We start from the raw sequence: 280,114 nt of genomic DNA on the forward strand, positions 1-280,114 counted from the left end.
CCGCGACATCGAACGGCAGCACCAAGGGGGGATATTTAGGCGGAAAAGTGGAATTGGGGCTCGGTTTCCAAGGGAAGTTGTGATATTTTTCATTTGAAAAATGAAAAACTGGCAAGCTGAAGAAGAAGGAAGGCTGGTTTTGGCCACCTTCACTACAGTAGACTGTGGGGTAAAAAATGTATTCGTTCAGCAATGTAATTTACTTCTAGTAACAGAAGAAGAAGGTGAGACTATTGATTTATCACCACTTTATATTTGTTTTCTTTTTTTTTGCATTCATTAGCTCACCGGGTCTCTTTTATCTGTGAGTTGTCTCTGGTAGTATTCAATACATTTAGCATTTCTATAAATATGTAAATATAAGATCTGTATGTGTAAACACACACGCATAAATAAAATGGTAATGATGTGTATATCTGTATTTGTGTATATATAAAAGCTAAATTATCTCCAATTTATCCAACGTCCTTTATATCTCCTATATGCATCCCAAGCCAGCATTATGTTGCTAAGTGCATATAGTCTTTGTATTTATATGAAAACGGCACCTACGAGGAATAAAGATAAAAGACTAAAAAACGTTTCTGGCGGATAAGTAATTCCTAATTCCTTAGTTTCTTTCTACTTGTACCCCAGAGCAAGCAGCGGAAGACACATAAATAACTCTGCACACAGATATTGTTAAATGTTTTGGCGTTTTTCGTGCGGTGCGTATCAGAGATACCTGAGCTGATACCCAGAGGAGCGAGCGATTCTCCCAGGAGCTTCTCTGCTGCTGCTGCTTCTGCTCCCGTCCAGAGCAAAGTTTGGAATTATGAGTAGGGAAAATAAGGTGGCACCACACAAGGTAAAGGCTGAGAGGAAGGAAAACATCCCAGTGAGACTTTGAGCAGAGTTTTCCTTGAAAATGGGGCAAATGGCAGGCTCTCAGCTGTGCTGGGGGTGCCTGGGGCTGCACGTATTCTCCCGCTGGCCCCAACCCAACTGCAGCATCCTGGGGACCTTCCCCGCTTCCCCATGCCCACAGGTGATCCCAGTTAATGCTGGACCTTCTTCTCTGGCTGTTAGAAAAGAAAATCAGATGAGAAAATTCTCCGTCCTTGTTAAAAAGCATGAAATCGCCCAGCAGTACCCCAAGATCCAGACTGGCTCCCAAAGGGCGACGCCTTTGAGTCACCACAACCTCTGCTGCCACCTCTGCCCATCTCCTGAGAAGTTTTCGCTGGGACAAGGAGGAAAGGTCCTCCCGTAAAGGCTGGCCCCTGGCCTGAGGTATTTCATAAGCGCCAGAAATTGATCTCAAAGGGCCAAACAGAGCACAAAAGGCCAACTGCTGCTGGTGGAAATGGGCACAGGAACCAGGATAATCGCAGGCATTGATGCATGAGGATGCACGAGACTAAAAATCGCTGCTTATTCTGACTTATTGCAGGATAAAGCAGTGCTCCAGCTAGGCTAAAGCTCAGAGGGCATCCCTTCTCCCCGTGCAGGTGGTGCGGGAGCATCCCTGGGGAAGGGGCTCAGAGCCCACTGGCCTGAAGGGCAGCTCTGTGTGTGTGTCTATGTGTGTGTGTGTGTGTGTGTGTGTGTGTGTGTGTGTGCGCACGCCCAACTCCCAAGCAAATGCAGCCATCAGCTGCTATTTCCTCCAGGAAATTTCCCCAGGCTGCAGCGGAGACCGTTGGGAGGGTGGTGTCACCGTCCCCAATTTCTCCTCCGTCGGTTTGCCAGAGATGAGACTTGGACCCGTTGGGATGAGCCTCTCCTTGCGTGAAGGATCGCGATCCCCCGGGAGGAGTCGGGGTGCGCTGCCGCACGGCACGAGCTCCCCCTGCAGCGCCCTGGGAAAGGCCTGCACCCCGCCAGCCCCGCCGGGGGACATCGCTGAGACAAAACTGCCCGGTTTCAGCCAAGAAATTCCCCCCTGCGATTGGCATCGGGCCGGGCTGGGGCGCGGGGGGAGACCCCGGCACGGCAGGCAGCGCTGGCAGGGTCCCCCAGCCCTCGTCTCCCTGTTTTCCCCATTTCCCGCAACTGCCCATGTTGAGTCTGGATTTGCCCAGCAGCACCCAAAGGAGACCCACAGCCGGACCCACGTGGGGAGGTCCCCTCAGTTGGGGGGTGGCAGGGGGCCGACCAAACCCCTGCATCCTCCCGCTGCCCCCAGAATCCAGCTCCCACCTTCCTGCAAGCTTCAGGAATCCTTTACAAACCACATTTTTTCGCACCCTGTGCCTATAGGTCTAATGGAAGGAAAAAAAGCCGCTGATATTTAGGGACCCCTGAAAGAGCTGTGTCCTAAATGCCAGCGTCCTGGGATCATGTTGGTGAGAGAGCCACACTCCGTCCCCTTGCTGGTGGCTTTGGATGCGATTTGGGATTTGGTCTCTAATGGAGCAGTGAGGGATTTATAGCCCTGATGGGTTGTGCTGGGCATTAACGCTGTCCTGGAGCCAAGGACCTTGAATTCCTGCTTTTAGGCTAAAATAGCGCAGAGATCAGTGTATCCCCCCGAGTGAAAGGGGGGGGGCTGAGGATTCTGAAACACACGCTGAGTGGGACCCGGAGCAGATCCCCATTTGGCTGCTGGATACGGAGGTGGGGGCTCGAGCCCAGGTTTATGGGGTTATAGGGCTGGGACTCACCAGTTCCTCAGCCCTGGCATTTTGCGGGGGCGGGGGGAAGCAAAGCTTGGCAAAGCCCCACCAGCAGAGGGGAGATTGTACTTGCCACTGGCCAGAGTGGCACTGCCAGGGGCTCTGCAGGCAACTTGCACTGCTCTGGCTTCCCTCCAAGACATGAAGGTTATGGCAACTACCACCCACTCATCTCTCACTCCCCTGAGCTAAGATAACATCCCTGGGACGAGGACGCGCTGTGGGACAGCGGAGCTAAGATGTAGTGCCCAAGTCCTGCATATATCTCTGGGTGCCAGGAGCCCACCTTCTTCCAAGGTGTCTGTAGAGATGATTTCTCCCTACTGCAAGGACACCCACAGAGGGTTTTCTCTGGGCAGCAGATTACGCCAGCCCTGGATCTATGCTCTTATTAAAGCCCCTGGAGAGGGAGCTCTGCCCCCCTGGCAGCATCCAAGGATGCCGTTTCCATTCCCTCAGCCCCCAGGAGGATGCAGAAATATTTCCAAGTGTTTTGCCAGGAGAGCGACCCTTTGCCAGCCTAGCGACCCTTCCAACCCACAGGGATTTGCAAGGATTTCCCAAGCAGAAGATGAGGTCATCTCCATCAGCAACCGCTAACCATGCTGCAGAAACCTTAACAGCCAGGGGGACCAGTGAGGAACACAAAGTGTTCGTGTTTTCTACCAGTGGGGATATGGTTGTGGATGTAACGACAGCGGAAAGATGACGGCTGGGGAGGAGGGGGGCTGTGAGCTGGAAGTCCCCGTGGGTCCTCCTCCTCCAGAGCCCTGGCAGCCCAGCCTTACTGAGGACTCACAAAAAATGTGTATTTTGACTCCATCCCTCCCTGGGCTCTTCCGAGCAGCTCCCTTACCCGTGGCAGGGGTGATGCTGGGCCAAAACACCAGAGATGCTGGAATAGAGAGTGAAGAGACACAATTAGTGCATCGAAGACGGGGAAGGGACCAAAAGGAGCATCCCCAGCCAGCTGCCATCACCCACCCAGGCACAGCACATGCCGAGAGGTCGTTTCCCTCCAGATTTGCGGGAAGCAGCACATGCCAGGAGCTCCCAGTGGCTCCCGCTTGGATGCAAAGGGGGTGACAACGGCAGGTGGGACAAGGGGAATTAGCCCCCGAGCCCCCCTGCCACCCGGTGGTCCTCGGGCAGAGCCACTCCTCTTTACCCCTATATTTTTGGGTCAATTTTTTCCCTTTTTCTCTCCATTCCTGGGCCAGCTTCCCCCACTCCATACTGCAGACAACACCTGCAGGAAGGTTTCAGGCCAGGGTGCCCCAAGGGGGTGTTTTTACCCAACACCTCAGCGCTGCCAGCAGGCAGGACCCAAAGATGCACCAGATTAAACACCCCAAAACCCAGAGAGAGCCATGAAACGGCCCCAAAACGCTGAGCAGTCCCCAGCGCTCCCGGGCTCCTGCGACTGCCAGGGCATCCCCCCCACCCCCTGTACTGCAGGATCTGCTCCTCCACGGATGGTCCTGCAGCCACCAGGACACAAGGCAGGGGATGTCCCTTGGGTGGGACTGCCAGGGCCACGGGCACGGGGGACATCGAGGTCCAGCAGCGCGGTTTCCGCAGGGAATCCCAGCACTGCATCCCACCCCGGGCACGGTGCGAAGGGCTGGACTTTTCCAGCGGGCTGCTCACCCCCTGCTTCTCGCTGGGGAGAAAATCTTGGGGATCCTATGGGGGAAAACACAGCTTTTTTTTTTTTTTTTCTCCCCCTTTTTTCAAAGTGTTCTGCAAACCCCAACACACCCTTTTTTCCCACCACGGGTGAAATGCTGGCTTGCCAGCACCAGTTTTTAGACTGTTTATAAAATTCAGACCCAGGAAAAGTTCAGCCAATCTGCTGGCTTTCCCCAATTTTTCTCTTTGCCAAAAAAACTCAAAGCCTTCCCAAAAAGCTGCTGTGGCTCCACGGCTCACAGCTGGCTGGCACCTGTCCCCGCAGTCAGGAGCACAAGGTGGGCCGCGATGCCACCGGGATGCTTGGTGCCTACCGAGTGTCACACCTCCCTGGGTGTCACCAGGACACCGGGGTTTTGGCTGCTGCCACCAGACCTCAGCGGGGCTCCCCTGCGCCCCACGCTGCCCTGCACCAGCACGGCCCCAGATTTTCCAGCTTTTGCCACCAGATTTGCATGGCTCCAGATATACGTGTTGGGATGGACCTCCTCCCTGGTGGTCTCTGAGTCCTGTGTATGGGAACGCGGAGGAGATGGAGGCAGCCAAGTCCTGGATACGGCCGTGGGATGCTCCCCTATCCTCCTGCCGCATCTGCATCCCCCCTCCCTACCTGCAGCGGGCTGCAGAACTGCCGGAATCACTTTCCGGACTCCTCTGGCTCATTCTTCACTCTGCTGCCCAATATTTCATCATCCACCTCAGCAAAATGTATATTTCCCTTTTAAGAGCTCTCCTAGAATAATATATTTTTTTATTATCGTGACAGTGAGGGCTCCTGTTGCCATGGATACATGCCCTTTGCTGGAGCACGAGCTTTCTGGGTGTTGGAAATTCTGCTATTTTTCCTGATCTACAGGGTTTGATTTTTATTTTTTTTTTAATTTGGTATTTATTCCCATTATCATCATCTGAAACAACAGGTCATTTATATTGCATATGGATATGTCACCAGTACAGTAAAGCCTTCAGAAACAACCTTCTGCTTTCAGAAGAAATTTGGGGGGGGGGAAGAAATCTACCATGCGGCATTGATAATATATAGTATAACGAAAACACGGAAACTCTGAAAAGGTCTCATCTGTATCTCACCACATTATACATTAAATCCCATTTCTGGCTTCAGGACTCCTGAATGAGTGCGATAAAGCCGAGTCCAATTTTATGTGGTTTTCATACTCCTGCTGTAGAACAAACCTATGTCTTCTGGTTGTCAATTCAGCCGTCCTCCGGTCCTGAGCCTCTTGAAACCTAATCTATTTGAGAACACACAGAGAGAAATTAAATGGATATATTAAATGGAGAGATAGGTAGGTAGGTAGGTAGGTAGGTAGGTAGGTAGGTAGGTAGATCGATCGATCTATCGAAAAGATTCAGCTTTTTACTCCAGCATTCCCTTACAGGCGAGTGCTGTAACACTTACATTTACAAAGGTATCACACATACACAAAGACATTACAGGACCTTTTCCAAAGCAGTTCATCCCTCAAGGTAATCAGTGGTGCAGGATTGCGCTCTGCTTCTGCTGCTCCCGGCTGTCAATGTGCCCTGGGAGGGAGCAGGAATACGCCCATTTTACAGAAAGGAAAACTGAGTCACGGAGCCAGCCTGTACCTGGTCGCGAAGCAGATGAGCGGCAGAGCTGGGGTGAGAATATCCAGCTTTCCCTGGATTTCTGCCAAATCCTTCCCCAGTGTTTTTAGAGACAGCATCCATACCAGCTGCCGCCTCCTTTTGCGGCGAGGAGGAGGACCGAGATGTCACCTGTGGGCTCGGTGCCCTGTGTCTCATCAGGACCAGAGGTGCTGCGTGAGACCCATTTGCTTCCTTCTCCTCGTCCTCTTGGTTTTTTTGTTACTTTTTTTAAAAAAATTGAAAATAGTAGAAATTAGTCAAAGCAGACTAACATCACATGGAAACTCCCAGAAGAGCAGAAAAGGTCCAAGATTTGCTTACTGTAAGGCAAAAGGTTTGCTACTGAAATTTTAAAAGGAAACTGATGAAGTGAGATATCAGGTGGGTTTAAGAGTTTATACAAACGCGCATTGAGCAGACACTCACTGCGTTCAAAGATTATAGGCGAGTGGGAGACGGTTTTGAAGGCTTCCCCGCGCCCCACTAAAGCCCTTCGCCTTGCACGATGCTGAGCCAGTGGCCGAGCAAGGGACCGCGCTGTGTCCGGGCTGGGCAGATCCTCCTGCATCACTGCCCTGGGCTCCGCAGCATCCGCAGCCCCCCGGGTTCAGCGAGGAGACGGGGGGAATACGAAAACGTGGGTGTACTTCGTTGTGTTTCACCCTGGAGGGCTCAGGAGGCTGCTGGAGGAGCCTCTGCTGTGGTGGCCAGGACCTGGGACCCCCCCGAGTGATGCCAGTGGGGAGGGAAAGGCTGCTCAGAGCCCCTTCGCCTGCAGCTGGAGCACACAGGAGAGCCCTGGGAAGGGACGTGGAGTTCCTGGAGAAGATCTGATGGCAGGGGAGCGTCAGCTGGGAAAGGGAAAATAAGGCCCAGCCCCATGGAGGTGTGGGGATGTCCTGGTCTGCTGGTGGGAAACCAGTCAAGCCAGAAACAGCCAGTGCTGCCAGAAACGGAGGCACAGAGAGGCGAAGGGATGTCCCAGCGGGGCCCAAAGAGATGGAGGAAAAGCTCGGGCTGAACCAGGAGATTCCCACCTGGGCACGGCCTCTCCCTGCCCGCACCAACCAGCTCTGTCCCCCCCAGACAAGCAGATTCCCCACCCAAGGACATGGCTGAAAACCTCTGCCATCAGCCACCCCCCAGCGTTTCGGGGGAGAGTCTCCTTGAGAACATCATGCGTTAAAACCTATCCCACTGCAATTTGATTTACCTCTAACGCAGAGGGGAGAAAAGGGTTATCCATGACTCATTTCTCGCATGAGCCGCGCAATTTCGCATCAAGCTCTGTCACCATGGAGATGTCACACGCGCGGGCTGGGGGGGGACCGAGCACCCCGGCAGGCGGGCACAGCACCGGGGCGGCACGGAGGAAACAAGTATTTTCCATAAAGAACGAAAGGAGGAGGAATAGCAGCAGTCCAATGGATGCAAGGCAAAATATTAATTACTGGGGTGGGGAGATGAAGTCCCTGCAGGTCAGGGACACGTCCCTGCTGGGCAGGGCTCCCAGCAGCACCCGTGGAGGGGGACCGGGTGCCCTCTGCCAGTGTCCCAGCTGCGGCTACTGAAGCTCCTGCGGTTTTCTAGAGACATCCACATTTGAGAGCCGACCGCATTTAAAGCGCAATTTTTAAGGCGCAGTTTGATAAAAGTGAGAAACAAAACTTTTTCAGAAGAAATACTGCTTTTTTCTCTGTGTTTCTCCTATTTTTTTACGCAACTGGCAGGCTGTTGCGCTGAGTGTTCACGCCGCCGCTGATGCAGGAGTGTGTTTGCACAAGTCCTCCTTGGTACCACGACCCGACCGTCATCCTCTCCATCCCACCGCTGCACCCTGCCCGACCTCTCCTGCCACCACCCAGCCACCCCCGGGCAGAGCCGGGCACCGCAGGACACCCTGCAGACACCACTCTTCATTCCTCGCAGCCAAATATTTCCGTGTCCGGCTACTTTGGGAAACGGTGTTCGATGCAAAGCAGTTGTAGATGCAGATGCTGATCCCAGTTCCCATGCAAAAATCCTAACGGGATGTCCCACAGCAGAAGAACAACGTCGGTACTTCAGAAAAGCAGCACACCAAGCGACGTTGGGAGAATATGGTAATAAGAAGTTTTTTGGACATATGTTCTGTTTTCTGTAATTTAAACAAATATGTTAATTTCTTCAAAAAGGAAAAGGCAGAGAAGGATCGCAACTCGGACACCTATTTCGGACAGTTTAAGCTTATTTATGGGCCACGGCTGTTCCCAGGGAGGGCGGATGCTTCTGCTACTGTTTGGAGGAGGCAAGAGGAACACTGAAAGTCGGGAGCAGCAGCATGGGAGACCTTATCCAGGCATTTCATTTTTTTTTAATGGCTTTAACTTAATTAAGTGGCTCAAGCGGCAAGTTATCGCCCCGGAGGAGACGAGGCAGCCAGCGCTGCGTGAGGACCAGCCAGGAGCGCCGCGGTGGGATGGGTGCAGGACATGGGGGCTGCCCAGGGGTGTCGTGGCTCTCAGCACGCCTCGGCGTCCCACCAGCCCTGCACCCTCAGCAGGCAAACCCTGCGAAACCCTCGGGGCTCGGTTCCCGCAGGGGGAACGGGGCTGGGTAAGTCCATCCCTGCCCAGGGACGAGCAGCCGCCGCGGGGCACGCGTGGGGATGCGGACACACAGCAAGGGACGCACCAGGGGATGCCCTGAGTGCTCCCCTCACGGGCAAAGACACAGCCGAGGCTGAACGAGAGGAAACGTCCTCATTACCGCCTTCGAACCGTAACATTTAACGTAGCTTCCCCGCTGCCGCCTGGGTGAGCTCACTCCTCTTTACACTCATCAAACGCCAAATACAGTTTCGCTGCACCCCGAACAGGAGACGTCTGTGGGATGGCTGGCACCGCCGCGCCACACTAACTCCAGATGAATATTGACTTTTTAATGACAAACGCTGTAGTACAAATACCAGGCGAGGCGGCGCGGGCCCGGGCAGGCAGCTGAAGGGGGCCGGCAACGCCTGGTATTCAGCAAATGAATTATTTGATTCCCTTTTCCCCGCAGCATGCTGTCTGCTAGGAAATTTTCATTCGGGCTCTCTTTAACTCGAGAACCAATTGTAAATGTCAGCGCTAAACGCTCAGATTTAAGCGTTAGGTTGTCTTGTTTGATTACGGCACTAAAAGGTCAGAGCCGACTAATGGAAAGTACAAGCGGCATCGGGAGGGAAACAGTGTTCTGCCGAGGGTGAGCAAACACCGGGGGACAACCTAATCACTCTTCCCGCAGCATCTCTCTCTTCCCTCTCCAGCTCCTTCATTCAGGGCTCTTTTCCAGGTCTCGTGACCTGGAAAAGCCATTTCTGGGGAAAATTCCCGCTTGTGACGTGTCTGCCGGGGATGCTGACAGCGCCGGGTTTCCCCACGGATGAAAGGAAGGGCTCACCTTGCCGTGTCCCAGGCAGATTTGCTCCCAAAGGACAAGGGATGGCAGGAGAGCCGGGTTGCTGCCAGCCCCACCGCCATCGCCTGCGTCTCCCTGTGCATGGTTTCGGCCAGCATCGAAGCTTTTTGGGTGCCAATGTCTCTGCAACTCCACTTCCATCCCCCCGCACCAGCGACCAGCACCCCGGGAGCACCACAGAGACAGCAAAAATCAGGCTTTTTTTTTTTTTCCTCCCCCTTTCCCATTTGCCATCCATTTCCGCGACACTCGCAGCACCTTTAAAATCCCCTCTCCCCAAGCTCTTTCACGGTGGCCAAATAAAACTGCCGTTTCCTCGGAGTGACTCAGCGGAGGAAATCTGCTTTTTATCTGCGCCCATTTACCATCATTCCAGTTCCAGAAGCTGAGTTCATTATATTTATTTTAAAGCTGCTTTCCAAAATATTAGTCCTGCCATAAAAGTGCCTGAAAGAATAAAACCCCGATGAGCTGTTCTTCCTCCCCAGGGAGTGGCATGGTGCGGTCCCAAGCAGGAGCGCACATCGCTCCGTACTGATGCCATCCTGCACCCGGAACACGTCCCCGCTGCCCACCCCAAAACCTTCCCCAGGCAGAGAAATTCGGTGGTGATTCCGTATATCTGAACGCTTCTGGGCATTTACATCAATGAGAATTGGGAATTTAAGGAAAACCAGGAGTTTTAGGAAATAATTGCAATGTTGGTTTTTTTTCCCCAAGACTTTGATGAGCCTTGATCCTTCGGCAGCAGCCTGGAAAATAACCACCGTCCCCGGGATGCTCACGTCTCCTCTCTGGGCATCTTCCCAGGAATCAATGATGCTGCAGGACCCAAGGGGAGATCTCCAGCTCCCACAGGCTCCTCTTGGGGGGCAATTTACATCCTCTGTTTCTGGGTGGTGCCACATCAGTCGGAGAAATAAAAGGCCGTTGTCTTATTCGCTTATTGCTCCTTGGCAAGAGCATCATCAGGGAAAGGATCCCATTAAGCAGAGCATGGTGCCAAAAGGGTGAACCCCATAAATGGGGATAAAGGGAGGAAATCCCCACCCTATCATCAACAGCAAATGCAAAGAATTTAAAGAAAAGAAACGTCCATCCCTGAACTGAGCCCTTTCTTTCATAGCCCAGGCAGGGAGCGGGACGCTCTGCCTGAGCGGCGCTGGTAAAGTCAAGGCAGTTTGCGGTCTATAAGATTAATAGGAAATCTGCTCTGGATTGGGAGTGATTCCCTCTTTTATTGGAACGCACCCCAAAGAGTAATGGCTGCAGGGCTGGAAGAGGAAGGTAAATTGCAGTTATAATGTGTTTCTTTGTGCAGACATGCTTTTGATCATAGAAAAATACACCATCTGTTTCTAAATTACTTGTTGTATTGATTTAACAGTTAGTAATGTGGGGGATTTTTTTCTTCCCCCCCCCTCCCCTCCCTTTTGCAAATCCATTTTGCAAGGTCTCCTGCAAATCTGACGGCTATGTGCAATAAAAAGTAGGGGCTTGTTCATCATACAAGATTATTGCTGCCAGTCATGGGGCTCTGGGAGGGGGGTGAACCTCCTGGAGCCCCCTCTCCAGCACCCTGTCCCGCAAAGCGCGGAGACACTGAGTGCTTTATGCGCCCCATAAGAACGATTTGTTTTCCCCAAATAAGCTGATCCTGTGCTTTCTCCCTGCTCAAACGGCATGCAACCCCCTGCCTGGTTGCTTTGCATTTTTATTGCTGTCCTTCCATTTTTTGCAGCTTATGGTCTGCTTCCCCCCGCCCCAACCCCGCACCCCAAGGGCTGCAACAGCATCGGGTGCCCTGCCCCAGCCTGGGACTGGTTCTGCACATGGCAAACCACGTCCTCCCCAAAACGCCTCCCCCAGGACACAGGGGCAGCCTCCCCCCAGCCCAAATAACTGCACCCGCTCTCATCTGCCAGGGATCGGCTCATCTTCATTAGGCAAGTCATCAATTTCCCAGTGGGGCGCTGAGATTCGCTCTAACCAGAGCCGAAACCCCGCAGCCGGCAGCCTCCTCCCCTGCAAGTGCCACCTCCGCTTTCCCAGTGCCCCAGGAGCGGCACGTCACCCACGGCCCCTGCGGGAACACCGGCATTCCCACTCTCAGACGCGGCTCCAAAGGCAGCCACACTGCCGACGCACCTCACCGCTGCCAGGGGCGGCTCCGTGCAGCGCAACAGGATGCGCGGCTTATCACTAAAAACGATATTATTTTGCTGCTCATCAGTTGCCATTATTCAGCCTTGCAGCCTGAGTGTTAGCCTTCTCCCGGGGTAATGTCCTGGGAGACTCTGGGCTCCCTCACATAGAGGACCAGGATAAAAGGAGGTGGTTAAACCAGAATTTGGGTGCGCAGCATTGTGAACATGGCACTTTCCCATCCCTGTCCCCCTGCGCTGAGAGCTCTGCCGCTGCCCCGGTAGAAACATGTCGGCAAATGACATCTCTCGTTAAACCACACCAATGGCTCCCAGCACCGGCACGGCACCTTCCCTGAGGAGACGGGGGACCACTGGGTGGCTGACAGCTCCCGCCAAGCTCCCGGGGACACCTTGAGGACCGGTGTCTACACGCAGCCTTGGTGCGCAGTGCTGAGTATCTGCCAGGACAGGCTGCATCACCGGGAAGCGCTCAGTAAATTCAGGCCGTGCCACAGGCGTGCCAGGAGCCCGCAGACAACATAACCATACCTGCCTTCGCGCCCCGCTTACCTGGCAAGGTGGCTGGCACATGAAGGGAACAATGTTCAAAGCCTCTGCTGCCACCCAGCCAGGCGGCTCTTTCTACTGGAGAAAGGAAAAGTAATAAAAAGCAAAACACGCGACTTTTCTGCGTTTGGAAATGATGCCCGCCCTCCGCTGAGCATCCCAAAGCGCGAAGCGCAGGGCACGCAAACCCACCTGGAATCGCCAAAGCTGGCACGGGCATCAGCATGTCTCTCTCTGCTGCGCCCAGCAGCGTCGCGTGACTTAAAAGACTCTTTGTCCCCATGCGAACCCCCCCCGCCAGGGTGCCCAGCATCCCCAGACCAGCACCACAGCAACATCCTACAGCCTCCAAGCGAAACCCTTCCTTTCCCCAGCAGAAAACACCCCGAGGCACAGGCCGAGTATTGCCCACAAACAGATTTTCTACTTCTCCAAGCAAAACCAGGAGACAGATCTTGGCTCCTGCTGGTTGTGATCTGCAATGTTTATTTGACCCCCCCCCCAAAAAAAGGCATTTTCATGCAGCATCTTTTTTGGTTCATAAAAGAAGTTGTTTCCCAGCAGCCACCTGACAACGCTCCCCCCTAAACCGAGAAATAAAGTGACGCAGGAGTTGAGCAAAAATAAAACGAACCATCCAACTCCGACAAAGAAAAGTGGTTCCTATCGTTCGGTACAATCTGGAAAAATTTGGCAAATAAAGCTGATCTGCAGTTCCCATCTCTCACGCGCTGTGGAGCTGGCTCCGGGCTCCAGCCCTCGGGTTGTCTTGTCTTGGGGACAGACACGCGTCCTCATGCTGCGGGACCTGGGGACGCTCCGGGGGGGTGTCCAAGCCAGGCAGGCGAGACCTGCCACATCAGCATTTTATACTGGGCAATATAAATATAAAACATCGATACAAACGGGTTCTTTGTACAGAAAATAATCATCTCACAAGGCACTGGGGTGACGACCGGGCTCTGACCGGGCTTCTCCAGCCGCTGCCGAGCATCGGAGTGGGAGGAACGAGGGGAAGAAGGGACAGCAGAAGTCCCGGTGCTGCCATCCATGAGGGATTTCACCCCACCGCTGCCCCCAGACGCCCCGGGAGTTGTTTTTCCCAGAGGGATGGTGCTGTTCCTTGGGGGTGGCATGACCCCGTGGGGGGTCTGGGCTCCTGGGGATGGCGTGGGGCTGGGACTGGCCTGGAGGGAGGTGCATAGATCAGCCGGGGGCTGGGGCTGCTCTGCCCGGTGCTCGGCTCCTTCTTCATGCCAGCAGCCCCAGCCGGGTCACCTTGGCCGAGAGGAAGGAGTGGATGATGAAGACGATGGTTTTGGGGCAGGAGTGAAGGTCCAATTGCTGTAAGAAAGGAACGGAGGGATGTTTGCAATGGAGCAGTCAGCTTTCTGCTTGCTGTGGAGAAGGCAGGGACCACCCAGAGCGCCCCGAACCCCACCACAGCCTTACTGGGGCCCTGGGAAGGGCTGTGCATGGCGGGGGGCTGCGTGTGGCCAGGGGTGGGTGGGTGGGTGGTGTGCACGGGGTGGGTGCTCTGCTTCCCCTCTTCCCCCAGGACCGGTGGGAGTGTGGGTGGGGGTTGGTGAAGGTAAAGCCAACTCACTATCTCTCCCTCCGGGCCACCAAAGTCCAGGTAGAGCATCTTGGTGCCGTCATCAGAGGACATCTGCAGCTTCTCGAAGGGCTGCTGGAGCAGGATGGTCTTGCTGAGCCCAGGCTCGGTGGTGGAGATGGTGAAGCCCTTGTCGATGTGGATGGACAGGGTGCAATCCTGCCCCTTCCACGTGCAGGCTGGGGACAGGGACAGGGGTGAGAGGGAGGATGGCCATGCCGCCACCCAGATCCCACCCCCCAGCTCCCCGCTGACCTGTCGAGACCTCCTGGACCAGCTCGGCGGCCCCGTGGGTGCCGTCCACCAGCAGGCGGGTCCATAGCGCCAGGTCGCGGGGGTTCTCCAGGCTGAAGAGGTGGGTCTGCACCCCCAGCCGGGTGCCGCTGCGCAGCGCGAACGACAGCTCCGCCTCGTACAGCGCCGAGCCCTTGGCCGGCCCCGAGTGCACCAGCCTGTGGCACCGCACCGCCACTCAGCGCCGCTCCACACCGCCCTGCATCCCAGCCCCGCTCCACGCTCCTCACCGCATCCCAGCCCTGCTCCACGCTCCTCACCGCATCCCAGCCCCGCTCCACGCTCCTCACCGCATCCCAGCCCCGCTCCACATCCCTCCACACTCCTCACCGCATCCCAGCCCCGCTCCACGTTCCTCACCGCATCCCAGCCCTGCTCCACGCTCCTCACCGCATCCCAGCCCCGCTCCACATCCCTCTGCACTCCTCACCGCATCCCAGCCCCGCTCCACGCTCCTCACCGCATCCCAGCCCCGCTCCACGCTCCTCACCGCATCCCAGCCCCGCTCCACGCTCCTCACCGCATCCCAGCCCCGCTCCACGCTCCTCACCGCATCCCAGCCCCGCTCCACGCTCCTCACCGCATCCCAGCCCCGCTCCACGCTCCTCACCGCATCCCAGCCCCGCTCCACGCTCCTCACCGCATCCCAGCCCCGCTCCGCATCCCTCCGCGCTGCTCACCACGTCCCAGCCCTGCTTCGCATCCCTCCGCGCTGCTCACCGCGTCCCAAACCCACTCCGCGCTCCTCACCGCATACCAGCCTTGCTCCGCATCCCTCCACGTTCCTCACCACATCCCAAACCCGCTCCGCATCCCTCCGCGCACCTCACCGCATTCCAGCCCCGCTCCGCATCCCTCCGCGCTCCTCACCGCATCCCAAACCCGCTCCGTGCCCCTCACCGCGTCCCAGCCTTGCTCCGCATCCCTCCACGCTCCTCACCGCGTCCCAAACCCACTCCGTGCCCCTCACCGCATACCAGCCTTGCTCCGCATCCCTCCGCGCTCCTCACCGCATCCCAAACCCACTCTGCGCTGCTTACCGCATCCCGGCCCCGCTCCGCATCCCTCCGCGCACCTCACCGCATCCCAGCCCCGCTCCACATCCCTCCGCGCTCCTCCCCGCGTCCCAGCCCTGCTCCACGCTCCTCACCGCATCCCAGCCCCGCTCCACACCGCCCCGCGCTCCTCCCCGCGTCCCAGCCCTGCTCCGCGCCCCGTTCCCCGTCCCAACCCCGCTCGGCGGCGGCGGTGCCGCGGCGCGGCCGGCAGGGGGCGCTGCAGCCCCGCGGACGCGCACCGCCAGCCCCTTCCGCGGCCAGACCCCCCCCGCAGGTGTCCCCCCCGCCGGCCTTCATCCCCCCCCCGACACGGGCACCCTGCCACTGCCATGGGTCTCTGCCACCACCCCTGGACACCGCCACCATCCCCAGTGCCCTGCCACCACCCCCTGGACACTGCCACCATCCCCAGTGCCCCGCCATCACCCCTGGACACTGCCCCCACCCCAGTCACCGCCACCATCCCCAGGGCTCTGCCAACATCCCAGGGCACTGCCACCACCCTGGGGCTCTGCCCTGACCCGCAGCCCCTGCCACCACCCCTGGACACTATCACCACCCCCAGTGCACTGCCACCATCCTTGGACACCACCACCATGCCCAGGGCTCTGTCACGATCCCCACTTCTCTGCCATCATCCCAGGGCCCTGCCACCATCCCTGGACTCCACCATCGTCTCAAAAGCCTCTGCCACCACCCTCAGTGTCCAACCACCATCCCCAGTGCTCTGCCACCACCCCTGCACGCTGCCCTGGGCTCCACCACCACTCCTGGGCTCTGCCCTGACTGCAAGCCCCTGCCACCACCCCCAGTCACTGCCACTACCCTGGGGCTCTGCCATCACCCCTGGACACTGCCATCATACCCACTGTCTGCCACCATTCCCGGTTCCTTGCCACCATCCCCACTGTTCCACCATCCTCCCCTGGATGCTGCCACTACCCCTAGACACTGCCACCATCCCCAGTGCCCTGTCACCATCCTTGGACACTGCCACCATCCCCCAGGCTCTGCCATCATCCCAGGGCCTTGCAACCACCCCACGACTCTGCCATCATCCCAAAAGCCTCTGCCACCACCCTGGGGCTCCACCACCACCCCTGGGGCTCTGCCCTGACCACAAGCCCCTGCCATCACCCCATGGCAATGCCACCACCCCTGGGGCTCTACCATCATCCCGGGGCCTCTGCTCTGACCCTCAGCTGCCACCACGTCCGGGGCTCACCTCTGACTCCCAGCCCTGCCACCACCCCCAGTCACTGCCACCACCCTGGGGCTCTGCCACCACCCCCACTGTCCACCACCATTCCCCAGGGCTCTACCACCAATCCCAGCACCCTGCCACCATCCCCAGTGCCCCATCACCATCCTTGGACACTGCCACCATGCCCAGGGCTCTGCCACCACCCCTAGACACCACCACCATTCTCTGGGCTCTACCGTTATCCCCAGGGCTCTGCCATCATCCCAGGGCCCTGCCACCACCTCGGGACTCTACCATCATCTCAAAAGCCTCTGCCACCACCGTGGGGCTCCGCCCTGACCCCCAACCCCTGCCACCACCCCTGGAGACTGCCATCACCCTGTCCCCTGCACAGGGCAGGAGGGCGCTGGGCCGGTGGTCCCTACCTGGTGGCAATGAGGGGGTAGCTGTGCGCGGGCTTGCCCATGGCGTCACGGCTCTGCGGCAGGCTGCCGTACAGCAGCAGCTCCTTCTCGGTGAGGACGGCCAGCAGGTTCCTGGTGCCAGCGCTGGGCAGCTGCAAGGGGAAGGGGTCAGGGCCACCGACAGCGCAGTGGCATGGGGTGGCGGGGGGCGTGGGGGTACCTGCTCGGTCAGCCAGCCCACGTGCTTGATGTCCCGTCCGGCCATCGCGCCAGCACCCGCCAGCTGGGCTCGCAGCTCCTCCTTCACCCGCGGCAGCAGCGCGCCCACGTTAGCCTGGATGGCGCTGAGCCACGACTGCGCCGTGGCCTCGTCCTTCGCCCGCAGGAAGAGGGCAACGCGCCCGTCCGCTGAGCACACCTCCAGGTACCTGCAGGGACACGGCCCCGCTGGGTCCCCGCTGGCCCTCAGTGACCCAGGGCACCACAGTGGCATTGCCACCCCCTGACACCATGCCCTGACCTGTGCTCCGGGTCGGCGGGGAGGCACTTGCGGGACACGTAGCACATCTTCAGAGGCACAGTCCTGCCCTCCCGGAGGTCCCGAGGGGGCAGGAGGGGGGACGACCGCTTCTGCAGGGTGGCAGGAGAGGGGTCCCAGCTGACTGTGGCCCCCGCGGAGGAGTTCTTGAAGTAGGGGGAGATCTCCTTCATGTACTTCACTGGAAGAGAGGCAGCACCCGGCTGAGGGCATGGCATGGACCAGGGTGGCCCCATCGTGCCTGCCAGCACCCATCCACCCTCCAAAAACCCCACGCACCCTCCCTGTGTTGGAGCCGGTGCCTCCTCTGTTACCTCCCCAGAGCTGTCACCCATGGGTGCTGTGGAGGGTCCTCTGCCCAGCACTCCTGCGGGCACGGGGAGGGGATGGCACTGGTGGGCAAGGTCAGACCAGAAGGTGACCTGACACCAAGGATCCTCCCAGTGCCTCTGCCCCACCACCACAGCCCAGGGAACTCTTCGTGAGGGGTAAAAATGGCCTTTCCTCCCTTTTTTTTCTTTCCTTTAATCCGGATCAGTTCACAGATCCAAGTCTCACCGGGTCCCCGGGGCGGCACACGGAGGCAGGGGGCGGGGAACAGGCAGCAGTCCCAGGCCAAAATTACAGAGTCCAAACTGTGCTGGTACAGCCGGTCCCCCCGCCAACGGGGAACAACAACTCTCAAATACCATGGCTTGGCCCCAGGAAAAGCCTCGAACCACGTGCCGGCAGCTCGCATCGCCCTGCCCACGAGTTATAAACCAGGGAGCAGAAACCAGCTTTCAGTCGCCAGTGAGTCTGGCCCCGGAGCCAGCTCCCTCAGAGACAGCTCAGGGGAAGGGAGAGAGGAAAGTCACCGTGAATCGATGGGGTCCCGTAGCTACATCCAGAAAATTAGGTCAGCAGCACCGGCTAAAAAGCTTGGGATGAGGAGGGGAGATGCTACAGCCCCATGGGACCAGTCATGGTCCTCCCCATAGGGCTGGTGGCTCCAGGGAAGGGCTTCCCCTTGGTGGCCCTCGGGGAAAACACCAGGGGACAGACATGTGCCTGCTGCCACGTCCCCAGGCGTCACCGCTGGTTTCACTCCAGGTCCAAGTCAGCGCTGTGGGTGGCAGGAGGGGGGGACACGAGCTTGGCTTTGCAGCCAACTCTTGTAGGTGGCTGGTCAGTGGACCAGCTCCATCGCCGCAGCAAAGCCACATCAGCCAGAAAAAAGCCCTTTTCCCAGCAGGCGAGACTCTGCAGGCAGAGCCTGCCATCCCCACCCTTCACCTGCCCCTCCACCCCCCATCTTCCCCTTCGCTCCTGTCCCAGCGAGCTCCCCAAAACCTCTGCATCCTGAAATCCCGCAGCGGTGAGGGACAGCGGAGCCCCCCGGGGTGCCCCACTCTGCCTGTCCCCAGCGGGACACGGCTATAAATGGCTGCGATGCCACTGTGGCACGTGGGTCGGGTTACCCCGCGGTGGCCACGGGGCCAAGGAGGCAGCGTGGGGCCACCAGCCTCGTGCCCTGTGCCTCCCCGTTATAAATAGCCGCCGCTTTCCCGCAGGCATTTGAGCTGCGTTGGATTTTACCCCGAGTCATTAATCTTGGCAGCGGGGAACCGGCTATTATCCCGCTGCCTGGGAACTAATTGGAGTTCAGAAAGATGGCATTCAGCCGCTGAAACCTGAGCGGCGTCCCCGTGGCTCCCCAGGCACGCGGAGGACGTCACCAGCATTAGCTGCACGGTGGTGGGGTCACGTCCCGACAAGCATCTCCTCCATGGAGGAGAGGAGCAGTGCCCAGCCCAGGACGGGGCACGGAGAACCAGCACGCGTCTCTCCGCCACATGGTTTTAAGGAGGATTTAAGGCTGGTGGATGAAGCACCGATGGGCTCCCGCAGTATGGGGGGGCCCTGAGCCGGCATGGGGAGCTGGGACGTGCTGGAAGCTGCGGTGGTCCCCAGGGGACTGTGCACTGGGGCTGGGCCACCATCCCATGGGAGCTGCTGTCTCCTCCGGTGACCCCAGCGTGGGCTGACTTACACTCTGCCAGTCCCTTCACCACACGGAATCACCTGTTAATTAATTAATGAATTACCTCCACCTCATCAAAGCAAACAACTCAGACCATATTATGCATCATCGCTGCTACTGGTAATTGTAATTCTTTAATTTTTTTTAATTTTTTTTTTTTTTTTAATTAGCATCTTGCAGTGCCAGGGCTCCCAGGCTGGTTGCCCTCTCCTTGTTAGTCAGCACCCCCCAGAAATCACTCGGTAGAAACTCTGACTCGCTGCTGTGGACTTAAAGCCACCTTTAGCGGGCAAATAGCCCTCTTGGTGGCTGCTGGGCAAATCCACGTGGCCCCTAAAGCCACGGGGGCTCCCTGCTCCCCTGGGGAGCCAGCCTGAACCACTGACCCTCACCAGGACAGAGGAGAGGGGACAAATAAGACCTTTAACTGCTCAAAGCACTACACTAACACTTTATTTCAAGTTTTGGGGGAACAGCAGCAGTCACCAGAAGGCCACGTGTGACCAGCTGCTTGTGGCCAACGGTGCCTGGACGGTCCCTCTGCAGAAGGGTTATGGCAAAGGGGCTCCCAAGCCCACAGCATCACCGGAGCATCGCATCTGCCCCGAACCCTGCAGCGAGGGACATGTTTAACCAAAGGCCCTAGGTCTGCTCTGCTCTTCCCTCTGTGGTGGTTTTTTTTTTTTTCTCCTAGGCACTCTGGAAAGGGGCAACACCATCCCAGCACAAGAAGGACACAGACCTGTTGGAGCGGGGCCAGAGGAGGCCACGGAGATGCTGGGAGGGCTGGAGCCCCTCTGCTGTGAGGACAGGCTGGGAGAGCTGGGGGGGTTCAGCCTGGAGAAGAGAAAGCTCCGGGGAGACCTTAGAGCCCCTTCCAGTCCCTAAAGGGGCTCCAGGAGAGATGGGGAGGGACTCTGGATCAGGGAGGGGAGCCATGGGATGAGGGGGAACGGTTTTACACTGGAAGAGGGGAGATTTAGATGAGATATCAGGAAGAAATTCTTTGCTGTGAGGGCGGTGAGCCCCTGGCCCAGGTTGCCCAGAGAAGCTGTGGCTGCCCCATCCCTGGAGGGGTTCAAGGCCAGGTTGGACGGGGCTTGGAGCAACCTGGTCTGGTGGGAGGTGTCCCTGCCCAGGGCAGGGAGGTGAAACAAGATGGTCTTTAAGGTCCCTTCCAACTCAAACCATTCTATGATTCTATGAAAATTGCTTGGTTTTACTTCTTGGGTAACAGATCCTCCCCCTCTACGAGCCCAACCCTCATAAGAATGGAGAACAAACCCAAACCAAACACTCCTGCGCGCTCCATCCTGAGTCACCGTGTCTTGCCCCACACACGTGCCCGTGGCTCAGCACCACCCTGAGCCAAGCTCCTGACCCCACAGAGCTTCAGCAAAGAGCCACAAACCTTCCTCCAGCCCAAAACAGCCCCAGGCACAAGGACACCCAGCAGCAGGCTCAAAAGCACCCACCCACTGCTTGGGCCATCAGCCCAGTGCCGGCACGCTCTGCTTCAGCCCAGAGATCATGGCATGGATTCACCACAGAGAGGTTTAAGACTGCACTGCCAGGCAGGGGTAGGATGGGTCCTGCCGTTTCCCCCCTCCAAGAGCTCTCCAATAGCATCCGCACAGCACCACAAGTCAGAAAGGTCCAACTGTATCTGTGGCCATCACATCAGGAAGGCTTCCACAGAGATCCTGGAGATCCCTCTGTGTTCCAGGACTAATGATGCAAAATGAACATGTGAAACAGGGGCGGTCAGCAAACACACATCCCAGAGAGACACCCTGAAATGACCTGTAAACTTCAAGCCAATGCTGTGACGTGCTTCCAAAATGCTCAACACAGTGCCTGCCACAGTTGCCCCATGCAGATCCCACCCAGGGACTGTCCTCTGCCCCTGTCTCCCAGCACGAACAAGGCAGCAGCTGCTGGTCCCAGCTGCCTCAACTCAAACCCTCCTACCCCTGTCCCAACACTCAGTGCCACATGCTCTTTCCTAAATATTCCCCGGTGCTGCACAGCCTGTGGTGACGCATGGTCTGAGTGATCCCAGGGAGATCACAGGACAACTCTCCACATTTCCATGGGAGGAGAGAAAAGTCCTGGGAAAACCCCCCAGGGAAAGCAAGACTTCAGGTCAGTGAGGTGTGGAGGAGGTCGGAGGATGTGGACCCTCACCATCTGTCTGTATCATCCCCGGGGCAGGTCCAAAGCCTCCGTTTCCGTTTTTGGTTCATTACCACGTTTACACCATGAGAGCACACGCAGCATTACCACAGGCAAAGCCCTTGTTCAGACCCCAAGGATGGCCACGTCTGCCACAAGACATTCACTTTGGTGTCCTACAAAGGGCTGGAGGCCACCTTGGGGCTTTCTCTCCTGAAGCCCTTCTGAGCTCCGAAGGGCAGCAACGACAGGGAACCACACAAATCCCAGTCGCCACCACCCACCTCTGCTCGAAACCCCCTTACATTTTGCATCATGTGTTATTTACCCCAGGGTCACCTCAGTTTTGTGGGTATTTCCCATTTCACACCATGCACACCTCCACCCTCTGTGACCGGGCTTCTCACAGCTGGGGCAACTGGCGCACCGGAGCCGGGCATCCCAGCACCGCGCTCTACTGACCCCCCTTTAGCCTTTCTGAATTTCAAACCTCCAAGCTATTACTTGGCCGAGCAAGTTCTGGAGAGCTGTGACAACTCCAGGAGCTGCCCCGTGGCCAGAAAGCCACGGGCTGCCACAGAGGCAAGATGCCATGGCTGTCCCAGCTCCTCCTCCCCACTGCTCCCAGTTCTCTCCCAGCACTGATAAGCACAGGGGCCTTGCCAGGAAAACCACCCCTGGCACCAAAAGGAGCTGGAAGGATGTTATCAGCTTTTCCCCCACCATGGAGAGTCTCTGGATACCAAGCAACGCAAAAAAAAAAAAAAACAAAACACCAAGGGAAAAATAGGGTAAGGGAAAGCAATTCTCCCCAAAATAACAATGTAATACAAATACAGTCAAACTCCTCCCGCAAATATCAAGAGAGTAGTTTGGCACGTCCAGAAAAAACCTTGGCAGGACACAGCGAGGGGTGTCTGTGTGTCCTCACGCCCGGACAGCAGTAACACCCAGGAGCCAGAAGCGGAGCGGCGCAGCCCGGGGTGAGACCCGGCACGCGGAGCCACCGCCGATGCCCAAACGAAACCGCGTCATCTCCCAGCTCTGCCCTCTGGGAGAGTCTCACCCCAGCTCACCACCCCGCGAGGAGGTGCCAGCTCTCCCAGTTTTTGTTACCTGCTGCGACGCCGCTTGCAAACTACCCTAAAAACTCCTAAAACCGGGAATAAATGCAGCCAGGAGAAGCAAGGCGGCAAATGGGCACCGGCTGCACCAAACTACTCAGTTTTGGTACTTACAGCAACCATAAAGGAAGTCGCAGTCACATCTGGCAGCACCAGAAAGCACCTAAGCGACACCAGGGTGCTTTTCTCCAAGGCCTGGCGTGAGCCCAAGCAGGAGAAGGGAGAAGGGAAGTCCCCCATTAACACCCTTCGGGCACTGTAACGCCACCCTCTGCCCCCCAGCCCTGCCAGCCCTCCCTGGGCCGGCTCCTGGAGAGCCACGGGGGTGGCAGGGGACACCCCAACCCAAGGCAGGACCACCACCTCCACATGGCAGTGCCAGCCTGATGGGGACTGCGCCACGGTGCCAGCCCCACCATCCTCCACGGGCAGGGCTGTACCACGCTGGCAAACCCAAAATAGGGAGGAGATGGAAATGCACCGTGGGTGTCCCCAATGTCTGCGATCGGATGAGCAGCAGAGACCCCTGCCCGGCTCCGGCTGCTTCCCAAGGAACACTGTGCCACGGAAGCCTGATGGCATCGGCTACAAACTAATCCCAAAGCCTCCAGCGTGTCGCAGTGGGAGCCAGCCCAGCCCCGCTCTCCTCCCAAGGGTACCTGCTGGGAACTGTAATTAATTAAGAAGCCCAGCGGGTCATACCTGAGCTCAGCGAGCTACAGCAAAGGCCCTGCCTGCAGCTGCCTCCCGGGAGGGCAACCTGGTGGCTCCCCAGGGGCATGGAGGAGGAGGACAAGAAGGAGGAGGAGGAGGAGGAGGAGGAGCTGGTCCAGGGAGAGTTGTTGTTCTCTCTGCAGAAAGAGCAGCTCATCTCCACCTCCCCCAGGACCTCTAGCAGAAAGGAAACCCACGCCAAAGTAAAGGATGAAAAGAAAATAATAGAGAGAGGGTAGTCCGAGAACAGCGGCTGCGGGGAGGAATTTCGCAGACTCCCAGAGAAAGAGGCTCTTGTATTTCTCTTTGGTCAAAAAAAAAAAAAAAAAAAAACAACCAACCCCAACCCCACCAACAACCCTATCTGCTCCCGGCAGCTGTGCAGAGCAGCACATTCCTCCGGCTGAACCGTGGTCCTGCGGCTCCCAGGAGAGGAGGAACCCACAGCAGAAAAGGGCTGAGCAAAGCTAAAAATGAAAATCTGGAGCTGAGACAATCTGGGGAAGGCGCAGGAAAAGCAAGAAACCACAGCGGTCGCTGGCAGCAGAAGACACAGAGCTCTTCTTTGTCCAAGCGGAGCCCAGAGTGCTCCCCCCACAGAAAAACCTCCCTTTGGGATCTGCAGCCCCACAACTGCACTGGGAAGCGTCTCCAGTGCCAAGACCTTCCCGGTTCGCTGGGGTGGCCCAGGGGGCTGGTTGGCAGCGAGAGGAAGGGTCCCATGCTGGGGGACAGATCCTGGGGGCTCAGCCCTGCCCGGCCAAGCTGGCAAAGGGTGGCCAAGCACAGATAGACAGGAGAAAACCGGGATCCCGGCCTCAGGGCTCCCACGGTCCCAACCCGCCAGCCCTCACCCACTCCCCAGGGAGGTCCTGCAGGGTGCCAGCCCCCACAGGGCTGGGAAACACCAGGGACTGGCCACTTGGTGCCAAGAGAGAGCGTGTTCCCAGGGGACCAGCTTCAGCCTCCCCTGGGACAGCAAAGGCTGTGATCATTTGATAGGATCCTGGGATTCCTTTGATAGGACAAGGAGTAATGGCTTCAAACTGGAAGAGGGGAGATTTAGATGAGATATCAGGAAGAAATTCTGTGCTGTGAGGGTGGTGAGCCCCTGGCCCAGGTTGCCCAGAGAAGCTGTGGCTGCCCCATCCCTGGAGGGGTTCAAGGCCAGGTTGGACGGGGCTTGGAGCAACCTGGTCTGGTGGGAGGTGTCCCTGCCCAGGGCAGGGGGTGGAACAAGATGGTCTTTTAAGGTCCTTTCCAACCCAAACCATTCTGTGATTCTGCAGTCCCTGGGATGTTTGTAGCCTCAGCTGCCAGATCGGAGGGGCTGTGGTTGGGGTTCAGCTGCCGGGCACCCCACGGGGAGGCAGCTCCCGGGACTGCGCTCCCGAGCTGGCCCTGCCTGCCCCCCGCAGCTCCTCCTGCCCGCCCAGCACCCGCCCAGCAAACCAAGAGGTGCCCAGCAAGGATTGGGGTGCCGGCGTACCCCCTCCCCGCTGGCAAAGCCCGCAGAGCTGCACAGCCCCGCTCCAGCTCAGGATGCAGGCTGAAAGGAAAATCACAGGGAAAGCAGAAAAAGTTTTCCATGGCCTCAGGGTGATGCCATAGGACAGAAAAGCGGCAAACCCCATAAACACGTCCCACAGCTCCCGTCGCTGCCTGCCCGCGGTCCCGCAGCGGGGAGACAGAGCCGCTGGGCATCGAGTGGAGACACACGCGTCTCTCCCTCTCCAGAGGGAGATCCCAGCAGTTACCTCCAGCTCTCCGGATGCGCAGACAAACCAGTCTGCACATGTTGTTTTCCATTTGAAAGAGTATGCAAATACATATGCAGATGACATGCCATCCCCATGCTCCCGGTACATTGCTGGGAAAAATGTGGATCAGCCCCCCCAGAAGACGGACCCTCGTCTTCCCTCACACCCTTGTCTCCTACCTTCCAAGACCACCTCCTTGCCCGTCTTCTTCAGCGCCTGCACTGCCTCGTCGTGCGTGGCCTCGGACAGGTCGGTCCCGTTGACGGAGAGGATGGCGTCCCCCACGTACAGCGCCTCAGTCTGATCCGCTGCCAGCCCCTTAAAGATCTTGGAGATCAAGATGGGCATTTTATTCTCTCGGCCACCTTGGAATAGAAAAGAAACGAAGGGGTTGTGGCTGTCGGAGCACAGGGAGGAGCGGGTGGGCAGGGGGATGCTCGGGTCTCCTGGTGAGGCTGAGCCCTTCTCCCAGCGCTCGGCCATGCCGGGACATCCTGCTGCCCCATGTCCTTGGATGTCCGTGGCACACTCGTAATAGCCACAGTAGCCAAAATACCACAAGGATTTACAGCAAAGATGACTGCTCCAAACCCACTCTGAACAGTCGCAGATTTCCTCGCAGAGCGAACACGTACCCTGGCCATCTCCCCATCAATTTTGGCAGGAAAGCATGTCTTTATTTGCATTATTACTTGTGTGTGCTGAGCAACCATCCCTGCTCCAAGGACTTCACGATCTAAACAGATAAGACATGTTTTTTGGAGAGGCGATGGAGCCAGGGAGAAGTGAACCAACCCGGCCGTTTGCTCCTCTCGGCACAGAAGCCCTTTTTACCTGCTGCTCCCCGTCCCCCAGCCTAAAAGGATGCTATTCAAAACCTTCCGGCGGCTGGAGGAGATCAATTTGCACGTTAACTTTTGAACCCGCGGGGAGATGTCGGCAGTGTTGCTGCCTGCGTGCCGGGGAGCAGGGGTGCAGCAGCCCCCTCCGAGCCCCAGCCCGGGAATGGGCACCCCGCGACGTGCCGTCCTGAGGAGCCTCCATGAGACGATCTCTCATCCCGGAGGGAGATGTTGAGCCCAAGCCTGTTGTCACCGCCCGCTCCATGGCTGTTCCCAGCCGGTGCCACAAGCATTTCCTCGCTCAGACGCCTGCCAAGCCCCTCGGAGGGCTCCAGTTATCAGCTGTCACGAGGCCCCCGCGGGGGCTGCTCCAAGCTGCCGAGCCCGTCCCTACCGCAGCAGCTCCTCACCCGGGCTGCACCGAGACCCCCTGCCCACACCCAGAGCCCCCCCACCAGCCAGGGGAAGGCCAGCCCCGCAGCCACCGTGCCCGTCCCCTCGCCGCGTCCCCGAGGCAGGACACCCCACCCGCACCCCAGTTTGTGGCGCAGCATCCCCGGGTGAAACAGGGCTGGCAGGGTTTTGAACGGGGAAGCACCAGCAACCCGGGGGAGAGGAGCAATGCCCTCCCCCAGCAGCAGCAGGGGCGCTGGCAGGGCTGCCCCCACCACCCCCATCAGCTTCCAGCTCCCCCTTTGGATGGAGACTACTTCGTTTACACATACGTCACTGCAAAAATAAAGTTTCAACTGAACCAAGCGACATTTCTCCTTTCCTGGGAGAGCCACAGAGCGAGCAATAACTTGGCAGCCAAGGGGTTATTGCGAAGGGGGCTCTATGCTTCCCAAAAAGAGGGGCTGGCAGGCTCGGGCACCCTGCAGACACAGCCAGTGGCACCCTTTCCATCCAGTGCCAGCACCGGGACATCTAGATAGCAAAACCTCTGCACTTCCAGAGGGAGCCGGAGGCCGCGTCCCCTCCAAGCTGGGAGGAGAAGAAGCCACGTCAGGAGGCAAGAGCCATCCCGGCGGGCTGCCGAGCCTGGGGGCTGCCCTGACTGCACCCCCGCAGCAGGAGCCACCAGCCCTCTGGCCCCCGCACCACCGCGGTCCCTCGCCTGCCTCTTCCAGCCCCCTTTCACCCAGCTTCCAAACGGGCTCGGAGCCGCCTGGAAAGCAAAGGCAGGCAGAAACGCCATCCCTGCCCCAAGAAGTTTCCAGCCCGAAGTTCAGGCGAGTCACGGAGCTCGGGAGGGAAAACAGGGATTATCCCACTGTTGGGCTCTCCAGGAGCGGACATCTCCCAGCTTGAGAGCCTTGAGATCTCCAAAGGCTTTACAATCGCTCCCTTCGTTTTGCCAACAGTTTAAAAGGGGCATTGCTCAGCACGGTGGCACGGAGGGGACAAGGACACGCCAGCAGAGCCCTCCCTTTGGCTGCGAAAAGGGCAGCTTTTGTGTAACTGGGTACCCTGCGGGTCCCAGCTGCCTCATGAGACAGCCCCTTGCCACTGCACACAGAGAGGTGGGGGGATCCCCCTCCAGCTCCCAAATGCCGGGGACCCCCCCGCTCCGGCCGGTCACTGCTGCACCCCAAAGCGCTGCTCTCTCCCTGGGCTGGGGACATTCTGGGTGCCATCACCGCCACGCGTCCCCTTCCTCATCCTGCCATGGGGCTGGGTCGGGGCAGTGCCTGGGTGTGTGAAAACCCCGACCCCAGCCCCAGCTCCTCTCCACACACACCCCCCCCAACCCCGCCCCCGCACTCCCCAGCGGGGTTTTATTCCAAGCCTGGGAGCGAGCCGCTGGAAAAGCGGCAGCAACAGGTCCCGGTGTCTCCCCGCCGCCCAGGGGACTCCCCCGCCGCCCCGGGACCCCCCCCAGCGCCCCGACCCTCACCTTTGATGCTGATGCCGAGCCCCCCCACGTCCTGCTTGACGACGCGCACCGTGCGCCTGATGTTGGCGAGCGCCTCGGGCACGGCGGAGCCCGGTTCGCCGCCGTTCAGCTGCGCCGCCGGGGCCTCGCCGGGGCCGGGGCCGGGGCCGGGGCCGTCGGCCGGGGTCACCCCCAGCACGTCCTCGGTCAGGCTGAGGAGGACGCGGAACCACTGCCCGCCGGGGCCGCGCAGCTCCAGCAGCCCGGTGCGCGGGGCGCGCCTGCCCGCCGCCATCTTCCGCGCCCGCCGCGCCGCCCCCGCTCCGCGCCCGCTCCGCGCCCCCCCCCGCCCCCAGCGCACCGCCCCGCGCCCCCCCCCCCCCCCCCCCCCGCGCACCGCCCCGCGCACCGCCCCGCCGGGACGGGGCCAGCCCGGTGCTCCGCGCTCCGGCACGGGATGGGGCGCGGGGGGAACTGGGTGCCTGGTGTTCCCCCGTGTTCCCCCCTCCAGCCCGGGATGGGGCACGGGGGGACACCCGAGTCCCTGGTGCTCCCCGCTCCGGCATGGGATGGGGCACGGGGGGACACCCGAGTCCCTGGTGCTCCCCGCTCCGGCATGGGATGGGGCACGGGGGGGACACCCGAGTCCCTGGTGCTCCCCGGTGGTTCCTGGTGCTCCCCGCTCCGGCCCGGGATGGGGCACGGGGCGTGGGGGGGGGGACGACCCGGGTTCCTAGTGCTCCGCGGTGCTTCCCGGTGCTCCCTGCTGCGGCACGGGATGGGGCACGGGAAGGCAAGGGTAGGGGGGAACCGGGTCCCTAGTGCTCCCCGGTGCTCCCCTGCACTTCCCGGTGCTCCCCGCTCCGGCCCGGGATGGGGCACGGGGATTGGGGACCCGAGTCCCTGGTGCATCCCGGTGCTCCCTGCTGTGGTTCGGGATGGGGTATGGGAGGGGGGACACGGATTCCCGGTGCTCCCCCCTCCGGCCCAGGATGGGGTATGGGAGGGGGACACCCGGGTCCTTGGTGCTCCCCGCTTTGGCACAGGATGGGGCACGAGAGGGGGGCACCCGAGTCCACAGTGCTCCCTGCTCCAGCACGGGATAGGGTACGGGGGGGGATCTGGGTGCCCAGAGGTCCTCGGTGCTCCCGGCTCCACCCTGGGATCGGGCACGGGAGTGGGGACCCAGATCCCCGGTGCTCCCCCCTTTGGCACGGGATGGGGTACAGGAGGGGGCATCCATCAAGTCCCCAGTGCTCCCCACTCCAGCCTGGAACAGGGCGTAGGGTCGGGGGGAACATGAGTCCTCGGTGGTCCCTGCTTTGGCCTGCTATAGGTCACGCTGCTGGGGGGAGGAACCCAACTCCCCAGTGTTTCCCACTCTGACCCAGTATGGGGTATGTGGGGGGAGACCCAGGTGCCCAGTGCTCTCTGCTTCAGTGCAGGAAGGGACATGAGGTGGGACCCAGGTTCCCGGTGCTCCCTGGTGCTCCCCGTTCCAGCCGGGGATGGGACATGGGAGTGGGGACCCAGATCCCCCGTGCTCCCTGCTGTGGCCGGGGATGGGGCACAGGGAGGGACCTAGGCCCCCGGAGCTCCGTTGCTTGTCCCGGTCGTGGCCCTGGATGTGCCGGGGGTCCCCGTGCTGGGCTGTGTCACAGGAGGAGCAGCAGGAGTCGGGCAGGGGGGTCACCCAGCCAGCCCTTGTGGAGCACCTCAGGGTGGGTGCTGCGTTACAGGGGTCTCTCTGCACCAGGTTCCCAAACATTTTTGGCTCCTTTATCAGGGCTGGGGGCTCTGGAGGCCCCATGGCACCTTCCTGGTGTGCCCACAGGGGCTGCTGGCGTCCATCCCTGGACCAAGGAGCTCCTGGGTTTCCTTGAAGTGACCCCACATCCCGGCAGCCCCCCTGGGTCTTCAACAGGAGCGAGGGAGATGGTATTTACAGATATTCAGAAGAGTCTGCGTGGCTTTTCCTTTGCTTGTCCTGGATCCCAAAAACAGGAATGATATTTTGTTTTCTTTGGCAGACTGGTGTTTTTTTCCGCAGCCAAGAGGCAGCAATTAGGAGTAGAAAATACCTCTAGGACCGAAAATACCTCTTGGTGCATCCCCCGTGCGTGCCCCTTGCACTCCCAGCGCTTTGGGCGGCTCCAGGGGCCTCCGGGATGGGGCTGCTGAGGTCCTTGAGCCTCTGCAAAACACAAGGATTTGTAAGAATTCAATAGCGTTTACCACAGGCTGGGAAGGGGACACAGCGAGGGGCTCCGGCCACACAGGGGAGGGGGGGTCCCAGCTCAGCACAGCCCTCCCCCGGCTGGGGGCCGCAGACGGCCCCGAGCATCGGCCACGCGCGGAGGGGAAAAATGCTCCCCCGGCTCCCTCCCACGCAGCAGCAGCTGTGGAATTTCTTGAGGTTGCAGCAGAGGAAACCCGGAAGGTTATTTCTTTACCAAACAGATGGTTCACATATTCCTGATTTTCTTTTTGCTGGAAAGTCCAGGATTTGGCTTAAGGGACCCCTCGCCTTTGTGGGACACTGCTGCTTGCTGCAGCGAGAGCTTCTGCGCTGCCCAGTCACCCGGCCAAGGGTATTTCCCTGTGATCCCGTCCCCTCCGGGCCCCACTCCGGCTGCCCGAGCTGCTCAATCCATGCACAGCAGAGGGGAATTTTGTCCTTTCATCCTTGAGCAGAGATGGGGCTCGTTTTCCCGATGCCACCCGCTCTGGGAGCACTTGCTTTATTTGCCAGCCAGGCAGCTTCAATCAGCAGTTTGTCTGGAGTTTTTCTTCCTTCCCAGCGCTGCTTTTGATATTTCCAGCCTTTAAGGCCACATTCCCATCTGAAGCAGCAGCAGGAACTCTAAATAGTGCTTTTAGCGCAGCAGAACGGCACCGTTTGGGTTGTTTTCCTGCATTTCTCAGCTCTGCGCCTGGCAGCAAGGATGCTGAGGAGCACGGGCTGGATGCCTGGAAGCCGTCCGGATGGTGGCAATGCCAGGCAGGGGGAGAAGCCTTGCCTTTCCCCATCCCGCTGCTGGGATGAAGAAGACATTTAATTCCCTGGAGCCCCGGCATGATGACATGACTTCTCCTCCCTCGGAGAACCAGCTTCACCCACTCGCGCAGCGAGGCCGACACAGCCCCTGTGCCGCTTCTGTTCCAGTAGTAGATTTGCCTAAATAAAAGCATCATTTATTTCCTCCCGAGTCACCCAAGTCCTTGGTTTGGTATCTGCTCTGATTTTGCAGATATGTTTGCTGTCCCCCATCGCCACCAGATCATCCCCACCAGGGATGGGGGACAGCAAACACCTCTGCAAACTCAGAGTTGCTTGTCCCATGCGGACAAGCTTCGTTAGCAGACGGGCTTTGTTAGCACAAAGGCGCTAAGCCCGGAGAAAGTAGGATGCAGGACATGAGCAATTGCCCTCCTGGAGCTATGGAGGCTGTAGATACACCAGACCTGTTGGCCCAGCCGTGCTCGGGGACTCCTAAAGCCATTGGATTCAGAGTAGAAAGCTCATCTCATGGACACCACTGCTGGAGAGGCTGCGGGACTGCCTGCTTTCCCCTTCTTCAGCAATTAATATTCCTTTGGCAATTGCATCAATTATTTGTGGCTTTCCGGTCCCTAAAGGGGCTCCAGGACAGATGGGGAGGGACTCTGGATCAGGGAGTGGAACCATAGGATGAGGGGGAAGGGTTTTAAACTGAAAGAGGGGAGATTTAGATGAGATATCAGGAAGAAATTCTGTGCTGTGAGGGTGGTGAAACCCTGGCCCAGGTTGCCCAGAGAAGCTGTGGCTGCCCCATCCCTGGAGGGGTTCAAGGCCAGGTTGGACGGGGCTTGGAGCAACCTGGTCTGGTGGGAGGTGTCCCAGCCCAGGGCAGGGGGTGGCACTGGATGGCCTTTAAGCTCCCTTCCAACCCAAACCATTCTATGATGCTATGATTTATGTGGGATGGTGACCCAAGGCAAGTATTGGAGGTGTTGGCTTCTTCCAAAGCAAATCAGGAGTCCAAAGTGCCCTGAAGACCCTGGTCCCCGAACTCCGGGGCTCAGCTGGAGTAGGGGGTAAGTCAGGAGGGGAGCAATGGGGCTCAGCAGACTGGTGCAGTGCTGGGCGCTTGGCTCCAGGATTTCATCCCAGAGAAAAAAACATTTGCTGGCTCCTCTGCGCAGCTGGGTCAGGTGAGAGCTGTGGCCCGGGGAGGTTGGGCACTCCAGGACGTTCCTGGGGGTCCTGGTGCCCCCCAAGCAGAGATGCTGCTGCTCTGGGGACTTTTCCATAGGCTTGGCTCCCCTGGCCAGGCTCTCAACCTGCTTTTGCTCGGGCTCCTTCATTTCTTAGGAGCCTCTTCGTGTCCCAGGGCTGCGGTGAGCGCTGGGAGCCCAGCGCATGGGATGGTCCCAGCTCGATTTGATATCGCAAGATATCACGAGCGTGATTCCTGTGCCGTGGTGCTGCAGGAGGGATCGTGGGATGGGGGGATGGAGGATGAAGGCTGTGGCCAGGGCTGGCATGTGGGGGTGAGTCGCAGCTTCCAGGCATGCCAGCGGCCTTCGTCAGGGCTCCTGCCGAAGGGAAGCAGGGCAGGAGTGGGGGAGGGAGTTGCTTGAAAAATTGCTATTCACAGAAATAGAAACTTCCCGCAGAAACACGTGTGCATGGGTGACAAAAGCCCAGCTGGGAATTTCTCCCTGGCAGCAGGAGCGGTGGGAGGGGAAGGGGCCGGGCAGCACAGGAGGCTGCGGTGCAGGGCTGGGGGTGCTGCCAGCACCCTGACCCCCAGCCCGGGGGGAAATTGACGCTTTTTAGCTGGAAAGAGCATCGCTTGTCTCCAACCGCCCTCCAAACAGTCCCCAGGAGGGGGACCTGATGGTGTGCGTGGTGATGGGCTCCATGTCCCCTGCCCCGGGTCTGTGCTGAGCCGGTCCCTCCAGCAGCACGCTCTCAGTGACCGATGGCGCGTCCCCAGGCCGTGGCCATGGCAGGGCTGAGCCCCTCCCGGCATTTTCTCTGTGGGATCTCTCCAGCCCCCTGAACTTCATCGTTAAGCAGCTATTATTAGGCTCATTTCTTGGCATAGCCAGGAGATGTGTCAGAACCCACCAGCCTATTTATAGAGTGCCGTGAGATGTTTCGTTACTTGTGTTAATTTAATTAATCCCTTCTGAAACAAAAGAAAAGACCTTAAGAGCTCACGTTCAGCGCCTGGGACAACATTCCCGAACTGTGGGGATCCAGCTAAGAACATCTCAGGCTGTTGGAGGTGCTTGGGATGCTCCGACAGTCCCTGGGATGCTCTGACAGTCCTCAGCCCTCAGCACCGGGGAAGTGCTGCTCTGCTCAGTGTCCCCGGGGAATTCATGGGGGCTGGGGATGGCACCAACCCTGCCCCGCAGGACTGACCCCAATGAAAACCCTGCCAGGGATGGAAAAGGGAATAAAATTGATTTTATTATATAGATAGGTATTCACGTAGATAGATTTTAAGATAGATTTTAATATAGATATTAATAGATTTAGAGATGCAATATCTATTTAATTGATGGATTCATCCTTTCTTACGCAACAAATGCAGCAAAACAACCTTGTCTGACCTTAAAATCGCTGTAATCTCTGAGTCCTTTAACTTGAGAGCACTTTCTGTTTGCTTTGGGACATAATTATTCCCTGCAAAGTTTCTTTTGTCGCAGTCCGGACTCATCTCTTACCAGATCCCTGCAAGAAAATCACGACCAGCTGGGCTCTAATGGTGTGAACAGACTTTTGCTACCGCCTGGGCAGATTTTATGTTATCAGGGCAGGATCATTTCTATCGAAGAACAAGCGAATGAATGGGAAAAAGCAGCACCCAGGAGCTGAGATAGCTTTGGGAAAGGCTATAGTTGTCACACTTTAAAGCCCAATATTCGCTGCCTGCCGTAGCTTCTGGCTCTCAGATGCTGTAAGACCAAGCAGCACCAGTGGCAGGGACTTCAATCAGCCCCTAGGGTAATTTGACGGGCATAAATTAATCATAAAAGTCAGCACATGAATTGCAGATTGTAAAATCTGCCGTCACGTTTGCAGTCTCAATTGGGCTGCTTCACACCACTGGCCTCTTCCATTGGGGAATAAGCCAAAAACTCTGTGTTTTGATTAATTTGCAGCTTGCAAATGAAAACGGTGTTTCCTCCCTGCTGGGCACTGGGAAAGAATTGCCCCTTGGGCTGCAGAGCTGTTGGGATGCACCTCCGGAGATAGCCCCCACGATTCTGTATGTCCCCAGGCACCGTGGCTGCAGTAGCTGCGGCACCGGCACCGGAGCTCGTGGGGAAACTTCGTCACGGGGCGAGGGCGGGCAGGTCCTAGCTGACACCAGGCCTGCAAGGAGCGCTGGGCACATCGCTGCCGTGTTTCCCGGCTGCATGGGTGATGCACAGGGGCTCGGAGATGTTGTCGCTGGTGATGTGGCCTCTCCCATGGGCACGGGCAGCGTCTTCCCTCCAGGACACACGTGCCCAGGCAATGCCGCCTGACAGGGCGTCTGACCTCTGGGATGCTTTATTTAGCAATATCAAACCCTTCCCCGCTCCCCAGCTGCTCCAGCCCGGCTTTAATTGCATCCCAAGTGTTTGATGGGGAGGTTGCTAAAATCCTGCGGTGGACTGTGGGTTCGGGGGTGGGGGGAACAGACAGACGGACAAACACACTTTGCAGGCAAAACCCTGCTCCCTGGCCAAGGCAGTCCCACACATGGAGAGTGGCTATGGCCACACAGCCAGGGACCCCCGCGCACCCCTCCTGGTGCCTCTGCGCCCCCGATGTGCCCCAGCAAAGCCACGGGGAAAGCCTGGTCCCCTCCTGGCTCCTCCACCAGGCCTGGATGCCAGTGGGAAATGCCAGCTCGCCCGGCGCAGGGACCTGGCAGCGTCCCGGCGCTTCCAGCTCCCCCGGGCTTTTTTTAACTCAGCAAATAGAGCTTCGATAAATGTCACTTCTTTCCGCTGCCGTCGTTTCTCTGCAATGGCCTGTCAACATGACAACACCGAGGTTGTCTGGAGCAGGAGGAGACCTTGATGGGGGTTATTTCGTTCCCCTGGCTGAGGGGATGCTGCAGGAAGAGCCTCCTGCCCCGAGCACAGCGCAGAGGGGCAGGAGGGACGGGAATAGCCTTGTGTCCCAAGAAAAGGCTGTTTATGAGCCCAAAGGGATGTTCCCCCAGGTCTGGCTGGAAAGCCACCTTCAGCATCAGGTTTTTGAGTTCAGCGCATCCTTCTGCCCTGCAAGGGCTATGTCTCGATGGGGCAGCTCTGGCCTTGCAGATGCTGCGGGCGGATGATGGACCCATCCTCCCAAGGACCCTTCCTCCTTCCCAGGAGTGGGGCGAGGAACAGCTCTGGGCCGAGTTTCAGTCTTGCTCCGTGGAAAAAAAAAAGGCAGGTGCAGGATTTCAAGCTGACAGCAGATGCCAGCAAAGAGCCGCTCTGCAGCCAGCCGGGGCCCGTCGTGGGCAGGGGGGCGGCCGGAGCCCCCCACCCTGGGCGCTGGGGCACCTTCTGCCCAAAAACCCCCCCGTCTGGCTGGGTGCTGCCTGCTGGGGAAAAACCCCTCGTGGGAGCCGGGCGGTTTTGCAGCCAGCTGAGAACCCCCACGCTCAGCTCACAAATTGTAGAATCTGCCCTGATCCCTTCCCAGCCTGCAGGGGCAAGTGGGGCGGCGGCTGGTGCAAAACTGGTGGCACCAACAAGGGAAATGGGGGACGTTGCTCCTTCTGGCTCATCTCACCAGGCATGGCTTTGTGCCTCGGAGCCCCAGGCCAGCACCCACAGGGGACAAGGGACACGCTTCCCCTGGGCCAGCTGCTGCCTGCTCAGCCCGTTGGTTATCATAGTCACGGAGTGGTTTGGGTTGAAAGAGACCTTCAGACCATCCCGTTCCACCCCCCTGCCCTGGGCAGGGACACCTCCCACCAGACCAGGTTGCTCCAAGCCCCGTCCAACCTGGCCTTGAACCCCTCCAGGGATGGGGCAGCCACAGCTTCTCTGGGCAACCTGGGCCAGGGGCTCACCACCCTTGCGGTAAAAAAACTCCTTCCTTATCCTGGCTAAGAGAGCACTGGAGCAGAGTTCTCACTGCTTCTCATCACCCATTTACTCCGGGCTGTGGGCTAGCCCCAGCCCGGGTTTTTGTGGGGTTGCCGGTCCCCCTTCCTGCCCTGGCTTTCTGCTCAGCACCATGGCCCCAAAACCCATCCTCTCCTTCCTTCCCAAATTCCTTTCAGAAGGACCTGGGAGGCACCTCGCCCTCCCTCTCCACTTGGCAGGCGTCCGTGACACTCCTGCTCTGCAACAGGAGCTATTTTTACCCGCGTACGCTGCCCGGGCTCAGCCCCCTGCCCTCCCTGTGCCCAGCACCGTCCCCGGTTCCTGGCTGGGCCCCCGCTGCAGCCGGGACCAGTCTCTGCCCACATCCCTCAAGCACCCTGCAGCTGAGGGGGATGCAGGAGGGGCCCCTTCCCTTCCTTTGTGGGCACCATGTCTGCAGGCCCCATCCACTGCCCGGTGCGAAGCTCTTTTTTCGGTCTGACAGGTGGCTGGAGCTTGTTTTATCGGGGGATGTATAGATGTATTTTGGTCCCTGCTATTACCCCCTTCCCAATGGTCTTTTCATGTCCCTGGCCCAGGCCCCCCAAGTAAGCTCAGAGCTTCCTGGGGGACCAGCACTGAGAGTTTTGCCAGGTCTTTTTGACAGTCCAGGAATGGTGTTGGACCTGGAAAAGCCCCAATTCCCTGGGTTCGGGGGCCAGGCAGGGTCGGTGAGCAGTCCCCATCCTTCCCCGGGACTACTGGAGCCTGAGGGGACCTGCCACAGCCCCGAGCCCCCAGCTCCTGCTGGCAGCAGGACACGCGTTGCCCATCTCAGTGCCGCTTTTAAGGGCTCCCTAAACAAAGCACCAGGGCAGTGGCTTGAACCCACACGGCTCAGGGAAGGCTGAGCAGGGGCATCCATCCGCATCCCAGGGAGGATGCTCCAGCCATGAGCCCTGAGGGGGCTTGTGCAGAGGCTGGGTGGGCTGTGGCAGGGGATGGGGGGCATCACCCCTGCTGCGGGCTCCTCATCCAGCCCATGGCATCTCCAAAGGAGCCCCCGGCATGAGAGGGGGACCCAGGGCTGGCAGCAGTGACCTCCCTGGGGAAGGACACCCTGGGCATCACCCACTGCCCCAGGCCCCCGCTCACCTCTGGTACAGCCCTTTGCCTCTTTCCAAAGAGGTTTTCATTTACCCTCTTGGCTGGCGCAATCCTTATCCCAAGCAATTCCCCAGCCGTTCCTCCGAATCGCAGTAATTACCTCATTACTTTGATATTAATAGAATTCATATGGCCCGGAGAAGATAATTGAAATTAGCCCCGCGCCGCTGGCGATGGGGAGCAGAGGGGGCAGCGGGGGCTTGCGCCTGGTGAGGGCTGCAGGGACATGCCCTGGCCGGATCCTGGCACCCACTGCGGGTCCTGGGGCCAGCGATACCTGTGGGGCTGCAGTCCGGCCGGTCCCGGCTCCAGGGATGAATTATCTGCCGGAGTTTTTCCTGATAGCACCAGAAGTGAGTGGGCAGGACGGACACCCACCCTGGTCCCCGTCAGGCTCCATGCAGGAGGATGCTCGGCCCGACCCTGCCCCTGCTCTTGAGTTGCTCACCCTGTCATTGTCCCTTGCCTTGTACCCTGCTCTGGGGTGGCCATGGGGCCATTCCCATTCTTTCTGGGGAGAAAAAGAAAAAAAGAAAAAAAAAAAAAAGGGATTCATTATCCTCAAAGGCAACAAAGGCAGTGTGGCGCTGAATAGCTCTGGCAGGCGATGCCGTGCCCCTGCAGCCCGGCGGGACCGGGATGGAGCCGTGGTGGAGCCGGGATGGAGCTGGGAAGGAGCCCTCCCGCCCCACCTGCTCCCCGTCAGATGGGGGGTGACCCCCGACAAAGGCCGGGGCCGCGTATGCCACCCTTGGGCTTTGCCCCGACACGTGTCTCCTTAACCTCTTCCTTGGGACCAGCTGCTACCAGGGGACCCCCCTTTGTGGCCCCGGCGCGCGGCAGACGAGTCTCCCCATCTGGCCGGCGAGGCCTCGTCTGTTGGAGACCCCCTGCCCTGGCTTATAACGGCATTAACCTTCCCCGCTGCGCCCTGCCCTGCTCCCACCCCCCCGTCAACTGTCACTGAGCCCCTGGGTCCCCACGGGCGTAGGGACAGCCTGTGTCCAGGGCTTATCCCACCACCCCCCCACCACAGGCCCCTCGCAGGGACGGGCATCCCCGCCGGCACCACTGGCACTGCCGCCGGCAGGATAAGCCAGGCACCCATGCTGGACATCTCCTCGCTTCTCCCCTTCCAGCACTTTGGTGTAGATGCTGCGTGGAAATGCTGTACGTAAATGCTGCATGGAAGTACCGCATGGAAATGCTGCATATAAATGCCGCGTGTAAATGATGCACGTTGATGCTGCACGATATAAATCATAGAATCACAGAATGGTTTGGGTTGGAAGGGACCTTAAGATCCTCTAGTTCCACCCCCCTGCCCTGGGCAGGGACACCTCCCACCAGACCAGGCTGCTCCAAGCCCCGTCCAACCTGGCCTTGAACCCCTCCAGGGATGGGGCAGCCACAGCTTCTCTGGGCAACCTGGGCCAGGGGCTCACCACCCTCACAGCACAGAATTTCTTCCTGATATCTAACCTAAATCTCCCCTCTTCCAGTTTAAAACCATCCCCCCTCATCCTATGGCTCCCCTCCCTGATCCAGAGTCCCTCCCCATCTCTCCTGGAGCCCCTTTAGGGACTGGAAGGGGCTCTAAGGTCTCCCCGGAGCTTTCTCTTCTCCAGGCTGAACCCCCCCAGCTCTCTCAGCCTGTCCTCACAGCAGAGGGGCTCCAGCCCTCCCAGCATCTCCGTGGCCTCCTCTGGCCCCGCTCCAACAGGTCCGTGTCCTCCTTGTGCTGCACATCACTGCTGCATGGTGGAAGCTGTGTGCAAATGCTGCACAGCGTCAATGCAGCACAGAAATGCTGGTTATTGGTGCTGTATATGGAAATGCAGAGTCTCGGGGGCACAGGGACTGGAGGTGCAGGGGGCAGCCGAGGGGAGAGCCAGGGCTTGCAACACCCAGCAGGCAGAGCGGGAAGGGTCTGGAGATGGGGGTCGGGAGTGATGCCTGGTCAGGGACAAGGCAGGGGGGTGTGAATTTGCCTCCAGAGGCAACTGTGGCTGCAGTTGGGGTGAACCTAGCCTTGGGTCCCGCAGTGCTGGGGCGCGGGCGCAGGACCCCAGCACGGGGGCTCCATCCCAATCCCACTGCCACCAAGCCACATGCCCTTGCCCCTTCATGGAATCATACAATTGTCTGGGTTGGAAGGGAACCTCCAGATCACTGAGTCCAACCATCAGCCTACCACTGCCAAAATCATCACTAACCCATGTCCCTCGGCACCACGTCTGCCCATCTTTTAAATACCTCCAGGGATGGTGACTCCACCACTTCCCTGGGCAGCCTGTTCCAATATTAATAACCCTTTCAGTGTAAAAATTTTTCCTAATATCCAATATCAGCCTCCCCTGGTGTAACTTGAGGCCATTTCCTCTTGTCCCCTTGCTTGGTCCAACCCCACTGCCACCAAGCCACGTGCCCTTGCCCCTTGCTCAGGCTGGCACCGAGCTCCCCATGGAGCTGGGGGATGCTGGGGCACCCCGGCGTGCCGGGCAGACAGGGGACCATCAGCAATGGGATGCAAGGAGCAGCGGTTTGCAGGGTCATTCCCTGGAGGCCATCCAGAAAAGGAGCCAAGGCAGAGGCTGGCAGAGGTCCTGCAGGCTCCTCTGCCCGGTCAGCGCTGTCCCCAGGCCAGGGACAAGAAGAGGAGAGGCTCCACCACCGTCACCTCCCTCACCAGACATCCATCCCCAAGGAGGCCTTATCTGCCGCTAATGCTTCGCAGCAGCCTCCCCAAAGCTTGGCAAGATGCTGCGAGACTGCATTTGCTCCAAATGGATTCTGTCAGGGGGAGAACAAAGCACTGGAGAGTTTTCAAAGCAAAGCGGTGATCACAGCCCTCAGGAGAGGCAGCCGATCCCCTCCAGTGGCACCTTGTCGGGGACTTGGTAGGGCCTGGGCTGGTGTCCCCAGGCTGTCCCCTCCCGGCCACGGCTCTGCCATCCCATGGCAGTGGCCAGGCAGGAGCCATTCAACGTGTGCTGGCCAGAAGAAAACAGCTCCATTTTCACCAAAGAATGTCCCACTGCAAAATCTGGCCTCGCTCCAGCTGCAAATGAAAAAATAAAGTTGTTGGGGTGTTTTTTTTTTCCTCCTCCAAAGTTTCTTGGAAAGCTGGCGCAGGCTCTGGAGCAAACGCCGACCTCGGTGCATAGGCACTTGCCCGCTTCGCCCCCCATCCCCGCTGCAGGCAGGTCCAGGCAGCAGCCCTGGGGCACAGCAGCTAGCAGAGCGGACCAGTTTTCCTCCAACACCCTCAAGGACTCGGGGGAAAAAAGGGAAATATTCTCCCCTCCGCCAATCTTAGCATAAATTGCAATCGCAATGTCGGGAGGGGTGCTAATGCAGAGGTTTCCCAGCCCGTGCTCCAAGCCCTGGGACTGTCAGCAGAGATGGCAACGGGTGACGCCAGGACGTACCCAGAGCACCACAGCCATGTGTTGGATGAAGCAAGGTGTGCACCGTGCTCGTGGCGAGGTGTCCCCGAGGAAGTGATGGCACTTTGGGAGCCGTGCTTGTCAGGAAGGACTGGGGGAGAAGGAGGAACAGTGGCGGCAGAGGAAGGAATAAGACCAGAAAGTCACGTTGGCTCAGCTCCCCCTCCGATACGCAGAGAAGATGTTGTCAGCAGTGAGTCAGCTCCAGGAGGTATGTGAAATCATAATTGAAGAATGCTGAGAAAACAGCAAAATCCCACAAAAAAAAAATTGTGGAGGGGGGAAAATATCCCAACAACCCTCAAGCAAAAGCAACAGGAATGGTGCGGATCCTGGAGCTTCGGCACTGGGCAGAGACATGAAAGAGGACGGCTTTAGCAACTGGATGCTTTTCAGCGCGGAATAGGATAACTGCAAAATTGCATCAGGGCTGGAGAAAGAGGAAAACAAACCCAGAAGTGGCAGGGCATGGCCCTGCAGCATCTGGCCCAGCGGCGGTGGGCTGGAAGGACCCATGTGAGAGCCCGGAGACTTCTCCCAATGCATTCCCAACCCACGAGAAATGCTGCGGCCACGAGGGCTCCTTTGAACAAGTGTCATCGAGAAGCCGGGGAAACAATAGAGCTGCACAACGCCAGGCTCTGCCAAACGCCTGACTCACGGCACCGCCGCATCTTGAGGGACAAACTTGTTTGGCAAGAGGGAGAGGTGCAGGAGCTCGCTGTGGGGGCTCCGATGTCCCCAAGGCCACCGCAAGAGAGACGCAGAGGAAGCAAGCAGTCTCCTGCAGGAGGTGTGCGGTGATTCAGCGAGAGCCAGAGAGGAAAAGACACCAGAACATCAAGGAAAATATCACAAATGGAGAAACTCTAAGGAAAAGGTGTAACCAGCGGGTAAAGGGAGGTCTGTGCACCCTGCGGGGAGAGGAATGGCTTTACTGGGGGCAGGATGGGGGGGCAGTGCTGGATGGCGGTGGGATGGGGAGAGGAGAAGGGTCTCCACCGCTGGGGACCGTGCCCAACGCTGGCCCTCCAGCCCTCCCGGAAAGCCCTGGGCTGAGCAGAGCTGTGAAACCTTCTTCACCTGCACCCTGGGGAGGGCCAGAGGGGTAGGGGAAAGCCAGACCAAAATTCAGCAGTGCCATAAGCCCAGCCCACATGGCCCACAGAGACCAGGGGGGGCTTGGGGCGGCTGCCCCCTGCGTCACAGCACCACCACGATGAGCTATGGAGGGTGAGATGGGGTCACACACGGCACCCAGCTCGGGACAGGAACTCACTGGTGGGGACACGAGACACCCCATGCCATATGGGCTGCAGCATCCCCACAGGTGGGTGAGTGGGGCACCAAACTTCAGGGTCCCAGCTGTCCCGCGGGGTTAAGAATGACAAATTAAACTATATATACGTAAGTAAAGTAAAAAACTTTATTATAATTGGTAATGGTGTGATCAGGCTAAAGGGCATTGATCAGAACATCTACTCCATGGTATAAATGCTATAGCTGCTGTTCATTATAATTATCATTTACTAAATCAATAGTTCCAAGCTAGCTTGATAAGTTATTATTTTTATAGAGATTGATGTTACTCACCCATGTTGACGACTGTGGGTAGCTCTCTTTCACTCAGCCTTGGGGGAGTAACCTTGAGGGGCATCCCCACTCAAGGGAGGAATTCCAAACATACTCCTATGGAGGGGCTGTACCAGAATCCCTCTCGCCCAAAGATGGGACGAGGCTTTTATAGCAGAAAGTGATTGACTGCCAGTCATTTGTTGCTAAGTCAAACCTTCTAGCTCAGCAAAATACTGTATATTTTTATCATTCTTTTGTTCCTCTTGAGAACATCTGGTTTCACATCCTACCCTGTGGAGCATCTGGTTTCACATCCAACCCGGTGACATTTATTCTTGGGGCTGCTGAGTCAGGCTAATCCTCAGTGTCCTTCGACACTGTGGACAGTATGACCTCCTCACACATCTGCTAGTTTTCCGCCAGAAAACTCGTACAAGTAGGGTGTAGTTCAAGACGACGTTCTTATTTCACCCCCACCTAGGCAGAGCGTCCTGCTGCGCCCAGCGGGGACCAGGGCTCGGTGCTGGGAGCCAAGCAAGTGTGAAACAGCAACAGAAGACGATCTGTTGATATCATACCCAGAAAGAAATCGAACGATCCACCCAGTTCAATGAAGCCTTCAAAGCGTGTCCATTGGATAAGACAAAAATGATGGCAATAAGGAATAACTGCATGAAAGGGGTTCCCAGCCCATGCTAAGGAGCCAGCGTAGGTAGGAGCACCATAAACTGCACTTCTCATGGTTGTAGGAATCTGAAGCAGTGAACATTGCACGCTAGCAAACACCCACCATCGAAGAGATGGTACTCGAGATGGCTGACATTCCCAGCTCTTCCCTCCGGAGATGGACATTGGCCACCACTCCGGGGGGAGCAGAGACGCTGGCAGGGCTGAGCTGGGCCGTAGCTTGGTGCTGGATCCTCGCTGGGCTCCCCAAGGCTGGGATCTGCCTCCAAAGAGCTAAAAATGAAGATGCCTGTAGGGACTGCGGGACAGGCAGGTCCTCCTCTGGTGGCCAGAGCCCCGGTGTCACCATCTGTGCAGCTGCAGATTCCACCCCCCCCGCAAACTGTCCCGGCCCCACGGAGCTCTTTGCCCTCGACGGGGAGGATGAACAAAGAGGTTTTACATAATACCACGCGATCTGCATAATGCACGGCCCACAAAACCTGCCGCTCTCCCCCACCAACCGTCGCACAGAGCTCCTGGATGTTCCTCTCTCTTCTCCGCCTGCTTCCTATTTCCCTGGCCATGGATCCAGGCACCGAGCAGCTCTGCCAGCCCTCCCCGGGCACTAGTACCCACAGCCCGGCGCTTCTGGGGATGCTGACGGAGGAACCCACAGCCTGAGAGGCAGCTCTTGCTCTGGGATGCAAAAACCCAACAGTCAGCTGGGGAGAGAGCAAACATGAAAGCACGTTGAGACATCTTCACGGGGACACTTTGAGGGTGTCCTGAAAGGTCCCCTTCTCTGCTCCCCCCATCACCTCTCTCCCACCCACGGGGAGGGAAACCCCCGATGGAGCTCAGTTGCTGAGCTTTAGGTGGGGAAAAGCATTTCAGAACCATAAAATCCAGCCCCTTCAAGCCAAGAAAAGAAACCGACCCTTAGTGATTGCTGGTTTTGCTTTAAAATACAAAAGCAGAGCAAAAAATAAACCCCCGCCTGTCCCTGCAGCCAGGAACGCAGCAGATGCAATGCCTGGTCACTGCAACCCCGTGTGTTTGCAGGGCTGGGAACGGCCACATCCAGCGTCTGCACCGCCCTGTGCATCACCACAACCCGTGACAACACAGGGACGGGTACCCACCTCAGCCGGCTGCAACAGTGCCACATGGAAGCGGCCTGGCACAAAAGTGTTTTTTTCCCCATAAATCACCCCAAAGGGAGGGTGCTCCCGGCGGCGGCAGTGCAGACCCCACCGGGCAGCAGCAGGGGACACGTCCGGGCGCCCGCTCGCCGCGGGACAGGCAGAGGCGGCAGCATCTCGGCATCTGCAACCGTCTCCGATAATATCACCCGGAGGCTCCAAAATGTTGGGGAAAAAATAAATACAGCTCAAAGGAGACCAAGAGATCGAAGGGAAATGGCCATTAGCAACCCTCCATCTGCAGTAAAAAAGCCAGCCATGTCCGGCACTCCGGATCTAATGGGTTTTTAATATTCTCATGGCACGCACTGTGGTATATATGGTAAGAGACACTTGGAGGTCTTGCATGAGCACCATTACTCGGGGGGCTGCTCGCGGAGTTCAGGCTCTTCCTTTCCCTGCCAGCTGCCTCGTAGATGTAGATGTTTCAATTATTCTGTCAAGCTGCATATTCCAAATTAAGGCCAGAGAAGTGTCTCTGTCTTATATAGAAAGGCAAAAAAAAAAAAAAAAAAAAATTAAAATATATCCCTAAAAGGAAAAGAAATGAACTCAGAAATTAATAAGGCTGATTGACAATGCTGCTTTGGAAACTCTGGTACCATATGGCATCCTTGAATGGCTGCAGTGCTGTTAGGATGGGGCTGACCAGCTGGAGAGTTACTGTGGGTTGTTTGTAATTGTAATAATGGATATCAGATGGCTGGTGTGGAGCAGTTTATAAATGAGAACAGACAATGAGCCGCACTGTTTGTCAGGAAATCATTGCTGATACGGGCTTTGCGCTACCCACCGCTCCCCGTATGAGCTCCCAGGGCACCCTGTGCCGCCGGTTGGTCCGGCTCTGGCCGGGAGCAGCACGATGCTGGGGCAGGTACCACATCGGCGACTGGGGCAGGGGGTCCCACCGTGAGCAGAACTGCCAAAAAGGAAACCCCTTGCCCTCCTGGTACTTTGGGCAGAGCCCCAGAGGCCACTCGGAGATGCCGGCGGGACTGGTGTCCCCATGCACACACCGCGATGTGCAGCCGGGTGCCTCTCCAAGGGAGCCAAAGCCACGGGGATCCGGCTGGGGATCCACCAGAGCCTCGGGAGCCGTCCAGGCTCGCAGGGCTGATGGGGGCTCGGATGCTGACACTTCCAGATTGCTTTTTGTGCTCAGCAGCCAGAAAAATCATGACATTTCAGAATTTGCCATTTAATGCATTTTTAATATATTTTTTCTTAAGGTCAGTAACAGTGAAATTCGTTATTGCAATTCCTGCTACCTCCAGCTCTACAGCTTATCGCATAAAACAAAGATTGAGTTTGGAACAAAAACGTCACAGGCTTGTTCCCTCGTCTTTTGAAAAACAAAATTTCACCCAAATTAACACCGGGCATTGCCCAGCTGAAATGTCCCCTCTGCTCCATCAGAACCACCCTGTGCCACATCCCCCGGGAGCGAGCCCCAGCCTGGGAGGTCGGGGGCAGGAGATGGCAGCGAGAGAAGGCTGCATTCAAGGCTGAGATGTTACACCTATTTTTAATCCCCTGGGCTCCCAGATTTTATTTTTTCCCCAAATTTATCCCCCCCAAAAAAGCCGTAACTGAATTGGATTATGCACCTTCCATTGACACCTGGAGCCCCTTTGCTGGGGGAACCTGCCGGCAGCTCTTATTTTGGGCTCGGCAGCCCCCGGCGCGGGAGGGAAGGAGCCCCGGCACTGCTGGTTTTTCCTCCCAGGCTGATGCCATCGCTGGTGGTGGGGCTGGGGAGCAGCGGGTGCTTGGGGACCGGCCAGCCGGCAGCAGGGAGAGCTTTCTAGGAAAGCAAAGCTCTGCAGGAAGGCGGCCAGGACGGGAGCTGGGGCCACCGCACGTGCCAAGCACGGGGCAGAGCATCCAGCAGCCCATGTGCCCCTCCGAGCCCCACCGCACGGCATCTCCACCGCCGTGAAACATGCAATCTCGCTGCATATAATATAATTAATTATTTCTTCTATTTATTATATAAATATGTGTTCATATTTTAGATATTTATCTATATTTTTGTGTTTGATATATTCTTATATAAATATTTCTTTATATGTTTCTCTTCTCGTTCTTTATATATTTCTTTTATATTCTTCTACATTCTATGAATATTACTTAGAAACTCCAAGGCATACAAATCCTCAGACAAAACCCTTTGTCAAGCTGGAAACGGGCAGGGCAGAACAAATAAAGTCTGTGATCAAAATCAGCTGGCAGGAAAACTTGCTCTAAGCCATCACCCCTCACCGAGCTCTGCAGTTATTTCCCTGAAGAAAGGCCAACTCCCGCTCTGAGCTCTAAAAACGTGCCCAGTTACGGCAGGGCACGGCTCTTCCTTGAAACACCGATATTTCTTTTTTTTTTTTTCCAGTTTGGAGAGGATTATTTGAGTCTGCTTATGCAGAGCCTCAGTTTCTAGGCTTTCGTATAAAATGCAAGTAACCCCTTCTTTTTAATAGCAGAGATTCAGGGTTTGTCTTCTTTATACCAACCACTATTCAGGGAAAATTGGAATTCGATTACTGTGCACCGAACTTCGTATCCAATTGGTTTTAATTACAAAGGGGATGCCAAGATGCGGTTCAAACACGAGACGTGAGCGTGTTTTGGACACCATGACTGACGTTGGACCTGGCCCAGGAAGTGGGATGGCTGGTGGCATCCCCCAGTCCCAGCCATCGTGTCCCCGTCCCCACGGCACACAGACCTCCGGGCGACCCGATCGCATCCCTCCGGCTTTAGCCTGAAATTGTCACTCCATAGGAAACCTCCCCGGCTTTCTCCAGCTCAACTTTGGCCAACCTCATCAGGGAACTTAACTAATTGAAGGAAGCGAAGTTTCCTGACGAGGCCATCGCTGTCACAGCTTGTTGGTCGCATCACCCAGCACTGTCCCCTGCCACGAGCTGCAGGTTCCCCGTCTGACTTCGGCATCCCCGACGCACTGCTTACCGCTCGCTATCACATTTTAAATCACCCTAACTGCAAGCCCCGACACACATCGGCAGCAGTTTAAATGCAAAGAGGTTTAGATTTCAAAAGAAAGAGATATTCAACCCAAATCCTTACCCAAATACACTATTTTCTCCAGCACAGGCACCCTGGAAATGCTGAGCACCCCAAGCTGGGTGCAGCCCTTCACTGGCACCCAAGCATCCCATGGCTCGTGTGGTTTGGTGCTTGGCTTGACATCACGTTTGGGGTGTCATCTGTTTAATCGGCCCCACATCACCCCCGCGTTGCCCGCAGAGGGGCCCCGCTCACAGCCGTGCCGACGTTGTTGTTGGGTTTTTATTTTACGGGGATAAAATAAATAGAGCCTACCCACATCCTCCTGGCCCCGGCTCCCACCCACGCGCTGCCGGCATTAATGGGTTTACTTTGCCGTGCCTGGCAGGTAACGGCCTCTGAAAGCGGGTGTCACTTTGTCATCCCGAGCTGGCAGCTGTGCTGCAGGCGAGGAGCAGGTGGCAGCCCTGTGTCCCCTCGTGACGCTCGTGGGACCAGTGCGTCCTGGAGGGATGGATTCGGGGTCCCCAGCCCGGACGCATCCACCAGCTCCCCGTACCCCTTCTCTCCCCTTCGAGGGAGGGTGAAAAACGCACTGAGAATCTGCTGGGGGGAGATGAAAATCCAAGGTAGGAGCCAGCTGAGCGCTGGGACGGGCACATGGTGGCTGTGAGTGTGACCCCCTCTTACGGCTTGAGAAAACCCATAACAATTTATTGTCATTTAGACAATTATTCTATCATCTGATGACCCCTCCCCACCCGTGAAGGGGAACTGGGAAATGCAAGGAAACAGGAGGGTTGAAATATAAATAGATTTAATACGACAAGACTAAATAATTAACAATAATAATAAAGAACCAGTATTCATCCCGATGCTAATATCAAATATACAAGGACTATACCCAGCCCATTCCACCAGCAGAAGCCGTGCACCCCTGCAGGGGACAGCAAACGTGGGACACTGCGAGCGCTGCGGCTTCAGGAGGAAGGGAAGGGCTCAGGGCTCCGGCACCGGGGTGAGGAGCTCTCTGGATGGCCAACATCAAGGCAGAGAGAAACTACGCAGCAAACTTTCTAATTTATATTGAACGTGGCATTTGTGGTATGAAATAATCCTTTTGGCAGCCTGGGTCAAGTGCCCGCGTCTCGCTCCTCCCCATCCCTGCACCTGGCAAGGCTTGAAAACACCGAGACCTTGCATCCCACGGAGCCCAGCTGGCTATGAAGTAAATATCGTCATGAATTTGGACACTGGAGTCTTCTAAAAGTGGAGTTTTCCCAAGCATTAGAAGAGAAATTAGCCCTGTGTCTCTCAACCCAGGACACCCCCGCAGAGCCACGCCAGCCCAAAACCCCTGGCAAATTGCCGGGTGGGACGAGGGCTCCCGGGATGCGGGAGGGGATGAGGACCAGAACCGTCCCCAGCTGGGAGGAAGAGGATCTGGCACAGGGCCAGAGATGAAGCTGGGGAGGTGCGTTAGGAGCAGAGGGGTGAAATAAAATCAAAGGGTGGGTGATGGCAGAAGCGGGGAGCCGCAAGACACACCTAAAGTTCCTTCTGCTTCAGACATGTGCAGAAAATATCCTACTAAAACTGAAATGGGGCTCGTACCCTTGCGTTCACTCATCCCCTATTTACGGAGACCCCGAACACCTTCAGGGTGGCAGCTGACTTTTGCTTTGTGTCCATGTTGGGCACAGCTGGGCGCTGTGTCTGTGGTTCCTATTGCTGGAAAACGATTTAAAAAAAATGATAAAAACACCGTAGCAAAGCCCAGAAGAGTGCTGGGTGCTCACATGAGGATGGGGATGGCTGCGAGGTCTCTTTATGGAGGAGCAGGGGCTCTCCGGGGGTGTGCAGCGAGCCCCCATCCCCGAGATGGGCTGTGCTCTGATGGGGGCTTTGGTTGTGATTTGCAAAACATTCACCCCTTAGAGAAATTATGGGATTTATCCCATAGGTGCATGTCTGGAAATGGAGCACAGTGGCCATGCTGGTGGTGATGCTGTCGCCCAAGCAGCGTTTCCCCTGCCAGGACAGTCCTTTTGCCCCCCCCAGAGCAGACAAGGGTCCGCTCTGAGCACCCCCAAACCCTTCGCCCTCCAGCCCATCTGCTGCTCAAATCCCCGCTCCCCGGCTGCGCCGTCGGGGCGGCTCCCACTCCTCATTAGAGGTTGCAGCCCCTGAGCAAAGATTAATCTGGCGCTTGTGCGAATTTATCTGCTTGAAAAGAGAGGGACCAGCTCTGACCTCGCAGTCTGGAGACCGGTGGGGAGTTTACTGTCCCCTGAGCTGTCAAGCCAATTCCCTGCAGTACCAAGCTGTTGTTCTTGGCATCTGCTAGGCAGAAAGACTATGAAACACCCCAAATATCTGTTTGTTTTAAAAGGTAAATATTAATTTCAGGATGCTGTTTACATTACCAGACTCTTCGAGCTTGAAGTCATTGCCTTTTGCTAGTTGTCACATGGTATTAGTGTGTATTTAACATTTATTTAACTCTACTTGGTCCTGCTTGTGCCAGATGGCAGGCAGCCTGCGTGGCTAGGCACAGGCTTAGCCGAGTGCTTCTCTGAAGGAAGAAAAGGGGGTGGTTTGAGACTGCAAAGTTAACAGTTTGAGCAGTTTTGTGGCTGCAGGTCCCTGAACGACATCAAAGCACCCTGCAGCTCTGGTGTCCCCAAGGCTGGGTGGTGTGCCTGCACCCAGGAACATAGCAGAAGCCAAAAGCAAGACAACCTGGGACGCACCATCCTCTGGCAAGTCCAAACCAGTGCAAGGGCTGGGCTTTCCTCAGCTCTTGCTGTGCATCGGAGCCCTGGCAGGGGCTGAAAACTTGCCTTTGACTTGGCTTTGCATCACCGTGGCCTGACCCTGCCTGGCACTGAGCTCCCTCCCTGCCTACGGGGACAGGTCTGAGGACGCTGGCAGGGAGCCGTCCCCGCAGAGGCCATTACAGTTTGCAGGCACTGGGTGGGAAACCCAGAGCCGAAACCCCAAGCTGCAGAAGCATGTGGGTGCCCAGCCAGCTGGTGACCTGAGGGAGCAGATGACATTGGAGAGAACCTGCCTGCTGTCTCCTGAGATGCTGAACGGCGAGTTTCTTCATCTCAGTGAAGAGCTGAGAGATCTCACAGAGTGATGCACATCCCTGGTACACAGCCCTGGCTACTAGAGGGGAGATTTAGATGAGATATTAGGAAGAAATTCTTTGCTATGAGGGTGGTGAGCCCCTGGCCCAGGTTGCCCAGAGAAGCTGTGGCTGCCCCATCCCTGGAGGGGTTCAAGGCCAGGTTGGACGGGGCTGGAGCAGCCTGGTCTGGTGGGAGGTGTCCCTGCCCAGGGCAGGGGGATGGAACTAGAGGATCTTTAAGGTCCCTTCCAACCCAAACCATTCGATGATTCTATGATTCTAGGATACTGAATGCTCATTTGTCTCTTTTCCACCCCTCCAGTCGTTTACTCTCCCAGCACAGGGCCTTTTTGACAGTGTCACTGCTTTCTCAAACAATAAAGAAACGCAGCCAGATGGCCTTTGGAAAACAAATATGACATTCGAGACAGTATCACTGTCTTTATGGCTGCAGCAGGCACCCATCAGCTTGAATATACAAACAAGGAAGATCTGAGATGGCTTCAGGGACAGGATTACAGGTTCTAAGCTGCGCTGGACACTCTCAGGCTCAAACATTCCTGTTTGAAGAAAGGGACCTGCGTGATAAATACTGTCCCCATATTTTATCACAGAATTATTGCCTGTTTGGGCTCAATAGCCGCTGGGCGCTCTGCCTCCCACCTGGTGAACAGGTCTCATCCCTGCCTTCATTCCTCCTCGCTGGATGAGATCCCATCCTCCTCCCGCCGGGCACTCCTGCCTCTCCGGGCAGTGCTGACCTGCCTTCGTGCACTCACCTTGTGCCAGGACAAACACCGACCGGACACCGGGACTGACCTTGGGAAACTCCACCAAGCTCCAGACCTCCCCTCCTGGCACCATCTGCCCCACTCTCCTTTCACTCAGCTCTCACCCATGTTAATGATGCTTGTACTAAACTTTCCATTTTGCCTTGTTTTGAAAACCAGTTTCCAGTGTAGGAAGCAGGCAGGTTACTCTGCCGTGACCTGCCCTGTGAGATAAACCCTTTATCTCATTTCCCACTCATTTTTATGACAGTAATTACTCTTTCTTCACCATTTTTAGACCTACACACACCTGTGAGATGAGAGATTTCCAAGTAGCGTTCCCTCTTGCTCTTGTGTTCATAGTTCTTTGATCAGATCCATTAATCCTTGCCACCAGATTTGCAGAGGAAATGGGAAGACCGAGCTGGTGTGGGACCTGGGAGGGGAGAGCAAAGGGGTGAGGAAGAGGCAGGAGCACAAGGCTGAAGGAGCTGAGCTGCGGGGAGCAAAACGGGTGTACATCTTTGCCCAGGAGAGCTTGTTCCAGCCCAGGGCCATGGTCACCAGCTGAGACGTCCCCCACTTGGGAGCCCTCCGGCTCAGCATCCTGCTCCCTCCTTTTAACGCGGGTCTGCAGAGATGAGAACAACCTTCAGCTGCTCTCAGCCACCTCACCAGCTCCAGGGACAGAGCCCGGGAGAGATGCCTGAGCACCTCAGACCTGCTGGTGACCCACCTCACACCATAACCCACTGTACAGGGCCTCCCTTGAGGTGGGGGCTGACACAAACCCACACTTTGAAAGAATCATAGAATCATCGAATGGTTTGGGTTAGAAGGGACCTTGAAGATAATCCAGTTCCAACACCCTGCCCTGGGCAGGGACACCTCCCACCACACCAGGTTGCTCAAAGCCCCGTCCAACCTGGCCTTGAACCCCTCCAGGGATGGGGCAGCCACAGCTTCTCTGGGCAACCTGGGCCAGGGGCTCACCACCCTCAGAGGAGAGAATTTCTTCCTAATCTCTAATCTAAATCTCCCCTCTTTCAGTTTAAAACCAGAGCAAGGTTGCAAAGCCCTGCTCCCAGAGACTGAGCCTTCAACCTGCAGCCACCTTTGTCACCTTAGTGGACAGGCTTTATTCAGAGGGGACTCAAGGCCATGCAATGAAGGAGATTTCCTTTGGCAAGAACATTGCAGGAGCCGGAGTAGAAGCTGGAAGTAGCACAGTGAGTGAAAGAGGATCAAACCCAAAAGGGTGCTTCGCATCAGTGCTCGGGTATGGGTGAGGATGTGGCAGGACAGCAACCAGAACTGAAAAAAAAACATCTTCAGAGCACGGGTCACTCAGAATAAGCAGAACAGACACCAAGTGCCTGCTCCTACGGCAAACACCGTTCCACCGTGCACCAAACAGAAGCACAGCATGGGAAAACATAGTCCATGACTTGATCGTCTGTCTGATAGGCAATTAAATGTGTTAAAGATGATGGGAGCATTTCTTGACTTGTGGAGTGCACGTATGAATATTTTAAGGGGTTTTGTGTTTTACTGGACATAGACACATAACGTTTACAGTGGCTGTGTATTTATAGTCCTAAAAATGCTGTTTGCAAAACTGTGGATGCTCAGTCAGGTGCGATATATGTATATATATTTAGACATACATATCTACCTCTCTAGGATGCGTGTGTCCGCATACTGCACTGGGCTAAGAAGTCTTCTTTTTCTTGTCTGAAAACCATCATGTTTAAATGATAAAAAGAAAACGGTTCCAAATAGAGTCCATGTGCTCGTAGAGCTTCCTCTCTAAAACAAAGCCTATTTCAAGGACATATAGAAACATCAGCTGAGTGAACAGGTGTTGCTCGGTTGGACACAGGACATAAATCCATACTCATAAAGGCTGGGTGAGTTTTTTTCTCTTAGAGCAAACAAACCCTGCTCTGTGTACCAATGTACCAACAGAGAAAAAATTGCAACGGAGCCCTTCATTTGGTGGCTGTTGATGTTTCCCAACCTCTACCCCAGCTCCAGAGAGCAGGGGACAAGCTCAGCTCACTGTCTGGGGGCTGTGGGTGTGGAAGGGGTGCTCCATGCAGGGCAGCATGTGTCTCAGGGTGAGCATCCTGCTTGCAGACCATCAGGATCCGGAGCTCATACTCCCTACAGGAACATGCCCGTGCCCCAGGTCTCACCCACAACCCTGGTATCACTCATCTCAGATCTCCTGAGAAAGAGCCCGGAGAGCCCAATCCCTGCTCACACCTCTCCGTCTCTGTAGAAGACACTTGCTGGAGGAGCGGCAGAATGGCCACATTTAAAAACATGAGCTTGCTTCTGCAGGGAAGTCACATATAACTGTAGAAATGTCCACAAAGCTGCTGTCCTGACTTCCTACATCTTTCATTGGCATTGAGGTCTGCAAGATCAACCCCTGTATGTACTCCATCCTGGTACTCCGCAGGTATTATGAGTGTTATTTAGCACAATCCTCTCCTCTTTGGGGTTTCCCTCTGCAGCTGTTTCAAATTTAGAAACAAAGCAGCAATACAGACCCTGTAATGGAGCTGCTCCGTGCCCACCACGGCTTTACCTTGGGCAACAGCAAAGCTGCTGAACAGAAAGGAAGGTGAAAATACATAAGCTCCTCCGTTGAAGCTTTCCCCAGCACATCTCAGTGCTCTGCTTTGTGGTCCCAGCCCTCCTCCCCATTCTGAGCAGTGACACTTCACACCAGAGCACGTCCCCCCGAGGTCGTGGTGCTCAGAAGAGATGGGGCATGGAGCAAGGCAGCAACGGCCCCACACCATCAGCACAGCAGTTCTCATCTCCTCCTCCACGCTCAGTCCCAAGGAAGGCTCCAGTGTGGGTGAGCCCTGGGGAGATGCCAGGCTGTGGCTTGTGGAGCTGCTCCCATCACGTTGGTGAAGCCTCTGATGGAGTCCAGCCGGCCGCTCTCCTAGGGGCTTTGGAGGCCAACTAAATTAAAACAAAGCCCTTATCAGCACCCCCACAGCAGCCCTTTCCGCTTCACCAGCGTAAATCTGGCCACAGCAAGGCTGTAGATGACACTGAAGCGAAGTGGTGGTAAACACAGGCCAGAGCCAAGCTGCAGCCAGCACGGCAGGAGATAAGAGCTGTGCGGGGGATGCAGGCTCTGGCCAACAGGCTGGTCCAGGGAAGCGCTGATGCCTCATGAGGGAAGGAAGCAAAGCCACAAAGTTAAAATGAGGATGATGGGACTAGACATATGCTCGTCATTTTAGCGCAAATTTGGATCTGCTCCATCACAGGACGCCTGGGCCCAAGAGATGCCTGTTCCTGGCCAGCAAACTCAAACTGAGCCTGTGGCTCCCTGAGCATCTAGAGCTAACCACCACCAAGCTGTGGTGTGCTGCAGCTCACCCATAGCTGGGCTTTCACCGGCCTGCTGGCCAGCAACCACCAGCCCAGAACTCGCGGAGTTCAAACCCAGTCTGTTGGGAGCATGGTCCTACTGGGATACAGCAGCCCTGACCTGAGTGCCCTTTTTCCCCAAGAGCTGAGTAGGAATCACACCTCTTACTGCCTTGATTGTAGAGGCAGCGACTTGAAGGGATGGATAGTGCCTTAAGGCAGCCAGTTTGGATCTCCTGCTCCATCCCAAGAGCTCTCCTTCACTGGTGATGAGCTCTGCCAAGGCTGAGCCAAGAGATGGCAGGGCATCAAGAGCCACACTGGTACCAGCATGACTTGCGAACTGGTGGTGAGGACATCTACCTAGGACAGGAGGCTGGGTCCTGGCCTTGCTTCCAGGACCACATGTATATTTTATTGCTGGGAACGAAAAACATGCCTATAACCCAATTTGCAGACACATGCTCTTCTTCCTACAGCTACTTTCAAGTCTTTCGGGAAATCCCTGACCCAGCTGGCCTACTTGCACTTTCCCTAGAGAACACCTATCATGGCAAATCCCTCCAAGATGGGAGCAAGCTTGTGCTTAGTTTTCAGCGTGAGGCTGCAGCTTCAGCAAACTCGGGGCAGGACTCTCAGGCTCTCACTGAAGATCTCATGACCACAAACTCCAGCATTTCTGGGCTCTGAATTATTGGAGGTAAATAGAGTCCAGCCAGCCGCTGGGCCTCTTACCTATTGGAGGTAAATGACACTCGAGTGTTGGACTTTATCAGAGTCAAAACACTCCTGTCTCAGCTCTGATGTGGATATTTGATGTAACTTATAGAATCATACAACGGTTAGATTTGGACGGACCTTAAAGACCATCTTGTTCCACCCCCCTGCCCTGGGCAGGGACACCTCCCACCAGACCAGGCTGCTCCAAGCCCCGTCCAACCTGGCCTTGAACCCCTCTCCAGGGATGGGGCAGCCACAGCTTCTCTGGGCAACCTGGGCCAGGGGCTCACCACCCTCACAGCACAGAATTTCTTCCTGATATCTAACCTAAATCTCCCCTCTTCCAGTTTAAAACCATCCCCCCTCATCCCATGGCTCCCCTCCCTGATCCAGAGTCCCTCCCCATCTCTCCTGGAGCCCCTTTAGGGACTGGAAGGGGCTCTAAGGTCTCCCTGGAGCCTTCTCTTCTCCAGGCTGAACCCCCCCAGCTCTCCCAGCCTGTCCTCACAGCAGAGGGGCTCCAGCCCTCCCAGCATCTTTGTGGCCTCCTCTGGCCCTGCTCCAACAGGTCCGTGTCCTTCTGCTGTTGGTGGCCCCGGAGCTGGAGGCAGCGCTGCAGGGGGGTCTCCCCAGAGCGGAGCAGAGGGGCAGAATCCCCCCCGCCTCGCCCCGCTGCTGGGGATGCAGCCCGGGATGCTGGGGGCTCTCTGGGCACGTTGCCGGCTCGCCACTGCACCCACAGACAAAGCACCTCCTCAGAGCACACGGGCGCTCCCGCCCCGCTGACCGGCCGTAGTCCGGGCCTCCCGCCGCCTTGCCGGGGCGGGCCGGGTAGGCCGCGCCCCCGGTCGCGTCACGGAGAAGGGCCGGGCCGGGCCGGCGGGGCCGCGGCGGGGAGCGGGAGGAGGCGCCGAGGAGCCGGGCGATGGTGGGGATCCCGGGCGGCTGCCAGTGTAAGAGCCGCAGCGCGGGGGGCGGACGGGGCGGACGGGGGGGAGGCGCCGGCCCGCTCGGCGCCGCTCGGCCGGGGGCGAAGGGCCTGGCGGGGCCGAGGCGGCGGCGGGGCCGCCTGGGCCTGGCCGGGCCTCGGGCTGGATGGGGCCGGGGGTAGCGCTTAGCCCCCCGCGGGCCTGCGGGGAGGGTGCTGCGCCCTGCACGGCTCTTCCCGCTGCACGCGTTTATGTGTAAAAATGTCTACTATAGGGGCTTGGTTGGCGTGTGTTTCTCTGCGTGCGGTTCATCGCCCTCAGAGTGTCGGGCGGCGGGGCCAGGGGCAGCCTCGGGGACCACCCCCCGCAAAACCAGCCCAGCAGTAGCAGCCCCCGGGCTGGCCGGAGGGGTTTGTGTTTAATTTCCAGGCTGAATGGTTGTTTCTTCCAGCGGCAGGGCCACTGCCCGCAGCCCCCCGGGCTGCCCTGGACTGCAGCAGGCCGGTGGGTCCAGCAGTGGCCAGAGCCATAAGGTGGGCTCAACAACTGGCCATGCATGTGTGTACATGAAACCCATCTCTTGCAGCATCCTCTGCGACTTGGGGTTGGGAAGGTGAATAAGCAGAGCTGCGTTTTCATCCGTTTCTCAAAACAGGCAGTTTGTTTCCAGAAGAGTTGTGCTTTCTCCAAAAGCGAATAGGACGGTGGGAGAGCAGGGAAACTGCTGCCCAGAAGCCGGGTAGATGGTTGGCCTGTGCTTCTTACCATATTGTGCCCACAGCATTTGTTTATCCACAATTGGGAATGGACTGTGAGCCATCCTGGGGTGAGGAGCGAGGTGCCGGATAGATCCGTGATGTCCAATGTCCATGGGTTTCCAGGCTGAGAGCCTGGATGGGCCATTTACATATGGGCTGGATCACAGCGTCGAGGCGACTCTGTTCATAAGTCATAGTTCAGCGAAGGGAGAAAAGCAGTTAAAAGCACATCCCAAAGCTCAGAGGAAATGAGGGAATTTTAAAACGAGGTGTGGTTGCTCATAGGGAAGCAATGTAAAGACAGATGCTGACGCTAATGCAGAAAGTGCGGTGGGAGGAGGGCACAGCAGCGAGGAAGCTGTGTTAACGTCCGTGTGGGTTTGCAGAACCCTGGTACCTGATTAATGGCCTCCTACCCTTGCTGCCAGGGAGGGCTCTTCATTTTGTCAGCCATGAAGAAAAGGCCCCACAGAAGGAGCTTGGGTGAGATCATCTGCTTTAACCTCGCTGTCCAAGAGTCACCACTCTGTGCCTGATATTCTTTCTCCAAGCTTCCTTTGCAGTCGCAGTGGAGGAACAGGCGCTTCCAAGGGCAATTCATCTCACCAGTCTTGGACACCTTTCTCTGGATGAGATGAACTACATGCTGGAGGTGCCTGGGCTTTTTCATTGACTTGCAAGGGGAGTCCAGGATAGCTGGCTCAGGCATTGGCAACGAGGAGTTAGATGAAACAAATCCCACCCAGTGTGTCTGCTCATGGTGCAGCTTGGTGGTGTACGCAGAGACTGGTCAGATTCCCTGTTTCTCTTGGACTGAGCACTGGGGGGAAAGACAGTGAAATCCCACTTAAGAATAACTGGAGCTAAGGAGATGGCAATCTTGCATCTAAAGCCGTAGCTTCAGGGTGGATATGTGAAACCAGCTCCCATCGCAGCTGTGGCACTCTCTGCAACCTTGGGCAAGTTGTTTGAATGCTTTTCTGGATTGTGGGTGGAAGGTGGAATGTGTATAAATGTATATGTAGCTGCTCAGTTTTGCATCATTAAACCATGTCTGAGAGCAGGGCTTTTCATCTGGGTACCATTGACAGAACCGGGTCAGGAAGTGATTGCCCTGACCTTATGCTAGCAGGTACAGCAAGGCCGTAGCCCTAGGCAAGAGAAGGTGACAAGCACCTGGGATGCTTCGGATGACTCAGCGGCAGATAAAGCATCATTTCTTATGCAGCTTTAATATGCCTGTGGCTCAGCATCCATTGGTGAAGTGCTAATGATAACCCTGGTGAGCCATACAGCTGTTTTATAGGGATAAGCACATAAATATGTGTTACAGCCTTCGGCAGCTTTATAGACAGAGCAGGTAACAAAGTTAGTGCCAGTTATTGAACAGGCTGAATGCTGATGCAAGACATCACTTCATTCTTGGGCCTAGCATCTGCCCAAGAACACTGTTGGATTTTATCTTTGGCCTTGAGAAAGTGAATAATCAGCTGTAGACTCATAATTTTTATAAGCACAAATTATATGCATTGCCTTGGTTATCAGCCCAGTGATTTCTGCTGCATTATAAATACTGGCAGCGTCAGGAGGTTGCTTGATTTCTTTGGGTATATATTATAGAGAAGTTGTGGTAGTGCAACCCCTCCCTCTCTCCCAGGCCACTCGGTGCTTCGCGTGATTTCCCCCACCAGGGCCATGTAGCCACCTGGGCCATAGAAAAACCTAACATAAGACAGGAAAGAATGCGGAGAGCAACGCACCAGAACATTAGGGCAACCCCCCTTAACGCACCTGGCTTCTGCATCCCCTATCACTTGGAAACGGTGTCGGTCATTGATCACCCCCTGCCAGTACCTGGATTGTGGCCCAAAGGCAGGGGGTGATACCAGAACTTCAAGATCTGGCAAATTCTGGGCCTGTGCAACTGGTGGAACGCACCAGAATATCCCATTGTCCGAGTTGGGCTGGAGTGGAAAAGTACCTGATGAAGGTCAGTTATCTCAGACCCTACAAGGAGTGACCCGAGCGAGACGCTTGGAGCTCTCCTGGATCACAGCGGGCTGTGACCAACATCTCCCCTGAGTTGGGACTCCGCTCAGGCTGACAGCTCGAGGGTTAAAGGGCCAGGGTGAGTCAACCCTCTCCAAGCTCAATTATTGCCATTTGAGGAATACCAATGCATTGGGAGTATTTAAACACCGGAAGAGGGAGATTTTAACTGTAGGCTAGCCTCTTCCATCCACCTCTCTATGTATGTGTTTCTAATATACACATTAGCTTTTAGGAGTATGGGTGTTTATATATTTTTCTGGATCCAAATATTTTCTGTCTGTTTCTCCGTGTGCGTGGGAGGAGTTGAAAGGGGCACCCATCGGCTCACTGGAGTCACCCGCTGCACAGGGACCTTGGTCCAAGCAGTTACAGACTCAGGTGGGGTGTGGGTGACTCCTTGAGTGGTGTGTGTTTATGTGTTTTGTGTTTATACACACACATACTGATTTAGGATACATTATAGTAAGTTAGCGTGAATCTTGTCGTTGTCAAATCTGTAAATAATTCAACATTTAATTATTTTGCTAAATCACCTTGTAAATCCTTTAATTGGTTAATGACTAAGTGCTGCTAAAATTCAACCTCTTGATCTACCTCAAACCATTAGTAAATTTTGATTGCTGCTAAATCGTAACTGTGTCAAATACTTTCATCTGTGACAGTGGTTCAGTGCTCAGTGTGAAACTAATGACCCAAAAAGAAAGGAGAAATTTGGGACTGCTTTGAAACTTTGGACTGTTCCGTTTTAGTTTAAGGCACATACTGGCTCTCCTGAACATGCCTTTCTTACATGGATATTTCCAATGAGCAGAAATTAAAACGGATCTTTCAGGGACTTAGTCTTGATTTTCATATGTCGAAAAACTGAAAGCTTAAGGTGTTACTCTTCCCTTGCACCAGTGTTTGGGAGAGTGAAGTAAACTGACATTTTAAAGCGCTCAGGCGATTCACCTGGAGCTTTTCCAGACTGAAAACCACCCTCCTGAAGACACTTGTCCAGCCAGTGTCTGTGTCAGAAAACTTCTCCTGTGTCCCTGTCACCTTCCTGTCCCTCCCTGCCGTGGACCACGTGTGTGCAGACCTGTGTTTGATTCATTGTGAAGGTGTCATTTTTGGCTGTATTTGTGCACTCCAGGTTAATCGACCCTGACCTTAGAGCTCAGCTAAAGTGTTCTTTACTCCGTCTCATGCGCTTCTAGAGAGAGAAGCACTAACTTCTACAGGTGGTAACTTACCTGGCAATTGGACTTGAAGGTCAAAATCTGCACATATGTTTTCTTTGAAGACGTGTTTTGCAGTCTTGGTAGAATTTAAAGGATCAGACTATTCAGGCAGGGATTTTCTCCATTGCAGATTTATGTTGGTATTTAAGATAGTAGTTGATAATAGTCCTCAACCTTGGGCTGCAAGGATATTTGGAGAAGATAAATGGCATGCTGTTGTCTTGACTTTGGGTCTATAGGTGACACTTTGAAGTTTTTTGAAATATTACAGAATTCTCTCATTATGGGTATGGTTTTGAATGGGAACTGTAGCATTAGTCATTTTTTTCTGTGGAATACTTAGTGAATGCTTGCAGAATTACTGCTGCTTTTCTCCGAGTGGACTCGATAGACACACCAGTTTGTTAGCATCAATGCCAGCTTCTCCCTTAACTAAATACCTCAGTATTTTGTAATCCTCATGGTCTCTTGGGAGTTGGTCTGTCACTTCCTAATAGCGCACCTAGTTGCTGTAGCAGCAAGTTCCTCCAAATATATCACCTGGGACGTTCCCACCTGGCTTTTGTATGCATTTTATCTCGCCCTTTCTGACAGGAGGAGGAGGAGAAGAAGGTATAAAATCCTAAAGGAAACAAAACAGGGAGGCTGTCGGTGGTTGGTGTGCATGGGAGTAGGCTGCTCTGGGCAGGGACTGGCGAGGGATGGTGGGGTCGAGCAGTCGCTGGCACTGGTGGAATGGGGCTGGTGGTGGGCAGCGCTGGTGAGCCAATCCAGGGACCCCCCCTGACGCTGGCCCGGCTAGATAAGACTCTTCGGACACCTCCTCCGGAGCGCTGAGCACACAAATGCTTAGCTAATAACTCATTGCATCCCAGCTCTCTTTTGTGTCTGTTAGCCAACAAATATTGGCTTCATACTTCTAAGTCGTCGTGTGTCCTGCCTGCGGAGTCTCTTTGCATCTGGCTGGAGGTGCTCGAAGAAATGGAGATGGAAGAGGGGCTGTCGTGGTAACATCTGTACAGTCACGCGTTGTCCTGGGTGGGCAGAGCTCCAGGACACTTGGGGTTGTTGGCCTGGAGCACAGTCAGCTTTCTTCTCTTTCGTGAGCGTGGTGGAAGGCAACATTTTGTGGTTATGTTCTTGGGAGCAAACAATTCACTGGGTCTTGGTTAGGCAGAAACTTAATTTATCGCTTTTTTTAAAGGACCGGGATATCTCAGCCTGAGGCACTTCCAGGTGCAGATGAGATGAATTTGCTTATCTTAGGTGATGGCAGGTAATTGCATGTGCAGAGGAGGTACTGTAGTCAGGATGTTAAAACACAAAGAAGTCAAATGGCTCCCATATTCCTCCCCCTGCCCCCCCCCGCCCCTGCTGTGCAAGCTCTTTTGCATTAACACACCCCGTCTAGCAGATCTGCAGGCAGGAGTCTTCCCTCCTCCTCCTCCCTGATTAGCTTTGGTGGGAGCCAAGAAGCCACTGATGAATTGTGACTGTAAAGTGCTGAACTTTGAGGGGAGATGAAAAAAAAAAAACCTTCGAAACATTTGTCGCCCTGGCAGGGGTGTACGTGGGTCGGTAACGGGGTTTATCTTCTGACATCATGAGGATCTCTGACATTTCTAGCTTAGAAACAATAACTTGCCTTATCCGTCGTCATGTTTTTCTAATTAAAGACAAAGCTTGGTAAATATTTTTTAAATGATTGAATTTCCCAAGTATGGAAAACACATGTCGGGAGTCAGGCTGGCTGCGTCCGATGCGCCTTTTCCCATAGCGTCCCTTGGAGCACGCGAGTGCAAATACAGATTTAGAGCTGTGGGTGACAGGTTTATCTGGGATGATTGGCAAGGATTTATAAACCGGGAGGGGATTTACTTCGCTCTCCCTCCCTCCTCTTCCCCCCTCTCTCCCCCCCTCCCCGACCCCCGTCTCAGAAATAGGAAATTGGGATCACATTAAACCCTAATTGGTTTGGCTCCAGCGCTAGTTCGCTGGCTGCCAAATAGTTAATTTATTGCGTGAGAGTTTGGCCATGTGTTGAGAGGCAAATTTGCTTGAAGCGAGGGATCTTTGTAAACTGTACATCCATTCCCGTGCCAGGTCCTGTTTCCAGCGGCACCGGAGTGGGACGCGGGAGGTGCTTTCCATACCCATCCCGGCAGGAGGGCGAGGGGGTATCCTGCCGTTCTGCTGCCTCACTCCCCAGCCCAAACGGTCTCAGGAATAGTTGCCTCCAAGAGCTTAAAGTGGTTTTAGCTGGACTTGGCGATCGACGCTTGGAAACTGCCAGCTAGATAAGACGTGGGAGGCTCTCAAGAGAATAAATGCATCTGTTTGGGAGATAACAGCAGGCCTGGGCTGTCACCGCGGAGCAGGGCCAGGTGGGGAGTCCCCGGGGGTGGCAAGATGGCTTTTCCTGGATGATGTGAGGAGGGGCAAGCAGGAAGCAGGCGTAGCTGGCTGGCTTCCCGTGGCCCCGCAGGAGTCCTCCTTGTTCCTGCCCTTCTCCATGGGGCCACTTGGGCCGGTGGCTGTCGGGCATCCCAGATTTGTTGTCGCTTGCCGTTGGATCCCAGGCATACAGTGTTTGGCTCCCGTGAAGGTGTCTGGAGGTTGGGCTCCAGCAGAAGAGCTTGCATGGGCTTGGAGGACAAACAGCCCTTATTTAGGCTATCACGGACACCGCATTCACCAGCACTTGAAAGGGAGTTATTTAGACTAAAGAGGATGCTGCAGCCTGAGTTAAAGTCTCTCACTGCTAGCACAGCTCTGGTTTTGGAGTATGATTTGAAAGAAGCTGTGTAAGGAATAAATCCACGGCTGTGGCATTTTCTTTCATTTCTCGCTGAGTTAAATAACAAACTTTGTGTCAGGGAGCTGCTTCCAGCTCTGAGGCAACAGAATTATTACCGCCGCGCTCAGCAGCGCCCTTTCTGTGTCAGCTGCTATTTCCATTGTGAACTTGATACCTGAAGGCTCAATATTGTGACCCTTTAATTTTCAGCTACTAAAAAGTACCATGCGAGTTGGCTAAAAGGGAAGAGCTCAGAGGGGAATTTGAAATAGTTATGCTGTGGGAGCAGTGTGTTTCTTTGGGTATTTCTTAAGTGCTGAGTATTTAGGAGAAATTGATAGGTAGTAGCAATGCGCTCTTAGCAATACTTTCCCTTCTGTAGCTCTCGCTTCCTGGGACGTAATAAAATCTATTATGTTCTATTTATGATCTAAGGCCCAATATAGTAATAGTTTTATTGGGATAATTGTGGCTGTTCTGCTGATAATCAGAATACTGAACACTTCCAGGCGTACTGCAGGCTGTGTATTTAGGCTTGGCATGGCCAAATGTTAGCCATTTTTTCCGAGGAGTCAGGAGATGTTGGTCCAAAAAAAAAAAAAAGCCTGTATCAAATCAAGCATCTTTTTAGGAAGGCAGCTCCTTCGTAGAATGCGTTGGGGCCATGCTGCCCTGGGTTTGCCAGCCGTAGGAGGGAGGTGCTAGCAGGGTTAGGCAGATTAAAGGGAGACAGATTGGACAAGTATTGGAAGCAAACAGCGATGGTTTGGTTTGGAGAGCATCTTTTCATCCCGAGGTCTGAAGGCGGGTTAAACATTCATCAGGGAACCACTCCCCGCTTTTGCATCTCCTGCTTAGTTTGAAATGCAGCCATTTCTGGGATGAGCTCCTGTAATTACTTTAAAGTACATCGTACTTCCACCACTTTTGGCAGGAAGGAAGGAGGAATACTGTGCTCCGTCGCCAGACAAAATAGAAATCAACAATTGGGATTTTTCTCAAAGAGCGGATCTATCTTCTCTGCCATTAAATCCGAGTTGGATGGAAGCCTTGTGCCCATTTTGCTTTCGCAATGTGAGCGTGGCGTTCTGCAGCACACAGCCCGTGTTCACGCGAAGGCTTAAAGCAGCGAATTCTAGCCAGAAATTCTTTCTAGCGCTTTGCTTTCCTTCTGCTGTTTGCTTCCCTCTTCACACTACAGATGCTGATGGATCACCTTCCCATGGTGAGTAACGATACAAGCTGTACTTTACGTTGTGCTGAGAAACTCTGTCATCTTCAGGAACGTTCTTTCAGAGTTGCATTCCCACTCCTAAACTGAAAAACCTTCAAGCCTAGCTTGAGATATTAGTATTAGTCTAAACACCTACCTCCTGTTTGAGCCTGGGCATGTCCTTGAGTGTGTATCAAGTGCTTGTGCCGCAGTTGGGTGCATGTACAAGCTGACGCATCCAGGTTTCAGGCTTTCTGTGCATTCCCCATTCCCTTCTCCTTCCCCTTCATAGATGGAACTTGTATTAACCTCAATATCCTCATCACGGAGCCATCTACTTCCCAGGACTGATATTTTTTGCCAAGAGATCTGCTTAGAGATGGAGAGAAAAGGCAGCAATCTTGAGGATGGTTTCCAGAAAACAAATACGGCAAATTTGCAGCAACCACAAAGCAAACTAGTTTAGCACATCTGGAAGAGCATCCCCCGGGACCTTCGCGGGGCTGAAATGGTTCAGGGATGTGGAATGGAGAAGCACAGAGGCAGGAACAGATCCTTAACCTCGTCTCTGCTGTCATCTGTTCATCCATTTCGCCAGCCAAGCCACCCCTCACCTATGAAGTTGTACACAGAAAGGAGAGGCGAGAATTTAGACATGTGGGCAGTGGCTTGTTCATAGAGCTTGTAAATCTGACTATGGGGTGTAAGGGCAAATCAGCATCATACAAAATTGAATTTTTGGGGGATTGCCTGCATCCATTTACTACTGTTCATTAACTCCTTTGCAGCAAAATCCCAGACTCCAGATTACTGCCCTTGATCCACCTGAGTCTCCACGTTTCAGAATACACTGGTTGGTGCCTTTTATTCCCCCAGGGGATGATTTTTTCTGTGAAAGTGTGGTCTGCCCTCTGTATCTAGGTATGCTGAGCACCTAGAAGTTAAATTGATGGGATCGTCTTAGGAAGAATCTTGGGCAGCAGCAGATATCCCTCAGTTGGAAAGCTTATGGATGAGGACCTTGCAAAGGGATCGGCGGAGGGGACCTGCACCCGCGTTGATTTTAGCATTGCCATCCCTCCTGTCCATATCTAACAGTGCCTGGCGCTCGTCTTCCTTTTTCTTCTTAAATATGTTTGTCTCATTGAACAAAGCTTTTTTTTTTCCTCCGCCTGTGTAGTATTGATTTTAGCAAGAGGAAAAATAAAACCTCTTTGTGCACGTGAATGGGTAAACAACTATCAGAGCACACAAACTGTCGGGCAGGTAATTTTTAGATGTCTCCTGATTTGCCTGCTACCAATTTTATTTAAACGTTAAGTCTTAAGTCACTCTAGCTACTGTGTTCATCAGGTTTTATTTCCCATTGAATAATTACAGCAGTTTCGCTCGAGCCCTGTATCTCTAATTCAGAAAGCGAAGTTTGATATAAAGTTATATTTTTATGGTAAAATATGCTCGCAAAAATAACATTTGTAGACTCAGTCACTACTTCTGAACATTGTTTACTACACCTCCTTGATCCTCTGTCAGTGCTGATGGTTTTTCTGATGGTGTATGGACAGTTCAGGATCGGAGAAACAGGGGAGATTTAGATGAGCTATCAGGAAGAAATTCTTTGCTGTGAGGGTGGTGAGCCCCTGGCCTGGGTTGCCCGGAGAAGCTGTGGCTGCCCCATCCCTGGAGGGGTTCAAGGCCAGGTTGGATGGGGCTTTGAGCAACCTGGTGTGGTGGGAGGTGTCCTTGCCAAGGGCAGGGGGGTGGAACTAGATGGTCTTTAAGGTCCCTTCCAACCCAAACCATTCTGTGATTCTGTCTGGAGAACCGGGATCTCCCTGGCCTTCAGACCAGGAGGACCAGCAATGGCTGTAGAAATCCTGCATAAAGGAGTGGAAGAAGCTGATCTGAATCTCCCCTCTTCCAGTTTGAAGCCATTACCCCTCATCCTGTTGCTGGTCAAGAGTCCCTCCCTGGCTTTCCTATAGCTGTCTTTGAAAAGCAAAAAACCCCACATGGCACCAGAAGTGGTGGCATGGGTGGGCTTGTTTGGGTGACCGTGTTGCCTTCTTTCTGCTGACTCTGCTTCTCCAACATGGGGTGAGCCTGTGGATCAGCAGGAACAACCGAGGTGAGGATGAGTCCATGGACAGATCTGCCTGTGTACATGCCGCACGCCAGGAATTTAAATGTGTCACCAACAGCACTGTCCAAATGGCTGCGCTTCTCCCCGCGGCGGCTCCGTGAATGGAGATGTACCTCTATGCACCTGTTTTATAACACAGAAGCAAAATATTCGGGGCATCCAAATAGTTTATACACCGACAAACAAATTCTGGCAGCGGGAGCGTGAGTTTCCATCTCATTAAGCTGTTGGCAAAGCTCTGGTAATTCCAGTCACTGATACAGCGCAGGAATTATCCCTCGACACAACTGGTGGTGTCAGGTCAGAGCATCACTGTTTTTTCTCAGCAGTCGCATGTTTATACTTGAGGGTAAAAGAAAGTGTTGAAATGGCAATTCATTGGGTTCTTCTCTGGTGCCGGGGCAAGGTCTCACGAGGTCAGAAAACAAGGATTTTTGTACGATGAGCATAAAATGGATTTCTACACCTAAGTTATAATGAGGAATTGTTTTCAAGTGTAATGTTTTTTGAAACGCAAAACGTGACGCTGACTCTTCAGTTTTGCAGAGGCTTGAAGGTTCAGCTTGGAGCTCACCAGCTCAGCTGCAGCCCAGCTTGGCTTTGATGAGGTTCTTGCCATCTCACAGCTGTTTGTCGGTCTGTATGAAGTCAGCTGGTGGGTTTGGTCCACTTTCTCGGGGCCAGGACAGCTACCATGGTCGGTCCCGTTTTTGGCGTGCAGGAGGTGTGCTGTGAGTTGGAGAGATGGCGTTGGGTGAACTGGAGATTGTGGTGTCTGCTGGCTCCTCTGGCAGGCAGAGGATGAGGCGTTTTGTGGAAGGGGTGGCACGCAGATGTCAATGGGCATGGGAAATTTGCCTCCAGCGCTGGTACAGATTTTACGGTGTCTTGCAAACAAGAAAGAGCAGTCTGCTCTCCCTGCCTCGTGTTACATTACACAGCTTGAGCCAGGCGCGTACAAAATTCATTTTAGAGGTCCGTCGTCCAGTTCCAGAGAGTAAGGAATGTTTCAGTAGGGCTTTTATAAAATTTAGATGCGTTATCAAAGGTCCTATTGTTTCCTCATTAAAGCAGGATTATCCCTCTGGGATTAGCTGTTCTGCATGGGTCAGGAAGACAGCCACACTCCATTTTCCTAGGAAACTTCTCCTGCCTGCAGAGATGCACTGTGAAGCGGCCGAGGCAAGGGGGAAGCTCAGTACCCGGGAGACACAGGGATGCAGGTGTTTGGAAACAGGACCCAAGAGGAGCTTTTACACGAATGTTGGTTTGATTGGACTTGACTCCTGAACACATGGAAGAATTTTAGTGGGCCGCACCTCCAGCACTTCTTACCATTAAAATATCCCATCTCCCAGGCTCCTCCTGGCATTTCACCGCCTCTGTCGTTGGTGCGAACCTTAAGGGGTGAGTTTGCAGCGCTTCCATGTGCCAAAACAAGCAGGCAGGAAAACCTTTTAATTTGCACAAGGATCTTCTGTGCTCAATACAAGTTGACCCCACAGGCTTTCTTGGACTGATTCCTTTTAGTTTAGCTTGGCAAGGTCTAATTTTTGCCCTCAAATTATCTCCTTTCTTCCAAAAGTTTATTACATCTCATGGATTTTTTTCTCCGTATGACTACGATTCTGAATTAGGTTCATGTCATCTAAAAATCACTGCTAAGTAACAGATAGCATCTTTTACTGATGCTGTAGTGTCCAGACGTTTGGAGCCTATTGGGAAGTGGTTTTGTTTGGGTTTCTTTTAAGTGCACTGTCTGTCTCTACAGTTTGTAGTCGCAGAGTTGCATATTCTTGTGTTCCTAATATAAATATTGTCATCATTGAACAAGGACTTGCAGGAAAATGGTGAAAAGAAATGCTGAAGCAGCAGCGCTAATCAGGTAGATGTATTACACTGCTGGTTAGTTGTGAGAAGTCTCCAGGAAGAAGAGTGAACTCTTGAACTAGAAGCCTGCTTAGGCTGCAGTATTCATGTGAAGAGAGGTATTGTTTGAAATGGCTGCTGTAAAAAGCCCTCAGAAAAAGGGTTTAGTACTTCTCTTGCTCTGCTGATAGTGACATTCCCTAGACGATGTGTATTTGTCATCTGTTAAGGACACAGTTAATACTGCCCCAGCTGGGCCGAGTCCCACCAGCAGCCCTGGTTGGGTTGGTGCAACCCAAAGCTGTTGTGCAAGGGTTGCAACTGGTTGGAAGTGTACGATTGTTGGGGCATCCCATAGTGAGCTACAACCACAAGTAGGACCGGTGATGTATCTGTCACTCATCTCTTCCCCCCTGCTTCAGGCTTTGCTTGGTGGCAGGCAAGTGGAGAGCTGACCATGGCCACTAACCGTATGTAAATGAGCCATGCTGAACTCAAAACTCAGCGTGCAGCATTTCAGGTTACGTGGGCTCAAAGCAGCCAGGTTATTAACCATGAACGCAGCATTTATAATCCAAATACTGATACGGCCTTAAGTAGGGCAGGAGCCGCTGTAACTCTAATCTCCCCCTGCAATGCAGGCCAGGTGTTTGCCTTTAACTGCAGCTGCTCCATCTGCAGAACCAGGTGGAGACATTCAGGACCTTCAGCAAAACACAGCTGGGAAAAGTTAAGAGCAGCCCCAGAAGGTGCTGGTTCACCTGGGCAGAGCGTACCCCGAAGCAGCGTTGCTGGTGATAAACACGGCTTCACCTCGGCGATGGCTCTGGGTAGGATTAGTGAAATGAAGAGGAAGTAAATGTATGCTTGGGCTGGTTTATTATTTTTTTTTCTCAGAAGCAATACAGCCAAATCAAATCGGCTATCTCCAGAATGCTGCCTTTTAACTGCCTGTGCCATCAAATCCAACCCCACTTTGGAGAAGCTTTGCTGATGAACGTCTATTTTTCATCTCCTACTCCAGGTTTTTATTATTTTTTTTAAAATTAAGATGTTTCTTTCTTACTCTTTCCCCTGAGATCTTAATTATTTTTTTCTATAACTCATGGTGTAGAAAATCAACACTTCGACAGCTGTTAAGTTTCAAGTTTAGTAAATCGGAGTTTAGGACTGAAGGTAATTTTCGGCCTCTTCCTCTTTCCCCCATATGCATGTTAATTAACTTCAACATACAGACATTTCACTTCTTCTAGCTCTTAGCTGCTGTCTGAACACGTACGTCCGGTGTGTGGGGTGGAAGACTTCTGACTTCTTTGATGTGATGCTCCCTTCAGTCAATTGAAAAAAATCTTCTCTTTGAACCTTCTTGAGTGCTTTTTGGCGTATTAGTTCCCAGGTTTGTGGGAGCAGGCAGAGGCAGGGGGTGCTGGTGTGCATGAAGCAGAGCAGGGCGCTGTGTGCTCACCCGTCTTGTTCTGTGGCTGCAGGGAGTTTGCCAAGAGTGCAGGGTGCGGATCCCCCTCTTCCCTCCGTAGAAATGACAAGGGATCCGATGGCTCCTGTCCTTTTGTGTAGGGACGGTGTCGCTGGGATGTGAAACACTTGGGTACAAGGCAGGCAATTCCTCAGTAATGGTGTGTTTCCTCCGGAGCGCTTAGGATGGAAAAATAAGCTTTGGGAACTTTGTGTGACTCTCTCCTCCCCGTCTCTCTGACTCCACTGGGAATTTTGTCGTGAGTGCCGCTGGCTTGATGCGCAAAGAGCTCGAATACCCAGGGGATGAGTGGAGATGTGCACCTCTGGGTGAGCATCTGGCTCACCCTAAATCTGTGCTGGGGGCAGCCGTGGCTGAAAGCGTTGGGTACAGACATGGTGGGGTTGGAGGAAGCTGATGCCTCTAGCAGTTATGGGCCTCCCCTTTGCCTGGGCTGGTCTCGAGCTTTTGCATGTTAAATCTTGAAAGTTTTTAAGTGTGGGTGGGTTGTGTGCTTTGTCAGCCTGGTTTTCTTCAGCTGTTTCTCTTGGGAGAAGCTAGCTCTATTTTTTTTTTTTTTTTGAGACTTGATATTCTGTACCTTTTGTGTTTTGTTGAATGAGGTTGTTTCAGAAGAATCTTCTGATTGACTCATTCTCCTGTTGGAAAATGTCCATTTGTCAAGACAGAAACTTTCCCTGGGCCCAATGCTCAGGAGATCAGAAACCACCCTAGGAGCTCTGTAATTGTATTTACTAAACTGTACAACATGGCCTAAATAAATATTTACTGATTTGAATGTGGTGCTTTGGCATCCTGGTAGAGCGCTGGCTGCTTGACCTTTGGCTGTCCTGATGTCTCCTTGTTTTGTGTAATTTTTGAAAGAGGGTTGGGTTTTTTGTTTGGTTTTGGGTTTTTTTAACAACCATATGGAAGGGGAAGATTTTTAAGTCCAGCTTTCACAGGATGGGGCGGTTTCTGCCCGCGCCTCCTGCTTGCTGAAGGTGGTTCCACCATCACACAAACCTCTCTGGTGGCTGTGGAGAGGAGGGAGCTTGATCTGGGGTTGAGCTTGGAGGGGCGGGTGGATCCTGGTGGATCTCGGTGGGCCCTGGTGGATCCAGCAGCACCACCAGACACCGGTATGGTCCCATGAGTGCGCTTGTTGGGAGGGAAAGGGCCATCCCGGTGTGACCGTGGGCTCAGCTTGGTTGCTGACCCTTGGAGGAACACTGTAATGGGAATGACAAGGGATCTGGACCAGAGGAGAAAAATTCATGTTAGTGCCTGAATATAGTTTTTCACCCTCTTAAAATTCTTCTGTTTCTTTGAAGTATGAATCCCAGATGCTGAAAAAGTATTTTTCCAGCCATGGCTATGCTGTCTTGCTGTGTATTTTCCACCAAATTGCTGAATTATTGTTTTCCTTCTGGCCCTCAATTTTTTTCCTAGCTTTATCTTTTTGTCTGGATGTTTTACATGGCTAAAACTCGTTCCTGTCTAGCATACCAATCTGAGAACTCCCACGTGAGACAGGGTCCCCACCGAGCTATCGCATAGGACAGGAATGCTGGCTTTTTTTTCCTGGAAACTTGTAAACATGAACTTCCTGTTGACGCGAGCTGTAAATCTGCAAATAGGCTCTGCTTCCGACAGAAGATTAAGGTAATAAAATTTCAGGTCCTTGTTCACTGTGCCTGGTCCTCCTCAAGCCCCGTCCAAGCACCCCAGAGGCAGTGGAAGTACAGAGGCGCAGGAGGCAACCTGCTGGTTGCTCTGCACCTCTGGGAATTAGTCTTTCCTGTTATTTTTTTCCCCTTTTCTGTACCCAAATATAGGTACAATCCTAATAGAAGTCAGTTGGGGAATCTCAAAACCCTAATGACTCTAAAATGATGCTTCATCACTTGTTTTCTCCTTTCGTTTCTCCCTGCCTCTGAGCTGATCCCCACCACTGAACTGCTCTTCAGTTTTGGGGAGTTAACATCCAAAACAGGCTGTTTTGGATAATAAAGTGGCCACGTTCTGACAGCTATTAGGAGACTTTGCATGTTACCACCCATGTCACTTAATCTTGCTGTTATTTCTGCCTCCAAGAGGAGATCTGGTGGGACACATAACCCATACTAGTTGTTGGGTTTTCCCCTTGGCCTTCTGTGTTTCGTGCAGCGGCAGCTCATGAGCCCCGTCCCACATGGGGCTGGGCGCTCTTCTGCCTTGTAACACCAATGCAACGTGAAGCTGTGGCTACCAGCTTTACCTTCCTTCTCCCAGTGCCACGACAAGCGTGCCCACAGCTCCCTGGGAGAAGGGGAAGCAACACATGGAGAAGAACCACCTGGTTCCCCATAGAATCATCTATGGGGAGGGGACCTTTCAGGTCATTGAGTCCAACCATCAGCCTACCACTGACAAAACCACCACTTAACCATGTCGCTAAGCGCGATGTCTACCTGTCTTTTAAATACCTCCTGGGTATTTAATGTACCTCCATGCCATGTGTTTTTTAGAGGCAGATCCTTGCTTTATTTCTGTGTAGGTAGCAGAAGCTGGTAGCAGACACCTGGGCAAGTGTCTGAGCTTGGCAGATGCCATGAGCTTGTAATGGTTGGGCGTGACCACGGTGATCTTCAGGATCAACTGTTGGGGATTCTGGGGCTTCTCCGTGCTGCCGGAGAAGGGATGGAGACAAGTGAAGGGATGGAGGCAAGCAAAGTGCTGGGAGATTGTGGAAGCAGAGAGTGGAGAAGGGAAGCAGAGAGTGGAGAAGGGAAGCAGAAATAAGGCGAAAAAAGAGATTAAAAGCATGGCAGTGAAAAGGGAAAAAGGATGTAGAATGAAAGGGGGAGTGGTTACAGGACATGGAAACGCGGAGCAACAGGCAGGGTAAAAGGAAGATCTGGATGGAGGCTGAACTCTCTTAATAAGCATCCCATTAATTAATACTTTCTCATGCAGGGTGTGGATGAAATCCAGCCCTGCTCAGCCTGACCTCCGCGCTCTCCCCGCTCGCCACCGCGCGAGTTCCTCCTTGGCTCCCCGCCCTCAGCGAAACCGCAACCTTTCCCACTTCTCCGGCCAGAATGAAAGGCACATGGCAGCGGTGTAAGAGGAGCCTCTCGCAGTCGGCTGCGCTTGGGTGGGCGTGCTGGTTCTTTCGTAAACTAATAGCTCCCAGCAGTGCTACTAAATCAGACTTGGTGGAGCCGGGAGCGGAGAGTTGGAATGCCAGGCCAGGCGCAAAGGGCTGCGTTGGGTTATTTCAGTTTTTTGGTTTTCTTTTTTTTTTTTTTTTCTTTCCCCAAACCCACCGCCTGCGAGGTCCAAAGGGCTGACTGACAGCAGGAGAGGGAGCTGGCAAGGATGGGCTTTGCAAAGAAAAATGAATAAAAAATAAAAATAAACCCCAAAAAAGTAAACACATCCCCCCCCCCCCCCCCCGAAACCTGTTTAAATCATAATTTTTGTTGTTTGGCAAGGTAGAACGAGAGGGAGCCTTGTTCAGTGCTAAACCTGCAAAGCAAAACAAACTGGGATGCTACTGGAAAGCCCTGCTTGAAGTCCTAAACTGGTGGTTTTACTGGGTAAAATGAACATAACTGAGGATTATTTTTTTTTTTTTACGTGTCTTAAAGGGATGCTGAGGTTTGGGTGAGAAATTTAGATTATTTTTCTTTTAAATCAAGGTTATCAGGTTAGTGACAACTAATTAAGGAGAAAATGCGCCTCCTTTGGTGGCTGTCCCATTTCAGGTCGTGGCTGGCAATGGGATGGGGAGGTGCCACCTCCTCTGAAGGGCCAGGCAAGGACCAGAGCACCGACAGCACCGTCCCAGGGACTGGGGGGGAGGGAAGCTCAGGATGAAGGGGGCAAAAAGGCTTCTGTTAAAGCAGCCCAAGATAAAGAAAGAGAAGCCTTTATCAGGGGAAAAGCCACAGCCTGCAGGAGGGAAGTCACCGGTGGAGGGAGGTGCAGGAAGCGAGCTGGGGTGTAATGACCCCCCTGTAGGGAAGGGGCTTGTGATCTCTCACATGCATTTTATTGCTTGTATTTTTTTGTAAATGCTGCCCTTTATGGGGCAAGAACAAATACTGACAAGTTGTGCTTTGATAAGCTTTAACGTGTGCTTTCTTAATTGTTGGATCTTCCACAGGGGAGGTGGTGGGGAGCACAGGGAGCCCAGAGCAGGGTATCTGATGCAGGACACAGCTCTCAAAGCATATCATCTCACCTAAAAAAGGGAAGATTTCTGCCTGCAAAGCCAGAAAGGCTCCTCATCCCCCACCTGGGGCATTGGGCAATGAAAGATGAGGGTCACCAAAACCACAATTGGAGGGGAGTGGACGTATATATTTTAACAAATCTCTAATCGAACAGCGCTGCTATTGATCTGGAAAATATTGTCAAGCTGCAGAGCTGTTGGACTAGACTTAATCCTCTGCAGGCTGGGTTTTACTCTCTCCAAATAGGATTACTCATTTTTTCCATATTTCTGTGTTTGGTTTAAATACCCATGACGGCTACAGAGGCTTGGATTTCTAATCAGAGCAAGGGTGTTAGATTTAGGAATTGGTGTGTTGGTTTGGGGGTGTTTTTTTCTTAGATAGGACATCAGATCCTCGGTGTTTTTTCTTTATATATGGCAGGAATAAGGTAGCTTTTGCTTAGGTGTTCCCCACCCCCTCCAAGGCCTAAATCACTAGCCAGAAGTAAAGTTTCAGTAACTTCTTTAGGTTGTTCTTAATTCCCTGTTGCACCTTTGCTCCCACTGTTTTTTCACAATGTCTGATCGTAGTTATTCTGGGTGTAAATTCTGCCAGCTCAGTTAAGGCCAACTTTTAATATGTTTTTTTCCCCTCTCTGGGCAGTATTGACATGGCACAAAAGCCAAACACGACTCACCTTCCCTCCTGAAGGAGGCAATATGATTAGATTTACTTGACAAATTAAGCTCGTTAACGTAATCTGCCATGTGCTAATTTAAATAATGGATGTATTGAAAAGAGGATGTTTGTTAAATGTGATAAATTTGCTAGGAATTGAGAGGTCTAATCTCTTCTTGGGAGGGGGAGTGTGTGCCTCTGTCTGCCTAGCTTGAACTCAAGGCAGCGTGTCTCCCTTGCAACCCCACCAGCATCGCTTCAAGGGGAGCAGTCCCTTCTTGGCTCCGCTGACTTGTAAGTAAGGCATAAAGAAGGCAATAAAATGTTTGACTTTCCTGCCAGACCTGAGCCTGGAGGAGGAGGAGGATCCCAATTGGTTTCCATCAGATTCCAGTTAGCATGAATTTACGGTTTCCACTTAGCCTGATAAATGGCTTTGGCTGCCTCGGTGCGTTTGGATTTATTTTTCTGTGCGATGGAAAGTGGTCAGCTTGAAAAGGCAAAGGCTTTCCAGGGTTGCTGTGAATACGAGTGAAACTTCTTTCCAAGGTAAGAACACAGCAGGCAAAAAAATAAAGCCGCGGCGCGTCGTGGAATATGGGTGGAATTGAAGAGAAATCAGAAGTAGTCCGGGTCTCTTGTGCATGCTGTGGCAATGGGCTGTGATAGGCATAAAAATTCCACTGGAAACTGGAAAAATTCTTCAGATTTCCTCGCTTTCCTCAGAAACCACACTTAGCAGCAGGTATCAATAGCTCCCAGTGTTCAAACTTTGTTTGCATCGTTCTTTCCATGGAACATTCCCATGAGAAGACAGCAGAAGCAGATTAACGTAGCGAGCCGGGGAAAGCAGTTTCCCCTGTGCCGCCTGCAATCCTCCTTTTTCCACTGTAGTGGTGATGTCTGGGCTACAAAATCTATTTTAATGCATATTTGGGGAGCAGCCTAGCATTGTGGTTACGTACAGGTCCTGCTCGAGGTTGGTAGATGACACGTCTCAGTGTCTTCTATTAGTACGTTGCCTCTGTTTCCCCCTGCTGCGTTTCCAAAGGTGGTGGCTGAGCGGGGCATGGCGTGTGGGATGCTCCTGGCTCGCTTGGCAGTAACGGGACCTGCTGTGTGGGTGCTGCTGGAGAGACCAGCTGGTGGAGGCATGCTTGCCTGGGGCTCCATGGAGCTCCATGCCGGTTTGGGCGAGCTTAGGCACATGGGTCATGTTTAAGAAACAATCCATGAGCTATGGATGGCAAAGGAGGCTTTGCAGTGGCTTCTACTCAGGGTGCCCAGATGTCCCCACCTTTAGTTTTTATGCCTTGAGAGCCCAAAACCACACGTGCATCTTCTTTCATCCAAGGCTGAGCCATGAGGTCTGGCGTAGTCCTGCCCCAACCCTGGCCAGAAGTGGGGATGTCTCTCCTGGGGATGTTGGGTTTTGGTAGAAGTTGGTCTGTGGACACCATGGCCAAGGGTGTGTACATTTTCATAAAGGTTTATAAAGTCAGGTCATTGTAGCTATAGTTAAAATACTTGGAGTGGCCTGAGATTTTGATGTTCCAAACTGCTTTAGGTTGTAAAAATAGAGAAAAGACTTATTTGGCCATGGGGTCAAATGGTAGTTACAACCCAGTTGTCATAGTTGGGGCCAGTTTTTGTTTATCTAAAGTGAAACGTTTACAAGCTGTTGAGGACCTTAAGTTAAAATATGGTTCAAAATGAAGGTGGGGGAACATCTAGCGATAGTTATCTATTTCAAATAAACCCTCCGAACCCCAGGTCATCCCATGTACCTTCTAAGAGGGCTTTCTCTGACGACTTTGACCCAGAGACCTTGCAGCTCACAGGCTGCATCTCTTGAACATCTTCTGTTTGTCCTACGGCATCCCGCTCTTCTCATGCTCGGACCAAGGTCGGCTTTTGAATTTGCTGGCCGGTTTTGGGCTGGTTGGGTGATGTCGGGACGGGGCTGGGCAGGGAGGAGTGGTGTCTGATGCTAAATGCTTAATGCCTTAAGCACAGGGGTGCATCCATCTGCCTGGTACCATCTCCGCTGGGGGCAAAGCTGCAACATGAGCTCGCTCCTTATAAGACATCAGAGAATCCACATGAGAGCCACCGCTGTCAGGACGACCCCGGCCAGGGAGGGCTCCTGTTGGGGACCTCACAGTGCGAGGCGCTGGGGAACAAATCATGAGACACAAGTCCATAGGAAAATAACTTTATTAATTCTGGTGCTCATGGAGCTGCTTGGTTTTTGTCTCTCTTTATTGTCTGTATAATTTAGAGATGATTTTTCCATCTCAGCTTATGAAATATTGAGAGCTCCAGTATTTTGCGCAACCTTCATCAAAAAAAGTGTCAGAAGCCCCAGCGAGCGAAACTTTCTGAAATTAAATGTTTTATGGACGTGCCTTGCCAGGAGCCCTGCCAGCGGGGACTGGGGTGCAGAATGCGGGGGGGAACCAGGAGTTGCTGCTGGATCTGCCCCTTCCCACCCCGCTTTGCTGCCCGAGCATCGCTTCTCAGGCTGCTCCAGGTATTTGTGAGCTGCTGCTTGACCCTGATCCGCTTTTTTTTTTTAACTGAAGCATTGGAAATTGCTGCTCTTAATTGACATTTGGATGTGGGGGGGGTAGCTGTAAATCTGTGCCCCCTCAAGCTGCCCTCCTGGCAGCGACGCGTTCGCCCAGCCAAGGCTGGAGCAGCTTCTTGCCCTCCTACAACGCCCGAATGGCTCCCCCCAGCTATCGTCGCCTCCCCCCAGTTACCATCCAGCATCCTGCCTGTGCTGGGGGTCCTGTCCTCTGCGGGAGAAAAACATGGCCCATGGCTTCATGACACATGCCATGCCTGCTCGCACAATGCTTTTTAATACTTCCTTTAAGCGTTTCTTTTTTTTTTTTTTCGTTTACAGCCTTTTCCCCTCCCAAAGGGAAACAGAGGTACCTTAAACTAATTAGGAGGAAGAGGCAGAGAAGCCGGGGGTGAAGGGTTAGGTGGGATGCAGGGGGGCAGCGCTTTTAGAAGGTTTATGGACATGGCTTGGCAGTTAGCAGTAGCCTACCAAAGTGTTGGAAATTTCATAAAAAGAAGCATTTTGCTGCCTGTGGGCGAGTAAATATCCCGCCACGCTTATACCAACTGTGGAGAATTCAGCTCGTGTGATTTCTGGGCTTTTAAAAAACCAGCATCCCTCAGCTTGGGCAATGGGTGGGCTTTTAGTTCGCCGTCCTGGCATGGAACTAGGTCTCTGGTTCTCAAAAAGGCAGCTGGAGAGAGAGGTGGTGTTGCCTGCAAAGATCTGGAAAGGGTTATGTTGAGACCTGAACCTGCTCAGCTCAGGGAAACATGGGCTGGAGCGGTGAATCCCTCCTGAGATCTTAAAATGTGCCTGTGCCTGGTCTGCAAGCAAAACGTAAACGTCGCTTCTCCTCGTCGGGTGGTTTTATGGGAGCTGGGAGGAGGATGGCACGGGGAGGATGGTTTGGACAGTAACGGGAGGGGTGGTTGTCCCTTCTCCAGGGCAGTGCCACGGGCAACTGGGGATGCCGCTCTGCGTGGTGAGGAACGCTGTTGGGTAAATCCGTGTTTCCCCAGCGCCTGGCTGGTGGTGAATGGTGCTGTGCTGATGGGATTAGTCAGGGGCCTCCAGTTAATGTCTGTTGTTCACGCCACACCTCGGGCAGCGGCTATTCACAAATTACCAGGGGGGGTTGGAGGTGGCAGAGCTGTGTATTAAGGGGCGGAAAAATGGTCAAATGTGGTTGTGTCCAGTGGGTTTCTGTTACAAGCTTCCCTTGCTGCTGTGAGATCCCTGGTGGAGTTTACTCCCCGTATAAAACATTTTGGATTTACATTTTCCTTTAACACTTCCTCTTTGAGCCGAGTAATATGTTACACATTTAATTGCTCTTCCTTTGAATTTTCCAGTCCTGCTTTGGTACCCTTGCAACATCAGTATCTTGTTATCTTGTTGTTGCTTCTAATTGCTAACACATGCCAGCAGCTTTCCAGTGCGGCAAACTCTGGCGCTGGGGCTTGGAGGGGAGTTTTTACAGGGAAACCTTCAGAAAAAATTAATTCGCTCGTTTACCCAACAGCTTATCCACATTTCAAAATTGAGGGCTGAGCCGCCGGCTGGTTTACACCCGACGCTGCGTCAGGCAGAACCCATTTGGGGAGGGTCTCTCCTGTGGAAAGGACCGGCCAAGCCTTCCTTTTCCTCTCGCCGCCGCTGTCTCTCGCTGTTATTGCCGGCCATAAAGAAATTCCGTGTATTTAAGAAGTTAATGTCGGCGCTGGTAGGTGTGTGCTCGGTGACATCAGCTGGCGAGCAGCCTGGCAGCAGCGCGGCGCAGGCAGGGAGCAGGCAGGGAGCCGAGGGTGTGTGCCTCTAAGCTGGGTATTCTGGCAAGGTGGAGAGCTGGTCTGTTTGGCAGGACCTTCCCATCTGGGATCCATCTGTGTTTCCCTGGAATCGGACAGGCGGCTCCAGGCGGTGAGAAATCGCAGATGTGCGGGACCTGACACATGTCCAGCTAATGAAAGGAGAAGGCAGGCTGGGCTCCGGCTGCGCTGGAAGATCTCGAGCGGAGGAGGAGGAAGAGCGCTTTTATTTATATTTCAAAGAAACTAGGTGTATTCAACAGCAGCTGGATCGTCGCAACCTCCCTGTTTAGGGTGAGCGATGGATGGCTCTATTTTTAAAGGGGGCTGGGGAGGGCGCAGCGTCTCGGGGGGCGGCGGGGGATGCTCGGGGGGGATTCTCAGCCGCCGAGGAGGTTTGAAGAGCGAGGTGGGTTTCGGCGGCGCGCTGGAGAGAGCCTCAACCTTGAGCACAGGTAGAGGGAGAGGGTGGGAGCGAATGTGGGCGGGGGGCTTCTGCCTCCCCCCCACTGCAGTGGGGGCAACTTCAATAGAGGAGCCGGCTGCATGCCTGGCTTCTGCAGCTCAAAAAATACTAAACTCTCTGAGGAGAGCTGTGTTGGAGCTCACTCTGTGTTGCTATGGAATGTTTTTTGGGGTTTTTTCCTTATTTTTATTCCCTCCCCCCCCGCACCCCCTGCCTTTGAGCAGAAGGATTCAGCATTTTCTAGGGAAATGGAAAAGCAGGAAGGTTTTTTGTGTGTTTTAGCAGAATGTGGGTTTTCTGCTGTGCCTAGCCTTACTCTCAGTGCTGCATGCTGATATTGGAGCTGGGGAGGTAAATCTGCAGAGGTTTATGTTCCATCGGCTCCCAAATTTCCTTAATTTTCTCTATGTTTTCAGTCCTTCTCTGCATTGTGGCAGAGGCTGCTCCCTTTTTGTCTTTACGCTCTTCGAGCAGCAACTGATGCTACCAGCATCTAAATCTCTCCCGATCAATTTTGTGATACCGGAACAGACCTCCCTGCCCTATATATTTTTGCTGTCGGGCTGCAGACTGCTCTGTTTTCTCTTATTCCATTGTAATCTCCCAATGCTGCAGATGTATTTTAAACCTGCACTTTCCCCCCCCCCTCCTCCTTTTTTTTTTTGGGAGGGTTCAGCAGTTGAAATTTCTCCTCCGACCCTCCGGAGCAGCTTGTTGTAAAGATCCCTCTGTTGCACATTTGCTGAGCTGCTGCCCTGGGTGTACGCTCTGCAAAATATTATCAGCTTTATCTTTTTTCTATTCCCCTCCCTGCTGCAGCACTCTGCTCCCGCACGACAGTACTCGCAGTCCATTTTATGTGCCGGAGAAATCCAGGAGATGCACCAAAATCAGCACTCAAAGTTTGGGGAGCTAAAATGTGGCTGAGGATAGCTTGCTATCAAGCTGGAAAAAATAGAGAGAGGAGGATTTGCGAGGCTGTCTGGATGCTGGATGATTCCCTTTGGGGCACTTTGCCGTTGTTTTGTCGGGGTTGGGTTTAAGCGTGCCAAATGACAGGGTTTCCCTGGGGAGAGAGCGGTGCAGCCTGGCCGGGCTCCCTGGCAGGGTGCTGCGCTGCCGCATGGGCTGGTTCAGCCGCTGCATGTGTCACCTGAAGGTTTTCCTTCTCTTGCAGCGTGCAAGCATCTGGGTATAGGCTTTTAAAATATATATATTGTAAGTCTGCGCCTACAGACACACCAAACACCTCCTATGCGTCCCTTGCTGTCCCCGGAGAGGAGGCAGAAGGAGCGTGTGCCGCTCCGCGATTTCAATGTCTCAAAGTGCATCGGCACAAAGTGGGGAATGAAAACCAAAAAAATCTCCGGCAAAGCCGTACCGTGTGACAATATCTAAAAGCAAAGAGCCGTGCTCCTCTGCTGCGGCTCTCCCAAAGACCTCTCGAATTTGTGAGCGCAACGCAGCGTGTTGGAGCATCTGCTCCTGCGGTGTCTTTGCAGGTCGGGCTCTGATTAAGCAGACGGAAGTTTTGCCGGCATCAGGGTGGCATGATTTGGCCATTAAACAACTAATTTGCTGGTGTCTTGCTCAAGCCCTGCAGGAAACTTTTTTTCTTCTCCGGTCCCTCTATTTTTGGAAATAATTTGGGGTGCCTGATGAGCTGAGTGCTTAGGTGAGAGAGGTGTTGTAATTTGGGGAATAGGGTGGCCAGTCGTAAGGATTTTACAGAAATGGGGTAGCACATCCAAGTAAAGCCGCCTCTTCCCCCCCCTCCCCCCAGAATTGTCTGCTGGATGGTGTGATTTTCACTATTGAAGATGTCTAGTCTGATTTTTGGGACTGCGGGTCCTCCCCAGCCGGGTAGCCCTAACCCAGCACATCCACCCCTTAGAGAAACCTGCAAATAATGCAAAACTAAGAGACCCCAATGTAAGAAAAAAGGTAAAAGGGGCAAAGCAAAAGCAGTTTGAGCAAATATTGCCAACAGGAAAGTGCAGGAAGCCAAGTGAAGGATTTGAAGGGTCTGAGGAAGGAGCCGAATTGCTCAAGGCAAGGAGAATAAATCGTTAATCTGAGAAGTCTATTACATGGGGAATGCCCCGAGGAAAAGAGCAGAAACTCCATTTAATAGTGAAAAGGCCAAAACAGTGCTGCCAAGTTGGGTTCTGCTCTGCCCGGGGACTGGAGCCACGGCCCCTGCTTATTTCCAAGATGCTGCTATTTTCGCAAGTTGCATCTGCTGGTTTTTGCAGAGGCTTGTTCAAACCCGCTGAAGCCAAAAGCCAAGGGAGTTTTTCACCCGTGAACTGTGTGGGTCAGGCTCTTGGGACTTTTTTTTTTTTTCTTCTGTTTTATGCCTCTTAGTCTTACAGGACCAGTGTCCCCGAGAGAGCGGGGTTTCACTCCTTAATGCCGTCTGGTGTGTGACTCCCAAATTATTTTACTGCTGCTTCACAGGGCTTTGTCACACGTCGCTCACGGTGGATTTTGGCTTGTAGCGGTTATCGTGGGGGACAGGAGGTGAGAGGGAAAGAGTGTGGTTTGAATCCAGGAGCTGAGCTTTCAAGGCAGCCAGCTCTTTGGTCCCCAAATTGCCCCAGAAACGCAGTAACCATCAGCAGCATTTCTCTCTCCCACAGTTACGCGTGGGGACAGACGAGCCAGGTGGCCTCTTGGGTTTTTTTCCAGCTCTGTGTTTTTTTTTTTTTAGGGTTTGGACAAAAAACAAGATTTGTTTGACGTGTATGTGCGATGTTTATAGTATAACTGGATAACTGAAGAAAGTCATTTGAGGACTTGGGCATATGTAGCAGATTTAAGGCAACACTGGTTAGTTTTTAAATCTGAACAGGAGATGGTTGTAATCTGTTGCCTGTTGGGTTTTTACCCATAAAAAGAGCTGGCTTATCTGTACTTGGTCTGGGCTAGATTCTGAGCTTGCCTTTACCCTGGCGTCTACTGACTATTTCCATATTGGATTGCTTGTTAGAAGCTAGGTATGAAATGTGTTTCGACAGACACTTCAGAGCGGTCCCTGGGGGCAGCATCACTGCAGGTCTCTGGGAGCTTGTTCAACTTTTATTTTTATGATGGAGACTGTCTTAATTCATGCAGCGTTCAGGGAATGGCTGGAAAACCCTTTGTTGAGAGCAAGGGGAGAAGCTGGGAAGAACTGGTGAGCGATGATCCCGCAGTTAAAGTGCGGCACGGAGAGGCTTGTGTTCAGTTCTGGGGTCTGCAAGCAATTTTCTGAGGCAAGACCTTGACCTTAGCGCTGCTTTGTGTGTCGGCAGCTTACGTCCGAAAGGACAATAGCGATTTCAGAGGTTTCAAAGCATTTTAAAGTGTAACTATCGTGCCTTTTATTGGGCTGGGCAGTGGCATTTTTATAAGCCAAGCTTAAGGTTTTAGAATAATGTGTATTGAATTTCCTTGGCGCGCTCCCGGCTGCAGGACTCCTGTCTTTCGTGGCCGTGGCAGGACTTGTGCTGTTGAAGAAGGACAGTTGCAGGTGGCCACAAGACCACGTGGAAGAACCAGGACTGTTGCAGATCTGCTGCTGGGTTCCTCTCTGATCCTATGGAAACTACAAAGCCAAGAGTCAGTTTTTCTTCCAGCAACAGGACGCCACAACCTGAGGACGGGATGCTGCATGGCCATCCCTTTCAAAGGCATCTCTTTCACCAAAAAAACACAAGCAAGCCCCAAAAGTATTGATAACTGTCATTGAGCTCGCCCCAAATGAGGGGAGGAGGAGGAGCAGCCCCGAAACAGCTCAAACCTGTTGCTCCGCGGCAAGCTGTGAATGTTTAAAGAGCTGGTATTAGTTAGGATGCTGGCGGAGCATCGAGGGGAGCGGGTTATTGTGCGGGGAACAGATGTGCCGTGCGCTGTGGCCGCGTGCCGGCTCTGTGCCGCTGCTCCCGGCACCAGGTGCAGCCATTGTTCCGGCTGGTCCCTATTCATCCACCCTCGGCTGCCGCTCTGCGCCCGCTCCTTCATTGTTTCTCCAGGAAATTAGCATTAAAAACCCATCCGAAACCCCCACGTCCCTCAACTGCAGGTGACTGTTATTGGCCCCAGCTGCCACCCTTGTGCTTGATTACTTCCATATGGGGTTGTGGCAAGAAGTAGGATCCACTTATTGATTATTTTTTTTTTTATACTTTTTTTTCCCCTTTTTTATTCCCCACACAGACACTTAAGCGCTCACGACGAACAAAACCCTGAAATCTATTAAGCCCCCGATAGGCTCCAGTTGCTATTACAACTGGGATGAACATTTTACAAGCAAAGCTAATTACACCCTCTCCCTGCTCTCTTCCTTTCTTCAGCCCCCACCCCATAAATGTAAAATAACCAGAGGGCAATTGGTAGTAAATTAAATCTTTGCAGTGTCCTGAGAGGAGGTTTCCTTGCTAGCAGGAAGAAGTCTGCTGGGCCTTAGATGTTCGGTTATGTGGGGGTTTTTTTACTAGAAAATGGGAAATTCTGGCCTCTGGCATATTGCTGTGGCACACCTATTAAACAGACACGCAGATCACAACCTGAGTCTGGACAGAAAAGAAAAAAAAATTGTGTAAGTTGGTTGTTAATTTGTGAGTGTAGTCAACTGTTGAAAGGAGCCAAAGAAACTACATGCCAACAGACGTTACAAAATTCTAGGAACAATGTGCTTTTTTTTTTTTTTTTTCCTGGTACGATTCATCCACAGGACAGCAGGTTGCATGAAACCCCAAACCCCCAAAATCTCTTCTGGATTTCTCGCTGGCAGAGCAGCACGGAGCAGCCTGGGTTGGCCCCGAGGTGGGATGTGCTGCAGTTAGTAGAGGGAGTGGGTCATCTCTTGCTGCCCTACCTAGGACTTAAAAATGAAGGTGCCCTGCAGAGGCAGGGAGCATCTCCATTAAGGAGTACGGGTGGGTCACGTCCCGTGATGAGGGGACCAGCCCACACAGCCCTGACCTACTTTGTGCCAGGCAGGAATGGAGGAGAGTGGCAGCTTGTCTCTGTGGTGTAGGCATCAGGCATAGCTTTCCTCTGTGCTTCTGTCCAAACAACTTGGGTGGCAAAGCCCTGTCCAAGTCTGGAGGTCAGTTGCTTGGAGATATACCTCTGTGGAGAAACGTTGGGTTTCCCTTATGATGCACTGAGCCTCCCAAAAGGAGTTTGGTTGTGCTCCAGCATTTTGGCTGATGAGGTTTGTGCTGGTGGCTCCAGACAGAGCAGCTTGCTGGGGGAAGATGGTCTGCAAAGCACCGTGACCAAGGTGTTGCATGGTACTGCCTGTGCCTGAACAGGCTGCTTTAAGATGAAAGCCCATCAAAAACCCACAAGCCTCAGCGTTTATGGCTTGTGAGACTATTTCATAGATAATCAGTAGCTTTTGTGTCTTTACATTCTTGGTGATGCTTCTACAGCCACTTCCATGGGGTCTGCCTTGTTCCCTGCCGGTGATGAACTGAGCAGCCCTGGACCACTCAGGCTGAGACCTGGTGTGATGGCGGTGCCACAGCCTGCTGTTGCAGTGTAGACATATGGATATGAACCTCTGTCTAGAAAAGATCCTAGAAGTTCTCCTCTCTCCTCAGAGCAACCAGTTAACAACTGTGAATCGTCCAGACTGAAGCAAAAAAAACGAGGAAATCAGTACAGACTTTTTTTACTTCTCCACTTTTTTTTTCAGGTTATGATGAGTCTTTAGTAAATAGCTCCTACCAGCGGAGGAACCGCATTAGGATATTTGGGATGGTCAAGTCTCGAGACTGGCTTTCTCCCCGAGTCAGAGACGGGAATTTCCATTTTCTCCCCCCCATGTCTTTCACATGGAAGCTCTGTTCAAAACAGACAATGACTTTTTGTTCTGATAACGCAGCCCCTTTGGGCAAAGACTCCCTGTTGCTACTCTGGGAGTAGATGCTGCAGTTGAGTCTTTGCTTATATAAAGAAGTCTTTGAGAACGGCTGGGGCTTGATTGGTTGACCTCAAGATTACGAATGCAAACTTGCGTATGGATGGGCAATGGACTTGTCCTAAGATGTTTTCAGCTTTGGTTCTTTGGCATTTGTCAGGTTGACCTCCACCTTGAGGTCGAGCCTGCCTTGATGGGTGGGACCTGCCAATGTAGTTTGTGAGAAGGATTTAAAATAAAAAATCCAGTTGGCATTTGAGGAGATGGGTTTAGCTGAAGTACTCAGGTTATTTACCACACGTAACTCCTTCCTGATATAGACCCGTGCTGGCTTGGCTGCCTGGCATGGACCACCCAGATCTTCCTGGGAAGCAGCCCTGCAGGTGCAATGGTGTAGGTTGTGCACATCTGGTGGTGGACTTCTGAAATAAAATAATAAATCAGCCCCTTAGAGGGGCTGTGCAGCATGGGGAGAGCCACCAGCTAGATCAGGTGCCACCAGCTAGAAGGATGGATGAAGCTAGCAAGGCAACCTAATAGAGCATCTTGAGCGATTTTCCTCATGCTTGTTTTAAACCCTTCAAAGTCAAATCTCAAACTTAGGGGGTTTCTTCTCCCTAATTAAATTAACAGGCCATATGGTGTTTACTGTGAGCGCCTGCAATATGGAAAGAGCTACCTCCTGGATCACTTTCTTTTTTTCAAAAGAAGCTGCTTTACCTGATGTCACGGTTCTGAAATGTTCTTTTCAGCAGTGGGCGCAAGGGGTTATTTCAGCCACCTCCCTGCTGGTGGTGTCACCTTCTGATCCTGGGGATGTCACCTTCTGATCGTGGGGATGAGCTGTATCACAACCTTCGCTGTTTCTGCAGCCGCCTTTGTCTTCTCCCGGCTTTTGTAATGCCATTTTGCTGCTTAGTGGGAGTGTGTACAGGTCAGGGGTTTTCCATGCTTTTTCACGTGCAGGTAATGATTCTTGTTCTTGGAGCCGAGGAGCGTAGAAAGCAACTCCGGATGGTGGGGGTTTTGGTGGTGGTAGTGTTATTTCTAACAGCTAATACTAACTTTTTTTTGAGGGTAACATTAGCATCTCAGGAATGCGTGAAACTGAAAGTTTCGTGGAGTTTTGTTCTCTATTAATGGACTGTTTAAAAAAAAAAAAAAAGAAGTTACTTTGCATGTGCTGCTTTTATCTTTACATGAAATCTGGAGGAGGAAATGAAGACTTTGAGGAAGAAAACCATTGGTTTATTATCAGACCCTTGCATTTAGATGAACAGGAAAGTATGGTAAGAATCTCTAAACCTGTAGGAGAAATGAAGGAATGAAAAGCCTCGGATCTCTGGTGGGAGGTGTCCCTGCCCATGGCAAGGGGTTGGAACAACATGATCTTTAAGGTCCCTTCCAACCCAAGCCATCCTATGATTCTATGATCTTGCTAGCTGTTTTCAGCTACTCTAACTCATTTGGTAGGGGTTTTTAGTAAGCATAATTCTTGTGTGTGAGTGGACTTTGCCATGAGCTCATCCTGCATCTCTCCAGTGCTGTACGTTAACCTTTCACTGCAATTTTAACTTGTTGACTCATCTTTTCTGTAGGGGCTTGGTGTTCAAAGGGGAACTGGATGACCCTTCTTCTTCAGCCAGGCTCAGCTTGTTCGGGGGTATCTGAGCTCCCAGAAGCAGATACATTTGCGACCGCTGAAAACGCCCTGCCACATTAGCATATTCCCTGTAACGTATGCTCAAAGGGTGTATCATTGCAGAGAAGCCTCTCTAAAGATAGCATCGTGAAGTTCTGTGTTGTCAACCAGGGACACTTGATCTAAAAAACAACATTTGATACACAGACAAGGTTTGCAAGTGCCATCTGGATTCTGGGAGATGAGCTAGGTTGTCTCTGTTTTGCATACACTCACCAGGAAAAAAAAAAAAAAAAACAAGTAGGTGCAGGCAGATTAATTCTTCAGGATCACCTGAGCAGGACCATTTAGTCCACACAAATGTCTCTGGTGACATGGGACACCAGTGTAATGCCATACTGCTGGGCAGCATGTGCCAATGCACCTTCTTAGGGTGCTGGAAGTAATTCTGTCGCGTGCGGGAAATAGTTCTATAGTTTGGTGGTATATTTATTGCAACCCAGGTGGAATCAATATAAATTCTCTGGGGCCAGTAATATTTTAATCTACTGTCAAGCGCACTGCAAGGCAGAACCTGCAAATGCTGCGAAGCCCCGCGGAAACGGGCATGCTCTTAGGGAGGTGGGGATGTGGGGTACGCAGATGTCTTTGTCTGGCTTCAGTTCTGCGTGGTGGGGAGACTGTCCTCAAAAATACGCCAGCACTGAGAGCAGAAACCTGGCGAACACGAACATCAAATACAGCCCTGGGTTGAACAGCAAACTTACAGTCCACAGCCTCCCAGGGATATGTAGGTTATAAAACGTATTTTACTTCAGGGCCTATTTCTTGACTTTCTAGTTATCCTCTCATATGCAAATCTAATTTGCCTAATGGGCTGGTGAGTGTAATTGAAAGGCAGCCTGCACTTACACGATAGTGAAAAGTCTCACCTGTGCCCGAGCACAGATGGGTCTCTGCCTTGCTGCCGCATCATTAGCAGAAATTTATAGGCACTGTGTCACAGGCTTTGCTGTGACCGTGGGAGGAAAATAGGAGTTTAAACTAAACTTGGGTTGGTTTTTTTTGTTTGTTTGTTTGTGGGGTGGGCTTTCTCTTTTCTGGGTTTGCAATTCTGATGGTTGTGCTTCTTGGTTGATGTCGCCTTTCCCTTGGGCTACAGTTGATGGTGAGCAGGTTTAATGCAGGTTAGTGGTAACTAGTTTAGGACAACCCTAAGAGTGGCGAGTTGGGAAGTCTTCTCTGAGCTGTGTTGCAGCATCATGCTTTGAATGCAAATGCATCAGCAGCTGAGCCAACACCTTCACTCTCCGGTACCTGTGCGTCATTGAATCTCCAGAGGTTATCCATGGAAAATCTTGTCCTTTGCTGCCCAGGAGAGAGAGAGGGAGGAGGCACAGCAGAGCCAGTTACTGCTGACTGATCATCTCTGTTGGGCTCATTCCCTGAAGAGACCACGAAGTAGTGAGCTTTAATGGCTCTGCTGTCCTCCCCCGTCTCTGTGCCTGGGCTCTGCGGGAGATGCTGGTTCAGCACAGAAAGGAGATGGACCTGTTGAAACAGGTCCAGAGGAGGCCACGAAGATGCTCCAAGAGCTGGAGCCCCTCTGCTGTGAGGACAGGCTGAGGGAGTTGGGGGTTTCAGCCTGGAGAAGAGGAGGCTCCAGGGAGACCTTAGAGCCCCTTCCAGTCCCTAAAGGGGACATATAGGAACTCCTTATGAGGGATTGTAGTGATAGGACAGGGGGGAAACTGAAAAGGGAGATTTAAACCGAAAGGGGAGATTTAGACTAGAAACAAGGAAGAAATTCTTCACTCTGAGGGTGGTAAGACCCTGGTCCAGGTTGCCCAGAGAAGCTGTGGCTGCCCCATCCCTGGAGGGGTTCAAGGCCAGGTTGGACGGGGCTTGGAGCAGCCTGGGCTGGTGGGAGGTGTCCCTGCCCGGGGCAGGGGGGTTGGAATGAGATGGTCTTTAAGGTGCCTTCCTACGCAAACCATTCTGTGGTGCTCCAGCACTGCACCAGTGGTCCCACTCCTAAAGGTGTGTAGGTACGTGCCTCTCTACATCCTCAGGCTCCAAAACACCTCTCAACGCCCTCCCTAAACGTGTTGCTTCTATGCTTCTGGCTCCATAGGACGGTGGAAAGCTTTCCACATGCTGATGGGGTTTGGGGCGAAAGGGAAGAGCTCTTTGTGTAGTGATGTGAGGGGTGTTTTATAAGAGGCAGAATTGTCATTTTGGCAGGGCTCCTCTGTGTGTCATTGATCGGGAGGGAATATTAGCTGGGCAGCAGTGAGTGTACTTAGCGCCCAAGTGAATGAGGCATGCTCTCTAAAGAGAGCCAGCGTAAGTTATGGTGTGATTAGTGAGTCTTGCCGACCTTAGGTACGTTGACAGGGTAGGAAGATGGGCGTTAGTGCCTGCAGCACTGCTGGCATCAGTGCAAGGGCTGCAGTAGTAAAGTCACAGCGGGTTGTGGGGTGAGGAACACTTGTGGTCCTCGGTTCGGACTTTGGCACTTGTAGGAAGTTGTAAATAATGGGGATGAAAATGACTTCCCGAGTCTTTTCCAAGTTCCTCCTTGATTTCTTGGACAACTTGCCCAGATTGGTGGAACTTCAGCCCTGGACTGGCTGGTGGTGGGTGAGCTCCTGCCCTTCAGCCTCCGTCCAGAGAAGGGAGGCTCTGTTGGGCTCTGCTTTATACTTGGGAAAGAGAAGAAAATTCAGGGACCCAAGGGGGATTGTTTTCCCCATGTCCTTCCTGAATTGCTTCATTTGGGGTTTGTGGCAGAACTTGGATGGTGGTTTGTTTTGCGTTGAATTTCTGTTTTGTTTCGGTTTTGCATAAATGACCATTGTTTTCACCTAAACTAGCCCTTTTGACTATCAGCTTCTGGACTGCTTCCTTCTCCGGGTGGTCAGGGCTTGTACCTGTTCTGTGTTTAACAAACAGTTTTGGTTTTTTCTAGTTTAATTTAGGCTTTTCGTAATAGCTTTGGGTGTCCTCGGTATTATTTGTGCGCCTCTGTGGTCTAATTGATGTTATGGATTAAATGCGGTGTTCTGCCTTGAGATCTTCTCACTTCTTTAAGAAATGGCCTTGCATTTTTCAAGTGGCGTTGTTTAACATTTACTGGTAGTGATGCTTCGGCTGCTGGCGCCGGTACTTTAGGTCTGTCTTGTACGCATAGACTTTTTTTATCTCAGTTACTGTATTACTCAATTTGAATCTTTTCTATTCACTGGATACCCTCACCCCTTAGACACCGGATCTGCTGGACCAGTTCTCATCAGCTTCAGATCCCCACATGCTCAGCGGCATTAGTGATGCTATAAGAAGTGCAGGTTTACTCAGTACTGGCTATTTTTTTGAGGTCAGTGGTGTTTTTTATGTTGATTTATAGTGGTGGGAACCAACTCAGCAAGCAGCAGCGCTTGGGAGATGGAGGACTGCGAGAGGGATGTATTCTTAAATTGTTTTAAGGATTCTGACTTAAACCTCCTCCTGTATGTCTTTAGTAAACAGGTTTAAAGTTCTTAAATCTTCAATTACTGGATGATTTTGAGGGGAATTTGTGGTGGTTTTTAATCCATCCACTTACTTTAAACGAGACCATTTCCTCTAATGATTTTGAAGCTGTTGTACTTTGACCCTGTGCGGTATGAACCTGCGAGGTGCTCGGGATGGCTCTTCCCTGTGCAGGCTCCGTGTTTCCCCGAGGTGTGTCTGTGTTTGCCTGACCGGTCAGGCCAAGTAGTGCAGGACCCAGAACTTGTCCACATCCTGGAGGATGCTTGTATTTGTGGCACCCAGCAAGGCAAGTGAGGCGGGATCATGTATAGACAAGGCCTGTCTCTCCCGAAGGAGGCTTGTGTTTTCCCCTTGCTACTGTGGTTGAAGCATTTCTGGGTTCTCTGACAACATAAAACTCAAGTAAACCTTGCTGTCAGCAGCTTTCTGCCAGCCCAGGCCATGCCATCGCAGCACCCATGGGTGCTGCTGGGGTGCCCTGGGCAGCACAGCCCGCACCAGCTCTTCTCTCCGGCAGGAGCTGCCCCTGGTGGTTCTGGATGCCCCTCCTCGTTCATGTGGGCTCTGAAGGGCAGCAGAAAACCCGCAATTTTCATCCCCAAAGTTGTGAGCTACGTGGGAGTTCCCCATGGCGTGCTGGAGAGCAGATGGGTGTCGAAGTGAAGGTCAGCCGGGAGCCTCAGGTCTGGGGCAGAGGGATTTTTTTTGACAGGAGACCTATAGGTCTGAAAGATCCTCTTAACGATCTGTAGGAACTTCCATACAAACATCCTGGTAGGAACTGGTGCTGTGTGTGACCAAACTGGTTCCCAGCAGCAAACAGGGAGCAGAGGACTCAAAGCGTTGGGGTCCCAGTTTCCTCGGCACTGTGGCACGGTGCTTCACGCCTCCACTTTGCTGCTTGGAGTTGGGTTAAAAATGCACCAGGGAGTGAAATGGCCCCCACTTGATATGCTGCTTCTCTCCAAGGAAGCTCCCTAAATGATCTCTCCCGATCGGGCAGGGATCCATCCCACAGTGAGCAGAGAGGGACCGCTGGTGGGAAGCCCTTAAGCAAAGGGGCTGCGCTGACCCAGAAACAGCATCTTCCTTGACATCTGCTAAATTTCTTATGGAATTGGCTAGAAAATTACCTCCTCTTCCACAGCTTTAGTTTTCCTACTGAAACTAAGAGCTGGGATATGAAACACCAGGTGGTGAAAAAGAAGGGTCACTAGCTTAGTATCTCAGAATAGACCGTTGCTTTTACTGTTTTCCCCCCCCCCCAGCTTCCAGGAGTGAACCAAACTCACAGCCTGGAAGCTTGCAGGATCCAGCAAAAATCCCTCAGGAAGGGGCTTGGGTTGGAAATGCGCCTTCCCTGGCGAAGCCGTGGGAATGCCGGACCCTCAGCACTCCCCTGGGTGTTTTGCAGCCTCCAGGCAGGGAACAGGGTCTGCACCCACCACCGCTGAGCTATGCTGCGGTGCGGTGGCTCTGGACCTCCCATGTGTGTGGCACCGGCGGCTCTTCGGCTCCAGCCCTGCAAAATCGCAGCGCTGCTGCTGCTGCTGAAATGCTTTTTGCAGATTCCCTTTTTCTGAACTTTTTTGTTAAAGAATAAAGTGGGGCAGCCGAGGAGGCATAGGGTCCCAGACTCTCAAATGGGGTTTGTTGAGCGGTAGTGACATGAATTTGTGGCTTAAATCTCTTCTGTCAAGGTCTTTGCTGATGGATTTTACGCTGATGTTGTGCCAGCTCAGACACCTCTAATCATAGAATCGTCTAGGTCAGAAGGAACCTTTCAGATCATCGAGTCCGACCATCAACCCAGCACTGACAAAAACCATCACTAAACCATGTCTCTGAGCACCACGTCTGCCCATCTTTTAAATATCTCCAGGGATGACAATTTCACCACTTCCCTGGGCTTGCGAGAGGCTCTTGTGCAGGACATGCTGCAGGGAAGCTGCATAGCAGCCAAAACCCTCCGGGAACGCTTCTCCTGGGTGAGACAACCCTACAGCGTCCCTGGGCTCCTCCAGACTGCTCCCTGGGACCGGAGGAGCCCCGTGAGGGCTGCCGCGGTGGTGGCCCCACACTGGCTTCTCCTCAGGGAGCTGTGGTGGTGGCTGGGATCCCCCGCCTGCAGTGGGGTCGCTCCTCGGAGTCCAATCCAGCATCTCTGCTGCTCTGAAGCCTGTTTTAATCAGTGGATGCATTTCTATTGACCATTACGAGCTGTGGAGAGCCCCTCGGAGCTAATTAGTAATAAGAGGATGCCAATTAAACACCGCTCCCTGGGCTCTACCACTGCTTTTTCTGATGCTGCTGGGTTGGAGAGGAAGGTAACAAAATGGAGCTTAGTGCATATGTGTTTCATCTGGAGAGCAGGAGAAGGGTGGAGCTGCTTGTTAAATGGCCAGCAATCCAAGTTTTAAAAGGATTTATGAGTGCAAGATAAAATCATATCCTAAAGGCTGTCTCAAAGCCTCTGTTAAGGTGGAAAACGCTTTCAAAAGTTAGAACTTGTTTCACTGTGGTTTTTCCCCTTTTTGGGTCGCCCAAAATTTTACAGGTACAAAAGTTGCAGCTTTATTTACAGTGTTTAGCCTAAACAGGAAGAAAAAAATTTTCACTCATAAATTTGCAGTGCTCAGTCGTTCTTCTATATAACCTGTGGGACTTCTGGTAACAAATTATTTTCTTTATACTTCAGCAGAGTTTCGCACAACTGTGGTTTAAACCCACTGCTTGCAAAAGTCTAAAGTTTTAAATGCAGTTGTATCCGTTCTGAAGTTTTCTTTTTTCAACACTCGGGTCCTGTTTCAGAGTTAACTGCATTTAATGTTGTTAGCCTGTACGCCAGGCTGGTGCTCTTCCAGAGAGGGCTTAAGCTGACTAAAACTGGTGGGTTGAATAGGCATCAAGAACTAGGCCGCTAATTAGAAATAAGAAGAGTTTATGAGTTGCTGTAATGGATACTTCTGTGATGAAAAGTGATCAACGTTGAAGACGGGGAGGAAAGCTGTGACACGCCGATGCTGGGTGTGGAGCGGTGGCACAGCTGGTGGCTTTGGTGTTGAAGTGCAGGGGATGGTTTGCACGTCTTGCCATGGCAGAAGTGAGCATTAGTGTCCGACGCGTCGGTTGGGGCAGCATCGTGTGTGTGTAGGTGGCTGGAGAGGATGGAGCCTGGCCGAAACGCCTGCCTACCTTTGTAAATCATAGAATCATAGAACGTTTAGAGTTGGAAGGGACCTTAAAGACCATCTAGTTCCAACCCCACTGCCATGGGCAGGGACACCTCCCACCAGACCAGGTTGCTCAAAGCTCCGTCCAACCTGGCCTTGAACCCCTCCAGGGATGGGGCCTCAAGAAATGTGGCCCCTGAACTGCAGCAGAGGTTAAAGAATACCAGTAAGAGGAAAGGACTTTCGGTGCTAGCATTGCCGGGCAGGCCGGGTTAGCGTGTCCTTCAGCCGTGATTTTCCCATGCGTTGGGTCACTTTTTACTCTCTGGAGTAAGCCTGGTGTTCACTCTCTGGACCCCAGAGAGGCGAATCGCCCCATCCATGGCCTTGCTGCTCTGGGAAGGACCAATTTGGGGGGTAACCCCTTAAAGCCAACTTTTTAAATGACTCTTCATATCTAAAAAGTAGCTGAGATGGTAAAGTGCTGTATATCATTCATGTAAGCATGGTTAACTTAATTCTTGCTTTCACTATACATAGCATTTACTGTAAGTGAAACTCACGCTCTTTTTTTTTTCATGACATAACATTTCTCTGTATGTAGAAGCCCCACAAAATAATCATAAAAAAAAAAAAAATAAATCTTTGATACCAAGCTGTTGCTCCGAGTCTTTCTAAATGGTATCCCTTCTGTACGTGTTGTGTCTGGGCTCCACCGGACTCGGGAGCCGTTAATCTTCCTGGTGTTTTCTTCCCTGCGGCAAATGAGAGACAGATGTTCCCATCTGGAAAGTTTGCTCCCGCCACCGTTGTTTCACTCGGAGCCGGAGGATTTGGAGAGCCGTGCAGCAGGCTGAGACTTTTAAGAACTAATTTTTCCATGATTGTGATAATTGCCTGTTTGATATCTGTAACGGCTTTCATTTTTCATTCAGAGTGCTTTAGCCTGATAAGTAAATAGTGCGGAGGAGTAAATATTTCTTAATATTGTAATAGGAGTGGATGATTTAAAAAAAAAAAAAAAAAAAAACAACAAAGAAGTCTTGATTCTGTAACTTTAAATGGAATAATGAACTAATGAAAAATTAGCAAAATAATTCAGCAGTAATAATCAAATGAATTAGTGAGCATCTCTGGCTTTGCTTGAACAGAGCTGCCCTGCCCAGACCCAGGTTATAACCTGGGCCAAGGAGGTCTGAGCAACCAGAAGGGTGGTTTTGGGGAGGGAAGAGCTCTACACCCATCGCCAAAGTGCTTCCCATCTTCAAACTGAAGTGCTGGCTGCTCTGCAGGCTTTGGTTTCCAGGAATATCTTCTGCTGGGATGTATTCCAGGGGTATATCCCACCCTGTGGGGTGGATGTCTCTGAGGGGGGCAGAGGAAGCAGCTGGAGAGGACAGGGAGGGTTGCCCACCCTGGGACATGGCAGTGCTCGCGCATCCCTTTGAGACAGCCCATGAGCAAAAGCCGTTGGCAGAGATGTCAAGAGATGAACTTGGGGACCCAAAACTTATTTGCGTGGGCACTAGCAGTGTGGGAAGGGAATTTCTATGGTGTGCTGGTAAGAGCAGCAACAGCTCCCAAGTGGCTGTGACTGCCATGCCGTGCGTGTATGGTTTTTAGGGCATCTTTCACGGAGCAGCTCTTGCCTCGCTCCTTCATGGAACAGAGAACAGGAGAAGGGGGAGTACCACACCAAAGTGGTTTGTGTACTTGTAGAATCATAGAGTGGTTAGAGTTGGAAGGGACCTTAAAGACCATAGGGTCCTTTAAAGGCCGTCTAATTCCAACCCCCCTGCCCTGGGCAGGGACACCTCCCACCAAACCAGGCTGCTCAAAGCCCTGTCCAACCTGGCCTTGAACCCCTCCAGGGATGGGGCAGCCACAGCTTCTCTGGGCAACCTGGGCCAGGGGCTCACCACCCTCACAGCAAAGAATTTCTTCTTAATGTCTAATCTAAGTCTTCCAGTTTTAATATGGTTCCACTCCTTGATCCAGAGTCCCTCCCCATCTGTCCTGGAGCCCCTTTAGGGACTGGAAGGGGATCTGAGGTCTCCCCGGAGCCTTCTCTTCTCCAGGCTGAACCCCCCCAACTCCCTCAGCCTGTCCTCACAGCAGAGGGGCTCCAGCCCCCGATCATCTCCGTGGCCTCCTCTGGCCCCGCTCCAACAGGTCTATGTCCTCCTGGTGTTGGGGGCTCTAGAGCTTCTACGGGTTGTGGAAGCAAGACAAACAGATTTTGAGGGCCCTGATGTGTACCCCACACTAGGGGCTGTTGGATGTGATAGTTTGTGGGATGGATCCTCCAGCCGTGGTTTCTCACCACTCGCCCTGGTATGAGGTTTTGAACCAGGAGGAGACCAGAGCTGAGGGGGCAGGGATGCCGTGCGGGTGGGTTTGTGCTGATGGGTCTGATGTGGCTGAGGCAAGGGCAGAGCTGATGTTGGGTGGGAACACAGCAGAAGAGAACTGCTGTGAAGCCCAACCTGTGCTACTGGAGAGTGTAGAGTCAGACACATGAATAGGGTTTTGTAAAAATCACTGAAGGGCAGGGCAGATAAAGATCTGCAGTCTGCCTTCAGGAATAAATTATTAATCTTATTTCCCTTATTAACTGCTTTCTGGACTGGTTGCGAGCGATAACATACTTTGCTCTTTCAAGTTCTTCTATCTGAGTTTCACATTGAATTGAGATTTAAAGTGAAACAGCTGTGTGTGGGAGAGGAATAGATGGCAATGGAGATACACGCGTTTATTTTTGATTTATAAAATGCCTATCCCGGGCTCAGCAGCTCCCTCCTGTCTGATGCGAGGCTCTCCTGCGAGGTGCCGAGTCCTCTCCACTCCCACAGCATCTTACAGCTCAGGAGCCTAGATGTGCTATAAAACCAAGCTAAACAGGGTAAAAATAGGCTGATTGCGTTTAGTGGAGGAAGTATCCGTACAGTAACATAAGTTACCCACTGCAACAGATGCTGTAGTATCATCTTGGCCAAGTCTGTGCTTTGGTGTGGAGGGAGGAGGACGGAGAAGGACCTCGGTTGACCAACATTTGCTGCTGACCTGTTTATGTGACATGCTCGTGGCTCCCAGTTCTGGTTGTAAATTATCATTTATTGACTCGAGCAAAGGGAGACCTCTGGAAACCACCCTACATACAAATAAATGTCAATATTTGTATAGAAATGTAATCTTGACTGCAAACCTCTTAACGTCTCCCTCCACGAAATTGGGACTAACCCAATCATCCTGTTTTTTCCGAAGGCTGCTGTATCGGCTGCCTTGTTTCCGATGCTTATCTTCAGTCTGGCCCCTCCGTCGCTTTTTGATGCAGTGATGCTGCAAAAAGATAAAACACTGGCTCTTTCCTCGACGATGTGATTTCAGTTTGAGCTTGGGGGAAGCTGTCTGGAAGCAGGTGATGGAGGGATTGCAGTGGAGTAGCAGTAAACGGCATCTTCTGGAAGTCTAAGTAATGATACTCTTGCTTTGCATGTAGGTAACCTCTCATCTGCATGCCCTGGAGAACGGCAGAGGTGCTCTACAGATGGCTTAGAGCCGTCAAGGGGAGGGAAAGGCAACCTTAGAGCGGAGGAAAGATGTTAATAAAATTTAAATGTAATTCTTCCCATTTCTCAGTTCCTAAATGTGAAAAATATTAGCTTGGTGGAGACTGAAAACAGATGGTGAGCAGTTGGAGCAGATAAGCATGTTATTCAAAATAAACATTCGCCAAAGCTGGGGAGGTGGCGAACCATATTTCATTTCACCCTATTTACATTATCAGGTCAGGTTCCACTGATGCTGCCTCTCGTTTGCATTCAGACTATCAACAGGGAGCCCTGCGACGCAAGCCAACTGCAGCGTGTCCTTTTCATCATCGACGTGTTTGGGCTGGAATGGATGGGTTTGGGCCATTTCCCTGGCTTTTTCTCCAGAACGATATATCAAGCTAGTTATCTTAAAGCAGCTCTCCTAGGCTGTAGGCAGGGTCCTGCCAGCCACCGGAGAGGGCACCGAGGCGTGTCCTTCTTTTGTTTCCCTTTTTGAAATGGTCTCTTTATCCATTTAGACAAGCTTTCCAGTGCTTTATCTTAAACCAGAGACTCTTACCCACGTAAACAGCAGGGAAACAAGCCTCTGATCCAAAGGGCTGTTTCTAGGAAGGGTTCCTCTTGCTGACTTGTAGGCGATTTATAATTCATGCCTCTAGTTTGAGTGGTCATCCGAGGTGGTAGGGCCAGTGGAATGAGAGGTGCATCTGGAGTGTGGCTTATCTCCCTTGCAGCGCTTTGGGATGGGTGGAATTGCCTTTGGGAGTGTCCGTTTGTCTGTTGGCTCCAGAGCGAGCTCGGAGCTGGCTCCTGGGTCACCAAAGAGTTTCTCCTGACAGACTTAACCTTGGCTGCTGCTACTGGGATGATTCTCCGGTCCTTTCCTCTCAAGAGGCAGGTATGAATTTTGGGCTCTTAACTTTTTGAGGTGAGGAGTGGCTTTTTGGATTAGGAGTGGCTTTTTAGGTTATGAGCATGTTCTGCCTGTTCTTGATGAAAGTCAAAAACATCTGCTCTGATTAAACCTCTTCTTTCCGTGTGAAACCGCTACGTGCTTTCACTTCTGAGACTCTGAACCACTGGGCAAGCCCTTGTACACAGCCTTTTGTTCAAAAGACATCAACTAAAACCAAGACTTTGTTAATTTTCAGACTTTCAATCTAGCCACTTAGTGATCAAAGCCTTGTTGACAAGGTCTGATTTTGAGTCTGCTCTCTCTGTGCTGCAGAAGGGACAAGCAAACCCTTACCTGCACGTACCTGCCGGTTATGCGGTGCTGTCTCATATTTAATGTGTTTTTCTCTTATTTCTTCCAACACGTTTCATGTTTTGACTTCTGCAGAAAGCTGGGGCGCTTGAGTCTGGCAGACAGGTTTGTGGGAAGCGGTTCAGGCTCTCTGGAGCTTATTCATGAATGGGATCGACGAAATCATTCCCAGGTCAGGCAGGTTCCTCCTTCCAATCCAAGGGGGATCCCATAACTGCATCAAGAATGGCTTGAAGATATCGATGTTCATGCTGTATGCGCCCTCCAAACACCCGGCCACAGACTTTAAATTCGTGAGGAAGGAGGAAAGACTTCACTGCCTTGAGCTGATACAGGGTTTGAGAGCCTGTACGTCCTCCGTGTGCTCACTCACAGAGGTTGCTGGATGGTGTTAAATAGTGCCCGTGCAAATGGTGTAAATTCATATAAAGCATCCACATTTTCTGCACCGTAGCAGTGACTCTTTCTTTCTTCCCATGCTCTCGGCAAGCTGACACTCCACCATTGCAGCTAGATCAGGGCTTTCTCTTGAGCATCCTTCTGCAGAGTGGAGCATCGCCAGCCTCGGGCACTCCATCAATGCCCGTCACCTCTTTGAAATGCAACCGTGCGTGTGGGAGATGCAACCCAGGAGTCATGGCCCCGGAAAGGATGTGAGACAGGTTCACAATCCGCTTTTTGTTAATAAACATAAACCTCCCATCCTGATATTGTTCTGCCATCTGTCAGAACTATATGTTGAACTCTGGGAAGCGGACAGGGAGGAGACCATTCGTGTCTGTCTGCATCCAGAGTTATTCGTGGCTTCTTCTCCGGTTCCTTATCTTGCTTTTGGGGGAAGGTAACATCCAGTTTTCCTCATGCAGTGTTTTTACTTCTTTTTCATTGCTTAGTTTATTCTCTAATTGCCAAAGGCATTTAAGGATTCATTTAAATTCCAGTACACTTGAGATACTCCCTAACTTGTCCCGATTTTTTTTTCTTTTGTCTTTTCCCTTTTCTCAAACCCACAGGCATGAAAATATTAATAAAGTGGCTTCTTTATAGAGTTTATAAAGCGAGGAAGTGCTAGCCGTTCTTCAGAGGTTACCTATCACAGCAACACTCTCTTTGTACTAAACACCATAGGCAGAAGACTTCTTTAAAGAAAATAAATGTGATGAAATCTTATTTATTGAGTGGGCGTTGAAACTGCCCCCTCTAAAATGTTGCTGCCGTGTTGGAGAGCTGGAGCCTCGGTGCCCCGGGAGCACAGGAGTGGGACTTCTCCGAGGACCATTTGAGACCCCAGGTTTTCTCCTGCCGTGCTCTCCTCTTCTCTCACTTAGCTCTTCCTCCCCTCCAGAAAAGAAAATCATCGGCTGCACTTAATCTTAACATATGCTCCTTCTTAATTTGTTACGCCAGGATGAGAACTGGAGCAGCAAAGGAAATACGGTGCGTACCGACAGTCAGTGCGGGGACTCAGATAAACCCGGGGCCTTTCGGCGAGTCACTGAAGAGCAGAGGGATGAAGGGTTTCAGGTGTATTCAAAGCTCTGGGGCTTTCTAGTCTCTTGCACACCTGGGCCCCATAAATGGGACACGCAAATATATAGGGCACGCAGCATCAACTGCTATATGCCTACAGCTGTCCTCGCCCAGACAGCAGCTTTGCAGCATCTGAAATCTGTAGCTCCCATCGCTGTGAAATCTGCTCTTCAGGCTTCATCGGCTCTTGGAGAAGATGAGATTCTTGCATCGAGCCAAGACTAAAACAGCATCTCCATGATCAGGTTTCATTTTACTCTGAGTGAATTGTCTGCCCATGTGAAGCTCCAGTGCGTTCAAGGCCGGGAAGGCAGCTCTCCCAGCCGGCCGAGTGGCCACCTCGGTGCCACCTCTTTCCCTGCTTAACCTTTGCAGCGCCTGGGTGCAAAGTTTTGACGTTTGGCAGCTTGACGGCAGAATTGTTATGCCATCAACACATTCAGTCTGTGTCCTGCAGGCACCACGTGAAAAGTAACAACATTTGTAAATGATTCCAAGTCCAGGTAGGATTTGGAAGGAGGTGTTTTTGAAGGAAAGCAACCCAATGTTTCCAGTTCAGGCAGATGTCCTGCTCTGACACTTGGAGTATTCAGTCATTGACAAGAACTGTTCCTCTTAGAGCATCATCCAATAATCTATTAGACCGTTTGACGCTCTAGCGTGATTTCAGATGATTGATACAGTGGAGTGACTTGCAGGCGTTTTGAGGAGCATCTCGGCTTCCTCTCTGTGCATCTGGATGCAGCGCTGAGATGTTGCCCTTGGTGAGCCAGTAAATATTTCTGAACAGTGAAAAGCAGAAGAAAGACTGGGAAGGCGGCATTTCTCCAGAGACCATCTCACTGGCTTGTTTTTACCCCGGGTCAACTCAAGACTGACTCAAGTCCTCATTCACAGTCTGGTTTGCTCACATGATTCTCATTAAACGGACGTGTTTAGGCTAAAAATGAGGAGGTTTAGAAAGACGGGTTTTTGTCTGCATTTATAGATGCCCCAGGTCATTAGCAGGAAGCTTTTAAATTTAACAGTCCTCTTTGCTTCTTGTCTGTAGGAGCGAGATGGAAAAGAAGGTGTTGGCTTCTCGTGGGCTTTGGTTTTGGTGTCTTGTGCAGTAGCCCAGCGATAGCTGGCTTTATTTTGGGGTTACGAATTCAATGTGACTTTTTTTTCCTCCCCTCGTAAACTAACCGACTCTATTCTGCTTTCTTAATGTGCCCTAGGGGAAAGAGGGGAAACCTTAAGGATTGGTTTCGCGCTCTGGTTCTCTCCAGGGTATGGCAATATCAGGTTGGCCATATACGCCCGGGGAAGAGGGTATCGTAGGAAGGGGGTGAAGAAGCTGGAAGGTGGCAGGGGGTGGCAATGTGTTGGTATTGGGGGGGGTGCAGTAGGAAAGAGCTAGCAGCAGCTGAGCAGGCATGGAGATGGGCAGAGAGCTTACAGAGAAGAGCATGACCCACATCCCACGTCTCTGTCCCCAGGCAATGTGCAGACAGGTCGTGATTCTCATGTATGAGCTCACGGTTTTGCAATTATTCCCGTATTCTGAGCAAAGAGGTTTCTGTCCCCTGACAGCCATCGGGCAGCTGGCACCGAGCGGTGGGTAGGTACAATTAGTGCTGTTCTGATTGAAAAATTTGGGTCGTTTAGCAACGTTGCCCTTCCCTGCCTGCGTGAGTGAACTCAGACTTTTTGTGATAGAAACGCCCCCACCTTCTTGCATAAACCCTGCTTTTTGACTATTTTGCTGTATTTATTTTGATGGGGAGGAACGGCAGGGGTTTGTCTCCTCCAGCTCTTGCCAATAAACTCACCTGCTGGAATAGGTACCGGCGTGCAAGAGTGATGTCCTGTTCCTACACCAATGTATTGGCATTCATCTGAACGTCGTATTCACGCGTGGATATGACAGGGAGAGTCGGCATATCAGTGTGAAATCATAGGAAAGTTGGATCAAATGTATGTGAATAGTAATTCACAATATTATATTAATACGTTTATTATATGTTAAAATTCATAGTGCGTTTTGGTGTGTCTTTACTTTGTTCGTGAAAGCAAAGCCGAGAATTTTTTTTTCTTTTTTGAAAACAGATATAAATAAATAAAGACACAAACTTTCTGCCGTGGAAATATCGTAGACACAGGTTTTATAGTGATTCCAGCCTCAGTTATTCCAGCTGCACCGAAATGGCAGGAAAATACGGGGTTTCAGCATGTATTCATCTCTGCTCCCTCTTGCGCAGATCATCCTGCAAACAGCAAAAAAAGAATGCGAGGAATAACGAACTTCATTTGTTACCTTGCTGGCGTTAACGATGACTTGCCATAAGGACAATAAAGGAGCCAGCTCGTGCCTGGCGCGGGGCGGCAGAGCAGGTGCTGGGGGCTCACAGAGCAGATTCCGGGCCAGCGGCACGAAGGCCTTGGGTGCCAGTTTGCCTCTTCTCTGCGCTCGAAAGCAGCATCTTTGTTGTCAGGAGTTGCGAAGTAGCAGGTTTTGTGGTTGTATTTCAGTGCGAAATTTTGCCATCTATTTGGTGCTTCCCTGCCTTACGGGAATACAGTGTTTAATTGCGTTGCCAGGCCTTGAAAGGTGATTTTCTTACAGCTGACAGACACTTGTAAAAACTGTGGATTACAAATTAGATTGTTATCTAATTTGATTGGATTACAGCATGTGCTTTAATACCTTTCTTCTGTGGCTTAACGAGGCATCAGGACTGATCCCTCTGGATTGATTAGGGGTCTGTGTTGGGACCAGTAGTGACATGGACAGTGGGATCGAGTGCGCCCTCAGCAAGTTTGTATATGACACCAAGCTGCACGGTGCGGTCGACGTGCTGGAGGGATGGGATGCCATCCAGCGGAACCTGGACAGCTTGAGAGTTGGGCCCGTGCCAACCTCAAGAAGTTCTACCAGGCCAAGTGCAAGGTCCTGCACATGGGTCAGGGCAAGCCCTGGTATCGATACAGGCTGGGGGATGAAGTGATGGAGAGCAGCCCCGCTGAGAAGGGTGTGGGGGTGTTGGTTGATGAGAAGCTCAACATGACCCGTCAATGTGCACTGGCAGCCCAAAAAGCCCCCAGCATCCAGGGCTGCATCGCCAGCAGCGTGGCCAGCGGGGGGGGGGGGGGCGGATTCTGCCCCTCTGCTCCGCTCTGTGAGACCCCTCTGCGGTGCTGCCTCCAGCTCTGGGGCCACCAACAGCAGAAGGACATGGACCTGTTGGAGAGGAGGCCCTGGAGATGCTGGGAGGGCTGGAGCCCCTCTGCTGTGAGGACAGGCTGGGAGAGCTGGGGGGGTTCAGCCTGGAGAAGAGAAGGCTCCGGGGAGACCTTAGAGCCCCTTCCAGTCCCTAAAGGGGCTCCAGGGAAGGTTGGGAGGGACTCTGGATCAGGGAGGGGAGCCATAGGATGAGGGGAAATGGTTTATACTGAAAGAGAGGAGATTTAGACTAGAAACAAGGAAGAAATTCTTTGCTGTGAGGGTGGTGAGCCCCTGGCCCAGGTTGCCCAGAGAAGCTGTGGCTGCCCCATCCCTGGAGGGGTTCAAGGCCAGGTTGGACGGGGCTTGGAGCAGCCTGGTCTAGTGGGAGGTGTCCCCACTTATCGCAGCGGGGATGGACTAGATGGCCTTTAAAGGTCCCTTCCAACCCAAACCATTCTATGATTCTATGATCCTGGGTGACACAGAACCCCTGCACACGTGTCATTTTTCAGCCGTGCCCCCTTCGGCTGCCTCGCTGAGTGGCCGTGCTTGCTTGTGTGCGAGCCAGATGCTGGAGCCACTGGCATGGAGCACCCCTGGGGTGGTGGTGGTGGTTCCCATGGGACCTGCACTTTTGGAGATGCTTAGGCTTTATCTGCTGAGCTGTCTGGTTTTAAAAAACCGAAAAAAAAAACCAAAAAAACCCTAGAAAAAAATCCTCCCAAGCCCCCAAGGCTTGCATAAACACATATTTCCTCCTTTTCCCTCAAGGATGCCTTTTTAGGCTGATTTCAGCCAAACTGGAGCCAGGAGCATGGCTGCAATGTTCGGCTGAGCTGGGACATCCGACTAGAGGGTGGTCCTCATGTGGGACCCTCAGACGCTGAAACAGAAGCTGCGGTGTGAGCTGGCGCTGTATTAGACACTAGAAGCTCCAGGCAGGAGAGAGGGTGTGAATAGCTGATGTTGGCCCATTTTTACAGCTCCGTGGTGATTTCGGCTGCTTGCTGCACACGGGGCTGGCACCCACCTACAAACCGGGGTGCCTGTTGCATGGCTCCGAGCCAGCAGTTCCTCCAGAGAAGCCGTCTCAGGGTCCGGCAGCATGAACATGGGGTGCGTGCCAGGGTGCGTGTGTGCACAAGGCTGCGTTGGGCAGCGAGGACGGCCCCGGTGCAAGAGGAGGTGCAGGAACATCTAATTTGTGAGGGTTTTTTTAAAAAGCAAACCTGTAAAACTGATCAGAGAGCTGTTTGCCAAAGTGGCCACTTTGGAGCGTGTTTTTGTTGGTAGGGGAGCAGGGCTGGGGGTGAAATCGTGGCACCCCTCCCCAGTGTCACCCCAGTGTCACCCCGTGCACGCTGGCGAGGTGCGTGTGGGCACATCTGGGGAGTGCCGAGGGGATCTTAGGCAGAGGGGGGAAAGCAAAGCAAACAGGCAGAAATACTTTGAGGAAGCATCTTCAGGCACGAGGGGTGGGAAGATGCGGTGGAGAGACTGGGGTGGTGAAGACGGGCATCTTGAGCCTGCCCGGCAGCATCTCGGGACACCTGCTGCACCCTGGGTGTCTGCCACCTCTTATCTTGACCCTTGTAATTCTGTGTTCTGGGCAGGGAGATGCTTGTCCATGACTGTCACTAAGCTTTACCACCTTCTCTTCGTACAGTTGCTGGTGAGAAGAGGGTGCCAGTGATGCCTGGATCGCCCGTGGAAGTGAAGATCCAGTCCAGGTCCTCTCCTCCCAACATGCCGCCGCTGCCCCCCGTGAATCCCGGCGGCCCCCGCCCGGTGTCCTTCACCCCGACTGCACGTAAGACCCCTGTAACGCTGCTTTTCCCTGCGACCAGCTTGAGCCAGAAGGGAAGGCTCTGCTTGTAGAAGTCACTGGGGGTGTCTCAGCCGTCGGCACGGCTGTCGGGGAGGGGGGACGGCTACATGCGGTTCTGCTACATATGCAGGGTGTATGACGGGGTCTGTAATCCCCATCCCACCCCCCTGCCTGCTCCTACCTCGCTCCCGGTGCTGCCTTGAGTCCCTCTCCCTGCAGGTGCAGCCTTGATTTCCACCATAAACTCCTTAAGAAATTGCAGTCCTTTATCAGGTCGGCTTCAAACAAGCCAAGAGCTTTTCACTGTAGCTTTTGGAGGAGTTAATTCCCGCTCTGCTGTATCTCACTTTGCAGGCAGAGTTTCTGCAGCTGAGATTAGAAAGTTTTTTCCTTTTTTTTTTTTTTTTTTTTTTTAATTTCCCAGCCTCAGAAATTCCTTGCTGTCCATCCAGCTTCTCTTTTCTCCATCTTCACTTTATAATCTTTGCTATGAAGCCGCAGTAGATCCCGGCCCTGCCCGGCTCTAGCGCGGCCTTGCACCCACTGCTTCTGGCAAGGTGTTGCTCAGAGGTGACTCCACAGACGGGATGGACGTACAGTCTTTTCTTATAGCCTGGAAAGACTCTTTTTTTTTTCTCCCTTAGCCAACATTTCAGCCATGTAATATCTTTTAAAAAGCGTTATTCCGGAGCAAAGCTGCTTTACCTTGTTGGGCACGGAGTTATCTGGCCCTGCACGTGGCAAGTATGTATTTTCCAGGCTCTCCTCACCCTTTTCCCCCCGTGTTGAGCGTCTCCCTGGCTGGTTCTGCATTGCTTTGCCGTGCACAGCAGTGTCTGGGATATCTCAGAGTTTCACGCTGGCAGTGGATTTCGGAGATTTACAATCCAGCCTCTTTCAGGACACACAGTGATGTATTGCGTGATGCTGGCAATAGCACTAATCGCCGGGTTATCCCGCCAGACACGTTGTCCCCATCTTAATGCGCTGAGGGGTTTTTAATGGCTCTCCTTTTGCTCAGGCAGAAAAAGACCATTAGCAAAGTGACAGAAATTAATTTTTCCAATGAGGTTGCTTGGCACGCTGCTAAGGGCCAAGGAGCCTGGATCTGCTGATTGCAAATGGCTTAATTGTCTCTTTCCAAGAGAGAGATGAGAGATGCAACCTGCAGTGAAGTTCATTCTTGCTTTTTAACTTCTTGGTGGTGCCAAAAGGCCTTGGTCAGAGTCAGCGGGTGTGTGCCCTGCCTTGTAAAAGCCCATGGCTTGGGCAGGCGAGGAGGAGCGTGCTGGAGGAAGGCTGTGCCTGCCTGCGGATCGCTAACAAAAGGGTTGGAGAAACAGCGAAAGCCTTTGACTATTGAGGACCTAAGGCAGAATTTAACAGAGAAGCCCTAGATGGTGACTTTTATCTTCCCAGGAATTTTCATCCTCCTCTCTCCAAAGCCGTAATCTCACCGATCTCCGTACTCCGCTTCACTTGCTTCATCACTGTCTTCTCACCTGGAAATCGTGGTACCAGCCCGGCGCTGTGGTCTGTGGCAGAGCAGATCCTGGCGATGCGCAGGATCAGATAACTGCCAGCCGCCCTGCGGTGACACCGTTTGCAGGAGGGTCAGGCAGGGTGAGAGCGGTTATGGGGGCTGCGTCTAACGGCAGCCCCGAGCCAGCCCAGCTCGCTCCGCTTCCCTGGCATCGCCCCAGCCCACCAACGTCCGACGCTCCCATCCTTGGCAGCCTCTCCCAAGGGTCCCCCGCAGCCCCCAGGTGGGTCACACAGCCCCTGCTTCTCCCCAGGTATAAATAGAGCCCATTGCTCTCCCTGGTCTTTCATTTGAAAGAATAAGAGGAAGCGAAATAGAGAAGGGGGTAAAGCGCCTCGGTCGCAGCCGCCGGAGAGCGCAGAGCTGCGCAGGCCTCTGTTGTTTGAGAGGAGCTTCTCTGGGCAGCTTTCCCCCCTATTTATAACACTTGTATTGTGAAATAAGTGCTCGTTATGAGTAATTGCCAGAAGCCTTGCCTTTCGCATAGCTCTGTGTTTGCTGGTAGCTAACCCTGCAAGTACCTGCAGAACGTCTCTGCTCCTTTGCTGCCTTGGGGGAGCCGGTGCGGGCAGGAGTTTTTCAGGTTGCATTGCTCCATAACGAAAGGCATGAGCTTGCTTTGCCTTTGCACCTCCATCCTCTCAATCCTGGCCTTTGCCTTCGTTTCATCATTTGTCTACGAAAGGACACATCTTTGTTATGCCCCAGAAGAGCCCGTCACCCCCTGGTTAGCAGGAACCACCTTTGATGGTCTCTTTGGCCTTATCTTTCCCTTGCATCTTAACCGACTCTGGTTAATCTTCTCGGCTTCCCTCCTGTGCTCACCACGGCAAGTCCAGGTGCGTGGAGCCTTTCCAGCCTCCGACCCCGGCGTGCCCCAGAGCCGTTTAACTGTTCAAGTACCTCCTGCCTTCTCCGAAAAACCCTCACTGGGGTTGTGAGGACTTGGTGTAATCCTCACGAAGCTGCAGTGGAAATTTCGGCATCTTTTTTTCCAAGTTGCTGCGCCGTCACAGCACACACCTTGCCCTGCCCCGTGTGCGAGCGGCAGCTCCGCTGGGTGGCTTCAGTGCTTCTCCTCTGAATGCCACCGTTTGAAATGCGTTTTAGAGCTTGTGGTCTTCTCTTCAGCCCTTATATCCATGAGGGATTCAGGGCCGGGCTTTTAAGGATAGCCCAGTGGAGCAGCTAAAACTGTATTTACAATGATGTACTTTTCACCTCTAAAATTCTGGGTTTGTACTGAGTTGGGGCCCCCAGCGCACAGCTGCTCTTCAGACAGGGCTTTAGATTGCACAATGGTGGTGCGGGGATGTCAACAATTTATTTTAATCCCTTGCCGAGTTCCCGAACTTCCAACCCTTCGTTTTGTTTTGACGTGCTCGCCGCTTACGGGAGGCAAAGTTGCAGATGGGACCAGGTTGGAAAAAACAACTGCGTTTGCGAAATTCGCTGTAAATCCCCGGGGAGGTAGGCGGGTGGGCGCTGCGGGGCAGGATTCTGCCGGCTCTCCTCGGGGTGAGGAGAAGGCACCTGAGCCGCAGTATCTGTTAATGGGACCTCGGCTGTAACGAGCACTGATGACTTACTGTAAATGACGGGGCTGGGAAGGATACTCGGATCATCTGGTGTCATTTTCTGCCTGACGCAGACCAGAAAACGCTGCTCGGTAATTCTTGCCGAGGGCTGTAAACTTTGAGCTAAAGCACATTTAATGCCTCGGGCTGAGCATACGGCACAGCTCAGTCTGCCGCGGCACTGGCTTTCTGCAGCCTGACCCCACGTCCTCCCGGGCTGCCTCGAGTGCGAATGGAGGTGTCCCTTCTCCGTTGAGTCCGCATTCTGTCCCTGTTTGATGGCCCTGGAAATGAAGCTTGCCGAATGGAGGAGAGAAATGTCAGGGAATTCACTGGCTGTGGTGTAAATCACATCTGAGCGATCCCGTAAGGGACGCCTTGGCTGGGCAAGTGGTTCCCCTGTGCTGGGGGCTGCGGAGCATCCCGACAGTGCAGGGGGAGGGCGAGGAGAAGGCACACGTGTTGCCCTGACCAGCTCCATCTCTGGGTGCCCTCCAGCACTGCCTGCGGGCTCTGCTCTGCCCCGTTTCTGGCTCTTGCCCTGTTTTCTAGAGACAATTAAGCACCAGCTCCCGGCTCTTGGGTGGAAGATGGATCCTCTTAACCACCAGACTGCTGAGACGTGCCCATCCGAGGCTCAATAACGGTTCTGTCTCCTGTTTGCAGTGCCCAACGGAATAAACCATTCCCCCCCGACGCTGAATGGGGCACCATCCCCACCCCAGCGCTTCAGCAACGGTCCTTCCTCCTCCTCCTCCTCCTCACTGACGAACCAGCAGCTCCCGGCCACGTGCGGCGCCCGGCAGCTCAGCAAGCTGAAGCGTTTCCTCACTACCCTCCAGCAGTTCGGCAACGACATCTCACCGGAGATCGGGGAGAAGGTCCGGACCCTTGTCCTGGCGTTGGTGGTAAGCCCTGCACACCGGCCCCGCTTTGCTTTTGCCAGACCATTTTGGCGATGGGATGCTGGCAGCCGGCCCGTGCCCGTGTTACACAATATTTTCTGTTTACGTCTTCATAAGCAGAGCTGTTGACTGAGCAAGACTCTGTAATGTTTAATGTTTTCTGCTAAAGTTGCTGACTTTTTTTTTTTTTTTTTTTTTTTTTTTATGTCTTCAAAAAGCTTTGGCATGAGCTTGGGTCCAGATGAACTTAAGAAAACCTGGAAAGATTTAGACTAAGCTTTTTTATACAGCCCTGGTGCCATGGGCTCGCTGGAAGCCATGGGCAATGCTGCGTTTCTCCATTTCCCCTCGTAAATGAAACTTTTCACACGATTCAGGGGAGCCTGTAGTTTGGTACTAGAGAGGTATTTTCTTGCTTGTGCAGATTTGTGATTACCTGGCCCTGACCGTGGATCAATTTACAAAAAAATGCCAGTTCTAGCCACCGCTTCGTTAGCGCTGCCCTGACTTCAGTGTGTGCGAACTCCGCGCTGCTTCGCTCGGCGGGGCGGCTGGGTGTAATGGAAAAAGCAGAGGTGCCGGTCAGGAGCTGGGTCTGGGAAGCTGTTGGTGCTTCTCTGCTCTCAAGTTGCTTCTGAGCAACCTCATCTCGTGGAAGATGTCCCTGCTCGTGGCAGGGGGTTGGACTAGATGGCCTTTGAAGGTCCCTTCCAACCCAAACTATTCTGTGATTCTAAGCGTGTAGGGAATATCGTGGCGCTTCAAAGATTTCATTTATTATACGCGGTGGTGAACATGGCGTGTATTTAAAGGGCTTTTTTCCTCTTTGTGGGCTGCTATTGCATGTCTTATCCAAGCCCACTAACACAGCAAGGGTGACACCAAGGTCTGCAGAAGATGGGAAGGCTGTTGCGAGATGGGAGGTCTGGGCTTCTGGTGTGCTGCCGCTTTGCTGATCGCATATTTGCCCGCATTGCCAAAGGCATTGATTCTTTGTTTGCGACAATCTGAAGGTGCAGCTACAGGAAGAGGCTTGGTAAATAACTTGTACGCGTCCTCTGCCCTTCTTCTACACTCCCACCCTTGGGTTTGCGAGAGCTGGGCTTGGAGGTGGTGCCTGCATTAATGGTCCCTCTGCGCCCTCATGCCCTTCTGCAGCTACCGAGAGCTGAAAACACCCTTCAAAAAACAAGCGAACAGGTCCTGCGAAGGAATTGTGACTAATGTTTGCAGGTATACAAACTGACTGGTAGAAATACTGTGCAAGCCCCACGCCCTGAGTGGAAACCCTGGAGCACGGGCACCACGCCGCTGGCCCGGCTGTGCTCCGCTGCGGCACCCAGCGCTGCTCCTGAGCTAGCTTCTGCTTTTTGGCAGGTTTCTTTTGAGGCTCAGCCCGCAGCAGAGGTAGCTGGCCTGCAGGCAGCCTGCAGTATTTCTGCGTCCAAGGTTGGCGTGGGCAGAGCAAACAGGGGTCTGTCCACGGCCTCGGGGGCTGGAACACCTGAACCAAAATGCTGCTGCTGAAGAAGGAAGGTGTATATATATTTCCGTGGATGTAGGGCATCCTTTTGGATATCGTTTTGCTTTTGGAAGTGAAAGGATAAGCTGTCTAGGTTCCTCTGGCTGTTGTTCTCACTATTGATTGCGGTAATTGCTGCAGGGATGAACTTTTTATATGCAAGTTATTAAATGCTGCTTGTCCCAGGGAGCACCCAGCCTAAACGGCCACAGGGTATGCAAGGTTGGGCCAGGGGAGGACCATGCTGGTGGGGCAGGCAGTGGACTGGTGGTGACTTTGTGGATGGGTTAGATGAGATAAGCTGAAAGGGAGGAAGGAGGAGAGGAAGATGCAGAGCTCTGAGCAGCTGGAATCGCTGTCTGGCTCCCCGCAGCCTGTCCCAGGCCACCTGGCCAGGGTGCAGGAGGTGCCGGCTGGGTCCTGCTGTCTCCTGGAGCCGGTCCGGGCTGGGAGGATGCTCAAGCGGGCAGCGCCTGGCTGTGCACAGCCTTCACCCCTCGCCTGGTGCAGCATTTCTAGTCCATTGGCCTGTGTCTTTTTGGCTGCGTTAGGCAGGATCTGATGCAAACATTGTCAGTCCTGTCGTGGCAGATGCAGTCTCCCTTCCAGTTCTGTTCATTTGGAACTGTTTCCCACATGTCTAAAAATAAGAACAAAATGTCATTTCATTTCTTAATTTCTTTTCCCAGAACTCAACGGTGACAATCGAGGAATTTCACTGCAAGCTGCAAGAGGCGACGAACTTCCCCCTCCGGCCATTTGTGATCCCCTTTCTGAAGGTGACAGGGAGCTGGTGGGGCTCCGTGTGCCGGTCTGTGCCGCTTGGCAGTGTGTCGTTGCTGGGAAAGCTCTCGTTTCAACCGCCGCGGCAATTTTGTTGAAGTCCAAGACAGACTGCACAGACCGTAGCAGTGGCCATGTGGGACTGGCTTGCGGAAAGCTCACGTTATAACGAGTGCCACATATGTCTGCTTGTATGTTAGGGATAAAGGAGACAAACCAAGCTCCATTCGGCAGCTTCTGATCCTATAATCTTACTTGCAAATGTTCAGATCTAGAATATTTGACACGTTGGCATACGGACCGTGTCTGGGGTGGTTAGATGCTGGAAGCACAGAGCGATTCCCACAATACTTGGTTTTTGGGCGCACTGATGTCAGGTCATCCTCAGGTCTTGAGAAAATACGGGTAAATCTGACAGTGCAGGCACCAGGGCCTGGAGGATGCTGAGTCGGGGCCACAGGCTGTAGGTGTTATTGCTCTGAGGGTTTATATGAAGAGCAAACCTGCTGGAAACGCCTGCCCGCAGCCTGCCTAATTTTCCATACTTGTTTTCCAGGCCAACCTCCCGCTGCTGCAGAGAGAGCTGCTGCACTGCGCCCGGGCTGCCAAGCAGACGCCCTCCCAGTACCTGGCGCAGCACGAGCACATCCTGCTGAACACAAACACCACGTCCCCTGCCGACTCCTCCGAGCTGCTGATCGAGGTGAACGGGAATGGGAAGAGGCACAGTCCGGACAGGTAAAACCAGCTTTCATCTCTTTGCCAAGTTCTTGAAGTCGTGAATTTTGTTTCAACTTTGCTGCTGTTAAAGCTTCAAGCAGCATCCAGGGCTAAACTGTAGGATCTTACCACTCCCAACAGCTATTCTGGCTGTTAATAAGACACCAAAGCATGGCCAGGAGGGCAAGGGAGGTGGTTCTGGCCCTGCATGCCCTCTGCTCCACTCTCATCAGACCCCACCTGGAGTACTGCATCCATCTCTGGAGCCCCCAACATGAGAAGAACATGGACCTGTTGGAGAGGGTGCGGAGGAGGCCACGGAGATGCTGGGAGGGCTGGAGCCCCTCTGCTGTGAGGACAGGCTGAGAGAGTTGGGGGGGTTCAGCCTGGAGAAGAGAAGGCTCCGGGGAGACCTTAGAGCCCCTTCCAGCCCCTCCCCAGGAGAGATGGGGAGGGACTCTGGATCAGGGAGGGGAGCCATAGGATGAGGGGGGATGGTTTTAAACTGGAAGAGGGGAGATTTAGGTTAGATATCAGGAAGAAATTCTTTGCTGTGAGGGTGGTGAGCCCCTGGCCCGGGTTGCCCAGAGAAGCTGTGGCTGCCCCATCCCTGGAGGGGTTCAAGGCCAGGTTGGACGGGGCTTGGAGCAGCCTGGTCTGGTGGGAGGTGGGACTGAATGATCTTTAAGGCCCATTCAAACTCTCACCCTTCCATGATGACTTCTCCTGCAATGTGAGTTCAGGTTGGGATCCTCTCTCAGGCAGGTTCTGCTCCAGAGGGACTTGTTGGGTAGCACCAAAAAGCCTGAGCTGGAGAGCTGAGCCGTTCTCCTCCTCCCCACCCGGCGAGTGGAGCGGAGGCACTGTCAGGGCTGGGAAGGATGCGATTCATTTTCACCACTTTTTATTCCAAGTTAAAAGTTGTTATGTAATTATGTGGAACATGCCTCAAATTCATAAAAACTGTGAAATTTTAATTTGGTCATGCTCAGAAAGATGAATCACAACACTTGAGCGTCTTGAACTTTTTCTTTGACGGGGTCATTTTATGGATTTGTTCCCAAGCTGAGCGTGTTTGGTTTAACTCCCTGCTTTTACCCCCTGGTAAAATCATCGCTGCCCAAACTCTGCTGCTTCGAAATCCACATCTTTCCCTTTCCGAGTATGTTTATGCGGTGCTAACGAATACCTCTGTCTGCCGCTGTGGTTGCAGAAGGGAAGACAACAGCTTTGAGAGGGAGCCGCTGCCGACGGAGCCTCCGGCCAAGAGGGTGTGCACCATCAGCCCCGCGCCCCGGCACAGCCCTGCCCTGACCATCCCGCTGATGAACCCCGGGGGGCAGTTCCACCCCACCCCGCCGCCCCTCCAGCACTACACCTTGGAAGATATCGCCACCTCCCACCTCTACAGGGATCCCAGCAAGATGTTGGAGCACAGAGAGATTCGGGACAGGCACGGTGGTCTTGGTGAGGAAGCCTGGAGTGCTTTGAGTTGTAGGAGCTCTGAGGTCCACCAATTGAGCTTTGGCCCTGCTCTGTGCTTGGCCACTGGCACCCAAAGCTGTGTAATGCTGGGCACCTCCTCAGCAGAAATTCAGAGGAAACAACTGACTGTGGGAGGTTAAAAATGGGAAGATTGAGAGTTTGTACACGTAAAGGCTGGAGCCACCGAGGATGAGGAGGAAGGACCCGATGCATGAGTTGAATATAGCCAACCAGGCAGGAGTACAGGGCAGGGAAGTAGAAATGAACCTTGCCAAGATCTCTAAAGCAGGCGAGCAGAGCCTGACCCCCCCACCCTGTTTCTCCCCGGGGGTGTGTGGGAGGTGCACGCTGTGTTTCCAGCAGGGCAGCCTGAATCACAAGCTCTGAGCTCCTGTGGGTGTATAAGAAGGGAGCCAGCTCCCCAAGCAGGTCAGATCCAGACCCGGGAGTGGATTGGAGCACTTCCGAGGCAGTGACGCAGACTGCCGGCGTGGAATTGCTCCTGTAGGGCCACCTCCTTGAGATGTGTTTTAAAATCCCAGCTATACGTAGCTGGAGATAAAGCTCTTCATTATTGTTTCGGAGCCACCTTCCCTCTCCAGCACTGAAAGCAATTGGTCCATCTCATCATTCTTCTGGCTGTGGTTTGTTGCAGGTTTGAATGGAGGATACCAGGACGAGCTGGTGGACCACCGCTTAACGGAGAGAGAGTGGGCTGACGAGTGGAAGCATCTTGATCACGTAAGGAAGCGGCAGGAGGTGTGGGAGGCTCTGTGGGACGCAGCAAACCAGCGGACCTGCTCCAGTTCGTTATTTTCTTGTTGTTGATACCATATCCAGGCTTTCCTGGTGGCTTGTAGAGGATCAAGCCACCACAAGAAGGTGGATGGCGGGGAGGGCAGGTAGGAGCAGTAGCACTTTCCTGGCAGGTTTTCTCTGCCCATGGGCAGCGGAAGCCAAAATCACTCGGGACAAAGTGTCTGGAGCTGGGGAGCTTCTCCTGCAGAGCCATGTGGTGCCCTGGCTGGCTGAGCAACCAAACCCAACCCAACCCCTCATAAGTCTTTTCTGCAGCAGCCCAGGCCAGCACTGGACCAAAAAGCCTGCAGGTGTGCTATATGCAGCAAGGATGGAGATTTTACAGAATAAGTAAATGCATCATTATTTTTTGAAGAATTTTTTTCCTGGGCTGCCAGCCTTTTGTGAGCCTCAACAAGGTACCACCAGCAAGACCTGGTGCTCCTGGCAGACTTTCTGCAGTCTGTTTTTTCCCCTCTGAGCAAGGCTGTTCATCCAAGCACTTCACTGGAGCGTTTCCCCCAAAGAGGTGGGATTGAAATTCCACTTTGATCAGAAATGCAGCGAGACCCCATGCTTGCCTGTGCTCTAAAACGGATGGTCAGAGGGCTGGGGAGTAGAGGCCCCATAGCTGAATATTTGTGAGCTGGGATGTGGCTATGGAGAGCTGGCACCAGGATCGCAGCCAGCCCTTGCATGGACACCCTATTCCCATAGGAAAGTGGGTTTTTTTCACCTCCACCTTTAGAAGTGTAGCCCTAAACTTCCTACGGTGACAAAGCCCCATGGTGCAGGTGCCATCAGCTCCTTCCAGGTGGTGCTGCTCAGCATCACTGCTGCACCTGTGGGTATGGTCCCAATCTTATCCACCTGTCTGAATAGTGCATCACCCGAAATACTCTGCCCGGAGCCTGTTCCTGTGAAACGACCTCGCGTTTCATCTTCCTGGGATGGTCCCCGGGGTACCTCTGACGAGGAATTGACCTCACAAGGGGGCGGCAAGGCTGAAAACACTTTTCCTCCCTGCAGGCGCTGAACTGCATCATGGAGATGGTGGAGAAGACCCGGCGCTCGATGGCGGTGCTGCGGCGCTGCCAGGAGGCTGATCGGGAAGAGCTCAACTACTGGAAGAGGCGATGCAGTGAGACGGCGGAGCCGCGGAAGGCGGGCGGCGAGCTCATCTCCCGGCAGCACAGCCCCAGCAGCTCCGACTCCATCGGCAGCGGTAGGCGAGGGGTGGGCCACGACCTTTTTTAAGTAGGTGTCTAATTACCACAAAGCTATCTTAGGCATAAGGTGATGCTAATATATTCAAATTATAAATTACATACTTAAGAAGCGCATTGCTGTTCTCAAAGCTTTGAAGAGAGACGAGTCATGGGACAGGAGCTGGCTGAGCTCCTGGAAGCAGCGTTTGCTGATGGCTGAGGGCACCTTTGGGCAGCGGCAGCACCTTCTGGTGCCAGGAGAGGAGCATCTTCCTTGTCACTGAGCCGTACGTGCTGCCCGAGCCCAGCCAAGTTCATTCAAAGCTGAGAAAGCGGGGGGTGAAAAGGCAGGAGAAATGGTTGGTTCCACCCCTCTTCCAGTCTGTCTTGCCTAAAGGATTCTAAATGTCAAGGTCTTCTAATTCTAAAAATACCAAAGACTGCTCTAAGCGTAAGAGCTGCTACCTGAGTTATTAATTCTATTTTTGTATCATGAGTCAACTTAACTTTATTAAGGCTGACTATATTTCCCCTCTAGTATGCAGAGGTTTTGGCCCTTTACAAAAAACCAAGTCTGAAATGCCCTTTTTACGCTTTTGGATGTAATTCTAATTTCCGTCCAAATAAAACTGCTGCAAATCAAACGTTGAAAATAAAACCCTGATCATTCAGTGATGAAGATGGAGGTTTTCTAACAACAATAATAAACGTCGAACTGAAACTCTCAATTTTGTATACATTTAACTTGTTTGTATACAAACATTTCTTTTTATAAATCGGGAACGTTGTTGATGCTTTCTCCCCTCGTGGGACCTAGGGCTGATTTTCCGGCTCCGTTGCCATTGGGAGAAGGTGCAGTTGAACACGAAGAAGCATCCCCAGGGGCGGCCCAGGCTTAAATAACCTCACCGCCTTCCCGGAGCGCTTTGGTTCTCTCAGCAGCCTTCGATGGGAATCAGTTTTTGGTTTGACCCGTCAGAAAATTACTCTGAAGCCTTAAAAAAAAGGGGAGCAGACAGAACACAGGACGAGGCTTCTGAAAAGCTTCTGTGACCGTCCCCATCTGTCACGTAGGCTCTTGGCAGGCTTATGGGTGCTGGGGGGTGTATATACCTCTCGCCATAAGAGGTCTTGCAGGACAGTTTGTCCATCAATTTTTTGAATTGTCCCTGAGAGTGGACAGTGCTGCCTTTAATGTAAACTTCTGGCCATAGGGATTGATGCTCAAAGCCGATGGCCAGTGCAGATGTTTGATGGCATATATCTATAAGCCTTGCCTGTTGTTATAGAGTACCGGGAGATGGAAATAGGTTATACAGTGTCATAAATAATGCAAGGCACTAATTAAACGCTGTAGTTTATCATCTGAGTGTTTGGTGAATGGCTTTAACTGTAGGAATGCTCTGCTTTGAGTTTTAGCTGGTTAATTCTCCCCTGCCCCACGATGTGCCGGGCACTTGCTGGGCACTGAAGCCGCGGTCGGGTGGGACGAGGCTCTGCCAACCTTTCCCTGTCTCCCTTATTCCAACAGATTCGTTGCGGGAGTTCAGCAGCAGGTCAGGAACGGGCTACGTCACCGAAGAGATATGGAAAAAAGCTGGTGAGTGTTTGCTTGTAGCCTCGGTGAGGGATTCTGCCGGCTCGGTCGAGGTAAACACAGATGCCGCGGATTTGCTCTGCGGGAGAAGGAAAGCTGCAGGAAAGCCCCGGGATGTGCGCATCTGGCTACCCATGGCCCGGGTTTGCCCACGGGCTCTGCTCCTCCTCCCCAGTGCCAGTGGGGAGCCCATGGGATGCTGGTGCTGACTGTGTCCCTTTGTCACCCCCTGCCCGTGGGGCATCCCCACCGCAGGCAACACACTGCTGCATCCCGACATCTCTGTCATCTCCCAGGGGCTTGTCCCGCTCCTCGGGCAGGTGAGTGAAGCTGCTCTTTTCTTCCAGAAGAAGCCGTGAACGAGGTGAAGCGCCAGGCCATGTCGGAGGTGCAGAAGGCGGTGGCGGAGGCCGAGCAGAAGGCGTTTGAGATGATTGCCTCCGAGAGGGCTCGGATGGAGCAGACGATCGCGGATGCCAAGCGCCAGGCCACCGAGGATGCCTTCTTAGTGATAAACGAACAGGAGGAGTCCACGGAGGTAAGGTGCCGGGGGACATCCCAGGAAGGGACTTCCAAAGACTCACAAGTCTCCAGGTCCTGCCCGGCAGTGACTCGGAGCTTGTCCTGTCTCTTTTCCCTTTCAAAAGTCTCTCTCCAATCAATAACTCAAAGGATGCGTTGATACCCTAAAAACCCCTCTTTGCTGGCAGGGGAATCAGCCTAATTAAGTTATTAAGCCTGGTAACACCTAATGAGACGTTTGCACAGTGGAAAAGAAGGGATGTCTCCTAGCTTGTCCTGGCCAGCAGCACCTGCTGAATGGGTGTCTCTTAGAGAATTTCTTTCTACTCCTCCAGTCGTTATTACCTTCAGCGTTGCTTCGCTGGCAGCTCACTTCTTTAAGCTTTGGAGATCCCAGCTGGAGTAGGCAAGGAGAATTGCTTGGCTAATTCCTGCGCCGCCACCTCCCATCCACGTGTGATTTACTTCTTGTTTTGATTTCTCTGCAAGAGCAGAGGCTTTATTTCCGCCAAGCAAAAATCTGATGGGAACGTGGAGTTTATGTGCCCGCTGGGACTGTACGGGCAGCCGGTCCCTCCCTCCTCCTGCGGGGTTTGGGTTTCCGCTGTGACGGGGGCTCGGGGAGGTCTGGTGCCGGGGTCCCTGTGCACGGCAGGAACCACGTAAATATTCGGTGGTGTTACAGAGAATACGTCTATACTATTTCCTGATTAAATCACTGAAGGCCAAATGCACCAGTCAGTAAACACATGATGGGAGTGGGTGGAACTGCTCAGGAAGCCATGGAAGAAATGAGACAAGTGATGATTCCTCCATAGGGAAATACCGGAGGAGTCTCCTCCTCCTCCTCCTCCTCCTCTGGCCATCCCGGGGAGCGGTGCAGGCCCTCAGGAGCAGCCCAGCATCCCCCTGCCAGCGCCAGCCCCACCTTCCCAGTGTCTCTAAAGGACACGTTGAAAAGCTGTCGCCTGTTCTGGCACACTGTGCAACCTTTGAAATACGGTTTAAAAACACCACCTGAAGCATGAACAGCTGGAGAGCAGTGACCCAGTTTTCCAAGAGTTACTGCAAGGTGGGGGTTTATTTTGGCCGCGAGTCCCTCTTCTCTCGGGAGACCGAGGAGCCTCGGGGACGCGCCGGCTCTGGAGCAGCTTGCCCCCGACCAGCTTGCTTTGGCACTTCGCTGCCAACCCGTGAATCATCGCTGGGAGCCGGTGGCTCCGCTGCAGACCCCGGGAGTGGGGAATCTCGCTGCCTTTCCCCGCAACAGGGCTGTCCCATACATCTCCCGCCACCCCGCTCTCCTGCTTTCCACAGCTTTTCGCTTGTGGTGGCAGAGTTGGTGGCCAGCGAAAGGTGCCCCGTTCGGCTGGGCGAGGGGCGGGCAGGCTCTGGTGGAGGTTGCTTTCCCCCAGCTTAACTTGCCCTCCCCAGTACGCGATGGCTAACAAACCAGTCCAGCTGCAGGAAGGCTAAATCCGCCTGCTCCCCTCCCCGGAGCAGCTGCAGCCGCAGCTCCCAGCGCCGCCCCTTGTCCCCGCGCTCCGGAGGCGGCGGTGACAGGACGTGAGCCACCAGCTGACGCCTCTCCCGCAGGCCAGAGGGGCTCCGCTCCGCTTCCAGAGTGAAGCCTGGGCTCTGGCAATGCTTCCACCTGGCCGGGGAGCTTTCAAATGAGCTTTTTCTTTTCCAAATTAGCCTGCTCCGACCTCTTGTGCGGCGAGGCAGGGTGCAAAGCAAACGCTGCCTGTGCAGCACGCTGGAGTCCCTGTGGAGAGCTCTTGGCTGGGAGCGATACCAAAATAGAGCTGCTTAAAACGGGAAATAAAAAGACCGAATAGCAGCATCTGCAGCTTGTTTTTTAGTCCTTGCCTGCTGTTTCCTCTATGCATTTGGGTGGATTTAGGGGAGAGGATGTGACCGGTGCAGTCTGGCAGGCAGTTTTGGGCAGAACGGAGAAGTAGGGGTTAGTACCCTTGGCAAAGAGCAGGCATTCATGGATTGCTCATCTTAATATTAGTAAATCTGGGCCAGAGGGGGCTGAACAGTCCCCTCCAGAGCCGTTGAGTCAGCACCGTCCTCCAGCCCTTGGAAACTAAACCCGTTTTACGATGTGGTGTCTTTGGTCTCACAGAGTTGCTGGAACTGCGGTCGCAAAGCCAGCGAGACCTGCAGCGGCTGCAACATCGCCCGGTACTGCGGCTCCTTCTGCCAGCACAAGGACTGGGAGAGGCACCACCGGATCTGCGGCCAAGGCCTGCACGGCCAGAGCAAGCCGCTGGCTCTGCCCACGGGCCGAGCGGCCGCCAAGAGCCTGGATGGCGTCCCCAGCCCGGCCCTGGAGAAGACCTCGGCGACCACCTCCCGGTCCTCCACCCCAGCATCCGTGACAGCAATAGAAACGAACGGACTCTGAAGGGGAAGTTTTGGTTCGCTCCATTTAATTAGTTTCCCTGGGTTCTTTTTAAGCCGAAAAAAGAAAGCCCCACAGCGACTTGTATCACTTGACACATTTGACCCATCGTGCCGCCTCCTTGGAGCACCGACACTTGGGCTTTGCCATCTCATTCTGCCTTTTTCCTTTCGTGGCTCATGAAGAACTGGTGCTGGCCATGCCTGCGTGCCCGTCTCTCTGCCGGGCTACCGGAGCAGCATTCGGGACCTGGAGGAAGCCGGGCACTCGCTTGGGGGCACCTGGACTCAGTGGAGAGCACACACAGGAGATGCTGAGCACCGTCGTCATGGGTCAAACATGCTCAGGCTCCTTTCCTGAAGTCTCCAAGCCGCCTCCTCTTTCAGCCATGTTTCTTCCATAATATGCATCTATTTTTCCCCTTGCTCCCAGACAGCGCTGTCTCCCGTGGCCGTGCTGGTGGCCCATTGTTGCTGTGAACAGACCGGAGCCGATGTCCCAGCTGGAGCATCTTGTCCTCTAGTGCAATGGCAGAAGCCAAGCTCCCTTCTCCCACCTGCAGGTTGGCAGCTGGTGGTTGCAGAGAGGGAGGAGAGGAGTCGTCTGCTCTAAACCAAATGTCAGTAGCAGGGAGGTACGGACGGTCCCTTCTGCGTGGCCTGGTTTTAATCCCCTTCTGTGACGGGACAGACAGTTACGTGTTACCCTGGGTGGGAGCTTTGCTGGGGGAAAGCGTGCAGAGCAAATCTGGATGGGTTGCGGGCGGTTATTGCCCTTTCCACCTGGGTGCCGTTAGTTTGCTATGCAGAAAGTGGTGGGTTTTTTTTCGCTGCATGGAAGTGGTTGGTTTGAGAGTTACTGCCGTTGTTTTTAACCACAGAGATCCTCACGCGATTGCAATGGGTTATTTATAGGCTGTTTTCCCCACGCGCATTGGCCAAACTACTAAAATAAACGCAGGACTTGGTGTCCAACATCGATTCTTGCCCCCAGCCCCGGGGGGCTCCTGCGGTGCTGCTCTGACGCCGTCTGCGCTCCCCCTCCCCAGCGATGCCCAGGGACGTGCAGCCACCACCGCCTCATCCCACCATCGGAGACCATCCCAAAAACACAGGCTGGGAGGGTGAGGTCCCGTGGGGATGCCGTGGTTGGCCCGGAGACATCCACAGCCCGGAGAGTCCGCGCTGTGGCCGGGAAGGAGGGATTCAGGGCAGCGCAGACCCCGTCATCGACACCCACCACGCGCCCTGGGGAGCCGCACCGATCTCCCGCGCTGCTTGGGAAAAGCAGCTATTCAGCAAAGCCGCGTGGCCCTGACTGGTGTTGTGCGATCGCTGCGCTGGCGCCCAATGAGGCGAGTAATTCCCAAATTATTTTTGATCACTTTTTCAATTGGAGGCATATAATAGAGATGTAATGAATCGTCACTGAGGCTGCAGCGCTGGCTGCCCGGGGATAAACAAGCCACCCGCTGAACCAGATTTATCCCTTAGGGAGAGCTGTTTGGGAACCTGCTGTTGTGGGATGGAGCGGGTGGTTCCCGTGTCTGCCATGGGATGGAGCGGGTGGTTCCCGTGTCTGCCAGGTTCTGTTACGCAAAAAAAGCCACAAAGTCACCTGGTTCAAGACGGCTCTGGAGTGTCCCCCAGGAGACGGCGCTGGGGCAGAGCCCTTGGCAGGGACAGGGCTCGGGGGAGCCGAGCACGCCGTGGGATTGGGGCTGCCCCGAAGCGGAGCGACGCTCGAGCCACCCTGACCTGCAGCAGCAGCGAGGCCACGGCAGCCCAGGGAGGGTGTCACCAGCCTGGGGGTGTTCACCCGGGAGAGATGGAGGCACCTGCGTGACCCCAAACTGCGGCAGCCCCGGCACAAAGGGGCTGAGGGGCATCTCTGGCTGAGTCTGTAGCATGGAGGAGGAGGAGGAGGAGGAGGATGCGGTATGGAGCAGCCAAAGGTGTTGGGCTGGCGAGAGCACCAGGGCCCAGGGGGCTGCCCTGGCACCCCCCTCCCCTCCCGGGAGGGTGGAGGCTGTTCCTGCCCTAAGGGGACACGGTGCAAATTGGGAGCAGCCTCAGGTGAATTAACGCCGGTGGCGACGTCCCACCAGCTGCCCCGAGGTGGGATACGGGACGAAGAGCAGGGCAGGGGCCAGGAGAAATTGCTTGTAAATAGATTGTCTTCCATAATTCTCATGCAACTTTGATGGCCGTGTATTAAAATTAACCCCAGTGTAAATGAATGAAATACTAACAGTCATGATTAGAACAATTGCTTCTTTTTTTTTTTTAACATGGAATGATAAATGTGAAATTCAGACATGGGAAGACGTTGGGTTGAGGTTTCTATTTTTTTTGACATTGAATTCTGTAATAGAAATTTGTTACTTCATTCCTGTGCATAACTTATTTAATGTACTGTATAAAGGAACCCAAACTGTTACAGATGTATTTAGTTTGTTCTACTCGAAAAGTAGTCAATAAAAGGACTATATTCAGCAGCCAGCTCCCCCCGTCCTCCCTCCGCAGCAGCAGCAGAGGTCTGGGCGGCGTTGGGGTTTCTGCGGGAACGCTGCCACGCCGTGGCCTCGGCCGGGGGAGCTGCGGGGACGACAGGCTGCTGCAGGAGCCCTGGGGATTTCTTTGGGTTCCTGTTCAAAGATGTTCTTTTCTGAGCTTTTTCTTTTTTTTTTTTTTTTTTTTATTTGAGGAGCGAACAGCTTGCAAGGTGCTGTCACAAGGGGCCGGCGGTGCCAGCCCTGTCCCCGCAGCTGCCTGAGGATGCCCACCGGGCGCGATTTGCCTCATCGGAGGATTTCAGTCTCCAGGCCGCTGCAAGCACTAATCCAGTGGTTAAGAAACCCAAAACTGGGGGCCAAACCCCACCTGGTCTGGGGAAGCCACTGGTGTTCCCTGCAGCCAGCCGAGCCGGCAGCTCGGGAATCCCAAAGCTGGTCCCCTCCAGCTCTGCCCTTCGTGCCTGCCCCCGGTGCCCGTCCCTCTCCCAGCCCCGGCTCTGCCCCCGCGCAGCTCGTGCCTGACCCACGGCCTCGGCGCTTCCCCCGTCCCCTCCTGTCTGGCTCCTGCGGGGGGGGTCGTGGCCCCCAGCGCAGCAGAGCCAGGGTCTCACAGCTGCCTGAGCCACCCCCAGTCGTGGCAAACTGTGGATTTGGCCAGGGAAATTAGCAGTTATCAATAACGAGGTAAATAATTGCATGCTGGGAGGCTGGGTCCCGCATGGGAACCGGGTCAGTCTGTGTGCTCACTCCGTCCCCGGGAGGCGGGGGGGTCCGGTTGCTGCCTGCTGGGGGTTTGAGGGTGCCCATCTGAGCTGGCACCACTGCCTGCAATCCCCCCCTTCTCCCCCCACCCAACAAGGAATTTTCCTGAGCCTATCTGTGCAGATCGCTTCCAGCATCGGCCAGTTTCCCTTCCCGGCACCCCAAACCCAGGGAGCCCCTGGGAAGCTCCTGTTGGGGCAAAGCAAGCACCCCAAACCCAGCCACCCACCCCCCCCCCCCAAAACCCGTTTTGGCCCCATGGTACTGCGGGGGGGGGGAGGGGGGGTGGAGAACACCGTGACCAGCACGTCCAGCACAGCTTGTACACAGTGTCCCTGGGCTGGAGCCGTACCCACTGCCCCTGCAGCCACAGATTAACTCCATTTTAATTCCTGCACCCGGGGACTAAGGAAGAAACTGTCAAATGACTGTTTCTGGGAGCAGGACCTGTGGGAAGAGGTTGGCGGGCTGAGGGCAAGAACCCAGGTGAGCCAGGATTGGGGTGGGGACACCCATGACAAGCCAGGTGAACCCCACCGGGTGTTGGGGACAGGCAGGGATGGAAGGACAGGGGCACTGTCCCTGCCAGGAAGCATTCGCCTGAGGGCATTCGCTGCCCCACTGGTCCCTGTGCGCAGCCCCACTTGCCCTTGGCATTCTGTACTGGTCGCACCAGCGCATTTTACAGCGGCTCAGGGGAGAAGCTGCTTCTGCAGCACCAACAACCCAATCCTGAGCGTGCAGCCCACAGACCAAGGTGCGCTTCGCTCTGCTCCAGCCCCCAGGGCGTCCCCACCCCTCCCGTACCCCCCCCACCGCTGTCCCCCGTCACCATTAATTCAGCTCAATCTCCTTCTGGCAGCACTGAAACTGGTGCCAAATCTGGCTTATGTTAATTGAGCCGCAGGACGAAGCGACACAGCTATGAGCCACACTGGCCCTCCCCAGGAGATGTGCAGTGGTTTATTGGGGGGACGTGCACAGCCATGGGCACAGCCGGGGGGGCGCAAGTCCAGTCTCAAAGCCATTGCAATGGCTGCCGGGGTCAGCTCTGGCAGGCCTTGCCAGAACACTTCGTTATCTTTTTTTTTTTTTTTTTTCTTCTATAAAACACTATTCACCATCCCTACAAAGCGGGCCAGCTCCCTGCACAAAGCCACTGCTGGCCCAGGGTGGCTCTGGGGGGCCAGGCTCAGGGATGCCACAGCTGGGCAGAGCCATCTTCCCCAGCCCAGCACCCTTTGGAGCATCAGCCTGTCCTCAGAGCCCGGATGAAGAGGAGTATGAGGAGGAAGAGGAGCCAGGGTGTGAGAAGGGCTGAGGGCTGCTGGGATGCAGCAAGCAGACCCGTGCTCCCCAAGGGCCAAGGCTGCCACCCTCAAACGCATCTCCCACAAGCACTGCTGGGGGTGCCCAGCCCCCCTGTGGGCAGCATGGAGACAGTCCTGGGCGGGGGGGGGGGGAATAAATAAATTAACATGAAAAGAGCAAAAGGGTAAAACACTGCCAGGGACCGTGGGCAGGCAGCTCCCGCCGGACCACAGGAGGGGATGAGGGACAGGGAGGTGACAAACAAGAGGGAAGGTGATGGCTGTGCCACGGGCTCCCCATCCTTCCGCATGCTGTCGGCGACGTGGAAGCGGCTGCCCAGGGTCAGTTGTTGTTCATGATCCACCAGGAGGCTGGGGAGAGAGAGGGGAAGGGGTCAGGGATGCACAGTCAGCGTCAAACAAGGGTTAGGAGTGGCAGAGATGGGGGATCTGGCCCGGCTCGGGGGGAGCTGAGGCTTTTCTGCAGGTCCCTGGCACCTGGAATCCACCACCCCGGGCTGGGGAGCGCAGCCATGGCATGGGCCGGAGATGAGTGATCCGCTCAAGCTGCGGTGACTGCTGCAGGGGGGCACTGGGAATGTGGTCAGTGGGAGCAGCAAGTCAGCGGGAGTACTATTATCATGGGATTTAGCCAAAATTGATCCACGTTCGATGTTATTTTATGCAAGACCCAAGAGCAATAGCAAACTAGGGCTTAACTTGGTCTTATCCATCACTAAGGTCTCCCAGTTCATGTCTCAATCAGATTTCTGCTGAAACCATGAGGAATGTGCATTTTCCCTGAGCTGGTCCCTCCCCTGCCTCAGCACCCCACAGCCGTAAAATGAAACTGGGACGCAGGCACTGGGCCCGACCCAGGAGCGCCAGTGCTTTGGAGAGAGGGTTCAGGGCTTAGGTGAAGTGAAATGAGGCATGGGGCGTATTCCGGACAGGTCTCAGCACATCTGCTCTGGGAAGTGCCCTCAGCTGTCCCAGCTGCAGAGCATGCCCCAGGCAGGGAGAGTCCCTGCAGCGCTGCCCGCTCCCACAACCGAACCTGCCAGAGCAAACAGGTCTCTGGTTCGAAAAAAACACAATTTAGGTGACACCCCATCCAGTTTTCTGCTCTGGAAGGAGCCAGGGCACCCCTTCCCTGCACCGCTCCTGCACTCTGTGGAACACCCGGAGCAGCAGTGTGGGACTGTAGGGGTCTCAAGGCTCCCAGGCTGGCCCCACGACCCCCCTCACCTGGGAAGAGCATGGTGGTCAGGAGCTCCGGGGACTCCAGCAAGCTGATGATGGACCGCTGGAAAGTCTTGCTGCAGCTGGACTGCAAGTGGCTGTAAAACAGGGTGCAGGGTCAGGAGGGTGCAGGGCCAGGAGGGTGCAGGGCCAGGAGGGTGCAGGGCCAGGAGGGTGCAGGGCTTGTGCGTGCCTTGTGGCTGCAGGAGAGCACTGGAATCCCTGCCCACACATGGGGGACAGGGCTGCTTCTGCAGCACCCAGCGCAGGACATCCACTGCTGCCCCACATCCCTTACTGGGGTGTTCACCCCCATCTCCCCACCCAGAGCCCCGGGGGCACGCTGGGCTGCGCAGCCGCAGCAGCAGGACAGGCTGCACAAGGAGAGGGAGCAGTGGGGTCCCCGGTGGAGCCCCAAGAGGAAAACCCTTTCAGCCCCCCCGACTCAGCGCATCCAAACCCAGCCCCGCACAAGGAAAGCCTCCAACCTTCTCCACGAAGTCACATCCTGCCAGAATTCGTAAAGGATGAAGCAAGCCTCGTCCGTCAGCTTGCAGGCGGACACACTGCGGGGACAGGAGTGACCCTGAGACGGGGCCTGGCAAGCTGGCACGGTGCAGCCATGTCGGTCTCGCCAGGCCCGGGAGCGCAGGGCACAGGCCTGTGCATGAGCTTCACCACCAGGCTTTCAAAGAGCGATCTGGATGCACCCACAATTTGTGGCTACCGGGGCCAGCACACAGCTCCAGGGGATCCCGAACCCAAATCCTTCACGCTTCGCCGTTCCTGCAGCCAGGCAGCAGCACAGCTTTAAAGCTATGAGACTGGTCCTTGCTGCTGCCCAGAAGCCAGCGTGGTCAGTGTTTTATTAAGTATTTCTTTGCACATCCCGTGCACTGCAGCATACTGCCTGACAGAGGAGATCATCCTTCCAGCCCTTTGGAGTAGGTGTGTGTTACCCCATGCCCTATGCCCTTCACACGGAGGGAAACTGAGGCACGAGCGCAAGGAGCTAGTGATCACAGCATCAAACTACAGCTCACTACCCCCCGAAGTGATGCTTTTTCGCCAGGGAATGCTTCTCGCGCTCCCTCCTGCCGGAGGAACAGGCTGGGGCTTTCTGCAGCCCATGGGAAGCTGGAGGGGGAAGCAGCAGGGAGGTGAGAGAGCAAAGCTTGGGGTACGGGGCCTGGGGAACCATCTGCACTCGGCTGCAGCATCATTAATTCCAGCTGAGGATGAAAGTTTCCTCCAGCTGCTGCTAATGGCTGCAGGAAGGGACCAAGCCCCGGGGGAGAGCAAAGCAAGTCACCCGGCAGCTTGGAGGCTGCGTCCCCCCACGCAGGGGCCACACCGTGCTCTGCAGTTCACTGGCGTGAACCAGGACAGCGGAGTCTCCCCAGGCTTCACTCCAGCTTTCCACTCACACGGATAACCTGCCCATGCAATGCTACCCGCTTGTCTACACTAATAGTTCTCTTGACAGAAAAGCCCATCAATTCCAAAGGAAGAAAACACCATTCTCTCTGTCACATGTGTCAAAACAAGTATCTCCCTTTTGTTTGGACTGAAAACGCGATTTTGTGCTGTTGGAAATGAAGAGCTGAAAAATGACACTTTAAATGGGAACAGCACGAACATTTCCCACTGAAAGCGGCTTGAAATCTCCCATGGGCGAAGGAAAGCACCTCTCAAAGAGCAGCTGTGCAATCTCCAGGGACAGGCTGGCAGTGGCATGTCACTGAAGTCAGACCTGGGCTCCATCCTCAGCTCTGTTCGGAGCTCCGGAGTGGTGCTGGGGGGCAGAGCCTTGGTCTCATGCGGGCGTTATCTTCAGGTGTTCAAGGCTGCTTCCCACCAGCACTACACACTTTACACAAAGCAATGCTCTGCCATGAACTCTCCCCTTGACTTTTCCCCCATTATTTTCAAGTCCTTCAGTGATGGAGGAACGCAGGCATTCGCCTACGTGTGTGTGCCACAGCCATTCCCGATGGCATAAAAACCACCCCCCTCCTTGCCAGACACTGACAAGTGGTTCTTGCTGGGAGTACCTGCAGCAGGAGATGGGACAGGACTGCAGGCAGACACCGCTGCAGCCGTGACACCATCTCATCCTCTCTGCAAGGTCAAACCTCTGTGTGCCGAGCCCACCCTTGCACTGACCAGCACACAAAATACTCCACAAAAAACCCTTTTGTCCCCTGTTTCTGGGTGAGCCACGCCATAGACAACCCCGCTGCCTGACACACTTACTGCAGGCAGCTGCTCTGCCCAGCAGTGACCTCCGTGTAGGACCTGAACGCCTGGCGAAACTCCTCGATGCCACTTGTTGCCACCGAGATCTGCCTCTTCGCCACCAGGATGTGCTGTGAAGGGAAAGCAGATGAGTGGCATGAGGGACTAATCCTGCCCTCCCTGCTCCCAGCCTGCTGTGGGACACAGCAGTGCCAAACAAGCACAGCAGCACAGGGGAAGCCTCAAGAAGGGGCTGGCACCACAACGCTGGGGACAACAACATAAAGTGGCTTCTTCCTGCCTGGGCAGGTTGCCTTTACAATGAGGACCACACCAACAGGAGACATTCCACCCCCCGGTGGTGGGGTCCTACTACGGGACTACTACAGTTCCCTGTGTCCTTCCCCCAGCAGAAAGGGGCCTCAGGACCCCCGCACGGGGGCTCTGCATGGTCTGTGGGTGCTCGGAGCAAACTTAGGGGATTTGGGCACTCACAAGCGGAGCATTGCCTTCCTTTGGGCTGGCCGCAGGCACTGCCCGGGGCTTTCATGGACCTGACAGAGCTGCGTTTGCCCTGTGGATGGTCCCACGCCCAGCTCACAGCTCTGACTCCCATTGTGCTACATCGCCGGGCAGCGGACCCCCTGCCACACCAAAGCCAGAAGCTCACCCAGGTGACTCCAGTCTCAGGGCACAGGGGCTGCGCGAGCACGCTTGTGTGCGCCAGAGAGGGCATCTGTGCACACTACGGGATTACCTGCAAACAACAAGCAGCAGGACAGGGACTTACTGCATCTTTTCCTTTGCACATCGCTTCCTCCTTCAGCGGCTCCAGGCGCGGGCTCTGCATTTAACACCACAGGAAAAATCATCGTTACTGGGAGAACTTTGCAACAAGGTAAAATGGGGCAGTAACCCACAACCCAGCCCGGCTCAGCATGACAGATGGGTACCACTCCGGGGACGTTCCTTTGGCTACCTGGGGGAGAAAAGGGATGTGATGGGCACATCTGTGGGGCTCAGTGGGTCCACACTGACTTGTCAGATGAGCACAGACCATGGAGAAGCCACGGGAGGGTCAGGCAAGCTGAGGGGAGAAGCGGAGCTTTGGAGACAGCAAGGGATGAGCCATGATGCAAGTCTGGGTCTGGTGAATGGGTGCAGCTCTGTAGTGATGCCAGGACCGAATACCAGGGCTGTGGGCACAGGGAGAGGACCCAGCACTGACCTGGCCAGCACCAAGGTGCAGGGCAGCCCCCAGCCCACCTCCCCTCTGCCACACACCTTGCACTCCAGCTTCTCGATGAGCTGCTGGAGCCTATTGATCTGTGCCATCCACTGGCTGTTGTCTTCGACACAAACACCTGCATGAGGAAGGGCAGAGAGATGTCAACAAAAAAGCTTGCTTTGGTCATTGCAAAAGCTTGCTCAAGATCCAGAAAACTACAAAAGCTTCTAATTTATGATTTAAACAAAAAAAAAATGATTTTTCTCCTGAAACTTTTCCCACTGCTCAAGAGATACAACAACCCACAGGAGCTCCAGCTGGCATCTCAGAGTGATGGTCCAGACTCCGTTCCAGACAAGCCCCCACTGTCCTGTGCTGCTGCTCCCCACACCCATTCCAGACTCCAGTGGGGCAAAGACACCAACCCGAGGGATGGCCAGGCTGGAGATACCTGTCGTTAGCATCCCGGAATAGGGGTCCGTTGGAGACAGACAGATGTTCTTCTGTCCTCTGCGCCCACATCGTCTCCCTGATCTCAGGCCAACTGAGGTCTCAGATTTCTTTATGTCCTTTCTGAAAGAATAAAATGCAAAAGGAGAGGTTGAAGCCATTCACTGCAGGGGTCAGCTTCACAGCGGGCTTGGAAAGGGCAGATCCTGCTCCCACATTTCCCTTGCAGGAGGGCCCACAAGCCCTGCCCCACACTGCAACCCCCACGAGCAGTGATGGGGAGAGGAGAAGAACCAGCATGTCCCGTTACCTCTCCCGTCCCGCCTGCTCCTCCACGGTGTCAACAGCACACTCGAGCGAGGCCTGCAGGGACTGCAGCTGATGCATGGTTTCCCGCAGCAGGAAACGGGTCAGGAACTGCTCCATCTTCGAGGAGGTCTCATACCTCTGCAGGGAAGGGAGGAAGGATCTGTCAGATGCTTCTGGCTCTGCGCTGGAGGAGCAGAGCCACATCTGGAAGGGGCTGGCCCTTAAATAAACCCAATGGGGTGGATTCCAATCAAATTTTTAGTTATTGTAGCAACGATGACACCTGCAGTGTCCCCCCAACCACAGGCAACCCCTTCCCAGGGAGCACCCCACTGCTGGCAGGACAGGGCAGGGGGCTGGTTTCATGCCCTCTCTCCCCAGGAAGACAGCGCCAAGCCTCTCTGCTCTGACGGGGAGAGATCCCTGCTGAATTCACGACATGCACTTGCACTCGGGGCCACGCCACAGCCTGTCCCCATGTCACCTCCTGAACGTAAGCGGCAGCCCCTGCGAGCCCCAGCCCATCTGCCCTACAGTGCTGGAGCGATGTCTGTCAAGAACATGGAGCTGTGTGCCCTTTCCTCCCCATCCTTCTCCCCGGTCTGATGCGTAATGTGCACATCACTGGCATTAGTGCTGGGGGCATGTGAAGGTGGGTCCAGGGGGTCACACAAGAAGCACTGGGAAGAATGAAAGGGTCACCATGCATCCTGGCAAGAAGGCAAAGTGGCCTGGAGGGCACCCAAACTGGCCTGGAGGGCACCCAAACAGGGGGTCAGGATGCACACCATGCCCTAAGAGCATGTCTGAGAAGCACGGAAAGGCAGGGAAGTGCCTGGACACGCACAGAGGCACCCCAGACTCCTTCCTTCCTTCACCAGCTGTGATCACAGACCATCTTGGGCAAAAATCTGTGTACAATGAACAGCCGCAGCTCACTGGACTGGGATGGCATGGAAAACTCCCCAGAGGAACAGATAGTGCTCATGGCCAACTCCCCATCTTAGCCCTCCATTAAACAGAGAAAAGTTGGCAGACGTGCTTTTTGAGAGCTTCAGGGTGCCAGCCCTGCGCATGGCTAACACAGGGCTCCTCTCTCTCTGTGCCTACAGCAGAGTCACTGGTATGGCCGTGGAGTTAGGGGCCGAAGTGTTCCATGTCACCTCTGTCCGCCTGGCCCAGACCTGGAGGAAGGCTATCTACTGCCTCAGGGTGGCTGGTGGCTTCCTCTCCAGCTACCTGCACAGCCTGCTGATGGACTGCCCCAACAACCCCTCAGTGCTGAAGACTGTGAAGAAGATGACAGCGATCCATCTGAAAAACCAATGCTACTATGTCTTTGTGGACTACGAAGGACACCTCCATGACCAAGGTTACCATCATCGAGCCAGATTTCAGAATTCCCGATGGACACTGGATAACCCTGGACAAGGAACAGTTCTATGGCCCAGAGATGCTCTTCCAACCGAAGCTACTCCATCAAAGCTCCCCAGGGCCCCACCACTTGGCCTTGCAGAGCCTCCAGGTGGTACCTGACCACGCCAGGAGGGACACGGTGGGTAACAATGTGTTGTCAGGGGGCTCCTCAGTGTTTCCTGACTTTCCCAAGAGGATGTGCTTAGAGTTGAGCACCCTGTTCCACGGCACAGGCTGCCAGATTCAGGTCCTGGTGAGCCTGGGTGGGGGGCTCAATGGCAGTGTCATCACGTCCTTCCAGCACGCATGGATGGCAAAGGGCGAGTACCAGGAGCACGGTGCTGAGTACGGGCACGAGATATTCCAGCAGGCAGATGACAACCATGCATACAAACCATCCCACTGGAGGGGCACGGCTCCTGCTGCCTTGTTTCAGGTAGAGCTGCAGTGGTGGTGACGACCAAGGGCCAGCTCCTGCGCTGCTGCAGGAGTGCAAAGTTGATTCAAATACTCCAAAAGAAACTGCTTTTCATTTCTGTGCCTATCCACCATCACTCTAATAAGCATGTGTCTGATCAGGCCAGCAACACAACCGCGGCTCATGCTGTGAATTCAGGCCACGCCGACTGTCTGGGTACAGCTGGTCTACAGCTGAGCCCTGACACTCCAGGTTGGAGGCCGTGATGTCCAGGGCACTGCAGCAAAGCTACCCTTTTTGAATGTACTGCCTGCAGTTGCTGGCACAGGGAAGGGGGCTGCTCCAGCAAAGCTCCTTCCAGCATTCAGCACGGCGGGACCCCCGAGGTCTGTGGGGAGCCACAGGGGTGGGAGGAAGGACTTGGAGAGGAGGAAGCACCTGCACTGCAGCAACTTTACTACGGGAGGTTGATTTCTGATCTTGGCACTGAAGCAGCTCAGCACTGAGTAGTATGAGCTAGTGAAAACCAGGGAACTCCAGCCGCTCTTTGCAGTTCTGGTATAATGGTCATTTGGTGCTTCAGGGAGCCAATTCGGCTCACTGAACAGGCAGAAAAGCATTCCCTTGCCTTTGCTGCTGCTTTAGTGAACTGACTCAGCTTAGCAGATGATTAGAAAAGGATGAGAGGTTGCAAGGGAAAGCCGCCGGGAAGCCCTACTCAGCTGTAATAGCAGATTCCTTTCCCCATGGCCAGCCCCCCGTGCCCAGCTCCTCAAGGGACAAAGAAACCACGGGACATCACCATAAGCGTTAAGAGAGACAGGACTGGAGGCGGGAGGCCAAGGAAGGAGTCTCCACATAATGCAGGAGGGCTGGTTGCTCCAAAGGAGCATCCACCAGGAGATGGATGGGATCCCTTTCCACCAGGAAAGGGTCAACCACTTTCCTTGACAAGACAAGGAGAGAGACTGGACCAGAGGCACCTCTGCCTTCCCTGTGGTACTCTCACGTGCACCCAAAGCTGTGACACAGACCAGGAGCCAGGCTGCCTTCACCCACCTAAGCACCATAAACATGCTCTTTCATGTCCAAAACAGAGCCCAGCAATGCTCCCACATTACTCAGGTCAAACATTTCCAATTCCTACTGTGTTTCTCTCCAACACACAGGAGAACCAAGGATCCTGAATCCCAGAAGCTCTGCACAAAAGCACATGGACATAACCCTTCTGATGCTGGTGTCAAAAATCTGTTGAAGAACAGGGGGCAGCGGGGAAGGTTCCTCTGTGCCACAGCTGGGCCACCAGCCCAGTCCTGGAGCTGTGTCTGCCTGGGGCTGCTGGCACAGCTGCAGCTGGCCAGGAGGGGAACGTAATGCTCATCTACCGAGCACTGCCCTGGGCTCGTGCTGGAGTGGGTGAAGGATGGTCACAGCCACTCCTCACCCCCTACCACTGCCCAGGCAAGCAGAGCCCCCTGCCCAGCCCCCATACTGCTGATGGGTCTTCATCCATGCTTGAAAATGAACATCATTTTTTCTGCCAGAGGAAGAGAATGGCAGCGAAGCCAATGGGGATGTGGGAAGCTGAGCTCCAGCTCTGCATCTCTAGGCTTTCCCCGGCCAAGCACCCCACCTGCTCCCACAAGCCTCCTCCCTCCGTGGCCCCGGAAGATGGAGAGCACAGGGCTGGGGACCCCAGGCAGGGACTCTGCCGCTCCCACAGCCCGCTCCTTCACCTCCTCACTCCCAAGGAGTGCAGGCACTGAAATCCCCGCCAGTGCCACTCATCTGTGCTTGCCATCCCCCACCTACAGGGGAACAACCAGCACTCAAACCTCCCTGGGACAAGCCTGAGAAAAGTGAAGAATACTAATTGACTGAGTCCCCACTGGGGCCCAATGGAAAGGATACATTATTCATCCACTGCATGGCTGGGCACAGTCCGTTTCATTTCAGGAGTTGGTCTAAATCCAAATACTGTCACCACTCTTTCTGCACAGAGGACACTTCCCACAGTGAGCAGGCTCTGCAGCTGTGTGGACCCACTTGATGAGGTGCGCTCCCATCTCTGCTGCGTCCTCCCTAGCCCCCCGGTCAGGGATGGCCGCAGCGCCCACAGCCTTGGCATATGGATGCTTCCCCTCGCACGGGGGCCAGGTGCTTCTCCCCAACCACACTGCTCCCCTTCAAAAGGCCGAGTGCTGGGACAAGTCCCGGCATCAAGCCAGCCTCCCAGCACTCCCCATCCTCTCAGCTTTCATCCTGAGGATGGCCTAATCCTGATGTCCTTTGCGGATGATGTCAGTTGATGGAGTTCTATCGCAGGAGCAGGCAGCTGCTCCCACAGACATCATGTCACGGCAGTGAGGAGCACATTCAGCCTGCCCCCAGCCCCGCAGCTTGCCCCAGCACACCCCAAACATGCAGGGATAGGCACCAGCCTGGGGTGCCACCCCCAAAACTCAACTACCAGCCTGGGGCACGCCATGCTTGGAGAGGACTCGGTTCTGAAGCTTGCCATGCAGAGGGCTCCCCATCCTCCTGGTCCCAGCAGGCCCCAGCCCACCTCGCAAGGGCAAAGCAGGATCCCACACAGACACGTCGGTATTTTGGGCAAGCATTGCACATGACGAGCCAGCTGCCTCCTGTCTCTTGCCTCGTCAAACACAGCACGCCCAGGGGAACACGCCGGAGAGAGGATGGAAATAACCATCTCTCAAGAGAGCCCCAAATGCTGTTTCACCCTTCTGCATCGACTTGGAAAATTTCATGGCAGGGGAGGGAATCAATTGAAAAACGCACCTTCCCTTCAGTTCAGCTGCCCAGTCCCCTTTGCACTCTCACTTTAGGGCAAACAAGCAAAACCCTCTTGTCAGGTGTTGCACCACACTGTTCAGACCCCTCTGTAAATAGAGGCTCAATAAAACCGTGCTCTGTCTCACTGAGCACAGCATTTTCTGCTCATAGCAAAGACTCTTGGAAAGGAGTCATGGAGGAAATAACTCAGCAAGCACGAGACAAGGCTTTTTGGTCACGGACTGGTATTTCAGCTCTGTTGACCCAGACAAAAATCCCAAAGTTGCCAACAGCTGCTATAATTCTGCTTTTGAGAGGTTTTATTAGTTTCTTATGATAATAGTTAAGCCTGGGACAGAATGGAATAGGTTATCACATAATTCCTGCTAAACGAGAAAGAAGAGCACCTGACTTGGAGAGGCTAGTTTGCAGCGTCTGCACACTGGAGAATGAAAGATTTTAGCGTACAGGTCCCCTCTGAGAAATAGCAGTCCGTTTCCCAAGGTGTTTCCACAGCTCACTGCTTACTCTCATGCTATTATATTGCAAACGCAAAGTTTAGCCACAAGATAAGCTGTAATTAGTACACGGCAGCATAGCTATCAAGTTATATTTTACAAATGTAAGTGGGAATGACAAAATTTGGAGAAAAACCCTATTTACTTGAAAAGACATCTTTTCCTTACCACTTTTTTAACAACCCAGTGAGGACGGAGGGGAGCACAGGAACCCCTAATGATTTGGTTTCCTCCTGCTAGCACGTGGACCCACGACAAAGACCACGAGCAGGTTTGCTGCCCACACATACACTATTTCCTACAGTAATTGCAGTCACTTACACAGAGAGATGGATGAACCCAGCTTGCATTTCCCATGCTTTATCGCAGCGTTTATCTTGTAGTCAACAATGTGCAGGGCAGGCAGATCGAGGAGCCTGCCAGTGAGGAGACAGCCGCTGAGACATGCCATTGATCCATGCCGGGTACCCTGGCCCGCAGTGACCACGACGGCATGCACAGAGGTGGGAATCCTCGATACCAAAAAAAGCTTTCGGCAGCACTGTTTCAAACCACGGCTCCCAAACACAGAGTCACGGCATATTCCCTGTGAGCTTTGGTTTCCTTATTTCCCTGTCTCTCCTCCCTGTAGCTCATCGCCCTGGCATGCTCTGAGCAAGCCAAGCGCACCTCCCAGGCTCTGCTTTTGTTGTGCTAAAGAAGCAGCCCATGCTCTCTGTCTATTTTCTTGCTTGTTAAGTGGGCTCGTGTTTACATGAGCTGATTTACAGCTGCAGCTAAGTACCTGGAGGATGCAGGAGTGAGCAAGCCTGTGGCATTAGAAATGAGGAACTACCAGAGATGGACCATGCCCTAACCAAGAGATGCTGTGGTTCAACTGGTGAGACTCAGCTCAAGTCAGAGATCTCCTTCTTCTAGGTAGTCCGGGTATCACTGCCTCCTTGGGAGTCACACAAAGCTCTCTTAAATAGTCTGGGGAAAAAACAGGCAAGGACTGAAAATCTTATAACATCTGTTGACACCAAAGCCCCGCTCTGGAAGCGGAGCTTTATGTTGAGGGCTGTTGGAGCAGGCAGGTCTATTACAGTTTGCTCAGTGCACAGCATGGCTCCACCTCCTGCAAAGCAGCTCGCCGGGATGAAGTTTCATTCGGCTCTTCCAGGAGAGTGCCACAGTGGCACTTCCAGTCCTCAGCCACAGTGGCATTAGAGGTGTTTGAATCAAGAGAAATGAGGGACAGACACGTAATATGGGAAGTCTCTGTTCTCTGCCCCATCCCTTGGCTCAGAGAGGCGAGAGCTCTGGCTAAAATCCAACCTAATAAACCCACTAATCCCATAATAACCCAAGATTGAGTCCCATTCTAGAAATACAAACGTGGGAATATATTCAGGTCACAGCAGGTAAGAACGCAGCATTTATCATCTCCGCCAGCCTCTAGCAGCAGCAGATTTCCCACAGCTCTGCAAAAGCCCTGACCGCAGGGTTGGAGCATTGCCCTCTCCTGCCTTCTCCCTGGTTCAGAGCCCAGTGGACCAAGGAGGCGCAGGGAGATACTCGCCAGGAGGGTCAGTATCTGCATCAGAGCACCCAGCTCAGGACAGACCTTGTCTGGGTGAAAGCAGCGCTATGAACATTGGGCTGCTCTGTGCCCTTGGCTCTGGGCAGATCCAAACAGGGGTGGAAAAGCAAGTCCACAAAAATCTGTTTCAACAGGGAAAGCCTGCTTCCCTTTTCCAGAGAACACCTGTGGCACCAGAAACTATTAAGTGAATGAATGCATCACGCCAATACTGTGAAGCAGACAGTAATTGCGCTGTCCTTTAGAGAAATACATGAATATACAAATTCATTACTAAAAAAAAAAAAAAACCAAACAAAAAAACCACCCACCAAAACAGAAAAGAACTGAAATAAAGCACAGCTCTCTGAAGAGGATTCATTCTCTCCTTTTGGACTTGCATTTAATAACTGTGAAGAAGGCCAGGCAGCTGAACCAAAGAGAAAATGCATTTTCAAGTGATTCCCTCTCCTAGCATGAAATTTCCCAATGTACTGAGGCTGGATCTGGCCAGAGGAAAACTCAAAGAGAGGGAAGATCGTGACTGACACTACAGAGGCACAAAGACCACATTAATGACTCTGCAGAGCTGACGGCGGGACCAGTCCCTCTTCACTTCTCTGTCTGATCAATACATCAGTGGACGGTGTGCACGTGGATCATGCCCTTCATCTGCTTCTTACCAAGCATCAAACTACCACATCAAAGGGAAAGAAAGGGACGGCCCTTCCCACGGCTGTAAAACACCATCAGCCCCAAGCAGAAGGCTAAACCATTTAACACATTTCAGACGCAAAGGGGGCTGCTGGTCCCCCAGGAAGGTCCCTTCCAGTATTGGCTACTGCTTTTTTGCAGCTGTATTTAGCCCACAACGCTGCGCACTGCAGACCTCTGCTCTCCAACACAGAGGCAGGGGGTCTCACAAAGCAGGAGGCTGCTTGCTATAATTAGCGGCCTCCATTCTGCCTCCCATCAGCACAAGCTGCAGGGAGAGCATTCACCACAGGGATGAACTCAGCACAAGGCTGGGAGTCAACGAATTTCACCGTCTCCTACCTACCAAGTGCCTCACTGTTTCCCAAAGCAGCCCTCCTGCCGCAGTGGCTCCTGCCCCCCTCTCCAGGAGCCAATTTTTGTCACTGTGAGCACAGGCTGTGCCGAGCACAAACTGCTGGGGGTCAGTCTGGAGCAGGCTCAACCCCGGAGTCCCCATCTCACACCACACTGCTTCGTGGAAAAGACCTTGCTTTGGCTCAGAGACACAACACATAGATCATCAGCGATGCTCTCAAAAACAGCGTCCCCAGGCAGGACCTGGTGGTGGTCTGCAAGTGGTCTGCAAGGAGCTGTTGAAAGAACTGCTGCCAGAGCCCTACAAGGAAGAAGATGTCTCCAGAGCACAGAAGCACTAGCCCTACCCTTCTCCTCCTCCAGGCATGCTGCAGGCTGTGCTTCTGCCTCACTCACTGCACACGGAGACAACCGAAGCACGCACAGGCAACCCCATTGATCTGGGAGGTACCACATGTCCTGCCTCTGACACCTAAGTTAAACACTAAGCAAGCAGCTAAGATCACCACAGCTTCTGTTTTGCTCCCACTTGCCTCACCACCTTCCCATGGTCCCATCCTTACCAGCTTGGTTTTATCCATGGCTGCCAGGACTGCAGAGTTGAGAGCCTCCAGGGCAGAAAGCACATTCCTGTATTCTCCGAGGTACGCTGAGAAATAATCTGAAGCAGGAGAGAATACCACAGTGAGCTTCCAGAGCACCTCCATCCCTGCCTCCCTTGCGCCTCCTGTTTCCCACGCACAGCCCAGCGCTGCAGGAGGGATTTGTGTCCCTCTCCAGAGTCACACTCCCGCCTGGACTGAAATGAAGAGTCCTTTCCTATCCCCAGGGACAAAATGTCCCAATACCTTGGGAAAAGCATGGATGTCCTCTTTGCTGGGATTCAGGCACAGGGACTGCCAACGCCACTTGACTGCCGAACCCTGCCCAGGTCAGCTGTGCACAAAGCACCACCGCAGACCCTCGAAAGAGGAAGCCCTGCGAGGCAGGAACATCACCCTACTTACCGCACAATTTCTCTGTGTCCACGTTACTGCAAGAAACAGAAAAAATAAGCTCTTGTTAGATGGCGGGGCTGGTTCAGGAGAAACAGTTGTGGTGAGCAGGGTCTTAAGGGCTTGTCTTCAGCCTCCAGTGGATTTACTGCTCTTCCCACGTATTTTCAAAAGCTGCATTTGAAAAATAAAAAGCTGCACAAGTTTAGAGTCAGCAGCTCAGGAGCCATGCCCAGCACCTGCAGGACCCAGGCGGGACTGCAAAGCATCACCTCTGCTTCAGAGGCTGAAAGAGCAAGCAAAGCTGCTCCACCAACGTCTCCTGGAGCTGGAGTGTGCTGGGAAAGGTCTGTGAGAGCAGGATGGGGCCAGAAGGAAGGTGAGGGGAGGTAGGTAGTGCCCCGCGCCTCTGGGCTGGCCAGCTGGGTTGGCAGCCCCGTTTCTGAGCCCTGGAGCTGACAAGCCCCAGAAGCTGCTTCTTCAACGCAACCTCATACCCAAAGGTGCAAAACATTCAGCCAGGGCTCCCTCCTCATGTCTCCCTTGACCTCAGCCCAGGTCCTCCCCCATGGCTGCCCCATGGCACCAGGCCCCCTCCTCTCCCATCTGCCCCATGGGTGCCCCCGGCTGCTCCTGCTCTTCCCTGCGGGGCCCAGCGGTGTGGGGCTGCCTTCAGGCTCCCAGGGCAGGGGGCTGGATGGGTTCATAGCCCACGAGAAGGCCATTAAAGCAGGGATCTGGGTCCAAAATCCTGGAGGCAGGGGCCAGCCCCCTGCCCCTTTTCAGTAACAGAGAGCACTGCACTGGAGAATCTATGCTGGCATCCCTGCGGGGCTTGGAGAGGTCCCTCCTGTTGCTAATAAAGGCGTACTGAGGTGCAGAGAGAGAAGGAAACATCCAGAAACAGCCACATGTTTTCGGGACGAGATGTTAAACATAACCATGAGTTCACATAAGGCTGTCGGATTCTCTCAGGTGGCCAAAGCCACCAAGGCAGAGCTGCTTGCAATGCCCGGCATCACCTGCAGAGCCTGCAGGGAAATGCCCCAGGATATTGTTTATTCAAATCAGCCTCCACTCAAGAAATTCTGCTGTCTCAAAAATCCCCTAAATGATTACAACCATTTTTAATCCTGATTGGGAAAGTGGAAGAGAGCGTGAAAGAGAGGTTTTTTAAGTGTTTAAGTGCTGTCACATGTGGAAGCACCAGTGATACCTGGAGTTTGCTGGGCTCCAAGCTCAAGGATGGCTGCAGTGCCGCTGCCCAGAAGTCAAACCACGACTGCATCACCCTATCCCCCCACTGACACTGCTCACAGGGCAAAGGGGGAAAAACACCCCCAGGTAAAATTAGAGGAGTCTGGAAGTGTCCAAAATGCCATGCCAAGAACAGGTATAATAATTTCAGCAAAAAATCTTACTACAGCTTTTCCCCCAAACACTAAAGGCTGGTTTCTGCATCTCTCTGCTTCCACTTAGTGTACTTTAATAATAGGCAATGGTTCAAATCATGAAAATATTTTGGTGTGAGACATCATCGCAGACCCGCAGCAGTGGGACTGTAGACCCCTCTGTTTAGCTAATTGCATCAGGCACCTTCTTAGGCAATGAAGATGGGCAGTTTTAGGATGTGATTTGGCTCATCTATTTTAAACACCTACCGCAAGGAGCTGATTAAGGCAGGGCTCTGGCGCACTGTCCTGGCACTGCAGACAGTTTTTAAAGTGGATAAAAAAAAAATACTGTTTCCCTTGAGACGCAATACAGATAATCAGCAAAACCACAGCCCCTTCTTCCGCCGATTCCACTCCATCAACTTTGCTGATCCCACCTCTGAGCAGCTTCCATGCATGCTCTGCTAGATAGAGTAACTGGGGTTTGAAGCACAAATTTAAACTGGAAAAATGTCCTGCTCCTTCTTAATTTTTCTATGTATTTCTGAAAGCTGCCTGGAGTCTGCAGAGCTGCTGCTGCTGCTGCACTGCCACAAGAGACTTGGCACCGCAGCATCGTAGCATTGCCTGTTAGACCCATGCCCCAGAGTAATAACTGCAGCCAATCGTTACCGTCCAAAAGATGGGCAAAATTCACAAAAGAGACATGAGATGATAACAAAATACACAGTGAAACACTTAATGCATACGTTACCCAGGTGTTTGCATCTGTCCCCAGTGACAACCTGGGGCTGGGACTGGTTTTACCAGGAAGAAGGGGCCACCAGCTCAACCCACTGCCCAGCTCCCCATCTCGGCTCTAGCGAGCAGGCGTCCGTGTGAGAAAGAGCTACGATCAACATCAACCCTGTGGCTTCTAAGGAGAGGGTTATTAATAACTCTTTCTATCTTGTCTGTCTGCTGCTTAGAACCTAATATGAACTAATCAATAACTAAACTTTCAACCACTTGCTGAGATCTTGTGGCAAAAATCAGCCCTCTGGGAGTTGTCCAGTGGCAGACCTCCTCCCTTCCCAGTGCAGCCCGCTCAGTCAGCAAGCCTGCACCGCCACCTCTTCCCACGTTCTGCATCCTGTGGCAGCCCCCAGGGCACAATGAGGGACAGGACAGAGCACAGCAAGCAAACTGTAGGACCAATGGTGCCGTTTTCATGCTACCAGAAGCTACTCCATACCAAAACCCAGGAGGAGCTCATGTAAAGAACCTGCACATCAAAACCCAATCTATTTTTAGGGCTGCAACAGGGCAGCAGGCTTCCCTCTGCTCCTCTCTCTGCCATCCCCTCTCCCACTCCAAAAGAAGAGCCATCCTCTGCCTCCAAAAGCACTCATCTAGAGACTCTCCACATTTCCACATAGCTGTATTTTGACTGCGCTCAAACCACTGATTAACTGTAATTAAGCTTGAACTGATGATGAAGGATCTTGTCATCATTATGCTGTTGGGATTTTGTCAGAATGTGCCTGGAATTTATGCAAGAAAACAGCAATCAGCTTCAGCAAAGCAGATGGGAATTCTTTTATTTTTCTCATTTATCATGTTGGGAACCTCTGCTATCATCACAGAAAATTGGTTCTGTTTTACCTCAAACCAGGAAAGGTTTCCAAACTTTTCCAGTGTGACCCAGCATGTTTCAGTCACTCTCCATCATTCAAAGACTGGCAGACGCCATGGCCCCGAGTCTCTGACTAAAGAGAGGGGAAGAAAGTTCACACAAGTCCCTTCTTCCACGGAACCAGAGGCTTGAGATATTTCCACTGAGAGTTTTTAAAAACCACCAGGCCAGCACTCCCACCTCTTTCATTTGTGACTCAAGGTCAGAGACACAGGCTCTGGGCAGTCCACACCCAATTCCTGCCACCACCATCTGACTGCTCTCATGCAAAGGAAGATTTGCCATACCTTATTCTTCTACATTTTCCCGACGGACGCAGGACAAAAAGCCACACAAGGTCCATGCAACACTTCCGTGGGCAGGTTTCACAGCCTCCTGCAAAGAGCAGTAGGCATGCAACCTATGCAACACTACAACATTCAATCCAAAGTCCTTTGTAACAAACTCTCCATGAAGTTGTCCCCACGAGACCCTGGGATTGGCTGCCATCCCGCCTGACTGGGCTGCAGACGGACACACGGCTGCTCAGAGACCAAACTGCACTGTGCATCTCCCAAGACGCTTCTGCAGCAATGGAACTTCTTCATCCCTTCAAAACTATTTGTCTCTTTTCACCCAGATATTTCAGTGAATGAAAACACCCTTTTCCAGGAAGATGTATCTTTCTGTTCTGCACCACTCCCAGAGCTGGTGTGGAGCTTTCTAATAAGCTAAACAAAACAGTAGACCACGCTGTTGTACCAAAGTGCAATAAAGAGTTGAATTTGGTTTCAACATAATTTTTTAAACATCAAAGAATTAGAGCAAAGAGATATTTTAAAGCCAAAAGAGAGCGATTTTCAGAAATGCAGAACAAAAAAAGCCTTGTGGGGAAGCATAATATCTGAACTGAACCCAACAGAGGTGCCTGATGCACAGGCCACAGCATCCCACTGGAGCATCAGGTATAAACAGGAGGTGGAGCAAAGACTGGATGGGAAGGATGGGGAGAAAAGGTGAATGTGGTGCCAGGGGCTCTCTGGGAGGAGAACAAGTAACATATGAAACCGCTGAAACACCCATCTTCCCAGACATCAGCTTTGGGACCCAGGGGAGCAGCTGCAGGTTTGCAGTGATGGGCAAGGGTCAGGACGTGTCTGGGCAGCGCTCTGTTACCCAGACACAGACAATGCGTGGGTATAAAGGTCTCTGTTACTGTCTCTCCTGGGGTCAGGCTGGCACCCACACAGAAACACAAGTTTCAGCCTAGACCTGAGAAACACAGCACCCTTGTGGCCAAATCCACGCACTGGATTAAGACGGAAACTTTCCCATCATCAGAAAAGCTGTGGAAAATGAAAGAAGCACATCAGATAGATAGGTTTGTAGAGCTTGTAGTTGATTTCCAGCCTTGCAATACTTTGAGTAATAGTTATTACATGGGTAATAACTCTTGAATCTGGCAAATTTCATCCAGCCCTCAAAAATACTAAATTCCTGCAAGTCCAAGGCAAGCAGGCAGGCCAGAGGAGAGGGGAGTCCAGCCCTGCGTCGAGGGGACAGCAGGGCACCCAGTACAGCCCTTAGAAGACACCAGAGGTTGTACAGAGGAGCAAGCCCCCCCTGCACATCCCAAAACCAAACGCCAGAGTCCAGCTCTACACACAGACACAGAGACCTCTACAAGGCCCAGCATGCTGAACACTGCTTGATTTCCGTTACCTGCCACTGTGCAGTGCGCAAGCAGTCCTTGGGCAGCCCCTGAGGACAGACGGGGTCATGCCTCCCTGGGGACAGGCCTGTCTCTCCAAGTCCCTCGTACTAGCAGGCACACAGCTCCGGGTCAGGATCAGAGCACTCTGAAGACGCAGCACTGCCTGACATTGTTTGCAGGGGGCAGGATGCCTCTACCAGACAATACACTCCCTGTCTGGGAGGTCCCACCTCCTCCACCCCCACAAACAGGGGATGAAGCTGAAGAAATCATATACAGTTCCCTGCTGCCACCTCCCACATCCCGCCCCGCTCCTGCCTGCTCACACTGAAGCTGTCCCATGCACTGACCCTGTGCACATGCACATCAACCACATCCCAGCCAGGGACGGAAACAAGAACTACACCTGCAGGGGCCTCAGGGCTGGACTTTCCCTTCTGCTCTTGCAGAAATGAGGGCGTCCTCACAGAGCTGGAGGGACGGTGTCTCCTACATTTGCTTGAAGTCTCTGAACACTGGAATTTGGAAACCAGCTCCATCCACAGGATCCCTTCTGCTCTTCATGGGATAAAGAGATCAAAGACCCAATGGTCATGCCCTGCTAATAGATATCACCAGCTTAATGCTGCAACTGCCACGTTGTCATAGCTACTGCATCGTCATTACGGGTAACGAGTTATAGAGAGCACCGCTGCAGCCAGGGTCATGCATGGCTCTCGCAGACAGCTAGCTCACACAGGGCCCTTTGGTCAGTCCTGCTTATCTGCTCTGGACAGACGAAGCAGTGGGTGGACTTGACGACCTTTGAAGGTCCCTTCCAACCCAAACTATTCCATGATTCTAAGAAGCCCAACCTGAAGGTGATGGTAAACAAGATCTTCACCGTTCAGTTAAGGACACGGTTAAAACTCTCTGCTTTGCTGCAACCCATATTTTCCAGTGGTACTGTATGGGAGGGTGACTCCAAGGTCACCCTCAAATGGAGCGAGAGGAAAGGAGCATTTGCAGAGGAAAGGGATCGGCTCACTGCTAACTCCCTGGGATCACAGCCCAAAGAGACAGAGGTATTTTCAGGAGACACTCCTGCTGCTCACATCCAACAAGCCCAAGTGGCAGGGACAGTCATCAACAGGCAGCCAGGCTTAAAAGAAAGAGACAGCAGGGGCTGCACACACAACTGCTCCACACTTCTCCGCCCCATCACTGAAGTGGAAGCATCACCTAAACCCACCACCTCGACACTCGGCAGGAGTCAATCACCCCCACTGCCCCAGTTCTGGGTGGATGATGTGGGAACTTGCAGCCAGAGACAGACGGGTATTCGGTGGCATTCGGTGGCTGTTGGCAGCTTAGTGTGGCACGGGCCCTCCATACCACTGCCCTGGCACCCTGCAAGGCCTGGGACCAGCATGTTCAACTAAGGCTGCTCCCAGTTTAGCTCTCCCTTGTGGGGGCCTGCTCAAACACTGCGCTGGTTGAAGGCATCAGATTGGTGCAGGAGACGCTTCCTGGGGTGCCAGGGAAGTGGCACGAGCCAGAGCCGAGACAGCCACCTGAGACCAGAAGGAAGGTGCAGCCACCTTCACCCCCAACAGCACCCTCCCATTTGAACAGGCAGCCGCAAGACATGCAATGTATCAATGGCCAGTTTCTCCCAGCCCATCCACAAAGCACGCTCATTCACAGCAGCCGGCAGGGCAGAGGGACCCCAGCAAGGCCATGCCGATATCCAAAAGACTAGCATGAGAAACTCAGCCAAGCCCAACAGACTCCTCAAGATAGCACCAGTCAAGAGGAGACCAGGGCTGAGTGCAATTACTTCTCCTGTTCTTTGGGGGTTTCTTTTTTTAAAAGTAGCTGGCCTAAATTCACAGTTACACTCACAAGGCCCACTTCTGGTGGAAAGCAGCTCTTACGTAAGTGAAAAGCAGTTCCCTGTGTCAGCAGTGGCAAAGTCTGCAATTCTGCACAGTCTGTGCATCGTCCTCACACAACCACATGCTCCTCCTGCAGACACACAACCTGCTCAAGAGATCTGTATATTTCTGGAACACATTTTTCAAACTAACGTAATGTAATTTTAAATGGGTAGTTGCTTTTACAGAAGTACAGTTAATCTGATAATGACTGTTCTCAAAATGTCTGGCTTCTCTCACCACCAATGCTTGTAGCTGATGTTCAATGGGTTTTAACATCTGCGTGTTACAAGAGGTAGGTTTATCTCACCCTGACTATTTATTCCACCCGCCTCCAAAGGTCCTCCATCTACAGTCAAGCAGTTTTATATTCTCCTTCATCTCCTCTCCTCTGTGCCACCACAGTACTTACTCTGAATGACGCCTGTCAATGCCACTGAACAACTCCCACAGCTCCTCCGAGCTCAGGATCCCATCAGCAAAATAATTCTTGAACTCCTCAAATGACAGCTTCCCATCATCTGCATTTAAATAAAAGGGAAGAATAATTATATATCTGCAGAAAGAAGCATACAGGCCCCAGCGATCCTCCCAGCAGCCTCTCTACCAGAAGCGTGGGACGGTTGGGCATGTTGTGCATAATAATTAGAGCAGACATCTCATTGAAAGCATGTCCCACCCAGGAGCGCTGGCAAGCAGGGCCGCTGCTGCTGGCATTTCAGGTGGGAATTTCAGCCCCCTCCAGAAGACCCCACTGCAACGTTTTCAGAAACACACGCAGACACTCTGTACTTAGATGACTGTCCAAGCTGACTATCCAAGTACAGTCTATTACAAACAGCACAGTGAGGATCAGGTTTTTATGGAAAGAAAATCTTTCCATTGACTCAAGAGCTTTTTCCTTCCTCTCTGTGGAGGACTTCAGCTCCTGGGCTGCATTTTGATGTGCAACAAAAGCAGTTCCTGGAGCCTGCAAGCTACCATGAAGGAGAAGAGCCCAAGAGGGGCTGCGAAGGCTCAGAGAAATGACTTGTGATTTTGTACTTCTTGGTTTATGTGTGTCAGATTAAAACTGGGTAGCAGAGCATAACTCTCAAACGCCAGGGGCTCCAGTGGTCATCCAGGAACAGGGCCACCCAGCCAGGGGCACCTGTAGAACCCTGGACTGAGTGCAGAGACTGCAAGGGACGAAGCAGAACCCTGACAGCCCCTGGGCTGCCTGCTTCACAGCTTCCTTTGCCTTCCCTTCTCACTGCTAGCAGTGTAGAGGAGAGATGGCATGCATGCAGGCAGGAGAAGGGCTTGGAAAGGGTTCTGTCCTGTGTGGCACATGGACAGTGAATTGGGGGAACCCACTTCCACAGCCCCTGGCCAGGTCCTTTGCTCCAGTGCTTTTTCCTCCAGTCAAAGCAGAAAAGCATTTTTCTCGCAGACAGAGCGAGCTGCTTGCCCTTATCCTCCTTCACTTTCAGCCAAACCTCCCAGCAGGGACAGGCTGTGCTGCTTACCCCAGACCCGGGCAGGGAGGGGGAGGCAGCGGCAGGAACAAAGCACTCACCATTCTTGTCAGCTCGTCGGAAAATCTGCAAGAGAAAATACAAGAGGGTTTAGTGAGGGAGAAGGGAGAGCAATGTAGCTGAACGGTGAGCCAGGCAGCACCCAGCACTGCCATCAGGAGAAAACCACCTCCCAGAGCCCGGGGAGCAGTGGAGAAGCCCCCGCTGCCAGGGCTGCACAGGCTGCTCCAGGGAAATTCCCCTTTGCAAACCATTAAAACCATTTCTCGCCTCCAGTGCTCAAAGCTCTGGGCACAGCTGCCGCAGCCCAAGCAAGCCCAGCACTCACGCTGAGCATCTTTTAGAGAACACAGAGGGAAACAAAGTAGAAAGGGCTTTGCTACACCCTTGTGATGGAAAGCATTTTAATTTTTCAGACCCTTTAAATGAAAGAACATTAAGCATAAAACCACTCCATAATGGGAACACTTTGTGCATCACCGCTGACACTTCAACCCTCTGCACCGAAGAGCAGCTCTTGTCCTGCACTTTGTAATCACCCTTCACAACAATCCTTCCTGAGACACCTCGACATGCACACACACTGTAATTAATAATTAATGAATTAATTAATCTGTAACTAATTCTGCCACGGAGCACAGTTGGAGAGCTGCTCCATTTCAGGGTCTCAACCCAGGCTCCCAACCACAACGCTTCCGCCCGTGACCCAGGAGAAAGCTGGGGCTTCTTATCCCTGCCTGGCTCCTCTTTCACCAATAATTATTGGAAGGTCTGGGGCTGACTCCGGTGAGGAACAGCATCATTGCGGAAGCCTGGGAACATCTTGCCAGACTGAACAGTACAAGGTTTTGGCCAACACATCCTAACGGAGCAACACACAGAAAGTTGTGTGCATGGCAACTTTCTTCTTTTTAATCATCCTGGTTGATGAAGAAATCTGAAGGTCTGAAGAAAGATCAGGAATGAAAGAGGACAAGAAAAAGGAAAGTGGACTTTGTTATATTCTTTTCCATGCACCTGCAAAGCGGAGAACACTGATAAAACCACCCCCGGACCAGCTCTGCTCCCTGCCGCATGAAGACGTGTCACTGCCAGCTGCCCCCTCCACCCCCAGATCTCTTTTGCACCGCTCACTGACAGCTTTGCTGCACATTTTGAGGGCACAAGCCAACATCTAGGCACTCAAAAGTCTCTGAAAAAATCACTTTGAGGCAAAGAAAGAGCTGCCCAGAGAAACCTCCACTGCTCACTCCTGAGGAAGCAGCTGGCTTGCAACCGGGCAGAGGCTTTTCTGATGCAGGTCCCATCAGGGAGCTCCCTGGTCCTTCCCCGTGACCGAAACCAGAAGCAGGGACGCCTCCTTGGAGAATGCTCTTCTGAGCCAGGCAAGCTCCTCCTGACCTGAGCTGCTGCAGGGAACGGAGGCCGCCCCGAGCCGACCAGTGTTAGGTAACTGCCCCTCTGGGATTCAGGCTTCCAGCCAGGCAGGCTACTTCCCTTGTAGGAAAGCAGGGCTGAATGCTCTGTAGGGCTTGCTGGATGCACTTTGGAGCTTTACCTCTACCAGCTGAGACAGGAACCCGCAGCTCCCACACGCTAGGGATTTCTCTGGGATTTAATGCAAAACTTTCTCCAGGCTAAAGGGTCTACTTGCCCATCAGGGGGTCTCATGGCTGCAGGGTTACACATGCCAGGGCTCCCTAGCTGCAGGGGCAGCTTTGCTTGCAGGCAGGGACAGCACCAGCAGGTCCCACCTGCCTGTGCCACCCTGACACCTCCCTGCCTCAGGCACACCACTTTCCATCGTGGCAAAAGCTTAATCCTGCAGAGCTCTCTGTCATCGGAGGGACACAGGGCTCATGCAATGACATCTCTATGACTCCAAATGTCACTGAGGCCAGCTAGCTCATCCCAAACACAGTCAAGTGTCACCCAGGCACTTAACAAATGCAGATGCAAGTGAGGTCAAACATTTCCCACTCCCAGGCTGACCTTGCTCAGCAGGGTCTGTCTGCAGGCTGAGGGAGAGCACAATTTTGAGGTGAATCTCATGGGGCTGAGAAGGTCTCTAATCTGGAATAAGCCCACTCTGGGTTCATCATGAACCTCAGCAAACAGAGCTGACACTTCTCTCTTGCACATGGGATCCTCTTCTCCAGTGGTGCGTTAGAAAAGCACTGCCAGCACACACACGACAGCTGCCTGACGCTCAAAATAAATAAACGTTGCACAAATATGTGAGCTGCAAGAGCCCTGTGAGGTGAGGCCATGTCCCCCAGCGATGGTGGGACTCCTCGCTGCCTGCAGTGAGCCCATCCTTGGCCGATCCCGGCTGCAGAGGGGTGCCCCAGTGAGCACTGCACGCTCTGGAAAACACTGATAGCTCCTGTGCATGAGGCAAGATCCAACTCCAGCCAAGCAAAAATAGCACACAGCCGCTTCCATGCTCCAGGAGGCAATCTCCAGCCCCCTGGGGTGCAGGCACATGCATGGCAATGGCAGGTAAGCGCTTCTCCCGGTGCAAGAGCCGGGTGCTGACAGCAGCCCCGGGACAAAGCCAGGGAAAAGGGATGTAAAGCCAGGCTGGGAATGGGATCAGGTCTGTGTCTGCTGCTGACGAAGCCCCACAGGCAATCCCTGGCTTGCACTCGGGGGCTGGAAGTCTCAGCAACACAGGGACATTGCCTCAAGCCCAAGACATTTCCCGTAGCCCCTGGCTCCTGGGCTTGGGTCCAAGCAGCAGCAACTCTGCATGGTGCCTGCAGCAGCAGACACACTGGAACTGATAGAAGGAGCACTGAACCAGCATTTATTTGTGGATGAACCCCACACACATCCCAGGAAGGAGGAACATGATAGGGCTTCTCCCTGCCTGCAGGGCTGGAAGCAACTGCAGCTGCTGGACACACAGCCAGGGACACACCGGCTGTTGGGGAGAGGACAGTTGCCCTGGGGACACCATGCTCATCAACCCACCGGAGGCTACTGCGGGCCGTGGCCAGGCACCGGCAACAAACACCAGGCTGTCCAAGCGGCTTCTCTGAACTTCTCGTACACTGAGAGGAGAGTAAGCAAGCCCCGAGCACCAGCCTGGGAAACAAATCTCCCAGAGGCTCGAGATGTCTGCACGGAGAAACAACTGCGATGGCAGCACTGCAGTTCGTACCACGCCTGCAGCAAAGCATCTCAGGCAAAGCCCTCCTCCTCCTCACCTCTCCTGAAGGCAGACAATCTGCGGGCAGGGAGACAGTGGCTCTGGTCCCAGGGGAAGCACTGGCTGCCACCTGGGATCTGTGGTGGGCAGCCCTTCCTTCCCGCTGCCCAAGGGGCAGGCTGGGATCCTGCCCCGCTGCAGTGGGGGCAAGCTCACCCTGCCAAGCCGGGGGGGCAGCTGGACACTAGCCAACTGCCCAGACCCAAAAGCAGAGACATTAAATTCATCCTGCCAAGTTCCAGAGGCAGGAGCAAAGGGAGCCACAGGGAAGAGGAAGGGAAGCCGCTAGAACCCAGAAAGCAGCTGCTAGCGCTGTTAACACCTCCCATTATAATTGCTTTAATGACACCCTGAGGGATAGATAAGGGACTCAGCAAGTGCCCCAAGGAGCTGAGCTGAAACACAGCTGTCATCACCAACCCCCTTCTCCATCCCATCTTCCAGCAGCCAAGTAATTAGTCCTGTTAATGATGCTGGCTGGAGAGCCCTGCAGCCTGAAATCCCCCCGCGGCAGGAGAGAGACCCTGACCCCCAGCTGGAAGCACCACCGCAGCTGAGGGAGCCGCGCTTTCCAGCTGCTCCCTGGTGATGCCAGGGGGTCTCCCAGGTGGAGGACCAGACCAGGCACGGCATTCACCTTCCCAAAGTGCTGCCCGAGATCTCCTGCTCCCCTCCTCTGCGATGAGCTGGGACACAAGGGGTGGCACCACCCGGACAGGGACAGGACAGAGATGACAGCTGGCTGGGCTGTTATCCTGGGCTGTCCAGATGCTGGGGCACAGCACCAACCCTCACTTGCTTTCTCCTCCCCGGTCCCCGCAGCAGGGCAGGGGCACGGGCACCTTCTCCACTCACACATCTCCTTGGCTCCACAGTGGTGCCAGACACGGGGCAATGCAAGGGCTTGTGACCCAGTGGGGAGATTCGGCTGCTGCCCACCCAACCTAGGCACCCTGCAGCTCATGAAAGACGGCCAGGAGCAGGGGAGTCGAGAACCTCTGATGTGCTCCAACAGCAGAGGTGGGCTCTGACCCAGGCTGTGCCACTTGCCCTGACAGATGGCCAGACATGCAGCCACCTGCCCACCCTGCCGGGTGCCACAGGGGAGAGGCACTGCCTCCCCCAGAGCCCTGGCCCCAGGGCACACGGCTCCCTCTCGATAGGTGCACCCTCTCGACAGGGCTTGAGGGGACATGGCACAATGGGAGGCACTGCGCAAGGACCTGTCTTGTGAAAATGAAGACAGCCACTATTTACATCTTCAACTCCCCCAAGCCACCCACAGCGCCAGGATGCCCAGCTGACCTCCAACCTGCACAAACAGCATCTTCCTCCACAACTCCTGGTGCATTAAGACCAGGCAGGGGATGGGGGCTGCAGGGAGCGACGGACACACTCTGCCTATGGGATCCCACGGCTTTTAACAGCTACACAGTACCTTCTGCAGCTTTCCTGCCAGACACACACAGCTCCTGCTCCCAGAGTCACGACAACCAGCTCTCGATAAGGAGTGGGCTATTTCTAGCCGCTCTGAAGCCCATGATTCGGGAAAAGGACACAACACTGAGTATTATTTAAGACACCATGACCCCATGCCTCTATTCACAGCCTCAGGCCTAAAGCAGCAGCAGGGCCCGCTTGCTTGTCCCTTGGGTTTGTCTCCTCAGCCAGGCCAGGCGGGAAGGGGCCTCACCCTGACACCCACATGCGAGGCCCCGCCACGGCTCCCCGTGAGGGGACACCGCGGCCCGTGCTAGCCCCGGGGGTGGGACGGGGGGCTCGCCGGGGGCCCGCCCGGCGGTACTCACGTCGTGGAAGATGGGGAGCGGCTGGCGGCGGGGCGCGGCGGGGCCACGGTCGGCCGACAGCAGGCAGACGGCCAGCAGCTCAGCGCACGCCATCATGGCCCCGCCGGGCGCGGGCGCTGCGGTGCCGTAGGGTGCGGTGCCGTAGGGAGCGCTGCGGTGCCGTAGGGAGCGGTGCCCCGCCGTACGCTGCGGTGCCGTAGGGTGCGATGTCCTGGGGTACGCTGCCGTAGGGCGCGGCGCGGTGCCGTAAGGTGCGGTACCCCACCGTGCGGTACCTTAAGGCGCGCGGCGCGGAGCCGGACCCAGCCGACGGGCTCCGCAGCCGCCAGGCAACTTTGCCTCGGCCGAAGGCCCGCCCCCGCGGCGATGCGGTTGGTCGTGGACGGTGATTGGCACCTCGGGGCGGCGCCGGTCGTTGGCGGAGGGGCGTGGGGCGGGGCGGCGCTGTGAGGGACGCGCGGGCGATGGCGGGGGCGCGGTGGGGGCTATCGGTTCCCCTGGGCCTGGTCGGCCGTGGGGTGGCCTCGGGCTGGCCCCAGTTGGCTCCAATGCCGCTCACGGTGGTCCCGGTGTGGCCCTGGGTGGTGTGACAGACCTGGTTGCCCCACTTGGTCCCAGATTGGCCATTGGTCGTCCCAGTGTGGTTGCTGTTGCCCCACAGTAGCCCTGGTTGCCCCAGTTGGTCCCAGTGTGGCCATGGGTGCTCTCAGTATGGTCGCTGTTGACCCCACGGCAGCCTTGGTTGCCCCAGTTGGCCCCAGTCGGTTCCAGTTTGGCCATAGGTGTTCCCAGTGTGGATGCTGTTGGCCCCTGGTAGCCCTGGTTGCCCCACGTGACCCCAGTTTGGCCATAGCTGGTCCTGGTGTGGACATTGTTGGCCCCAGGTTAGCCCTGGTTGTCCTGGTTTGGTCCCATATGGTCCCAGTATGGTTGCTGTTGGCTGTTGCGCAGTTGCCCCAGTTAGTCTCAGTGTGGCCATGGGTGGTCCCGGCGTGGACACTTGGCCCCAGGTTAGTCATGGTTGTCTCAGTGTGGCCCCAGCTGGTTCCAGTGTGGCCATGGTGGTCTCAGTATGGTCACCTTCAGCCCCATGGGAGCCCTTTTTGCCCCAGTTAGTCCCAGTGTGGCCATGGGTGGTGTCAGTATGGTTGCTGTTGGCCCCATGGTAGTACTGGTTGCCCCAGTTAGTCCCAGTGTAGCCATGGGTGCTCTCAGTGTGGTTGTGGCTGGCCCCAAGGTAGGGGTGGTTGCCTCAGTTGGCCCTGGGGTGGCCCTAGTTTGGCCATGGGTGATCCCACTGTGGTTGCGGTTGGCCCTGGGGTGGTCCCCCTGCCACCGAGCGTGGTTTCAAATTATTTTGGCTGGTGCCAGCTCCTCTGTGTCTCTGGAGCTGGGGAGGAGGAAGAAGAGGAGGAGGCAGAAGTTGCCTCCATCCCTGCCCGGCACCAGCACCTGGAGGCCTGCGCGTGCAGAAAGGAATAGGATGGACACCCATGTCCGTAGCCCAGCCTGTCCCAAAAGGTTTTCACAAACAAGAAACAGATAATTAGATAAATAAACAAGATAAAGCTGTGTCTGGGCAGAGCTTCACACTGCTCCTGGGGTACATGCGGTGCAGTGACTTCTTGGAGTGGTGGGCTTCTTCCCGTCCCTCTCCCAGTATCCCAGGATCTTACTTACAGAACGGGGCGTGCACCAGTTTCTCTTGGATGCAAAACCCCAGCCGGGCTTGCCTCCATCTGCACCACTCTCCCTTCCCATGGACCTCTCGAGGCCAACCCATCTTGCTAAGCTTGGCTTCTCTTACCCCAGCTCTTGAAACCAAGACACATCCCCAGCCCAACGTGACCGAGCCGTGGCACGTGTAGTTGACTCGCTCTCCTCCTCCCCTGGGGCGGTTGCGAGGATGCATCACAGTTATTTTTACCATCTCCGGCTGCTCCGGGTGTGTGCGAGGGAAAAGAGGCAGAAAAAGTGCACCTGGGACCTGGTGGGGATACCCGAGGGCTCTGGGGAGCACGTGCACCCAGTCCATGTGGCACAGGGCTGTCCCCAGGGAGGCAGAAGGGGGTCCAAGAGCGGGAGCTGTCAAGCTGCCATCATCAAATCAAACTGAAATGGAGGTACTGGAGACAGGGGAGGCCTATGGCAGCGGGGACAGAGGATCACCCTGCCAGGGAGCATGAGAGAAGGGGCTTGGGTGATGGCGGGGCTCTGCTGTGGATCAAAGCAGAGACCTGGGGGGGCCTTTCTGCACTCCCGTGTTGCTAAAATCCATGCTCGGTCTCCACTGGAGCTCCTTGAGCTCAACAGGAGTTTCAGCGTGGGAAGGAGCAGCTGGAAAGTCCTGAGAGCAAAGTCGAGGGCAAAACCTCTGCCGGCAGCAGGAGGCAGCGGGTGCCCCCAGCTCCTTCCACAGGAGCTTCCAAAGTGTGCCCCGAAATCCACCGGTGGGGAAGGCAGACATGTCCTCGGCCCCGGCTGGGGGGGGACGCCAAGGCTCTGCTCTGCTCCCCAGGTGCAGGGGGCACAGGGACACATGCGGGCAGGAATTAAACGAAGCACCCACTTACTGGTGTCTCATTAATAAATGATGCTGCGCTTCGCCTCCCTGAGTTAATTCCTTTTGGTAGAAAGGCGAGTGGTTTTCAGCAGTGGAAATACCCAGCGTGGGGTGGGCTGCAGAATCCGGGCCAGGAGCAGGCAGTGCTGGTGGGGGCTCGGCACCCCAGGGCAGATGTATACAGGGACCTGGGGAGCCCCCAAAACCTGCCCGCACACTCCAAGGGGGATTAAAGGTGTAAATTCTGGCAAACTCTGTGCTGTGTCAGCATCTAAAGCTGCCCCCAGCCACTGCCAGCCTGTCCCTGAGCCTGTCCCGTGGCTGGGCTCTCCTGACTCCTGTGAGTCCAAGCCTCACAGGAGGGGGACAAGGCCCCCCCCCGGCTGCCTGGGCTCAGCACCGCAGCTGCATCCAGCACAGCTCAGCCTGCGGATGCCCACCTGCCTGCTGCAGCACGTGCCGGTGCCAATGGAGCCACCACAGCTGCCCAATGGCACCAGGCACCCCCAGAGCTGGAGGGGCAGGGTCCCTGCAGGGCTACTGCCAGGAAATGGGAGCGGGCAGGAGCCGAGGACCCGTGGGGCACGCAGGATGTGTGCAGGGTGCCCATCTCTGGCACCGTCTCTTCTTTGCCCAATGAAAACAAGCATCAGCGGTGCAGACAGCTCATAAAACCAGGCAGCGCCCGAGGCCACTTCCCAAAACCGCCATGTGCTCTTCAGAAACAAGAGCCCCTAATCGAGCTATCATCAGCTTTCTCCAGTGATTCGAAATAGCAGGAGGGAAGCCCTTCAGCTGCATCATGAATCATCCCTGGGAGGCAGAGCAGTTATTTTTACGGTGCTCTGGCTGGCGTGGAGCCGCCAACGCATTCCCCCCCGAGATGGGCTGTGCTGCCACAGCAGGGGACGCAGTCCTGTCCCTGCCGGGGGGGGGGCCTGCTTTCCTGGGGACCAGGAGTCCCAAGGGATTTTCATCCCGTGAGGTTCCCTATTAGGGGAACATGATGGCGAATTCCATCAGAGAGGTTCGCCTTTGCTCAGAGGAAAAGGGAAAAGCTGTGCTGCCGCAGGGGGTTAGGAGCCCTGCAGAGCTTGGGACCTTGGTGTGAGTCCTATTCCCTCTCCCTGCGCCCGCTGGCTCCTGTCAAAGCCAACGGCCACTTTGCCCTCGCCAGGGTCTCACCCCTTTGGGCAGCACCGCAGATCGCCACCACCCTCCTTGAAAAACAGAACTGAAAAGGGGAGAGGAGAAGGAGGGCAGGACCTTCCCAAGTGAGGGGAGGAGGACGCGTTGGCACATGGCTGTGCCCGGCGCCCCGCAGTAAACCACAAAAGCTACAGCACCTCTGTCACCTTGGGTGACAAACACTGACCTTGTAAAGGATGCAGCAGGCAGGGGACCGGGTCCATGCCCACCCACCCTGGTCTCCCCATCCTCCTGCCCCCAGCTCTGTGGGGCAGGACCCCCACGGACTGGAGCAGCAGCAGAGCTCTTTCAGTTTAATTGCCTGAAAAAGCCCCATTTGATGGAGCGACAGTGTGACAGCAAGCCACCAGCTAACCCCACTCAAGCAGAGGGGACAGACAGGCTGTGCGTGCCATTGCCCTCCTGGCCGCCGAGTTTTGGGATGGCACGGGATGCTGTCCTTGCCCGGGCCCCAGCTAGCCCTGCTCCCAAGCCCTGGCCAGTCCTAGGGGGGCTGCAGGGAGGAGGGCTGGGAACGGGGATGGAGCGAGGAGCTGGCACCATGGAGGGGGCTGAGCCGTGGGGTTTGCGACCCTACACCGGCATGTCGCTGTTGACGTGTGTCCTGTAGTGAGAACAGTCCCATGGCAGCACAACGAGCCGGGGACTGCACTCAGGTGCGGGGATGGAGGCATGGGGATGGTGACGGGAGGTGAGGCAGCGGTGATGGGCTTGGCATGTCACCCCAGCCCGACCTGAACCTGGGCTCCCATTCCCTGCCAACGCCGGCACAGGAGCTTACGCAAGGCGGTCCGGGGTGAAATATTTATCAGGCTGTTTAAAGGAGAAAGAGGCAGGAGGCCAGGCAGAAAGAGGAGGGGAGCGAGCACACAAACACGGGAAGGAAGTGGCACGTCCCCGCCTGTCACTGGGGCGGGGACCATGGTCCCCCAGGGCCTGCTCCAGGCTGCCAGGGGGTCCCTGGAGCCTCCAAGCATCCCTCCCTGAGGGTCCCCAATGTCCCTTGTTCCCTGGGAAAGGGATGGTGTGCCCCAGAGGGGGTTGGGGCACTCAGGGTGAGGGCTGCTGCTTGCAGCCAGCTCGACCCCAGTGAGCAGGGACATGGGGACCTTGAATTTTGGGCTGTGAAGCGATGCTGGCAGCTGCCTTCAGGCTGGACCAAGAGGTGCTGGGGCGAACAGGGGAGCTGGGAAGTCACGGGGAGCCTGCTGGCATGGTGGATGCCTGGACTGGTTTCACATCAGCTCCCATGCTGCCTTCCTCCCCCCTGCACAGGAGCACCCCTGTGCAAATGCTGCCCCAAAACCAGGGGGAGGAGGCCAAGTAGGAGAGGAGCCAAGCAGGGACAGGGGCTGCCGAAAGAAGTGATCCCCATCCACAGCCATGGCCCCGTCCCACTGGGGCACAGTCTTTTTGGAGGAGCAGAGGGTGGCCAGCTCCCATCCCACACATAGGAGTGCATGCATTTTGGGGGGGGGGGGGGGGGGCGGGGCGGAACACAAAAAACCTCCCCAGGCAGTGACATTTCACGTTGAAAACAGAAAAAAAAAAAAAAACCCACACAGAAAATAACCCCAAACCCCTTATTTTCTCAGGTCGGGGTGCCCACCACCCCTCATGCCCCCGGCCGCCCAAGCACAGCCTTGCGCCAAAGGCCAGAGTCAGTAGAAACCTTTATTAAACACAAAGCTCAGAGGAACACAAGCTTGTTAAAAAGGCAGTAAAAGTGAAAGTGCGTCTCCAGCCTGGCCCCAGGGGGGGACTCAGGACCCCCCCTCTCCTCCCCTCTGTCTCTCCCAGCCCCAGTGGGCCAGAGAGGGGCAGATGGAGCTGAAAGGCTGAATGGCTGCGTGGGGAGGGGAAGAAAAGCCTGGAGACAGCATTGGGTCCTCGCCCGCAGAGATGCACCCCCCCAGGACACCCCTGTGCCCCCCCAAGGGGACACACACACGGTTCCAGGGCCGGCAGCCCCATCCAGCCCTGTCTCCCCACTCGCAGCCTCCTGCCGCCATGGTGGCCTCGCCCGCAGCCCCATTTTGGCCACGAGCAAAGCCACGACGTGCCAGCGAGTCCCTCAGCGGGACCCTCCACGTCATCGTCCCCAGCCAGCACCGTCCCCCGCTCCCTCCTGCCCCCCCCGGTCCCGGGAGAGCTCCCACACACCATAAATAATAAATAAATACCCCACACTCAGCCGGGCTGCGGGCAGCCCCCCACGCAAGGGGGTGGGAAACAGCCTCAACCCAGCGCCCCCCGCATCTCTGCCACCCCTTTTCCCAGCATGACGAAACCTCTCAGCACCCCCACTCTGCTGCATGGCCCCCCCCCCAACCCACCTGGGAAATTAAACGCTGTCCCCAGGGGACAATAATAAATTAATCAACTCTATACACAGGACTGCTTAAAGCTCTGTAACAGGCACCTGAGGGGGGGGGCAGTGGCTCTGCCCTGGGCAGCCCCCCACTCCTGCCATGATCAGGGCCCTGCGGGGGGGTCCCCTGAGATGGGACCCCCACCCTGGCATCCCCCTTGCGGGGCTGGAGCCCAGGACGCCGCCAGCCCCCACCGGGCTGGAGGGGTAAGAAGGAAATATTGCAAAAACGGACAGGAAGAGGAGCTGTGAGTGCTGCAGCTGGAGGGGCTGCCTGCAAGGGTGGGGACCAAGGGGCGCCCCCCCCCCCCCCCCCCAAGCCTGGCAGTTCCCACCCCGCAGCCCCCCCCGAGCATGCAGGCAGAGCCTCAGAAGTCCAAGGGCGTGAGGTCCCCAAAGTCACAGTCAAAGAGCTCGCTGATGCCCTCGCCCTCCTCCAGGCCGAAGTGATAGTCCTGCACCTGCGGCGGCGACAGGTTGATGAACTCGTCCGCCAAGAAACCCGAAAAATCCTCCCTGCTGTGCTCCAGGAGGGCGTCCATGGAGGCCAGTGGCGAGAGGCTCACCTCCTCCGCCGGGCACTTGCTGGGCAGCGCGCTTGTCCCCGGCAGCAGCGTCTCTGTGGGGATGGGAAGCAGCCGTAAATCCCACGATCCTTGCCAAAAATCCCCAAAAAAAGCAGGTTTTGGCTATGCAGAACCTGCTGTCCCGCCTCCCTGCCTCGCTGAGGTGCCCGAGCGTCACCCCAGCGCCTTGCTTGTGCTGACGGCAGAGGGGCTCACAGCTGCCAACACAGCAAGAGCCCCTGGCCAGAGCCATCGTGCCATCACACCAGCACCCCTGTCCCCAGCTCCCTCCTGTCCCCAGCCCCGGCCACCCACCTTGCTCTCCGGGCAGCAGCGGCATGTTCACGTCCTGGGCGGGATGCAGGAGCGGGGAAGCTCTGGGCTGCGAATGGCTGGGAGATGACTCCTCTGCAGGGGCTTTGAAGGGGCTCTTGACGGGGCTACAGACCCCCGAGCTGTCCTCGGGGCAGAGGAAGACGTCGATGGGGCCCTGAGTGCTTCGCACGGAGACCTGGAAAGCCTGGAGAAAGGAGAGAGGGGTGAGATGAGGAGGCTGAACGATGCCCGGGGAGCCCAGGCTGGGCTTTGCTGAGGGCTGTGCCGACATGGGGAGTAGCGGGTGGCCCCAGCTCACCTCTGCTGGGTCCGAGACCTGCAGCTGGGTCTCCGGGGGGGCTTTGATGACCATCACCATTTGCTCCGAGGGGTCCACAACACTGCGGAGATCCTGGCAGGTCACGTAGGCCGCGGTGTGGCAGGTCAAGGAGCAGACACGGGGATGCTTTCATGTGGCAGCGGGACAGGCTGCAAAATGCCCCGTCTGCAACGTGGCCGGGCTCACATCGGGGCTCGACTGCATCCACCCCCCCCAGCCAGCCCCATCCCAGCCCCGCACCAAAGGATATTGCTGGTTGGCAGGGTCCTCGGTGAGCAGGCGCAGCTGCACCGTGCACGTCTGGATGAGATCGTCCAGCTGCCGCTCGGCTGCCTGCAGCTCCCGCAGCTCCTTCTCCAGCAGCCGATGCCGGCCGGGGGCCCCCACAGTGGCCTGGTTGCCCCTGGGGAGCATCAGGGCCATCAGGAGCCAAACCCCACGGCTCGCTCTGCCCCACACTGTGACTGTCCCCATGGACTGTCCCCACCTGGGCCAGGCTAAATCCCACCCCATACCCAGGGAATCAGCCTTATGGGGATTTCCCAGTAGGGCACAGCCCTGGGGTCCCCTCCCCGAGCCTGGACACTCTCCTGGCTTGAGGACCCCAAGGGGGACTTGCAGGTGACCCAGGGATACCGATGCTTGGAAGCCACCACTTGACCCCCGAGCAGATGCTCCAGTGACACCGCTCTGAGCTTCTCCATCCCAGCAAGACCCTGCTCCACCCCAAGCCTGGCCCAGGCAGGTCCCCCATTCTAGGGGACAGCCAGCCACAGCCCCACAAGCCCGGCCCAGGGACGTACAGCCACTGGATGTTGTTCTTGGACTTCTTGGTGATGAGCTGGATGCCCTCCAGGACATTGGTGATGTCGTAGATGCGCCTCTTCTGCACCTTCAGGACCTCGGCCGCCCAGTTGAGGTCCACCACGCCGTCAGGCGACTGGCTCAGCAGCTCCAGGAAGCGCTTTGTGGTGAGGTTCAGCGAGGTTTCATAGCGGGACTTCTCCCCAGGAGACTTTGTCCCTGCCAGCCGCCAAGGACAAGTGTGATTTAGCCACAAGGGAAACCCAGCGCTGGAGCTGAGAGGTCCCAAAACACCCCCCTACACTCGCAGGTGGCTCGTGGACCAGGATCACCACCCTGAAACCCATCTGGTTTCTCAGGTCAATACTCCCACATACTCCATGGGAAGGATGCTGCAGGACACGGCGTGGCTCCAATATCCGTGCTCAGTTGTGACCGTAACCTTGGTTGTGACACCAAGGTGCCAGGCAGCGCTCAGGAGGGAGGTGATGGAGGATCCACCTGGGATGCTGCACTGACACGGTCCTGGTGGGCTACAGCTCCATCCCGCAGGGAGGGACGGAGCCGGTGTGGTGCCCGGCAGACAGGCAGGAAACCGTGCCACCAGAAACAGCCCAGCCCCAGGAACAGCCTCTCCAAACCAAAACAAAGAGATGGGGAAAAGCTGCCAGGGCCAAGCCCGGAGGTGCAGTCCAGCCTGTGGGCAGCCGAACAGGGCTGCCGGAGCCCCTGCTCCAGGCTGGGCTGGCTCGGGGGGGGTCAGGGAGAGCGGAGCCGGTACCTTTAGTGGGGTTCCTGGCCTTGCCCCGGCCCACCGGCAGGCTCTCTGCTATGTACTGGTGATCTGTCTCCAAGTTCAGCTTCCTCTTCACCTGCAAGGGATGGGGCTCATCAGAGGGACGGCCACCCCCACGGCCACCCCCACAGTGCTGGACACAACCACAGGGGATCCCCGAGGGATCCCCCAGGGGCACGGCACTGTGGGGTACGGAAGCTGCCGCTCGCGGCAGGACTGGGTTGACAGGAGCGGCTCCCCGGCTGCCGCCCACACCAGCGGGGACACGGCGGAGGGGGCTGGCCCCGCCACAGGGAGCACCCCAAAGCAGGCATGGGCTGCAGGAGCAGGAGGCAAAGCACGGCCCAGCGCCCCAGCCCGCGGCTTCCAGAGCGGCGCTGGGGATGAGCCGCGCTTGGCAGGTGCTGCGTGGCACAGTGTGGCAGGGTATGGCACAGCATGGCACAGCACAGCTGCTGTAGCATGGCACATTATGGCATGGCACGGTATAGAGCACGGCATTTTACAAACTAGTGGAGTATAGCAGGTCATGGCACGGCACAGCACGGTGCAGTATAGCACAGCGTGGCACAGCACAACCTGGTATACAGCCCGGTCCGGTATACGGCCCGGTGCTGTATACAGCCCGGCCCCGGTATATAGTCTGGCTCCGGTATACAGTCGCGCTCGACGCGGCCCAGCATCGCACCACCCGACACATAGCACGGCCCGGTCTATCGCACGGCCCCGCCGGTGCCCGCAGGGTCCCGGGCTCCGCAGCCCCCGCCCCCGCGCCGCCCCCTCCCCGTCCCGCTCCCGGGGGTTACCGGCGGGCGGCCCAAGGCGGGTCGTCTGGGCGCGGCGCCGGGGCGGGCGGGCTGCGGCGTGGCGAAGAGGAGGAGGTCGGCGTCCGGGTGACCACCACCGCCGCCGCCACCACCGGCGGGCTCCTCGGCGGCGGAGACGATGAGGAGGTGCGGGGAAGCGCTGCCCAGCAGCGCCGCCAGCCCCGCCGCGCCGCCCGCCGCCGCCGCCATGGCTCACATGGCCGCCGGGGCGGCGGCGGGCGGCGCGGCGGGCAGGGGGCGGGCGGGGGTACAGCCCATGGCGGGAGCCGGGCGCTTCGTTCCCGTTGCCGTTCCCGCCGCCGTTATTGTTATGGGATACGGGGCGCCCGGGACGGGGGCCTCCCCCCCCACACACACCCCAAACACGCCCTCGGCGCGCGCGCGCGCGCCCGCCCGCCTTTGCGCGCCAAATCCTTTTTTGCCGCGAAAGCGGCGCCGGCCTCCCCGCCACGCGTTCATTGGTCAAGCCGGCCTCCGGGCGCCGCGGGGGCGCCCTCCTATTGGTCGGCGGCGGGCGGTGCCGCTCTCTGATTGGTCGCGGGGGGGGGGCGGAGGGGCCGCCGCCGCCGTCCCCCCAGCTCCGCCGCCCCCCTGCCGCGATTGTCGCGATATAACCCACTCCTGGAGCCGATAGGCCCACCCATGAGATGCGTTTCCCGCCTGCGGGGTGCTGATAACCCTCCCGGCTGTGTCAGAAGGCAATTTTTTAAAAAAAAAAACATAAATATATATATATATACACCCCCTTTAATTTTTGAAAAGTACCCCCCGCATTTAAAGAGGGGGCTCTGCTGCCACCCCCGACCTGCCGGGGATGCTGGGGATGGATGTTCCCCCCTTCCCCCCCACGGCGCCAGTGCGTAGGATGCAGGAGACATCGGGGAGTTTCTGACTGCGGAACAGATCCCAACACGCCGTGCCCCAGCCAAACAGGTTTCAGCTTTTAAAGTATTTATTTTTTATTTTTTTTTAACGCTGGATGGTTTGGCACTAGTTGCGATTCGTCTGCGGGACAGCCCAGTGCTGTGATTTTCCCCGGATCCCTACATCCTTAAATACACCGGTAACACCTTGCACACCCGTGGACCGATCCTATCACCTCTCCCTGCCTCATTTCTTCCTCAGCAAAGAGCAAATAGAAATGCTGCCTTGGTTAAAGGAAATTAATACACTTAGTTAACGCTTGGCCCTTCTAATAGGGGCCTGCTCTCTGGAGCCCTTGCACTGCAATATCATCATGGCTGTGAAGCATAAGCAACAGTTAGACCAGATGTTTGCACACAGTTAATGTTTCTTCCATCTGGGGAGTGGGGGGGGGGGGAAAAGGCAACCCCACCGGCCGGGGGGAGCGGAGGGCTGTCAGCGCTCTCCTCCTCCCTGGGGAGCCTCGGCCAGGCGCTTCCTGGGGTGACGCAGGGTTTGGGACACAGCTGCCGCACCAGCTGCTCCCGCTCCGCTCACAAAGCCTGGGTTCCCCCCGCCCCCCCCCGCCCTGTTCATGCAGGAGCTGATTCGGGGGGAGACGGCTGCGTTCTGTGTCCCCCCCCCCCCCCCCCAATCCCCCCGGCCGCCACGCTGCCTGGCTGCCCTGCAACTTCTCCAAGGATTTTAGCGCTGGGAGGACTGAAAAAGGGTTGCGAAGACAAATGAAAGGCAAATAGCGGTGGGAGAAGGAAGGGCAGGGGCTTTTCTCGCATGTATAGGAGGGACAGCAGATGAATCCCGTCCCCTGCACAGCTGCAGCCCCCTCCCGGCCCCGCCAGCCCTGCGAAGGAGTGGGGACGTGCTCCCTAGATTAGCTGTCTGGCGGGTGTTGCACAAAGATAAAGTCCTGTCTCCACGGCCCCCTTGGTCACGGAGAGGATCAGGAAGGCCATTCACACGCTCTGAACCCAGCTGGATTTACCCTGCAGCAGTCGCTGAGTTCGGGTGGGTTTTGGTTGCCTCATACTTGGGGACACTCAGGCCAAGGGGCGTCTGCTGGTCCCTGCGCTGATGGCAGAGCACAGAGTGCGGCTGCAGACAGAGCTGGAGCCAGTATCTACACCGCAAAACCATCTCCTGGCAGGGGGGGCAGGCAGAAGGAGAGCTGGCAGGATGCAAACCTGCACCCCTTCTTCTCAGTTAACCTTAGCACAGTGTCCCAGAAGAACATTTACCATCCTTGTCACCCACAGCGTGGTCCTGCTTTCGGCAGTTTCCAGAGGACCAGGCTGAGCTGTCTCACTGGGACGGCTGCGTCTTGTGAAGCACGACCCCCACGGGGGGCTCCTGCCAATGCTCCTGTTCCCAGCACTTCAGGTGACGGCGAGCTGACAGCATGGCACGCTCTTGCTGCAGGGTGGCCTGTGGAGGGGACCAGCACCGGGGAAAGCCCAGAGCCCCACACCATTGTCCTGCTGCTGCCCTGAGTTTACCCGCTGTCTGCCTCCATCACCTTTTTTCCACGGGAACTGAAGTAGCACAAACGGAAAAATTTAAAGCTTACTTGAAGCATAAGGAGACTATCACTGGTTTAGGTGTCTTTTCCCAGATCCTGGTCCCTAAAAGCTGGGAACTGCCCGTTTCTGTGCATCTTGTTACAGGAAACTACACTGTCAATTCTTCTCCCAAGACATCAGGTCAGCTACTCTCTTTGATGCTGGGCACAACGAATTCCTTCTCTTGCATGATGTTATTAAAAGTTCAACATCAATCTGTACAGTCTTTTGGTAGAAGCAGCAGGGGCACAGAATCCTTGTGTTTCAGTAGATTGTTGTGCAAATAGCCTGGGAATCATCAAGGAGAACATTTGGGAATAAGCCCCTTGGTGTTGCCTTCTGTGCTTTAGCTTTTACCTGGATTTAGGAACTCTCGCCAGTCCACGTTCCCTTCCCAGCAGCTTCAGAGCACGGTTGTTGGCACTGTGAACCCAAAAGGCAGGTAAAGTGCCAGAGTAAAACCTGGAGCTCGCTCAGAGCTTCACTTGGAACAGGTGGCTCAGGTACAGTACGATGCTTTGAGAGGGGAAAAAAAACAAACCACTTCTAACATAGGACTGACATCAGTTTGGAGGTGTTAATTCGGCTTCTCGTGGGCCCGGGCTGGACACTGCAGTATTACAGCAGCTACAAAGCAGGAGGTTTTGTCTTACAGCTAATCACTGCTCCCCTTGCAGAGGGACCTTCTCCTGCTCGGGATCAGGACCTCCCTTACCTGCCAGTGCCAGAGGGAGCTCCTCATCCAGGGGCTGCTTTATCTCCACTACCACAGCTGGTACCTCTACAGCACGTTCCAAGCTCTTAGCTCAGAAGAGGCACCAAAATCATCTATATACATCCTTATTTTGTCTATTTGAGTATGTTATTATCTTGTTTAGCTCATGGGTGAGGCAGGTTCAGACTCGTGTCCAGAGCCCTGTACCCACGCCCTGCTCTGGCAGACGGCTCTGCCACGAGCTGTCTGTCCTGAAGAGGAGTTTTTGGGCAAGGACCAGGCACACAGGCTGAAACCGGGACTCCACACGTACGCTGGGCTGTCACAGACAAAGGTTCCTCCAGCTGACTTCTCTTGAACAGTTGCATGCGACCACTCATGTGCATTCCTGGTGTTGCTACGCCAGGGGAGGTTTAGATCGGACATTAGGAAAAATTTCTTCACCGAAAGGGTTGTCAAGCGTTGGGAGAGGCTGCCCAGGGAAGCAGTGGAATCACCATCCCTGGAGGTATTTAAAAGACAGGTAGACGTGGTGCTGAGGGACGTGGTTTAGTGGTGGTTTTGGCAGTGTTAGGTTGATGGTTGGACTCGATGATCTGAAAGATCCCTTTCAACCCAGACAATTCTATGATTCTACAACTGCAAGGCACCAAGGAGCAGTCTGCCCTGCAACTGTGTCACCCAGGAATACCCAACGGGACAGATGGACTCTTTCCTCGCTGCAGTGCAAGAGCCGGTCGCGGTCTTTCCCATTTCCGCTGCGTTTGAGTACGTCCAGTTTGCCTAGCCTCAACTTGATTCACTTGGTCTGAAGATACGGCCACGCTACGCCATCCAACAGCTACCTCATAGGAAAGTTCATGCTTAAAAAACGCCCCCCAAAACCAAAAAGGATGTCTTGTAGGAGGGATCCTTACCTGAGTTGGCCAGTGTGACAGCAGCTAAACCTGACGGCATGGTCAAAGCACCACTGGCTGTTGCCTCCAAGCTGGTAACACGAGGGCACAACTGACATCAAAAATGCACTCCGTGCATGACTTCTCTACATATAGGACTAGTAACATGCAATAATTAAGTATTACTTTACATATTTTAGCTTAATAATGATGACAGTAAAAAAAAGACAAAAAATTAAGGTTTTTATTATTATAGAAAGCACAGTATTATAATATTCAAAGAGTGATTATACAGAAATAAACGGCAAATAAGTTTGGCAGAAAGTCTTACATTGCATTGATGTACTACACCAACTGCACAAGTCAATTCATAGCCGACAAGAGCTACTTCAGCAGCCCACTGCCCCCTCTTCCACATGGTTTAAAACCAAAACCCCAGGCATTCCTACATGCATTCTGAGCAGCGTAATTACAAGTTACCTGAGTTTATTTCTTCGCTTTATTCTACGCTGTCAGAAAATCAGGACCTGGATTACACAGCAATTACGAACACAAAACATATATCAACAGCAGAGGCAAAAATACTTGTATTATAGAGCATTTAATTTGTTTTCCCCTTCCTATCACCAGGCTCATAAGGAAATGAGACAGATGAAAATTCTTCTAAGAAAAAAAGTTACCTCCTCCCAACAATCTGGTATGACCACACAGGTTGAAAATTCAAGATTAGCACCCCATAAATATTAACAGTGGCAGACAGACATTATCATGGGTAGCATTACGCCTTATTTTCTCTCCTCCCTTATCTGATGCTGGATTTCAAAACCAGCATCAGAAAACCGACCACATACTGCTTCAGGTTGGCATGATCCAGGAAAACAAACATAACCCGACAAATGGGAAACAGCACACGGCTCCGGGTGTTACCCAAAGGTCATATTTGTGCTGATGCAGTGAAAATGAGTTTGAGTTACGCCAGATTCTCCTGTGGGAGGGTATCTGCACGGGGTAATAGAATCATAGGATAGTTTGGGTTGGAAGGGACCTTCAGACCATCCAGTTCCACGCCCCTGCCCTGGGCAGGGACACCTCCCGCTAGACCAGGCTGCTCAAAGCCCCGTCCAGCCTGGGTTCTGGTTACTTCTGCTAGCACCAGTCATCCACGAGGGCTCCCAACTGGCAGCAGAGCTAAGCGTGCACAGGGGACCCTCGGCAGTCACTGGAAGTCCCTACGGATGCCTGGTTTTGGTCTACTTCTGCAGACAGAGATCATCCCCACACCTCCACCCGCGACCTGGCTCAGTTTAAAGCGGAGCTTGAACTACTCTACCAGGGCAAGAAAGTCTCACAGCACCGATATCAAAGCTTTTCTGCAGCCTCTCCCCCCTGACCCAGCTGCCCAGAGGAGGGCTGGTTATTGCCCAGACACAGGGACGGTGGCCACGACAACGCACGCCATCACGCTGTTCACACCATACAGCAGCCGCAACCTCCGTAAGCACTTCTCTGTGGCACAAATTGGACAAGCATACGTTTTTCCTTTCAGAAATATCCTCCCCTTCACTGAAAAGGATCAAACGCAGTACAGAAAAGCTTAGCTAAACCAAATGTCATGCAGCCATTTAATTTTCACCTTTGTTAAATAATGTAATTGTCCCGGAAACGGTTCTGCAGCAATCCTGACAGCACACAAGCTGTCCTCCAAAGAGAAGTGAAGCACAGTGGGTATGCCAGGGCAGCATGCAGCGGCAGTAAATAACCCTGAGCTTGCTTTGTTCCTTCATAAAATAAATGATTAATAGCTCAGTATAGTCACTCTGCTATTCAAGGCTTGCTGAAAACTTTTGATCAGTTTGATTCATTAACCTTTAAAATTGCCTGTAGAAGAGGCTTAAAATCTGAAGGAGAAGCATCATTTAAAAAACAAATACTTCAATTTTATCCAGTAATCCTAATTTTTGACAAACTGAGCTAAGCATTGAGGTGCTCTCCTCCTCTTTAGAGGCACTCAGCATCTCACGGTCAGGTGTCAAGGAAGAAATAACAAGGGAAAATAAAGTTGATGTAGACAAACAAAGCCACATTCATCTTAAAATTCAAAACCGGTAAGGGCTGGGGAGAGAAAACGGCACTTCTTTGTGATTCTTAAGCATTTGGCTGATTCGCAGGTGGCTTCCCAACTGTCTCTTTATTTCTTTTGGTTTTAATGCTAATAAAAAAGGAACACAAACAGGGGACTCAATTCCCCACACAATGCTCTGGGGGAGGGCAGGGAGTGTAACTTATGTATCCGAAAAGTCTGACTCAGACAAATTACTTCTAGTTCACTTCCTTACTACACGCCCGCATTGTTCCGACACCTCGGTGGCATAAGGGGTTCATCCCCAGCTATCTGGTCACAGAAACAGCACTGCGGACTAATGCCATTAAAGAACCGTTCCAATTACTTCCCTGGGGAAAGAAGTGACTTGCAGCTTAACGTCCTGCCCCGACGCAGCAGGAAAACCAACCGTCCGCAAACGCCCGGCTAATGGCTGCTGCTAGAAGGGATCCTGCTCCCGGGATGAGCTGCCTCTTCCAGGGAGGGCAGCTGGTTCCTGGATCAGAAGTACAGATGGTTGGAGGCTCAGGCACGATTCCCTTTGAAAGTGAGGTCGGTGATGGATTCCCAAGAGAAAAAGGGCATTTGGAACCAGTCGCTGCTGCCAGGTTGATATTAGAAACTTGCTATTGGCTTACTTTTGCCATCTATAGAGGACAGAGATACTATGGGAACGTAAAAAGGACAGGACAGGTCACTCGTCCAGCACATGGCCAGAGAAGTGCTTCACAAACAGCCACGCGGTTGCAGTAGCAGAACTACCAGCAGAAGAAAATTATTTCACCTCTAAGGGAATCACAAGCCTTTCTCGGAGAAAGGAATGCCAGCTATAAATTAAAAAGGTTAAAAACTTCTTATAGACACTTGGCTCACATAACCAGCCTGCACTATCTTTTGCTACAATAATTATACACAGTCAAGGATTTGTAGAGTCTAATAGTTTTAGGGAGAAATTCTCAAGCCGTCAGATTGTGGAAGAGTTTTCTGAAATCCCATCAAAGCCTGTAGGAATTCAGCAATATCAGCAGAATACTAAAATTTTTAATTGGAACAATATTGAGGCTTCCAAAATAGAGTGCGACACTCGCGCTGCTTCAGATACCCACTAGCGGTGCAAATAAAGATACGATATTTATAAAGAAATGAGACCTCACTCCTAGCTTCAGTATTTTTTCTATATTTGAATCTTCAAGCTTATCTAAACCAAACAAAATATTTACCTACAAAGAAAGAAAACCAGTTCCTAGCTTCTATAGTTTTCCTGGGGTCTATCTGATTAAATACTGATCAGTATGCAAACTCAAGTATTCTGTACAGACCATAATAGCAGGTGAAGTTAAAAGCTAAGGATACCATAGCCAGTTATTATGGCAAAGCAATGTCTTGTCTTTTGGGCACCAAAGATAAGTACGTCATGGATTTGCACAGGATGAGCACAAGGAAGCTGCTGTCTCTATGCTGTAAGATCTGACAGTGAACGCAGGTAGACTCAGCGCTAGATTCACTTCAAGAGCCAGAGGACTCTATTCCTACTCGACCTGAGCCACTCGGGATGCGATTCAATCCCAAACATTGCAGCAGCAGGCAGACTATGGGGGGGAGAACGTTTCACTCTCCCTCTTGCTGACAGAGAGAGTGGAGAAATAAAGAGCAAAGCAGCACTCAGAATATGTGCAATCATAATGAAAGAGCTTAGGAGGACAAAGAAAAATTACTGATGAAGAAATTGAGAACTTTTTTCTACTCCGAAGCTACCTCAACTTAAATGTACTGTTTCAGTCATACCATTGAACATGACAAATTGCTCGAGCCTGGAGTAAAAAGACTGCAAAGGACGATGCAGAACAGCATCAGCGGGATTATAAAATGACGTGGTCAGGTCAGGATGGAAAAGCAGATGGGTACAGGGAAAGTGAACAAACCAGTCCCGACTGAGCCAAAAGGGAACGGTTAGTACAGAAAACTTGATGACTCCCTTGCAAATATCACCACGTTAAACCAGTGTGTCAGGAATCATTTTAATATACGTCATTAAGTGAATGGTGTAGTGGCAGTGTAAGTGCTTTGCACTATGAAGAGGCTGATTTTATTAATTTTAAACCAGCTTTTCTTCTTTCTCTGTTATCTAGTCAATCTTCTGGTAAAGCCCAGTGTGTGCTGCACTATTCCTGGGGCTCAGTAGTGTATTTTGAAGAGGAAGATTCACTCGTGTATTCAACCGTGGCCTCAACCCGGCTCAGCAACAAGCCTGCACAAACTACAGGTACGTTCAAGTTTGATTACAGCTAACATATGCCACTGCTGCGGAGGGTAGATTCTGGGCCTAAGAGAAACCCATGTGCTTATCTTCCACCAAAATAAAAGTGCTTGTTAAAAGTGTTGCTTGCTTCTACGTATAAAGGACCCAGTGTGATATCTGAGGGCGTGCAATGCGCCTCAGCACGTCTTCAAAGGAGTCTAAGTTGCATAACTGTTTTTGGTATTTAGTTCAAGCAGCTTTTAAAAACTTTACAAATAAGTTTAAAGTAATTACAGGGTATTAATTAGCGCACTCTGCAGAGGGACAGATTCAGCCCAAGTGCATGAAAGAAAACAAGCAAAAACAGCCCCTCCAAGCCTGATTTAACAGACTGGTACCAGACAATCTTAACAGTTTTATTCTCAAACATCTTATTGTCTCCCTGAGGGAAAACTGCAGAGAAACACTCTTAGGGAGCACACAATTGGCCTTGTAATAGCTTAAACAAGATTTTCAGTTGTCCACAGAAATCAAGAAATTATGTTCCGGCCTTCAGACCTGAGCAGGTTCCCCCACTCCCATCACACCAGGGTGAGCACAGCCACACAGAAAAACGTCTTGAGGGCATTCAGACAATCCCTAGAACACTTTTGCATTATCTGACACGATCACGTGATCATGATTAGACCACTTACTCTCAGGCTGTCATTTGATATTTAGCTTCTTTAAAAAATAAAACCACATACTTGTAGGGAAAACAAGGCCTCTTTTAAAAAAATGACTTCTTTTAATTCAAGATTCCCAAGGCATTTTACTCTCACTGAGGACTGCAACAAGTTTCTGTGGGGTATTTACTCACTCTAAACAGAGCAAAGAGAAGACTAATCAGAACATTTTGGCCAGAACACAAAAAGCACCTATGCCTGATAGATGTTAATTTAAAAAAAATCACCAGTCAAGAGCAACAGAATAACCTTTTCCCTTAGCTGCTGGAAGGTACCGTCCCATTCAAAGGTATTTGACAATGAACCACCTACTTGTTGTCTGTCCTTTTGTTATAAATGAGAAAGTCTGAAATGTCATGCCATACGTTACTATCATCGTACAGGTAGGTCATGGAGGACTGCAGAGAAGGCTGCAGAGTTTGCCGGTGGTACTCAAAGAGCCAGAGAACTGTCCCCCATATCAGAGCAGCGACAAGCGGGAAGGGATCCTGCTTTGGCTGTGGGATATAGCCCTTTTCCACTGCCAGCCGAGACAAGCCGAACAGGATGCGAGACAGCAGGTACATAATGATCTGTGTGAAGAAAAAACCCAAAGAACATGAGGAAAATAGCCTGACCAGACACACTAGCCAAGTTAAGTGATTTAGAAGCGATAAGCCAGGCAAGAGGGGTGGAAACAATTTACCCAGCTTAACAGCAAAGAGGCTGTAGCTTCACATATCACATAGTCTTTATAACTGGAGATGTCCGTGTCTTCCCTATACCCTCAAAATCCTACTTCTCCGCTGGTGCTTTAATTTAGTAATCAAGTTAGACTTGATGCAACGCATCTTTGCGGTTGCACAACTTTTGTTTTTGCTCAGCTAATGCTACCCCAGATGCTGCTGGTGATAGAATAGTAACAGGGCAGCTCTTCTAAGCTGCCATGCAGATACAAACTCGATAGTCTGGACACATCCTAAAACCAGACTGACGGTATGCTCTTGGAGGGTATTGCATAAGTAAAAAGCTTTTGATTAATCCGCATCTGTGTGTTTTACTGACTGATTAATCTGTGACTGTGTGTTAACAACCAGCTTTAAATTAAACATCCCCTGAGCAGCTTTTGTCAGTTTAACCAGTTTAGTTAAGCGTAGCTCAGTAACCGATTGCGCTCTACGCTCACAACATTCAAGCTGAAGGGTTTAACCCTGCGAGTGGGCAGACTAGGGGCACCCACAGTCAGTCACCACAGCTCTGATGGCAGGGGGCGTAACCCAGCAACTTTGAATTGCATGACTGCCTGCCTGCCTGCCTTCCTAGCACGCAAGTGCAGCTCTGGGGGGAAACTTGGGCTTTTAGCCCTCAAACTGCACACACCATTCACGGAGGCCCACAACCACCTCTAGGATTTGAGCACAGGGCAGCCAAAACCAGAACTTGTGCAAAGAGAAATATAATAAAAGAATAACGCTACACAGTAAGAACCACCAGAAACATGCCAGGCTATACCAATCACTTCCCGGCATGTATCATCTATCGGTCGGTGTTTGTTTTTTTTTTTTGTCAAGGAAACTTTCAACAAATGCATTTACCTGGCTGTTGATGGGGTTGTTCTCACCGAACACTAGCCAACCTCCAATGCAGGCTGCAAAGAAAGAATGAAATGGAATTTTTTTCCCCTGTAGCCAGGACTGCAACGCCATCAGCCCCTTGTAGGTGAACACAAAATAGGCCAAGTTCCGGGAATGAGTATACGTAGCCTGAGCAATCGATTTCAATTTCTCTCTTAAACTGAAGAAAGGAAACAGACAATTAGGAGAGCAAAAAGGCAGTACCACTGCAGTCACTCAGCCTGGACACAACGCCCCTCTGGCCTGCCCATCCAGACTGACAGCTCAGGCATCTCACAGAACATCTGTTTTGTGAAAGAGGACATATCCCTTTACATGTAGCTCACTCAGTGGAGTATAGCTCTACTTAGACTGCAGACTGTGCTTCCATCTAATTCTATGATCAGTCAAGCAGTCTTTTTTTTTTTTAATTTTTTTGCCTAAGTGCAAACCTCTGGCATAAGCAGGGAAAGCCACAATGTGCCCTACTACAGCTTGGCTTCCCTTATTTGAACAGAAAGCAGAACGCTGCTGTTTGCATCTGCTAATTTCTCCTCTGCCCACTGGTTTTCATCAACCCTTGCACAAGTGGTTGACCCCCAACAATACCTATATTTATATATGTGTGTGCATACGAGTTGTCCTACGTAGGTAACAGAACAACGGGCTATGACCATAGCTCATGTATCTTTCTGGTTTTTAAGCCTTCTGAAAGATTGAATGCTTGAATGAAAGCATTCTAAGCAGTAACACAGAAATACAGAACTAGGGTTCATACCTTCCACTCTTGAACAAGAAAGTCATCACCAGGGCATGTGGGGCACGAATTTTTGCTCCATAACTGCAAAAGTGAATAGATATTTCAGACTTTTTGTGATACGCTATCAAATGATTCTACTTATATTCTACTGACAGCCAAAAGCTGCTACTTAGTAAGTCAGCACACCAAACCAGCAGCAGCCCAGGCCACAGGCTTCAGAGAACGCACACCCCAATGAGACACGCCCAAAGGGGACCCCAAAACCGGTTAAACCCTCTCTTACCCGTGAGGAAGACAGACACGGCTCTCCCAAACCTCTACCACAACACCCCCAGGCATCCTGCGGCCCTCGGGATGACTAGGCCCCGGAGGAACCGGGACACCCCCCCGTCCACCACCGGGCCCGGCTCCCCCTCCGGCCCCCCGCCGCACTCACACGGCCCCGTTGCGGAAACCCTTGAGGACGGCGAGCGCGGCGCGGTATCGGCGCTGCTGGAGGATGGCGTTGGCGGCGCGGAGCAGGGCGCGGACCGCATCCCCGCCGCCACCAGCCATGGCGCACCGCGACCGGCCCCGGCCGCCGACACGGCGCTCGCTTCCGGGGGCGGGACCCCTCCCGCCGCACGCACAGGCTATCCCGGCTGCCTATCGTCGCTGTTGGCCAATAGGCGGCGCTGCCTTAACCGCTCATTGGTGGTGAGCGTCTATCCGGCAGCCAATGGGGGGGCGCGCGGAGCCTTCCGCCCCGCCCCTCCCACTGAGGGCCGTGACGGGGCCGTGCTCGCCGCTGTCGGCCCCGCGGGGCGGCCCAGCCCGGCCGGATCATGGCGGCGGGCAGGGCACGGCCTTCCCGTGGCAGCGGTGCGGAGCGGGGGCTCCGCCGGCCCCCGCAGGCGCCGCGCCGAGAGCCCGACCGGGGCAGGTGCGGCCGCCTGGCGGTTCCCTCCGTTCTCGGCGGGGCCCGGCCTCCGCGGGCCGCTGGGGTGGCGCCGCTCTGCCGCGGCCCGAGTTAAACGCGAGATTCCCCCCCGGCCAGACCCAGAGCACCGAACCGGCCCCCGGGCTGCACCCCTCTCCCCGGTCCTTCCCGCCCTCCCCGGGCCCGCCGCGGTCGGAGGGTGCCCCCTGGCGGCGGGCGGCGCCGCCGCTCCCGGTGCCCGCTCCGGCTGGCGGGTCGCGGCCGCCCCGGCTCCAAGATGGCGCAGGCGATCTTCGAGGCGCTGGAAGGTAACGGGGCCGCCGCGCCGGGCCCGGGCGGGACTGTGCTGGGCCGACGGCACGGGGATGCGCCTCTCCTCGTTCTCTCCCCCCCAACCCCGGCCCAGCGTCGCCGCACCGTGCTGCCGCCGCCGCGGGGGGCGAGGGGCCGCGAGGCCTGGCCCGGTGCAGAGCGAGGGGCTGCCAGCAGCTCGGGGCCGCGCCCCGCACCCCTCCGTTCCTCTTCTCTCTCCCCGCCGCCACCGGCGGCGGCGCGCACCGGTGCGGCCCCGGGGCCGGCGGGTGGCGGGGGGGCGGGGCGCGACCGCAGCGGGCATCCCCTGCCCGGAGCCCAGGGCTCCTCTGGCCCTCCCCGGTTCCCTCGGGCACCCCTGTCACCTCCCGGCCTTGTGCCACGGGGCATCCCCGCACCGCCCGTCTCAGTGCTCTGTGCACCGGGCAGCCCCCGTTAGCCCGGTGTCCCGGGGCACCGTGTCGCCTCCCTGCCCTTGTGCCCCCCCACCCCGGGGCATCCCGTCGCTTCTCTGTGCCGGGCAACTCGGGGCACCCCATCGCCTCCCTGCCCCTGTGCCTGGCACCCTGAGGCACCCTATTGCCTCCCTGTCCCCGTGCTCTGTACGCTGGGGCACCCCATCACTTCCCCGCCCCTTTTCCCGGCACATTGGGACACCCTATCGCCACCCTGCTCCTGTGTCCCCCACCCCAGTGTACCCCATTGCCTCCCTGCCCCTGTGCCTGGCACACTGGGGCACTCCCATCACCTCTGTGCCCAGTAAATGGGATTGCCGATCCCCAGGGCATCCCTGTTGCTCCCCATCTCTGTGCCCAGCACACTGGGACACCACCATGCAGCAGGACACCCTCATGCTCTGCGTGCTGGGGTCCCCCCATCCTCCCCACATGCCAGGGCTCACGCTGCCAGCCCTGGCCTCACTGATGTGCCCATGCACCCTGCCGGGGACAGTCCCTGGGTTGATTCTCACCCCTGTGTGCATGGGTTAGTGTGGGGGCTTTGCATGGCACATTCCCTGGGACATGAGCAGGGTGCTCTGGGACAGCCAGGGCAGTGCCCGGCTCCTGTCTGCTGTGCGGGGGAACGGTCACACTCGTGTTCATCTCAATTCTGCGTTGGGACACTAGTAGGAGGGGGCTGCCCGAGGGGAACTCTTGGATATGCTAAGCTGTGTCAGTCTGACACTCAGCTCAGGGTCAGCCCCTTGGGAGAAAAAGTATTTCACAAGGCATTTCTTTCCTAAATTGGATTACACACATATTTTCCTTTCCATGAGGGAACACCACCGACTGGAAGGCCTTGCATCAGGATCATCACTTTGCAAACAGCACCTGCGATTGCAGCGGCAGAAAGAAGAGCAAAGAAGAAATATTTCTATTTTGTCAGGTTACTTGGTGCATTTGACAGCACTCTGTGTATAATCAGTTTCCCTATTTCCTCTTTGCAATCAGCTCCTATTGTGTGGGTTTCCTCACAGAATTCAGGAGAGCAAAACATTTTAGCAAATTAAGGAAAAAAAGCGTGTTTTTTTTTTTTTTTAAGCCCACAATAATTGGCAGCTTTTAGTAGCTGAGCTTGTTTGTTTTGTCTTGTTGATTCGATTACAAGTCGATGGTGACTTGGCGTTCGTGTGTGGTGCTGAGAGCAGCCGTGTCCCCAGTGGGTGCTGTGGGGCAGAGGGGCATTTTCGCCTGTCACTAAAGCACCCGGTGCCTCTGTCAGCAGAAAAAAGACTTATTGCATGAAAATCAGGGCATGAGGGAAAAGTAGCACCTGGGTGAAATGGACAGTCTTGTTTCCATCTCTAAACTGAGAGAAACTTGAGAAGGGGGGGGGGGGAAAAAAAGCACAAATCAGTGGTCTTGTACTTTTTTCCTGGCTTCCCCAAACCTCCTGCCATGAAGAGAGAAAAGCTAGCTTTTTTTTAGGTGTCATGACTGTGAAGAACATCCTGCTGGCTGCAATCAGTGCAGGATGGATCCAGAGCTTTCTCCTGGAGTCCGTGGATGGCCATGAGTGGCATCCGTGTAACCAACCAAGTAACTCTGCCTGCTTGCCTTCATGGCTTACTAAACCTTGAACTTGGTGATTTCCCTCTGTTAAGTGTGGCGTTGTTCATTTACTTGTGAAACTGCAGGGACAGCGTGGGCATTTGCACCAATTGCCAAATGAATGAAGAGCAACGTATTTCTGTTGTCCTCGCCCATGTTTCTCCAGCAGAAGGCTGAATGCCACACCAACCTTGCTGCTGCATCGTTGTCACCTGTCCTTGGGTCTTTGCTTCTTTTTAAGCTTCTTCCTGCTAGTGGGATCAAGGCAATCATCTGGCTGTTTTACTTGGAAGATCTGGCTACGGGAAACCCAGTTTTGCAGTGCTGGGCACACCAAGTGTGACATTCCTGATGCAAGCTGTTCTTAATTATCCCCATAATATACTAAACCTGAATTTTTGATCCCCCTTTTTTGTCCTGCTAGCTTACTTCTGCTGAAGAATGGCTGCTCCGTTTCACTCCCTGGTTTAGATGTGCCAACCAGAGCCTGCAGTGCTGCCTTTGCAGTTGACCAGGAGGTTATTTGTAGAAAAGGAGGTTTATTTTAAAGCAGGGGTTCTGTCAGTGTGAGCAGATCCACCCAGGAGTGCTCCAGCGGTGTTCTGCTGGCAGGGCTGTCCTGCGGGGCTGGTTGCAGCTCTCCGCGCGAGCGAAGGCTTGCGGAACTGGACCTGCAGCTTTGCTGTGTCTCCGTGTGATTTATGTGAAAGGGTTCCCATAGGCACAGTGGTAATTTTATGGTAGCATGGGAACTATTGTGATCTGCTGCTTTCCAGTAGCTACTTGTGCCCTCTGCTCCCCAGCAGCTGCAGAACGGTGCTCTCCTCTCTCCCAGGGGCATGTACAGCGTTTGCCACCTCTTCTTGGTGAAATAATGAAAAAGCTGTTCATGGGGTCATCGTGTTATTTGCTTCACACTAGAGATGCAGGAGAAATGAGTATTTAGAGTATCTTTAAAGTGCTGTGGATTATGTGGGCTCTCCCTGTTGGGAAAGTAATGTCCTGGTTGCACAGGAGAAATTTTAAAAGGACAAGAGGAATTTGCAATGAGAAGATGAGGTGGTTGCTCCTGCTGTGCTGTTCCTTTATGCTGTGATCTGTTACGGTGTTTCACTGTCTTTCCTGGTGCTGTTTGCTGAGCGACTTCTCCTCAGGAACTGTCTCACCTCACTGCTTGGAAATGATCAGACCAATAGATTTTATTGTGGCACGTAATTCTGAGTTCAGAGCTTTACAGTTTTGTTTTGAAAAGATCTTGAAGAAACGTGAAAAGCAACCTAGGAACCCACCACATTTATTTTCTCCCTTAATCCACAAAGTAAAAAATACAACCCCGGCATGCCATGCCACTTCTTCTATTCATGTGTTCCTTGTCATAAAGGAATGGTAGGGAGGAGTGGTGCATAAAATCCACCCCTTTTCACAATTTTTTCCATAATCAGATTGTTCTATGTGTCTTTACATCTGATTTCTAAAAAGAAAGAGTGTGTTGGGCTTGATCCGCATGCTGCTGACCAGGTTGTTTCCCTAGAGGAGCAGTCCGCATCTCCGGTATTTATCTGGAATATTTTACAATATTTTAGCTGTAGCAAAAAATATTTGTGCCAAAGCAAGTGAGCTGATTCTGACAACAAATCTGGCTGGGTGTGTGTGCTCTCGTGGAGACCCAAGGGAAATGGAAATGAGAGAGAGCGACCAGCATCTCTTGCTTGAGGGAAGCCTGTGAAGAAGCACAGTCCTGGGAGTGAGGGGTGCCATGATCCTGCTCTCCTGGCATGTCTCAATACTAGGATGGCAGCTGGTGGCTGAGCAGGTCCCCCCAAAGCATCTCTCCCAGGAACCCGTACTTAATATCTCCTTCTTAAAGCTGCACCTAAATCCTCCTGTTCTTCATAGCCCTGTGTCTGATCAGATCTGGGAACGCTGGTCCTGAAAACAGAGAGGCATTTCCAACCCTGCTGCTGAGACAGAGCTGCTGCACTCCGAGGGTTTTGTCTTTGGCGAGCTCAGTGCTTGTCTGTGCTGTATCACAGTGTGTCCCCAGAGACACCCACCCCGGCTGCTGGCCCCTGACATCCCAAATATCTACTTCTTAGCTCTTCTGATACCCACAGTTTGTGAGCATCCTTCCTCTCGGCAGCAAATACCTGAAACCAAGCCCTCTTTTGGCTTTCCTTCCCTTTCTTCCCTTTTTTTATATGAAAGGAGTGGATGGAGACAGGTGGGAGTGTTGCTTTAGTTGATAGTTAATGCTGTGGAGTAGAGGGAGATGAGAAGGTGACAGTGGCTCTGTGGGAGAAGACAGCAGCAGCTGACAAGCGGCTTCCCTCCACCACTCGAGTGAGATCCCAGTGCCTGAGTGTTCCATGTTTGGGCTGTGCTTGATTTCCCATCCGTGCTTGTGTCTCCTTTCAGGAATGGATAATCAGACAGTGCTGGCTGTGCAGTCCTTACTGGATGGTCAAGGAGGTGTGACAGATCCATCTGCTCAAAATGTCAACTCTTCTACTGCCATCCAGTCCATGGGTGAGTCCTGGTAGCACTGGGAGAGAGAGAAGAGGGGCAGGGACTGCAGATTTCTTCATACAGTGTGCACTTTTGACGATTGTAACAGCCGGTAGAGCGGCTGTACATGTAGGGTGCTGCTACGGGTGTTGTGAGCCCTCAGCAGAACTAGGCAGCGCAGGAAGGAGGAGACTAAGTGCCCAAGTGAGCAGAGATGCTTTTGGAGATAGTCATGACAATAGACTTGACCACGCATTTCCAATAAAGGCATGAAGGGAAGGAGCGGGCGCTAGTGCTTGTTACTGTTCAAGTTTTTTATTTAATGAGCCATTCCTTATCCTGGGGATGTACAACTACTCCAGTCATTGAGTATCTCATCCGTGTGAATAAATATGGGAACTGGTCATTGGTGTGCACATGAACACTCATAGGGCTTGACTAGGACTTGCTGGGTGGATACAGAGTTCTCCCCTGCAGAAGTTATAGCCTGTGTCCCCAGAAACATTCTGCTTCAGGCTGTGAATCAGACAGGAGGTGCAGCCTTGTGAGTCCAACTGGATCAAGTGCAAAATGGTGCATACTTATGTGGTTTGCTAATGCTGCAAATTTAATTTAGGACATGGTAACTGGGTTGTCTTATTTCTGCTTCTAACGTCAAGCAGAGGCATCAGAAACCAGCAGTCTTGTGGGGAGGTGGCTTCCAGACACAAGCTGCCATTGACTCTGTGCCCTGATCCAAGTTACTTCTCTTCCATTGTGCAACCTGCGTAATAAAATCTGCCTCAGCCAGTATAACACAGGTGCTTTGGAAGAAGCTGTTTTGACTAAAAGCAGAGGGTGCTACAGGAGCAAGGCTGGGTTGGTTGTTTATGTCTCTGGGATGAGAAGACAGACAACAGGATAAAGTTTGCCACAGGGAGACAGTGGGTTTCATATATAGGAGCAGGGCTGAGATGGGCTCGGTCGCATCAGTTGGCTTTAGGGAGAGCTTGGGATTGGGGAGGAGGGACAGTTTGGCCCTTGCAGCTGATATCTCATGATGATGATGTCCTTGAGGTGTTCAGATCCAAAAAGTGTCTGTTTTTCTACGGCTGTGGTTGTTAGGTGTAGCATTGGGGAATGCAGAAGAAAGCCTGGAGCAGTGATCTGGTCCTCTTAATTGCAGATGACGAAGACGTGTTCCTCTGTGGCAAGTGTAAGAAGCAGTTCAACTCTCTGCCTGCCTTCATGACCCACAAGAGAGAGCAGTGCCAGGGAAACACCCCTTCCCTCTCCACGGTCTCGCTGGCCACCAACAGTGTGTACACCCCCTCCATCACATCGGTGCAGCAGGCTCCGAGCGCCAGCCGGCAGGTACCATGCTGCGGGCAGAGGCTCTACTGCTCTGTCACCATGGTTTTGGGAGTGGGGGGGACCTCTGGGTGGTGCTTTTAGATCCAGGGGTGCCTCATGACTGACCTCTCTTCTAAAAGGCTCAGTTGTGGTCCTCTTGGCTTTTGACCTCATGGTTAAAGCTGCCTGGTCCACTGCAGTGAGGTGTCCTCCAGCAGGAGTGTCTGATAGCCCTTTTTTCAGGACAGGAGGGGTTTCGTATTGTATCTGTGCTACAGCCAGACTTTGGTTCTGCTGAAGAACCTCAGTGTCACAGCCTGGGTGCACGCTCCGTGGCGCTCAGGGTGGAACAGCTCTTGTTCTTCCCTGGGCTGTGGTCTGGGTCGTGGGCAGAAGAGGAGGGCAATGTCTGGCAGCTTCATCCCTGCATCTCTCCTCTCAGTCTCCAGCAGATAAGCCCATGTAATGCGGTGTGATGAGCTTTAAGGGAATATTCTCTCTGGAGTAACTCTCCTTCCCAACAGACTTCTGAGGAGCCAGTCCCTTGTGCCTGACATGTACTGTGCCTTCAATCATGATGGTTTCTGAAGTGCATTCAAACCAACTGCTTTTTTTAAGTTAACATAGGGACAGTGGATGGTCCTGCAAACACAGGTTGTTTCCACATGGAAAATGGGACAGCCTCCCTACCCTCCTAGAATCCAACTCCAGTCTGAAGAGATGAGCCTGACGTTCACCATCTGCAGAGAGAGCAGCCTCCCTCAGTTCTCCACCTTTCCAAGCTAGGGGAAGCGCCCAGGGAAGGCCTGAACTTGTCTGTGACAAGTTTGTCCTGTGGATCTTGTTTAATAACCCCTGATTTGAATTGTAGGCAGTAGCCACTTTCCCGAGCCGCTGTGATATTTTTTTACCTCCTTTTCTGAAGAAGGTTTCTGAGCTGCCTTATTGTTACAGCTAGAAACTACCACGGACTCAGTAGGAAGCTGTAGATAATTACTGCAGCTCATCTGCTGACCAGAGGCTGTGAAAGCAGGGACTCTGAGGTTCGGTAAAAAGCAGTGTCATCATTTTTTGTTTGTTGTTTTGTCCTGTTGCTGGTCAACAATGCATGCTTTTTTTTGTCTTTTAGCAAATTTCTACATATATCACTGTTCCCCCATCACCTTTGATTCAGACCCTGGTGCAGGGGAACATCTTAGTTAGCGATGAGGTGCTGATGTCGGCCATGTCTGCTTTTACATCCTTGGACCAGCCCATGCCGACAGTGCAGCCCCCGGTACAGGTAAGGGGCACGTGTGGGCCTGGAGAGTCCCACTGCATGGGGCCGTGCTTGCACAGCAGGAGAGTCCAGGCGGTTGATTGGACTCCCGAGAGCTGCTTCAATGCTGAATCCTGGGCACCTTCCCGATGTGCCGGCCAGGCTCGGGAAGGAGTGATGGATAAATGACAGGATAGCTCCAGGGCTCCATCTCTCCTGGTGTCCTTGTTGCTAGATGCCCAAATGTTTGTAACGTGGTCTCTCCAGCTTTTTGTTGAGCCCCTGTATAATGGTTGGCTTCCAAAGCCCTTGTCAATTTGCCCCATGGATCTCTTTCCTCCTGGGATGGCTGTTTTGGGCTCCCCACAGGGTTGACCAGGCTGGATACATTTTCCGTCCTCTGAAAATATTCTTTGTAACAGAAGGATTAAAAGCTTTAAAAACAAAGCAAAAAAAGCAGTGGGGTTTTGGAGGAGAGGATGTCTACTGACAGGTCACACCTACCCTCTGCAAGCCAGCACAGTCTGGTCCAGCCTGGCAGTTGAGCAGTGCTGCATTGTGTCAAGACATTGGTGTCGTTTTGAATCGGGATTGGGAACATGTTTGAGGGAGCAGCCTCTCTGACTCGTCGCTGCTAGAGCAGTGCTTCATTTTCAACGTCTTGTCTGTCTGTCTCTCCCTGTTCTGGTTTTAGAGCAGCTTGAGTATGCACGCTGGGGCTGGATACCTCTCCCAGCCTCCCCCGCCTCCACCTCCCCCACCGCCACCCCCTCCTCAGCCTCCGCCGCCTCCCCCCCCGAGCCTGGGGGCTCCAGGGCAGCCCAGTGCCGGTGGCAGCGGGGTGGTTGAAGTGTACAGTGCACCTGCTCCTATGGCACCAAACAGCACGGTGGAGATCCAGACGCTGGGGATGCAGCCCTATCCGCCCATGGAGGTAAGGCCAGGGGCTCTCCACAGGGACTCTGTCCTCCTGGGCCTCTTCTAATGCGGGACTAGGAATGTGGAATTAGAGTCTAGGAAGATGTGGTAGGTTATTTGACAATGCTTATTTCCTATAGGAGAAGGTACTGAACAGAAGGGTGTTGGAAAGATGGCAGGGATTCTGAGAACAAGAAAAACGGTTAAGAGGGTCGGAGCACTTGGTGAGGCTTGAGGAGAGGGAGCTTATGACCCAGAAGGGTGCGGAGCATCAACCTGTGCTCTGCAGGCTTAAGTGGAGAGAAAAAATTTAATCTGAATATCAATAAGCAAGCTTGACAAGGCAGCTTCTCCTAAAGAGAGGCACAGGCAGGGGTGGATTTACCGGTGGGTCAGCTGTTACAGTGTTCAAGTTAGCATTGCTATTCACAATGAAAACTACGGGGTGTTAACAAGTTTGTCGTCCTTCTCTTTGTAGCTGGCACCTGATCTGAAAGTGTCAGTAGTCAGAAATGGATGGGGATGTTGGATACTTAGTGCTGTGTATTAATTTATCAGGGTGTTCAACAGAAATGCCCTCAAACCGTGTCACCCCAGACTGATGCCTCTGTCTTTTTCTTTAAGTGTCCTTTTCCAATATTTCTAATCATAAACAGCTGTGCTTTGCCACCTGGAGATCTCTTGTGCTTTCCTTCTCTTGTGCAGTCCTGCTGGGGCAGGCAGCAGGGTCGGGAGATCCCTGCCTTCAGGGGTGGTGTGGAGCCCAACAGCGCCAGTGGTGATTGTTCTGGTTACCTGCACAGATGGATGAGAAACTCTTCTAGGCATAAGGCATAGATAAGGGATTAGATGGCTCTCTCACAGTGTTTCTTTGCTGGCCTGTTTCTGCTGTAATAACTCCTGGATACTTTGTGATGTTCAGTGAGAGAGTTTCATGCCGTGCAGGGTGTTAGTTTTAGTTAAAGACACATTGTTGGACTGGTGAAGCAGAAATTTGACCCAGTTTGGCAGAAGGCAGAAAACTCGGCCAGACTAACGGCCTGGAATGGCAAGCGGAGATGGACGTTAGGGCGCAGTATGGCTCTGTGTAGCAAACCTGTTTCCTCTGATAAATTGTGCTCTTGCAGGTACCGAGCCAGTGCGTGGAAAGTCCTGTGTACCCTTCTCCTGTGTACAGCCCTGGGAAGCAGGGGTTCAAGTCCAAGAGCACCAGCACTCCCACACCTTTGACCAGTGCAGGAGGAGGTGGTGTGGTTGGTTTTGATTCCACCTCCGCTGCCAAAAATCGTCGCTGCAAAAACGAGAGTGGGCTGCAGGAGGGTAAGCATCCTTATAGCATGTGCCCTGCATTAACCTGTAGGCCAGCGTTCTTATCCCATAGCGAACTGTTGAGCCACAGGCTTTCCAGGCCCCATGGGATGGCTTTGGCTGTGTGTGCAGCTGCCAAGGAGAAACATGATGCCCTGCATGAAGCTACCAAGAGCAGGTTGAAGTATGGATGTGCTTCTTGTCTGTCACCTCTGAGTGCATGTGAAAGGACTGTCACTGTGCTACTGCGTGGGCGAGCTATATCTGCTGCAGCTACGTGCTTATTGGATCACACCTGAAATGGGGAGATCCTGCAAGGTGTTAGAGCTTGGTCCCTTTTAACCCAAGGAAGACTGCCCAGCCGCAAGGCTGGTGGGCTAGATGTGGTCTGGCCCTGAAGACCCTCTTCTCGAGGGCCCAGCTGCCCCATCCCTGCTGTGTGTTTCAATAGCTATGAAGAAAACACGCCTGTCTCCAGGTGAGGCAGGACCAGGGTGTGCCCCATTACAGGTTGGAGGAGTGTCAGATCATCGCTGGCCAGCCTGCCCATTGCTGGTGTGATGCAAGCGCACGATCTGAGTGACAAGGGAGGTCCCAGGCTTGAGGTGGAGGAGTGCCACCTGGCCTTCCTCCCAGGAACACCGGGCCTCTGGAGTTAGAACCATACAGATGATAGGGTTTAACGTCATTTGCAGAGGTGTGAATGATCATGCAGGCTGCAGCTCTCAGTCCAGAATTTCCTAGAGCAGCCCATGGTTCTGCTGTGTTCCATTGGTTTATACTCCGTTATAGTAGATAGAAGATGTGACTGACTGATCTTCTGGATGGGAGGAATATGCATGTGCTCTGGCTGATGGCTGACCTTGGTGAGTTCATTGGAGACAGACAGAACTGGGGCCCTTCCTCTCACTAATCCCTTGTCTTTTCCCAATGCCCAGCATGCCTTTAAAGTAGGTGCTGGAAGGGTCTCCGGAGTGGTTAATGTCTGGAGAGAATGCCCTGCCCCTCCACTGCTTTCCTCCTCAGTACTTCTAGAGTTAGCTCAGGCTACGTTAAATATATATTTGTGCCCGTAACCTCTCCCCAGTCTGGCCAGGCAGATCTTACCCTTTCATAAGACCTTTATTCTTGGTCCTGAGTAGACCCGTCTTGGGGCAAGTGCCCTGTGGTGCAGGGGGGGAGAGGGCTGTGCCACATGATCTCATTCCTGTGTGCATTTTTGCTCTTTCAGGCAAACCCAAGTCCCCCAAGCTGAAATGCACTTACTGTGACAAGGCCTTTACCAAGAACTTCGACCTGCAGCAGCACATCAGAAGGTAATGGTGCCACTAGCCCAGACACATCAGGGTGGCTGGGGGAGAGATGGGCACAGCCCTGCTGAGGGAGTCTGCACAGTCCAGTAGACCTTGCTTTTGTCATGTCCCAGAATCTGTGCTGTGCTGGGAGGAGATCCTTCATCCCCCTTCCTCTGGGACACCTTCTCCCCAGTGGCTGGGGTGAAGGTTGAATCATGGATGTAATCTTGCTGATTATGGGTTGGGACTGGAGACTTATTTTCCTTGCTGATGAGACCTTGAAAGCCAAACCTGTTGTCACCTGATCACTGGAGCAGCAGATCTCCGCTGCTTGCCTCTGCCCTTTCCTTTTCTCTCTCTCCCTAGCAAGCTGCAGCCTTTGTGTTTGCCTGTGTTAGCAAACTGTAAGCCAAGCTCCGTGTCTATATAGAGAGCTCTTATAAGAGAGCTCTTCTCTGGCAGGAGGAATCTGCCGGACTTGGGACAGATGAGAAGGAATAAGTGGTGGTTTTGCTCCCTTTCCCAGCCTCCATATGTTAGAGTCCACTGTTCCTCTGGAAGCAGAAGGGCAGGGTAGAAAGACCTTTCTGCTGCGAACAGGGGAGAGCAAATTCAGGGAGATCCAGGGGGCTGCAAGCTAGATGAGATATGTGTGGAGGGGAAGGAGGGATAACAGGGAAGAAAAGGAATGTACACCTGAGAAAGTGATGGGGTCCCCGAGGTCCATGTGAAAACCCTGACAGTGAATGCTGCAGAGCTGTTTTCCTCTCCCACTTCTTCCTTTGATCTCTTGTCATCCCCAGACCCTGTTTTGTCTGTGCACCAGGCTTGTTTCCCCAGGCCTCTCACAGTCCATTTTCTCGAGTTAATCAGGTCTCAAAGCCCTTGATTGGCTGGTCCTGGTGCTGATCTGCCAAGCCGAGTGCCTAGCACAGTCCTACAGCAGCCACCCCACCATGGTCCATGCCTGGGGGCTGCCTCCTCTCTCTGCCAGCTGCTGATATGGTGCCTTCTGCCTTCAGTCACACAGGCGAGAAGCCCTTCCAGTGCATCGTGTGTGGCCGAGCCTTTGCCCAGAAGTCCAATGTGAAGAAGCACATGCAAACCCATAAAGTGTGGCCTCCAGGGCTGGGGTGCACCATCTCCCGCAACTCCATCACGGTGCAGGTCATGGCCTTGAACCCCAACCAGCAGGAGGACGAGGAGAACACAGGTTTGCTGCCTGGGGATGCCACGTGCTAGGGACAGAGCAGCGGTATGAGGAGTCTGCGTGTCCCTGCACCTCCACACAGGGAGAGAGGGGAGGCAGGAGCTGTGTGTGCTGTTTGCGTTCCTCCCATGGGGAGCACACACTAGAGAAGTGAGTCATGTTTGCTAGATTTCTGCTGGTAGGTCTGTCCTTGGGGTGCCCCCAGCCATGGTGGGTTCAGGAGACAGCGGCTTCAAACGCTGTGCTAGTATGTGGATGAGGACAGAGTGAGGTGTCTTCCCCCTTCTCCCTCCCTGGCAGGTGCAGCTTTGGCAGCTCTGGACAAGCCGGTGGTTTCACATAGCCCAGTGCTCTGTCTTGTTTGCAATGTGCAAGTCATGCCTGGACTTGGTCTGGCCCCGATGGCCAACTGAAAATACTTGAGGCAGAGAAGGGCTCCTTGCTGGCAGACTGTGTCTGGATACTCTTTCAGCTGGTGGCCTCAGTCCCAGTTAGGGAGGGGAGCGAACACAGTGACAATGTCATGTCTAGGACAAGGCCCCACTGTAGCTGCTCCATGCAGACATCATGGACTGTGTGCTACTGGCTGGATCTTACCTCCCATCTCCCACCAGAGATGGGAGTAAATCTGGTTCCAGTTCCCTGGCAGGGATCCTGATCTGCTGACTGCTCCACAGGGCACAATTAGGTCCCTGGGAAAAGAGAATGGGTCAAGGAGAGGAAGATGGAGTAGTCAGAGCCCTTGATAATCTGTAGACAAACTTACAACTACCCTGTTAGAGTGTGAGATTCATCTGATCTAAAGAGTCTGTCTTTGAAAGGAAGGAAGAGCCTGGCCCCAGAGCCAGGCCTGATGTGTCTCAACAGCATGGCGCTTGCATAGCAGCTTTGAGAACTGTCTCATGGCAGGTGGTGACTTTGTCTCTCCCTTTCTCCAGGTTTGACTCAGCCCTCGAGGAACCCTGCAGAACCACCCCAAGACATGAGCCCCTTGGACGAGAGCGAGACAGGAAAACTGGAAGCCAAGCAGGTTGTCTTGATTGATAGCTCTTACCAGTGCCAGTTCTGCCCCAGCAAATTCAACACCTATTTCCAGCTCAAATCGCACATGACACAGCACAAGAATGAGCAGGTAGGGACAGAGGGTGCCCTGTGTTGGTGGTGAGGTAGGGACGGGCTTCATATAGTGCACTGGTTCTTGGGGTCTGTCCGGAGCCTCTTGCTCTATAAAGTTGCCAGTGCTTCACATGCAGCTCGGCTCTCTGCGTCTCTGGGTTGCAGCTGTGTGGTCTAGGTGGCTTTGAAAAGCTCTGCTGCCTCCACCCTGCTGAGTGAGAAGTCAGCTGAGCAGGTTTGGGTAGCTAGAGAAAAAAAAAAGAAGTGAAGTCCAAAGTTTTCAGTGTAGGTGGCAGCTCTCAGGTCATGGGACAGTCACTGCTGGGGTGTTGTGGTCTCATCCACTTGAGTGGTTTTGGGTGCTGACACCAGCACCCCTTTCTCACACCTTGTTTTCTTAGGGGAGTGCCCTGACAAATCTGCATTTGCACAATGTTCAACTCCCGGCAGGTTCTGCTGTTGTCTTCACCTGGAGCTGTCAGCCACATTTTGATGCTGAGCTGCTCTGCACTGTGCTTTAAAGACCCTTCCTCTGAGGAAGGCAGCAGAGGAAGGGGATGTTTTATCACCACATTGTGTCCTGCTGCAGTCCAGGGCAGGGTTTCACTGCTGTGTCCTAACGGAATGCTAACGGCGCCACGGGCATGGTGGGATGCTCTGGGAACTGCAGTGCTGCTTTGTTCATAACATCAGCTCAGCTGTTCTCCAGCACAGTGGGTCAAGGGGCAGTGGACCCGTTCTGGAAATGACCCAGTGGCAATGAATTCCAAAGAGGAAGGCCATTCTCTCTGTTGGTAGAGGATTTTCCCTGTTTGTTTCTGTGGTGTGCCGCTCCAGTCACTCTCTCTTCTTGGCTCAGGTGTACAAGTGTGTGGTGAAGACCTGCGCTCAGACCTTCCAAAAACTGGAGTCCTTCCTCGAGCACATCAAGAGCCACCAGGAGGAGCTGAGTTATCGCTGCCACCTCTGTAGCAAGGACTTCCCCTCCCTGTACGAGCTGGGCGTCCACCAGTACTCCCACAGCCTGCTGCCCCAGCACAGCCCCAAGAAGGATGTGGCCGTGTACAAGTACAGTAGCAATCGGTGCTCACAAGGCTTGTAGGAGTGAGTGGGTGCAGAGTGTGTTTGGCTGAGAACGGTGGGGACATTAGAGGGAAGAAGTGGCCGTGTCTTCAGTGGCCATGGTTCTTTTGGGTAAATGGAGGGCCTCTCCACCAGGCTGCTAGGGCAAAGCACTTTGAACGCAAGGAACCTTTTAGAAAGACAGTGAAAGGCTGGGATCAGTGATGTGGGAAGATCCCATTGCTGCAAATCCTCTTATCACCAGTCAAGAATGAGATGGGCACAACTGAACCTGTGCTGGGCTGGGGAAGAGACCCAAGGAAGCGCCTTCCCGGCCTGTTTTCTGTGATTCTTAAACACCTGCAGCAAAGGGAGTGCAGGTCGTAGAAGCTGTGCCCAGGTAAAATGAGTTATTTCTCCTACCCCTTTGCTGCGAAGGGGTTTATTACCTGGGGAAATCTTTCTATTAGTGTAGAGGGGAAGAGCGAGGAGTTACGCAAAGAGCTCTCTGGAGCTTTTGAAATGGCTGTAGAGACATGTAGGAAGAATAGGAAGCCCAGAGAATACTGAAGTCGGCTGGGAGCTTCATGGAATAAATAATCTGCTACTTCTTGCATTGACCATAATTTCTAGTTATCCTTGCGCTGTGGAGCTTTATCCTACAGCTTGCCAGTGGGAATCTTTGAGATGAGAGCCCTGCTTATGTTTGAGGAGGTTTTAGCCTGATCTAAGGAAAAGGGACTTCACAGCAGATACACGATGTGAGCGTCTCTGTATTCACTGTCGATGGTGCATGTGCCCATTGCCCATTATCAGTCAGCTTTGGCAGAGGTCTCCGGCAGAAATCCTGCCAGGCTGTGTGAGAGCAGGTGAGTTAGGTGGAGAGAGCCCAGGTGGTGTGAGAGTGGTGGTGGCATGAGCTAAAGCTTTGTCAGATGCTGGAGACCCCACACGGGAGCCTGTTGCCTTGTGGCTGCCCCAGCCATGGGTAACGCTGTTGCTGTGGTGTAACCCCACTTTCAGCTCCCTCACTGGGAGCTGCTGTCTTTGTGCAATGAAGGTGGAAGGAAGCGTTTTAAGTAAGATGAAGTCGTTACTTAGGGCTTGTCTCCATGAGGAAGCAATGTGGAATATGTGCTCGGGTCCCCGGGTGCTCCCATGGGTGTCTGTGTGGAAGAGCACTAGCAACTTAAAGGCTTCCCCACCCAGCTCCCCCGCATCTCCCCCTCATGAAGGGTGCTAAGCGTGAGTGTGATCTGGCCATGTGGGTTGCTGATGTTTTGGAGCACCTGGGTGGTGGTGTTACTGTCTGTGCCAAACTGACCCTGTCAAAAATCGACCTGGAAGGTGGCTGGTGAATGGGTTGGGCAGCCCCGCCTGGGTATGGGGTTGGATGGCTGCAGCCTTGTTCACAGACTCTGTCCTTTCTCTCCGCATGCAGATGTGTGAAGTGTGTAAATAAGTACTCCACCCCGGAAGCCCTGGAGCACCATCTGCAGACAGCAACGCACAACTTTCCCTGCCCTCACTGCCAGAAGGTGAGTGGGTGACTGCTGCCTGAGCCAGTTGTGGACGTGTAGCTACGGCTCTGAGGGGGCAGGAACCCTTGGCTCCCTTTCCCCTCCCTTCCTACCTCAGTACGGACTGGCAGGCTCACGAGGTGCTTTTCAGAGGGGCAGAGGTGATTTGCTCCCCTGGCCTCCAGCTCTCCAACCTCATGCAGAGCATGTTCCTCCCTGCTGGCTTTTCTCCTGGGTCCTGTTTGCTGAACAGAATTTGTCAGGGGAGCTCCCTTAGTCTCACGACAGCACTCCTTACTGCCAGGACTGCACACTCTGCGCTGCTGTCCATATTTCATAAAAGCAAGTGTATCAGGAGGAGCGAGGCTGGTTTTGTGAAGTCTTAGAGTGGTGGCAGTGTCTTTGACCCACCATGCCTGCCTGCCTCTGGCTGGAAGGTTGCGCAGGAAAAGCCCTAGGTTCTGAGGGAGCTCCTACAGCTCTGTTGCTGTCCTCATCTCCTACCACCACAGAATTCTCCAGGTTCCCCCTCATTCCCCTCTTTTGGATGAGTGCTCTGTGTCCTTGGCAAAGAGAAGCCTGTCTGAGTGATGTGACTGGCACTGGAACGATGCCTGGGTAGGTTTTGGCTGGAAACAATCTCTTCAACACAGCCCCTGAAGGGATTTGAGGGGCAGAACTCGGTGGGATTTGAATTCTAATAAATTATTTTTGAAATCCAGACTAAAATTTGGACCCTTGCTCCTCTGTTTATAGCAAAGGAAATGAAAATCCTGCAGTGGGGGCAGGGACAATCTCAAAGGAGTGACCACTCTGTACTGAGGTAGCTCGGGAAGGGGAAACACTGTCCTGCCATGGTTAGTAACCCGTCTTTCTCTACCTGTCTTCTCTCTGCTTCCCCCAGCAGGTGACAGATGCCTTTCTGAGCCTGGGTGGGACTTTCAGCATGCAGTATAGGGCTTTGAAAGCCCATTGTCTGCAGCAGTGTTTTTTACTTCTGTTTGTATTCTTACTAATATTGCTGTTTTCTGGAGATGCAAGAGCACAGTCCTGGGTACCAGAACTCCTGCCGCTCCTGTGCTCCCATCAGATGTGTGCTTGCAGCATCCTCATTAGGAATTCACTGAGCTTGGGAATTTCCAGTGTCCCCATTAGCGAAAGGAACCACTCATGCTGGCTTTATAAAAACCATGAATGGGAGCCTTTGGTAATAGATGATCAGGAAGCACAAATGGAAGTTAATGCTGTGGGAAGGTAGTAACCACTGGTCCTTGCCCAGCCCATCCTATTGCTGGTTCCAGTGGGAAACTGGGCATCCATCTGGGATGCTGGTCCTCAGCAATATGGTGTTAGAAAATTTAGCAGCAAGGTTTCAGCTTACGTGTTTCTTAAGGATAAAAACATTTGTGGGTTTTTTTTGTTTGTTTGTTTGTTTTTTTCTAAAGCTCTATCTGTATTTTCCTTATGCATACCAAAGGTTTCCTCAGTACGTCCTTTCCAAGAAAGCAGTCACCGTGAGCTTTCTATACCAGCCACGTGTCCTGTGCCCATGCAGGTTCAGTGATGTCCCTTGTGTGCTGCTGGCTCTTAGCCTTGTTTTTGTGTGTTCACAGGTGTTCCCCTGCGAGAGGTACCTGCGCCGCCACATCCCCACGCATGGCGGGGGCAGCAAGTTCAAGTGCCAGATCTGCAAGAAGTTCTTTCGCCGGGAGCACTACCTCAAGCTGCATGCCCACATCCACTCGGGTACGGGCTCCCTTGGCACCACATGCTCACTGTCTCCGTATCACAGTCCTTGCTGCACTGTAGTGCCCTGGCTGTTTTCCTGATAACCAGAGTAACAGAGTTGCCTGTATGAGTCATTCGTAGTAACATGAGTTTTGGGAAAAGTATGGTTTTGGTTCAGCCTCATGCACCACTTAGAAGTGGGGCACAGAAGTGGCTTCCCCACTGCCCGCGCTTACAGAAGCTAAGGAAGCTGGCCCTGGAGAGCAGGAACAGTGCAGTGTGGATTATATCCACCCATTTATCAGTCAGGCAGGGTAGGGAAGCTTTGGAAGTTTATAGAGAAGCAGAGGGTGGCACTGCTGCCAGAGCGCATCCTGTATGTGACTAGAGCAGCCCTGTGTGACTGGACTCTCCCTGACTCTTGGTCTTTTTTTTATCCAGGTGAAAAGCCCTTTAAGTGCTCAGTGTGCGATGCAGCTTTCAATCGGAAAGACAAACTCAAGCGACATATGCTGATCCATGAGCCTTTTAAGAAATATAAATGTCCCTTCTCGTACGTAGCATGTCTCCATTGTGGTGGCATTCTTAATGGGGTTGGGATGGGGTTTGGCATGGAAGGAGTGTCTCCTGCAGGTACCCTAGGGTACATGTGTGGCATTTACCAATCCACTGCTGCTTGGGGAGGCAGGAGTGCTGTGTGCTGTTGACTGGGAGCCCAGGAATAACAGTTCTTTGTCATTGACGTGGTGTCGGGACACATCATTTCATCTCGGTTCATCAAGACCTGTAAAATAATGCCTGCCTTCAAGGGGTTGCCTCTGGGGAGCACTGGGGAAGAGAAGTATTATTTGACCTCAAAGCCCAGGGTTACCTGAATGATGGGCTCTCCCCGACTGCTGTATCTCAAAAAGCACTTGGCAACATAGGAGCTAATGTATGAGCCAGAGAAGCCCAGGTTTATAAGGTGCATTCCCAAAGCCATGGCATAGCCATGGGCCTTCTGAGATAGCCAAGGCTGACTGGCTTCTCCCTGCTTCAACCACCTTGTAGCTCTTTCCAAAGTATTTCTGTCTCCAGCTGGGATCTTGAACCTGCTGCTTTTAGGAGCATTCACAGGGAGACGCAGACCATGTGTAGTCCAGCAGAAGCCCCGTGTCCCTGTAGCAACTTGTTTCTTTCTTGCCCCTCTCCGTAAGGGCCGAAACAGTCAAGCGCCTACTGAGACTGCACCGTGGGACCCATCTGGGTGCTGCTAAGGCGAAGGGTTGTGGATCTCTTTGTGGTCCAGGATCTGTGTATACATCAATCCTCAGTTGATGCATGCTGCTCAGTAGCATTTGTTGTTGTTACAGAAACCACACGGGCTGCAATAAAGAGTTCAACAGGCCTGACAAGCTGAAGGCTCACATACTGTCCCATTCGGGTAAGTGCAGCTCTGCCCTTGCTGCTAGTGATTGGGAATGAAGTGGCTGGGATTTGCTGTGGTGCTGCAGGAGCACGTTACAGGAGGAGAAAGACTGAGAAATGAGAGAGCAAACTGTGAAAGTGCTTCTGCTTTATACCCCCAGAAGCGCAAGGTGTTCCTTACACATGCTTTCCCTGCGGTGTCCCTCCACCCACTGCTCAGGTAACACAGCTACCCTGTAGTTTCCTGTGGGAGAATTTTCCACTGCCTGTGATACAGTGTTTCCCAGATATAGGGCTAAATTCTTAATATAATTTATTAGCTTTAGATTTTTTTATATCGGTTGCTGCAGGCCTATTTAAGTGAGCTTGCATTTACAGCTGTGTCTGAGCTTTGGTCTGTTTTCTACGGCGATATAAATCCGTAGGCAGGGCCTGCTGGCGAGATGCAGAAGCGGAGCTGGATTACTCATTGTGTTTGCTACCAAATGAATATACGGAGTGCTCTGTCCACTCCTCCTCAATACCATCTCACATTCAAAAGGAGATCTCTTGGGATTTGATTCCCTCTCTCTGTGTTCCAAAAATGATGCTCCCACTCCTAATAAAGACAAATTATTTATTCCCATGCCCTAGGGAACATTCTGACTTCTGTCTCTTGGGGTAAAACTGAATGTCTTTTCTCGTGCCTGTCATGTCCAAAACCCTGCAGAGCGCGAACAGATGGGACTGTGCTGGCAGTGCAATGGAAGGTTAGTTTCAGACCGCACACTCCCATACTTGGGAGGAAAAAAAAAGTGAAAATTTTTTTTATTTAGAAATACCCTTGAAAAAAATTAGAGTTTAAGATTGTTTTGCATTTTCTTCACAATTACCTGACTCTCTTTCTAGTCATATTTTCGTCCTCTTATTTGAGGTAAGAACTATTGTTTCAGCCCTTCATAAACACAGGCATTCAAGGTGTAGCCACTCACTCTTTTCTGACTGCAAATTTGCCTGTCACAACGCCTCTCCCTTTTATTGGGGAGCATCTCCTTGGCAGAGGAGATGAAGCTGTCATTCAGTCCCTCGGTGCGGTGCAGGTTTTCCTGAAGATCTGCATTAGGATGCAAGGTCTCTAACTGAACTCTCTCTCCTCCGATGCTCTGTGCAGGGATGAAGATCCACAAGTGCCAGTACTGTAACAAGTCCTTCAGCCGACGAGCCCACATGATGGAGCATCAGCGTTCGCACACCGGCAACTACAAATACCGCTGCCCCACCTGCAGCAAAGGCTTCACGCGCCACAAGTACATGAAGGACCACAAGTGCCGGCTGGGCTCACCCAAGGACAAAGACCTGCAGCTCAGGAAGCCCCAGAAGAAGCGGGTGGCGCGGGGGCGCAAGGCGGGCCTTTGCCTCCCCAACCAGCTGGGTCTGGCAGAGCTGAAGGACGGTGCTGCTGGGGAAAGCCCCCCCGAAGGTGGCTCTAACAAAGAACCGTTCCAGGAGTCGGATGCAGTCCTGTCCATCGTGGTTGGTGGGTCGGGAGCTGCTGACTCGGACCTTGTTGTTCCTGGGCAGCCCAACAGCATTGCGTCCAATTTGTCCCTGGCGGAACTGCAGACTGCCTCAGACGGCCCCTGCACCATGCTGGCTGTCCCTGTTTACATCCAAACCACAGAGTGATAATGCGTAGAGCCACTGTGTGGCTGAGGGCTGCTGCTGGGGCTGTCAGACTCGGTGCTGAAATTTATCCTAGTGAAAAAGACCAAAGCTCTTGTGGGAAGGTAGATGGATATGGGAGAGAATGGCTTTCATCTCCACTTGTTCTTCCCATCCTTGGGCAGAGGACTGCTTGGAAGCCACCAACGGCTACAAGGCACTGAAGAGAATGGCTCCATTATTTCTTGCCCCACTGCATCACTGGTCAGCCTGGGGCAAGAAGAACTTAAGATCCCTGAATCAGGGTAAGAAGGAGCATGCAAACTTGCAACAAACAGAGCTGCTCAAATCAGGTGGCTTTGCAAATCACAGCCTGTCCCATCTGTGGTTTTTCTGGCCTAAAAGCTGTATTGCCCAGTATTTGGGTGGCCCTTCCGAGAGCAAACAATTGATCCTTCCTAGTGGAAGCAAGTTCATCCTGAGATCCTTTGGGAACACTGTTCAGAAATACCCTGATAGACTTATCTCTGGTATCTTTCTCCCCTCCGTCTCTATCAGTAGAAAGATCACCTTGTCTGTACTACATGTGTTATAAACACCATGGACCTCCTGTGCCGTGTGGAGTTGGTGGGTGGGAGCATGTGTGTGTGTTGGCTCTTCTCTCTGGTTGGTATTCCTTCCACAGTATGTGTTCTTTCCATGTTTTTTCTCCATATCCGAGGATCTCCAAGTGCCTTAGACATCAATCCTTGTGACAGTTAAACATGACCCCTTCGGTGTCCAGTGAGGGAGACTAAGGCCTGGGTGAAGTGACGTGTGCAGGGTCACACAGGAAACCTGTGATGTTCCTTGAGCCCATTTTCTAGCCCCAGCTGTGGGCTGGGTGCTGCAGGGTACTTCCGTGTGCTTCTCTGTCAGCTGCTTCCCAGCCTGTGCATTCCCTTAGCTCAGTTCTGTGGGCCGGTTATTATAGTTTCAGTGGGTCACTGGCAGGAGGGAGTTGGTGTGGTTAGGTAGCAAGAAATTCTGGGGTGACTGAGGCAATTTCTGTTATCCCCTTGGCTTCTCCTTTCTGATTTCCCAAGTAGGAGTCCCAAAGCCAGCACCAGAGCACCAAACCCAGGAACTGAAAATTACCATTGTGCAATGTTGGTAAAGGAGGTTGCTGTGCTCTCCCGTGCTTTCTTCCTGCTCCATGTGTAGGCCAGCCAAGCTGAGCTTTCCCTGGGAAATTTGTGTGATGAGCTGGTAAGTTGTCTGTAGATGCAAAATGCTGCATTTCCAGGCTGTTTCTCTGGGGGTGGTGCAGTCAGTCCTGGGTGCCAAAACTCTGGCTGTGTAGTCCCCTGCCTTGCCATCTGGGAAATGGTGGGTGTTTCTGGCCGCTGGAGCTGTCAGCCCAGCATTACTGGTCTGACTGGCCTGATCCTGACGCCTGCCTGCAAACTGCCTGCGCTCCAGCCCATTGCTTGACCTCAAGGTGCTCCTCCTGTCTCCTTGTGGTATATTCTGCTCAAATCTTAAAAATAGCAGCTTACAGAGACAGCGTGCTGGTGCCGTGCCCATCATGGTATCTCCTCCTGGTGGCATGTGCTCCCAGACTGCCCCCAATCTAATGACGGGTTACACTGTCACCCCTGGAAGCCTGTCACACAGTCCCTGTCAGGATGGGTCCTGCCACCAGTTCACTTTGCTTACTCACTTTCCCGACTCACTTTTTGCCCATTTCCCTTTTTTGTGATGCTTCTGTACTTCCTGCTGTGGGTGGGTGTTAGGAACCGGAGCAGAGGGTTTACGAGAGGAGGCTGGGAGAAGGGGGGGTTGTTGAGGCTTGAGAAGAGGTTAAGGGGAGAAGATGGAGCCAGACTCTTCAGAGGTGCACAGGGGTGGGACGAGAGCCAACTGGGACATGTTGGAACATGGCAACTTCTGACTCAGTATAAAGAAAAGAAATTTCTACCGAGGAGGTGGTCAAAGGAAGTGGGGCACAGAGAGGCCATGAGATCTCTAAATTCAACAGGGCATCCCGCTCTGAGGGGAAGCGCTTGGGAGGAGGCAGCTGGGCCCGAGACCTCCAGCTGGTCCTGCCTACTTACATGATTCTGTCCTTCTGTGAAACGTCTTGTCTGCTTTGAAGGGCAGAGTTTATTTGCCCCAGTGTTTGTTTTAAACACATGGCTCTCGCAGAAACGGAAGAGTATCAGGAAATAGTTTTCTAAATATACTTTCCCTATTTTCCTCCCCTCTGTACCCACATTGTACGGTGTCATTATGTGGTCTCTGGTGCTTGCTGCAGTGCTGTAGTCGGGTCTATTTTGAGGTGAAGATGTGTGGGTGCAGCACTCCTCCAGCTCAGGGGCACTGTCTGGAGGCCTGGCCCTTCCTTTCTGGCCCCTGCCTTCCACCAGCCCTGTGCACCGGCCAGCCAGTCTAAATGAGATGCTAGAAGCTGGTTTCCACTGGCTACGCTGGGTGTAATTCAAGGGGTGGAAGCAGAGTCACAAAACAGCCTTGAATGTGACTGGGGGACATAAGGGCTGGGAGATGCCACACTGTTTGCTTGATACGTGTTTGATATGTGCAGAAGCGTTGAACTGAAACAAGTTTTATCTTGAACATGATGTTTGTCCTCTTAGAGTAAACCTCAGATCGATGAGGTGTAAGATAATATAATAGAGGTCCCCGCTGAGAAGCGAGGCCGGGCTGGCTGGTTGTGCAGCTCTTGCCTTTGGAAGCTCTGCAGATGCGAGTCTGACGGATGCTGCACCCCAGGGGGACTGGCAGAGGAAAGGATGGGCGGCCGCCAGCAAGCGTGGTGGCCCCTGTGCCCCGCTTCCCAGCTGGGCTAGCTGCACTGGAGCAACAGCAGGTCCTGCAGAGCTGCTCCTGGAGCCTCACTGCCCTTTCTGTGGAAAGGAAAAATAAATGCCATTATTTAAAATAACAACAACAAAAAAACCCCTCTCTTCTGTAGCCATACTGCTTGCAGATTAAATTTTGCCGTGGAAGGAAATGTCACAGGAAGGAGAACTTAATTACCAGACTAAATGCTGTCACTGAGACATGGTGAGTTACCTGTGGTCGTCGGTACTATTCAGTACATGGGGACCAGTTGTGCGGGGAAAGTGCCTCAGCACAGCAGGCCACGAACTTCAGAAACCCTCTCTTTCTTGCCCCAGTCTTGTCCAGCTGCTTAAACTCCTCCGCAAACCTGGAGTCAGTTGTCTACAAGCTCTTCTATTTCCTGCTGGCCAAAAGGGACGAATTCTACTCGGAATTTCCCCATTTCTGTAGCAGGGACGTGCCCGCTGTTCAGCTGCAGTGTGGGTTGAGGCAGATGTGAGCTGCTCCGGTCACTGATTTTGTCCCAGCATCTTTCTGCAGGACCGGTTCCATCCTGTGCCCTGTGTACGATTGTTCTCTTGAGAAAACCACTGTCAAAACATCTTGGCATTTTTTGGAAGTTCCCTGGAGTACCCCAGGCCAGAGCCATCCCCTGGGAGAACCGGAGCCGATACTGGATCAGAACAAAGGTCTGTGGTGACGCTTCTGACAGCAGGTGTCTAGGTGAGAGTAAGAAAAGGTAAAAGCTCTGCCTGCCCTTGGAACTCTTCCGGCCTCTGATATCATCAGCTGGGGAGGCTTTCCTGCCTTGGGAGTGATTTCTGTCATCCTCTGTGGATTTTTCTTGTGTATTTTTTAATCTCTTTTCTGCCATTACAATGTTAACAAGGTAGAATGAGGCAGGATCCATTACACAGCCTTGTCGCTAAACTCCCGCCTTGTACCTCAGGAGGCTGCCCTGAATTATGTTACCCAGCACACTGCTTTCTCCTACTTGCTGAGGCCATGAAAAGGCTCTCTTGCCCTATAAGCAGTTGTTTGCTTCATTTTTCCTCTTTGCCACTTGGTGTGTATGTCCCGGCCTGTTTTACAGAGCACTGAGTAGTCCAGCCCTGCTCAAAAGCAATGATGAATTTTCTTGGGTGATTTCCAGCGGTAAACACTACTATTGTCTGAGGCTGTTATTAACTTGTTTTCACACCACCACTGAGTGGAGAGGGAGGTGTTTATGACTTTTACAAATGATAGAGGCCAAGCAACAAAAGTGAAAAATATCCAGTAAAAGTTGGTTCCAGCCTGAGACTCTTTAAGACTCGATTTCTTGTTTGGACTTTGGACTCTGTACATAGGCACCGTGGTCACATCGCACGGAATTAAATCCTTACTGCCTCTACCAATCGGAATGTGTGACTTAGGTGTCCAGGAAATAAGGAGCGCACAATTAGTCACTGACAATTCAGCAGCCATGACTCTGGATTTAAATACTTGACCAGCACCGGGGCAGGAGGTGACTTTCCGGGACTCGCCCTCAGGCCCGCCCCAGCTCCAGGGCTGGCTCCGACGGCAATGTCCCCGTGGCCCAGCTCCTCCCAAGCCGCCCCCCGCCCCCGGCTCCAGCCGCGGTTCCAGCTCCTCTTCCCTCACCTACTCACGCTCCTCCCACCAGAGCCCCCGTGGGCCGCGATCCCGCCCCCGCAAGGCCCGTCCGGCTCGGCCTGCGGCCCAGGACGGCACTTCCCCCCACCCCGAGGGGGCCGCTGAGGCGGCGGCCCTCCCCAGCCCCCGCCTTCGCCCCGGTGGAGCCCAAGCCCAGCGCTGAAGGCTGGGCCGGCCATGGTGCCGGCTCCTCCTTCTCCCCCGCGGAGGTCTTGACGCCACTTCCGGGTTCCGCGCCGCAGACCGCACCTTCCCGTCATGCCCCGCGCCTCGCTCCGTGCCGGACTACATCTCCCAGCAGCCCTCGTGGGAGGCTCCGGCCCGCCGGCGCGGCGCGGCGCCGCGGGGCACGCCGGGAGCCGTAGGCGCCGCGGGGGCGGCGGGGCGGCGGCGGCGGGGAGGGTGAGGCGGGCGGGGTGCGGGGAGTCCTGCGAGCGGCCCGGGCGGTGCTGGCGGACGGTCGGTCAGTCGGGTGTGTGAGGGGAACACGGAGTGAGGGGAAGCGGGTACCGGTGCTCTACGGCCGTCCTCACCGCCTCCCGCCTCACAGCGCGGCCTCGGCGGCCCAGCCCGGCCCGGCGCGGCGCAGCCATGTCGGGGCTCCTGGGGAAGCTGTTCGGGACGGGCGCCGGCGGAAAGGGCGCCGGCAAGGGCCCGTCCCCGCAGGAGGCGATCCAGCGGCTCCGGGAGACGGAGGAGATGCTCAGCAAGAAGCAGGAGTTCCTAGAGAAGAAGATCGAGCAGGAGCTGGCGGCCGCCCGCAAGCACGGCACCAAGAACAAGCGCGGTGAGAAGCCGGGCCGGGTCCCCCTTCCCCCGGCAACAGGTCGGCCGGGCCCGGCTGCCCGGAGCGGGGAGGGCCGGGGGGCCTGTCGGGGGGCTGGCTGTGCGCGGCGCAGACGTGTATGTGTGGCTGTATTTTATAGCTTGTTGCTTTTACGTTATAGGGCGCTGCCTCGGAGCTGCGGCAGCCCCCTCTCCAGGGCCTGCGGCCTTCTCCAGCGAGGTTTGTACGGATCCGGCCGTCGCCCCGCCGGGCAGGGCGGCCTGTCGCCGGTGGGGCTGTGTAACGTGGGCGCCGCGTCACTCCCGCGTGATAACGATGTCACGCCGTCGCTCGGCTCTTCTGTTGGCTTTCTGTTCCGTGTGGCATCAATTTAGAGAGAGGTTAGGAAAATCTCGCAAAGCAGATGCCGGGGTGTTGCTGGTTGCGCACGGAGGTAGCTGGAAAAGCAGTGCATCGACGTGGAATAAGGCCTGGCTTTGCTGCATTGTTGCCTTTTTCTTCTAACAAACAAAACTCTGTACCAAACCCCCGCTTAATTTGAGGATTTGGTTAAATACATTTTTATTGTTGTCAGGGTGTCCTCAAGCTATAGGTGGCTTATAAATGGATATTGTAAATCGGTGTTTGCCAGGTGGAACTCAGCCTTCCTGGGGAGGTCTAGCTGTGTATTTGCAAGTAGCGATTGGTACCTGTTAAAGGTCTGTCAGCCAGAAGATAAGAAGTGGGTTGTCACCTTATTTATTGCGGTGCTCTGATCAGCTTCTTGCTTGTTTTACAACGGTTTCAGGAAGGCGTATTTAGATTTTGGTGTTGACGTTGCCCTTTTTTGCTGGGTTACAGCAGAACAGCAGAGTTTGAAGCAGGAGGTGCGTCTGTGTGGTGCCGAGAGCTGCTAACACGCAACTGTTGGCCAAGTAACAAAGGTTCATTTACAGTAACTGCCAATAATAGCTTCTGCTTCATATCACTCCTGTAGTCAGCATTTTAAGCCTCCTTTCAAACTTCAGAACAGTGTGCCGCAGCAGGGTTTCACTCTTGTGCTGTGTTTGAGTGATGGTGCGACTGGTGCAGGCTGAGAAGTGCTTGCTGAGTCTGTGGGCAGCAGCCTCGCTTGCTGCCCCAGGAGCCTCCTGAACGACCTCAACAGAGCCTGACTTCAGGCTTAACTCAGTTAGTTTCTATATTAAATTTATTGTAATGGTTTTAATAAGTCTGAGTTTGTTGTGCAGTTTTTGGCCTAGTTTGGTAATGAGCTTAAAAGGAGAACTAAAATACATCTCTTTTTAGTCTTACCCATCTTCTGTATTCTCTGTCTTACACTGGTCCTGTTTAACTTCTCCTAAACTTCTCTTTCTGACGCTGCTTGTTCAGGTCTTTATCTTCCTCTACTGTAATGCCATCTCTCTGCATGCCTTTCTGTGCCTGCTGCTGTCAGTGTGCTCTGGAGCACTTTGGGTAGTGGAGGGATTAAATTTCTTCTGAGGTGAAGGAAGGAGAAAAACCTGCCCATTCACTAGCAGGGTTCTGGGTCAGACTAATTGAGGTCTTGCAGAAGGACAGGATCCTGATGAGTAATTAAGGAGCTGTGAAAAGGAGAAGGGCTAGGGCTGGTTTTCTGGTGGAAAACAAAACCTCTTTTTTTTTTCCAGAGGACTTCTGAAACTAAAAGGCCACCTTTTATTGCTGGGCTGCTAGGAAAGACAGCTGATTATCTGCTAGCTCACTGGGAAGTGAGTTCCCCTCAGGACAGACTAAGGGACGGCTCATTTATTCTGGATTCAAGATGTCAGTCATCATCTGAGCTTTGACAAATTGCATTTTTTATATGCAGTTGTTTGGATTTTTCCCTCTCTGACTTCAGGCTGTTTTATAATCCAAAAATTATGTAAATCTGGTGCAAGGTCACTTAAATCCATCATTTAAGTGAAAATGAAATTTTATTGGTTTTATACGTGAAAGTCTGTCTTTTTAATGGAAATATTTTGATATAGTTGAATGGTTTAAGTTAAACTGAACAAAAGCTAATTAATTAGGGATTATTTTTTTTTTCCAAAGTCTTGTGTCAACTTTTAAAAAATACAACTTTAAGAATCCTTAAGCTTTCTTAGTTCTCCAAGAGTTAAGCATTTTACTGTGGGGATTTCTGTGTGTGCCCGCTATTTAGAGAGAAACTGATGTTGATGGAGGCTGCTGTGATAAATAAAGCCAGCAGAAGAATATACATGTCTGCAGCAGTGGGGCAGGGAGCTTTCCTGAAAGCTTAAAGCCACCTGGGAAAACCTGGGATGATATTTTTGTTTTCTCAGAGGAAAGCTGGGCGTCTGGCACACTGGGGGTAACAAAGGGAAACGTTTTCTGCTCTCCAGCACACTGTGCGATTGTTTGGGTGCCAAGGCAGCGGGGTTTCTAAAAGCTCATTGACTGATTCCTACCGTGCTTCTCGAGTCTAATGAAAGCACAGAAACTTATAGGCCTGCTGGTTCTTGTGCCTGCCCCAAGCACGTGCAGGTTTTTATTAATTTATAAACTTACTTTACATGTATATTTTTCATAACCTGCATTTATGATATCCAGGCTGTATAACTCCTGATGAAATTCTGAAGTTAAAATGAGTAACTAACTGTTATAAATTTCCTTAGTCTGTGTTACTTCTTGGCATGGGAGGCTTTCCACTTTTATTAAAAAGCTGCTTTTCTCAGGGTCTTTCTGTTCTTTTCTGGCTGTACAGATGTGGCAATTTTATGATCGCCATGCCTTCTGAAGGAACTCAAGTCATTTTAATAAGAAGTAATTTTTTTTTTTTTGCCTTCACTCTACCAGTTTCTTCTCATTAGTCCACAATATCAAAGTAGCTCCTGGGGGAGGGAGAGGGCAGCAGTCTCCAAGCGTCATGTTGGTGTGAAGACACCTAGGCTGCTTCTAGAGTGTGTTGGGGAGACCAGCAGTTACGGCTTTAATGTGCATGTAACTTTTTGTCCATGGGATGAAAACCTGCTGAGGAGAAGTTTGATCATCTTCAGAATGGTGTCTTGAAAAGATGCGCGTTAATATTCCCTCTTCTGGGAAGAAGCTGGGTTATGCTTGTGTTTTGTTTTGTGTTATCTCATGGAAATATTCAGCCTATTCTTTTGAAAACAGTGTGTGTTCTGGTGTTTATCTTTTTTTTTTTTCTCTGTATTTTTTTTCCTCAAGAGGTTTTTCACCATGTTTGCTCTAGTCCATGAGTAGTGGAGTTCTCTTGGTGAAGTTAACAGAAGTAGCAGTAGTACAGCATGGTTCAAAGACCAGTCAGCCAGTATCTTACTGGATTTTAAATCTGTCCTGAAAATAACTTTTGCTTTAACAAAAGAAGTGCGCAGCTGTGAGCTTGATGGTTTGGAAGTACTGTGCTGCTGCTGCATCCTTTTATTCCGCTCCAGTTTGCCGGTATGGTGTGGTTGCATCCAATCCAGGATATTTTATCAGGCACTCAAACTTCATGAAACAAACCAAGCTGCTAGGTCTTTGCCAAGGGTTACAAAGTTCTGGTGCTCAGTATTCAGTTTCAGGATAGCTCAAGCTGATCTTAATCACTGCTGCTCCAGTTTTACTCCTTTCCTTGTGGCTGTCGTCTGATCCTACAAGAGCTAGCTCACAAAACCAAGCTGCCAGAGAAATAGCATACACACCAAAAAAGCAATGGGTTAATTCCTTGATCTCTGACTGCTTTGGGTATAACGATTCCAGAATCTGTTTCTGCATTGTCTTTTTCTGATGGAAACCCAAAGCTCAAGTTATTTCTCAATGTGAAGATAACAGTAGGGAGAGAACCTGATGCTTTGTTAGGGTGCTGCTTTTATAAGTAGTCCAGTCTAGAGTTTAGATTCAGGGTGAATCAATGCAGTTATGTTCCTGCCTGCCACTAGATTTTACATTTTTATTAATTAGCACTAGATCCACAAACACTGGAATGGGTAAAAAGCAAACATTGTGCTAATATGCGGTAAAAATATTCAGGCTTTAGCAGGAGACTGACATTTCATGGATTTTCTACCAACTCTGACTTCTGTTAGTTAGCATTTTTCTTCCCTGATGTCAAAGTTTCTCTTTCACTGTAAATAAATATAATGCTGCTTTTTTCAGCACTGGTGACTGAGTACAAACTGGATGCAAAACCACTGGTAGATTCCTGCTGTATATAATTCAGGCTTTTCCTGGAAAGGCAACACTCCTAGGCTCCACCCCACCTATTAAAAAAAAAAAAACCCAACAAACAAGAAAGCTGGGTGTAGGCTAAAGCCAAAAGCCGTAATTTTGTGCCCATCTCTGGCTCACAGTAGATCACAGAGCTGCCACAGGTAAGTCAGTTCAGCTGGCTGGTCTGAGGGAAAATTAACTGTTTACCATCCCCTTGCCTTTTCCCACTGTCATGTCAGCCTGCTGATGCGATTTTGCCTGTTGCTGGAGGGTTACGGTGTCTGGCACCAGAGAGGAGGCGGAGTTGCCCCTTTCAGTAGCAGCACAGTGAACCTGGCTGAAAGGTACAACTGGTGTGTGCTGGTGCGGCTGTGGAACTGGCACCGCAGGTCTCCGGTGATGTGGCTGCCAGAAGCGGTCATGCCTAGTCCCGCCTGTTTCTCTTGTGCTGGTGTTAGCGTTTGCATGGGCAGTGCATGAGTTGTATCAGTTTGCTGATCCAGCCAAAACCTACCTCTTAGTAAAAAAAAAAATAAAAATAAAAATAATAAAATTGTTTTCCGCACTTAACTGGTGAAATGCTAGAGCTGGCAGGAGAGGGAGTCAGGAATGTGACTGGAAGGAGGAGGGCATTTCTGCCTCTCCTGGCAACAGTCCCCTGCTTGGGCGGCTTTAGATGTGTTAGTTGTGATAAAATCAGAATGACGTGCAATCTCCCAGCAAGGGGGGCAGCTGATCGTTAATGAAAAAAATGAAAGCAAGCCTGCATGATGGCGTAGACATTTTTTTTATTTAGACGTTTGAGTGGTTCAAAATGTTGCAGTGATCTGGAATTCAAGGAAGAGAAAGCTGCAACCTCAGGCCTGGGTATGGGCAGAGACTCAGATGAACTGTGACTGTGTATATCAGCTCTTAGACATTAATGCATTGCTTGTGATCGTGTTTTTAAGGTCCTGCTTGACACTTGGCATCTCTGCTCCCAGAATCAAATAACATGAACCTGATTTTGTTTTCATGAATCATAAGATGCTGATGGAGGGGAAGCAGGAGTCCTGCAGCAAACACTATCTGGCCCTTCCTGTAGTACTTCAGTCTGCCTTTTCTGGGTTTTAAGTCATAGTCTAATGTAAAATGCATCTTTGAGTTCCAGGTGCTTAGCCATAAACCATGGCTTCAGCATAAGAGTACTGAGAGCAGTGCTGGCCTTCATCTCCCCTGAGACTGCCGAGTTCAGCATTAACCGCCTGGCTTGGTAAAAGTCTGGTAATTACCCTTTTTAAATAGGTGTTTGTAAATGAGGAAACTTCTAGTTTGTAGTTCTATCCTACCTATGTTTAACAGAGGCTTTTGGACACAGATTGCTGTAGTATATAACAGTTTGGGAGGAATGGGGGGATTTACAAACACCTTTTAAAACAGCTTTAGAAAGTGGCATGAAACCAAAAAACCTGTGGTTCTGTCAGATGAGTTTTGGTAACGGTTTTTGATGCAATACACCTTCCTCTGTTCCTCTTCTCTGTCAAGCCCTGTCAGAAGGGGAACCTGGTGTGTTTCAAGCCATTGACATTGTTTCTGTTAGGTTTTCTCTCAAATGTATTAGAAGTTGGATTCTAGTGTCTCGTTAAGCTCCAGCCCTAGTTACTGAATCCTGCTTAAGGGCTCCTAGTGGTAGTTCAAAACTATAATTTGCAGATGATGCAAATTGTTAATTTGGTTTAAATGTTTTACTTACTCAGACTTGTGCAGAAAACTGCCATCTTGTTTCTCACCGGCAGAATTTCTGCTGACCTGTGCAATGTTTATTTGTACCAGGGTGTCATTAGGCTTCGCTCTTGTATTCTTCAGGCCTCTCTCAATCCCTTCTTGCTTGTTCTGACTGGATTCTGGTAAGAACCATGTGCTTGTACTCGAACATCATCTGGGACATGGAGCAGGGTCCCAGCTGGACCTCCTGGGGCGTTGGGGATGGCCAGACGCTGGGTGCTCAGGTACGCTCCATGGTGCAATCTACAGGGCTGCTCAGCAGGCAGGTCAGCGTAGGAAAGGTGCTGTCCTGGGGCTTGGAAGTAAAAGTGGTCACTGCTCCTTACCTGGCAAGTCTTGGTGCTTCCAGGCCTGAAGTGATGGTGAAGGACATGACCATGCTTCATTACTGAGCAGGGGATTAATTTAAAAGGATGGAGGGACAGTGCCACATCAAGAGGAGTGTGCAGCCACTGCTGTCCAGGAGAAGGATTTTTTTTGTTGCCCAAACTGTTTTGTAGTTGCTCTTTGGTATTTGTGAATGACGTAAATAAGGAGGGTACCACCACCTCTAAGCTTTTGTAGAGCTCATGCAGACCCATGTGTTGCTGGTACTGGTGGACTGAGCGGACACCCTTGGAAGAGGTCTGCTGCAGCTGTGTGTGCCTCTGTGTCTCCTCCGCTGGTAGCCCAGCCCCTCCTGCCTGTGTGCCGTGCTCTGGGTTGTTCCTGGGCACCTCTGCTTGCTGGGAGCAGCAGCAGGCTGGGGGATGGCACTCATCGAGTCTAGCTGGGAAAAGATGATTTTGGCAGCTTTTTGCTCTCCTCTGTGAAATACCCATCTGTTTTGGAAAAGCTCAACATTTTTAACACCGTCCGTTTTGGGGTCTTACATGCTGCTTGCGACAGAGACTTTGCATGGGATGCGGTGCGAGTGGGGAGGATGTAGCCTGACCTTCTGCCACCAGCAAAGCTCTGAAAAAGTGTGTGTGTTTGGGGAGTGGGGTGTAAAGTAAAATCTTGCCATTTACTCACACCACTTAGAAATGGATGATTTTTGCAAAAGTAAAAGTTGTAGCAGCTCATGTGCTTTAAGATGCTTTCTGTGAAGTTTGCAACTGGACCTCCTGCCACGAAGTGCCTGAAACAAAAAGGATGCAGTCGGAGGATCCTAAATAGGCCATGCATCAGACGTTGATAGACCTTTGCCTGTCCCTCAGACAACCCAAGGCCGCAGCACGTAGCTGATGATAAGGAGGTTAGCTCTGCTCGTAATCATCTGAGTTGAGTCGTTGGGCAGAAGTGGTGTTACAGTTGCTGAAGGTGTTGGCAGATGCAGACAAGTCTGCTCACAAGGATGTGGCCAGGTTGTAGGTGGGGATCCGGGGGCACTTGTTGACCTTCCCTGCCACCAGTACCGAGGGCAGTGAAATGTGGAAGATCACTGTGGCCAGGGTAGGGCAGAAGTTTCCCCTTGGTGAAGCTCAGTGCCTGACTGCGGCAAAGAACTGTAATGTTCTTGCAGCTGGAATCCCGGTTGAGAAAGGTCTTCTGTGGCTTCCTCCATTTTTATTGTTTGAATGAAGTCTTGCCAATAACCATTTTTGTAGGGGCTGATATAAGTATAGGGTAATTTACAGACAGCTGCTGGTCTTGTAAGTCTCAACTGGCTGGCAGTGAATGATGGAAGTTTGGGGTTGTCCATATAACCAGGATAGCCATCTCTTGCACATAGTGGGACATGCATGTTTACCGTTGTGTGCAGCAAGCGAGGGCTGAGCTCCATACAGACTTTGATGGCTGCTGCCTTCCCCATTCTGTGCTTCTGCCCCAGCCCATGCTCCTGCAGTCAGCTCTTTCCCCAGCTCCTTATACCCCTCGCCCAGACAAGGGCACCCAAGTCAGCAAGGGTATCGGTACAACTGGTGGTCCATCCTGGACTGTGCTATTCCCACTTGTGAGACCATATCTGGAGTGATAACCAGGTAGTACCACCTTCCACCGCAGCTGCTTTCCAGACAGCAATTGCTTCAAAACAGAATAGCAGATGAGCAGGTCTCTGTCCCCTAGTCCCTCATCCAGTAGGTCTGACATGTTGAAGTCGAGTTGGTTTAGGCAGAAGGTAAACCAAGAGACTTGGTAATGCGGTCACCATCCTGCTGGCACAGACCCCTTGAGGTCAACCTGATAGTAAACATCAGTGAATTTGGCTGTGTAGCTGCATCTTGAGCTCGTTTGGATACCTGCTGCCAGCTTACTCCATGCATGCAAAGACTTGCAATGTCATTCCCTGTAAAACCTGTCTTTTTAGAGTCCCCCTTTCTGATAAGGCTGTGATCAACTATACTGGCCGTTTGACTAATGTGGTGGCACGTTAAGTGTTACCAAACATCCGTATCATGTGTGTTCTTCATGGCGTAGCAGGAGCTTATTCAGGTTCAAGGATGTCAAGTTTAATTCCAGGTGACTGCACAGAGCTTGCTCAGATGTAGTGGAACTGAAAAGAAACATAAACGCCAGGGTGACAGGAACATCAATCAATGACACTCAGAAACTTGCAGGTGATTTTTGTTAGCCATGAAATAAAACAAGTTATACAAAGCAGACTTCACAAGGGGTTAACTAGGAACTGTGCACAGCCGTTACATCTCCCCTGAAGGTGGTACCTTACTAAAATGTTTTGACAGCATCCCCGTGGTGGGAGAAAACTGGGTGGTAGAAAGCCTCTTCTGGTGAGTGCTTTCCTGGCAGCACCATCAACTTGTGCTGCGAGGGCTGCAGTAATGATGCTTATTGCTAAACCTGGCTCCTGGAGCCAATAATCACTGCCAAAGAGTGTGGGATTGCCATTAAAAAAATGAAATTTCACTTCCGGCCTCAAGAAATGTACTGCAACATTGCCAAGTAAGTGTTTAGGGGCTGATTCAAGAAGTACAAACTTTTCTTTTGAAAATAAACATGGTTTGTTTTATTTGCGTTATAACTTCTGGGTTTCTAAAGGTTTGTGTTATCAACTTTTTCCCTTTAGTTGTTAGTGTTGGAATCTGAGCTTTCAGGAGAAAAGTTCAAATTGTCACATCTCAAAATAGTGTAACTTCGCCAGATGAGATGTTAAGGGAAACGCTAAATATTATGACAGCCTCAACAAAATTCTTAGACTAGGCAACATTCTAATAATAATTGCCCAAAGCTAGAAAATGTGTGACAGATTACGTAGGCACACACTTGTTTCTTTCCCCAGGAAAAAAAGGTCTTGAAATGGGCCACTTAAGGGTAGGATCTTCTGAGTTTTGCGACTTAATCACAAAAATATTATTAAGCATAGGGAGTTTGGTTGTTCGGGATTTTTTTCCCCTGTGAGAAAACAACATTTTGAGATACTGAAGAAGAGCTACTTCTGTTCTTGTAAGGCTGAACCTCTACCTGATGCGTTTCTGGCAGGGATTCAGAGGAAGATTATAGTTTTTCACTGGAATTCTCTTTATCAAGGTATCTTCAGCAATTACAAAAGAAAGAAGAAAACCCATAAAGAATATTTGCAGGCTGTGAGAATCCCAAGGAGTCCTTAAGGAACATGCTTTTCTCATCCTAAAAGTTTAAACATTTGTTGAATTCTGAATAATTATCTCCTTTTATATACATATAAATTTCTGATGTGAAACAAGGTGCAGATTTTTAACAGCAAAGTTATTGGGCAGTTTAAAAGGATAAGGGAGCATAATTCACCCCAGCAGCCTTAGAAAATATCTAGTTTTATTTGGAACAGATTAGTTTTGGAGATGCCTTCCAATCCCCTGCCGTCATCCGGTGACATGCAGGACCGCAAGAAGTGAAACGCTGAAAATTGGGAAATATGGTATATGCTTTCCTTCCAGAGGGTGGATGAGATTTAATGTGATAGTTGGAAGCATTAGGCTGGATGATCTTGGCTTGTCTGGCGTTTCTTAGGCTCATTCCAGCTCCTGGATGGAACCAACCCGTTGGCTACTTCTCTCTAGTTGGGATCTGTCTTTCCTGATTCTCTGATTTGGGCTACAAATCTCACTGTAGTTGACGTTTTTTCCATATTTTGGACAAAATTGTCCCAGACTCACCTAGAGATTATTTTACAGAGGATTATGGACCAGAGGATCATTGCCTTGATGTTCAAGGGGCAGAGGAGTCACGTTTAAGGCTGAAGGCTTGCTTTCTGGACTAGGAGGAAGTTCCTCACCTTGCCTGTTCTGCAGCCACAACTGCAGTACATTCCCATCTGTAACTTTCAGCCTGAGCGAATTACGCGCTGTTTCAGGAATAAATAGCACTGTAATTATGAATTCTGACCTTCGGAAACACACTTTCTGCACTCCATATGAAAATGACTGCTCGTGACTGATTTGTAATAAGGAAGCGTGACAAGGAAGTGCGTTACGTTTCAAGTGTCGCTGCCTTATGCCTCGGCCACGGGATGTGGAACAATATGGATGTTCCGGGATGTGGAACAGCATCAACAATTTCTGGTGCGAAGGTTGCGTGGATGTTGACCAGAGCCCTGAGCAGCACCGCAGTCAGCAGCGGCACGAAGGTGGTGGTTCCTGTATTGTTTGGGTAATGCACGTATCAAAGCTTTGATTGCTGTTGTACAGGATGCTTTTTTCTTTATCTTTTTTTTTTTTTTTTTTGCCTTCATGTATTTGTAGGTTTTTAGACCAGGAATGCTTATTGTTTAGTTTAATCTCTTGCACAGCAGACTAAATGTTCTGGCACTACTTTGCTCGAGAGGAAGTTATAATCTAGGACTGAAACCTTCTTGTATTCTCTGCCTGATTTGGATGCTTTATTGGAGTAGTTTTAATCGGTCACTTCATCTGAGCTGGGACTAGTTGCCCTCCTTTGAGGAGAGGGTTTGGGAGCTTTATTAGATGTTTAGTAGACAAGACACAGAAAGGTAAGTGGAGGATGAAGACTGAACTCTGCTCACGGTTCCCTGCTAAAAGCACAGCATCTCCTGACACAAAGGCACAGGCCGCTGCCCGCTCTTGCCAGCTGCTCTCTGGGCACCATGCGGGAGACATTAGACCCTGGCATTGGAGGGAATGTGTGATAATGACTTCAGACGTTCAGCATAAAGTGACTTTTAGGCCTGTGTATAACCTCCAGACATGACAGATCTCAGCAGGTGATCCTTATGGGAAAGAAGATGCTTCTTTGCACGGTATTAGCCTTGGAGTTGATGTGAATTTATTTTTAACCGTGCTTTGGTACTTCTGTCTCCCAACTGCTTTCATACCATGATGCTTAAAATCAAACCTGACTTACTGGATCTCAGACATTTCATGCTGTGCCATCAGTGTAACTAGGTATTTAATGGGCAACCAGTTAGGAATATGCTTGTGTATCAGCTTAGTGGCCGTGCTCACTTTCTTCTTCTTCAGCCCTTCATGAGGCCTGTACGTTACTGTCCCTGAAAAGTTTTATGTTTCTTTCCACATAGAGAAACCTCACTAACGTAGAGGATGTGGGCAAGGCTGCGGTGGAGCACAGGAAAGGCAGGACACAGCACCAAAACAAAAATGCTTGGGCAGGAGCTTGCAAGACAAGGGTGCTCTCTAGCTGTTACGTGGTTTTGGAAATACCCTGAAAAGATCTGACCTCTAAGACCCTGACTAGAGAATTAAGAGTCATCAGCTTCTGCTTCTTGTAAGACTCACCTGTGTGACAAGCGTTCCTTGGTGTGTGCTGCAGATCTGTTGTGGCAAGATATTGCCTGGGTGCTTTTATACTGGGTTAAGTTTGAGCCAACATGAATATTTTTCAGCTGGTTAACGGTTTCTTGAGCTAGCACATCCCTGCAGAAGGCAGGAACTCAACGGTGTGAAAGAAGTTTGGTGAGACTGTAGTGGGGTTTATCGCTATTGGATTTATATCTACCTTTTTACGTGTTTGTAGCATTGGAGGATATTTTGTGAATTGCTCTAAATTACCTTTTTTCAGGAATTTCTTTTAGGGTATTGTAGGCAGTTTGCTAATTCTCAATAGAATGAGAGGTGAGCAATTGCAACCTAAGATTAAGCTACTCTACTGCAGGCAATACTTCTTACACCTACTGGTGCCTCGTTTGTCCCATTTCAAGGACAGTGAGGATGGTGGTGGTCATTAAATTTGCTGCTGAAGCAAGTGCCAGGAAGATGGAATGGTATTTCCAGAAGCAGCAAAAATAACGACACCTCTTCCTGAACAAACTGTAGATAGGTACGCAGTAGAACGTGCAAGACGGTCACCCAATATTAAGCTGATAATCTCAATTATCTCTGGGCTTTCTGCTAGAGGGGCCAAGAGACCCCCGGTTGGGAAGCTCCTCTGCAGCTCTCTTGCACTGTTTATTTTGGCGTGACTGTCATTTGGTGTACATTATTTTTGAGGCTGCTGTGGAACTGTTTCATCCCATATTAATACATCTGGTGACCTTTTGTGGTGGTATCTCTGCCGCTGCCATTTCTTCTCTCATTTGCCAGAGTGAATGTAAGAATTAGACGTGAGATTACTCCAATCGAGGGGAAAAATAATTTAATCAGAGCTATTAACCCATGTGTCATCCTCTGGATGAGAAGCCTCTCTGTTTTAGGTGTAAGTGTGATTTTTAGCAGATTTTTGCAGCGGCAGGAGTTGGATAGGCAGGAAACACGCACATTGTCGGGACAAATTCCCTGGGCTCACAAATGTATGGACCTTGATACAAGTGTGGTCTTGAATTATATTCTCAGTTGTTTCCGGTGCTGTTTGAAGTAACTGGTCCTCCTGCTCTTCTAAAGTTGAGACATGTTTTTGCTAGCAGAATTTGGAGTTGCAAGTATGTAGAAAAAGAAGTCTTAAGTTCTTCCTTGTTTTTTATCTACTAATCTATACTTTTCTACTAATGATATTTAAAAGCATTAATTCAATAGAATAGGTATATGCATAAATATCCCATTAACAGTACTTGTCCTACAAATGTACAAGCAGAACTTATTTGCAGGGGGGCTGTTGATTTTTAATGAAATCACTGACACATTAATAGGCAATTTTTCCTCTCTGAATGCAGTACTATGCAGTAAAATTGTATTTTTTATTATCCTGCTGACATTTTTCTTGTTTCACTAACAAACTGCTGTAAATATTGCAAGGAAAATCTTAAGACTTACAACAGCTCTGTTAAGAAATTGCTTATATACGGGCTGAAATACTTTAAAATACATAAAATGAAATTCTTACAGCTAGCATTTGCTGACAACAAAGGGAAATGATTTGGGTGAGCAGTCATGCTTCTCAGACTGTGCGTGCTGACAGAGGAGGATAATCTGGGTAAGTGACTCTACTCTTTTCACTTCTGAGTGTTCGTTAGTCAGAAGAGGTAGTGACTGAAACCAGAACACGAGTTCCCGCTTATCAGTTGTGTTGGAGGGCTGGGTGCTGCCGTGGGAGGCATAATATTGAAACCCTGGGCTTCTTGTTAGTCGCTGTGCTCAAATTGTAAGTGTAAAACTTCGGCTGGAATTTCTAGGGGGGGAATGTCACAGAAATTCAAGCAAATAAGAAATTAAAACCAGCATTTTGCAGTTCATCAATTGAAGACTGAAAATGAAACAAACTGACGCCCGAAAAACAAAGGAAGGAACGACTTTTTATATATTAAAAAGTTTGAGGGTTTTTTTTAAAGGCTGTAAAATGTTCTTCAAATGTACTTTTATACACATTTTTACATTCGAGTAATTGCTTCAGTCAGACCAGATCTAACTGCTTTTGACTCAGACGCTGTTTTACTGGACTTGCCCTCCTCCCTGGAACCTAACTCTTTGTGAGTACTTCTCTGCAAAAATAAACTTCAGAGATTAGAAGCCGATGCTCATTAGCACTGAGACATTTCATTTTGCTTTGCCAATGGAAAGGAGGTCATAAACTATTTATATCGGTTTTAACTGGTCAGAGCTCTCTGGTGAAACCTTTACGAATAAAAATTCGCTCCAACGGCCCAGTCATATCTGATAATTAAGGCAATGAATATATCAAAATGTCATATGGAGAAGATAATTTAGAGCCTGCTCGCCATCTCCTAATGGGTGGCAGGAGTCACCCAGTTAATTTTAAATGTATTGTCTTTAATTTAATTGTAATAACATATATAACTGCTTTTTCCCCAGTGCGTACTTCTTTATGTAATCTGCTGAAAACTCTACTAAAATTCAAATAAAGTACAACTAAGTTTTGTTACCTGTTGTAACTTTTTTAGAGGATATTTTAAGTGCCTGCAATTCATCATGCACATTGGACTTAGAAGCTAAAACACACCCTGTCCTTGTTAAGGATAAGGTATGGGTTGTAAAAATTAGCTAAAATACTGTTTATTGGCAGGTTCTTGATGGTGTCTTGTGAAAACTAACTTCCCGTGTAATGCTCATATATTTTTGCTGTCATTGGGTCTGCACTGATACATTAAGTGAAGGTTTACTTAAATGTTAAACTGTTTTTTTAATAGTAGATTCTAAGTCTGCCAATAGCTTTCTCGCATCGGTTTATCTAATCTGTGGCTGTTCAGCAGGTCAGGAGAGTAATTTGCCTATTCGTTCTTGTAAAATGGTGCAGCATCTATTGTCTTTTCCTCATGTGCAACCTGTGGGAGATTTGAGCTAAATAAAAAAGGAAAAAAAAAAAAAAAAAAAGGGCGAGGGGGAGGAGGGGGCAAGGGAAAAAATCCTCTCCTAAACCATCCAGTGATTTGAACTGGTCCTGCTGGTTTTATATGTAATAGGGTTATTGCAAGAGTGAGTTAACCCTCCCCCAAAGGCAGGATACTCCAGGAGGAGAAACTTAGGCTGTTATTGAGCAATTTCAGTGGAAAGTCGCTCCTCATGGAGGGAAGGCTGCTCACGGGACAGTGAGTGATGATCAGGGACATTGGCTGGCATTTTTCCGTCCCCGTTCCACTGTCCTTTGTTGCGAGTCCCATGCCTGGGAGCTTGGGCAGGTTTTTGTACAGAGTGGTTTCTTTCACCTCTGCATGAGGAATGCCACGCTGAGGGATCCTGCCCCAGCTTTCCAGCTGTGCTCAAGTAATCAGTAACATGCGGACATCGTAGTCAGGATCTTTCTGAGCTCTATTCTGTATAAAGACAGATATTTCCGTAAGAAATACACAGCCACAACATGGTGGGAGCAGGCATCAGTCCTTATTTATTTCGAGCCTCTGAATATCAGGCATTTTGCAGAAGCTGCTGTGAGAGTCTGGTCCAGTGATCTTGTATCTCGTATGGCTTTTTACTCTAAGATACAGAAATTGTCATGCTGTTGGAAAACTTAAATCAGCAGTTTCTAGAAAAATACGCTGATGATGTCTCTAGCAACAGGTTCTGGGTTGTCAGCAAGGTCTGTCTACATTAGAGAAGAGATGCTTTAAAATGAATATATGGTTACAGGTCCTGCTGAAGCAGTTCTATACCAGTTAAAGCAGGGTATTAATTTACATTGCCTGCCTATGTAATTACTATCTTGGAAGCAGTAAAGGCATAATTAGGGGTGTGGGTCCTGAGGACTGCCTCCTCCATGGCTGCCTAATGTGATAGCAGTCTTCATGTAGAGCAAAGAAGGGCCATGATACACTTTGACTTCAAATGCACATCCATTTCTTGCGTGTGTATAAAATAACGTGATGCTAGAGGACATATTTCTAGCCTGCTGTCTCTTTTTCATACTTATTTCAAGTTATGGAAACGGATTTTTTTTTTTTTTTGGAGAAAAAGAGCCAATGTAATTCCCTACAGATTAGTATTCGTAGCTTCAACTTCAGTGAAAATTTAATAAAAATGTATTACTCCGGCAATACATAAGATTTCAGTAGGTATTTATGCAGATGGTGAAGACTGTTGTGCAGGAAAAAAGGTATCAGAACTGCTCATCAGTTTTCAGAAATCGATGCTTAAACAGGAGAGTAGAGATAAAGCAGCTGTAGATCAGAACAGAATCACCCCCTTGGATCTGTACCTCCATCAGGTACCATGGCTGCGTAAAGTACGATAACGGCTTATGGGGAATTTGCAGACCCATTATTTGCACTAGCAAAGACTGTCGCAGGTCCTGCATCTCAAGCAGGAGTTTGTGGCTCTTCCCCCTTGCCGGTGCCTGGCTATGTAATCCAGGCTCTCATTTTTGCCTCCGAAGAGACTCGAGAAATTCCTGTGACCTCAGAACTGTGGCTATTGATGTGGTGTGCTCCTCCAGAAGTACCTGAAAATTGAGAAACGGGTCCTGAGAGATGGCAAATCAGCTTGGCTGTAATGGTCTTAAACAAGTGAATGTGATTTTAAGTATTTCTCTTGGAAGAAATTAAATTAGGTGCAGAGAACTGATCAGTTAGTGATGTGTTTTTGTAGCTGCAACTGATGGAGCACAGAAGGGTCTGCTCCAGATCCTGGCGGTCTCTGCCAAGCTGTGTGGAGGGCAGACATGTAGGAACGCGGCACCCAGCCCTCTCCCAGCGGTGTTTGCGTCCGGACGTGGGCACGTCTGTGGGAGGGGCACTGACAATTACAACAAAGGGCTGCACAGCTAATTGCAACAAGGAAAATCCTGAATGGAAAGTGCAAATCCTCTTCTGGGGCAGGGGGAGGAATATGGGAAATGAATTGCCAAAACTTGCAGGATGAAATGAATGCAAGCGACATAAATTAACTTGGTATCTTCTTATTTTTTCCGTTTAATGAAATCTTCTAGCTATGAACAAGGACTTTACATTAAAAGATAGTTAAACAAGGAAACACAGATGAAAATAAACTGCAGGAAGTTGTGACCATCTAATTTGAGGCACCGAATACCTTGTTCTACATTCCTTAGTGCTTCTAACTGCAAAAAATTGCAATCTCTTGTGCAAGATTTTTGTCGTTGCAGAAACTCATTTATCACTTTGATGTTAATCGACCTGTGCTAAATATTTGGGTTTAACTGTCCTGGCACAGAAGCTTTATGCCTGGCCCTGTGTTTATGAGGACTGATACGTGGTCCCAGCAACTCCTTTCAGGCTACTGAAATAGGAACTTCTAACAGTTGGTCTTCAGGTAGGTAGAGGTGGGTACTGTGGCCAGGAGATGCGTTGTCCTTGCCTTGGCCTTACTGGAGAGAGGGGAAAAGATAAATATCTCCCGTGGCCACTCTTGGTCCGAAGGAGTTGGCAAAGTCTAGAAAATCCATTTTAATTTTTCACTTGAAACAGGGCAGGTTTTAAATGAAGATGTTTCTGTTCCCGTTCCTAGGCAGGATCTGCCAGGCGGATCATAGCAGGTCTGAGTGTGGTCGGTGCGTGGCTGAGAGCCGATCGGGAGCACGAGGAGGTTCAGCAGTAATTCAGCAGGTAGCAGTGCAGGGAGATGTGTGTGCCGTCTCCGAGGGCTTGTGGGGGATCCCTGCTCAGTTCTGCCAGCTGTAAGATTATGTACCATGCTTTCGTAAAAACGGGAGCCTTGATTTGTGTATGCAAGTGAGAAATTAGTCAAGGAAAGGATTTATAAACCAGAGTGAAGGCTGGGGAGCGGAGTTCTGGTACACTGAGCTGGCGTGCATGGGGAGCAGGAGGGGTAGAGTCACGCAACAGGCCTGATAAAAACTCTGATCGCAAGCTCTTTTACAACCATGCTTGCAATGTTTGGTGTCTGAGCAGCTTATTTGAAAAGTACACATGCAGGAAAAATAGATAAACTGTAGCTGTTCTCAGAGAAAGCTGTAGTGGGGAGCTGTACGTAAATTGTAGTACTTTACTTGCGTTTGTATAACGGTTATAAAATCTCTGGTTTTGCCAGTAATTCTCCCTGATGCACAAAATCCTCAATAAAGAATGTCCTATCACTGTCTGACGCTTTCCCGGCATCTGTCGCTAAATAAACACAGCCTATTAACAGTTGTATCTTTCCGAGTAAGAAAACTTTATATACCCTTAATTAAACCATTAGCACAAAATTAACCAGACTAAATATACCAGTAATGTGTTGCTTATCACTTTATGATCTGGCATAAAGCTGGAATGTTTCAGATGATATTTGTGTTGTGCTTGACGCTGCAGAGCAAACATCGTCCTTTGTGTTAGACGAAAACCCGGTCCTGTTCCCACCCCTGTCAAACGAGAATGGATGTTGGACTGGCCCCAGGGGAGATTGACTGGTTGTTGGACGGAAAGTCGGTGAGGGGGCTCGTTGTGGGTCTTTGGCTTGTGTTGGAGCAGTGGAGGTGATCTGTGCTTTTGTGTATTTCATCATTTCTGCTATATCGACCCACGCTACTTTGCGTGCTTGGCAACCTTAGCTGTACCTTCCCAAACTAGTTTTTTATATTCTCTAATACATTAGTGCAACTTGAAAGTAATCAAATGCAGCGTATTCATAACCAATTGTAGAACTGAAGGTATATGTAGGGATTCGGGATACCAGGACGTTATCTTGCAGGACTGTCAAGCTTCTCAAGATGGCATCTGACAAAACGCGTGGGGTGACTGCAGGTTTAATCCGCTTTTAGGAGAGGAGCTATTTTGCTTGTGTCGCAGGAACATGCTCATCATGTCACAAAGTTATCAGCCCTCAAGTAGGGGAGATAAGGAAAGCTGTCTGCTGTCGGGATTTACTATTCCTTGTCCCCCACATCCCTCCGCCCCCAACCCGCTCTGGAATCGTAAACAGGGACGCAAATGTTTGAAATAGCATCTTAAAGATTAAAAGCCTTTATTTGCCACCATTCTGGTGCAGGTGACTGATCTGTTGGGAGGCCCAGGATGTTGATTTTTAGCAGAGGGTGCGCTCAGTGTGTGGTACCCTTGTAGCAGCTGTACTGGAAGAGATGATCCTGTATCATATTAAGAGCTTTCTGCTTTGAGTTTCACACAGATCAGAGCATCGAAGAAATGAAGTGTGCACATGGCTGAGTTCAGAAACCAAGAGTAAGGCTGTTAGGACAGCAGCATGTGTCCAAGCTGAGGTTTTAAAGTAGATGGGTGCATTATATGGCCAAGTCTGTCACACAGTGGACAAGTCTGTTCATCTCAGGAGGGGAAGCAGCAGTGCCATGAAGGGGAGCTCTAGTCATATGTCTTACTTCGTGTGATACCGGGTGTTTGTTCGTCAGCCGGCAGTGCTCAGGGCTTGGTAGGTTTTCATAGAATCATAGAATGGTTTGGGTCGGAAGGGACCTCAAAGACCATCCAGTTCCAGCCCCCTACCCTGGGCAGGGACACCTCCCACCAGCCCAGGCTGCTCCAAGCCCCGTCCAACCTGGCCTTGAACCCCTCCACGGACGGGGCAGCCACAGCTTCTCTGGGCAACCTGGGCCAGTGCCTTGCCACCCTCAGAGTGAAAAAATTCTTCCTGAAAAGTTTTGCCTACGCTGCAGCTCCTGCCAAAACTTTTAGCCACGTACAGGCAAGATTATGTGTAAATGTAGTTCGTATTTGCAGTCGGTGTTTCGGAACAAACACGTGCTGGCCTGCTGTCTGTCCAGGTATTTGGGGAAGAGCTGGCTGTTGACTGTTGTCACCAGTTGGGTGCATTCCTGTCTAGGTGGGGTGGAGCTGAGCGTTGCAGAAGGAGCTGGAGCAGCTCAGCTGTGCAGCGAGTTGGACCAGTCCTCCTGCACGGGGTGACCCCGTGGGTGTGAAGCTCCCTGTTGGTGCTGTCAGGGGTGGGCTCCTCTTGCAATAAGCAGGCATTGGACAAGTCTTTATGAGCTGCTAATTGCTCAAACCGATTTAGGCATCTCTCTTCTCATGTCTATCAGAGACTGTTGTGTGGACAGTACCCTGTAGTAGGAGTAATCAATTGTGTTTGAATGAGCTGCTTCTCCCAGCAGCTGCAGGGGAGTTCAGGTGGGTGGTAGGGACCCTGCAGCAGCATCCCAACCTCATCTGCCGGGAGCTGCACCAACAACTATGCCTGGATGTATTAGGGGTGGTAGTGAACAAAGGTGGTTTCAAGCGCATCAGCTTGCATGTTGGAGCCTGCTGTTTGTTGGAGCGTAGTCTCTGGTTTGTCGTGTGTTACGAGCAACTGGTCTCCTGATCCTCGAGTAGCCTCTCGGTTTGCATCCTTTGTGTGGCAGGGGATGGACAGTAGGCATCTGGCCACCTTTAAAGAATTTTGTTGAAGGAGGCAAGCACAAGGGTTAGGCAACTTAATTTATCTAGGAAGAAAAGCAGATGACAAACAATAGAAGGTGCAAAATATTTCTCTGTACTGAGTGGCATTTGGCATAAAATGTGTGAATGGCTGTTTCGGACACAAATTTCACAAATCCTATTCTTTTCTTTGTTCAGCTGCTCTTCAGGCCCTAAAGCGTAAGAAGAGGTATGAGAAGCAGCTTGCACAGATAGATGGCACGTTATCAACAATTGAATTTCAGAGGGAAGCCCTTGAGAATGCCAACACTAACACTGAAGTGCTTAAGAACATGGGGTTTGCTGCTAAAGCTATGAAAGCTGCTCATGACAACATGTAAGTTATTCCTTTCTGCATATTTCCATAGGACCTTTAGTTTGTCATTAGTTTGATCTGCTAAACACTAGGTGTTTCATAACCAAAGCTAGAGCTAGAGTAGCAAAATCTTCTTTTAAAGTGTCATAACTGAAGTTAAACTAAAATACTAGATATACTTTGATATTGAGCAAAATGTGCAAGTATTGATGCTTTCTCCGTTTGCTACCACCACTGCCTTTGTCCAAAAGAAGGCTGGCACCAGTGTAGTCTAAAGCAAATGGGAGGGTGCACCAGTTACAGCTCCACTTAGTAGCAGCAAGAATTTTAAGCCTCGAGGGGAGACTTAAACTTCTTTCTGTGCAGAGGAGTTTGTGTATGTAGCAATATTTAAAGGTAAACTGCGTTACGGGAGTGTTGTACTTGTTCCAAAAGCAAATATTGTCGATGTAATGTAACAATGCTGGATGAGGGAACAGAGCAAATTATTATTAATACTAGTAATGAAGAACATATGAAGTCTCTGTTTATAACTGCTGTGACCTAAGCTTTTAGGGAAGAGTGAAAAATATATGCATAATTTTGTTGAGACCGGGGGGATGAAATTCAGACTTGCATGCAAAGTATATTTTGGAAAAGGACCTTGTAAAATGTCACCATGGTGTGGCATTTCTACAGAAACCAAGAAACACAGTCTTACGCGCTGATTGAGGAAGCACCTGATTATATTGTACTCTTTCCTTTCTTTTACAGGGACATTGATAAAGTAGATGAATTAATGCAGGACATTGCAGAACAGCAAGAGCTGGCAGATGAGATTTCAACAGCCATCTCAAAGCCAGTAGGATTTGGGGAAGAATTTGATGAGGTATGCTTTAAATTTGCCTCTCTTTATATCATAAATTCATCGAATCATTTAGGCTGGAAGAGACGCTTAAGGTCATCGAGTCCAGCCGTTAACCTGACACTACAAAGTCCACACCTAAACCGTGTCTCTAAGTGCCACGTCTGCACGTCTTTTAAATACCTCCAGGGATGGTGACTCATATGAGATCTTTTTTTTAAGATCTGCATATCACATGTGTCTAGTGTAGTACTAGGATATAAAATCTGTCCTAGAACTTGTTACTAGCTGTTCCTACCAGTGCATACAGCAGCTGTAACCCTGACTTTATGCTGAGAATGGTCTGGATGGCTTGATCTGAGAATGTTTGGACTTAGACTTCTTCTCTTCACTGCTTTCCCCTCCTCACCCTCCAAGAGATCACATACAGGAATTCTTCAGATGAAGATTCAGACTCACCGTCTCCTCAGTTCGCTCTGATCCTATGCCTTTAAGCTATTTTCTTTCATAATATGACCTGCTAAATCTGCTTGCTAATAAATATGACTCAAAGTCTCTTCTCTTTTTTTTTTTTTCTTCTTTGAAAAACTAGGATGAACTCATGGCAGAACTAGAGGAACTAGAACAAGAAGAATTAGACAAAAACTTGCTGGAAATAAGTGGTCCCGAGACAGTACCACTACCAAATGTGCCCTCAATATCAATACCGTCAAAGCCAGGTATGTATGGACCTTTACCAGAAACATCTTGGCTTGTTAAAAAGTATGCTTATTTAACTGCAAACTCCTCAGATTTGAGGGATCTACCTGCAGGCAGCGCAGACATTTCCTCGAAATTGCTTCATGAATCACAAATTACATCTAGTGCTGTTTCTCTGTAGGGGTAACCTGCCTTTCATAGGAACCACGAAAATTAATAGCTATCACAGGAACAGTTATTATCTGTTCTGGCGCTACCAGTTCAGCTGCAGCGTGGATGACTCTCTGGGTAGAGTGGAGATGTGGAGAAATACAGAAGCCTTCTGCTAGTTGCTGCTGGTCCAACAGAGGGATCTTGACAAACATAGCAAGGCTGTAAAAGGGAGTGGAGAGTAAATTACCTCTTGGAATTAGTCCCAGGCTGGTTCAGATACTCACGTTGAACCATGCTTCCTTGTTGCTGATTTGTTTTTTAATTTGGTCCCTGCTTTTCTGGCTTTTGGGAGGAACTAACCTGAGAGTCCCCTCTTTGGGGACCGCAGTTGCCTCCTCTGAGGTTTGCATGTACTCAAGCCAGACAGTACCAAACTCAGGGCCATCCGAGTCTTAGAGCACATGTATCTGGGAGATTTTGGTGAATGTGGTAATTTTACATGGAGAACTGGCAAGAAATGTTCCTATTTACACAGACAGTTCAAAGCTGCTCTTAAATCTGAACCGATCGCTCTTCGATGAACTAGGAGCGATACCTCTTGAAATGCAGTTGAGTTGGAATACTTCTGGCGTGCATTAATGGGATGTGAAGCTTTACTACTAATTTGCTGAATCTGCCTTAATGTATTATGAATAAGTTGTAGATTTTGCTGCTTTATTTCATGGGCTTACTTAGGAAAAAAAGGTCCAAAAAAACTAGAGGATGAAAATAGTCCCAATTAGTCAGTGTATCTATAATTATCTTGCTGCCTTTCCAGGCTTGAAAGGACCTGGGAAGCGTCAGATACTGCCAAACAAGACGGTTTTGCTTTAGGGGGTATGCAATGAAGTTTGCTCCTTCTGCATTATAGTTCTTTTATTTTGACATAGTTGATTTTGGGGTTTTCTAGTTCTGTTTTGCTAGGCAGAATTGCTGACAAGTGTTGATGAGAGGAGAGTGAGTTATATCAAAATATCTTAAATCTGAGGCTTTATCTAGATTCAGATCCAACAGCAGGAGAAATAGTTTAAATAAACGTGTGCATTACCTTTTTATTTCCTCGCTGGTTTAATGAGGTTTGTTCTCTAAATATTCTTTGGGTATGGACTGTAAAACATACTGACCTGAACTCAAATATACTTTCTGCATTATGTTAGGTGGTAGTGACCGCACACTGGTAAGAGGCATTGTAATTCCGCACATATTTGAGTAACTATACAGCATAAGACTTATGTAGACGTAGCACATCATAAAATAATAAAAATAATGAACATTTTTTTGTAGTAAAAACTATGAGAATAAAGCTCAGTGTTTTATAGGATTTATGTTAAGCTGTTTTGGGATGGAAATTAGAATTCCGTTAATGTATTTAAATAGCACGCTTCTTTTTATTTCAATAAAACTGCCTCCAAGATTGGCATTTGGGAAACCTGGGGATTCTGGGGTGGTGATGGGTGGGTGGGGATTTTGTATGTTGTTTTTTTTTAACCTAAATTGTTTTTCACTTAAAATTGGCTTAATATACACTGGGATTATAAGTTTGCTTTGGGTCATCACGGGTTGAATTTTCAAAGGGACTGCTTTACCTAACAACGCAGGTACATGCTCAGTGTGTCTTGTGGAGATAATTAATGTCTCTTCTGCGGTAGAGCTGACTCTTATTACCTCCTTTTTATTAATTGAATGGAAAACGAGTGTGAGCTTTCTGGCTCTTCCAGTTCTCAGGACCTGTCTGGATTTTGACTTAATCAGTCTGAATGAGAAATTTTTTGGCTGTTGCCTGTCAGCTAAATCGATGTCAGAAGAAATTCAGGCAAAAGCCGTTTTTGTTTAACGGAGACCGGAAGAGCTTAAGTTAGGAAAACAAATTCCAAACTTGTACAAATTGATAGGTCTTGAGTTTGACTTAAAGCTGACTCGGTTCTTCCTTACGTAAATGTTTCATTTGGAATGACACAAACCATTTTAAGTATGAATTATTTGACTCTCTCTCTTCCCCTTTTAGAGCAAACACACCAACACCGTCTGAGGAAATGACTTTTTTTTTTTTTTTTTCTGTTTTCCAAAATTATTGCAGCTATTTCTGGGTTAAAGCCTTTTTGCTGAGTTAATGGTTTTCATCTCCAGAAACTGCGCTTGCTGTGTTATGACAAATAGCAGCATTTGCTCCCCTGGAAGGACCAAAAATGTTATCGGGGGCAGTGTGTAGGCACGGGGGTTGGAGGTCTCCAAATTCTAAACCTATCTAGATGGAAAAAGTAGTCTCATAGGACTGCTGCGGACTTTGAGGATTTAATGATGGAATAAGGAATTTATTTGTATAGGGGAGAGACTGTAATACTGGAGATGCCAGACAAAAAGCTGAAAACTCATGGTCTTCGGTTTGGAGATTCTGGGAAATGATACACGCCGCTGATGCACACCTCTTAACCTTCTTGCACGTTTACATTCTTCCTGGGTGAAATATAGTCTCTTTCCACTGAAAAGTGGCAATATCAGGAAGTTTAGCCCATTCTGGCTTTTTCAGAAGGCACCTTTTATTTCGGTTTAAAAAAGTCTTGTGTATTTGTTTTCCTCTACTGGCATTTGGTGCTTCATTTACTGGTTAGGTCAGAGGCACAGAGGCTTCTCTCCTGCAAAGAATCGAGACAGGATTCTGTCAAGATTCCCACTCATTTGTTTTCTTTTCATATTTTGCAGCCAAGAAGAAAGAGGAAGAAGAGGATGATGACATGAAAGAGCTGGAAGCTTGGGCAGGAACCATGTAACCACAGCAGTAACTGGCTGGAAAAAGACTTTGATTACCTATTCTGGGTGCAAATGTGTTGTGTTGAGGAGAAAGCATAAGCAAAATGTCTTTATCTTTAATTTTAACCCAAAGCAGTGGGAAGTGCGTTGCTGTTTTCTGCATAGCGTGGTCTGCCCAAAGGAAAGAAAGGGGAGCAGGGGGAATTGCCTGCTGTTTGTAGGGTTGAATTTCTTTAAAAAGGTATTTGTAAAATCAAACATTCAGCTTTCGGACTGTGCTACTGCCACTGCTGGATCTTCATCTTCAAAAGTTTGGGCCATATTGAATTGAAATAAGCTGAAAAACACTCTGTAATTTTAAGTCAGTTTTAGTGTGTCTAGAAGTCTTGTAAGGCATTTAAAACCAAGAAAAGTCGTAAGCCACCATCGGCTTCTTACTGTGTTTAGGTGCAAGAATGCTTTATGTTTTTAGATCTTTGCAAGTTATATTTATATCCCTCAGCTGATGTGTGGCCAGCCTTGTGTTTGTCACCGCAACAATGTAGTCACTATTCCCATTTTAATTGGTGATAATGATTTGCAATTGACAAACGCTGTCTTGGAAATAGGGAAGATTTAAATTTCAGTTGTACATTTTTCTACATAGCACTACAATGTTTATTGCTTTTTTGTGATAATTGATAACCCATTCAGATACATGCACACAATTATTTTAATTAAGAAACTACTATGGATTGCACTGTATTAAATATCTTGATTAATTTTCATCTGTGGCTGCTGTTGTCCATTCTTTGTGATGTTGAAGTGATCTGACTATAACTTAGGTGCAGTTTGGCCTTTTTCTACATGAGCGGCGCACGCTGTTTAAATCTAGCAGAACTTTGGTTGTATGATTGTAGCTGAGTTGTATAAAACTAAAGTCTTAGCTGAGCAAAATTGCCGGAGGGCTGCTGTTTTCTTATTGTAATAATATTCTGGTCCACCCTGTCAAAATCCCCAGGCTAGGGAGAAATCAAAGCTGAATTAATAGTAGAAGCAACAGGTTTAGGGACAGACCTGGGAGCCTTGGCGTTATGTTTTTTATGATACCTGTGCTGCACTGTGCTAACAAATGTTGTCTTTTAAAGCAGTAATATTATAGGAGTTATGGGTGAGCATCTCAAGTGTGGTGAAGTGTCTTAATAGAAGTGTTCAGGTGTAGCTGGGAGGGGAAAAAGAAATCCCTTAAGCAGCATTAATGCTTTAAGGGTTACTGATGGAGAAGATCAGAAACTAAGTGACAGAGGCACCACCTGGCAGCCCAGCTGTTTCCTGGGTTATGTTTGCTTTCCTGTTCGTTAAGCCAATTGCTTTAACTAAAGGAAGACCTTAGTCTGCACAGCAAGAAGAAAATGCAATAATGAGTGTGTGCCATGATTCCTGTTTACTTTTAGCCAGGCGGCTAGGATAACTTAATTTCTTACAACCCGTTTTTTCTTGATTATTTGAATAAACGATGGGGCGGTTTCTTAATTCTACAGTTTATTAGTATGTCTGAGGACCGGTCACCTTTCTGCTTGGAATATCACTTGAATTCCTTGATGTTTTGCGTAATATCAGTGAAGAGCTAAAATGCTTTTTAAAAACATTTTTCAGACTCGTTCTGTAGGCAGAACTGACCCGTAAGCAGCACCGAGATGCAGTGTGAAAGGGAGCAGTGCTCAGGCTGCTTTTTGTAGCTGAGCACTCGCTGCCCGGGATTTCCCCGTCCTGGGAGGCGCAGTCTGGTTCCTGCTAGGAAGATGTTCTCAATTCACTTGCCCTCATTGGACAACTAAATTTGCAGCTGCATTGTTTTCTTGTAGAGCTGCTGTTAGGGGTTAAAGGAGGCAAGCAGAAAACTGGGATCTGGGTATTATCGCTTTTTGGTTAATCTTTGATTTTTTTTCCTATAGGGAATGTGAAAAGCATTATGGATATTGCGTGTGTGTATGAGACCGACGTATTTAAAGCAGGGCAAAAATATAGTCTGGGCTGATGGACCTGCTTTTGCCTTTGGCAGAGGGGATGGCGGTTATCTCTGCTGCGCAGGTGGAGAAACCAGGACATCACGTTTGTACTTTGACCTTAGGGAAGCACAACGCTTTCGCCAGGAGGGCTGGGGAAGCATTTTATATTTATGCTGATGTTTGGGTTGGGGGAGTTGGGAAAGATACCGCTGCGTGGTTGCCGCTCAAAGGCTCAGGATTTCGCTCACACCAAGTGTCTGCTTTTGTACCTTTAGAACAGGGTGAACGGGCAAAGAGCACTTGCAAGAGCTGGGCCAGAGAGTGGCTGCGGTGGCTTTGCTTTCAGTGCTGCTGCTAAACCTCCGCACACGTCCTCCCCCGGGGCTGGAGGGCACCGGCAGGCGGGGGCTCTTCCCTCCCAGCAATAATGGAAATCCATAGCTCTGCCCCATCCTGCTTTCTATGAAATCCATCTTCAGTGGCATTGGATCTTTACCTTAAATGGCTTTTCTATGTGCCTTTCCTGGTCTCCTCTCCACCAGATGCTCTTTCTGGGACTGTTTCAAAACATTTGACTGCAAGAACATTCAGTGTAATGTTAAATAGGCAGAAAATAAGAGGAGCTCCATTAGCCACTGGTGGCAAATCACTCTCCAGTTGTTAACTGATGAGTTGTACGCAAGTGTGCTTGTTAGTTAATGCATGTCAGTAATGGGCTCTCGGGGACAGTTGGGTACGTAGCACACCAGGAGCCATCTCGGGGTGCCGTGGGGAGCAATATGCTCGCTTAAATGTGTAATCTGCTTTCTGGGGCTGGAAGCATTTGAGGGGAAACGTGACTTCTCCAGAAAAAGTCATGAAACCCTGGTCTTTGCTTTGCCTGCAGGGAAGTGCTCCCCAGGAAGGAGTGCCATATCTCTGTCCCTCACAGACCTCCGGTGGTCCGAAGGCTTTGCTTCCAGATGTGTCACAACTGTTCTTGCCTTCATGGGTCTGCTCTTACCGCTTGTGGCTAAATGGCTGACTTGGTGTCAGCGAGGAGAATAGCTCCCGTGCTGAGAGAAGGACGAGCTGTTTGTCTTCTCCACAATCCGAGCGTTTCACGTCCAGCGGGGATGAAGCACGGCGCGTCGGCTGGCAGAGCTGCACCCGGGGAAGTCCCCTGCTGTGCACGGCCGCTGTCCCTACCGGTAGGCTCAGATGCGGCTTCAACTCCAACTGCAGGAGCAGAAAAGGGGATTACGGCTCTGGGGAGAAAGTTTGGGAGCTGGTTGCTGGGCTTGTGCCAGAGCCTGGCTCTGCGCACGGGCAGCGAGCGGAGGTTGGTGGTTAAGTGGCTGGAGTTGACTGTCACAGCGTGGGCCAGGCTGTACCCGCTCTGGGGTGGCAGTCCGTTAGCATGGTTGCTTCAGGGATGGATGGAGATGTGACTGCACCCTACAGGCATGGAGAACCTGTGTCCTCAGCTCGGGAAGGTGAGTATGGACACGGTGGAAGGCAGCCTTTCTCTAAGGCTTTTCTTTTTTCTTTTTCTAAGGTGCCGAGGTGCTGTCGCGGCCAGGTTTGTTGGTGCAGTGATGAGAGGGAGCAGGAAGGCTTTCCCTGCTATCTTCAGGAGCTGCTGCACTCTGCTGCTGTGCAGGGCATGACATTTCATTTAGGAGTGAAAGCTTGTGCCTGTCACTTAGTGGCATAAATCGGCTGCCGTGCTTGCCCTGGGGACATGCTTTCCTTCTCTGAAATGCTGGCTGCCACCCCACCTCTGTCACTTGCCCCCTTCCCCTGGCATCTTACCTGTGCTTCGGGACCTTGTCCAACCTGGGGGACAGCTGACCTTATTTCATTGCCAAATAAACCCCACTTCCCCCTCACTCAGCCACACATTACAGCTCCCTGGCTCTGCCTTCACCCCCCCGCACCATTATCTCATGCGAGTTACTGTCTGGTTGCTTCTGCCCCTGGTTTTCCCAGCCCTAACCTGACCCTCGAGCTCTGGACTTGGTGTGTGTCCCACTGCTGGGCTTTCTTGCAGGATGGGTGGGTGCCACCAGGTCGGGCCCCTCAGGAGCCCTGGAGGTCGCAGCCTGGGCTAAGCTGCTTGTGCTTCTCCTTTCTTCCTCCTCTTTTCTAGCTTGGACCCACCCTGCCTGCGTCCTCTGTTAAACTCATCTGATGCTCCTGCGATGCTGCAGCCCCCCTGTTCCCCGGCACAACCCCTATGGCACGCCATCTCCCGGGGTCCCGAGGCCACCTCTGTCCTCCGGAGCATCGCTGGTGCCAGGTGAGTGTTTAACAGCACGGGGCATCCGAAAAGCCGAGCGGGCTGGAGAAGAGCCTCGGCTGCACTGGGGCTGCAGTGCTGCTGCCGGGCCATGGGGTGTCCCCCCAGGCAGCCCGTCCCCCCATGGCTCCCCTGGGATGATGGAGCCCCGTGGGCTTCTCCACACCTCTGTGGGTACCCCCAGTGTGTGACAGCCTCGGGGTTACTATGGCAATGTGCCTTCCTCCCCGGAGATGCCATCACCAGTTGCAACTCCCTCTAATCCTTTCGCAGACGTATATTTAAATCTCAGCCCTTTCATTAAAACCGATCGGCTTATTGAAGGCTCTGAATACAGCGTATTTATGAAATTAGCCTGCCTGTAAGAATGAGTTTCTTCTCACTCAAGAGGTGTAATACCACTAATCAATATAATAGGTTAAACCCTTTTATTACGGCTCTGTTGAGAGGATCTGGAGTTTGACATTTGTATGCCGCGCTCAACACTCCCTTTCTCCCCTGCTAGTTATTTTTATCATTATTTTGGTTCTTATGACAAAATTGCACTCTGCTCATCTGGAAAGCTCTTCCCCCTCTAAATCCTGCGCGCGTTCGGCTTATGCTCAGCCCTGTGGCAAATAAAAGAGCGCTCTCGACTTAATTTTCAAACATCAAGGTCCAGTAAATCAAAGTGATGCTTCCCAGGTCTCGTGGCTCTCAGCAGCCCACCCCTGTCCCCGTCCCTCCCTCCCCTGGCTCCAGGCGTTTCAGCTCTGCTGGGCGTCTCCAGAGCTGGTCAGGTGGCAGGATTTTGAGGCCATGTTTTCGGGCATTATAGGAGGTTTCTCCTTGTCTTGCCTGTGCTCTGGGAACCCATTGACGTCCTCCTATGTGTCGTCTTGGAGCTGTGGCCGAGAGCATCCCGTGTTGGCTGTCCCATGGGTGCGAAGGAGCGATGGTTGCCTGGATCCAGCTGGGTCTGGGGCCAGCTTGTGGTACCCTTCTGGCCTGCTCCTGTCACCCTTCTGCTGTTCTTGGGTTTCTCCTGCTCTTTGCTATTTGCTTAGCTCTTCGCCTGTGCTCAGGCTCCTGTGCTTGTTACCTGCTGGTGCTAATGGGGGAAAGTTCCCCATCCTCCTCCGTGACTAGCTCCATGTGCGCGGTGTGAGGAGGTGTTGCAGAGGGTGGTCAGCAGGGAGGGGGGACACGACACGCGGGGCCAAACGGCTCGGACAGATCTTCCCCATCCAAGGTGGAAGCCACCTTTGCAGGTCCTGTCCCCGGTCGGGGGCAGCCGGTCCCAGGGACTCACCTATGAGCACGAGGGAGAAGGTGGCTTTGGGGTTAGGTGGAACTGAGACTTGTAGGGATTTTTGGGGTCCTGGTAGGCAGCACCCTGGCTTTAGCGTCCCAAATGTCCCGCAAACACAAGGTGCGAGCCGTACCGTGGCGTGCGGGAGGATGAGACCCGCTAACACTGGCCATGCAATCTCCTGCTTGGACGCTTGGAGGCAAAACTGCATTTCTGGATGGAGAGACAAGACATCCTGCAGCACAAAACTGCGTCTCTGGACAGAGGTGGTGACACCGCCGTGCGCTGTGTGGCTGCTGCTCGGGGCTGGGGCTCCCGACCCTTCTCCACAGCCATCCCCTGCCCCGGGGGAGCATCTCCCACTGAGGTTTGCAACCGTAAAATAGTTTCTGTGTCTCTCTCCTGAACTGCATTAAACTTCTGTAAATTAGAGGCCAATATTTTAATCCTGCGATAGGGTCACTGGCTGCCAACTGTTAATGAAAACTGTTTTTTCCCCACTTTAATTTTCAGCTCCCTGTTTCCCTAAGGGTGAAGCCTGGCACCTGGAAGGCTCCAGTCCCCTTTTCCAGTTGCTCGGCTGCTTTCCTGGGCAAACAGCAGCCTGCTGGAGCCTTCCTCACCCAGTGCCACCAGCTGAGGCCAGGGGTGCTGCTGGGATTTGGCCCCGGGGACGCTGTGGGTGCCCAGGTGAGCAGCCAGAGGCAGCAGAGTTGCTCCTCAGGGTATTTTGGGGAGATGCGGAGAGGAGAAGGCTTATCTGGGAGAGGTTACCAGCAGAGGGCAATGCTGTGATGGATTTCCATCTCTGTGCAGTTCAGCGGATGTTAAACCAGAGCTGGCCCAGAGTGGGAGAGGGAAGGGGCTGGATGCTGAGACCACGGTCCCCCTGGTCGTTTCGAACCACCGCGGCCCTGGCGATGTCCCCCTCAGCAGGCAGGAGGGTGTGTTTTTGCCGGGGCAGGTGGCTCTCGACTGCCCAGCACCTCCCTGTCCCACCAGCCAGGCGCGGAGGTGACAGCTGGGAGCTGCCTCCCGTTGGGAGCAGCTCTGGAGAAGCAGCAGCGGGCTTGGGGTATCCCAAATCAGGGTGGGCCAAATCCTGGATGATGCTGTGTGTTTTGACTGCTCTCAAAGATCAAGGCTTGGGCTTTGCTGCCGGGCCATTCTCCGGAGGGAAGGCAGAGCTTTAGGGAGGCAAGAGGAGAAGAGAAGCACACCACTCTTCAAACCCTCAGCAGAACAGGGAGGAGCCTCGTCTCTGTCTTCGCAAGGCTGCAAGCGTCCGAATTGGGTTTGTGCACCTGTATCATCTCAGTAGAGACCAGAGCATCCTTCCAGCAGGCAGCGACAAATGCTGCCGCTCCCCTCAGCATGCCGATGCCATCCGGGGAGGCGAGGAACTCTTGTGTCCGCGCAGGTGGGATGTGCGTGGGGCTGGTCTCTTGTCAGCCTGGTAGGGGAAGGGGAAAGTCTCATTACAAGTGGCAAAATGCAGGGGGGTTACGCCACATACGTGTGGTGCAGAGCCCGGAAAAGACTGCATTTTTGCACAAAAGAGCCTAAAAAGCAGCAGCTGCGTGTAATAGGCTGAAACTTGGGGACTAGAAAATCATTACAATAACCAGAGAAACCCCAGAGTGCCCGGATGGTTGCGTGGCACCATCTCGTGGCTCGGTGGGTGGGCAGAACGTGGCAGCAGGGATGCATTGGATCCTGCAAAAAAAGGTAAATGCTCTTTTTCAGGTAACTCTGCACCCACAGCTCGCTGACTGTCCCTTGCCCTGCCCGCATCGCAGTGTCCTCTGCCCTCCCCGTCTCTCCCACCAAGGTGTGCTGGAAAAGCAAGTTGCATTTTCCTGCTCTGGAGGTCACATCCAGTGACAGCAGCACGGGTTCGGGGAGCACGAATGCCTTCCTCTACTGGACCGGTAACTTTTTGGCAGCATCCCTGTGCCGGGGTCCAGCCGCTGCTCCTGGGCACTGGGCTCCGTTCTCCTGCCCTACACCACCCAGCCAGAGGAACAGCCCCTTCCTGGGGGCCGCGGGTGCTTTGGCGTCCTTGCTTTGCCTTGCTCTGCTATTTCACGAAGCAGCAGCCCACGATGGTCTCGTTATTATCTATTAATGGAGAAGTGCTGAGCGGAGGAGGAGGTGACCGGCGCCTGGAGAGCGATGGTGCTTCGGATGCCGCCGAGGCGCTGCTCATCCCGCTGCCGTTCCCTGCAGAAACGGGGAGCCGGTCAGCGGAGCGGCTCTCTGCACTTCCAGCGTTTATTTCACCCTCCAGGACTCTGCTGTTCCTAAGGCTGCCTTAAGCACAGCCCTGGCCCCAAACCCAGGAGACCTTGGCCGGGCTCCCTCTCTGCATTTTCCAAGATCGCACTTGTTTGGCTGCCAGGGAAGAAGTTTGCCTCCTCCTTCCAAAACGGATCAGAACAAGGAGGTCAGTTATATCATAAATAAAATGTGCCCCATCTTTATTATCAAGCATACACCCACTCCGGCATCAATTATGGAGCCAGGGTGTTACGGGCCCTGATGTTTGGGGCTGGAGTCAGCAGACTGTTTGCTGGGGAAACATCCTCAGCCCCTTTCCTTGGCTGTTTGGGAGCAAAGCCCAGGGCAGGTCCCCACCACCGTGCTCAGCCCCCACCATGCCGAATGGACGAGCCAAGATCAGCTGCAGGGGGGGAGATGTCGCCATTTATTAATGACTCCTGGTTTGATTGGGGGTGTTGGAATAAACTTGACTGATGGCCACCGGCCGGACCTCTGTGGTCCCATCTGGGACCTCTCCTGGCCAGGGCTGGTGGCTTTTGGGGCACTTGGCCAACAGCGTCCACGTTCCTTCTCCTGTCCTTCCCCCATCGGCTTCATCACCTCCGAGGTGTGAGAGCCATTTGTGAAGCTCTGAGCAATGAAGTCCCTCCTTCGCAGGGCCGTCCTCAGGCCGCTGTGGCTGATCCCTGGCCCGAGCGGCTCTCCTTCCCCTCCCCAGCCTTCGGGGTACCCCCCGGGGTGATGCCGGGGTCTCCAGGGTTTGGTACATCCTCTCCTGGCTCTTGTGCTTGTCCCTGCCGGGGAGGGTTGGATCTCAGCTCTACCCTACCATGGAGATAAAATGTAAAACGCACTTATTTGTTGCAAGGATGACACAGTCCAAGGCTTTTTTTCTCCCACACTGGCAATGTCAGCCCAATTTCTGCCCCCCTGAAGGTAGGAGGGCCGTAAAGAGTTTGTGGTGCAACACTCCCACGGTGCAAACTCTGGTCCGTGGAATAAATCCCGGGCAGGTTCGTTACAAGCTGGGTGGATCTGGCTGCGATTTGGGGATGCTTCTCCCACCCCTCCTTGCCCTGGTGAGTCGGAGGCTTCACGAAGCCGGGCCGTGCTCTGCCCCGGCGTGCCTGACCTATCTGCCCAGCTTTCACCTCGGATGGGCTCGGGGTTGTGTTGCGGGGCTCACATTTCTAGCAAGAAAACCTTCAGCTGGTGTTTGATGGCATGGGGGGAGATGGGGCTTGTCAGCCCCAGTGGTTCAACTGATTTATAGGTGGGGAAACTGAGGCACAGAGCGGCAGCGCTACCCCATGGGACAGGCTCGTGGGAAGCATGGCCACCATCTTCGGACAGGGCTGAATCGTGCTGGCATCCTGACCAGCAGCGCGTCCCTCCCGTGTCTGTGGTATCCCTGTTACTCGATTAACGCCCCCCGACCTTTCTCTCCTTCACCTCTGCTGGAAGATGAGAAAATAGAAATTTTCCATGTGGCTTCTTGGTGGCACGTTGCTGCGAGTGGAGCTGTTACAGGTGCAAATGAGCTAAAATGGTGCTTGTGAACCCCAGGGGCAGCAGGACGCTCTTCGCCTCGGTGACACTTCTGCTTTGGCAGAGGCTTGTGCAGGCGCGTGCCGCAGGAGACGGGGCTGGCATGTCGGGACCGAGCTCTTGGCGGTGTCGGGATGCTGGGCCTGGAGGCAGCACTGGAGCAGGAAGGCTTTGATTTGCGCGGGGAGGGATAAATCACCTTGTGCTGTCTCGGGTGGAGCACTGGAGACGGTAAATACTGTGCTGAGCATCCTCCAAAAATGGAGGCCCAGCTGCTGGGAGGGAGCATCTCTCCTGCCTGGCCCTGAGACCCATCACAGTGGTGGAGCTGTTCCCTCAGGGCATCTTCAAGGTGTCCCAGCTCTGGGGCTCTTGTGTGCCACGGGGGAGAAGGAGGGACTGCTGGGCTGATGGTTGTGGCTGTGCTGGGGCTTTCTGCAACTCTGAGGCACACGTAACTATTTTTTCTGTCTGTTGTCCCAAACAGCCCTTCTGGGTCTCAGTCCCACCAGCGGCAACTTTGTGTTCATCCTTGTCCTCGCCCGGGTCTGCTCCTCCCTGACCGAAGAGCTGCAGAACAGAAACGCTTGTAATGACTGTCATGGCGTTCTGCTGACATTTTTGGGCAGGGGAAGGAAACAGCAACCTCCCAGCCCCAGGTCAGATGTGCGTGGAGGCAGGGCTTGTGCCCTTGTGGCCAAGAAGCCAATGGCATCCTGGGGTGCATCAAGAAGAGCGTGGCCAGCAGGTCGAGGGAGGTCATCCTCCCCCTCTGCTCTGCCCTGGGGAGGCCGCACCTGGAGCGCTGTGTCCAGTTCTGGGCTCCCCGGTTCAAGAAGGACAGGGAACTGCTGGAGAGGGGACAGCAAAGGGCTACCAAGATGCTGAGGGGACTGGAACACCTCTCTGATGAAGAAAGGCTGAGGGATTTGGGTCTCTTCAGTCTGGAAAAAAGACGGCTGAGGGGGGATCTTTTATCAATGGTTATAAATACTGAAAGGGGGGTGTCAGGAGGATGGGGCCAGGCTCTTCTCAGTGGTGCCCAGTGACAGGACAAGGGGTAACGGGCACAAACTTGAGCATAGGAAGTTCCATCTCGACATGAGGAGGAACTTCTTTCCTTTGAGGGTGGCAGAGCCCTGGCACGGGCTGCCCAGAGAGGTGGGGGAGTCTCCGTCTCTGGAGACATTCCAAACCTGCCTGGACGCGTTCCTGTGCCACCTGCTCTGGGTGACCCTGCTCTGGCAGGGGGTTGGACGGGATGATCTCCAGAGGGCCCTTCCAACCCCTGCCAGTCTGGGATTCTGTTTCATGCCCATAACCTGTGTGCAAGGAGAGCAGGAGCATCCAGGACATCTTTTCTTCCAACCTTTGCCTTAGCAGCCTGCCGCCCGCAGGCAGGAGCTGGGGAGCAAGCGCTAAAGCTCCGCGATGGGACACATGTTCCCAGCAGAAAATGCTGACACGTGTCCCACAGACTGAGGAGGTGCTGGTGAGAGGATGTGTGGCGCGGGGAGCGGGGGGAAAGAGCCATCTGTCGCTGCTTTCTAATTAACGCTGGGTTTGATATGATAATTAAATCTGACTTTTGCATTAATTTTTTGCTAATTATTTACAAAAAAAAAAAAAAAATGTTTTGGATAACTGTCATCGTGTTGCACAAAAGTGGTACCCAGCAGCCAGCTGGTGGGGGCTGAGTCGGGGGGCGACGATGGGCTCATCAGCGCGCTCGGCTGTGGGGTCGAAGCTGCTGGGGAGTAGGTGGCCCCAAGGCCACCACGTCAGCGGGAGCTTTTTGGGAAGCTCCACATCCCCCAGTGCTGTGATGGTGGTCGGCGGGGTTGGCAGTGGCTCTCCTTCATCCCATGTGGTGGCATGTGCAGGGCTGGGGCTGGAGGACCCATGGCTGCTCCCGGTGGGGTATCCCAGCCTCTGGCGAGGGTCTGGGGGGGTCTGGGGAGCCTGGTGGTGCCCCAGGCAGTGCAGGGGGTGGAGGTGAGGGGGGGGCAGCAGCGTGGTTCCCGCTCTGCCGGGGGCCAATGGACAACCCAAGTTTGAGCATCCATTGATGAGCGCAAGGGGCTGCTCCCATCAAAGTGTGTCAGCGGGAGCTCTGGAGACTCACCCCTCGGAAAGCCAAACCCGTGGCCGTGTTCGGTGTTGTCACTGGGTGCTGTGGCCAGGTTGCCCACGCAGGCGGCTCTGGTGGCCACACAGACATCCCTGCATGGGGGAAGCTGCTCAGGGATGCTCTGCCCTTAGCGGGTCCTGGACCCAGAGAGAAAAACAACCCCAGGGCAGCAGCCTTGTGGGTCAGGAGGAGAACAGCCCTGGAAATCGGGGGTTTGTGCAATGCCAGCCGCCCCCGAGGAGCTGTGCCCTGGGCACCCTGGCCTCCGAAGCCCAACTTTGCCTCATCCTCAGGGTGCCCTGGGGCAGCCACGCCAGTTGCTGCCCAAATGTCACGGGCAAAGGAGCTTCTGGCATTTCAAAGCCCTGGGGTTTGAACGAGCTGAAGAGCAAGAGCCGGTGCCAGCGGGGAGGCTGGGGAGCCAGGGGGACCAAGGTGGGGCCGAGGGACGCAGGTGGATGCTCCAGCACTCCCAGGCAGCAGAGAGGGACGATCAGGGACTGTAACAGTGCTTTTGGGGTCTCTGCAACCTTCTTGGCATTACATCCAAGGAGCTCGGTGCAGGTTCAGCCCTGAGACTCCCTCTTCGTCCATCATTAGCAGCTGAGGGAGGGGGCTGGGGTCTCCAGGGGCTGTAAATGCCAGCCAGCCTCTGCACAGAGGCTCCATTTTCTTCTTTATCATGGAAACTGCTTTTTTGTGGGACCTCTCTGGCCCTGCTGTGCCGCTCACGCTCTCTGTGTCACCAAACCCCATCCTCTTGGGTGCTGGCACCATAGGGGACAATGTCAGCGAAGCCCATTCCCACCACATCAGCCTGAGAGCCCTGTGTTGGGGATGTCCTTCCCCAGGCAGGACCTGAACTGGTTCAGCCTCCTCCTGCTGTGGTACCGAGGGTCTGACTTTGCTCTCCCCGGTGGGATCTGACTTTGCCGTCCCCAGCGTGGCTTTGGCGAGTGAGGAGAGGTCCGTGCCGGATCCCTGCAGGGCCAGCCTCAGCCGCTGCCGGCTCTCCTCCCTTGCACAAGGGGAGTGGGAGCAGCTCAAAACCAGCTGGTAAATCCGCGTGGAGCAGCTGTGGCAGATGTTCTAAGTTAAGTTTTCCTCCACCCAGGGCGAATTTGGGGGGAAGAAATGTTTAAAGGCAAAATCTGTGGTTCTCACTTGCTGCTTTCGTGGCTCATCCGACCCTTTCTGTGCCACTCGAGAGGAAGGTGATGGAGATGGAGCCGGGTGGGACTGAGCTGCCGAGGTCGGTGCCGGGGGGAGGCAGGGGGGGAGCAGGGCCCTGTACCCAGCTCTCGGGGTGCAGGACGGGGCGCACGAGCTGCAGCCCCCAGCGCCCTCGGCTCTGGCTGTTGCTTTTCCCTTGGTTAGTGTGAAGCCCACGTGCGGATTAGCTCGCCCCGCCGAGCATATTAGAGGTTGCTGGCTTTCTGCACCGGTCGGCGCTGTGGCTGTACAATGTGTAAGTAATTCACAACCAATTTATCTAAAGTTAAAATACAAGGAAGGGGGAGAAAAAGAAGGAAAAGGGCCTTTTCTCTTTAACAACCGGTGGTGCCTCAATAGCCGCCACTGTGGGCTATCAACGGCCCTTCACGATCCAGTATCTGACATTATTTCTTAGCCTCGCTTGGTTCAGTTTCACCTCAATCCTGAGCAAATATTGACAAATCTCATATAATCCTGCTGCTACAGGACTAGAGAACTTTATTTCTTTGGCAGCGCGCTTGGTACCATCTATGTCCCCTGGATGGGAGCCAAGGGACACAAGCACAAAGTTAAATCAGACGAGCAAAAGGACGGCAGAGGAAAGAGGCTGTGTGCGCCTGTGCGTTTTGCTGGGAGTGTTTTTTAGGGACCAGGGATGTTCCTTCCCACGTGTCTGCCCAACCCCGGGCTGTCGGGGCTGGGCGGCTGCGGGCGCATCCCCTCGTGGGCATCCCCCTGTGCCCAGGGGCTCTGCTCCCCATGTCCCGGCCGTCTCTGTGGCACAGCCAAGGGGAAAACTCTCTGTAACATTTCCAGGGACTCAGGTGCTGTCTGCAGGGGAGACTGAGCACATGAGGACAAGTCATGGCTCACAGACCCCAGGGCCAAAGGGACACCCCGGGCTGGGCACCGTGTCCCACGTCCGGAGCCTGGCTGGGGCCGAGCGGTGCTGGGCGAAGCCCGACAGGAGGAAGCATCGCCTTGGGGGGGCCGAGCGGGGAGAGTTTTCCTTCGATATTCCTGCTGGGACCGTTTCTAGTGTTCACTTTCGGAGAGCGTGACAAATCTTCCCTTACCCATCTCTTTCATCACTCACCTGCGGTTTATTCACCCCCCACAAACCATCTCTCAGTGGGGCCGGGAGGTGCTAAATCAGCTCCTTGTCAGCGCCACGGCTCGTGTTATTGCTTGGAAGGTTTGGGGCGCTTTTGTTTTACCAATCCATCAAAAACCAATTCTGGGTCAGGGAGAGTGATGGGTACATTGGGATAAAGACCCAGCAAGGGCTGCAGTTTCTCCTGGACACGTGCACTCGGGGTCCCCATCACTCCTGCGGCAGCCAGTAAAGAGCCGGGGCTTGGTGAGCGGAACGACGTCATGGCCATGAACTTGTCTCGTTCGTTGCCTTGAACTTGAGCCAAAGGTTTTGGCCGAGGCAGGGGGAAGGTCTTTATCTTCTGCTTACCCCCACGGAGGTGGCAATGGGTGCTCATGGTTCAGCGAAGCTCATGGAAGAACAGCGTTCTGACTGCGCTGCTTCTCCCTGGGGCGCTCAGGCTGCCATGAATGGCTGAGTCCTTTTTGGGGATCCCTCTGCACCCCAACAGACTGCACCCGATGGGCAGAGCCAGGCCAGTGCTTGAATCCTGGCGATAAAATCCCAGCACTTGAACGGGAAAGACCCGCCCCAGCTCTGCTTGTAGGAAATCTGGAGTCTGTTGGGTGCTGCGGCAAAGCTGGGGTCTCCTGGGTCCCCTGGCAAAGCTGGGGTCTCCTGGGTCCTGTGGCAAAGCTGGGGTCTCCTGGGTGCCCTGGCAAAGCTGGGGTCCCCTGGGTGCCCTGGCAAAGCTGGGGTCCCCTGGGTCCCCTGGCAAAGCTGGTCCCCAGCGTGCCACAGCAAAGCCGCAAGAAAAGGGACCTTCTTTCCCAGGGTGGCTGCTGTGGCATCACCCACTGCCTCCCTCCCCAGTGCAGGTGAGTATTTCCAGCACCCCTGCTCTGGGTGGATTCTCCCATCCCATGCCGCTGTCACTCTGGGCTGGCACATCCCACCACAGCCAAAGGCGACTGTGCCACGGCTGGAGCTGCCATCGCAACTGTGTGGCTCTGCAAGGGCTGCAACGGGGCAGGACCTGCATCCAAACGTCCCCGGCCCTGCTTCGGGACCTCAGCTGTGATTTTGTCCCCTGGGCTGTTAATTCTCTGATGGGCTCGTCGCACCCTGCCCGGCGCAGGAGCTCCGTGGTCCCTGGGCTCGATGGGGCTGGGCTTTGTGGCCAGTGCTGGGCTGGCACATGGAGGGGGGGTGCTGCTGGTGCCATCGCAGAAGTGAAGCAACGTCAGGGCAGGATGAGCCCGTTGCAGGATAAGCCATGGGGGAGCAGCGAGATCTGGGGGACCGCAGTGCCCCAGCCTGAACTCCACTAGAGCCCAGCCAGTGCTTTTCATTTGTCAGCCTCATGAGTGCTAAAGTAGCCCATCTCCATCCAAAAAAATGTCCTCTTTGTGCAGCCAGGCAACTGAATTTCTCACCTACATCATCTGCAGCATCCTCACCCTACCCAAATCCTACTGCAACACGGTCCCAAGGGAAGAAGGGTGCTGGGGCACCGAGATGGATGTGCAGAGCCGGGAGTGATGGATGGACGGGCGCCTGGCAGGAGGATGGCAGTGGAAGAGAAAGCTGATTTCAATCGACTGGTTAATGACTTCATAAAATCAGTGACTCGTTGGCAGCGCCTGGCAGTTCATTTTTAACAGCAGAACTCCAGTGCTCAGCCCCAAAGCCAGCTGCCTCGGAAATTCAAAACTCGATAACCGGCTCTGGAGCTGAAAAAAAAGCTCAGTTTGAATCAAATTGCGCTCTTCCCTGCCCTCCGTCCGCGCTCTGCGTGCTGCATCCTTGCCGTCCCCTGTTCCTCATGGAGGAATCATGCTCTTCCACGTGGGATCAATCGTAACCCGGGACTTGGGTTAACCTGTGCGACATCCAAAAGAGCTGGGAACAAAAGGCATCCGTGGTTTGACTCTGACATGGCATTCATTTTCTTTGTGGATTTGTGCCCTTTTACACCCTGCTCACCCGCAGCCTGGGGTGGAGGCAGCGGCAGGTGCTGCCTCAGCCTGGGTTATTCCCTCCCCAGGCTTTTCCTTGTGTCCTGTCCCCTGGATTAAGATGGATCACTTCCCTCATTCCTTATCTACGGCACATGTCTTGAAACACTCGTAATATAATTCAATCTTTTTCAAGTCCCACGGTGTTGCTCGGCGAAATGCTGGGTATTACCGCTAATCTTCCTGATCTCCCCTCATTTAATTATCTTACTCCACACTTCACCCCTACCCTCTCCCGCCCCTGGCTCTCCAGCCCCCGATCCACAATCCAGGGTGGATTCTCAGCGTGGGGCAGCACAGCTGACCCCGCAGCTGGGGCTTCATCTCCAGCTGTTCGCTGATTTTAAGGTCTCGTTTGAAATCTTCACTTTAAATACCTTTAAATGCGTCCTTCAACCTGCCCATGACCTGCTCCCCACCTTTTCGGGGTTGACACCCCCCTGTGTCACCCCACAAAGCAGCACAGCTTGTCCCACAGGTGAGGCTTGCTCCTGGCGAGGTCCAAAAAACCGGGATGAAACAGGAGTAAAGGCATCCTGCTTTGCGCTAACTTTATAACTTATTTATGGGCACATGTGCAAAACGCATTTCTGTATTTAATCAACTCGCTGCCAGCAGCCCGACGGCGATGGGCTGCGTTATTTCAGCAGCTTGGGCTCACGGTTATGGGAACGTGGGGTCACAGCCCCGGTGAGGAGCTGGCCGCAGAAGAAAAGCTTCTTCAGCGCGGCGGCGTGTGGTAATACATACTAATGGAGACAAATGTAATTACCCAGGCTGCAACTCATGCTTAACAAATTAGAACCAAAACACGGCAAACACGGAGAGAGAGGAAAAACAGGCTCATGGCTTTGAAAAGCTCAGAGCCCAGGTGGGAGCTCGGGCATCGTCTCAACTCAGCGGCTCTCCCAGAGTTCATCCAGGGCACGGGGGAGGGAGGGCTTTTCAGAATCCTCCACTGCCAGAAAGTCACCGCCGCAAAGCAAAGGGGCAAAAATTAAAAGGGAAAATATTAAAGGGGTAAAGAAAAAGGAAAAAAAAGTGTTTATGTGTGTATCGAGAGGCGTTAAAGTGAACAAAGTGCCCCTGGGTCCTTTGCAAGGAGCGAAGGACAGGGACAACAAATCCACGTTCTTATCAGCTGTGAAACCCCCCTGTTTCCTCGGAGGCACCAGCCTCCCCAGCTGGGAACACCAGCACCGAGCGCTCCGGTGGCTGCCCCGGCTGCTGCAGCATCGCGGGGCTTTCTGTTACGTGCTGCACTTCTCACCTCCTGCTCGTTTTCTTTGGTGGCCTCTGTGGCATCGCTGCTCTCCTGGGCAAGTCATCGACGGAGTTTAATGCAGGCTGCATTACGAATCTCATCGTCTTTATGCATAGCCGTAAACTAATCAAGTTCTTCGTAAAAATCCTGAGCTGGCTCGCTTTAAGACTTCAGGCTTTAATTTTTATCAGGTTTTAATTTTTAGCAGGCTTTAATTTTTAGCAGGCTTTAATTTTTAGCAGAAAGGAGGTGCTGATGAAAGCTTAATGCACTGATTGTGGGTGGGCACTAGTGAGGATGGTGGGATGGAGCTGCCAAGGTTTCCCGTGGGGACATGAGCAAGGCCAACATGGTACATGGGGATGCATGGGCTGAGCTTGGTGCCCTGCCCGGGTGTCCGTGAGCTGAGCATAGGTCCCTGGTGGGTGTCTTGCTTGATTCCCTGGCTCAGAGAAGCTGCTCTTGGTCTACGGCCTGGTCTGGTGCAAGTGTCCTGAGCCAGAATCCTGCTGGGAGGAGAAGTGGTTATGGGAAAAAAAGTTTCTATGAAACATATCCGTGCTTGGTATAAATGTTGGGAAGAGGTGCTGAGTATTTCTTACTTCTCTGGAAGTGCCAAAAGAGACTTTTGAGCATGGATCTGAGAATGAGCAAACTGGATGGAGAATGAACACTGCCCAGAAATGGATGTTGCCCAGAAAGTGGACATTGCCCAGAAGCGGGTGTTTCCCAGCAGCGGACATCTCCCAGAAGTGGACGTCACCCCGAAGTGGATGTTGCCCAGAAGTGGACATCACCCAGAAATGGACATGCCCAGAAGTGGATGTTTCCCAGCAGTGGACATCACCCAGAAGTGGATATCTTCCAGCAGTGGACATCTTTCAGCAGTGGACATCACCCAGAAGTGGACGTCGCCAAGAAGTGGGTGTTTTCCAGAAGTGGACATCACCCAGCAATGGACACTGCCCAGCAGTGGAGGTTGCCCATCGAGGCAGGGCAGGACAGCACGCTCCCACCCTCGCACGCCGTGAGAAAACGCGGGTGGCTGCGCTGAGCCTCCATAAGGACTCGATGGCGTTCTCTGGGGCGGCTCTGCTTGAGGCCCCCTTGCCCGGCTGCGCTTGGTAGGGGGTGCTGCATTTGTCCTCTTGCGGTTTCCACTCACAGAGGGGTGTTTGCGAGGGGATGTTAGAAAGCAGATTAATAAGGAAGACATTAAGAATTAAACCAATAAAAATCTGCACAGTAAGTAGACCTGCTGTTAAATGGTGTTCCCGAGGGAGATAACACCCCTCCCCTTAATTTCTTAGTAAATCCATTATGATTAATGTTATTACAGAGGAAACACTATTATTACAAATACATTGATGATGACAGAGCTGGAGAAATAACAACACTGGGTATTACTTAACTAATTAGCTGCTGTTTTCAATAGGTCTGTTATCCAGATGCATTAAACTGAGCCTGCAGGAAGGGCCTACAGGAAGGATGGGGAGGGACTCTTGATCAGGGACTGTAACGATAGGACACGGGGTAACGGCCTCAAACTGAAAGAGGGAGATTTAGATGAGATATCAGGAAGAAATTCTGTGCTGTGAGGGTGGTGAGCCCCTGGCCCAGGTTGCCCAGAGAAGCTGTGGCTGCCCCATCCCTGGAGGGGTTCAAGGCCAGGTTGGACGGGGCTTGGAGCAACCTGGTGTGGTGGGAGGTGTCCCTGCCCAGGGCAGGGGTTTGGAACTGGATGGTCTTTAAGGTCCCTTCCAACCTGAACCATTCTCTGATTCTGTGAGCCTTACGTTCTGTTGTCTGGGCTGTCTTTGGTGCAAGGAGATGAAATGAGAAGGATCTCCTCCGTTTTGGCCAAAAGCCATCTCCCTGTGGCACTGTCATTCAGCTGAGCTGCCCGCTGGTTGGTGGCACCTGTGGAAGCCCCAGGAAGCTGGTGGTGGAGAGTCTTGTGGTGTCGGAGACCAGCAGCAACCAAAGAAGGATGTGGAACTAGGACCTGGCATCTCCAGGTGGTCCTCAGCCCTCCAGGGCAGCCCATGCAGGGGACCCAAGAGGTCCCAAGAGGAACTTGCTCATCCCTCCTTGCAGCCTCATGGCTTCAGAGCTCCTCTGAAGGATTTTCCAGCACTTTTTTTTTTTGCTGGTTTACCACCTACTGCAGAAATGCAACTAGCAGGAGACCTCTTTAGCTGGGGGTTTGCTTTGCCAGTTGCTGGTCGGCACTTCCACCCTGGGAAATCCTGATAACTGTCTGCATATCAAACTTCACCAAGAGAGTGATACCTGCTTAGTGGACAAACTGGGCTTGAACAGGAGCCAGAAGGAGACAGGTGGGTTGAAAGTGCTCAACACACTGATGCTGTGCAGGTCAACAGGATCTTGGAGACCCTTTACTCACCTTGGGAAAGCCATCTCCTGTTGGCAGGTAGACCTGGGAACTGTGGACAGCCTTAGTAATTATTCAGCGCGTCCCATTTCAAATCGGAGTAAATCAGTGGGGGTGAGGCCACCACCTGCCGTAGCAGGAAGGGTCTCACCCAGTCCATGCCACTGTCATGTCAATGGTTCTGTCCTGCCCAGCGTCATCAGGCAACTTCTTGGCGATTGCTGCATAAAGGCCTGGAGCTGGGGTGGCACCACATCACCTCTGCCAGCTCTGCCCCTGCTCTCCACGGACCCGGTCCCTCCTCTGCACAAGCATTGCTGTCCGCGGGTGGTGGAGTGGGCTCTTCCCCTCCTCCGCCCCCATCCCCATCGCCTGCTCCTCCTGACACAAACGGATCCTGACGCTGCCGGAGGGCTCCTTTCAGTGCTTTCAAATTAACACCTACTTAAAATTCAAATGGAAATAAATTTTAAATTTCCTTAATTAAAATTATTTCCTCGTTAGATCTGAATAATGGGATTTGAAGAACAGAAGTAAGGGGATGCGCCTGGCTGTGTCGGAGGGGACCGAGGCACTGGTGAGCAGAGCGAGAGCCCAAGGAGCGGTGGGACCGTGCCCCACATGTTCGGGGAGCTGGACTGGGCTGGAGCTCAGCACCTCCAGTAGGTAAAATTCACCCAAGTGAAAAAAAGTACTGTGCCCAGTTCTGGGCTCCCCGGTTCCAGAAGGACAGGGAACTGCTGGAGAGGGGACAGCAAAGGGCTACCAAGATGCTGAGGGGACAGGAACACCTCTCTTATGAAGAAAGGCTGAGGGGTTTGGGTCTCTTCAGTCTGGAAAAAGCTGACTGAGGGGGGATCTGCGGGAGAACACGGACTGCAGCCATCCCGCTGCAGCCCGATGGCGGACGGGGTGAGCCCGCTCCCTGTGCCACTTTGCCCCAAAACGCCTCTGCCCCAAAATAACTCCGTTTTTTTCTGATTTGGAGCCTGGTTTTCTCAGCTTGGCCGTTGTGCTGGTGAGATGCAGGAGACCCGTGTATCAGGGCTCTGCTGTTCCGTGTGGCTGTGGAAAAAAAAAAAGGGAAAATGTATGATGATGATAAAAAATACATTTAATCAGATCTTGCTGCCCATACACATGCCGGTGCCTGGACTCATGGATAGGAAGGGCTGTAGTAAAGAGACAGGTTAGATTCGCTCCAATCTGAGTGAAAGACTATTGAGTGAAAGCATAGGTGTTCGGAGTTGGAGTCTCTGAAACATCCCTGCTGCTCTGTCTGCCTGTCTCCTGTCTGCTCCCCGTCTCTCCCCAGCATCGTACGGTCTTCGGAAGCTTTTAACGTATTTTTTTAAATTAATAATAATTTACCCATTAAAATGCTGCAGATCAATGAGTTATTCTTGGACGAGGTGAAGAGCCCCACGTGCATGGCTCGGGAGAATTTATTAGCGTGTGTATTTGCACCTCTCGCAGCATCCTTGTTAGATGCTGTACATGAAATGATTTATACAGATCACTGCCACTTGTACCAATCCAGCCTAGAATAATTCAGAAGCAATTGCATAAATCATTTATTAGTTATTCCTGAAGTACTTCTGCAGCAAAGGGGTGCCTTCATTTGAATTGTCGGCCTTTTTTTCACCGGCGTTCGCTGCATTGACAAAAAATTTGCGAGTGTCTAAAGTTGGCAGCCCCTCTCTGCCTGGCCGAGGTTTGGGATCGCAGCCCCTCGCTGCAACCCCCGGCTTGGCCACACCATGTCTACAGGCTCCCTCAGGGAACGAGCAGGTATCCTAATTAATCCTCATTTCCAGCAGCAGCCGGAATGAGCTCCGCGATGAGCACAATGCCATTTGATGCAGATGAACTGTGCTTTGGTGGGAATTCAATTACACACTTTTTCCTCGCTGAACGTAATGCATTTTGACGATACAGTAGTTTCGGTGCTAATGAGATGCATTTTAGCTGCTGTGAAGACCGTATTTCTCCCTGCGCTTAGTACACAGGATCCACATTAATTACAGTTTCAGTGGAGAAAAACCCACAGAGTTACTACCCACATTTTACTCCTGGTAATAGCAGTTTCCTTGCATTGCCAGGAACATTATGGATTCACTTGTAAGCCACATTTTATCCCAAACAACTTGATCGTGATAGCGGGGGGAAAACAACTCTGCTCTCCCTCGACTGCTCGGTCTGTGTTGTAAAAGGGTCATTTATAGCGGGGAGATGCATCAGACGCATCCGAGTCAGACCATCCTCAGAATAAAAGCATTTATGGAAATTGGTTTAAGAGGTTTTTGTAAGACACATGAGACTCACGGCCAAACTAAAACAGCAGCCCATGGGCCCACACAAAGATGGACGTGTCCTTCGCCCCTGGGATGAGGGGCCGTGGCCAGCTGGAGCACGTCCCCACGGGGCAGCGCCCGGCATGGAAAATCACAGTTGTTTTATTCCAAGGAGGAAGCACGTTTGCTCTTGGGTTTCTTTTTGAGAGCTTTTGAACTCTCAAGCCTGGCAGCGCGGAGTTTCCCCAGTATTTCTTCCACGGGAGTCGTGCATCGTGGGAGGTCCCATTGCTTGCTGTAAAAACCACACAACGGAACCCCACATTTTGGCCACAGGTTTTGTCTCGTTAGTTAAACCGCGCCATTTGCCTGCGTCTCTGGTGCAAAGTGGCGGGAGAGCAGGCAGCGGCAGAGCTGGCAGCTCCGGCGGGTGGGAGAAGCTGCCAGTTGGGATGCAGCAGCATCGAGGAGCCGCTGGGCTGCATCCCGCATCCTGCATCCCGCATCCTGCATCCCGCATCCCGCATCCCGCATCCCTTGGGACTGTTCTGATGCTTGGAAGCACTGGCCTTAGGATTTTGCAATCTATTTCTTTACAGCCGTTTCCCTTCCTCCCTGCGGTGGTTCAGGCTGCGAGACCAAAGCAGACGGCTCGGAAAAGCCGAGCGGTTGTAAGCTGCGTGAAGCATGTGTTTGATGAGGAGTTAGCAGTCAAAAGTACTGCAGAGATACTTCATAAAAGATTGATTCAAATGCATTGTAGCACGTTGCGTAAATCACTCTGTGGCCTTCATTTAACACTGTTTCTACACTTAACGGCCTCATCTGTTAATAGCTGGAAATCGTTTGTAGGCCTTCTATAATGCGTCTGGGCAATTGCCGTGTAAAAAATAAAAACAATTATTTCTGTTAATCATTCATGTCTTTATTCAAGTATTTATACATCTCCCTTTGTTTATAGTTCCCCTCCTCCCCTCCCAGTGCAGGGGAGAGCCCGCGCCGCTGAGCGCCGGGCCGTGAACCGGCACTAAGGCAGGTGACAAATAAACAGGTCGTTCGTCAGCCCAGTGAGGCAATTAGACTCTCGCTTCTGTGGCTGAGGGGATATGGCTGAACAGACAAAGACATATTTTCTGTTGAAACCCCTTGAATATTGGGTATGGTTAAAAACATAACACCGTACGCAAAGCCTTACCTCGCTTCCCCGAGGAGCACCTCTGCAGGAGGAGGGGGAGATGCTGGTGCATGGCTGATGGGGTGGACGTGGACAGCAGAAGCTCGTTTGAAAATGGGTTTGCCTGGAGTACTGGGGAGAGAGATACTTGGTCACTACGCCAACTGGAGCGCATTTTGGGAAAAAGCAGCGAGAAGGATCTCATCCTGCTTTTTCCTTCATTCCTTTGGAAATTAATGCTGCCCTTTTTCCAAACAGGCTAGGCTTGGATTCCCTTCCCTTCCCTCCCCTCCCTCTCCCTTTCCCTTTCCCCTTCCCCTCCCCTCCCTCTCCCTTTCCCCTTCCCCTCTCTTCCCTTTCCCTTCCCCTTCCCCTTCCCTCCCCTCCCTTCCCTTCCCTTCCCTTCCCTTCCCTTCCCTTCCCTTCCCTTCCCTTCCCTCTTGATACTGAACGTGGAAGCAGAACCAGGAGCCCACAGCTCTGTCATGCTCATGGTGCAGGCTCCTTGTGTGCTGACAGCTCACAGCAAGAGGCTGTTTAAGGGGAAACGATCTTTTTCTAGAGTCCTCAGCACCCCCGGCGTGGTGGATGCTTTTTGAAGACAATTGAGCAGGTGCCGAGACCTTGAAAATCTGCATCCTTCTGAAAAACCAGAGCTGTGTTTCAGGCAGCCATGCCCCGATGCCTGGCCCTGCCCCACACTCACAGAGGTGGAGGCTGCAGCTCTGGTGGGCTGCACAGGCTTTTGCAGGGTGGGCCTGTGGAAACCAGTGGGTGCATTCAAAAAAATAGAGGCTCACTGTCCTTCTACTTCCTCTCTGGTTGTGAATGCACCCGAATTGTGTTTTTAAGGTGTCTTCTGCAGCAGCAACAGCTGAAAAAGTACTGCTTTTGAGAACCCTACAGCATGACCGCACCTGCAGTGCTGCCTCCAGGTCTGGAGTCCCCAACATTAGAAGGACAAGGACCTGTTGGAGCGGGGCCAGAGGAGGCCACGGAGATGCTGGGAGGGCTGGAGCCCCTCTGCTGTGAGGACAGGCTGGGAGAGCTGGGGGGGTTCAGCCTGGAGAAGAGAAGGCTCCGGGGAGACCTTAGAGCCCCTTCCAGGCCCTAAAGGGGCTCCAGGAGAGATGGGGAGGGACTCTGGATCAGGGAGGGGAGCCATAGGACGAGGGGGAACGGTCTTAAACTGAAAGAAGGGAGATTGAGATGAGATATTAGGGCGAAATTCTTTGCTGTGAGGGTGGTGAGCCCCTGGCCCAGGTTGCCCAGAGAAGCTGTGGCTGCCCCATCCCTGGAGGGGTTCAAGGCCAGGTTGGACGGGGCTTGGAGCAACCTGGTGTGGTGGGAGGTGTCCCTGCCCAGGGCAGGGAGGTTGGAATGAGATGGTCTTTAAGGTCCCTTCCAACCCAAACCATTCTATGATTCATCTCTGGGAATACCAGGACTCCAGGAGCCAGGGTTTCCCAAAATGCGGAGACAAGGATAAAACCTGGGTCCTGGACGTGTCATGGGTGCACTAGATGGAGCTGTAGGACAGCTGCCCGCCCTCAGCTGCCTGCCTGCCTGCTCACAGCCTGGCAGAGGAAGATGGCCAGACACAGGGAGCTGACGTCCTGCATGGGGACATTGGTGGCCACCGTGTTCATCCTGACAAAGCCCACGAGATGCCTTATGCCGATCTCATTTGATGCCTGCTCACCGGTTTTTCTCTCTGCAAAGAAAAATCTCAAAAATGTGGAAATAATTTTGCAGGTACAGTGAGGCATCCTTACTTTTTTGAACCTATCTTTTTTTTTTTTTTTTTTCACTTTAGGAAGAATCAGCGGAGGATGTGAAGATGTTTGACCCATCTGGATTTATCTGGCTTCTGAGCCTTTTTTTTCTGGGAAAGTATGGCTCTTCCCACTTGTCCAGCTGGGTGTCAGCAAGGTCAGTGTTAGCTCTTTGCACTCGCAGCGGGTGCTGCAAGAGCACTCGCTGCCCACCTGCTCCATTAACCGCCACCACTTATCCCACCACCTTGGTGAAACATTGCTGGATGAGTTGAGGACCATTTTCTGGGCCAGAAGTGCTTTCTAGAATACTATCCCCCTCTTCGTTCTTCCACCAACAACCATCTCTTTGGTCAGCTCCACGTCAGAGCATTCCGTCCTCCTCGGCCTAGGGACAGGGAAGTGCTGGTACATCTTGCCCTCAGCTCATCTGCTGCTGGCATCAGATGTGTCTTTGTGAAGGGGACATCTGTCTTTCCAACCAAAATGGGCACGGGAGCAGTCATGGCTGCTGAAGAGGTTTTGCAGATCATAGATTAAAATTTAATGAAGGGGACCTCACTTTGGATATAAAAATACAGAAATACTTAAAAATAGTGGGGAAAAAGCAGCAAAAAATGAATCTGGAGGAATGTCCTTAATGGTAGAGATTTTACTGTTTCTTTAAATAAAGCTTGCTAGCAGGTTCAGGTAGTTCAGATTCTCCCTAAAGCTCTGGGTTGGTGGACACCTGTGAAGGTTTAATGTTAGCTAATAGGAATTACTGGGCCTGGTAATTAAGAAGAAAGGAATAAAAATGCATCAGGTGAGGGGGAATTATAGTGGAGCTTTTCAACATTTCTGAAGTTCTTGGGTACTCGGTGAAATCCTGCTTTCCAGGCAGGTATGTGGACATGAAGTGTTTTACTTAAGAATTCATTTACAAATGGGACTAGAGCCCTAGAAAGGCTCAAAAAAAGAGACTGTGTCTTCTTGAATGGGGAAAATTACTCTGCTGGTGAGGCTCTGGCTGGCTTTTGGTGCTTGTGTGGCTGAGCCTGTGTGTTGATGAACCAAACTTAATTGTGGAGCTGTGCTTGTGTGGCCTTTGCTTCTGTCTCATCCCAGGCTCTGCTTCCAGGTAAGGCTCAAGTTCATAAATTTCCAAGTGTTTTATGCTTTTTTCATGAAACATTGATAATCTTTGGCCGGTGCTGTGGGCTACTGAAAACTTTCGTGGGAATTTGTCAGCTGGTGAAACCTTTAAAAGTGGAGATGCCTTGGCCAAGGGTGGGAGAGGAGGGAGCTGCCCCTTGGGGTAGAGGTCGGCTGCAATCTGGTGCTTAGCTCTGAGAAGGGTTGGGGACAGCCCCACTGCGTGATCTCCTTTTGGATGATGGTGGGTAGGAGCCACCAGGGTTTGTTAGTTTGGGCAAAGAACTGGTTGCTTGTGGCTGGGTTGGGAGTTTGGCTGAGGTCCTGCTGCTCAGATCCTGCCCTGCTGCAGGTGAAGAGAAGGATAAAGAGCGGTTTCTCACCTGTGGACGCTCCTGCTTTTAGTGATTATTGAGCTTTTGCAGGGAAGTGGTGTGAAGGTCTGTGAAGTCAAGTCCAGCCCTGTGTTCTAAGTCATCCCAGGCTGCTCTATTCCCTTCCACCTTTCTCCCCCCCCCCCAAACACAGGTCTACTTCAGGGTCTTTGTTGCAAAGAAAAGGCAGCCATCTGTTCAGTCTGCATGAATTGTTGTGTTAATTCTCATTTCCACGTCTCTGGATCTCAGTTGGGAAGAGAGAGTACCTCGTAAATGCCATGTGCCCAGAGTTATTCCATTGTAGCTTCCCAGAAGCACTAAAATCTCATAAGCAGCCTGGTTTAACGTGATTATCAGCAGAGTTTCATTCACCAAAGGGGAACGGATAGTTTGCATCTATTTCAGGGAAGCAGCCGTGATTTTGATAGTTTTTGTGAGATTAATTGAACCATGACAAGTTTGATGGTTCACCAGCTCCAGAGGTCTGGCTGTAGAAATTCTTCCTCTTCTACTACTTGAAAGCAGATGGCAATTTGTTCTGTAAGTCATGTCGGAATAATGTCTGTTTCCGTGCCTTTGTATACGGATGGTCAATAGGGAGCAGTGTGTCTTGAGGTAATTTTAAATATCTTGGAGGATCCAAATGCACAACCCTGCACTTGGGGACTTCATGTAGACTTGTGACCCTCTTTAGAGGAGCTGAGGTCATAAAATAGTGACTGGGATTCAGGGGGACATAAATATCATACTTTCATCTGTGGCAGCTATAACCTTACTTGACTATTGTTCATGTTATTTAGAGGGAATATGGAGCCACTTGGCTTATTTGATCAATCTGAAAGTTGCAAGATGGGATAGAGGAAGTAGTTCTGATAATGGAATAAACCACGCGCAAGATTCAGAAAGGCAGCTGAATGTCATGATAGAAAAAAAAAAGTTAATTTTAAGCCTTTCTAGAAGCTCATTTATGGAGGAACAGGTGCTCCTGCACTCTTTGGAACAGAGCGGGGCTGGTGGGAAGAGCATCTATTTGCCTTTATCAGAAAGTGGGATGCCATGTTTTAATGGATTTTTACTGGGATGAGCTGGAAGCCCCCCTGAAGCACTAGGGAGCAATGGTTTCCACAGGCAGGAGAGTAACCGTGGTGCTTGGGAGCTCTCTAAGCTGGAGCATGGATCTGGAGAACGTCAGCTGTGCTGCCAGCTGACGAAGTGTCTTGTGCATGGTCTCAGCAAGGACATTTGGGGAGTACAGGTTCAGGCTGGGCCTCCAAGAATGGCCATATGGTATGTGACTGTCCAATTTTGGGGCGTCTTGTGAGTGAATGTCCCACTGCCCATAGTCCAGAGCTACCCCAGAGATGGAAGGCACAAGGCAGGCCTAAGATAAGCGCAGCACTAACGCTTTTTCCCCCTCTCCAAGGTTGGCCATCCATTTTGGGATTTTAGGGAGTCAAATCGTATATATGAATAACTTTGAACAATAAGTTTTCAACTGCCAACAGAGTGATTTGTGAATAAATGTTTTCATTACTTGGCTGGCTCTATGGATGGATGAATAATATCCATAAAATAAATTATTCATCTTTTTCTCTCCTTGCCATCATCAGATAAATTCTTCGTGATTTATATTTGTTCATTATTCATCTGGCTATGAGAAAGACATATTAGAGATGGGTTAAGAGCTAAATCTGCTTTACTGAAACCAAAACTAAGTTCTAGTCGATATTGGAGGCTGTACCAACGCAAATCTCCTCCCATGTAGTTCAAGTGCCCTCTGAGCAGTGATGCTCAGGGCTGCTTCATGGGTGACAAAGTCCCCAAGTGATGTGTTGAGGGAAAAGCCATTTTTTCCTGCTCTTGCCCAACTTCTTAGCTTCCTCTGATATGTTGGGGCTGCCTTGGGCTGGAAACCGTGCGTTAAGGATGCCACCCTGGATGGCTGATGAGTTGTGTCCTTTGGCCAGGTCACGGCTACAGCAAATAGGCATGTCTGTTCTTAAAGGGTGCAGTTCCTCAAAGGCACCTGGCATTTTGGAGTCCAGGGACAGGGGAGAGGAGGGGGATTGTCAGTCTTCATAGCATTTTTTTCAGTATTTTACCTAACACAGGGGTCTGAGCTTTCCCAGGCTCCCACTTTGCAGCTTCTTCAGGCTGCTTTTGTCCTCGACAAAGCCATGCCAGCAGGCTGGCCAGCCTGCTCTTTAAAACACTCCAGCAACAAGGATATGGGAAGACTTTCCAGCAAGGACAGAGGAAGGGAGTGGGAAAGGGCTTCATTTGGCTCCTCTATGAAAAGAAGCAAAGAAAACGATCACTCAGAAGCTGACTGATGGGAGAGACATAGGAGGTATCTGCTGCTCCTGCTCAGAAGCGACCTTTCATTTATTCCCCTGATTTACAGGCATTATGTTGTTCCACAGATTGGTGACTGAACCAGTTCTAGGTTTCAAACTTTTGCTTTTTTTTGCTTTATACCAGTTTTGAAAAGTGTGCTTACGGTTATTTTCCTGTTAAACCTCTGGGAAAAGAATCTTTCAATGGCTCTCTCATGACTCGAAAAATGACAAAACGTTCTTCAAATCCATTTCCCCCTCAAAAAGTTCAGGCAGAGAGAAAATATAGAAAGTTTCACCTTTAAATAGTGAATAGCTGGGAAAGTTACCTGTACGTGAAAAGCAGAGGTAATAACTGAGCTTGTTTTGTAACCCAAGCTGGAGCGTGCTGTGCCAGGCACTTGCTTGTAAGAACAGGCTGATCTACGTGAGGTGTTTGCAGATAGCCACGCAACGCGAGAAAAGCTTGGATTTTTCATTCACGGCATCTAACGTGACGCTCAGCTGAGTGATGAAATACAGACATAAGCATCAAGATTCAGCTGGAGAGAAGGAATGACAACTCGAGGGGAAAAAACCCAACCAAACCTGTAACTGAGCAGCTGAAAGGCAATGCCTCCTCTACAGGCAGAGATTCCTAGAGCCCACCTTAGTCCGGTGCTGGCTTTGCTCCTGAGCCGTGCACCTCATCTGGACCCTGTCAGAGGGACCTGCTCTGTGATGCCAAATGCAGGAGCCCCCAGCCCCTGTCCCTGCCAGGGCACCCCGCAGCGATGCCCTGCGTGGTCTTTGTGGCTGTCATGGATTTGGTCCTCTTAGATGCCCACTCAGCTGCTGCAATCCCTCGTGCCCTAAAGAAAGCGAATATGGCAGCAAACAGGGGACCTTCGGGCTTGAAGGACATATTGGATTATAATTTGTGGAGTGAGTGATATATTTTTTTAATATAATTTTTTCCCCTCCTGCCAGCTGTCTGGTCCAGGGGACACATCAATCTTTGAGCCCTTTTAAACTCTGAAACGTATTTCAGCAGGAATTGTTTGTCTTGTCCACCCGTGTGGGGGCGGGTGGGAAGAGAAAGCAGCAAGGGTTTGCTCTGCAGAGCGGTGATGGAGGGAGGTATCTTCTGCTTGTTCTCTGTTTGCCTCTGGCCTGTGACCCGGGGTACCTGCTGCTCTCCTGGGTGTGCAGGAGCCCTCACCCAGCCCAAGAGCTGATCCATTAAAAGCTGGTACCTCAGAGGCTGTGAGAGCCTTTTGCACAAAACTAAGCCCATTTCAATTTCTTTTTCAGAGTTCAGAAGGTCTTGGGAGCAATCATGGGGAACAAAGGTGTCCAGAGCCTCAGCCAAGGAGCTCACCCTTTGCTGGGGCCTCCTCAGGTTGGCTTTTCCAACACGAACAACATGAATGAGGAAAGTGGTTGGTTGTTTTTTGTGTGGTGTTTTTTTTTTTTTAGCTTTTCCTCCCTCTAGCGATGGCAAGGAAAGATCTTTGCCACCAGCAACCTGATGTTCTGTGTAGGATTGATGGGTGAGGGCTGTCAGGCTGGCATGTGCCAAGGAGGGACCATCCCAACAGCTGGAGCCCAGGCAGACCTGGGTGCGAGTGACTGGACTTTGGGATCTTTTCAGGCTGCCTCTGTGGTGCCCAAGATCGATTTAGCACCCACGATTTGCTGAAGTTTAGATGCATCCCTGATCTTCCCTGAAAGCCTGTATTGGGAGGGATGGAGAGCATAGGTGAAACCTACTCTGGGTCAGGTTTGAGGTACCCAACGCAAGAGGAGGCTGGCTGTAGCCTCCTTGGGAGCATCTCTGGGTAGGACTGTGGTACACCCTTCCTGTTGTCCTCTGGACACTGTCACTGATGAGTCTGCCCTGACGAGCTCCGGCAGACATAAGTGAACACGTATGTGTGTTGTCTTAATCTGCCCTGATTAGTTTCCCTTGAGCATTTGTTTTGGGCAAAGGATGCAAACATGTGCAGGGGAGCAGAGCTGTCAGTATCTGCTGAGCCACAAAGGCTGCGTTGCCTTGTGGCTTTGCACTGCCTGAGCGCTGGGTTTCATCGCATCTCGGTTGGATCCTGTGGGATGTAGCTGTTGAGCTGGGGGAAATGGGGTCAGCACACAGACCAGGAGCTGCAGAGGCAGCTGCGAGCCTGAATGCTATTAAATCAATGGGACAAAGAAAAGATGATGCGGCATCTCCTAGACCTGTGTAAGCAAGGAGTCGTTTCCTTCAGGTCAGGCTACCAGCATCTCAGGAGAAGATAAGCTGGGACCTGCCTGTGCATGGGAACATGTGTGAATAGCTGCTGTCTGTGTAACAAACCAAATATTATTTTTTTTTGGTAATGTGGGGATGGATATGGAGTTCTCAGGGCTTCTGTTCTTTGCTAACAGCTGTTTGTCAGAAAACATGGAAAACTGCAACCTCCCATGAAGCTGGGAGAGGGCAGCACTCATCTGACTTCTTCAATATGGCTTAGGGCTGTCCTGAATTTTAGCCTGAGGTTGTCTCTGTGGCCAACATTGGCAACTGCATCTTCAAGGTGTTCCTTGCACTGACCATTTTACTTGGCCTCTTGGGACATAGAGGTGATATTGGAAAGTTTTTGGGCTAGGAAATTCACCATCTGCTCATCCTGCTCAAGGTTCCCTGCAGTCTCAGCCTATTACTGGAATTTTCTGGGATGTATTTTGATGAAGATTCTATTAGTCACCTCAAATTAACCAGGAGACAGTTACATTGCACTCTTATTAGCTGCTCTTTCTCCTGCAAATGTTGGAAATAAGTACCACGAATGCAGGCTGGGAGATGAGTAGCTTGGGAAGATGAAGACTCATTGGTCAACTGGTGTGTATGTCCCTACTGATGAAGATTTGCAGACTTCTCTCCACCAGACAGCTGTGAGAGGTGCAGAAAAATTCTGGAGAGATGGGCCCATGCTCATGTTGGGGTTGGCGTTCAACAAGATGGTGTCTATGGAAAAGCAGTAGTGGACAGAAGTAGATGCTTGTTGCTTCCAGAGTCCTTTAACCTGTGAGTGCTTTGTAGAAGTCTCACCTGCCTACTGTCAGAATAAAGGGGATTATTCATATATTCTCCACAGCTGAGAGGGCAACTGGTACCTGGATGGACTATGTGGCTTTGTAAAGGTGATCTGGCAAACTGCTGAAGGAGGGCACCCAGATCCTCAGCCACAACTGCTGGGCTGTGCCTCATGAATTTCCTTTGCATGACTGTGGATGTCAACAACTTTTCATTGTCCAATTTTATGGAGGCTTACTTGAAGCACTGGGCTTGACTTTGGTCTCTGAGGAGAGCTCTTAGGGGAGCCTGTTAGCACCTCACTGGTGGTGCAGACCCAGAGCTTCACTCAACTGTGGTTCTGACATTGGGAACAGGTTAGAAAATCAGGTTGCTCAATCAGCCCTTTCCCCTCTGTTTCACCAGCTTCTACTCGTTCCTTGGTGTCCTCCTGGGGAGGAAGTCCCTCACCCTCCTGGTTAGAGGCTTTGGGTGGCTGGGGCAGCGCTGCCATGGGGATTTGGGGTTGGCAACTTTCTGCTGTCGAGCCAGAGTGGTGGGTGGGCAGCCCACGGAGATGCCTCTCATGAGGCTTTGCAAAGCACAGGGCAGTGGCCTCTCTGCAGGGGCTGCTGGAGCTCCCCTGCCCCTTGAGGGCTGCGCACTGTGTCTCTGGAGTGGATTAGAAGATTTTTAGCCTTCTTTTTTTTCTCCTCCTCCCCTCCTGCTGAGCTAGTGGCACGGACTGGGCACTATTGCACTTGGGGATGTTGAGAGGCAGCGTTCCCGCAGGCAGACTGCAGGGCTGCTCGTGAAAAAACATAATTTCCTTTCGGCTACAAAGAAACCTTTTGACACAGGGCCCCCATGGATGCAGGGGCAGTTCTACCAGGAACTCCAGGAGGCTTCTGCTGAGACTTCCCGCTTCGTGTACAGCCCAGGTGTCTCTAACTCAGCTGCTGGTGCTTCCAGCTTATTGGTAACAGTTCTTCTAACACCCTTATTTTACCCAGAATATTGTCTACCTCACTTAAAATTAAAAATGTAAGAGTTGGGTGAAATAAATTGTATTTAATTTCAACTTAAGCTGTCCAATAATACGCACAGATGGTATTGTAGATTTTCATATTTTATTCACAAACCCTTTGGCTTGTGATAATATATCTGGAAATGGAGCAGAACTTAGCAGTCTTGTCTTGGCATTTACTCCGAGCCTGCTGCAGAGTCGAAAGGGTTTGGGCTGTGCTCTCTGTTTGTTTTGGTTTTTTTTTTTTTTTTTTCATGGGTGGGCAGCAGTAAATAAGGAGATGCCCAGCTGGACTCACAGGTAGGTGAAAAGTTGGCTATTGAAAGACAGCCTGACAGAGACCACATGATAAGCAGCCTTATAAAGGAGAAAGAAAGACCAAAAACCCATCTTTCTTGAAGCCCAACCAGGATCTCCTGCAGTTCTTGTGAGCAGGACAAGTGGTTGGCCAAGCAGATAACTGTGGCTGAAGAGGAATGGTTATGATCGGCATTGCCTTTTAAGTGAAGACCAGGTGGATGGACTCTGCTCTTTGAGGTGGTGTCCCTGGGAAATGTTCCGTTGGAGCTCAGGGCCACCGGGGGCCTCCAAGAGGAGATTCTGTCTCCCTTTGCTCTGGGGTCCTGAGATGAGCCTCAGCCCTGGTCCTGCGCCTCAGTTGCTCCCTATTTTCTTCATCCATCGATGACTATCCCTGAAGAGCTACCTATAAGGGGGAATTTTACTGAAGAGCCCAAGCTAAGCCACCTGCAAACATCACAGCCAAATTACACAGTGTACAATTACAGATTCCACTGCTTTAGCCTATGGTTGGTGTTGAGAAGCCGAGGACCTGCGTGGGTGGGCTATGTCGTGTCCCAGCTTCACTGCACACCACTGAGATTCCTGCCTCAGGGCTTCCAGCTACCCCTCGCCGGGGTGGCTCTGCTCTGCTCCTGGCCCCGCCAGTCATCCCAACTCCAGGGGCAATGGCAGACTTTTTCAAAATCATTTTGCTTTATTGAGCCAGCACCACCTTGACTTCAAGGTCAGGAAGGGCTGTTGTGGTGGCCTGAGCAGGCCCTCCCTCTGCCCAGAATATCCTTCCTGTGGCTTCTGCCTCCAGTTCAGTTTTTTGTCCTTGCATGACCTTCCAGACACTGGTCAGCCTTGGTCTGAAGACCCTGGGTGTAAGGAGGTCTCCATACCCACAGGGAGGGTTTATCCAATACCAATTACTGGTGAAAATGGGGTTGGCTGCCAACCACTTGTCTGCAGTGTTGGAGAGTGCTTCTATTTTGGACAGGAAGAGGCGAGTTGTGACTTCCACGTGGTTAAAGTCATGGTCTAATTTGGGTCCAGAACAGGTGATGTTTGGACCATACCATGTAAGGAGGTAAAGCTTCCTCCTGCCCTTGGTTGACAGTGTTCCCAACACCAGAGAAGGAGACTCCTGCCACCTTGTCTCCTGCTCAAGCCTTTGAGCCATGTTGGATGGGGTCATGTCTCAGCTGGGCTCTGATGCTCCCTCAAGCTGGACAGAGAGGGCAGGGGACAGCCCCAGGGCTCACTTGCAGAGAGCTGAGCCTGCTCCCCTGTGAGAAGGAAACTGCTCTGCTGTGGGCTTTCTCCTGCTGTGGGTACCTGTGTGTCAGTCTGGAGAAAAGCAGGTGGGCAAGTGTGTACATTTTGGGAAATGTTGGGCAGCTTAAACAGCTGAATTCTTGTATGAATTTCCAAGCTGATGCACGGGAGTGTTTTGCTCTGTGCTCTGTCACATGGCATCGGTCTGTCCCCAGAGTGTCTGAGATGTGGGGATACGTAAAGCTACTGCATGGGATGTACTCCAGAAAGAGCCCTTCAGCTGAAGGAATTGGTAAGAGACTGCCCAGGAAACTGGGTAGAAAAGCCACCTTCACTGTTCCCCCAGATAAAGCACTTCACACATGGCTGGTTGGTCTTGGGAGACAGACAGGCTGCTCAGGTGGGTTTGGGCAGACTGAGGTTGGTGCCTCCTGCTACTACATCTTGTCTGCAGCTGGGAATCGCCTCCCCGGTGAGCAGCTGGGCTCCAGCTGTGCAGCAAACCCCGCTCGCCTGTGTGAAACTGCACTGGAGCCTTCCCGCACCGTGCAGCTTGTTTCGGTGCTGGAGCTGTGACCTCCTGCTGATGGGTGCTAATTAGCAGCTCTTGGGAAGAGTGGGGGGCACTCATTTCTGAACCCCATCACTTGTGATCTGCAGATGCCCATCTATTCAAACCCTTAATTAATATCCTGCTGTGTGCCTGATGAGTACTTGGCAAACCTTAGAAGTTAACCAGAAGTGGCTCATGGCCCTGTTTGTATGGGTCTCTAAAGCTTAGACACCGTTAGATATGTATTAAGGGATTCAGCCAGCACAGTATTTCCAGAGTCCCCTAGACAGTACTGAATATGACAAGCTAAGACTCCATTTTCATGGCTCAATTATCCCATTCATGCCCTTTTTCTCATTGTTCCCAGTTGTTTTCTAATGCTCCCAAGTTCTACTTTCAATTGTGGATCTTGTTCTAGACGTATAGCGGGGAAAAAATTGTGTTGTGTTTTTTTTTTTTTAAATAACCTTATCTGACTGAGCACACGGCACCATGGTCATTTGCATCAATCCAACGGAAGGGTCAGTTAACTGGGAAAATGAGAGCAGGGATGGCATCAGCCTCCAGAGAGCCCATTTGTGCTGGATTTTCTTTACACACCCCCGTTTCCCAGGCACGGGCTGACTGCGAGCATGGTCTGCTCAGCCAGAGCCATTCAACATATTCCACCTCAGACCTTGAGGGACACCCGGCCTTCAATCACACCTGCTCCTGCTGGGTGCCTCAGGTCAGGCCTGTGAGAAGGCAGATGGTCTCTCTCAGGCTCGCAGAGAGGGCAATGCTGCAAAGAAGAGGAGAAAACCAGCCGTCACCTGCTCGGGGGCACCGGGTGAGAAGCAAGGACAAGGATGAATGCTCCATGGCAGCAAAGCACAGGGCGTGGGGATGTGTTGAGGGTAAAAGCAGAAGGAAGCAGGCTGGGCGAGCCATGGAGGGGAGCTGCCCCCTCCAGCCCTGCTCCTCCTCGAGGCTGGACAGGCACCTGGGAGATAAGCGCTGGGGTTGTTGTGGTGCCAGCAAGGAACAGTGGCAGTAACCCTCAAAATGCATCACTTCACTCCATGCCCAAGAACATAACTCACCAGAGCTGCAGTTATCCTGTCAGATTAATTTGCCTCACGCTTTCTGTCTATGGAGGTCCATTTTTGCTGCTGACCCCATCCCATAGGACAAAATATTTCTGTTTTCGGGGTCTGTTTAATTTGTATTTTTCACGGATGTTTCAGCAGTAAAAGACCACCTTTTTGGGTGCAGAGTGGAGTGCTCGAAAGTCAGAAATGCCAGTGTCGTATGTGTTTGTTAAGGCATTTTCTCTAATCACTACCCTCCTTTGCTGCTGCTGCAGATTCCTCTGCCCCTCTGCGATCACAAAAAAAAAAGCATCTCCCAACAACCTTGCAGAGTAAACAAGGATTAAGTTGTGCTTTGACTTTGCTTATTTGCAGACAGAGCCTGGTGCTCCCTCCTCCTCTCAACTGCTGTGAGTGGCAGAGGAAGGTCTGATGAAAGCCCTGGAGCCATCGCTGCCGTTGGAGGTGCAGTGGTGTTGAGGCTCTCTTCTGCCTTTCTCAGCGTATTGATCCATGAGCTATGAAGTGTATGTAGAAGCAAGATTTGGTTGTAAACCTTGTTTAAGCCCCCAGCAACGCTAACAGTCAAGTACTTCTTGTTGAGGGTTTTGCTGACGCTAGCGTCTTTGACACAGGCTGGCAAACTGAGGTCTGATCCTGCCCATTCCCCGTACCTGCTTGTTCCAAGCTGCAGACTCACCTGGGAATCTTTCCCTTGGCCAGTTGCCCTCAGCTAAGGAATCCCTCTGGTGCGTGGGTGGATTCAGCTCACCACTGCCAGCCATCTGAAGCGGAGGCATCTCATTAGAGGAAATTTGTTTGACTGAGGCAGTGGAGAGAGATGGTCGCCCTAGAGGGAAGCTGATCTAATTTGGAGATTGGTACCTAAAGATAGCTAGGCTGGGTGGCTCTCAGGGTGTGTTTTCTCCAGAGCCCCTGGAAGCTCATGGTGACGAGGTGAGACTGGACACACAGGGGAGGTCTGCATCACCCAGTTCGTATGTCTCCAGTGTAAACAGCATGTCTGAGCGAGTTATACAGGCTTCCCTTGGAGCTGAGAGAGAGAGAAATAAATTCTGTAGTGCCATTTTAGAATTTAGAAATTTGCAACAGGTGAGAATAGATGTCCTGGAAGAGTGTGGTTTTGTTTTTTTTTTTTCCAACACGAAACCTTCAAAAGGAGTCTGAGTGGCTAACTTGGACAGAGACATCCGAGTAGTTAATATCTAAATTTGTGCAACTGTGTTCCTTCCCTAATTTTAACTGAGCTTCGACCTTGCAGCAGTAAGTGAGCTATGTCCAGCAGCTAAAGCAGACCCAGTTCTCTGCTCTCTCTATCTCACCTCCCCTTATCCCCCAACAGGATGTGAAACACTTTAAAAAAAATGTTTTACTTTGTAAAACAACACATTGCACTGTTCTCTATTCACTTTCAATTTTATGCAACTTTCTTCACTGGAATGGGCTCAATGATCTCAGGAAATAATTGGTGAGCTTGTTAGACTAATGGGATTTTTATTTCTAAGGCTATAGATCAAACAAGTATGCCTGAAAATTCATTATACATGCAGTGTGCACTAAATAATTATTCCTGCCCATGAAAGTGCTAGAGGAGAGACTATGACAAGGTATAGCTTTAAAAAAAGCTGCTTGATTTATCATTTATAAAGCAAAGTTCATATTAGATGCACTAGTTAAATATTCAGCAAATAGTAAGTCACTTGACTAGCCGGGGTGCAGGAGGAAAGCCTGGAAAGTGCGGTGCCTTTCCTTGTCTGACTTTATTTTTGGTCTGGATCTGAACAAAGGGCCTCTCCCTGAGTTCAGCTCCACCTTGTTAGCAGAGACAGACCTTGATGTAGCTGGAACCTGCTGAATTTTGCTTCCAGGTGGTGAAGGGGGACGGTCTCCTACCTCCCTCTTCTCCGGGGCCTGGATCTCCATCCTGCTTCCCCTCTGCTCTCATTTACAGCTGGGCAAGCAAGAGAAAACAGTGTGCAGCCAGGAGGGAAATGTTTTCCCGAACTCTGCATATCCATGGCGAATGGGATGCCAGCAGCGGAGAACCTGTCCCATAAGGAAATGATGAACATTAGTGATGGAGACAGGGGCTCTGCAGGGATCGCACTCAGCTGTGCCATCCTGAGTGTGTCGTATCTGAATTGCAGCACCTGGGGTTGTCCTGGCCCATGCTGCTGGGGGGGTGTTGAGCTGAGACCTTGCCTACGAGCTGAGTTTGAGCGACTCTATGGGTTGTGCCCTGTGCGGAACTAGATGGAGGTGTTGCGTTTGGCTGTGTGATGCCCTGGGTCAACAACCCTGGCTCAGGCTCTGACTATATACGTGCTCCACAAATAACTTGGAGGGTGGTTGTTACCCCGGGACCTGGTCTCTCTCACAAGCCGGGCTTAATAACTTTCCTTTTTGGTATATCTGGGTGCAGGAAAGATTTTTCTCATTGTAGTCATTCTTGCACTTGTCCCTAATGGGGCGGGGTGGTCACTGAATCTTACCTTCAGTGTATTTGCAGATTGTGACTTATTTTCGCAGCTTCGTTTGCAAGCTAAGCGGTCTTAAAGATATCTTGTGTGTCTGTGTTGAATGGACTTGTCCACTCATTGTTACTCTTCTATCAAGTATTTAGTATTTTCCATTTGTAGAGCTGGTCAAAGAATTGTTCACTGAGAATTTCCATAGGAAAAACTCTTTAAAAAAGCACAAGAGGATACTGCTTTTTTGGGGAAAATTGATGCATGTTTGGGATGTGACAGGAGAAAGAAAAAATGAAGGCATGCAAAGTAAAGTCATAAAAAGAATCAAAAGCATGAGCTATGACATCTCTCAAACGATATACCTTGGAAAAACTTGAAAACTAATCTCCAATGTAACTTAAAAATAGTTACACTCATTTTGTAGGCACAGAGACTAATTTGAAGTGACATCATTTAAGAATGTCACCTCCAGTCTGTTTCATTTACCCAGTATTTGCCTTCTGGGTGACCCATGATGTGTCTGGGCAGGATTGCTCTGGGAACGGGAGGAATTTGGTTACCCTTCATCGGAGGGTGGTCTAGATACCCCAGCTCTTCCTGGACGAGCAGCTTCTGACCTCCCTGGGCTCCTAGTGCTGGGGTTGCGTACACAAGTGCAGGGCCAGGGCTTGAACTTGGGTTTTCTAAGCCTGTGGTCTGAACCACTGACTCATTTTCCACATGTGCTAGTAATTTAATAAATGATTGAATCGCTGGTCAGCCCCTGATAGGAAAAACAGTGCTCTCGAGAGCTGTGCTCTTGCCAGTGGCCAGCTGGAAGCCGTCGATGCCCAGCCTGCATGCTTGGCTTGGGGCAAGGAGGGTTGCAGGCTTCTCATGGTGCTGGTTGCTGGTGCTCCTTGTGGTGAAGTGTCGTGTGCCGTCTGACGGGACGTATCCCGGCTGAATCGTGGTGAAGGCAATGTCACCATGAACATCCCGACCTAGGATGAATCTTCCCGCTGATTAATCTAGCATTCGGGGTACCGCCGTTCATCGATCACGTTAACCATGGGTGTGCTGAGAGAGGGAGGAGGAGGGGGGGTTGAATGATGAGTCGCGCCTCACGGCGCACTGAGTAAGTGGATAACTAATAGGTAAGCGGCAGAGCTTTGGCCGGAGCGTGCCTGCTGGGCTGGGGGAGTGGCTGCACCCATCCATTCAGGAAACACGCTCAGCATCTCACGGTGGGGGCCTTCAGGCACACGCTTCTGCTAAATGTTTGCAAATAGCTTGCTGGGCAAATCGTCCAGAGCGGTTTCTCAAAAGACCACGGCAGCACCTTTTAGAAATCCACCACGCAGAGAGCACACTTTTTAACAAGATGCGCACAATTACTCTGCATGTGTAACAGAAACAAGCAATTGAGCATGCTAATGACCAGTGATGTTAATTACTGGCCATTTCCTTCTGGCCGGTTGCTCTTAACCTCTGGTCGCAGCTGCAAAACCAGTTCACATTGTGCAACAATTGCATTTAAAGGCCCAGAACATCCCCAGCCTTTCGTTTACTATGTAAATGTGGGAGGATAACATGTAGCTCCACAGGGAAATTGTAAAGCTGAACTAATTAATCGACAAGTGACTGTGAAGTTCTCAGCTGCAGAGCGCTGTGCGAGTGCGAAGTGCTGCTTGTAATGCTTTAAGACGGGTGTGGGTTTTATACACAGTGCTTCATAAAGGAGTCGGCCTCATGTAGTTCTCTCCGAAGGTCCAATAATGAAAAGCATCTCTGTAGCTGTAGTTGCTGAATTTCGCCCCTGGAATCCGCAAACAAAAACCAGAAGAAGTGGAGCTCCTAACCAAGCTGGCCAGGAGGAATGTTTCCTCTCCTGCTGCCAATTATTGGGCAAGTATTACAGTGCAACATGTTAGTAGAATCAAATATCTATTTGAACTTGGTTTCTCATGTACTTATGGGTGACAAATTAATTTTAATATTATTTATTCTGTGACTTTCAATAATTCATTGGGATGTGTTCATACCAGTAATTAGACCATGTAAAGTAAGAAACCGAGCTCACATAAATTATTCCATGGCATTCATTATTTATTTGACCACTTATAGCTGTGCAAAATTTACTGAGAAAATATGTACATGAACTAACACGTACATTGTGATTTCATTAGTCCTACTACACTTTTTCAACAGTAAAGATACTTGGATTTGGGTGTGTGAACAGCTACAAAGGCTTTGCCTGTGTCTCTTAAATTATTTAAATGTAACAAGGAGCTCTGTGATTGGGATCTGGGAAGAGCTGCTTGCGGGCAGCCTTTCTGCTGGCCTACACGAGCGATGGGAACGTTCTTTTATCAAAAGCTGCTGAGATTCCTGAGCCAAAGTAAGAGACTGATGTTTCAGCTGGAGCAATGAACACCAGAAAGTCCAATAGTAAAGACCCTCTGCTTTAATCTTCTATAGTGGAGGGGACTGTAGGGGAATGCAGTCGGCATGGTGGTCCCATTGCATGTGCTTGGCTAATGCATGCCTGGTGGCTGAGGCCCAGGATAAGGCCCTGGAGAAGTTGGAGGGGTCCTGGGGGCATCATTGACCCTTTCTACCAGCTCCACAGACCTCATTCGAGGCTGCTGTAAAGTCACTCCGGTTCCAATAGTGTGTTCTTCGTAAAAAATCGTGTGCATCAGCACTGATATGCAGCTCAAACACTGAGGAATTTGTTTATAACAAGTGGATTTAAAAAAAAAAAACCAAAAACAAAACCAACAAAACAACCCACAAATTCTTTTGTAGTCTTGAAGGGAAGAGAAACATTTTTAATCAATGCCATAAAACTGATGCACGCGCAACTTTTTTTACATCAGTAATGAGTCCACCGGAGGATTCAGGAAATTTCCACATGAGTAAACTCCACCCAGTGTAGAAATGCTTAGATCCACCTCTGTGATTTAATGGCTCAGCTCACACATGAAAGCTGTTATTTGGGGTTTTAATAATTAAGCACAAATTGAATTTCAGCTTTTGGAGCAAAGAGCTCCCTCCCTCTGCAGATTCCAGCTGAGGGCCTCCTCGCTGGGGAATGCTGAAGATGATCTTGGTATGTCCACTTAAAATAACAGCCACAGAGATACATGTCCCATGGGACCCTCAGGGCTAGGAGTGTATTCAGAAAGTAGTGTGTTTTGGACAGTGATAATGAACTATTAATGAGGCATAATTAATCTCAGGAATCCCAGGTGCGTGTTTTTCTGGTTATGAATTACTAAAACAACTCATGGTGAAACCTGGCTGTTAACTTTCTCATGGTTACTGCTGGTCAAGAAGCCTGTGAAGTTCCTGGTCAATGAGTAGCTGGAATTAAAGAAATGCTCTACTTCATGGTAGTGGTGATTCCCCTTCCCCCATCAGGAGCTCTGAGTGGCTGTGACTTGCCGTAGGAAATGGTGGTGTTGCTGCGCGAAGACTCATCCAGGTTGGTGACCAGCAGGTAGATGAAGAAAGGCTTGCGAGAACACAGGCCCTTTCAAAACTCACTCTGTCTTTCCAACCAAACCCAACATGACAAAATACGCTTGTGTGCTTTCATACTTCTTGAATTAACAGTCACAAAACACTTTAAGGTATTTTGTGTCTGGCTGTAGAAGCAAGCACTCAGTGGGTGGAGCACATGGAGGGAGACCAAAGGTTTTGGTAAGCAGACTAGGAAAAACCAAACATCTGCTTCCGGGAAGGTCCGCAGTGTGAAGGTCTTCAAAGGAAAGCTGCCTGATCTTCTCCTGCCCCTTGTGGAGGCTGGCTGAGAGCCATGGAGCTCTGGGGCACCCTTCTCTGAACTGCTTGGCGTTGGGAGCTCTGTGGCTCCATCCTACAGAGAGGCAAAACCCAGAACCCTCATAGCCTTCCCAAATGCCGGTATTCAGGTGTCTTAGGAGCTTATCTCCCAACAACAACCAAGGCAGGGTTGCAGTTTGGGAATTGGTTTGTTTTGTCTTTACAGCTCAGCTGCCACAACGCAAAAAATACATTGGTTTGGGGCAACACAAAATACATTTCTTCTCACTGCAGTGAAACTCTGAACAAACTCCCATTTGACTCAACCATCTGAACTTCTGCAAGTCTCTGATACTAAATGGAGTCGAAGGTGAGAATCACAAGGCTGCCAGGAAGGGGCTCTCCTCTTTCTCCTTTTCCTCTTCATCATCATCCTCGCAGGTAACTTAAAGGTTGGGGCACTTCACTGGGGGAGTGAAACCCAGGCTCGCTTCTGCCCTCTTTTGTAGCCAGATGCTGGGGCTGGGCATCCTCCTCCTGTGGCAGGGTGCCATTTATAAACGCTTCATGAGCACAGCTATTTCAGCCTCAGTGTGTCTCACTTTGAAGTCTATGTCTCAGCTACTGAGTCAGGTCACTCCCAGCTTCTCTTACATATTAATACACACAATACATATAAACCTTGCAGGGAGATGCATCCCAGAGGAACCTGTTGCTTCGTGGCAGATGGTGGTGGGGAGTGGAAATACTCTCAAGGAAAGAGGGGGAGAAACTGAGTCCGTCTTGCCAGTGTCCTCAGAGCAAAACTTTAGACAGCATTATTCTTTGTGTTCCAAAGTTCATGTCCAGTGTAGAGGCTGTTTTTGAGAAATGTGGTTTTAGTTCTTTTATAAAGGAGCATTTATTTTTCATGGCAGAGGGACTCTCTTGAGCATCATGCTTGAGACAGAGCTTGAAAAATATGGTGCCTTGTCTTTTGAAAATGTTCTGAGGAGCTACTGCGTGGTTTCAGATGAGGGCACGATTATGCTCTGGAGGTTGTCACGGGGAAGGATGCTGCTCAGTCTTTCTCTTTTCTTTTTACTGGAGCTGGCATGAAAATGGATTATTCTAAACCATCTCTGTCTTTCTGTCCCATTTGTCAGGTTCCTGCAGCCACATCCTCTGCTTGATGTTTTCATAAACTGCACTCCTTTTCCTTGGGTTCTGGTGATTAATTGTAATGACAAGTGGAAATATTCCAAAATAAATCTGTTCTCATGGCCCTCTGCAAAGTCCACTCTGAGAACCTTCTGCAGATTTAACAATTCGGAGAGAGGTGGGAAAGCACAAGATTTACATCAGAGCAGTTGCCCCGTGATGTCCCGTAATGCTGCAGTTGTTTTGGCAGGGGCTGTATTTTCCCCTAAGGGGCAAATAATTATCATTTGGCCCAGGAAACAGAAGGAAAACAGGCAGAAGTCTTGCTTGTCAGGGGCTCCATGGACAGGCAGAGGCCAGCAGGAGCTCCAGATCTGGGCACTGCTAGAGCAGAGGTGAGGCCAAATCCAGAACGGCTTGGGGTAGTTGTTTGCAATGACTTTCCCACATTCACATTTTCCTTTTAAAAATATTTCCAGTACAGAGATTATTCTTTTGTCTGGAAATGTGCCTTTCCAGTCCTGAAACTGCCTTTCCACTGCAGGCAGTCCCATCGTGCAGACCATCCCTTTGCCAACAGCAGTGCCCTTCTCGGACATCACGGATACTGCATGGGTGAAGACCATGGCCCCTTGGTTTGGGTTTCTGCAGCTCGGTCACCATCCAAGAGAAGCTCTGCCAACACTTCCTGCTCTGCCTGCGTCCTTGCGCACCGAATCTGATGATCCTAAGAGTCTTTTCCAACTGAAACGATTCTATGATTCTGTGGTCCCAGAGGAGCATGAAACACGGCTCCTGACAAGGGTGATCTGCAGACAACTTCATCTCCCTGGGCTTGGTGTGGATGGGATGTTTGGCGGAGGGGGTTGTGGCAGTAGTAAAGCACAAATGATGCCCTGGCGATGAGCTGGGGCTTTCTGCAGGGAGGTTAGTGCCCACAGCAGCAATTGGCTCCGAATGGTTTTGGTTGTACCCTGCAGCCCGGTTTGCAGTGAGCAGAGCAAAAGACAAAAATGAACTCTAATGATCGCTTTTTCCTGCAGGAAGGTACAGATGGGCAGGTCTTTCTGTTGCGATGCCCTTCAGCCTGGCACCTGAGACACCGCTGCTGAGCTGGGATGATTTTTATTTTCTCTCTCCATGTAAAAGAAAGGATATAAACTAAGATGAAACGACAAAGAGGGAGAGGCAAGATTTGAATTGATATAAAACCCAGGAACTGGCGTGCAGCCCAGTAAATATTGGAATGACATTACCTGAGCCTAAAAAAAAAATATTTGACAAATTGTTAGGCTTAATTTATATCTGTAGTGGAACTGAGGAGCAAACACCATGGAAATATCATTATTTCTTTTAACAATTTTCTTTTGTAACATCATCAGAAGGAAAAAGCACTGGAGAGACTCTTATTATATTTTCCCTCCCTCTGTCTTTTCTTTCTGATTCCCTCCATTGTTCCCGGTTCTGTCAAGAATGTGACAAACTTAATTACCAGCAAACAGTAGGAAATCCAGATGACATATCACTTTTTTTTTCTTCTTCTTCTTTTGACTTCATGAAAGCTTTATAGTCTTTAATCTAGAGTGAATAAGGAGAGGGGCCAGATGGGGCTGGTGTCCAATGTCAGCAGCATCTGAGCCCTTATCTCCTTGAGATCTTCAGTGTCAAAAAGCCAAAGATGAGGATAACAAAACTTCCAGGGGCTGTGTGGTTCAGGGCTGGAGTTTCAGAAAACAGCATCGTGCGTGGCCAGGGCCAGATTAGCAGAGTATCCCCATTCCTGTTTGTGGGGGTGTCGCCTGCCAACCTTTCCTTGAAAATCTGGACTAATTGCACTAATTGCAGGAGTGCTCACAACAGCGACCACAGAGCTCGGGGCTCCTGGCACTGGGGGAAGGCACTTTTGTGGTTCCTCCATCAGCAAAGCCTGATGCTTGGATGACTATAGAACAGGAGCTGGGTGAAATGTTCTCATGAACAGGGTGTTTGCCCCCAAATCGCGTTTCTGGGGGTCTGAAACAACTCAGGGCGAGGTTCGGTGAATAGGCTCTGAATGAGAAAAAAGACTTAAAAGAAAAATGCCATAAAACATGTTGAGCATTTTTAAGTGAGGTTTTTCTCTTTGAGCTTTTCTAAGGCAGTTTTTCTGCCTTGCTTTTTCAAAGATATTTTTGGCTTTAAAATCAGGTCCAACTCAAAAAAGAAATAAGTGAAAGGGAAATGGGAAAGGGTTAAAAAGGGATCTAAACTGTCAAATGACCTGAAACGCAGATGTTTTTTGCACTCCCGTGGACTAGAAACTTTATTTACTCCCTTTTAATGAATTCCAGGGGAGCTGGGACACAGCAAGCGCCACGATGCTGTCGTGAGGTCCAGCTACCACGGAGAAGCTGAGATTTGTGCTCCAGTGAGTCGTGGCTTTGCAGGGTTCATCCAGCCCCATTTGCAGCAGCTCAGCTGGGTTCCCTCACTCTCCCTTTCCATGTGAAAGAAGAAAATCATCCATGGGAGGATTGTCCCTCAACAGCTTTGACGGGGGCTCCGGCAGCCTTAGCTTTGGCGTTTCCTGGTGGCCTGTCTGCTGTCCTGCTGCGTGTATCCCGCCTTTCCCCCTGAGCTGTAAGGTAGAGGGATCTCCCAGAAGCCAAAACGCTGCTGCTCTTTTTCTCAAGGGGGAACAGACAGAAAAGAGTATTTATTTCCCAGCCTCGAGGCAGTTTTCTCTTTTCCTCCCTTCTTCTCCAAATAACTAATGAAGTGGAGCAGCTCAGATAAAGCTGTTTCTCTCAGCTGTAAACCAGACCACGGAGAAATAACTAAACATCTCATTTACCTGTCAGAGTCAAAAAAACCCAGAGTGTGGTGCTAACTGCTCTCGGTACGCCAGTTACAAGGGTGCCTTTCCTGGTACAGTTGCTCCTGACTCACCAAATCTGGGGACTTGTTGGAGGGGCATCAGACCTGAAGGGGCCCCCTGGCTTGTTTTGGGTGTGGAGAACGCAGCCACTTACTGCTTGATGGTGTCTTTATGGGCAAGCGAGCAGCTGCAGTGCTGTTCAGCGTCGGTAAGAGCTAGGTGGATGTTTAGCTTTGAGGAGATGGCTGGGAGGGGATAAGCCAAGTGACTCCTGACGGACGTCCGTGGAAGGAGGCTGAGGGAGAGGGAAAAGGTTTCTGCAGCCTTGGAAGATCCAAGGGTCCTTGAGTTACCATGAGTAGAGCAGGTCTGAGCTGGCTGGACTCCTTGCTTGGAGAAAAGGGCAGGAGAGTTCCTGTCTCTGTGCTGCAGGAGGTGAGGAAAGGCTCAGTAGCCACTAAAATTCAGCCCTCATATTGCTGTGGTGGGCAACGGTACCGCCCAGCAGCCAGCCAGGCCCCTTTCCAGGGCCACCTTCCCTGAGAAACGGGAAGGCAGTAAAGTTTGCAGCTCTGCAAAAGTCATTTTCACCCACTCATCGCTTGCCACATGGCAGTGTAGAGGCCAAAAGACTAAATGGCTTAAAGTTTCCCAAATTTATTTCTTGAAGGTGAAATGTATTGGGTGTCCACCTGAGTGCAGGGTCTGGATGCTTTTGTGAATGTTGGTGCTTTACATCTCCTTTGCTTTCATCGTTGGTCTAGATGGAGCTCTGGAGACCCAGATTTAGAGGGAGAAAGACCAGATGCCTGCATGTTTTGCTTGTCTTTCTAAGGGAGTTTCTGGGAACACTTCTGGGGAAGAGGTGTGTATGGGTTTTTTTCTTGTTGTTGTTAAATTTTACTATTTTGAATAAAAAATTTTATTGCAGCCAAATGGAAAAACACGAGGAGCTGCAGCACCAAGGGTCCAAGCGCTGCATGTACCTGTAGGGGTCTGCAAGCACTAGGGTGGTCACAGAGCAGGTCCTAGTTTGAAACTTATGGATCAGCTTCTTTCTCCTCCAGGACATATATTTTCTGCCAGTATTTGCTTTTCTGGGCACTGCTGAAGCTCAGGGCATGGCTGAGGCTCAGAGTAAATCATTACTCCGGGCACGATGTGTCAAAGAGTTAGGACAAGGAGACCATGGACAACTTTGGCTTTGGGCTGTTGATCTCAGAAGCATCTCAACTGAACACAAAGCATTAAAATCATTTCAATGGAACTCTTGGACTCCTGGAAGATGAAGAGGTTCACCTGAGGGTGAGCACTTCGCAGGACTTAGGGTGTGTTTCACTGCCCATTAGTTTGGGCACTGGAACATCTGGTAGAAAATCAGCTGTAGAAATATTTGGCAGGGCTGGGGCATGTGCCACACCTCCAGGCTTCATAAAAAACTCCCACATTTTGTTACTTATAATTGATGAAATGGGGTAGCAGGTGTGCAAAAGAACCTAAATCTAAACTTCTCTAAGCAAACAAGTCACATCATCTTATGACTTTATAAGATCCCCTTTTTTTTTTTTTTTTTTTTCTTTTATGTCACCAGGCTCCCCTCTGGCTAGTTACCTGGTTACCTGGCTAGTTACCTATTCATCTCCCTCCCTCTCTTTCCCAGCCTGGCTGTTCATGGCACAGCCAGAGGCTGAACCTGGCCTTCTGCAAGCCATGATACTGCCTCTCCTGCCTCCTTAACTTTCAAACAAGGTCTCTATGTGCAGCAACAGGATGGGCATTTCAGGAATGACTTTTTTCTTGAGGTTTGGGATGCTGGTTGGCAGAATGAGCTGAAGGCGAGTTTGCTTTTCCGTGGTGTTTTCTGCAGCGCTGTGCGTGATGTTCTGCTTATTGAGGCTGATGGCAAAATTTCTCTGTATTTCGAGGCTTTGTTGAGCATGAAGCCTGGAAGGTGTCCAGCCCCCTGCTTCGGAGCATGATCATCTGTACGATGTATCTGACAGATATTTTCTGTCTTGTGCTTCAAGGTCTCACAGGTAGAGGCTACACCTTCCTCCATGCTCCACTCCCCCACTGTCGGTGATTTCTTCTGTCACCTGCCTTGTTTCCCTCCTGCCCTGAGCTGAGCTTGTTGTTTTTTGCTCTAGCCCTTGCACAGGAATTTGTTATTCATTTGAAAGCTGTAGCAATGTCTGTTGTTGATGATCTCTCCTCTAAACTAAACAACCTTCCAAGTTCACCTGTAGGTCACGCTCCTGAGGACTCTTGCTGCTACACGCTGGATTTTTACACAGCCGGTAACTTTCTTGAGCAGGTATTAGGGTTTGTTTTCCAAAGACGACACTCCCTTTCTCCCCATCTATTAACCCAGAAGAGCTGGAGCCTGTCCACCCTCCAGGGTGCTCACAGGTGGCCTGGGAAGAGGAGAGATGGTCCCAGCTCTGGCAGCAGTGACTGCATGTGGCAGAGCCGCCCCGAGTGGGATGTCCTGAGCTGGGACATCAGGCAGGCAGGTAGATGTTTACACTGGGGTGGGCTGAACGCTTTTCATAGAATGGTTTGGGTTGGAAGGGTCCTTAAAGGCCATCCAGTTCCAACCCCCCTGCCCTGGGCAGGGACACCTCCCACCAGACCAGGCTGCTCCAAGCCCCGTCCAACTTGGCCTTGAACCCCTCCAGGGATGGGGCAGCCACAGCTTCTCTGGGCAACCTGGGCCAGGGGCTCACCACCCTCACAGCAAAGAATTTCTTCCTGATATCTCATCTAAATCTTCCCTCTTTCAGTTTTAAAATGGTTCCCCCTCGTCCCATGGCTCCCCTCCCTGATCCAAAGTCCCTCCCTATCTGTCCTGGAGCCCCTTTAGGGACTGGAAGGGGCTCTAAGCTCTCCCCGGAGCCTTCTCTTCTCCAGGCTGAACCCCCCCAGCTCTCTCAGCCTGTCCTCACAGCAGAGGGGCTCCAGCCCTCCCAGCATCTCCCTGGCCTCCTCTGGCCCAACTCCAACAGGTCCGTGTCCTTCTGCTGTTGGTGGCCCCAGAGCTGGAGGCAGCACTGCAGGGGAGGTCTCCCCAGAGTGGCGCACAGGGGCAGAATCCCCTCTGTTGACCTCCTTTGGGGAGGACTAGGGAGATGATGCCTGCAGGCGGCCAGCTGGGAGCTGGGGGGCACCAGGGTTGTGATTTCCAGCAAATTTGGATAGACAGGGCCAGCGAGCCTTAATGATACACGTGAAGCTTAAATATGGCAGGTCTGGGAGTGTGCTGGTGGATACATCTGTGCCAGTATAATCACTTCTATGCTAATTTAGCTCTGAACAGGAGGGAGAATAAATTCCATGTGGCTTCATGTGCGTTAAGAGCTGTGCAGCTCCAGCAGTTGTTTCAGCGCATACAGTCAGATGGACCCTTCTATCCCTGGCACATCTGAAGAGAGCAAGGTCGCAGGTGGATGCAGTGGAAACATCTCCCTTGGACTTGTTGAGTGCAACGTTTATTCTTGCTCTGAGATATGAACCCAGGGAGGGCCAGCTCAGGCTCACCAGAGAGAGGATGAGACCATTTGCAAGTGGCGTATTTCAGAATTCCCAAGTGTTACACGTTCCCCTCATTTCCTCCTTTGTTCCACCTCCAACAGCTGAGTTACAAGGTTCTTAAAACAGGCTCATAAATGAGAAAGTAAGAAATGGCTCGAGGAGGTGCCTGATCAATAGCAAGCATTACCTGGTGGCAGTGATTCTTGGAAACTTGGAGGAAAGGCCTCGTGATGTTCCTGCTCTTCGGGGAACAATTTCTCCATGGCTAGCTTGGTTTTCTTACACAGAAAACGTATTCCTTTTAAAAGGCTGTATTCCTGTCGGGCTCATGGGGTTTTCCCCTTACTACAGACAAGAGGTGGGAATCATTTAAATAAGCAGCTCTCGAGCCAGGGGGACTCTGGGGAGGTGGTGGTGAGGGATGGCTTTGCTAATACCTTCCCAGGGAAAGTTCAGTATTTTGGAAAAAAAATAAAAAAGTTGCATGCCTTTCGCGGCTGTAATTACTGTAATGAGGGCAGCTTTTTCAGCTTTGCTCCTCGAGAGTCAGCACATGCAAACCGCCCCGAATTCGTTCCCTTCCTGGGCATTTCCCGGGCTGTCACCTTCCCTGTCAGCTCACCCTGCACCTCTCACGGATCACTGATGGGATGCGATGCTGTCCCCAGCTTGACACCTCAGCTCGGCTGGGATGCTGCAAAGGCGCCCGCCATGCGCTGGCAATTCTGACTAGTTTTATTAGCAATAGCTCATGGTTTTTCTGACATTCCTCCCATTTGCTGCCCCCCTGCCCTGACTTGGAAGGTTTTTGCATCAGTCTCACTCCTTGCTTTGGATTGTGCGTGAGTACAGCACACCGTGGCCCTGACTCTCAGTTAGACTTCAACGCCATAAATACAGACTTCATGAATTAAATAGCACAGCAGAAATGGCTTATGAGAGCCCCACCGCGATTCCTTGGCTGCTCTCTCCACCCCCAGCACAGCTGAAACCCAGCTGGGATGTGCAGCGGCATCGAGAAAAGATACAGCCAAAACAAAGAGGGTTGTAAGAAATGGAAGAAACAAGCAGAGCATGAGAAACGTAAGCAGCAGCAGCTGAGCACCATTCATTCCAGCCTGCCTCAGTAGCTGGGTAAGTTTTTCTAAACTGCTACTTACTTTTTCACATCAGTGCTCAGCGACTCTATTATTGTACTCAGATTTTCACCATGGCGTATGACAACATCCTCTTTCTGAATTCTTGGGGAAATATAGTGAAGAAATCCATCTCTACCCAGACCTCGCTACACCATGTATCACCTTCCACTGACAACCAGAAACTGGTGGAAGTCGCTCCGTTTCTTCTCCTGAAGGAGATCCGCTTTATGAAGCAACTGATTTATGTTCCCACGCCGGCTTTGCTGGATGCCCACCTTGGTGCCGTTCTCCTTTGGAAGCCACTTATATTTGTCAGATACATTACTTTTCCATTACAAGAAACTTATGAGATTTATAAGGAGCTGCTTTCCCCCTTTCAGTGCATACTGGTTTTTGCTGCCTCTTATTAGACTGTCAAACCAGCATAAAGTCTATAATGTTTCTTCTGCTTTTCTTCCATGCCAACAGGAAGAGAAAGTACATCAATTGGAAATTAAAGAAATTTGGTTAGAAAACTTGTAGGAAAGCACCAACAGGAAAGATCACATAAAGCAGAGAACAAAGATGCCAGAAATAAAACTGTCTGACAAACACTAGAATTGATATTAAAAGGGGAGAAAAGAAGTACAAAAGCCTCCCCCCCCCCCCCAAACTGTGTAAAAAGCAATGCCTGACTTCAGAAATGAAAAATGTAAGGAACATAACAAATGATTTCAGTTCTGATCCTATCAGCGACAAATATGATTTAAAAAAAAGAAAGAAAGAAAGAAAGAGGCAGCTATGGAGACACTTTTTTATAAAAGGATGTGCAATAAAAGATTTGAAAATTGTATCTTCCAAACTACTTTAAAGAATGGCAAAAGAAAGGGATACATGTTAAGATACACTAATGCTGTAACATCTCATTAAAAAGTTCTGTCAGTGAAATAAAGTATTTTCACAGGTGAATCAGGATTTACCGCCAATCTTGGTGACCCCATCAACAAACAAAAAAAATCTCTGAAAGAAACATTTTAAAATAGCTATAACAACTGACTAGGAAGATTGTGGAAGCAAACAGCTCACAATTATCTCTGCGGTTGGAAAGAGATCAAACCTTATTTCCGTGCTATTTTTACGAGAGGCAAAGTAGGACAGTCATATCACACTGCTCCAGATAATAATGCAAACAAAGGCTACTTGAGAGCACACAGTTGAATAAAACACCAGCAAGCCGTGAGTTACGAACTGAGCTGCAGCACGTCTCTCTGACATTTAGAAATTTCTGGAAAAGTCTGCCACAGAAAACAGCCATCCCACCGAAGCAGGGAGGGGAGCTCCTGGCCACGGCTCACCATGACCATCACTGGAGTTTTGAGCCTCCATGGGTGGCTCAGAAAAGAGATTTACAGCAGGAAGAGGAAAATACACCTTCTCCCAGAGGCAGAGCTGAGCCAGACATCCTGGAGGGTGCTGGTGCAGGGATGGCCATGAAGCCATGGCAGCATGGAACAAACGCTGTTCTTAATAGTCAAGGACATCAGTCTAAATACAGGTGACCCCACAGTGTAGTATTTCTCCTGTAACATCTTTAAAATTATCTTCTACAAGCACGTTGTAGCTTGTAAAGCAAACAAAGCAAGCAAACAAACAAACAAAGCAATAAAAAAGCTTTTGGCAGATGGGGAAAACAATATATGAATGTTACAGTCAAGTTACCTTTGATTAAGTCAGTGTTATCCCATAATATTTCTGCATTTGTAAGTGATCTTGATTGCCTGGCATCATGTAGCCACCTAAGATTGGATGTTTATTTGCAAAACCAAGCATTTTTTTCGTAATGAGGGTGGTGAGCCCCTGGCCCAGGTTGCCCAGAGAAGCTGTGGCTGCCCCATCCCTGGAGGGGTTCAAGGCCAGGTTGGACGGGGCTTGGAGCAGCCTGGTCTGGTGGGAGGTGTCCCTGCCCAGGGCAGGGGGGTGGAACTGGGTGGTCTTTAAGGTCCCTTCCAACCCAAACCATTCTATGGTTCTATGATTTAAACTATTTTGCCCCCCAGGCCATCAGTTGTGAAATTCAAATGCAAAATAATTGGGACAGTCCATAGGCTGCTGTTTGCATACCAGTGATATTCCTAAAATGTTTGTGAAAATTCAGTGAATAACACCCGGTGCCGTAGTTAAAGCTGGAGGCCAGACAAAATGGCTGTAATCCATTCTAACCTTGATGCATTAAACTGCAAATTGAACCACAGTGAAATTAATCTACCAATTGCACGTAAATGGTGGCACCACTTTGCAAATACTCTATGGAAGTCTAAAGCCTCAATATTTGTGTTTGGGAGCTAGACTTCAACTGACCAAGGACAACCGTCATCTAGACCCACCTATGCACTTAATAACACCCACCCTGTGGTCTCCCTGCCCAGAAGTATGACACAGATTCTCCTCTATAAAATGATGTTTCCAGACCTTAAGGACTGTATATTGCATCATCATTCTCCCATGAAAGCCTCAAGCCATGCTATGTGGAAAAAAGACATCCATTTGGGGTCAGTCAATGGTACAGCTGGAAGACAGTTTGAACAAGGACAGTAAAGGTCAGGTAGTTTCCAAAAAGGCCAATATATGGGAGGATTGAAAACACCAAATTGCCTCAACCAGTCATTTTTATCAATCTTAGCCTGCAGTTACTGGGAGTCTTTTCTACCAGAAATAAAAAGCTCACACTATCCATGGCCTATGATGGATCCATGTGAGGGACAGGCTGCTCCCCACCATCCCCTGAGATGGTGGCCATGGGTGAAGGGAACAGGGACCTCATCGGGGGTTTATCATGACTCATGCCAGTGGAATACGCAAGAGAAGAACCAAAGCTTAGACACAGAGCAGTGCAGTGGAAGCAAAACAAGTGGAAGATGAAGATGTCCCGAAGAAGATAACTACACTTGAGTTGCTCACTTACCTCTATGGCAGAGCCCAGGACTCCAGGAATAACTAACAATTAAGAGATTAAGCATCCACGCACAAAAATTTAAATTTAGTGAATCGCATGCTTTCTGGTTTCTGACCTTTTGTTTCTCATTTGAATTGCGTTTTTTATCTGTAGACACACTGAAAAGGAGGTGATCTGAGGCTGCCGCACTTCCCGGTGTGGGGTCCCTGGCAGGTCTGGAGGGGGAACATCTACCAGCTGGTGACAGGTACTTCAGGCAGTTCAAAGGAAAAAAAGAGGGGACACACAGGACTGGAATAAATTTCTGAAAATTACATCAGTTAACATATAGGGAAATATTGTAAGTGCTGTGGATAAATTAAACTCAAATGGGTTATATATTATTTCACATTGCTGTGTAACTGTCTCCTTTGGGTTTTTAAATTGTCCCTACACTGTAGTTTCTGAATCCATTGGCTAAACTTCAATCAGATCTTTGAGAGCAGGGAAGAGGTTTCAAAGGTAATTAAATTCTTACAAAATGTGAAAAAATAGGCAACCGAACAAGAAAAAGGTAGTCTAAGTATGCTAATTGAGGGAAAGATCATTGTGTGAGCTCACACTCTAGAAGGCACCAGAGAATTGGTTGGAGAGCGTACAAATTCCAGTTAAAGCTTAGCTAGGATCTGCCAGTAGCCATGAGATGGGAACCTGCCTCTTCAGGTCCACGGCTCGGGGACCATGTGTGGTCAAGGGACATGCATGCTCGTGTTCCTCCTTCTGCAGGCTGGGGTGAGTCCTCTCGCATCCACCGACGTAGAGGGAGCAGCTCTAACCACCCCAGCCCACAATTGCATACGCAACAAGCTGGACTGAAGAGGAGGGAGCACCTGCAAGGGAGGAGGAGCAGAAGAGGAGGTCATCATCCCATTCAAGTGCTCTACAGACCAATGGAGGCCAAACTTTGATGTTGGAGAGCTCTTGGCCTTAGCCTACTTTCTGCAAGAGTCTGGAGTGATATTTTCTATTATTCAGAACAAAAAAGGTAGATGAATGCAATTAATATAGCAGTGCAAGTTATTTATTCGTGGTCTGTGACTTCATTGAGCCCTGAAGATTCATTATCCTTTGCTCTTTTCAATGCATCATTTTTTTTTCTTAAACAGTCATTTCTGGGACCATTCCCCAATCACCCACAGTGAAAATTCAACAGGGAGTTTCAAATGACTCCTGGAAATGTGAATTTTTACTGGCTATTTCTGGGTATTTCAAATAACTCTAGCCTGGGTTGCAATTATTTTGTTAGAAATAAACCAACTGTTTCAAAGGAGAAGTGTAAAATGAGTTTGCCACTTCCCCTATATGATATTCCATCCTTAAAATCAAAGAAGTAAACTTCTCACGGGTGTGTTGTTGGGTAGAAGGCACCAAGGCACTTGTGTCTTTTCTGCCCTGCTGTCCCCAAGAATGCCGCTGGCAGGAAAGCATTTTCTGGTG

General features: G+C 52.2%; 8 protein-coding genes across 18 annotated transcripts; 4 read left to right on the forward strand and 4 right to left on the reverse strand.

Moving 5' to 3' along the window:
- Positions 1–12,602: 12,602 nt before the first annotated feature.
- SNTA1 (syntrophin alpha 1) lies at positions 12,603–28,095 on the reverse strand. Its single transcript, XM_074604714.1, has 8 exons — positions 27,785–28,095; positions 25,225–25,410; positions 17,232–17,430; positions 16,932–17,139; positions 16,733–16,863; positions 14,007–14,203; positions 13,743–13,930; positions 12,603–13,480 (listed from the first exon to the last, which is right to left on the reverse strand). Exons 1-8 carry the CDS (start codon positions 28,056–28,058, stop codon positions 13,388–13,390), a joined length of 1,476 nt encoding a protein of 491 aa, XP_074460815.1. The 5' UTR covers positions 28,059–28,095; the 3' UTR covers positions 12,603–13,387.
- Positions 28,096–55,775: 27,680 nt separating this feature from the next.
- On the forward strand, positions 55,776–122,360 carry CBFA2T2 (CBFA2/RUNX1 partner transcriptional co-repressor 2). Of its 6 annotated transcripts, none has more exons than XM_074605026.1 (11): positions 55,776–55,903; positions 104,629–104,772; positions 108,577–108,818; positions 111,027–111,116; positions 111,677–111,858; positions 113,054–113,307; positions 113,981–114,066; positions 115,153–115,348; positions 116,863–116,931; positions 117,276–117,466; positions 119,585–122,360. In XM_074605026.1, the coding sequence occupies exons 1-11, from the start codon at positions 55,876–55,878 to the stop codon at positions 119,864–119,866; spliced, it is 1,764 nt and encodes a 587-aa protein (XP_074461127.1). In that variant the 5' UTR covers positions 55,776–55,875; the 3' UTR covers positions 119,867–122,360. The 6 variants fall into 6 exon arrangements, with proteins under 6 accessions (XP_074461127.1, XP_074461128.1, XP_074461130.1 ...); XM_074605027.1 differs by having other exon boundaries at positions 117,279–117,466; XM_074605029.1 differs by having other exon boundaries at positions 55,834–55,878.
- A 1,705-nt stretch (positions 122,361–124,065) lies between these two features.
- On the reverse strand, positions 124,066–152,306 carry NECAB3 (N-terminal EF-hand calcium binding protein 3). Its single transcript, XM_074605183.1, has 13 exons — positions 151,910–152,306; positions 146,929–146,953; positions 145,783–145,891; positions 138,705–138,730; positions 138,261–138,358; positions 129,919–130,055; positions 129,610–129,731; positions 129,215–129,294; positions 128,721–128,774; positions 127,949–128,061; positions 126,181–126,258; positions 125,699–125,790; positions 124,066–124,822 (listed from the first exon to the last, which is right to left on the reverse strand). Exons 1-13 carry the CDS (start codon positions 152,003–152,005, stop codon positions 124,794–124,796), a joined length of 1,059 nt encoding a protein of 352 aa, XP_074461284.1. The 5' UTR covers positions 152,006–152,306; the 3' UTR covers positions 124,066–124,793.
- ACTL10 (actin like 10) lies at positions 130,838–131,790 on the forward strand. Its single transcript, XM_074604883.1, is given in 3 exon segments — positions 130,838–130,930; positions 130,932–131,318; positions 131,320–131,790. Coding segments are annotated over 3 exon segments (951 nt in total).
- Positions 152,307–157,337: 5,031 nt separating the features above from the next.
- E2F1 (E2F transcription factor 1) lies at positions 157,338–161,889 on the reverse strand. Its single transcript, XM_074604790.1, has 7 exons — positions 161,680–161,889; positions 160,859–160,949; positions 160,077–160,296; positions 159,524–159,676; positions 159,253–159,367; positions 158,934–159,138; positions 157,338–158,671 (listed from the first exon to the last, which is right to left on the reverse strand). Exons 1-7 carry the CDS (start codon positions 161,887–161,889, stop codon positions 158,421–158,423), a joined length of 1,245 nt encoding a protein of 414 aa, XP_074460891.1. The 3' UTR covers positions 157,338–158,420.
- An 8,467-nt stretch (positions 161,890–170,356) lies between these two features.
- Positions 170,357–173,808, reverse strand: PXMP4 (peroxisomal membrane protein 4). 2 transcript variants are annotated; one of them, XM_074604796.1, is made up of 4 exons: positions 173,492–173,808; positions 173,227–173,289; positions 172,431–172,629; positions 170,357–171,428 (listed from the first exon to the last, which is right to left on the reverse strand). In XM_074604796.1, the coding sequence occupies exons 1-4, from the start codon at positions 173,545–173,547 to the stop codon at positions 171,165–171,167; spliced, it is 582 nt and encodes a 193-aa protein (XP_074460897.1). In that variant the 5' UTR covers positions 173,548–173,808; the 3' UTR covers positions 170,357–171,164. The 2 variants fall into 2 exon arrangements, with proteins under 2 accessions (XP_074460897.1, XP_074460898.1); XM_074604797.1 differs by having other exon boundaries at positions 170,518–171,428; positions 173,645–173,778.
- Positions 173,809–174,249: 441 nt separating this feature from the next.
- Positions 174,250–197,721, forward strand: ZNF341 (zinc finger protein 341). Of its 5 annotated transcripts, none has more exons than XM_074604794.1 (15): positions 174,250–174,435; positions 178,906–179,016; positions 180,161–180,348; positions 181,457–181,609; positions 182,280–182,519; positions 183,631–183,823; positions 185,043–185,127; positions 186,129–186,319; positions 187,255–187,448; positions 188,292–188,500; positions 189,936–190,032; positions 191,628–191,760; positions 192,184–192,295; positions 193,095–193,165; positions 194,300–197,721. In XM_074604794.1, the coding sequence occupies exons 1-15, from the start codon at positions 174,405–174,407 to the stop codon at positions 194,812–194,814; spliced, it is 2,523 nt and encodes an 840-aa protein (XP_074460895.1). In that variant the 5' UTR covers positions 174,250–174,404; the 3' UTR covers positions 194,815–197,721. The 5 variants fall into 5 exon arrangements, with proteins under 5 accessions (XP_074460895.1, XP_074460896.1, XP_074460894.1 ...); XM_074604795.1 differs by lacking the exon at positions 174,250–174,435 and adding an exon at positions 175,519–175,825; XM_074604793.1 differs by lacking the exon at positions 174,250–174,435 and adding an exon at positions 193,783–193,898 and having other exon boundaries at positions 178,726–179,016; positions 194,300–194,423.
- A 1,941-nt stretch (positions 197,722–199,662) lies between these two features.
- Positions 199,663–225,699, forward strand: CHMP4B (charged multivesicular body protein 4B). The gene is made up of 5 exons (XM_074605007.1): positions 199,663–200,077; positions 220,293–220,470; positions 221,203–221,317; positions 221,886–222,012; positions 224,885–225,699. Exons 1-5 carry the CDS (start codon positions 199,882–199,884, stop codon positions 224,950–224,952), a joined length of 684 nt encoding a protein of 227 aa, XP_074461108.1. The 5' UTR covers positions 199,663–199,881; the 3' UTR covers positions 224,953–225,699.
- The last annotated feature ends 54,415 nt before the right edge of the window (positions 225,700–280,114 follow it).

This window comes from Larus michahellis, chromosome 12 (genome assembly GCF_964199755.1).
Source record: "Larus michahellis chromosome 12, bLarMic1.1, whole genome shotgun sequence".
NCBI lineage: Eukaryota > Metazoa > Chordata > Aves > Charadriiformes > Laridae > Larus > Larus michahellis.

Excerpts from the sequence above, each read along its gene's own strand:
- SNTA1 (XM_074604714.1), bottom strand. The coding sequence starts at position 28,058 with ATGGCGGCGGGCAGGCGCGCCCCGCGCACCGGGCTGCTGGAGCTGCGC. Across the intron at positions 17,431-25,224 it reads CAAGGAGGTGGTCTTGGAAG|TGAAGTACATGAAGGAGATC; the intron begins GTAGGAGACAAG and ends CCTCTCTTCCAG. Across the intron at positions 17,140-17,231 it reads CCCGCCGACCCGGAGCACAG|GTACCTGGAGGTGTGCTCAG; the intron begins GTCAGGGCATGG and ends GTGTCCCTGCAG.
- CBFA2T2 (XM_074605024.1), top strand. The coding sequence starts at position 68,868 with ATGCTGCCTTTTAACTGCCTGTGCCATCAAATCCAACCCCACTTTGGA. Across the intron at positions 68,959-104,628 it reads TTTTTCATCTCCTACTCCAG|TTGCTGGTGAGAAGAGGGTG; the intron begins GTTTTTATTATT and ends CTCTTCGTACAG. Across the intron at positions 111,117-111,676 it reads TTGTGATCCCCTTTCTGAAG|GCCAACCTCCCGCTGCTGCA; the intron begins GTGACAGGGAGC and ends CTTGTTTTCCAG.
- NECAB3 (XM_074605183.1), bottom strand. The coding sequence starts at position 152,005 with ATGATGGCGTGCGCTGAGCTGCTGGCCGTCTGCCTGCTGTCGGCCGAC. Across the intron at positions 129,732-129,918 it reads GAGCAGGCGGGACGGGAGAG|AAAGGACATAAAGAAATCTG; the intron begins GTAACGGGACAT and ends TTATTCTTTCAG. Across the intron at positions 126,259-127,948 it reads GGGCAGAGCAGCTGCCTGCA|TGTGTCCGCCTGCAAGCTGA; the intron begins GTAAGTGTGTCA and ends CTGTCCCCGCAG.
- E2F1 (XM_074604790.1), bottom strand. The coding sequence starts at position 161,889 with ATGGCGGCGGCGGCGGGCGGCGCGGCGGGGCTGGCGGCGCTGCTGGGC. Across the intron at positions 160,950-161,679 it reads CCGCCTTGGGCCGCCCGCCG|GTGAAGAGGAAGCTGAACTT; the intron begins GTAACCCCCGGG and ends CATCCCTTGCAG. Across the intron at positions 159,677-160,076 it reads AAGAACAACATCCAGTGGCT|GGGCAACCAGGCCACTGTGG; the intron begins GTACGTCCCTGG and ends GATGCTCCCCAG.
- PXMP4 (XM_074604797.1), bottom strand. The coding sequence starts at position 173,763 with ATGGCTGGTGGCGGCGGGGATGCGGTCCGCGCCCTGCTCCGCGCCGCC. Across the intron at positions 173,290-173,644 it reads GGTTTCCGCAACGGGGCCGT|TTATGGAGCAAAAATTCGTG; the intron begins GTGAGTGCGGCG and ends TCACTTTTGCAG. Across the intron at positions 172,630-173,226 it reads TTCTTGTTCAAGAGTGGAAG|TTTAAGAGAGAAATTGAAAT; the intron begins GTATGAACCCTA and ends TCCTTTCTTCAG.
- ZNF341 (XM_074604795.1), top strand. The coding sequence starts at position 175,600 with ATGCTAAGCTGTGTCAGTCTGACACTCAGCTCAGGGTCAGCCCCTTGG. Across the intron at positions 179,017-180,160 it reads TACTGCCATCCAGTCCATGG|ATGACGAAGACGTGTTCCTC; the intron begins GTGAGTCCTGGT and ends TCTTAATTGCAG. Across the intron at positions 193,166-194,299 it reads TCACATACTGTCCCATTCGG|GGATGAAGATCCACAAGTGC; the intron begins GTAAGTGCAGCT and ends TGCTCTGTGCAG.
- CHMP4B (XM_074605007.1), top strand. The coding sequence starts at position 199,882 with ATGTCGGGGCTCCTGGGGAAGCTGTTCGGGACGGGCGCCGGCGGAAAG. Across the intron at positions 220,471-221,202 it reads AAAGCTGCTCATGACAACAT|GGACATTGATAAAGTAGATG; the intron begins GTAAGTTATTCC and ends TTTCTTTTACAG. Across the intron at positions 221,318-221,885 it reads TTGGGGAAGAATTTGATGAG|GATGAACTCATGGCAGAACT; the intron begins GTATGCTTTAAA and ends TTGAAAAACTAG.